The sequence below is a fragment of the Catharus ustulatus genome, chromosome 3, assembly GCF_009819885.2.
Source record: "Catharus ustulatus isolate bCatUst1 chromosome 3, bCatUst1.pri.v2, whole genome shotgun sequence".
NCBI lineage: Eukaryota > Metazoa > Chordata > Aves > Passeriformes > Turdidae > Catharus > Catharus ustulatus.
Window position 1 is genome coordinate 45,328,121 of NC_046223.1, and position 243,793 is coordinate 45,571,913.

General features: G+C 39.5%; 3 protein-coding genes and 2 long non-coding RNA genes across 7 annotated transcripts; 4 read left to right on the forward strand and 1 right to left on the reverse strand.

Annotated features, from left to right (window-relative positions):
• The first annotated feature begins 20,790 nt into the window (after positions 1 to 20,790).
• Positions 20,791 to 33,110, forward strand: NTPCR (nucleoside-triphosphatase, cancer-related). Of its 2 annotated transcripts, none has more exons than XM_033055016.1 (5): positions 20,791 to 20,878; positions 23,336 to 23,498; positions 24,570 to 24,672; positions 27,343 to 27,552; positions 31,851 to 33,110. In XM_033055016.1, the coding sequence occupies exons 1-5, from the start codon at positions 20,845 to 20,847 to the stop codon at positions 31,917 to 31,919; spliced, it is 579 nt and encodes a 192-aa protein (XP_032910907.1). In that variant the 5' UTR covers positions 20,791 to 20,844; the 3' UTR covers positions 31,920 to 33,110. The 2 variants fall into 2 exon arrangements, with proteins under 2 accessions (XP_032910907.1, XP_032910908.1); XM_033055017.1 differs by having other exon boundaries at positions 31,856 to 31,943.
• Positions 33,111 to 37,947: 4,837 nt separating this feature from the next.
• On the reverse strand, positions 37,948 to 193,154 carry PCNX2 (pecanex 2). 2 transcript variants are annotated; one of them, XM_033055014.2, is made up of 34 exons: positions 193,002 to 193,154; positions 186,816 to 187,021; positions 184,262 to 184,376; positions 181,972 to 182,008; positions 179,897 to 181,171; positions 171,088 to 171,235; positions 170,774 to 170,919; positions 169,549 to 169,642; positions 157,137 to 157,272; positions 153,988 to 154,130; positions 152,708 to 152,861; positions 152,577 to 152,609; positions 145,799 to 145,970; positions 140,809 to 140,919; positions 140,150 to 140,241; positions 128,015 to 128,124; positions 124,931 to 125,027; positions 118,410 to 118,502; positions 117,786 to 117,936; positions 113,684 to 113,825; positions 110,116 to 110,293; positions 96,943 to 97,051; positions 92,407 to 92,536; positions 78,639 to 78,697; positions 76,266 to 76,481; positions 64,607 to 64,860; positions 60,093 to 60,326; positions 57,842 to 57,945; positions 50,342 to 50,486; positions 49,159 to 49,389; positions 48,542 to 48,816; positions 47,543 to 47,730; positions 41,559 to 42,007; positions 37,948 to 39,540 (listed from the first exon to the last, which is right to left on the reverse strand). In XM_033055014.2, the coding sequence occupies exons 1-34, from the start codon at positions 193,152 to 193,154 to the stop codon at positions 39,367 to 39,369; spliced, it is 6,354 nt and encodes a 2,117-aa protein (XP_032910905.1). In that variant the 3' UTR covers positions 37,948 to 39,366. The 2 variants fall into 2 exon arrangements, with proteins under 2 accessions (XP_032910905.1, XP_032910906.1); XM_033055015.2 differs by lacking the exons at positions 186,816 to 187,021; positions 193,002 to 193,154 and adding an exon at positions 183,508 to 183,536 and having other exon boundaries at positions 184,262 to 184,311.
• Positions 39,547 to 44,822, forward strand: LOC116993866. The gene is made up of 2 exons (XR_004417383.1): positions 39,547 to 40,312; positions 42,194 to 44,822. It is a non-coding gene; the product is annotated as an uncharacterized LOC116993866 (long non-coding RNA).
• Positions 193,155 to 194,375: 1,221 nt separating the features above from the next.
• Positions 194,376 to 195,809, forward strand: LOC116994174. The gene is made up of 2 exons (XR_004417425.1): positions 194,376 to 194,541; positions 195,419 to 195,809. It is a non-coding gene; the product is annotated as an uncharacterized LOC116994174 (long non-coding RNA).
• A 1,723-nt stretch (positions 195,810 to 197,532) lies between these two features.
• On the forward strand, positions 197,533 to 239,407 carry MAP3K21 (mitogen-activated protein kinase kinase kinase 21). Its single transcript, XM_042779119.1, has 11 exons — positions 197,533 to 198,268; positions 216,399 to 216,579; positions 221,531 to 221,679; positions 222,383 to 222,558; positions 226,650 to 226,890; positions 228,751 to 228,873; positions 231,380 to 231,496; positions 232,033 to 232,183; positions 233,185 to 233,279; positions 234,655 to 235,440; positions 235,973 to 239,407. The coding sequence occupies exons 1-11, from the start codon at positions 197,533 to 197,535 to the stop codon at positions 236,395 to 236,397; spliced, it is 3,180 nt and encodes a 1,059-aa protein (XP_042635053.1). The 3' UTR covers positions 236,398 to 239,407.
• The last annotated feature ends 4,386 nt before the right edge of the window (positions 239,408 to 243,793 follow it).

Here is a 243,793-nt window from a genome sequence, read left to right on the forward strand (position 1 = left end):
ATAATAATTTGGAATCCAAACCACACCTATTGTCCTTCCAGGAGTCTGAACTGTTTATAATAACCCCCTTCAGATACTGAAAGCAGACATCACTTCCTACAAGAAGCCACACCAAATACACATTATTCAAATACCGTGAATAATCCTTTTAGCAATTTGAAATGGCTGCTGGAAAAAATCCAGACAAGAGACATAATGAAGCTGGTTAAAACAAGGAAGACAAACATTGCACAGTACCACACAACCTGCTCTAGAGAGCAGCACCTCTGGGAGGAGCTCTATCATGTTGAACCTACAAGCTGAAATAGTAGTATGGTGCTGTCCCAGAGAGATAACAAATCAATCAGCAAGAAGAAAAACATGGCACCAAATTGTACTGGTCTCAACTGCTGCGTGCTGAGAGTACTGCCTCCCTCTAAACCACACTCTTCTGAAAAAATATTTTATTACTATTTCCCTGTTTTTGCTCTGTATTCTTTAACTGTTGACATATGGGAAGTTTGAACTGCCAGTTTCAAGAGGCATCTAGTTTACATTTGAGTCAGGCTTTCTATGTGTATCCTATGTATGTACTCTACATACCTTTTAAAACCTTGAACAATTTAAACAAAATTTGATATAGATGCTAACAAATAAAACACTCCACTGGATAAGTGAAGAAGACCACCAAGAGTATGGCATTACACTGTTTTTTTCTTAAGTGTACTCTTACTGTCTAAAATGGCACAAGTCTCTGCCACAATTTTTATTTTTCTTGTGGAGACAGTAATAAGGGGTCTCTCTCCCTCCTCCTTGGCTTCTTCCTGAACCTTGTAGGATTATTACACCCCTGAGATCAATGTCCTCCTGCCAATTTGCCTAAACATATTGGTCCACCTCAGTTGTTCATGGAGCAAGTAGACATGATCCCAAAAACCTGCTTGACTTATGAAAAAATGCTGTAAGAAGACAAGACAGAGGTGTAGAGGTAGAAGATGCTCTTGTACCCCTTTCACACTGTACTGACAGAGATGTAAAAAAATCCAGTGCCTGAAACACTTTCAAAATCCAGTCTGAGAAAACAGCATGACACAGTACTTGTGTCCTTGGATAAAGAACCCCCTGTAGATTTTTCTACAGCCATGCCCTCCATGGGATTTGTGGTTGTGTTTTGTGGCTGCTGTGAGATAGCAAGGAGCTGGAACCAGCAAACCACCTCACAGAGTCAAGAAACAGAACACTCACATTCACCCCCAACTTAAACCAAATAAAGATTTACAGCAGGACTAAATTGTTATTACTTAGTTAGGGGCAGGACTTGCAATTTCTATAATTTGTCTGACTTTTTCCTTGCTAGGTACTGGCACCCATCTTTGCTTTTACTTAAATAGTATCTTCCCTGAATGAAGGGGCAGGAAATATTACTTAACAATCCATATCACCCTGTTCTTCGAAAGCTTGCTAGTGCAATGAAATATGAACCCTAAATGGTCAGTATTACATGAATTTAGAAGCTCTCTAAATCATAATACAGTAAATCAGTATGTACTGTGTGACAGTGTAACAGAGACTCCACAGTTGTGGAAAACTCAGAAAGTATTGTTGGAACTTTCTGACAGCTGCTTGCATATGCAGATATAGACATTTTGTCTACAGAGCCAGAAAACAAGATAAAAATCCACTTCCTTCACAGACTTAAGATAGTGGAACAAGTTAATGTAAATCCTCTGTACCAGAAGAGGGAAGATAATTTGTTGGATTTTTTTCACATCCTCATCCCACAAGAAGAAGTATGGAATATTTAAACTAGATTTGTAGGCCTCAGTGGATAACACTGGTTTGAGGACAGCCAGTCTCTAACAATGGGAGTGAACGTGCAGCCAAGCAGAGCTGGCTGTGTGCAGTGTTCTGTGATGCTGGGCTTTGAGGAGCACTGATGAAAGGCTGGGGACAAACCATGTAGCTATGGATGCTTCTATGAACAGGGAAGGGAGGTTCTGAAGAGCTAATGTTTTGGTTTACAAGCCCTGACAGGTCAGGGCTCATAACAATGAACAATACTGTTGTTTTGACTTGTGGTTTCTACAAGAAAACCAGACCTCTCAAGTTAGTCAGGCCACATGTCCACAACACACATTGGGAGCCAAGGGCAGCTTCACATGCTCTGTCTCCACATGCTTTGCAAGTAAGGTCAGCAATGCAAGATACCTTCCTGTGACTTGGAGACTTGTTGCAAGACAATGACTGTGATGTTTCTGCCTTCTGGAATTATAATTTGCACATGGACAAACCTAGAGCAGATAATACCAAGTCAAGTCATTTATAGCTTTGACATCTCTATTGCAATTGTAGAGATGCATTCCCTGAGAACTGCTCAGTTCTCAGACAGGATGAGCCCAGGATAGAACAGTGGGGAGAGAAGAGCAGGACTATCAAGCACAGGAGACGGCATCCTCCAGCTGCATCTAGGACCATGGGAAGCCAGAGACTCAAGTAACTTAGAATCTACAATGTAAGTCCCTACATCCATGAAGCTGAATGGATGATTTTTTTCCTTTTCTGCATCACAGAATATCCTGAGTTGGAAAGGACCCACAAGGAACATCAAGCCCAACTCTTAAGTGAATGGCCCATTGAGGGCTTGAACCTGCAACCGTGGCATTATTAGCACCATGCTCTAATCAACTGAGCTGATCCCAGGGTCTGCACGATCACCGTAGTCTTGAAGCATGACTAACATGTAAATTGAACACAACACTGAACAGGACTGTAATAAAATGAAGGACAGGAGTTTCTTTGAGAATCTTTCTCTCAGCCCACTCATTCAAAATGTTCTAAGGGAAAAAGTGACTTCTTTTACTGCACCACTCTCTTGAGTGATTCTGGGCAGCCTGAGGAATCTACTCACACAGTTTTGAGAATTAATACATTTTTCCATGTTGGGGACTTTACCAGAAACAATTTCCTCCAGACCAAACTGACTGAAAAAAACACAGGTTTTACAACCCAAACAAACAAAACCTTGCTGTGATGAGCCACCAGCAAGTTAGTCAAGAAACCACAATATTAAAAGATTTATACTATGACAGTGACTCATAAAAGTAGGAGAGATTACTCTGACAGGGAGTAAAGTGTTTAGCTAAAATGACAGATAATAATATCTTTCCCTTCAGAGGTATTTCTTCTATGAGATGTAACAGATGCAACTACAGCTGCTAAAATAATGGATGATTTGGTATCTTTGCATGACTGTTTCAGCCAGGTCAGGTTCAAGCTGCTTCTGGATCCTACCAGAACTTTTTCTGTGCCCAGTGCATTGATGGGGGGTTTCTTGGGGATGGCATCTCTTCAGCACAGCGGGTAGAAATGAAGCAGAGTGCAAGTCAAGACAAGGCAGTGGGGAGGGGAGGGAGAGGGGAGAAGAAAGGAGGAGTAGGGAAGAAAGCAGTAGCCCCTATGAGACACATTCCATCTTGCAAAACTAAACATGATTTTTATTTTCTTGGAGCTCCCTCTTGCATTGTTGAGAACACAGCATCACAGAATATTCTGAGTTAGAAGGGACCAAGAATAACTCCTGGTCCTGCACAGAATAGCCCCAAGAGTGACACCATATAACCAAGAGCATTGTCCAAACTCTTCTTGAACTTTGTTGGGCTTGGTGCTGTGGCCACTTCCCTGGGAAGCCTATTCCAGTGCCCAACCACCCTCTTGGTAAAGAACCCTTTTCTAATATCCAACACAGCTTCAGGCCATTCCCTCACGTCCTGTCACTGGTGACCACAGAGAAGAGATCAGTGCCTGCCCTCCGCTTCCTTTCAGGAGGAAGTTGTAACTGCAATGAGGTCTCCCCTCCAGGTTGAACAGACCAAGTGCCCTTAGCAGCTCCTCACACGGCTTCCCCTCAAGGCCCTTCACCATCTTCATTTCCCTCCTTTGGACACTCCCTAAGAGCTCATTCTTTAATTGTGGTGCCCAGCACTCACACAAAACTCAAGATGAGGCTGCCCCAGCTCAGAGCACAGCAGGACAATCCCCTCCCTTGCCTGGTTGTGATGCTGTGCCTGATGTCCCCCAGGACAGAGTTGTCCCTCCTGGCTGCCAGGGCACTGCTGACCCTTGTTCAACTTGCCATTGACCAGGACCCTCAGGTCCCTTTCCATGGTGCTGCTCTCCAGTGTCTTATTCCCTGGTCTGTTCGTACACCCAGGGTTATCCCATCCCAGGCTTAGAGTCCAGCACTTTTCCTGGTTGAACTTCATATGGTTGGTGATTGCCCAGCCCTGAGATTTGTCGAGGTCTTCCTGCAGCACCTCCATTCCCTCAAGGGAGTCAACAGCTCCTCCCAGCTTTGTATCATTTGCAAATTTGCTCAGTATCTCTTCCAGTCCTGCATCCAAGTAATTTCTGAAGATGCTGAAGAGCACAGGGCTGAGGATGAGTCCTGTGGAATCACCACAGTGACAGGACCCTAGTCTGATGTCACAACATTCACTGCAACCCTCTGTGCCTGACCCCTTGCACCAGCTGCTCATCTATCTCCTTACATGTTTATCTAGCTGTGTGCTGAACATTTTGTCCAGAAGGATCTTGTAAGAGACAGTATCAAAATCTTTACTGAAAAAAGACTACATCTGTTGACTTCCCTTGATTAATTTGGTGGGTTACCCTGTCATAAAAGGAAATCAGGCTTGACAAGCAACTTCCTTCTCTCATGAAGCCATGCTGACTGTGAGACAGGTCATTCTTATCAAATACAAACCTATCTGTGGGAAGAACACCATAGAATATATTGTCCCCTCAGAAGCAGAATCCCATGCAAGTAACAAAGTTATCATAGAGCAGAATGTGTCTCACAGACATCCATCTCTTCGGAGAGGAGAGGGGTTACTTCCCCTCACCACTGCAAGTTACATTGCTGAAGCAACTACAGCCCTTGATTTCAGCTTGTTATAGCCAGCTTTGAAAGTAATACACTTTTACACTGAACAGAAATGGCTTGAAAACTACAGCTGCAGAAGATCTGAAGAATGAGAAGAATCATAACAACCTCTGAGTTCCACAGAAATGCTCAACAATGTTTCCCAAATTAGCAGCATCAAATTCTTTCACAACTGTACACACAGTTTAAGAAGTTTGGATTTGATCTCCAATCTGTTACATTACAAGTAGCATGGCAGTATTCAGTGAAATTTGCACGACTCTCCACAAGGGCTAAGAAACAGTCCAGGAAATCACTCTCAACTGCTGCTGAAAAACAGTAGCAAGAACTTGGTGATGTTCCAGGTCTTACTGGAGATCCAGTGAGGACATAGGTGATCAGGATCAGCAGAGACCACTCTAAAAACAGTAATGCTGCCTTGAGAGATGAACCACAATGAGGGAGAGTGCTTCTATTCCTTCCAAAACTGTGGAAGTATTCCAGGGATCTGCAGTTTTAATGGTGGTTTGTACTTTCAGTAAAATTGAACCTTGGAATTTTCCATCGACTAGAAATGTACATCAACTACAAGTAAGTTTAAAACAGAAAACACTCATCTAGCCAGAGCAGACACTCTCACACAACAATTCCCAAGTCTCTTTAATAACCTGCAGTCAAAACTAATTGTATGGAGAAGTGCACAATCAGATTTAAGGTCTTGGAAGTGATGGAAAATCCATCACGACTGCTACGACCCAGGAGCTAATTACCATCCCATTAGAAAATCTGGCACTCTATTTCTAATATGAATTGGTCCAATTCCCCTATTACAGCTCATTAAAACTGCCATTCTACAAATCTTCCTGTGTGTATTAAGATTGATATGTCACCTCAAGTCACCTCAATGGGTAAATTTGAGTGCTTACCTTTTATTCTGGGAAACTTAATGAGTTTTCTACACCACTTTTCTCTCGTCTCTTCCTTCCTAAGTGTATTAATGCCAGCACAGGATAAGGAACCCAGTAACAGGCTGTATAATGGCAGAATGTTCTTTTCTATCCCTGCTCGGGATTCCTTCTGCTACACTGCCCACAAGGACTGTGACAGCTTCTCAGCCTCAGCATAAGAGTACATGTTCAGCCAACTACTCCTCAACCCCTGGCCCTTTCCTGCTATTTCTGAAGCTTTCTTTCTCAAGATGCAGCCCTCACCATGTAAGTGAGATCAACATCTTTGTGCCTCTGAAACACAAAGAGGCTTTCATTTTTTCATGTGCAAGTGCTCCTCGTTTATAATGCAGTACCTTCTTCATTTATTTTATCCCACCAATTTTATCATCCCCAAACTTCCATGCAAAGCCTTGTATTTTCTTCATGCTACACAGGGAAACTAATTCTGTAGATGAGAGAATTACTTAATCTTCCTTAATCTCAAAAAACTGCAAGCAAGACTGGTACATTTCCTATACAAAAGATGGTCACCAGGATAAAGGAAATCAGTGTTGCTATTGATGGATGTGCCACAGTTCCATCAAGATATCCAACACAGGCAAAAGGCTATTCCTCCATAGCTTACTCCTCACAGTTCATTTCAGTTTATTTTGTTTTAAAGAAGCAACTCAAGCCTCACAGTTCTTCATTAACTCAGGACACTGCCAAAAGTGATATGTGGTGGCTACAACATGCAATAAGCATACAAAAATCAGCATTCATAGCTGATTTTAATTATAAAGAGCTTAATTTTCAAGCTATGTATGCTCTGGTATTGACATGGACCATAGGATGTTTAGGAAAGAAGAGGAGAAAAATTATTATCACCTTTACTGAAAACTATGCCCCAAAATAGCTTTTTAAAAACACAGACTTTTCAAAATCACATGAGCTTTTTTAAAAAAAGAGGAGTGCTACTATTTATGATGAACTTTTGTTGTGGTTGGGTTTTGCTTGTTTCTTTTAATGCCATTTAGCAAATCCTTTTGACAGAAAGTTCCTCAGGAAAGTCAGAATTGGTCTTCTACCACATCTGTATTTTTATGATAGGAAAATACAAAGAAATGTATAGGATTTATTGTCTGTCTGCCACTATTGTAAATGTATCTTGTCACCAGTTGTCTCTTTCAAACTACGTTTTGCAATACATGAAGAAGACTGGAGGGGTAGCATGAAAGAAACAGATTAGCCCGAACAAAAAGTTTCACTGATTTGCATTCCCCTCAATTTGAATGTTTAAAACAGATTATTTTTCTAAAGTCTGCTTTTCTCCAGATAATTATTTTCCTTACATGCCTCTTAAATAATTCTTCTCCAGAGTCAAGCACAACACTTTCTTTTCTAGACAATTCTAGACATTTTTTTAGCAACTCAGTCAGTTTGTTATCAGGATCCTCCAGAACTGGACCAACACTTTAGTTCCTGGTGACTCACTGCTTTCCAGTTTTCCTGGGCACTCATATGTTCATGTTCAACATACTCCTACACTGGTGCAGTTTCAATGCAGAGCAAGAGGCAGAACAACAGCTGAGATGATCCCTACTATATGACCCTGAATGCCCAGTGTGTCAGACTGGCAATGGCAAGGAGAGACAGAAGTTGGAATACAATCTTGGAGGTTCTCTGTCTGCCTAAATCTGCCCCTCCACCTCACAAGGACAAAATATACAGAAGAGAGGTTCTTACAATTCTACATGAACAAAAGGCAGTGAATAGAAGATGATTTTTGGCCATCCCATCAGAACACAGCCAAACTTTCTGCTCAGTTTCTCTCCAGAGGCCACATTCTGTCTCTTATTTTTGGTTTCAGTGATGCTATAAAATGCATAGTCTATTACCAGGCATAAGAGAAGGAAGCAATTTTAAAACTGATTCTGTGTGAAAAGAAGAACAAAGGGAAACCAAAGAAACCAATTTTTTACACACCATAATTATTCCAGAATTCCACATACATCCAGTGCACCATAAACTGTAATTGTGGGATAAACTATAATTCATGGCTTTCAAAATTTCTAAGCACAGGAAATTCTCTCTCCTTGTACCTTGTCCTCTCCTCGCCTTGCTTCTACTCTTGACTGGGAGAAGCAATTCAACATAAGAAGCATCAAAAGAATGAAAAGTCAGAGTTCAGTGGTTTCTACAAGATAATCACTGCCCCACACTTGCTAGAAACTAAGATGAGAAGATTAAAAAAAACCCCTCAAATCCATAGTTTTGAAGTAGTAAGTAGTTCAGAAAAAGTTGTTTTCTGTCTGTGGAGACAGAAAATAATTTGGAATAACTTGTTCCCATGGGTTTTATCGCATGGTTTTGGGTTCAGCATCTTACTGAGAAACCTTTCTCTTAAGCAAGTCAATATCTAAAACACACAGGAAGATATATCTAAAACTTCAGGTAAAAATTAAAGACTGCACTTTTCAGCAAGAATAATAGAGCAACCCAGCAAGTTTTAACCGTGCAAGTGGTGAAAGACTGCTTACATTAAGTGGCATTGTGCTTGTGTACTAATCATAACCTCTGCAACTGTTTAAATATGTGCAATACTTAGGGATTATTCTGGCAAAACAGCAAAAGCCTCCTTTTCAATTCCTCTTGATGTCCACAAAAGTAAATTGAATAATGAGTAGTGTTTGCCATGCTGTGATCTCTGCTGGATTCAGTCCAATTTATATGTCATTGTGAATTACTGACACACTGTAGCAGTAATTTTCTGTGTATGATAAAGATAAAACACAACATGTAATTTGTTGACTCACTCTCAAAAATCAATTAATCTTCTTAAATGCTGTTTGCTTTGGAGAAAAAGTAACAAGGAAAATGAATAACGTCATGATGAAGTTATTCAAGTATTAGTGCCACCATTATGGAAAAAAGTGGTCAAAATATGTTGTCTAATGCTCATGTCTGCATGAAAGTGCACTTAGAGCTATGAAACTTGACAAGCTAGAAACACTCTTACAAGGCCAAAAAATTCTATACATTCAAGAAAATAATTTAGAATCTGCCCTGGTGGCTCCATCCTGATCTGCAAACCTCTTACTCTGTACACTGAATGTCTCAGCTGAAAAAACAAGACTCCTCAATTAGAAAATGAACTTTCGTAATACTCACCTGGATAACCAAAAAAGTTTAAAATAACTTGCTATCCCAGGAAAAACAAGGAATTGAACTTAATATGACTTGAGTGAGGAGGGACAAATGGAAGAGTAGCTTATGGATGTTGTGTGCATTTGTTCATTGTTTTGAGTGTCAGTGTTTACATTGCTTACATTGGGAAGTGAGGTAGATCTAAAAAGATCCAAGATCTACATGCTGAGAACTGCTAAGAATGTATGGATGTATGATGTATGGAGTGGAGAGGACTGAAGTTGTTTCCATTTTATTTCACTCAATTACACGATATGGCTATCTGTGTTCTTTCCCTTAAATGTGCCTTTTCCACTTCAAGGAAAACCCTCCAGCATTTTGAACTGTAATACTCTAATGCAGATAATTATATTCAGCTTATTAGGAAAGTCTTCTTCTACTGACAAGATAATCCTCATCACATCAAACTGTTTTTATGGTTTCCACAAGCCAAATAGGATGTCACACTGAAATCAGACGTCTTAAGGGGAACAGAAACCTTTCAATCTACAAATATTTTCATCATGCCTCACCACAGAAAATCAACTTCAGCCACACACTACAAAAAAAGAGTTAAATTAATTTGGGGATTTACTTTGACTGGTAAAGAATATTTTTTAAACTGTAAACAGACATCTGTTTTGATACTGACAACCATTCATTAGCCTCAGTGTTTGCCAGCATAGTGCAGCAGATGTTATTTTCTTGTTATATATTTTCATAAGATGCGGTCATTGTTTAAGCTACATTCTAACAAGGACTCAGAATTAAATCGAACTAGTTAAATTAAAAATGGAATGTTATTCTCCAATGTGAATTAATTACCATGACACATTGAAGTGAGAAGAAATAATTAATGTTCTGCAAATAGCTGCAAAATGGTTGCAATGATAACCTTTGGCTGATCTTTATGCTCAAGTGGAAATAAAAATATACTGAAAATGCTTGTTATTGTGTCTCTGAGCATTCTCTTATAGATTATTTATCCACACATTTATGTTATATTTGACAGAAGCACACACATCTGTGCACATATAAACACAGGCAGGTATTTAAATTTTGTATTTTTGTCCAAGCAAACATATTCAGTGGGAAAGAATAAAATAATTCAAATAAACAGGAAATCTCTTGCTTTTCTCTGGTTCTTTAAACTGACATGCAGTCCAAACTCAGACAGCTTCCAATTTCTGTTCTGATAATACAAATGGTGAGATGTAATTAAGAAATTTATCCTCATGTTATTTCATTTTAACAGTGCACAATGGTAAACCTATGTAAGCTCTCTCTAGATTTGACTGGCTCATCTGATAACAATCTGAAGTGCTGGATGCTCATTTGGACTGAATTTTAAATCCCTAAAGGTTCATCTATTACCAGGTTATAGACTGCAGAAACAAGAACACTATTTACTTTATATTTTGTTTTTCTTATCTTTCTTTCCCCCCCTCAATTTGCTACTGTGGAAGGTGCAAAAATTACTGTAACTAGAGACTAGATAGGATGAAAAGATGTTCTCTTTATCACCAGAAAAATTGCCTTACCTTGTCCTCTCAACACAACTTCAGCCTGAAACTTAAAATCAGCCACCACATTCTGACTACAAACATGTCTTTCATCATTGTACATTTAATAGAAACTTTATGGCCCGGTTTGAGACTCCCTCTTTAGCATTCAAGGAATACAAAATTCTACAGCTAAGGCCAAGATAAAGCTTGTCGGTCAATGTAACTTATTCTATTAGACCACGAGGTACAGCTTTTTGAAAAACTTGAATAAGCTTTCAGACATGCAATCCCTTCTTGGGGTATGCAATACATAATAGAATCAGCCTATTTAAGAACTATGTAATAACAAGGAAACCTGACGACTGTGACAATTACAACAAATCATCACAAGACCATTGAAGACACTAATTCATGCTATTTGAAATTGAGGCTAGGCAAGATAATGGCAGAAGTCAAGTTAATCATGACATCTCCTTCCTAAGAGAACACAGAGACACTGCCATTAGCCCTACAGTAAAAAAGCACATGACTAAAAGCTAGTTTATGTCCCAGGCTGTGCAACTATGCTATTCTGTTACTATCTCTAAAAATGTAGTATCGACTTTCTACCTGTTCCACCAGATCAAGCTCACACCAATTAGATAAATCTGTGTAAATCACATCTAGAACTTCAAAGGAAAGCACTGTAAAATACAAAGGATTATATAATGAATAGCACTTGAAAGAAAAGCATAAAAAACATACAGTGTTAAGCCCCAAATATTCACAATTATCCAACCATCAGGTTTTGCCTCCAGCCAGAGTTCTGAACAAAACTTTGGAAGAAAACAGTGGAAGCAGAAATCATGAATGACGTGTTAGGAATGGACTTGAACATCATTTCATTTACTGAAGTCAGTGGACTACAAGATCTGAGCAAGTGCAGGTGAGAAGGGGAGAGAGCACACTTGTAGTCTAAAGAGCTCCTTCCCTTCCAAGGCCAGAAACCCAATCAGCCGGCTTGGAGCACACAGGGGCTCAGACTTGCAACCTCAGCAGCAGCAGCAAGCCTGCTGTCTCACACTGATGGGATGTAACTGCAATCACCCAGAGTTTCCAGCCCTTCAGGCAGGAAGCTTGAGTGTAAGGTAAAGCCCATCTTTTGTTTGGATTGCAGTTGCCAGGAAGGAATGACTTTATAGTAGCATTAATTATGAAGCAGGACGGAGGAACAGCAACAACAAAAAAATCCCCAAGAATAAAAAATTTAAAAATGTAGAAGAAGGCAATAGCAGTCAAGAGACAACATAAATAGTTAGTAGAAGGACAACATGCAGGATATATATGTGTGGGTGTGTGCCAGTGCCTGTGCACTACTAGCACTTCCCATAAGACATAGCTAATTGCCAGAACTTGGCTTACTATTGATCATGATAACTTGAGATATCAGTGACTGGAATTCTCAGAGAACATTTAGTATCACTGCTCACTAGGCAGGATGCTTAAATGTCATTCCATCCCTTGAGGAATTATATGCCAAATTTAAGATGTAAATTACTTTAAATAGTGATATATTCTTTGTATGCTGCTTTGATTGATAAAGGTATTATAACAGCTAACAGTACCTACTGTAAAAGACGCTGGGACCAGTTTGTGCTGAAGAATAGTTAGTTGTGGGAGCCAAGATTCTCCATTTATTCACTTTAAATAAAACTCTAAAACATTGGATTAAAGAGCAGGAAAAGCACTGAAGAACGAGCACTACCAGCAAGAAAAGAGTGTCAGAAGTATATTTAAGACTCTCCAAGCAGCATTCAGGTTTTTATAGCAGTCGTGATAATAATCTTACACTTACGGAGAATCTTTCATCCAGAAGGATTCATTTATGGGCTTTGTGCATACCATGGGAATAAGTGTCCTCTCTTCTGCCACCTTACACTGGGAAAAGCTGTTTACATTTCTGGAGGAAAATGTTGTGCTATGAGAATTACTACATACCAAACAAAATGGATTAGGACAGGCAATGCCAAGTGCTACAACAATTAACTACAAAACATAGTGGGGAATTTGAAGAAACAGAACATGAATAATCAAAACCACGTTCTAGTCAGGACGCTGAGACTAACAGAGTAATTTCCAAAATGTATCATGGTATCAATCATCCAATTTGTTTTCAAATTCCCATTGGAACTTTTGGCTCTCCCTTAGTTTCTCTCAATGTATACTCATAAAGGCTGCTCTCTAAAACATCAGCAACCGTTAAGCTGAACTTGACAGCGCTGTTTCCAGGTAAGTTACATTAAAAAGTTGGTAACTGCTAGCTTTTTAATGCTATCCAATGCAAAACAAGAAGGATTTAAAATCAAATAACATGAAGAAAAAGCATTTGTAGAATAACATTTGTATTTTAAATGCATTTGGATAATTCTCACTAAGTTCAACTACCTTCTTTAATTCAACTTGTGTCCTGGTCCCATCATCCTTACCTACATAAGCTGTTTTTCCCCATAAAGGTGGAGAAGAACAGGACTGGCCATAGAGATAGCAGGAGCAAACTCAGGACTTCTGCTGAGTCCTAAAAAGAAGAAAGAAACAAGAAAGGTAATATGAAAATTATGCACCACCACACCAACCAACCAACCTACCTACAAAGGTGCTGCCCTTCAGTTTATCTTGAGAACTCAGGAAAAGGGAACAGAAAGAATGGTTCTTGCCATTCATTCAGCACAACACTAGTCTGGATGTTTTCATTCATTGGTAAAGAGACTTATGACTGAGGGGGAAAAAGAGTATCTTAGTGAGCCTTAACTGTTTCATTTACGTCCATGTTTTCTTCCTCTCATGGTCTCCCTGATTAAGAAAGGTACTTTTGTCACATAACCTCCCATTAACTCAACTAGTCAGGTCAGCTTTCCTTTTGACACCAAAATGCTGAGGTGATCTCTAGATGTTACTTTCCAAAATTTGATTTCCAACAATTAGACTTAATTCAAGGTTAACACTGATATCCCCCCTCTATGGAATAGGAAAAATAATAAATGGGGAGAATTTTTCTGGCACAAAAGCAGGTATTTTCTATTTAAATTAATAAGAAGGAGCCTTCCACCACCCCTAGAAACATTGCTGGTTCATGAATACGTAACAGTGGCAAGGCTGAATATAAACCTAAATGCTTCCAGAATGATGGCCAACCTCTGATACAAGGTAATGAGGCAGAGATCCACCCTTTATTACATTTTAAATGTTAAATGCATTGCCTTGCTAAATCTACCCATTTAGTGTTGATCCGCTTGCTTCACTCATGAAAGATTTTTACTTGAAAAACACCTAAGCTACAAATGGACTCCAAGTATCAGTCAGGCAGACAAAGTACATATTATGAACAAGTAAATAAGAAGCTTTTCTTCTGGGAAGAAAACAAATCATCAGTTCCTGGCAAGGAGGAAAATCACTGTTTCCAGCAACCAAGACTTCAGAACAGCAATCTAAACTGATGAATCAGAATTTGTAATGACACAAACAGAATTATACACAGCCCTCCACAAGGGTTTATAGGAGAAATTAAACTTAACTACATTACCAGTAACATGACAAATGCAACTACGCTAAAAACACATGATAAAAAAATGGTAACTAAAGAAAATGGTAACCATAAAGATGATTTTATTATTTAAAAAATGAATTTCATCCATCTGATTGCTCAAATTACATTTTTTCCCAGTAATATTGAGCTGAATTGGCTATTCAGCAATGTCAATACCATTAACTGCTAATGCTGAAATAGGGTTTTGTTTTTCATATCAAGTAATACATGATTGACAGCCATGCCAGAGATTGTATAGATTTTAGCACAGGAGAGACTGTTCGTTTACTCTCTGTGACTTTCCTCTTTGTGGCAGGGCAAATACATAGGTGGTACTAGGAGGAATTTATTCAGCAGGCAAATTTCTTTTCCTTGTTCTTTCCTTGGTAGAAAGAGAAAGAAAAGCAACAATCAGAGACATAATTTTCTTGGGAAAATGTTATGATAACATTTAACGTGTAAGTGCAGAGGTACAGGATGTCCCTTTGATCATCAAGGGTGAGGAAGAGGATGCAACAAAAAGAAATGTACAAGCATTTTTTTTTAATAGTGACACAAATGTACATACACAGAGTACCAGATTAGTAGAAGGTGTCCAGTTTCTAGGACAGACAAAGACATAACAAGATTCACTGTCTGAAATCCAAAGCTAGAAAAATCTGACCAGAAAGAGAAAGGGAATAAACTACTGGGCGATTTTATTAAATTGTGTTGGTAGATTCCTCAGCATGCCACCTGGACCCCCAAGTGACCACAAGGCATTCGATTTCACACAGAACAAATGGATACTATTTCCTGGCACCTGATATAACACAGATATGAGTACATATCCAAAATGGTCTCTGCTGACCCTGAATGATCAAAAGCTTCAATCCAAACTGAATATACAAAAGAACAAGAGAACTACTTATGGCAGTTTTTTAACGTAGCTTTCTGACAGCTTCATGTATGTTGATTAGTATTTTACTGGATAATAAAATCTAACAGAGTAATTTCAAGGTATCACTAGTGTGAATAAGGCTGGAAAAATTGGAAACTTCCTGTTTTAGGGAAATTAGATTTTGTAGTTATGCTGTCTCAATTTCTTCAGACTTAATAAATTTTGAAGGTAATAACTAATTTAAAAAACAAATGGGATACTAAGTGTCTGAGAAATTAAACTCTTGAATCCGATGGACCAGGCACAAAACTTACTTTTCCTCATTGTCTGCAAGAATTAGTCTATTGACATATTAATGTCTGCAGACTTACTCCAAGAATGTGGTGTCTGATCCTGGCAAAAAGCCAGCCATGTTTTACAGTTTCACTTATCTCAGCCCATTACCTTTGCCTTTTGTGCCTCCAATTCTCACCTGCATCCTGCTGCATGGAGAAGGTGGCGAGGGACAAGGGGGAGTGAGAGGGAGCAGCAGTGTGGTTTAGAGAGTCTCAGTGGGAGCACTGAACTGGGGAGCACCATTCCTAAGCCATGACAATATACATACAGGAATGCACATTTTCTGTTAAAGGTCAGCCAGGGAGGGGAACAGGGTGAATATGGATTCACCCATTGCTGTTGTTTAGGCTGTGTTTTTTTGTTCTGTTGATCTGCATACCCAATCACTCCTATGTGTAATAGGTGTGTGTGGCTGTGTGTCTGCTGGGAGTATGTGCTCAGTCCCACTACTGGCTGAATGAGGAAACATGGAGCTACCAGACTCAGCAACAACTAACAGCCTACATGATCACTCTGCATTTGCCCTCTTCCATGTAGGTGCCAAAGACATGAAGTTCTTCCTGAAACATCCTTACACTTATACTGAAAGGCTCACAACAGCATCCTTCAGATAAAAAAGCTGTTACCCAAAAAAGGAGCATCTCTGAGGAGTGGAAACACAGAAATTATATTCTTCTAAATACATACCTATCTACAGCCTGTCAAACTGGCTTAGCTTTTCCTTGTATTCTCTCAGCCCCAATGGGAGATTATTTGCTTCACTTTCTCGTGATTTTTGAATTCACTTCATCCTATGGTTTCTCGGAACCGTCTGGTAGGAACTACTGCCTAATGCACTCTTTAGTAAAGCAGTTAGTACTCTGCCAACTGTCACTCAAAGCATTATAGAAATTCACTTATGTTCCCGCCTAGTTAAATCAACAACCACAAGAATGACATTTGCTTGACAAAACTGTTATACCTTAAAAAACAGCAATGAAAAATTTAGCAATACAATTAAATTTATCCTCTTTTGCAATGTTCTTCCTCAATGACAGAGTATTCCATTGACATCTGACAGAATTCAGTTGAAATTTGAAATTTTCAGGTCAGTATCCCTGTCAAAATAACAGATTATCATTGTAAATCTGGTTATATCATCCCATAACAAACCAAAGCTGCATTTTTTTTTCAAAGTGAATGCACCTTGGTATTTCTAGTAAAAATAAGAATACCATACCAAATGTCATGCAGTTTCAGGGAGACATAATTTTCAAGAAGTAGGAGGTGGGAGACTAGAAGAGCAAACCAGAAAGATATTTCATTGAGAATGGAAACAATGAAAACCGGTTTCCTATGAATTTGTGCTAAGGATTGAGCTCTACATGACTTCTCTCCTGCCAAATAAGGATCTTGTTTATGCTGCAAAATTCATTAAAAGGGTCTTCCTTTTATATCTAGACATTTACATTTGAAAAAATATACAGCAACTTACCGGATTTTTTACTTTCCTCCCCGATGTGCACTTGCCCAGAAAGTTTACTACGCTATACTGGGAGAGACAGAGGACTACATTCTTTGAATGCTGGTTTCTCTCTGTTGCTTACAATAGAAAATTCAATTTCACAAATACTCCCCACCTACCATACATTTATTTATAATATTTGATATATTTATTATTATTTTTTATATTTATTTTTATTTTTTATTTCTCCTTTTCAGGAAATACTTTCAGTCATTTCTTCCATTTTGGGGGACAGGACCATTGACAGAATGAACATAAAGGATTTCTACTGCATGATCCACACAAAAAAAGGCTCTATGGGTAAATCTCTGATAGAAGAAGGACCACAGTTTTCATCTAGAGGAAGCTCTGCATGTAGCTAATGGCTTATCTCTCTGGGAAGTTTAAGATTAAAGATGGTCAGGCTGTAGATGCTCAATGCTTTCTCTCAGACACCTGCTGATGCCATGATTACCCCACAGGCCAAACAAAAGTCAACTCTGAAATCCCATCACTAGTATGATTAGATGGCCAGTGCTGTACAGCCAGACCCACTGTCTGTGAGCAGGAGAATTCTCTGCAGGGGAGAACAAGGACAAAATAAAGAACTCTCTAATACAAAGTGTTATTTTTCTAAAGAGCCTGCTTCCCTATCCTGATGCAAGCAAAATGCTCTACCAGCTTGAGGTACTGTGAATCAAGAAGACAAGTTCTACTGGAGAGAAAGGAAAGGGTTCCAACTTAACTATTCTCTCTTCCATGAGGGGAAAAACTCCAAAACCCAGAACCAGATAAACCAAGGGCTGAAACTGTAACAAGGTACTGTGCCTACCTCCAGGCAGAGTGCTGAAATGTAAACTCCTGCCTACTGAGGCAGGTCAGAGATGGCACATTACACTCTCATTCCTTCCAGCTTCTACTCTAGGGACTACCATAAATATCCTAAATGGCCTCTTTTCTTAGTCACTGGTCTGGAAACTTACAGTTAATTAATTTTACCCCATTCAACATAAAGGTCTAGGACTCTATCCAATTTTTTTTTAGTCAACATTCAGCAATAAATGCAAGTTTCCCAAGGCTTAGCTAACGGTTCATAAAAATGACTGGCAGCTCTTTCTGAGGTCTCCACAGATCACCCAGAATCACAGCCTGCCCCTGGAACTGCACAGGGGGTCTTTTCGTAAATACTTCTTTCATGGCCTTGCCCAATCGTACAGTTCAATTCAGCATGAATTGAATTATACTCACCCTCACTTAGCAAAAAAAGAGTACAGGTACTTGGTCAGGAAAATATCTTGAACTGGGAACTTTTTAGGAATAAATTACTACTTATTAAGTTACTTGTACTCTAAGAGGAAAAGCTGGGTTCTTCTTTCCTCATCCTGGACGGAATAAAACCCACTTACCTATTTTCTTTTAGAATTATCTACACTGCTAGGGTATGTGTTCTTTCTACTTATTGCAGCCAAACATCTCCATCCAAGAATGCAAAAATCTCAGGATCAGGAAAGCACACAGGCTGACTCTAAAACTACTGGTTCCTGCATACGGCTACAGAGAAAACAACTTGTACCCTGCAATTCATATTTCTTGAACAACCTGCACCTTCTACGCAGCCACTGATTATAGAATAAATATATCAAAGGGAACAAACTCAAATAGTAAATCTTTGACAAAATATCCATAAAAATTCCAGTGAATGTAGCAAACATAAAGTCCTCTTAACAGCAAAACTCTACAAAAGCACAAGTGGCTTAACTACTTCATGGCTTTCATGCTTTTAAATTACTTCAACCTAAACAGAGCTTTCAGAAAGAGAAAACATTTTATAGTAGAAATCACAATGGAAACTAAAGTGAAATGCTAACTAATTTAAGCTCTGGTGCTGCAACTACTTTGCTTACCTATCTGTTTGCAAGAGAAAGGTTCTAACCACACAGTGAAATAACTCTTGAGAGACCTGTATCTGAAAATGAGATGAAAGAGTTCTTAGAATACCAGAAAACAAGGTTTTGTCAAACAGTAGTTACAACCTTAAAATTCTCCACACACACTTCTGAAAAAGAAAGGGTTGATTTGTAAAACCTAGTAAAACTCAACATCGAACAAAACAACATTGTCTGGGTCTCTTTATGTGGCCTGCCTGGGAGACCAGCCAACAGACTGTTTTAGTTTAATATTGTACAGAAAACCTACCTGTAAAATCAATCATGGTAAGCTCTGCGCAGGAAGTTCAGGGCAAGGGTGAAGTAGCCAGTTGTCAAGTGTTGCTCTTGTGTTAATAATCCATTCAAATATGCAGTTCTCTCTGCAGTTCTCTCTTTAGATTAAAGATGCCTGACAAACACCCACAAGGAGCTGAAAGTTAACATCACAATTTCACTGATCCTAAAAAACCACCAGAACAAAGTATTGGAATGTAAACTATGAAAATGCAGTTTTCATTTTAGATGACAAGGGAAGCTGGTTTTGTTCCTTCTTGACCCTCCGACCTCTCCAGTCATGCCAGAGTTGTCAAGATTTTTAAATTAATTATTTAAGTATGAAACATGTTCCATATGCAGTCATTCCTTCTAAGAGTATAAAACCATACAAGGAAGAGTGGTCATATGTGATGTACACATCAAAAACACTTTGTTCAATTTATGGAAATACCCATCTACTGTGAGGAGCACTCTACCTGCTGATGTGCACATTTCATCTGGTTGACAATGATAATCATTATCTTTGTGAAAATGATGAATAACCTTTAACTCCTTGAGAAATTACTGAAAATTAAAGCCTGACAAATGTGGGCTGAACCTGAAGTGATCCATTTTAGTGAGGCAAACAGAAATTGGAATGTATCCCTTCCATAGCCCAGTATTTTTGGGTAACCATTTTGGTGCTTATGGCCAGGCAGGAATCACTATTTCTTGGCGTCCAGGTATCACTTCACCCAGACAGAAGCCTGTGCACCAGATTCTCCTCCACACAAAAATCCTCTTCCCTGTTCCCTTACTGCACCCCATCAGGAAAGTCTAAACAAATAAGGAGGCCATATGCATATGGCATTTTGGCATGCAGATGTCTATCAGCATCTTTGTTAAACCTGCCAAACCTTCTTACTTTGCTTAGCTTTGCAACAATCCCCTGGTTGTATATCAATACTCCTAGTCACACTTGCTGTCTGCATTGAGGTATCAGACAAACCGTTTATCTTTTAATTTACTGACTCGCTACACCCTGGAGCACATTGCTTACTCAAAACTAGAGGTAAAAAGTTCTAGGGAGAGTTTATTATTATATCTGCGCATTTGTGAGACCCCATCTGGAGGGATCTCCACTGGTATGCTTCTGATGTCCCCACCGTAGTAAGAACTTAGAACTGTTGGAGCAGGTCCAGAAGAGGCCACAAAGTTGGTGAAATGACTGGAGCACCTCCCTGCCAAGGCAGGCTGAAAAACTTGTGTCTGTTCAGCTTGGAGAAGGTTGTATGGAGACCTACAGCAACCTTCCAGTATCCAAAGGGGGATACAGTGATGCCAGAGAGGTGCTCTCTGTCAGGAATGCAGTGATAGGACAAGGAGTAATGGGTACAAACTGAGAGGGAAAGTTTGGGTTGTATATTAGACGGAATTTTTTCACTGTGAGGGTGGTGTGGGAATGGGTTGCCCAGGGAGCCTGTGGATGCCCCAGCCCTGACAGTGTTCAAGGCCAGGCTGGATGAGGCCTTGAGCAGCCTGGTCTGGTGGGAGGTGTCCCTGCCCATGGCAGGGGGGCTTGAGACTGATCTTTAAGGTCTATTCCCACACCTTAACATTCTATCATTGTATTAACATACTCAGACATGTGACAGATTAAGCACACTGGATAAAGAAGACTCTGGACCGCAACTAGGAAACGACCGCCTCTTTTTCTCTCTTCCCTAACCTCAAATAGCCAGAGCAGCTGCCCCTGGCTGGCCCCGCCTCCGAGGCGGCCTCAGGCCGGGCAGGGCCCGTCGTGCCCGAGGCCTCGGGGGGCACCGCCCGCTGGGGCGGGGCCGGGCCGGGGCGGAGCGGGAGCGGAGCGCGGCCCCGTCATGGCCAAGCACGTGTTTCTGACGGGACCCCCAGGTAATGGCGGCGGGAGGAGCCCGCGGAGCCGGGCAGGGGCGGTGACGCGGCCGAGGGGATGCCCTGGGACACGGCCTGGCTTGGTCTGGTCTGGCTTGGCTTGGCCTGGCCCGGCCCGGCCCGGCCCGGCCCGGCCCGGCCCTGCGCGGCCCTCCGCGGCGCTGGCGGGGCTGCGAGGCGCTTAGAGCCGGGGAAAGGCAGCTGCTGCCGGGCCCCGCGCTCCGAGGAAGTCCCGGGAGCGCCTCCAGCTGCAGCTGGGCCCGGCCCTGCCCGAGGTCCCGCGGCTGCCGGCCCGGAGCTCCTCCCCGCCCCCGTGTCGAGGTCAGAGCTGTCGCACTAATTAGTTTGTTCCTAATGAAATGCCACTTTACCTCTCCATCCAGTCCCCAAGGCACGCACTTTTGCAGGCGCTTCTTCTTTGTCCCTGGCTTCTTCCCTGGAGCTCAGTGTTGGGGGGAAAAAAAACCCAACACTTCCTGGACAACTAATCCTGCTTCAATATAAACTGCAGCGATTAATAATTTCTGAGAGCTCATCTTTCCTGTAACTTAATTGTAGTGATTTAGCACTTCAGCCTCAGTGAAGTGCAGGTGTAGGTAATAACTGTGTCCCGGATGGGCAGGCCTTGATTGAGGCAGTGGAGTAGTTTATCATGGTAAAGGAATCTGATTATTGTGGAGGCTGAGTGGGACATAGTATGAGGGTCAAACTGTACGGCTGATTAAGAAATTAACCAGTTGTTATGATTGCAGAGCTTTCCTTTGTGCTGTGGGAGTAAAGCAGTGGGCCTAATTCTCTTTTTTGTGAGCCTCTTGCAGATGCCTGTCTTGACTGGAATTAATTTAAAATGCTGCTGTTAGGCTGTGATAGGAGTACATGCCACCCACTTCACACTGGCTTTCCAACCACTTGAATAAAGGCAGCCTTTCAGGAGATGCAGAGGTTAGAGCTGCTTAGGTCTTGTCTCTCAATTTATCTGAAACTGGATGTACTGTTTTGATTAGCTAAATGTCTCACTTCAAGCTTTCTTAAACTTTTGAATCACTCTAGCTTGTTTGGCAGTTTACTGAACAAATGTAAACAAATTAGAGATAACAAATCCACTCAGAAAAATTAGTATAAATTCACTTACAAGAAACAAGGCCTTGAAAAGATATTAGATACTGAGGATGCCACATTTGTCATTTTTTTGTTGTTCAACTGCCAGAAAGCTCTCTTCTTCAAATTTGAAAATTTTGCTTAAACATTTGACTGCATGCCTTTGAAGGCACAGAATATTTTATCATTGGTATCGACTGTTAGGGAAGCAGTTCCTAAATCTGCTCAAAGTCTAAATTAGAAATTTGGTGTGTGCATGTTGAAATGATTTCTGTTGGCATCCTTAGGCATCTCACATTTGGTCTGTGTTCCTCATCTCCAGGAATTTGAAGGTTTCTTCTGAATTTTTTAGAGCAGTGATTAAAAATGAAGTGATAGCACTAAATTTTGTGAGAGGTGGTAAAGGTGAGTCTAAAAGGAGATTGTTGAGGGATGTACTTTTACAATGGCAAAAGAGAAGAACTGAAAGGATGTCTGGAATATGGCCAGTGCTCACACTGTAGAAGGTGCATGAGGCTGTGCAAGGAGCGGTCAGGTGGCGAGAGTTTTAAGGACCTGTCTTAGGGTAAGAAAATGAATTATAGGGTCAGAAGATAATGTTAAAAGGGACTTGAGGAAGTTTAAAGGAATATCAGCTGTGAGGCCACAACAGATTGCTTAAGGCTTTATTTAGTCATGTCTTCAAAACATTAAAGTGTGTGAAGGTTGCACAGCTGCTCTGGGCAACCTGATTCATGGCTTCATTGGCCTCAGAGTAAACGAGCTTTTTTCTGTATCTAGTCAAAATGTCTCTTGATTCAGTTACCAGAAGAAACATTTTTCTCTTGTTGGGACTTTGTAAGTACTTGGTATCTTGGGGACATTGAGTGCTTCTGATTTCTAGGACATCAGTGGAAGAAGCGTGTCCTTTGTGCCAGTTAGGAGTCTGGTAATAGCAGTCAGCTTTGACCTTTTTGATATAAAAAGGGGGTGAACTTAGCTCTGCTCTTTAAGGTAGTAAGTGGTAGAAAGGGAGAGTCATCAGTCAGTCTTCCAGCAAGCTTGAATATCAGATTTGTATCATGTATTTACCTGCCATCTGGTAAGTTTTGTGGCCTGCTCACGCATCATCCAAGCGGACAAATTCATTGGTAGCCTGGGATATTTGTACCATTCTGTTGTGAAACTACAGTGTCAGTACGGGATGAACTTTAAAAGATGCTTCTGTTCTTTCCTACCATTTAGAAAAAGTAATTTGCAACCTTCAAAAGTAATCAATGTTCCCACTGAACTGAATCATTACTGCAGCATTTAAAAAAAAATGGGCTTTTAGTGCAGAAGATTAATGCTGTGTGCTTTTTTCCCCTTCTTTATTTTTAGGGGTTGGAAAGACTACTTTGATCCAGAAAGTTACTCAAGCTCTAAAGTCCTCAGGTGTTCCCATTGATGGATTTTACACACAGGAAGTTAGAGAAGGTGGCAGGAGAACAGGATTTGATGTTGTCACTCTGTCTGGAAACCGAGGACCTTTATCTAGAGTCAGGTACTGAAGTTTCAATAACTGTAAGCAGCCTATTGTTTCATGTGTCTGCTCCAGTCCTTTGGCATGTTAAATGCTCCTCCAGAAGGTGATTTCCAGCACACATGTCTTTCATGGTTGAGTTCTTTGCTTGTTTTTTGTGTCCTGACTGATGCCTGTATTGTGTATGTGTAGGCAGTGTATGTTGCACAGTGAAATATTGAAATGTGCTGGGCAGGAGTGTTCTCCCTTACTAACTATTTTACACCAGATAGAGGAAGCACTGCTGAGCCTTTTACTGTGCGGTCAAGTCCCTTTGGGGTTCAGTAAAGTAGTTTATTGTGGGCAGGGAGGAAGATTTTTGTATTTCTACTAGCTGATTTATGGAGACAGAAGTGGAAAATGAAAAGGGAAATTGTGTATAGTGCTGCTTTAAAGAACATTTGACTGGTCCACAAAACTCTCCTGTGAATTTTAAGAAAAAAAGGGTTTCAGAGCCCCAGAAGACCTCTGAAGTGCAGAGTGCCTCACAGTCTCTCCTGATTCACTAGATTTAGATTTTCATACTTTGTGCAAAACTTAGTCTGTGTCCAGTGCGACCTTAGCACCTCATTCTTACAAAGTTGATGTAAAAATAATTTGTACTCTGCTAATAACAGAGGTACGCCTAGCAGTGTGGTGCAACACATGCAAAGTGAGTATTTTTCCAAGATCAGGGTTTTGCAGCCCATGCTGAGATGATACTGTTATGATGCTATCTGTAGTGTCACATTACAAAATTCAAAGATCTGAACTGCAGACATGAGTTTTGATTTCAGTGTAAATATATCTGCTGACTTTTAAATGCCATTGTCCTTCTACACACTGTTGAAGTTTGAGCTTGCGTAGTTGTGAAGGATGCATATGGTATATTTATTATCTGACTATCTGGAGTATGACTTACTGCATGGTTTAGAATTTCTTTCCCTTCCTTTTTAAGAAGAATAAAGGGAATTTTATTTATTTGGACAACTTCTTATAAATTCACTTGAAATGACTGTAGTGAATTCTACTAAACTCACTACATTGAAGGAATCGTGTATCTCTTTTTTTTAGTTCCAGTTCTGATTCTTCTGCTTCAAGACGTGAATACCGGGTTGGACAATATGTTGTAGACCTTGTTTCATTTGAGCAGTTGGTTCTACCTATGCTGAGAAATGTGAGTATTCCATGAAAGCTGCTGAGAAATGTATGCTTTATGATAGTCAGTGTTTTTGGAAGGCCCTTCTACACAGCTAGTTTTTTATACTAATTGTTACTTCTTTGGTATTGCTAGTTCTGATTGACTTCAGGGTCAGGAAGCTGGAGGGGCAAATCTGACTTGTTCTCTTATTATTATGGTGTTGGAGAGATTGCAGTGCTGTGAGCAGGACCTTCTGGACTGAAGAGGCAGCAAGCAGGAAATTTCTTCCTCTGTCACTGTCTCATACTGGAAAGCAAACAAAATGCACAAGTGGCTTACTACAGAGAACTGGATGGAATCAGTGGGTCTAAGAAACAGGCTTTTGCTGCTGCTCTTCTTTACAGACTCTTTTTCCCTTCTTCCTCTGATTACCATCTTCTTACAGTAGAAGCATTTGTTTCTAGAATCTAATGAGTGTTTTTGATTACCATTGCATAAATACCTGCAGACTGATAATGCCAGCCTGATTATTTGGGATTTAGCCTGCTGCACAAGGAATGCTCTAGCTGTGACAAGACTTCTCACACAATCTTTTTGCTATCCTTTTGCTAATATTCTGTCACTGCTTTCTGTCCTTCTCCTTCCTCTCTCTCGCTCCAACCTTTCCCCTCTCCAAAATTAAACAAGAACAGATTTAATTTTGGCAATAACATACCACAAACAGTGTGCAGCAGCTGCTGAACTGTACTATTAAAAAAATCCTGTTGTGATTTTTCTACACTGCCAGAGCTCAAGGGGACAAGGAAGAAGGGATTTTTTGGTGAACTTAAAATAAGAAAACCCAAAGAGGTGCAAGGAACAAAAATGAGATTGAGGATCTGATTCTTGTTTTTGTCAACATTGAAGTCTGAGAGTAGGAAAGCAAGGATGTTGGTGCAAGGGAGAAGGGAAATAATAAAAAATGGGACAACTTATATATGTTAAATTTCACTGTAACCATATTTATGATGTTAGTAAATAGAGAGATAGTTTATTTAAAAATACTTCATTAGGCCAGTGCTGTACTTGGAATCCTTTTACCACTGAAATCCAGGAGAGATCTTCCTAGAAAAGTGTTGAATTTTTTCCATTAATTATATAGCTTTCTACAAGTACCAGAAGGTGAAGAGAAGAACTGAGGCTATCAAAGTCACACAGTGCATGTGCCTGTGCTCATAGAAAGTGCTGTTTATCAGTTTTGTGGGAATGTGGTTATACATGAAGATGGCCCAAAATGGAAGAGGAGGGTGAGGAAGATCAGAGAACTGAAACAAGGAGACACAAATGAAGAATGAGGGCAGGAGAGTCATAGGTATGCTCTGATTTGATGAGATACCAGCACAGATTGGGCACATGCCCATTTAGACTTGAGGACAGATTCAGCTCTTAAGGCTTGGCTTTGTTCACTCCAGTGAGAATGGGATAGATCCTGCAGTGGAAGATCTCTCTGGTTCTGCAAACTTTATCAGGCAGGACTGATAGTTTTTAAAGTTTTTTTTTTTCAAAGCAGAATACTCTCTTCCTCAATATGTGACCTAGTGACTAGTATTGGCTTTTTGGCTCACTGATCTATGAAAGGATTTTTAGATAAAACAGCTACTCAGTAGGGATTTAGCTTGAAAGGATTTTAGGATGCATATTATACAGTTCTTTCACTTTCCCAGAAGCAAATACTTGGCCTTCACAAGGGGAGATGTTTCGCTCTTTCTTTTTCCCAGTTTCTGTATATTACAGCTTTTATTGGTACATATTCATGTATCTATAATGGTTCTGAATTGAGTTGATTTTCTCCTCACTTCTATAAATAATGGAGTACAGTTCTCAGTCACTTTTACCGAAATAGGGTAGGCAGTGCAGTTGAAGAGTTCCTTTGCTTTGCAAGCTGCCTTTTCCTCAGTAGAATTCACCCTTGTTTTCTTCTGGACTTCCCTGCTGCTTCAGCCGCCTGCAGCATGGCACTGTTTGGCACAGCGTTCACTTCACGAAAAAACAAACTAGCCTCAAATGCGGTTAACTGTGTCTGTCCTACTATCCAGTGGCTAGGACTATAGAATAAGGTATATCTCAATATGCATGTGTTCTAATGTGAGAGAGGCTTGCAAATGGCATGGTTGTTATCCAGACAGCTTTGAAGACAGCCAGTAGCTCTAAATGAAATGCTCCATCATCCCCACTACAAGAGGAGAAACTTCCAAATCTAGATTTAATGGAAGTCTTCCCTTTTTTAGATAGCTGTTTTTTGTGACTACTGATCATATAATTAAGTGTAATCACTAAATGCATAATTCAATGAGAAGAGTAAAGTTTTTAAAAATTGCTGACCCTCAGAATGATTGAGAACTGCTTGTAGGCAAAGCGCAGTTCTTAATTGTCAAGTAGCTCATATGGGACCATTGTGAGAATTCTGCTTTAAGGGAAATTGATATTATGGATATTTCCTATTTATACTGTATGGTTGTTTCCATCCTTGCAAAAACCTGTCCTAAAAAACAAATTACAGATTTATAAGTCTGTCATTTACTGGCAGTAGCTGTGACTTCACACTTTCCCCAGTATTACAGTTGAATTTGTTTCTTTTGGAGGTATTTGTTTTGTCAGCATAGAGATTACTTCTCTTGCTTGTTCTAAGTTTTGCTGTTTACAGTCTCTTGATGCACTTTTCCACAGGTAAACCATGGTGGTGACACAGAGAAAAGAATTTGTGTCATAGATGAGATTGGTAAAATGGAACTCTTCAGCCAGGCTTTTATTCAAGCTGTTCGTCAAACGCTCGCTGGCTCAGGGACTGTGGTGCTTGGAACTATTCCAATACCTAAGGGAAAGCCACTGGATCTTGTTGAAGAAATAAGAAGTAGGAAAGATGTTAAAGTATTCAATGTGAGTAATATTTAATATCCTTAAAGACCCTTCTGTTCTAGGTTACTGGTTTATATTTGGTTCTGTTTAAAAACTGTTCTTGCCAATTGATAGCTGTGGGTAGCTTGCATGAAATAAGTTTTTTAGTTTCCATTTTATTCTTAATGGGCAGGTGTTCACCTTATTAAAAAAGAATCCTGTTTGGCACTTACTGTAGCAGTTTCACACAGCTGGCTTTGCTTGTGAGGGGCTGCAGAAGTAATGATATAGTTGTTTTAAAAGGTTTCTTTGCTGTAGTATTATTGCTGTATAGTTATTCATTATTCCTAAGAGTTAAATCTTTTAAAAGTATAGTCAGATTTTTAAACTTTTTTGGTTTTTATCCAGACTGGCTTGCAGAAATATTACCAGTAGTCGTATTTAAGGAAAAAATAAAAGGAAAAAAGTCAGCAGTGGAATTTGCAGGAATGATTTATAGAAGAAAGACAGCTGTAAGTAGAGTGTACTTTCTCTGGAGTCAGTGAACCAATTTTGGAATTCATTATATTATTTTTATAACATAATTTTTAGAATATTAGGGCCTCAAAGTACTTTGCTGATCAGTTACAGGGCAGTTCTCAAAAACTTACCACAGCAAAACAAAGCCTGTTCCTAGGAGTGCATGTGTGAGGTTTCTTTAACATCAATAAGTGTCCTCAATGCTTCACAAAAACAAAGACACCTTTCACTCCTTTTTGTTGTTTCCTATTCAAAGCTGGCTTAAAAAACTGCAGTAATCAAAGTTCCTCAGTTTTTCTTTAATTGAGGATCCCATAATCATCTTCAAATTTTGTTTTTGTATTAAATGCTGATTTAATTAAATGCTAAAACAACTATAGGAGCTAAGATGAGAGACTATTCCTTTCTTCCATTCATCTCCCTCCATTCCTTTTGAAGAGAGTCCCCCAGGTTTTTCCACTACCAAGCTGATGTGTATTTGTAGTCAGGCTGTTGAACAGAAATGCATGTTCATTCGGAATTTTGTATGAGTTGCTTTACAGGAGTAGGACTTGGGAAGAGGGGATGGAGAAGCCTTGCTGAAAGTACCATTAAGTACTTAGGCTGCAGTCATGGCAGGACAGTGGCACATGCATTTGGTCCTTTCACGAGAGGAAAGGGAGCTAGAAGACAGCATTTGGCTTTTCAAGAAAGCTTTTGCAGCTTCTACTGTCTTTTTATCAGGTGATATTCAGAGGGCACCGGCTACTCAGCGCTGGGTTTTCAGCTGTATCAGTTTTCTGATAAATCTTACTCTCAAGTACTGACTCCAGCCAGCAAAAGTCTTTTTGTAAATTCAATGGAGCAATGTTTTCTCTAGCTAAAAGGTCTTTACTAAAACAATGACCCATCCTGTTCACGCTGCTGAGAGTGGGACATGCGGGTTTCTTTGATGAAGTAGAGATCTCTGGGGAATCCATTAACCAAAGCATGGAGCTGAAGTGTGTGACAGACTGCAGTCATTCCCAGGTGTCACAGACCTGCTAAGCTGAGGCCTTGTGCAGGAGAACATCTGTCTCTCTTGCTCCAGTGACACACTACATACTCTTTCCCAGCTGGTTAAAATGTGTGCATGAGCAGGAGCTGAACCTGCCCGTGGGGAGTCAGAGGTGTTAGTAGCTGAAGTGGATACTGGATCACCAGCTGTGTTTTTCAAGGGCTGTGGCACTGGGAAACCTGGATTGCCCAAATAGCACAGTCAGTTATTTCTTACTAACTTGGGTGGTGCCTGGGAGTGTACAGAAGTAGGTGACCACCTTCCAAAAGCATTCTGCCTGCTTTGTCACTCAGTAGGGAGTTAGGCTGCATTCAAATTGCTTATCTCAGTTTTTTCATCGGGCTCCTAGTGTCACAAGGACAGTTCTGATGAGCGAACAGCTGTTCAGCATTTGACAGTCCCTTCTGTCTTGAAAGCACATTTTGTTGGTGTAAGTGGGCCCAGATGCCCTAAAAGCAATTCAGCATTTGGTCCCAAGTGTTTAATTTATTATGTTTAGGGCACTTAACGATAGGAGCGCTGATATTTAACACATTTGTTTCTATTGTTGCCCAGTTCCATTTTGCTGAGAACTAAACTTTCCAGTGGAACTACAGAGGCTCTTTTTGCACTGCCTGCGTCTGTGTAGTTTTGCAGACATGGTGGCATGAATAGGATCAGGTTATCCTTAGCAGCTGGCAGATACTAATTTTCTCCCATTTTCCCATCTATTAATTTTGCTTGCATGAAACCCATTAGTGAAGTATGGTTGCACATGCCTATTAAGAAAGAAAATAGTTAAATGGATAGGGAGAAGAAAAGGTTCCATTTGAACAGATTGTACACGAGTGGTTTCCTTGACAGTATTTTTAACAGTTAGAAAGCTTTTGTCCTCTGTAGTTGCCTGCTTGGAGTCTAGATGGTAATTTCCTCCAAATTACATAAATGCTTAATATAAGCAGCATCTACAGTTATTTTCAACTCCTTTCTAAAAACATACCCATCTGTTTGTACATTCAGTACAGATACTGGGAGATTTGTTCTCTCTGGGAAAGCTGCCTGCACAGAATGTCTCCAGATCTTAAGAGGAGACTTATATCTGTCAAACAGCCTTTGTAAAACAGTTGTGAAAATTTCCTAGCACTTGGCGCTTTCTCCCTGCTGCTCTCACTGGACTTCTGGCATATAGGTATGGAAAAAGGATAGATAAAATGTAGTATTGTTTTTGTTGGCTGTGAGAGTGGGAAGAGCTATTAAATGTGCAGAAGGTCCTTTGAAAGTCAGGGTATCAGTACACTTGCTGCGAGGTTTAGAGTTTGGCTCATCTGTGCTGCATATTGTTTACCTTGGGGTCCCAGTAGCCTTACTGAAGAGCGTTCTTTGTTGTCTTGCTCTCTTTGTTTTTGTGGGGTTTTCTGTTTGTCTTATAAAGCTTGGACTGATTCTCAGTAAAAACAGTGACATTTTCAGGTAGATCTTCCTTTTCATTACTCTCCCATCTTTTTTTTTTTCTTCAGTGTCACTTTTTCATTAGTCCCATGTTGATCTGCTGTCTTGAATTCAGTGGTAGGTGAGACCACTGTAGGTTTTGCAGTGTCTGTTTACAGCACTTGGATAGAATGTGTGTGACTGTAAATAGTGGTAGGCTCTGAGGGCCAAATTGCTCAGACAGAGCTGTCACCTATTTAACAATAACAATAGTAATACTTTCTTCTGTTTATTATTGACTGTAGTACTGGAAGGGATACAAACGCTTGTGCTGACATCCTAAATGCAGATACAGGGAGTGCAGTAGAATCTTGCTGGTAGAGTTTTACGCTGTGCATGGTGTTGTGTCTCTTTCCTCATCGAACAGCTTTTCTTTGTATGAATGCACTTACTTATTTTTTCAGCTTGTGTGTCATTGTCTGATTTCTTCCTGCCCTCTCTGCAGGGGTCAGAACAGTGGGGAAAATTTCTTAGATTTTTTAAAATGAAGCTTTTTCTGATGCTTCACAATTGCTTGTTACCCCTTTACAACCCCAGTCATCTCCCCAGGTTTTGTTTGAGTGAGTAACGCATGGCACTGTGGGTCACAGGGCTCTGGATAAGGACCCAGTCTGTCAGGAAGGGATAATTTACACACACACAACCCCCAGCTCTGTGCCCCTGGGAGCTGAGCTGACTAGCAAGCACCAGCACTTGCTTAGCAGTTTACAATCATCTGTATTCACAGATGCTGGACTTAAAGCCCAGCGTTCCCATGGACTGGTCAGCCACAGGCGTATCTCAGTGTGCTACAGAACACCCAGCTTTCTCAAATAGTTTTGTTTCTTTTCTAAGGTGTTTTACTCCTGTAGCAATAAGGTTTCTCAGAGTACAGAGTTACGCTGCTAAGCCTGTTTTAATTTGTTTTTTTTGCAGATGTTTTTGACTAGGTCTGTCATCTTAATAAATAGAACCCTTTCAAGTAATGAAGGCATGAGAACTCCACTTTATAGTAGGAAAATTAAATTTGGTAGTTGAAAAGGATTTCTAGTAATGACAGAAGTACATGCTGGTTCTTTGAGTGATTCTTGTTAGTTACTCAAGCCCTGAATAATACTGCAAAATACCATGGGCAATTAAATCAAAAGATCACTAAATATTCAATTGTGGCTTTAGCATATTGTGTTCCCTGTAGCAGAAGGCGGCAGGTGTTTGACACTCAACATTCCTGCACTGTAAAAGAAATGCGTTGGAATTTCTGCTTTGATTGTTTTTGAAGTAAACACTGGTATAGAAGCTATTAATGAAATCACATCAGTTTTAATTTCTCTTTCTCTAGGTTAGTAAGGAAAACAGAAACAGCATTTTGCAAGACATCTTGGCAGCTGTGGAATCCTGCAGAAAATGAAGACCTTTTCGGTCCTGTAAACACTAAAGCTTTCATTTCAACAAAACATTACAACATTTCACGGATGGTTTAGAGTCTGTCCTTCCTGCTTTAGTCCCCTGGAGGCTTTACTGGAGCCTTCAGGGTAAGCAGGGTAAAGCTGGTAATACTCTAAAATGGGATAGCAGGATTGTAATTTATTCAGTTCACTGAATTAAAAAAAAATTGAACAGATGTGTAGCTAACATCCAGTTCTAATCTGGGTGTTTGGAAGCTATTGGTCAACTGTGATCTGAGTTACCTCACATGAAAACAATTAACTACAAAATCTGTTTGAGATCTTAGTCTTTCTGAGTGTGTTTGGACTGTTCTGCCTACAGATCAATTAAATATCTGCAATATAGCCCTGGTGCAACAGAACAGAACCCTGTCCAAAATGTGTCTGAGTCCTGCCTGGTTTATGTAGGAGTATTTAGCTGTTGGTGACCCAGCTTAGGTGTGTTCAGGTGTGTTTCAGCATGGGTGCTGACAAATCAGCAGGTAGAGGGAATAAGCAGATATGCTCCCTCCTCCTACCCCCAGGCCCCCCTGTCTGCAGTTGCAGTATAAGAAGGGTTATCCAGAGTTTCAAGGAAACTTCCTGTAGTCACAAGTGACATGTACAGAATTCCATTTTGGGGGGAAAAATTGCCAAATCTACTCTCTTTTTCATGGCCCAGACACTAATTGATAAGACTGTATTTTGAATTAATTATCAATTTTCTGATGGCAGTCCTGTCCCACACCTCTTTACAAATATCTATAAAAATCTTCAAGTCCATGAAGTTCATTGCATCTTGTGTTTTTCATGCTGAATTTAAGTCACGATAAATACTGCATTTGTCTATATTAATTTTACAATCTGTTATGTTTATTGATACTTATGTTTGTTTGGGTTTTTTTCCTTATTCAATTCTCTACGTGCTTAATGGTGAAATAGGAAGTGTTTGAGAATATTAGACAATGTGTTTCCCTGTGAGGAGTGCAAATGTGTTCAGCAAAAGTGCTGCCAGTTAATCAGTTTTGCATGTTTTGAAAACAGAACTCCTTCCCAGGTGCACGCTGTTCATTATAAAATTTATGGTCATCTCTGGCTAAGGAAAGTTCAGTTGTTTTTTAACTTCTTTCTGTTCAGTTCAATGACTGTTAAAATGAACAAACTATTTAAAGGCATCTTTAAGTATCATTTTCTTGATTTATTTCTGTAAAATTGACACCTAGAGTTGTATAGGGCTGGATGGGGACAGGTATTTTTACACACACCCTGCAAACACCTCCCAGGAGCATGGAGGGAATGTCCTTTTTCTCTCCTGGATGCAGAAGGGTCTGGTGCAAGCATTGCACCTCCACAGGGGTTAAAGGATGCCTTGGGCTCATTCCCTCACTGCCTTGTTAGGACTACCCATCTGCCCAAATTCATTTAGATGGTGGTACTCTCTTCATCATATTTGGGAAAAAAACCCCTCCTCTTAGGGTCTCCACTTGACAGTGTACAGCTTTTTGCAGAATGAGGTTGTGCCCTAAAGACACACACTAATCCCTTAATTACTTCAGGCATTCTACTTCGACAAAAACCCCTTTTTAAATGTGGAGGACTTGGGACCAAAGTAAACTTTGTCAGGGCAGTATGCCATAGGTTTTTGAGCAGAAACCTCTCTGCACCTAATCATTGGATGCCCTCCTGTTTCAAGTCTCTTAAGCTGTAAAATATGCTGCAGAAGAATAGTTCTTTCAATGATTAAAGAGTTACCCAAAATCTAGCACAGTTTTAGTGGGACTGCTGTTGAGTCTTAAATGAGGACTGACCTTTAAAGCTAAATATAAAGTGGAGATCTGACACTTCTCTGGTAGAGGCTGAGGAGGGGAGTTCTGTTAGGAGTCATCTTCTGAATTCTGGTTCAGCCAGAATTGCTGAGAGATCAATTAAAGTGGCATTTATTTCCCATAAAAGTAGATACTTAGTCCTATATGTAGTGCCATGATGGCTACTGTAATCCCATCATTTAGTAGAGTGGGAGGGAATTGCAGCAGTTACCCCAAACAATTACAACAAGAAGTTTGGAGAACTTTTGATCAGTGCTTATAGTACTGTTAATCCATTGTCACATGGTTCAAGGAAGATCTTTTGTACTGAGGCTAGATAGTCCCTAGAAAATGCAGGGGGATTTTTCCTTCTCTGGAATTGTGAGTGAAATAGCCCTTTTAAACTAATGCATGTTTTTGCTGCTGACATCAGTGTCTCTTGTTTTCCTATCTGTCTCAAGATGGGTGAGTGTCATTAATTTGTTGTCCTTTTTTTAAGCCTGTTTTCTCTGAGCTAGAGTGCTTTTCAAGAGAAATAAAGAGATTCTGTGATCTGTGTTCAGCAGGAGAATGTAGATGACCTTAACAGTCATGTCTGGCCTTTAAATCTCAGATGGTCCTGAAGATACGATTTGCCTGTTTCAAATACACATCGAGTGAGTGAGAAAGTTGTGTTTCCAACTGCATGTAAGTTTTTATGTGTTTACTTTAAAGGTAAAAATTTATTGTCTAGTCTTGCACTAGTAAAATACTTGGAAGGCCTTGAAAGCACTGTAACAGCAAATGGAGCATTCACAATTCTCCTGATGGGCCAATTTTATTAATAGCACACATTTGGTGAAAGGCACCTCTGATGTACCCGCTAGATTCCAGATGACAACATTAGTGCACCTGCAGGTTTTAATTGGTGCAAAAAAGGGGAGAATGTGAGGTACCAATTACTGTCTCGAAGCCTGAGAATCAAGGATGTTTTTGGCAACAGTTCTTGTAATTCCAGCATAAAATTCCACACAGCATGGGGTAAATAGGACCTGCATTATTTACCATGCATTAGGCAATTTTTGACTTGTAAAACTGAGTGAGAAGGGTGAATCCTTGATACTGGACCTACTGCAAAGTTAATTATAAGTAATATGTCAGTGTTGCAGATTTAAGGATGAACAAGCACTAGTGAAACATGGTAATTAAATACCAGCTCCTAATCCAGGGAGTAATCTAAATATGGCAATAATTGGGTATTTAAAAAAAATATATATTGAAGAGAAGGTGATTATCACATTCTGGAGAATCTCACTGGTAATTCAAATCTGCTATAATGTGATGCACAAAATTCAGATAATCTTTAACTTCAAATTTTCCAGTAAGAGAAGAGCCATCAGTTGGTGGGCTGGAGATGATGCAAATGACATTTCTTACCTTATTAGAATAAGCAGTTTTTATAAAAAACTGTGAATGACATCACAGAGAGTCCTAAGAACTTAATAGTGTCAGAATGTCATTCATAGATACTGTGAGTATCTAGTCATCATGTTAAGGGGAAAAAAAATCACACTGATAAGTCCTTTTTATTGAGGTTTGTCTTCAGTGAAGTGAGTGCCAAGATTTTCTGCCTATGGGAATGAGGTGAGACTTTGCAACAAGAACTTCAGTTCCTCACAATGACAGTACAAAATGGAGGGAACAGCCAGCATCTCTGTTTTTTATTTTTGGATGAACAGGAATGAACTTTGCAGACTGTGTCCATCACTGGCCTCCTACTTGCTTGCTGTGGTGGGAAACAGCTGGGCTGAAGGCCAGGCTGGAGCTTGCCAGTGTTCCTGGTGGATGTGAGCAGTTCAAGCAGTCTGCTTGGCTTTAGTAAAAAGTTACTGAAAATCTTTTTGCCAGATCTTCAGGCCATGTTTCACCATTACGAGTTTAGCAACTGGCTTTTACTATATGATGTAAACAAGAGCCTATTTGGAAAAGGAAATTTTAGGGAAACAAAATGTGAGGCAGGTAAGTATGCCCTGCTCAGTGGCTGAAGTACCGTGGTTGTGTTTGTTTTACCATATACTCAACTTCCCTGCTGTAACCCGCTGTATTGTTCGTGTTCCTCTCTGGTTGCTGAGACAGTGTGGATGAAATCACTCCTAGTGTTTCTTTTCAGCAGTGGTGATGTTATCTGAGGTTAAGCTGGGGGGAGGCAGAAAAGCCTCCCATCTCTTCATCCCTTCTGACTTTCCTATGAAAGGACTGCATGTACAAATGGTCTTGTGGATTGAGCATTTGATTCCTTCAAAGGATGCATTCAGCTTGCTAATAAGATGGGAATGTCACTATTTTCATGGTGTAGAAACAAAAACATTCTGGACTGAGGCAAGTGGCCTGAATGAGGCAAGTGGCCTCTGCAGCTCTGGAAAAATCAAGCATAGCACCTGATGCAAAAAAACTTGATGGAACTCTTGATAAAAGTCCTTACATGGTGGTGGTGGCATCCTTCCTGCATCACAGCTGTAGCAAGAGGTTACACATGTAGGCAAACTGTTAAGCCTGGGCACATTTAGGGCCAAGTTTTAACAGTATTCAGCATTGTGAAACCCATCAGCAAGGTTAGAGGTGACATTAAAAGCAATGAAAATTGCATATGCTTTTCATTTTCATTGAAACCTGCCCCAAAGTGGCATATACTTCCATCTTGCAACTCTGAGGCACTTCATGTGTGAGATTAAATATCAAGCTGTTTTTCAGGAATAAAGGTATGACTCAAAGCCTTCATGTGTGTGCAGGCACCGGTGCTGCATTCAGAAGCCTTTTGGTGTTATGCAGAGCTGTTTGGAGCAGCTCATTGTTCAAATTAGGCCTTGTGTAAAGGTTAGGTTCCTATCCACATTCAGTCACAGCAGAGTTAACTGGGTGTCTCTCTAGCTCAAGCAAAAATGGGAGAAGTCTAAGATGCATTTAATCAATACAACCTCAGGCCTAGTTGCAGGTTTCATTTCTATTATGTCAGATTATTCTGTAGGATTGGCTCATACTTAAAACTGCTGCATATAGCAGTAGTCTTGTTACTATAACAGCAGACTATCCCCAAAAATATGGAGAAATGTAACATGAGAGACTTTGTTCATTTTGATTCTTTTTTCCTTGTTCTATGTTACGCTTGTTAGTGGTCACTCGGGTTTTTTTCAACCCACTATGCTACAATAGCAACTTTAGGGCAAACTAAAAACTGTGTAAGACATGGCTACAAAAAAGGAACAGATTTTTGAATCTTACCTTGACTCCTCTTTTGCTGTGCTTGCTCGCTGTGACTTCACAAAGGCATTAGAACCTGCCCCTTCTGGCAGCCACTCTGTGCAGCAGGAGTCTGGACTTCATGGCACAACTGCTGTCCCCAAGGAGTTATGCTCCAGGGGCAGTGGCTTGGAGACTGAGTCAGGAACTGTGAGGCAGATGCATTATTTTAGGATGCAGTACCACAGGCCATGGAGGTGGTGGAGTCTTGCTGGGGGAAGGTGCTGTCACTGGGCCTCAATCCTTGCTAAGTAAATACAATGGTTGCTGCTGAAACGATTTGTGCAGTCATTCCCCAAGCTGATTTAGTATGCTTGAGTTGGATATACAGAAAAATTTAGGTTGATTGGGACTACTGGAATTACTTATTTTTGATGGAAATTGAATCAAACTTAAAGATGTGAAAATTGGAGGCCTAAGTGATGCTAGGTGAATATGGGAAAGTTCTTGGTGCTTTCCAGAGTCACTTGTTTGCCCTGCCTCCATGCAGGAAGACAAAGCAGTGATGTTTTTTTCCTGTGGACTGCCACACAAAAGCCCTCAAAGCAAAAATGGGGCTGGTGGCTGTTAATAGGAGCGTATCTGTAAAACCTCCATCCTTCATTTGCAGTGAAGCACTTCATGAACAGTCATCATCTGTCAGAAGGGAGCAGCTGAATTCAATTTTCTCTTCCACATCTCACCTGGATGCTAGAGGAAACATTAGTAAGGCCTGAACTGCACTGATGACCATGTGTCTAGAGGGCTGTATATGAATACTCTGCTTTTGACATTGTGAACATGAGCAGAATTTTTCCTAGATTGTGCTAAGCTTTATTAATAATCAACTCATCAAGATCTGAAGTGAGCTAAGAAAGAACAGGTTTCTTAATTTTTTAAGGCAGAACACAATTGCAAATAGAACACCAAGAAACTGCTGCCACACAAAACATACTTGGATCATTTTATTTTCACTCAGTCTTATTTAGTTCTACTACTCAGATCTGAAGTGTGGCACAGTAGGAAGCTCAGAATGCAACTGAGTATTGCCTAACAGTAATGAGACTTAGCTACAGCATCTCTTGTTAAATCTTGTTAATTGGGACAAGACAGCCTGGCTGCACATCATTCTGTTGAGATTTAAAAACAATCTATGGTAGTTAGAGTAAAGAGGAACAGCAAGACACTGATAGCTGCAATTTTTTTAATTGAAAAAACCACACGCGTGTTTGTTTAGACTCTATGGTTGAGGAAGGATTTCTTGTAGCCTTTTGGGTTTGAAAGTAGTCATGCATTCCTGTACATCAGTGTTTCTCAAACCTTGTGCAGGCATGGCCTCCCTTTGTATATCATCTGTCTCTACTGGCAGCAGCTGAGTTTTCTCTGGGGGAGGGAAATCAGGCGGCTTTGTAATTACTGGCTGTAAGTGTTTATGGACAGCGAGCTGTGTCCAGCAATTAAAGGTATTTAGCTGTTCCCTTCCTAACACAAACACTTCCAGACAGTAATTACAGTCTGCTTTGCACTCTTCTGTCCTTGAGCAGGATTCCCCATGGCCCTTTTGCGACTCCTAAGGGTACTGTTGCTTAGCATTTGAGAAACACTGCTGTAAACCAAACAGGAGCACGAGATAATACCTAATTTATGTAAAGCTGCTTTGCAAATAAGGTGCACCATATGCTTTGAAGGCTTTCCATGCACTGGATACTTTCTTTTCTTACACTTGACTTTTGTTAATTGGTGTAGAGTGGCTCGTTCACACAGTATTTCAGTATGGCTGCATGCAGTATATCAGTCTGAGATGCTGTGTTGCTATGCAGCATTAGCACCTGCATAACTCATCAAAGAAAAATGAGATTTGCTGTTGGAAAAAAAAGTCAGATTTAGCTCTAATGTTACAGGACGCTGTATTGTCCTTTCATGTATTCATTGCTTCTGTTCTTAGTTATCTTTTGCTATATGTTATGTACCAAATTTCAATTAGTTTGCATGCAATCAATTGTTTAGTTATGGCAGGAAAGAGATGTCTTTTGTGTGCTTTTCACTGAGTTGTTTTAATATTTCCTACTGTATTCTTTTGTGAATCTAACCATTCCAGGGAACGTTAAACAGGTTGTATTCATTGTTCTAGGATTTACAAGAACCTGAGATGAAGTGGCACTGTGTGTTTAGAGTATCTTCCAATCCTACCCATGCCAAGGCCATTAGCTGAAGAGCATCTGTCCAGTAATATTCTTGTGTAGAAGTTAGAAAAATAAACATTTGAAAGTTGCTTATTACATTTGAAAGAACCTAAACCCATGTGCAGCTTCCTGACCTAACTCTGTATTTAATGCTAAGAAGCGCATGGCCCTTGTGCTAGGAATGCTCCTCACTGCTCCTCAGACAGGCTCTGCTGAGAAGCAGTGTCTTCCAGGGCCATATCTTCTTGGCTGGCCCTTCTGCACTCCAGGTTCCGACTCATGAACAGTGCCTGGGCCGGACCCGCCTCCTGCTGGGGTCTTGCTTCCGTAGCATCTGTTGCTTCACAGGTCTCAGTGACTTGCTAGAAAGTAAGAGAGAAAAAGTCAACTAGTATAGGAAATTTCTAAGTAACACTTCAGCTATTTTTTGAAGTGACAGGTGAAAAATGTTTAAAAATTGACGTAGGGATGTCATTCTGTGAAACTCCATGGGATTCTTAACATGCATTATTCACAAGGGAGTTCTGAAGAGGTACTTGTCACACTTTGTGTAACGCATAAATTTGGAAGGAAAAGCAGACCAGGAGCTGGAGGTTTAGTACCACAGATGTACATGTATAGAGAAGTATAAAAGAATTTGGATTGAAAAGGACTTCTGGAGGTCATCCAGTCCAAACTGCTGCTTCAAGCAGGGCTGACTTCTAAGTTGTTAAATCAGGTTGCTCTGGAGCTTGCTTTATACACCACATTTTAAATCCAACTTACAAAGAAACCTTTTCATCAAAACTGGAATGCAATTTTCAGTCTGAAAAAGTTAAGCACAGTGCCATCCCACTGTAAGGAGTCCATTAGGATAAAAGTATTCCAGAACTTTGCTGTGTGAACAGTGAAATGAAACACTTCCTCTTTACCACTTTCAATCAAACAGGCACCTGGATTCCAAGCAAACACTTTGGCCAGAATTCTCCTCATCTAATTTCCAGCATGTGGTCTTGTTGTGTCATTTAGGCTACCAATGGTTGGCAGAGAGCTCCAAGGATCAAGTGGATGAAGGCCTCTTCAATGAAAAGAAGCCTCAATACCAACCTACTGAGACATCATGCCCAAATTTTAGATAACTTAAAGCTGGACAAGGTGAATCCTATAACCTTAACTAGTTTAAGTAGTAGGGATAAGTAATATCACAGACTGGCTGAGTTCTTGTGAATTAGGCCATAAACTCCTGAGAGCTGGAATTGTGCTTTCTCATTGGATATATTCAGCTGTATGTGTAGAAATATAAATACTTGTTACAGGAACAAAGCAGGATTGGACCCAGATGAGTAACATTCAGTTGACTCCTGTTGAAGTTCATGGCGAAACTCTAGGGAACTATCACACATGGTATTTTTGGGTTGAGAGCAAAATATGCACAGGCCAAGGAGCTTTTCTCACTTGAGGTTTGGAGAATTCTTTGGAGGCTAGGGAAGTTATACATAGTTCAGAAGGACAGTAACAGAAAAGTGCTTGGGACTTCCATCCTCACTCTTCCCCTGTCACCAGTTTGGTTTCCATTTTGATAGGCTAAATGCAAAAGTCTGTCTAAGTATGTTGTCTAATTGCAGTCACCCTTTATTTCTATCCATCTCATGTTTCTGCTTTCTGATGCTGAGGTCAATTTTCAAACTTCAGGAGAGCAACAGATTGCAACCAAAGTAAAATAAATACACTTAAGTAAACAATAAAACAGTAGCTCTACAATGTGAATTGAATTTTTCAGGGAAGATAGGAATGAAACTGTGACTATATTTGGAAGAAGGCTGGACTTTTTTGTGTGTTTTGCTTAGAAAATACTTAATCACAGGGCATGCTACTTTCCTTTGGTAAATATTTCGCACAGGATTCCTTTGACTAACTTTCAGCAACAAAGTTTCAGGCTTTGGATTGAATTTCAGAGAGAGGGACAGAACAAGTGCACTATTCAGGGAAAACTGTTCAGATAAAATAATTTTAAGTCCTGCACAGGACTTAAAGCAGGCAAGGAAGGAGCTATTTAGTCTGCTATGATAGTACTCATCACCTGGGCTGCAGAAAGTGGAGACATAAATCCCTGTTTTGAGGGAAAGGAAAAGTGACTTTGTCCCAGTTTGCAATTTCAGGTGTGTAACAGCCTCTCCATCAGTTACTCACAACCACTCTTGCAGACACACTAATACTAAACAGTCTCATCGTGATGCAGCAAAATCCAAAACAAATATCAAAATCCCAACATTGTTTTGGAAAAAACGGTTTTCTGACCATTGAGAAGGAAGAAACCCAGTGGTGGTGAGGACAATTAATAACCAGACAGGTAAGCAGAATGGGACTTAGCTCATTGCTGCTGTTTTAGCTTCAGCCTTACCCGAGCTGCCTGGCTTGCTGCTCTGGCAGACGGCCCCATGGCAATGTTCATGCTGCTGGATGACTGCGTGTCACTTGTGTTGCCTCCGTCTGCAGCTGAGAGCCCAGAAATCACCAAAGCACTTGAAAAACTTCTCTTGCCGAACAGCAGGCTGAGAGTTGAGCTGGTGGAGGAAGCCAGGCTGGACCTGAGCATTGCTGCAGCTCGGTCCTGCACAGTCAGCTGGCCAGCAACAGGAACAGCAGGGGACTGAGAAAACACAGATGTTGCCGAGTTGTGGAATGATAGCTGACTACTAGAAAGCCTTTGGGCAATTTCGTGGGCAGATGTAGATGTTTGGATGAAAGGCTGGCGGCTTTCTGCAATTGGTCCAGAGTGGCTTGAAGCAGGGGGCCTTTGGTTTAAAGCAGTGTGTGCCTGGACAGACTGACTCCTGGGTTTTCTCCTGCCTTCAAAAGAAAGATTAACATATTTAAGTAAGTGGCATTCTGATGAACTCCATGCTATTGACAGTATCCCATGTGTACATATTACTTTTGGCATATTACCACTGGTTTTATTAGCATAAGAACTCCAAGAATAGCAAAAGTAACGAACTCCTAAACTTATTAATCTTTCTGTGTTTTCCACTACAGGTGTTCTGAGTTTTGGTCAAAATAGCTCTAGAGGTTGTGCACTGAGTCAAAAGACAAGGAAATGAGACCCCAAGCAAAGCACAGCACTCTAATCACAGGCTCACAGCTGTTCTGCTACATCCAGTTTAATCAGCCCAGTGAATGATTGAGCATAGTATTGCTGTAACTCTGCTCCCCTTTGACAACCACACTAATGGAATGTTCAATATCTACCTTAAATGGCTTGGTAAAATTAAATGCAACAATAAAACCAAAAACCCATAAGCTAAAACAATAGCACATATAAAAGAATTACTCCTGCATAGGGGAGAATTTGAAAATTCAGCCAAGTGGAAGAACACAGCATTCAAGCCGCAAGATAGTTTTTAAGACTAACAGTAAACTCTGAGTTCCAAGAGAGACATTTACAGTACATCACAGACTTGAAAATACGTGAATGCTTTTCAGTAGAGACACTATTGGAGGTCTGAATGAGACCCACATAAGGCTCTTGTCCCTTTCTGGGAGGCATCTCAATGTGGCCGCTACTGGATACAGAAAGTAGATTGGATAAGCTATTCTGACATGCCTAGACAAATCCTCCTGTACAAATACACCTCCAGATTTAATATTTATATCAACACCTGTCATTCAAGCAAACAATTTCTGTAGTTCTTATGTTTGTTAATTTAAAATGCCATAGAATTAAAAATAAATGATAAAATATTGGCCAGTGAGCTCCCCAGAGGCCTGCAAGTACCCAGGCATTCTGCCACGGGTCGGTGTGTGCCACAGCCCCCAGCAGAATTCACTGTTTCTGTAGAAAGGCTCTAACCCAGGCTTACACAGCAAATACCCCATCACAAAAATGCCTGCTTGGGTCTTTTTGCTCTCCAGGAAACTCCAAACATTAGCACAAGCTGGCATTTTGGTTTCTTAGCTATAGCTGTGGAGTGGGGAGTTGATGCCAAGAAATCCGTTGAGAGCCATCAACACAAAAAAAAGCTTTTCTGGCAGGCATTTCCAGGCTGTTGGTAATTCCTTTTTTTTTTTTTTTCCTTTGGTTTTCCCCAATACTCGACACTCCTCCAAATACTGAAAATACTGAAATTTTGCTGGCTTAAAGGAATAGAAATCTCACACTATCTTTTAAAAACATGACTGCTGAATTCATGCAGGTTCCAGCAATGCAGAATTTCATATCCAAGCCATTTGCATTATATGGCTGAAACATGCTGTTTTACATCCACAGTCATCCTTTTCAGAGGCTGGTATCATTATCCCCATTTTTCAAATGCTGAAGCAAAGAGAATTTAGGTAACTTGGCACAGAGTCAGTTGAGTAAAGCTGCGCTACAACCTAACTGGAGCTCACTAAAACCTAGTTGGTTTGGCAAGTATTGGACACTTTCACACCTCATTTACAATGTATCTTTAGCTCTACTTTTATACTCCAAACAAGAAAAAATAATTTTCCTAAGTAACAAGAGCCCCAAGAGCTCTGCTGGAGAATGATGAGACAGACACACATGGCTCTTGGAAGCTCCTGGACAGTGCTCTCCACACAGGATGTGATGCTTGGGCTGGTCCTTGCAGAGCCAGGAGCTGGACTTCTTGGATGGTCCTTGTAGGTCCCCTCCAACTCAGGATAATCTGTGATTCCACAGCCCCTGTGTACTGCTCTGCCAGTGTCCTCTGTCCTTCACGTGCTGTGATGGGTGCCAGGCCTGGCTGCCATGACCTGGCTGTGTGCATGTCTGGCCTCTGCAGAGATTCAGGTTCTTCAAACCCTGGGGCTCCGCTTAACTGCTTTGGTTTCTACATCTGATGGTTATTTCAATAGGTTACCTTTCTTAAATAAAGGACTGGAATTAAGAACAGAGGGGCTGTGGTGTGTTAGTTTGTGCTGTGGCCAACGTGGCCAAACATCTGTGATTTCAATTGTGAAGCTGACCCCTGTCCAAAAGTATTTTATATTCATCCCAAATGCAGTGGTTGGAGCACTGGGCAGGTGGCCACCCACATCTACACCTAAAAAACTCTGTCCCTGAAAACACTTAGAAAAACAAAGGCTGTTCTATAAACTGCATCATGAAATAAGGATACTCTGGGGAAGAACCCCACATGTTTCCTGATTTTGGTCACACTTTTATATAGGGCTTTCATTGCATTTTGCAGTTTTGCAGACTCAGTGGTACCAGACTGCAAAATGCAATATGAAATATGAAGAAGTTAAATACACTTGATGCACAGATTACAAATCTAGAAGGCATTGCTATGATTATCTAGTCTGCTGCCTATATAGCATGGGCCATAGAACTTCCTAGAATTAATTTCTGTGTGGTTTTATTAATTGCTACTGTGATTTTAAAAAAATGCATCCAGCATCTCCAGTCATGGGGAATCCATCTTAGCCCTTAGTCTCTTGTTTCACTATTTATTAACTCTCTCAATATTAAAAATGTGGTCTTGACTTCAAATCTGAATTTGTTTAGTTTTGTTACATCCAAGTCTGCTCAAACCAATGGTCTTTGGTCACCTTTCATTGCCCAGGTAAATGCTTACAGACTATGATCAAGGCATCTCTTACAATACCAATTGCTTGAAAGTGCTTTATCTTTCAATAAAGGACGTATTTGCCAGAATTTTGATCATTTTTTGCCTCTTCTTTGAAGTGCTTCCAAACTAAAAATGTCCTTAAATTAGGGCACTAGGACTGTACATGTCAGGACAACAATATTGTAATTTTTAACAGGCATAGCATAAGTACTTTTCCAGTGCTGTGGTATTGTCTTAATGTCCTGGTACTTACTGAACAGAGCTTGTTTTTTAACCAGGTCTCTTAAAACCCTTCTTGAATGAGTCATTTGGCTTTGCTCAGTTAAGCATATAGCTTTGATAGCCACTCTTTTATGTTCTCTAGCTGTTAGGATGGAAGGAACTGTTTCATGGTCAGATCACAGAAACAGATTATCTGTGTTTTCTCCCAATATAAACCAGACATTTCTTTTCTCATTTCTACATTGCATATTGGCAACTCTGCCTTTCTATAAAGTGACAGATCAAGATCACTGCTAGGATTTCTTTTTCTTCTAAATACTCTTTAAAAATAAACATCCACAAGCCCACTTTTATCTTTTTGTACTTAATGGCCCTAGCCAAAATTTATTGTTTCATTTTCTGCAGTATCACAGGAGTGAATACAGATTTCCATTTGCTACCATTTCCTTGCATTTGTTCTCTTACCAAAAGCCAGGTTGCTTTTCTTATCTAAGCATGACTTCCTCTCTTAATTATGGTTTTCTGGGCACCCAATAAATATGTTCTTCTAAACAAGTCACAGTTAACTTACTTTATTGTATGGTATGCTCAGGATCATTATATCACAATTAAGTTTGCTACTCTGATTACTGTTATGTCAAGTTATGAGTATGCACATGGGGATTCCTCTAACACTAGACACAATTAAAAGCCGCAGTTACTTTTTTCTTGCAATGTGATTTATATTTAGGACAATATTTATTCCAGTCCTACCCATTATCTTTAATGAATTAGGTCAAAATTGTCTAACAGGAAAAAAAAAGTGTCAAACCCCTCAAGTTCTCTGCTTTAATTTATACAATAATACCACAAACTTGTTGAAATGTAGAGTTGATTTGCTTTACAACTCCTGATCCCACAATGATAGATTTCACAGTGACCTACTGGCAAACTTAAAATCATAGAATTTAGAATGCTTTGGGTTGGAGCTTAGAGCTTGTCTAGTTCCAACCTCCTTGCTGTGGATAGGGACACCTATTACTAGATTAGGTTGCTCAAAGCTCCATCCAACCCAGCCTTGAATACTTGCAGAAATGGGGCATCTACAACTTCTTTGGGCAACATGTCCCAGTGCCTCACTGCCCTCACCGTACAGATTTTTTTCCTAATATCCAATTATACCCCTAAATCCTCATTCAGTATGAAGCCATTCCCCTTGTTCTCACCATTCTTGTAAAAAGTCACTTTCCATCTTGTGAACTCCCTTCAGGTACTGGAAAGTTGCAATTAAGACCCCAAACCTTCTCTTCTCCAGGCTGAACAAATCCAATTCTCTTTGCCTTTTCTCATATGTAATCATCTTAGTATCCCTTCTCTGGACACACTCCAATGAGTTGATGTCCTTCCTGTGCTGGGATCCCAGAGCTGGAAGCAGCACTGCAGTGGGGTCTCACCAGAGCAGGACAGAAGAGCAGAATCCCTCCCCTCCCCTGCTGCCCACGCTGCTTTGGATGCAGCCCAGGACATGTTTGGTCTCTGGGCTGTGAGTGCCCATGGCTGGGTCATGTCCAGCCTCTCCCCCCCACCAGCACTGCCAGGTCCTTCTCACCAGGGCTGCTCTTATCTGTTCATCCCCCAGACTGTGCTGATACTGGGGATTTCCCTGACCCAGCTGCACCACCTTGCACCTGTTACACTGCATGGAATTCCCATGGGCCCACTTTTTTGAGCTTGTGCAGGTCCCTGTGGATGGCATCCCATCCTTCAGGTGTGTCAACTGCATCTCTCAGCTCAGTGTCATCTGCAAACCTGCTGAGGGTGCACGCAATACTTTTGTCTATGTCACTAATGAAGATACTAAATAACAGTGGTCCCAAGATGGACCCCCAAGGGACACCACTACTCACTGATGTCCATCAGGACTTTGAGCCATTGACCACTACCCTCTGGATGTGACTGTCCAAACAATTGCTTATCCTTATCACTTAACATACATTTCCAACGTGAAGGCCATTCTACCTTGCAAATATGTTCTGAAGCACTTTTAAATTCATAATTTGAGAAGGGCTCAGCTGTTAGTCGACAGAATGATTGACAACATTTAATTTTCTCTTGGTAACTGCTACAGAGACATAAGAAGTTATTTTCCATTTGTTTGTTTTCCACATGTGCTGATGAGCAGCCAAACCAATTCCTCAAATAAATTGTCACAGTCCTTCCAAGATAATTAAGACTTTTTCATGCTTTCATTCTGCTGTTCCCAGCCAACAACAGGCAGAGGTTCACCGTGGTACTAGCTCCCTGCATCGCATGTGTATACTCCCTCACATCTGCATTTCTCATTCTGGCACTCTTAGTGGCACCTGCTAGGCCAAAAATTACCCATAATGGACTTTGACAGTGAATCACTTTTGTGTTACACCCTCCCGGTAAACATCTGGAACAATGTTGGGAAGCCATATCCTACATGTTCTTGGTAATTAGGAGAGACAAACTGCACTCTCTTTCTAAACTTAGTCTTCCACTGGATTTGAGGACTCTCCAAAAGCATCTGTCCATGTGACCCCCCAGAAGAAGACTCCAGAGAAAGACAAGTAAATTGTGCAAATACCTGTCCGCTGGTGGACCTCTTGAGATGAAGCTTGCAGCTGAGGGGTTCCATCCCTGGTAGGCTGTGAGCTACTGCTCTGGCTTGAATTCCCTGTGGAATTGTTGCTAGATGAAGACCCCCCTCCACTGTCCACCTCTTCAACATTGCCTCTCTCATGGTGAGCTGCTGCATGGCAGTCCTTTCGCATTCTGTTTGCAGGAACACAGACAGGGTCAGCCACTTGTTGCACATGAAAATTTGTGTCACCAGTGTTAGGTGCCCTCAAAGAATGTTCATCTCACACCACTGCAGGTCTTCTGACATTTTATGAGATGGCAAAGATGATGGTGTGACAAGGTTACTTGGAACAAAACTGTAATTATAATACACAAGCCGATTGTATATGACCCTTGTCTGTGTTTAGTGGTTTTGGAACCCTGAAACACCTTAGGACTCTTTATCTAATGTTACAGTGGTCTCCCAAGATTAACTTCAGCATGAGGTAACCAACAGGGCAGGGAACGAGGCAAGGGAGTTATTGCTGTGTGCTGATCATGCATAGTTAGGGGAAGTCAGGCAGTTTCGGTGAATAGCAAGTACATTTTTAGATGTGTTTTGGTTTGGTCAAGAACAGTAACTTGGGGATTAATATCTAACTGATGAAGCTTCGGAGCATAACTCACCAAAATCCACCAGCACATTTGCTCATGTTCAGAGTTACAGAAAAGACACCCTTATTTAGGTGGCATAGACAGCAAAATTCCACGGAATAAGGGAAGTGTCTGTAGTGCTGTGTGATTTGAATTACTCTTGTTGAACATGTAGAAAGCTTTGTCATGAATGAGTTAATGGATTTTCTGTCTGTTCTATTTGCAGCTCTTTTTTTGTTATATTCTAAGTTACTTGCAATTAATTTTTTACTCATAGATAACAATACAGAATTACTCTGTTTTAACAGAAAATACAGTGAAACTGAGACTGCAGGGACTCTCATCAGCATAGTCAAAATTTAACACCTACCTTAACCACTTGGATTTGAACCACTTTTTAATGTTGTCCAAACTGACAGGTCCCCCCCAAATGTTCCTCAGTTGGCTGTGTGTCCCAAGGTACGAGGTGGTTAAGGGGGAAACATACATTGGATATCCCAGTGGCTGATCACATGAAGAATTAATTAAGTTCCGCAACACCTGTTTGTTGTTCTGGATGCTTCCTCTCTCTGGGTTACGATTGCGTAAAAAAATCAGTTCCTGCTGCTGGCCAGCCCAAAGCCCTCTGACGCACTCCTTGTTGACCTGCAGGTGGGTTAAAAACATGCAGATCATGCAAAAACATTTGCTACTCAAGACGCAGAACTGCAGGATCTAAGTAGAATGGCTGAGTGTGCACACACATCATGTCTTTGCACCTCAGTTTTTCATCAACTTTTGCAGCAACTCCCTGGTAAAGCCTGAAATGTTGTTTCAGAGACACAAATGTGGGTGGCAAAATGGAAGCCAATTGAAGAGAGCTCTTTTGGCCTCTAGTCCCTACTTTTAAAACTACAATAAACTTCTCCTTTCGGCCACATTATTCAGAAATAGTACTAATTACCACAGCCCTAAATTACTGTAGTATTAGAAAGATGGCATACATACCTTGATCACCTTGAAGCTCAGGTAGCTTTTGTGGAGCATGATAACTTTATATTCATCTGCTCCTTCATCTACCACGTGTCTCAGTGTCAGCAGCTCCTCCCGGTTGGACAGGACTGCGCTGCGCCAGGCTGGGTCCCCTTCGTGACAAATCACAACCTTTTCTTCAAAGGACTGGATCGCTTCGTACAAAACTGCTGGGTCCTCATACTCATCCGGGCACGTGAACTGGTCCTGGTCATACAGGAAAAAGTATTGAAGAGGTATCTTTGTGAAAACACAAAAACTATTGACAGTAAACAAAATATTGGCTTCTGAACAGTTGCCAAGCTGGCCCCCTCCAGGTAACTTGACACTTGATAAAGAATATCTTTTGGAGGTTCATTTAACAGTAACATAGAAAGGTACAATTTTGGTTTTACTGTAACCTGTTCTGATCTCATGATTACACTGGACAAAGACACTTAGAGAATACCAGTTTATCCTTTGTTGGGTTTTTTTAAATGAAGTGTGAAACTATGGGAGGCAGAACTTTTGGTTAAGTTGGAGAGAGATATCACCTAGCCATATTTCTTGTGGAAATCCTTATTTTTATTCACAAAACCCCACCAACAATAGCACAGATTGGGAATCCATCAGCAAATACCACAATACTGAAACTTCATCCAGCAGCACCACGGCCAGCGATAACATCGTAAAATTATTGTGTCAAAGAATCATACAAATTCACAGCATCCAGAACAATTACAAATATCACTCATGATAAAAGCATATGATACTAAATCATAATGTGCCAGAGCAAGAACAAAATCAACTCCAAGCTGTACAGGGCCTCACCTGAAATTATCAGTGAAATCAGCATAATCAATGTATTTCCTTTGAATCTAGAAACCACCTTTATAGTATCCACAGAAGTAAAATATGAAAAGGTTTTCTGCCTTCTTTTGATGAAAAATACACGGTCAAGTTCTGCAAAGTAGTTTCAAATGGGCAATCAAGCAAATCAAGCAAATGCAAAATAAATAACTCTTCCATTCTAAAGATGTTTCTTAGAATAAGGTAGCAAATATTCTATTTCCCTCTTTTTTTGTGTCTCATTTAGACAGTTGCTAAGGTATCCTGTGTTTTCTAAGAAAACAGGCACGACAGTAAGTGTTAAAAATGAATACCTAAATCAATACCATACCTGGTGTAGCTTCAGAGACATTCGGATTGCTGGAGCAACAACCTTATGCAACAGATCCATGTCTGCAAAAACCCACTCATCTTTTGCTGCTATCCGGAAGTCGCCTTTAAACAGTGCGTGGAGCCCATAAAGAAAAGAGTCCAAGCTGTAAGAGAAAGGCAGCGGTCACTCCCACAAGTCAGTCCCGTCTCTCCGAGCCAGATCTGTCAGTCACCAGCCTCGTGCTGACCTGTGCAGTGGCCGGTGACCCTCTGGCCCAGGGGAAGTGCCTGCGGTGGGTGTAAAGCAGAGGTCACATCACTTTTCTCTGACAAAAAAAACATTCCTTGAGAGAGGCAGTTTTCCTTCGTGCTCTGTAAATGACTGGCCCTGAGATGAATGGGGCACCCGGAATGAATGATGTCCTCAGGATGGGTGACTAGATGTCCTCAGGATGGGTGATTGAGTCACAGGGTGCCTCAGGGCGCAGTTTCTCTGCAGCTGTGCCAAAGAGACCAGGTCAGAGTGCCAGCTGCACTCCCCATGCAGCCAGCAGAAGCTGCTTCCTTATTTGCAAGTTTATTGATCAGTCCTGTTAGCACTTCTTGTAAGTGTAAAATGATAATAGAAAAAAATACTTTCAGGAAATCTAAGACATTAGATTTCTTTCCCATGACATTCAAACTGAAATGTGAACATTAAAGCAGATGTACTGAGAATATTATATTTCACAATTGTTCAGCAAACCAGGTGAGACCAGGAACCAACCAACAGGTGCTTCCTACTGAAACAATGCGCCCTAAAGGAAATACACACTGTGTTTCTTTTTTCTAACATAAGAAACTAGATGTAGGCAGTTTTGCCTGGCCTTGCATGATGGTTTAGTTGGAACCTGAGATACAAACACAGGGAAAAACCTACAAAAGCAGGTAGTTGTTAGAAAGTGGTTGTGCAAGGGCTTTGTGAAGGGAAGCAATCAGCCTTCACCTCCGATCTGCACCCTGAGTGACAAGATTTCCATGCCACTGTCACTTGTATAATGCTTGTGACTGCTGTCCCAATGTTGCTCTGAAGAACTGATCTCATATTGAGGAAAATGACCCATCAATTACAAACAGGCATATCTTGCAAACCCGCAGGACATGGTTTCATCTACCTGCTGAGATTTTACTCATTCTTACAACAGCTGATCTTTTAGATTGCAAAAACTCTGGGGAGAAGCTGTATTAAGATGTTAGTAGTTTTCATTACTGCCCAGTTTTTCTCTGGAGAACACATAATCTTTCCACATAATTGAGCTTTCTTAATTATTCAATAAAAAAGAAAAAATTCTTTTCAATATATTCTCTGAGAGAGGAAGAAGAGACTGGGAGAATGCCTGGCCAACTTCAGCTCAAAGGCATTCTAATTTTTCTCTTGGTGGGTAGGATGTCTTAGAAATTAAAGTGGAAATACATATGTTGTTACCAGAGAAACAGCTGGATACTGATTTTCTCCATAAAAGCATCATGTAACACAAATCAACTAATCAGTGGGACCAAAACTAGCCAGAAAGGCAAGGCTGCTGTCACTGCTGGGAGCACAAGGATTACAGAGAAACTTTTATGAATTCTTAACTGATTTGCATTTATTAGTACTAAGTTACATACTGAAAAATGCCTATGAGAGACAGACACTCAGATCTTCAGAAGATTCAAGCATTGATTTCAGTGGGAGTTATTATGTGTCCTTAAGGAGTGGTTCCTGGTCCCCACTGACTTTCAATCCACCATCTCCACAGTTCAGAAAATGGTAATATACTCAAACTCTGCTTAATAGCTGTGAAAGCCCTAGAATAAGCCAGCTGGGAGGGTGAGGGGAGAATGGTGAGTGCAGCCAGCAGGATGAAATATGTGAAAAGGCTACACATCAGGAAGGTTCCTTTCACTTGACCACCCACCAGACAACATCAGCATACACAGTTGAATCCTTGCCTGGAAAAAAACCTTCTATACCTAAATACTCTTCCCAGGATGAAATTGTAAAAGCTACCTTGAACTCTGCATCTAATGATGATCTGTAGCATAGTTTCTCCCCACATAACACCCCCTGTATTTGCTCTGAAAAGTTGGGTGGGATGAAGGGAGGAGTAAGCAGGAGAGAGAACTGGTTTTTACATTTTTGGAGGCTCTCAGAGCCAAATCTGAACACCAGAGCAGACAGACAGACAGTTTGCATTTACATCAAAGTATCTTACAGGCACCAGCACCAGCTAAACAGGCTGCTGGGAAGAGCAGGATGTCCTGAAGGCAGAGCTGGGACTAGGACAGCCATGCAAAATGCAGCCAAGCTTCAGGAGAGGGAGTGGGGGGAAGCACCTACAGCTCTCTCTGGGCTTAGGGGGAGGCTCATCCATTTGTCATCCCTCTGCATAATAAGTTCTCTAACTCAGGGGATTTTTAAGAACAAACATGAGTGCTACAAGGAGCAAATCAGTAGTGGCAATAGTTGTGAGAGACTGAGAGTCAATTATTTTATGTATTGTATTTTCCACCAGAGCGGTCTGGAGGAGATTGCTGTATTCACAGAACCATGGGCATCTTTTATTCTCCTGACAACTCTAATGAGGCTTTTGGGTACATTCTGCCTATAATGTGACACTATCTCAAGCCATTACTTCTGTAACATGCAGCCTCCTTAATCCATATAAGATACGGCTCTCGTTATTCTTCCCATTGTTATGCTCTCTCCTGAAGACACTAATGAGATTATTACGAAGCTGTAAAAGTCAACCACTTTGATCTCAGGCCTGATTCTCAACCACTTTGATCTCAGGCCTCACTCAAGGTTGTTGCTGTTTCCTTGGCCCACTTTTAGCACACCTCAATTAGTAATCTGCTGTAGTTACAGCCTGGTTCAAAATATTTAAAAAACAAGTTAAGGTAAAATTACATGCCAAAGAAACAACATTAATCTGTAAGAGACATAACTACTGTATCTGGCAACATTTCCAACCCTCTGAGCTAACAACCTGAAAAGCTGCTGTCACAACTGCAAGCTGTTTTAGAACAAGGCTGGTAGGTGCGTGGGAACCGTCAGCCCCTTGAAGGTGCAGAAAAGAGGGGATTAAGTAGTGCCACAAACACCAGAGGAAGGGCAACAGTGCCAAAGCAAATACTCCCTCCTACTTCACTCCTTACCCTGCTCTGACTGCTGAAACTAAAAGCATTTAGTGCCAGCCTGAAAACAGTATGGATGCAGACTAATGAGCTGGTGAATCTCTGTGTGTGTGTTTTGCATCTGCAGACCTTCTCCAATGTTAACTGTAGGTTTATTTAAGGAATAAAGGAATGGGCATGTCTATGAGCTAGTCATGACCTGAATGTCCCAGTTCACCTGAAATATTTTCGGTGGTAGCCCTTCTAATTGGATATTTTAGATGACAGTGGTTGTGAGCTAAGAGTCAAACTTTCCTGCCCTGCTCAGCTCTGGCAGACATCAAGCTGCACTGTCTGCTTGAATTCCCATTAGCAGTGCAGCACCCAGCAGTAGCCCTGTGGTGCCATGGTCTGTGCCTTCTACGTCTTCCCCTTCCCTCAGATGCAGTGGGGTGACCAGGTGGGAAGGGCAAGTGGGGCCAGCTTCTTCCCTGGGTTTCAGAGTGAGCAGCAATTCCTCCACGCAGAGGCATTCCTTGGAATGACCCTTTGTCCAAACTGGGCTTGGGGAACATGAACAGCCAATCTTGGCAGTGTTGGAAGTATCTGATGAGAGATGCTTTGAGAGATTTTTGTATCTTTCCAAATTTGAAATTTTACTAAATATTTCTTTACTAGTACCTTTAGTGGCTGAATAGAATTATTCTGTAATTTTTAAACAAATACACAACTAAACATATCACTCACATCTGAATAAATGAATGGCAATGTCATATCATTCTTCAAGTTGCATTTTGTGCAGGATGCCTCCTAATGACAGTTTAAAAGAGCAAGTAATTTGCATTGCAATGTTCTGCCTCCTTAATGAAGGCATTTATTGTGTAATCTAGTGTTAATATTAGGTTTCTACTGACATTTACATGAACAGGTACAGTGAATAATTATTTACATACATTATATAAGAATATTTAAAATCTTGGTTTACACAGTGACATTTGCTGATTAATAGATTAGGCAAAATCATGTGTAAATGAGTGCAAATTGATAGTTTGCATACACAATGTAAACTTGACTCTCAACTATAGTGCACAGCTCATGCTAACATTACCTTTGCTCCACTGCACAGCAAGTGTCACTCCTCCAAGATGCAGCAAGAACTAGACTTAGTCCAGAGAAAGTTTCCTACTACCTGCATTATCACCTCTGAGAATGAAACATGAACTGCAGAGCCCAGCAGATTCTTGGCTGGTTTGCTTGCACTGAACATCTGAAACACTTCATACAGTGAAAAGAGTACAATACCTTACCTGGCCCTTACATCTCAAACTCATTCCAAAAGCTCTAGCAATGTTGTGCCCAAGATGCTCCACAGAGAAATTAATAGAAAGTTCTGAGATGATGTTCAAGGAAAATTCTCAGTGCTTACCAGAGTAATCTAAATCAGTACTTTTGTAATCTAGCATTTGAGCATGACAAAACATGTTAAGAGCACTGTTCTCTAACAAAATGACCCACACCCCACCAGCCAGAGTCATGGAATGGCCTGGGTGGGAAGGGACCTTAAAGATCATTTAGTTCCAACTTCATACATGTGGTATATCCCCCTCGCACGCACACTTCTGGCTGTAGGACTGTCTGCTCTGACCATTCCTGAGGAAACTAAAACCCTCTTCAGCATCAGTAGCCTCTGAAAGGTCCCCAAAATATCATGGCACCTTTTCAAAGAAAAGGACTGTGAAGCATCACTCAAGAAAACATTCCTCCAGCTTCTGAGGACCTTAAGTACCTCTTCCCCCATCTGTCTGAATGCAGACTTGCAGCATTCTGAGAGCTGGGGGCAAGGGCCAGCAGAAACACTCAAAATCACCCTTGGTCAGAGCTGCTGTGCTCTGCCAAACACAGAGAGAGGAGTGCCTGAAGACAATTCCTGTGAGCATCTCCTTCTGGCCTCATCAGCATTGCACACATTGGACAAAGTCTCCTTCCCCTGGCATGCAGTATAATTGTATTTCTATTGGAGTCTCACTGACTGACTGCTCATTTGTGTTTAAACAAGCTGTGCAGATTTGTCTGAAGGTTACACCTGCCCTTCATGCTCAGGTGAATGTATTTGGGGGATTTCTGTTAATAAAGGTCTTGCTGTCAGGGGGTAGGGTACCCACCTTGCTCCTTAGTAATTTCTACTAAATTGGTTTTGTCAGTTAAGATATACACATTCTGAAAGACAGGAAGAACAATATTTTACCAAGCTAAAGTCATGTTTTGTAGCTGCAGCAATTTATAACTTCAGCTGTGCTACTCAGATACTTTTTCTATTTCTCCAGATCCTTCTGACAGTGGAAAAGCATTAAAGGTAATTTAACCAGGTGGGGAAGTGACACAGATTTTCCACAGTTAAACTTTCCCAGGGAAAGCTTCTGTGAAGTAGCATTTGAAAAGATACGGACAGAAGCTTCCACTTAGTCCCTTTTATGTCACAAAATACATTTTAAAAATACAATTATTTGATACTGTCCTGGAGAACTTGCTTAATAAAAAGAAAACCAGGTCTTAATTGAAGGTTATATAGAACAGATTAAAAAAAAGTGACAGAGATGTGCACCTCAGATGACTACCCCAGTTTTTGCCTTTCAGAAAAGAAAGGTATTGCGTTCCCTCCCCAAGGAAAGTATTTTTAAATATGGAGAGTCCACTTATCAAAAGAGAGGAGGTAATTTGGTTCATTGGTATTTGTTAGATTTTGAAAAGACATGGTATAGCTGACTCCTGGAACTATTAAAATCTTTACAGAACACTATACAAATCATTATCCTCAACATTCATACTTTCCACGCTAAGCTTTGGAAAGTCTCTGATAATATTACCCCTTTGCATTAGCAACTAACCATGTAAGCCAGCACAAATAGGTGACATTGTTACTGCATCTGTACTAGAACCAAAGCATTGTAATGAAGATTTTAAGATCGAGTGGAATGACAGTTTTAGGAAGCTTTTGTGTTATTTTTAGATGAATTCCTAATATCGCTGTGACTGTCTATTGTGGGCCTAGATCAAAAATCACCTTAATCTTTTCTCAAACAAATATCCTAAATACATATAAACTTGCTCATCATGCCCTCAAACTCTAAAATTTGGATCATCAAAAAATAGGACAATTTAAAAAATACTAATGACTTACCTAACATCACAGTAATTTGAGTGAATAGAAATGAAGGGAGAAGAAATGCAACCCAGAAGAAAACTACTACAGGAAGGGAATGTGCAAGGACTAGTAGAAAAGAGATGACAAAAGCCAGTTTGGAAAGCAGAAATCAGCAGCACAACAAGAAAAAATCCACGTGAGCCACAAACATTTTGCATGGAAGACATAGAACAAAATGTTATAAATGTCTCAACAGATAACAAAGCTAGAATGAATATTTAAAAGGACTGTTTTATCTTATAACAAAATGCATTCAAAATCACACATGCTGTCTTTGTTTGCTTGTTAGTAAGACAAATCCTCTCTAAGGAGCACGTTGATAGGTAGCTTTGCTCACCATTCTGTGCCAACACAGCAAGGTCACTTAGAAACTGTATTTATTCAGCTTCTCCATTGTTACTAAACTCCTGTGCACACAGAGGGTTCAAACAAATCGAATAAAAACCTAAAATTATGTGGGAAGTTAAACTCCGTTAAAATAATAATTATTTCATTAATAAAATGCCTCATCAGTAGCACAGTGTAAATTATATTGTAAAAAACCCAAACAACTCAGAACTCCCAGTAAAAATGGAAGAATCCCTAATGAAAATATAAGACAAATAGCATATTTAGAAACAATCTCAATGAAGCGTATTTTAATTAACCAGACTTCCTAGGAAGAAGTGTTTTGAATGAATGAACAAATGAGCAAGGTAGACTGAGAACAGACAAAGCTGCAGCCTCAGGAGATGTGAGGATCTCCCTTCCTTAGTTGCCAGAATGAAGTGGCACAATGAACAGGAACACACCCCTGAGGAATACAGAGGAGAACCCTTATACATATATTATTATTAAGCTAAGTACAACTCAGATGACAGCAGTTTCTTCCTCTTCTGGAGATTTCTTCCTCCTACTGGAATGCCAGAGGAAAGACAGCATTCCAGTAGCCAGGCATGAGTGAAAACAAGCAACAACCATTGGTACCCATTCTTTCAATCAAAAATATTGCTTTGCCCTATAAAGACTGTATCAGTTATTTAGTCAACCACAAAGAAAAAGAAGACCAGGAATGACAGAAAACATTTTATAGAGGAATGAGATTTCACCTTGATGTGATTTTCTCTTGAGATCCCACATTACATGAAAAAAGACAAACAGGTCTTTGTTTCAACATGAGGAAAAAGGATTCCTAAAGATTACCTGATGGCCATATTGTGAGATGCAGTTCCCAAAGCTCTCCGACCCAGTATACACAAGGCAAAAGAAAGCGTCACCAGAGGAGAATCCTCATCACTGTCCAGGTGCTACAAAGTTTTAAGATCAGTATATTACTCTAAGTGCAAACATCACATTTAAAATCACCACAATGCTACAAATGGTGACATTTATAACATTTGAATGTAGCTGGACCTACACACTAAAATATTCTTTGCAATTAAACAGACCAAGAAAGAAAACCATCGCCATCAGAGGATTTTTGCAAAATGCAAGTTTGTTTTGCCCACTGTCTAGAAACAGAACATTTCATTCTCAGGTAGTGAGATTCCAAGGCAAGGGAGCTTTGGTGGCGGTGGTGTTTTATTGTGTGGTTTTTGTTTGTTTCCACTCCTCCAGATCTGACATTCTAAACTGGAAGAGGTTTGTTATTGTTGGGAGTCATTGCAATTGGAGACAGCCAAAACCTTTTCCATGGAACACAGTTCCTATGAAACCTTACCACAGATTGCAGAAGTACAGTCTCTTTGGAAAAGTTTGGAGGTACACACTTTCAGTGAATAACAATATCTATCTAAATGGTTGATGGCACTGACTGCCCATTTTAACAAGCAGTCAGAACATTTCATTTATGGTTACTAGCTCAGGAGAGGTTTTTTAATGAGATTTTCACAAAGAAAACTTTGCTACCAAACAGGAGGAAAAAACCGAACAACCCCTCATGCATGCTAATATTCAGGAGAATAGAGATTATTATTTCAGTCCACGCAATGAGAGATTTCTTAGAGCTTTCTTTGACTCTAAAACTGAAACCAATTATAATGGAGAATGTAGCTCCTTCTATAAAATATATTGATTTTCTGGGTTATGTGTGCAGTGAACTTTGGATTTTTTTTCTCCCATCTCCTAGATGAACTTTGCTTCTCTATGGTCAGTGAATTAGAAAACAAAGGTAAAATATGTAACAAAAAGATAAATATGTGTGTGTGGCACCAGTGCAGCCATTAATTTGCCTTTTGAAATCTATGTTTCAAGTCCACTGGCATCCCTAAGTTTATTACTGAATTTGAAAATCTAAGCCAGAGAACAAGTGGAAAGGCATCAAGTAACAGTGGCTTTCCCCACACCAAGCAATTCTTTGTGTGTCAGAACTTGGGAGCTGAGACATGGAGATGACAAAGAAAAGAAGTGAAGTATTCCCAGTAGGAGGAGATGGTGGAAAAGGGCTCAGAAGACAGTTCAAAGCAAACAGTATCAATATAATGATATGCAGGGGAACTGGTGGAATGGTTCTCAGCATCAGAGACATGAGAAGGAACCAAAGCGGAGCAGAAACATTCGGTGATGTTTCAAGAAAGATTCAGTGATGTTACACCAGCTAAGGTCAGTAATGGGATGTGCAGTCTGTGATCCTGAGTGCAAAAATGCACAAATACAGCACACCATGGCCTGGAAAGAGACACCACTCTACTTTTGCCACTATCAGCAATAATCTAAAAATTAGATTGAGGCAATATGCTTGTTTGAAACTGTACTCTCCCTCTGGGCTATTTTGAGTATTCCATGGAAATACAGTAGTGCATTTCTGACAAATGACTGCTGACCATCAGTAAGCTTAGTGGCTCAGAGCATGCAAATGCACAGCTGCACATCTGCCCTTGACCTTCTCAAGCTGGGAGTGGTTTCACACGGTTTCACACATGTGGTGTGGCTCACGTTTGAGTCACGAGCTCTCAGAGGTGACCTATGCCATGCACTCCCTTACTATCCTGCCACTGTACATAAATACAAACAAATTTCTGAAGAGGATACACAGACATTTGGCAAAAGTATCAGTCACTAGCCACACTGAAGGAACTGTAATACTCTGATGACATTCTCTGAATGGAGCCTGCTCTAGCAATACTTCTGTGAGCACTTGATATATCCGTGCTTTCTAGAGCTGACAAAATTACCGTTGTTGGAAATTTGCACAGTAAAGAATTGGTTCTGTATTCAAAGACTAAGGCTCCTTAAGATTCCAGTTTTTGCACAAGGGTAGTTTCCAAAATGTTGTTTGCATTCCACAAAACATGTTTTCCTTTTACATTAAAGCTAAAAGCTTATATAAAATAAATTTTAATATTCTACTAATCCTGGGCAAATAAAAGAGTAGCCATGCACTATTTCATATAGATATTCATATCCCAAGAATTAAAACTAATACTGCTAAAAAAAACCTAAAATTGACACGTACCTCCACCCTTTTCCTGGCGCAGAACTGAATCCAGTCCAGATAAACACTGCAGAAGCTAGCTCTTGTTATTCCTTGGAGACATGGAACATAATCCTCATCTATGTTAACGTTGAACATTGCAAGGTCACGTTCAATGTAATGCCACTTTGCATAGGGCTGCAGTATCTTTTGGATGGATTCATCTTTTATCCAGTCGAGGATTTTGGGGGAACTTGCTGTAAAGTATATTATACTCTGTTGGCAGAAGGTGTAAATATTAGTCACTCTGAATTCTGATTAAAGCCAACATATTTTACACAGAAGAGAATAAGCCAAATAGGACCCCATTAAAAACTATAATAGCATATCTATTTCTTACATTTTACTGCTTAGCACCATTATTGCTTCACTAAAGTGTTAAAGTTAGAAAGATGACAATAATTGATATTGATAATAGACAATAGAAAAAAGTAGGGTTTTTAAAATATCCTTCTGCTTTCCAGGAAAATCAATACAATGACAGGAATGGAGAGCTCCAGCACTCAAACATGCCAGTACTAGTGGGGTTCTAGAGTCTATCACAAAGAAGGTGATATCTATAATAGCTTAGGTATATTTCAAAAAAACAGTAGTAGATGGTCACATCCTCAAAATAGGGCTCTTTTTCCCTCAGAGGACTTAACTGTTTTCAGAGGATGAAAATTCTTAATTCTTTATAAGCCACAAAGATGAGATGTGACAGATGTATGTATGTATGTAGTGTATGACATTATTATTTGTCAATGCAGGAGGTAAAGAATAATAGATTTTTTTTCTTACATGTCAGGTAAAAAAGCTGATAACTGATATAACTGAGTTGCTTTTAAAGCACTGAATGGGGAGCAGCATTCAGCAGGGGCTCTTTTACCAAATACATAATGTTAGAAAGCAGCAACACACATATCTCATATCTGTGCCTGAGTTTCTAAGTTTTTCTAACCACTCTGTCTGGACACACTAAAATAATAATAAATAAAAAGTAATTTAAAAAATTCTATCTAAACACAACTTGGAGCATATTTTCAAAAGAATATGAAACTTGAGTTCCAATGTGTTCCATCAGCAGGAAAGTCCCATTATAATGTTTTATAATATTAATTTTGAATTGGATACCAAAGCAAACAAGGAACAAGTATGATTCATAACTGAAGATGATGTAGTTCCACTTTACCCAGTCAATGGAAACAGTACTAAGTAAATAAATGTATAAAATAAAAATATGATGGATTAAAAAGGACAGAAGCACTACCAGCCCTTTTAAAAACCTCCAAATGCTCTCCACAGTTTTTCTTTCAAATTGTACAAAAATATACAAGTAAGAGGAGAATCAAGCTTCAGAGGAAAAAGACAAGTCAGACAGATACAGACAGGATGGATCGTTAATTTCTTGCATGAAAAGAAAAACACACTCCTTGAAAAGGATTCATGCAGAAACAATAGGAGCTGAAAACACAGCACTCAGCAAATATACAGACTTCTTGAATACTAGAAGATGTTTAAATAAGAATATATTGAGAAGAGATGGAAGAGGCACAAGGGAAAAGTATCACAGTAGTTGGGCAGGAAATTATTTCAAAATATATGCAGAAGGGCTACAGGAGCTGACCCACTTTATTTGTGGGGAATAAAAATCTTTCCATAATGAGAAATGTATGCATTTCTAGGCTGTCAATGAAACTTCAAATGAAAGAAATATGATTTAAGAATAAGATGCTCAGTGCAACTCATTGTTTAAAAGACCAATACAATAATTATTCGTGAAGGATTGAAGAATTAAAACAAAGTATAATTAAAACAAAGTATACATTCTCTTTGTTGATTTTTGAGATAGACTTTGCTTTTTTCATTATCCTCAACTGTGTTTACAAAGAAGCTGATTCAGCTGGGAAAAAACTCAGATTTGCAATCAGACACAGAAACAACAAAATCTTCTGTCACGCAATTAAATTCTATTCTCAGTAACTCTTACAAGATATTTTTTTTGTTCACAAGTACATCCTCAGCTATATGATGTTTCTGAAACAATATGGTAAATGTTTACAACATTGTAAGCTACAGAGAATAAACCAGAAACATTCAAAATGCTCAATGCAATGGAAGTGCAGTTCCTGCAGAAACTCCAGTCTAAGTGGTTTTTGAGTTTGTGTTTTATGTGACCTGAATATTGCCTTATCTATAGTTCTTCTTACAATTACTTTCACACTGTTAAAAATAAGGTGTCAAGGACTTTTAAAATGTTCACGTGAAACTGCACAGGGTCTTCATCTAGATTCATTCTCCCAGAAGAAAGAGCTGGGGAATGAATGAATTCTCACCTCTGTGTCTGATACTGTTTATTTGGAGGCAAGCATTAAATAAACGGAAAAAAAATGATCTAACACATAATATAATCTGCTCACCTTCCAAGGCTGTACTGAAGATTTTACCAAATCTTTTTAAAGCCCCAGTTTATGGAAAAAACTAATTACTTTAAAAATACAAGGAGAAAATACCCAGATAACTCTATTTTGGAAAGTGACATTCTAGAGAAGAGATTTCCTGAGTGCACCCTTTCTTCACTAAAGGGAGCCCTGTTGAAGGTGCCAACAGGTTATTATTATCTTCTGTTAAGAGAAGTAGATTAAACAGACCAACAGCCTGAGAGAGAAGACCAACCTTTCTGAGAATGAAGCTCTGTCAGTGCAGCATAATAATACTGGCTCAGCTACATCCAACAAGAAGAGATTTGATTTTCATGCTTTCAGGGCCATCAGTAGTGCACATGAACTCTGCATAGAGTGGAGATGGAGCCACAGCATACCTCAGTGATGTGGAGAGCATTCAATCCATTGCCTTCTACTCAAAGCAGGATCAACTAACCACACCTGTATCACATGGGATGCAAGTCTGTCTAAGCCATCTTATCTATGCCAGCTGCTTCTCAGCTGTGCCCAGAAGCAGAAGCTCCAAACTACCTTTCAGTTAAGTTTTATGTCCCATGTGGTGATGGAACACACTCCCACAAGTCCTCTATATATTAATTCATTTCAAGGTACAAAAACAGTTCCAATTTATAAAGCAAAATTCTTCACTGTTTTAAACTAATAAAATGATAATCTGATTGCAGCTTAGACTGGGATTTTTTCAATCTCATTCCCCATCAAAAGCTGAGTCATTTGCCAGCTAGCACCAGTTTATGTTCCAGTTATTCAGGTTACCTTTTAAAGTAAAGCAAAGCATTTGTAGCAGTATACTCATTAAAGAAGAGTTGGCTTTTTGGTTTGGTTTTTTTTAGCTTAGCTATGTTGCTTTAAAACAATTTATAGCCACAAACCCCACTTCTAAAATTAAAAAATCATGCTCACATGCAGTTTTATTTCTAATTAGTTTATTAAACAAAGCAGGTTGGTTACCAGGCTGTACTGCCTGCATAATTATTTATGAAATCCCAAAAGTAATCAAATGCATGATCAAAGCAGCTTTGTAAGGCAATGAGCTTGTTTTTACTTCATTGGTTCATTTGCAAAAAATGGTGATTAACTTATTTACAACAGGCCTCTCTCTGAAGCTGACAGATTTTTACAATTGCAGACATGTAAGGAGAAAAGAGATGTCAGGGCTGGTTTGGAGCTTTAGCAACTAGCTTCACGGCAGTACCAGTAGCATAGAAAGCAGCACTTGGCTCTTGCTGTTTCAGTAGAAGACTGTAAGCTCAACAAATTCTTCATTTGCTGGATTGGGAATTGTTTTGGCAGAGGATGAAGATCTCTTGCTAGACTATAAGGTTCAATTATTTTGACAAATTAGTATCTAGTCATTGTGGTTATTGTGATCTTAGTAATAATGCGAATATAGAAGTGGTGTAAATGAACTGCTGTGTAATCAATGGAATAAAGCAACTTCAAATGTGTTGTGGTATATATGGAAAACAGAAGGTAAGAAGGGGGTTTGCACTACTAAAAAAGTACATTTGAGAAACAGCTCTTCAGAAGTTTCCCAAGAACTTTATGCTTGTTAACACCTTTCTTCTCTTTTCCAGAAAATAAAAAAAAAAAAAATAAAGAAACAGTAGAAAGGCCAAGGCAAGAAGAAATAACAAACTGTTAGTGAAGTGTTGTAAGAACATAAGTAAGAACATTTCATCTGACTTTATCACTACAGGATGCTAACTCACCTTCTTGATCTCCACTGAAGCATGCCTGCCATTGCCAGTACTAACTGTAAGCATAAGTGATCAGAATTAAATTTAGCAAAGGGAGACATGAAATAATTATCCCTATTCCTGTGGAAGGTGACCCTGCCATAGGAGAAGGGTTGGAACTGGGTGATCTTAAGACCAAACTAAATGATTCTATGGGTCTATGATCTAACATCAAGTCAGTCTGACTGCTGGACTGTAGTGCAGATGGATAAACATAAAGCAAAAAAATTCAAATGCTTTCTTCTGCAGACAAACAGCATTCATTCTATTTGACCAACCTGGCTAGAAACAAAGTGCACTTTTCCAAAGAGTTTACCTTGATATAGTATCTGATCAGGATTCTGCGCAGGTCGAACACTTGCAGCATGGTGGCAGCGTTGTTGTCAATGATGCTGTATCCTTCCAGGATGTACTGGGTGCGTGTGATCTCCCACGTCAGCCAGCGCAGGTTGAAGGCTGCGTTACAGGACAGCAGGTGAGGCAAGTGCCCAGGCTTACAACAGCAACAGCCTTCGTTGTCTTCATCTCCTTCTGTTATAGCTTCCACTTCTCTCTGCTGGCAGTATGTCCCTTGGCAGCAAGAAAGAGACAGTGTGCTGCCAGTTATTTGGGGAGGAGGAAACAAAAGATGTCTTGCAAGCTCACATTCAAAGTATGTTTGAAGGTTGTAGGCACTTGGTAAAAAAGAATGAGCTACGGCAGCACACTCGATTTGCTAACTGAGCCATGTGCAGCTGCAAATAAAGGGCTGTACACTGCTCATTTACTATTATCACCTGTAAAAGGGCCTGATCTAATGTTCTAGTTCTAATGGGTTCTGAACTCAGCTAAACTACAGACCACAGCTTCTGCCTTCATAAAAACTCACCAGGAAGCAACACTAAAGAGTCTCACTGCATAGGGCACATTAAGCAAATTGATCCGGTCTCAGTCTGCTTATTCAACTAACTTACTGGACCCAAAGAAAAATTTTAGTGTGCCAGAGCACTTGTAAAATCTGGGTTTTAGCAAACTGTCTTGGAAAGGAAGTTCCAAAAATAACATCTACTGGTTTGTTCTTTCTCCCTCTGGAGTAAAAGCTACTCCGGATCAAACATCTCTAATGAACAGCACTAGTGGCAGTATATCACAAGAACAGAACAGGTTTCTAATTAGTCTATTACACAGGCTTTAGATCAAAGTAGAGCAGATTTTTCTAAAAAGGGTATGTCACCTCAAAAAGAAGTCATGAGGCAGATGCAGAAGCAATAATGCAGACTCTGCATTTTCAGCCTGTGCTGTGCACACTAGATGGTCAAGCCAAGCCCTTGTGGATTTGAATTCTATGAATGCAGTTTCTATACCATATAGGGCACTACTAATAAAAACTGAGGCAGACACCCATGTTCTCCCCCCAGTATTCTCAAAATACATGTTTTATGTTCTTGATATATGCTTCTTTTTAAAATTTACTCTCCATAGGCTGTTGCAGAACTTTCTCCCCACTGAGTTGTACATAAATCATCCTTCAAGGGCATCTCGTGTGATGCAAGTTACACATCTTGCACTGCCAGAGGTTCAGTATCACCGACAGACTGCTGACTCCATCAGCTTCTAAACAGACTCAACAGGAGAGGAAGATGTGAGACACTGCATTGCAGTTCAACAGCACCCTCCCCAGCAGGACCGACAGACCCGTTGTGTCACTCTAAATGGGAGAAGAATTTGGCTGTGTTCATCACCTGAACATTCAGCCAGGAAAGAACACAGTGCCAGCTTCAATTCCCTGCAGTCTGCCAGCACCCCAAAAGAGAGCCTGGAGCAGGGCAACATCCCAAAAGCCTTTCTGTGGAGCAGGATGACAACTGCTGTGCCCTCAACTGTCTCTTCCAGTCCCATCACAATTCTGGTCAACAGCCTGTGACCTTCAGCATGTATCAACAGAAGTAGCATCTAGAATATTTCTTTCTCCTCACTAAGAAAAACCTTTCAAAATACAACAAAATATGCTAAAATATGGGTTACCACTTAAAGAAGTGCTTGTGCATCTGCTAAAATGTGTGCAGCAAGCAAAACACACAAGTGAAAAAGAATAGAAAAAAAGAAAGGAAATATGTGAGAAAAAACAGGATCGTAGTTCTCAGAGATGGAGGAAAAAGATTCAGTATATTCCAGAGTTTTCTGTTCGGTTTGCCACAAATGAAAATTTACACTGTGACCCCAATGTTGTTCACACACTGATATGCCTTCCTCCTTAGAGGATATACTTCAGGGATATACAATATGAAAAATTATTAAAAGTCATCAGGTCATCCAAATATAAACATCTTGCTTTTCAATACTGCCAAGTACAAAACACGACCTATTAGGATGACATTTCCAGTTGGACTGGACATGAAGTGGCCTGCTTCTGCTTCATATTTCACAGATTTCTACATGAATTAACACTTACTGCTCAACAGCCAAAAAAACCAATAACTACTCTGGGTCAGCAGATGATTCTGTGAAATCAAGTCAGAAGACATTGTATTCAAACCAAAGCACAGAAAACATTCCTTTGTACATTGCTTGAAAAGACTAAAACAAATCCTCCATGCTAGTGCTGTTATTATTGCTGTTACGTTTCTTTTTGAAAGTTTAAAGGTCTTTCAGTATTACACTAAACTTAAGAGAAGATACATCTTCATTCCAGGTGCAAAATTAAATATTGCCAAATGTTTGCAAGTGATGAAAAATGAAAAAAACAATGAACAACTGTCCCTGATCCCTCTAGAACAACAGGATTTACAAACAGACTTTGCTCAGTCTATGTAACTATCCTAGGAGGTTTTTTTTGTTTTTTATCTTTTGGTATGGAAATATCAAATTTTATTTCTATGGAAGGCTTTACTCTCTACCTCCTCTACTCTACTGCCTCTTTCAATAAATGCCAAATATTATTACTGCAGTTTCTGTAATTACTAGTTTTCTTAGGGGACAAATTTTGTAAAATACAGGCCCAAGGAGAATGGTAAGGCAAAGAAAAGGTGAATTCAAGAGACTCTCAATGTTTAAATGAAACTGTCATCACATGCATTACAAACAGAAGATGATGCCAGAACATTATTTACATTCTTAGCTAATTCTAACCTGTAATTTTACAGGTTAAAATGCCTCCAAGTTGCCTTTACTAGGCAATTTTAATCAGCTAGAGTTAAAATTATACTATAGGGGGTGCAATCAATGTTGAACTTGAAGAGCAAGAGTCATTCTAAGAGGAACTGTGTTATTACAAAAGCTATGGGAAACAACAAAAAAAGTTCATGTGGTCTGTTTATGGATTTATTCCAAAGAATGAACTCAGGAGTGCGCTCTTCAACATCTGGCAAACATGCACTTGATTAACAAAAGCTGTTTGATGGACCTGGGCACTACCACCTTGGGGATTTGGTGTCTTCACTGCTTGTGGAGCCTCTGGGGTATACCTCTTAAGTTTAAAGGTGTAACCTGAGCCATGGCCAGTACTCTGGCAAAACACCAAATTCTCATTCCTGCTGATTAGTATTTCCAAACAACATCTAGTGAAAGGACTTAAGTCTACAAGGACAACATTCAGGCTTGATGCTCAAGAACATGTTGGTTCCCTCCAATCCCTGTAGTCAGTTCTAGAACAACTGCCAGTAATTTCCTCTCATTGTTAATGGAACCTTGCTCTAGTCCTTAATGCACTGGCTGGACTTCAGTGCCAGATTAGCATTTTACTGTAAAATTTCATTTATCAGAGCGTACATCAATCCTTTTTGGTTCATTACTCCAGACACTGGTACCACAGAGACTAAGAGCATGTGCTCAGCTTTATGCATTGAGCCAGAAGGGACACAGCAAATGAAGTCAAGCATTTGAATTTGTCTCTTATAGAAGGCTAGCCCTGGACTTTTTTGTATGTGCTACAAGCTGATGATTTAAATGACAATTTTTATATTGCTTCTCAAAAAATTAGCAAGTTCAAGCAACTCTGAGAGAATTATTCATAAAACCAAAGAGCAGGGAACAGAACGTGCACTTGACTTCTGCAAAATAATTAAGTGTAGTACCATTAAATATTAAAATGCAGGAAAATGTTTTCACTAGTAATTAGTCATTTCAAAATCAGAGGGAAAACATTTTTTTTACATTTCTTTCTGCAGTAGAAGGAAAGTAATCTCATGCACTTACACTTAAGTTTAGTTATTCACTCTGACCCTTGCAAGTATAGATGTGACCAATTCATTTGTAAGATATCTAACACTGGAGAGTTGCCAAAAATCCATCAATGTAAAAAACATGTGCCAGCTGAACAAAGCAAGGTCAGCCTGTGTGAGCTCAGGAGAAAGCCAGGGTGAGAACTTGGAGCTCTTTGTATTTTCCTGACACATCAGGATTTGAGGACAGACTTGTGCTCTGACAGAATGATTTGACCTAAATGGAAATGAGAAAACTGAAACTGAAGACTAATCTTGCTTCAAGAGGATAAAATACACCTAGCTGAATGATCACCCAGCCTTCTAGAATTAAAAGCTGAAACCATTGTGCACTTCTGAATTCAATTTTGAAAACTCAGGGGGTGAAAAGCGTTTTCCAAGATCTGAGGGGTCAGAAAGAAAAATCCAATACACAACCACATACTTACAGTACTTTAAGAGCAGTTTTAATTTCTGTAAAACACTTCAGTTAAACAACACATCCAGAACAGGGACTAATTATTGTGGCTGAAGGTAGCAACAGCTTGAGCACTGAAGACTGCTGACAAGTAAAGGCTGCAAATATACACAGAAAGGGGTCATGCCCAGGGTAACTCCTTTCCTAAGCCTTGCAGAGGCCTCTTCACAGATGACTCCACAAAAAAGCCTGGTTGCCCACCATTTGTTTGGCAAAACCAAGCACAATAATGTCTTAAAAATAGATGCATTACAGTAGAATTATCTGGCTCTGCTTCAACAAGCTTATGCTGCAAATCAAACTATTCCCAAATTCTGATGGATAAGGCTTCTTCTCAACCAGAATTTCTTTTCTGCTCAGGATAGAGGTTTAAAAAGCAGTAAGTTATCACACAGAAAAAGCATAGTGAGCATAATTACAGCCATTGGAAGGCCATCGTCTACTGAAACACGCATCAAATATGGTGCTAGAAACACAAAATGCCAAATACTTCCAAGAGGAGTGAACTGAGCTCACAAATGGGAAGTCATGAACCTCAGAATGAGACACATCCTGGAAACCTGCAACTTTTTTGGCTCCTTCTTGCTCTTTTGCTTGTGGAACTGGGATAAAGAACAGTAATTTATAGATTCTGATAGTCTCAGTTTGTTTCAAAGAAAAATTTCGGGACTTAAAAAACAGTAACAATTCCTCAAACATCAAAGCTGTTGGGTATAAAACTGTGGTTTGGCTTTCAGTTACTTCAGGTGCTTGCATGCCTGAAAAACAATTTGGTTTCCAAACCAGATCAGGTGGTATAATAACAGGCATCCCCTTTCTTCAGAAACCTTTCCTTTTCTTGGCCCATAGAGACACATTAAGAAAGACCACATGGAGGTAGCATTCTCCAAAGATGTTTGGTGTTAAACTTGCAGCTATGAAATAACACAAAAACTTCCCATGTCAAATGTTTTGCAGTGTAGTGCAAGATGCAATATTTTGGTTTTGGCAAATATATTTTCTCAGTAAAAAGGCTGCACTGCATTTAACATTTTCCTTCTTTCCAGAAGTCTTCTCACGTGCACCCATATATACACATAAAATAGTGAAAGGAAGAAAAAGGAAAAAAGACATCAAATATTTATTCTAGTATGTGCTACAGAAACTATTCTAAGCCTATTTGAAATTTATAGATGGTTTCCACTGTTGGAGCATCATTATACACCTAGAAAGGCTTATACATCACAGATTCCCTGCATTTAACATAAAGTACCCTCTTCCCTGTTTCATGCTATTCTTCCCAATTAAATCACCAAGATTAAAGAAATCTCTTTGCATCCTTTCTGTCCATGTTTCTAGTATCTCCAAGAATTGTGTCTCTTAGTCTTTGTTCTTTCCCACAAACACTGCACTTTTAGTTTTTAACCTTTTCCCCCAAGGGATGTGTCAAAAAATACTGTTTTTCTCTGAACTCTTTGCAATTTACAAATACCTTTTAATGTTCTGGTACATAACCTCAAGTGTGGTCTCAGGAAAAAAATGAACGTGGGCGCTTTCATTTCCCAAAAGCAAGAAGTGATTTGTAAAAAAATAAAAGTTGCAACTACTCTTTAAATAAAGAATGATTTTTCCTAGTGCTACAGAGCCTTCAGACACAAAAATCAAACACAAATAAATATTCCTTACCCTGGTAATGTACTTGCTACTGTAATAAAACTATGCACCATACACATGGTGAGAAATGAGTAACCGTCATTAGACATCACAACTGTGCCTAGAGCACACAGCCTGAACTGGCTGCTTTCATACACCATTTTGTGTGGGAAATAATCTAGCTAGCACAGAGAGAGCCCCACAGGCAATCCTATCCTGCTGCCACAGCTGCCTGCCACTTTGTACAACTACATCTGCGTCAGCTCTGCGCTTCTTGCCTTGATCCATCTAATGAAGTTCTAAGTGAAGCATGAATATTGCACGTGCAACATGCAAAAAATCACAGCAGAGATTTAGAAGTTCATTAAATGACTGAAGAATACTGTGCAGGAGTTAGAAAACAGCTCCTGAAGACTTCAGCAACACCATCAGGAAGTAGTTTCTACAAATGTAATGCCTAAATGAATATTCTCCAAAAGACACTTTGTAGACACACAGACTAAACAGGAAAACATTTTAAATCTCCCTTGTTCTACAGGGAACTCGTGAGAGGGAGATATTTTGACATTGTTTCTGCTTGTTCCCTGACTGTGTGTTTTCCCATCTCTTCCTTTCAAATTAAATGATATGTATTTCTTCTGGCAGGCTGCTTTTAGCATTCCGCTGTGGTCTAACACACAGAGCAGAGTTAAGTTACTGAAGGGCTCAATTCCCCCACACCACTCCTTGGAAGTAGCTCCTCTTTGCAGCTCCTTAGAAGTGTTTCCCTGGTTTCAGCTCATTTCTACCTTCCCTTTGCTGTCCAGAAAGGAGGAGCTGGCATTTCCTGTCAATGCCGGGAGGTCTTGAGCCTCCCCTTTGCATTATACTCTGGATGAATAACACAATGGAGGCCATCCCCTCTCTGTCTACACAATGGAAGAGTGAAAAACTAATTCATCCAAGGTGTTTAATACAAACAGGACTAAACACAGATGAAAGGAATCCCAGATTTGCTGAGTCTTCTTTCAGTCTGCTCGGTCTGTACCTTCTTATGCTGCCTGCAGGCATTTGTTTGCGTTTGTTTTTTCACTTAAAAGCCGAGACAAATGCTTCTATTAAAACAGTTAGAAACGCATCTGGATCAGTCACTTACAATGCCAAATCTCAATCAGGATGGACGGTAAACTGGGGATGCAGCAAGTACCTCCTGCTACTTAAATTCAGAAGGCTCTGTGACCCCACTTAGGGCAATACCAGTATTGCCAGCACAGCCTTTCAGCTACCACAAGGAGAAACACCCATAGGAAAATCCAGAGCTCCACAATGCAAATATTGCTTTTGGTTTAGTCATAAACAGAAAACAGTCACAGAGAACACTGTTGTGATTCACTCATTTCCAAAGTAAACACAGATTTCCTATTTAAGAAACAGCAGATTTTTGGGGCCCTCAACTAAAATTACTTGTTTGAAATTGAAGTTAAGCAGCCAAAGCTCAGAAATTACAGATTACAAGTTCCTCCTCTAGCCCTTTTCTCCCCCTTGTGGGAAACTCCATTCTGTACAATGAAAGGAATTAGGGTCCCCTGTAAAAAACAGTGCAGTGTAAAAAGCCAGACGACTAAATATAGGAATGCAGGATGCCACTTGACTTTGTAAACCATCAGCTTCTTCCAGGTCAGTTCCATACAGTTGCTCATTCTGCAGAAGGAATTCCTACTGTGTTCGGTATTCAGGCTGTATTCACCAGCCCTCTGCAAGATTTGCAGTGGGTAAGAATATGCCCAGTCCACACAGGAGATGTCTCTTGGTGCTGCTTGGTGGAAGCCTGTTCTACCTTCCTGTCCCAGCAGGCAGCAATCCTGTTCAAGGGAAGGAGCAAGGAATGCCTTCCAAGGCAGAATTTCAGTCTCAGCTTTCACAGAACTTCCTTTGAATAGCCTTGGTTCATTCCCTTATAGACTTCTGCATTCAGGTCAGCCCCTCTAGCTCCTTTTACTCAGACTAGTGCCTGAGTACCCCTGTGGCCTGCAGCCTCAACAGAGCAGCCCAGCTCCTTATTGGCAGAAGGATAAACCACATACAGGAAAGGCACGTATAGTTTATCTAAAGCACATAAGCCTTCATGGGTTACCTGGAGACATAAACAACCCTCTGGTGTCAGCACATCACCCCAGGAAGTTTCCACTGGACACACAGCAGATTATCTGCTCACATTTTGGAGTCCATGAGCCTTTTGTTGTAGTCTGCATCAGGCAGAACCAGGCATCCTTATCTGGCTTGTGCTCGGTTCCCCTCTGGGCTCCTTTGCCACTCCTGGTCCATCCTTAAGTAGGCTTGTAAATTGTGTGATTTCTCTGGCACTCATTCTGCACAGTCCAGTGGGGTTCACCTCTCACATTGCATAGCAAATGCTACATGTTTGAGCTGGTTTTGTCTCAGGTAAGTTCCTTTATTCAACCCTACACAGCTTCTCTGTTCCAGGCCAAACAACAGAATAACAAAACACACACTCCTAGTTCCTGTTCCCATAACCTGTTCCCATCCTTGACCAAATACTCTGAAAACCACAGAAAACTTCCTTACATACCATGCCTGTGATGACCCAAAATAACCACAAATTTTGTCTTATCCTTGGAATACAATTATCCAGTGGGTTCAGAAAAGAGAGGGAGTCCATTTTCCTCCTATTTCCTCCTACTTCCTCCTCTAATATTGAGTAGCCTCTTCCCCCATTGATACTCTGAGGGCGAGGAGGCATAGGGAACTAAATTTGTACTGAGGATGAGATAATCTAGGTGAAACCATCATTTCCCCACTCTTCTCCATCTCCAGCAAATGGCATCACTTTCTAGTTCAGTTTGTGGCTGCTCTCTTGGTCCAGGTCCATTAAAGACTCAGATAAGAAAGAGGTGTTTTGCAGGATACTAGCTTCCCTCTGCGGAGCACAAGAGAGACTGGGAAAGAGGATATTCCTCTTGGGAGCTCAGCTGGCTCTCAACAGCAGTCTATGAAAGACATGAGAGGCTGTGAGGCTCAGCCTCAGCTGAATTTAAAGACCTCTTGCATCCGGCAGACATGGTGGATCTATTCAGAAAGTAAAACAGTATTAACTACAGTTAATTAACACTGAACAGCATTAGGCAATTTGCATGGAAAGGTCAACTTTCAGACACGTTTAATTACTTAAACTGTGATTTTAGGGAATACAGAGATGCCTCGACAGGTGGCACACTGAAATTTTTTAGCTCTGCTCTCAGATCCAAGTGCCAAATGGCACCTGCTGGCTGTGAATGATCCTGGCTCAACATCAAAGAAAGTCTCCCCAAATCACTTTGCAACAAAACTACCCAGTTGTTCCCCATTCAAGTTCCAGTTCATTACACCTGTCTGCTAGGTCCCCAATCTTTTCATCCAGCTAGCACATGGCTCAAGCATCCTCTCATATGTTTTCATCTGTTTCCAATATTTACAGTAGTTTCACGAATACAAGCCGCACGGATTATAAGCCGCACTTCCGGTGCCTCGACAATGTTGCTGTCTTTGTCAATAGATAAGCCGCACCCCGAATATTAGCCGCACTTTCGTTCGTCGCGAGAATCCGTGCGCAGCTTTCACAAATTGGCCAATTAGTAACAGGATTGCGGCATAGCGGGCTTTACTGGCTCGGGGCGGGGCCAGGAAGGCTTGGCCCGCTCATGGTTGCCGACGGGGCCAGGTAGCCCAGCTCAGCGCCACGGCTCGGCGGGGCTGGCCGGGTGGTGCTGCCGCCGCCGCCGGGCTCGCTGGCCCCCCTCTCCCGTCAGCACCGCCCCGCTGCCGCGTTCCCTAGCCCTGCTGGCGGGCTGCCGCCGCCGCCGCCCGGCTCGCCGGTCGCGCCGCGCCGCGTTCCCTAGCCCGGCCCGTCGCCGCCCGGCTCGCCGGCCGTGCCGCGTTCCCTAGCCCTGCCGGCGGGCTGCCGCCGCCGCCGCCCGGCTCGCCGGCCGCCCCCTCCCGTCTGCACCGCCGCCGCGTTTCCTCGCCCTGGCCGGCACTGCAGGCCCCCGCACTGCCGGGCTCCCCCATGCTGCTGGGCTTCCCCCGCTGCCAGGCAGCCCCACCCGCCGGCCTTCCTGCTTCTGCCATGCTCCCCTGCACTGCTAGCCCCAGTTCTCCCAGGCTCCCCCGCCCTGCTGGCCCGGGCTCTGCCGCCCCCCCTGCCCCGCCCTGCTGGCTCAGGCTCTGCCGCCCGCCCCCCACACTGCTGGCCCCGCCTCTGCCAGGCTTTCCCACCTCTGCCGGGGCCGGCCGGGCTCCAGCTTGCCTTGGGGCTGCCGCGGGCTCTCACTTCCGTGTTGGCAGCTTTTAGAATTTTGTTAATGTATTAGCCGCCCCGGAATATTAGCCGCACTTCCGGGTTTCCACCAAAATTTTGGTCAAATTGGTGCGGCTTGTATTCGTGAAATTACTGTACTTTTCTTCTACTGCCTGGTGATGGTAGAGAGTGACCCAGCAGTAAGGTGCAACTGCACAAAGAAAAAGAAAAACCATCTCACAAAACTCCTATAATTTAAGCGGGAAGATTTCTTTCTTCTGTTTGTTTCAAATCCCACACTGAACTATGTTAACACAGCAAAGATAAATTTTGGAAGTTAGACTGCAAGTACCTATACCTGACACAGCAGCACCACTTGGGGAAATCCAAGGAGAAGATGAATACAAAAGTACTTGCATAGATCTCTTGGCAGTTGAAGTGACCCTCAGAACCACACATGCATGACCACGTATTCCTCAACAATCATCATTAACAACAAGAAATTATAAAGCTGATAAATTATCTTTCTTCTTATTCAGTTGTTCTTCCTCACAATTTGCATTTGTTCTGAATAAGCATCTCATGAGATACTACAATACCAAGCTGTCTCAGGGATTTACTGTTTTCTTTCCACATAACGTTGCTGAGGACACAGGGGTGTGTTATCTTCACCCTCACTACAGAGGAAGTAAAGTGAACATGAAGCATTCACCACAACCTGTTCAACATCCTACATGGAGTCTATCACAGAGTCAAGACTTGAGCCCACACGTGTTGTTTCCTAGTCTAATCCTCCCACACTTAAGTGCATTCAAAGAGCCAGTCTGTCACTTATTTTCTCACACTCAACCTTGTTGAGAAGTCACCTTGATTATACTCTGCTGTTCTAGTGTGCTAGTGTGACAGAGACCATCTCAGCACCGACTTCTTGCTTGCATGGTTTGACATAGGATATTTTCCAGGGAAGGAATCTTACTTTGGTTTGGGCGTTTTTGTTTGGTTGGGTTTTTTGTTCTGTTTTTGGGGGGTTTTCTTTTTTCCTTAAAGAAAACTGGTTTTGGGTTGAAAAATGTTAGGAACATCTCCAATTTTAATAGTTATGGAGGAAAATCAATAATCTGAAAACATAACTAAGCATTACTCAAAAGATCCGTGAACCAAGCAGACCACTCAACAAGAATTCTTTCTGAAAGTCTTATGATACAGCAGAACATGGCTCCAAATTTCTTACCATCTACATTTCAAAACAACATTCATATAGTGATACAAAGAAGTACCAAGCTTTTAGACAGACAAGTACCTGTAGAAAGAGAAAGGTCCTCAAACTCTATGTCCTACTATAGAGTTGTGATAGATTAAAAAGACAGGATTTATTGCTGGTTTTGTTGCTATTTAAATCATCATGGATCCTTACCTCGAAATTCGAGCCCTCTGAGCTGAAAGGTGACAAGGCCATTTCCAATTTCAATCAAGTGCACAAAGGCATTTAAATAATCTGATGCCAGAATAAAACAGTCTCCTGTGTTGTAGTTTCCCCAGCGGCCCAGGATCAAATCTCCACAAAGAGACTCCTGCAGAGATCTTGTCAAATGCTCATAAAAAATGGAGTTGAGATTATTGTCATCATTTCCTACAACCAGAACAGCACACATTTGTAAAAAATAAAATAATTCTGCATAAGATTAAATGTTCTTTTTAATTCCTACTTAAATCTTCCTCTACCTAGATATCTTCCTGATACTTTATAAATCTACATTTCCTAAGTAGCCCTTCAAAGAATCAGGTTAATATGAACAATATTGTAAATAAAAGATCACATTAGTGATAACACATATTTCAGGTTCTATCAAATAACCTCTATGATTTACAACAGTAAGAATTTCTTGGCCCCACTAAAAGTCTTTGCAATGCTAAGTTAATGTCTACATACTATTCTTAATCTAAAGAAACAAAAAACCTTTAATTCAGAACAAATGCTTAAATCAGAATGCTTTTTCTGAGATTTTAAAATTCTTTGGTCACACAGCTACCAATAATTTTGTTGGGATTTCTTTCTTTTAGTCTCCAGGAAGTTTTCAAGGCTTTGTCCGTGAAGAATCTGTGGGTACTTAAGATGAGGATACTTATTTTAAAAGAGGTTACTTAGTATACTGAGTAGGAATAAAACATTCACCACTAGAACTATCACTTAAAAAATTGTAGCTGTTCAGTTACACATTGCTTGGACCAAATGCCCAGGTGAAAAACACCCTATCACAGTCCGGAAGTGTCATCTCATAAAGGTCTACGGCCTTTAACTGAATTAAAAGGAGCACTTTATGATGGTGATTTGTGGAAGGGCCTGAACCCTTCACAGATGCCATCATGGTGCCACATAATCCATTGTGGTGTTATCCTGTGCTTGTACTCTTTTACACAATATATGCTTGACATAAGAACTGCTTTCCTCTTCCCTCTTTCCCTCTTTTCTCTTCCCACCTTCAATACTCTTAAAATGTTGGTGCACCAATACATGTGCAAACCAACATCTTGGTATATTTTTATGCATGGAGTGTACGTGGATATGGATGTACAGGCAGTCATGCCTTTTTATGTTTGTGCATACTTAGGAAGAGATCTAACGTGGAGGAGAAAACATCCAGAGGATGAGGTTTGCAGAGGCTACGGCTTCCCCTATAAACTGCTCCTTGATACTAGAGGAGGAGAGGGCCTGTAACTACACTGCTTTTTGTGCCCGTAGCCATTATGCACTCAGCCTGGTATGTTTGTCCATGTGTGCCCATGTCCATGCAGACACTCACATGTGCACCTTCTGGAGTGTATGTGGTCAACATTTAAGTAAGTCATAAAATGAGTCTTTTAAGCACATACACAAAAAGAATGCTTTTCTTGAGTTCCAGGGTTTAAAACATAATTAACTTCCTGGTATATATAATAATGCTAAAGGTCATTGCTATCAGATGACAAAATGGCCTTCGGAAAAATCTTAGCTCCCTGCCTTAAACGATAAATAACTAAAAAGCACCATTCATGCTTCAAACTACTAACACCTCTCTTGCCTTCCTGGAAAACCTGGATTTAATCCATTTCTGTTTGAAGATGCGTATTTGTTCATGTTTATTTGTTCATGTTACTGATGTAATGGATAAGGATAAAAAGGGCGGGGGAGTAAACTAGCAATAATTCAAATGTAAACTTCTAACTCTATAATACAACCTTGGCCACCTCTATGGCAAGATAAAATTGGCCCCAGAACACTAAAGTGAAAAAACCTTGGCCTTTCTCACTAGGATGGGATTTTGGCATGTGACACTGGTATCAGTCCCCTCCAAAAAGAGCTCTGTCCCACCAGGCACTTAAGGGGGTCAGCTGATGTGCCAAAAACTGCTCTCACTTCATCTCACAGGAACCACTCGGTGTGGCATGGGAAGCCACTTTGCATGGCACAGATTGGTGCTCATTTAATGCACTGATACCCTTCCTTGCCCACAGCTGACCTCTGAGTCTAGCTAGGGTGTACACTACATATTCCACACAAACTCCAATATTATGATTAATCAAACAATTGGCAGTCCAGCAGCTGTCTAATTAGCTACACATAATTGAGGACTAAATTTACTCATCAGGTCACACAACTTAAACTCATGCTCTGCTACATTTAAAATGCTCTGGTCTATACACACAAATTTAAACCCTTTGCACCTCTTAGTTTTCCCAAAAAAGCCTCAGCGTATAAATACATCGTATTTTGCAAATCAAGCAAGACACCCAAAGCCCCAGGCCATACCTGCATCCTTTTCAATCTGAATTGCCAGTCTGGTGTTGGAATGGTCCGATCTTTTGGTGCTGGAAATAAAGACATGTTTACAGTCAATTATTATTTTTTTTTTTAATAAACAATTCTCACAATAAACACTTTTTGTGTTTAACACATCTCTTCATTTTGTGTTTAAATAATTAGTCAGTTCACACTAGTCCATTCATCAGGCATACATAGTTATTTCAGGTCAGTATTGCTATTGATATTGCAGCTTATCAGCATACTCTTTCTGCCCATTTTCCTTCTTGTGGGGCACAGTCCATTTAGAATTTGACATCTGACACAACACTATGTACATAAATAATTGAACTGGCTCCAGAAACAAATCAGCCAGGTGCCACCAAAACAGTGAATAGAAAGAATATTTAATCAGTCTTTCTTTCCTTCTAAGCCTTAAGGGAAACAGCTGGACTCAAGGAGTTTTCCTTGGGTGAAAACATTTCTGCAGGTGTGTACCATCTATGGACAAACAACAATACAAAAATACTTTATTTAGTTTCATATTTAGCTAGGCAGCAACAGGAGAGCCCCTGCTCATTCTTATTGCTTGAAAAAGAGTAAATTAGAGGGCCTTAGTTCATACAGGCACTAACTCTGTCACCCTTATGAATTGCCTAGTCAGTATTTTCACTGTAGCAGGGGAATATAAACAACACAGGAAAAACAATTACAAAAGACAAGGCAACTAAAAAGGTAGATTGGATTGAGCTTTTATTACTACCTGTAACAAAAGACACTACTAAAGTCAGAAAATAAGGAATAAGCAAATCACTGTGGGCCAGCATGTGCTAAACAGAAGAGAGTGATTTTTGCGGTGAGTAGCAATGTTCAACACCAAGTCCAAAGCATCTCCCAGGCATCCCAGCGTACTTGGGGTAAAACTGGAACTCTGGCTAATGAAAAATGCTATAGGTAAACATCAATTTGCCTGAAATACTGCTCTGGCATGCGTATATAAGGATTTCCAGACACTTCATTAAGAATATTGCCTCAAAAGTTTTGCCCTCAATTACTAGCCTTAACAGAAGGCCTATCTATCAAATATGCAAATATGATCTCTGATTCCTCGGAAAATGAGATTAAAGCAAAACCAGGACAAGGCCCAAACAACAGTCAGCATAAGGTTACATGTGACAGTGGCAAGGGTGTCATCTGTACAAATGCTTGCAAGCACAGGGGAGAAGAGGCACACCACTACCCTCCATGGCATGGGATCCAAGAGAGACACCCAGGTGTGGCCCTCATCGTGTCCTTGGTGGAACAGTAGTGAGACTGGAACAGCTGGGTGGGACTAGCTGGGGTCTGGTTGATGGCATGGGGAGCAGAGGGTCCAGAGGAGATTTTGAACAGGCTGGGGATTGGCCAGCAACCACCACAGTCTGAACTTAACCATTCACTGTGAAAACTGCAGACATGCCCCAAGGAAGACGGCACCAAAGAGGGATCGCTTTTAAGGGAGGTTTTCAAACAGCTTAAGTAACCCTGTAAAAGGATGACGTAAAGATAATGTTGTCTTTGAAGCAGAGACTCAGTACTGGTTTCCAGGGTTTTGTGTGTAACTTCATGCTGAATCCAGCTGGGAGAAGTATGCCACTGACATGTTACAAATCTTTCCATCTACTCTCTGCAGCCTCCCCAAAAAAGTTGTGGAAAACTGACCAACAGAAAAATTGCACACAGGTTTCCATGTAGTAGACAGAAGAGAAACAGATTTGCTTTAGCTCTACTTCCTACCAAAAGGACATTTTTCCTTAAAAAGGATTTTTTTTTTTCATTAAAAAGGCACGTTCTCTACTTTGCAAAAAGTACGATTGAGAAAAAAAAGTCTTAATTAAAATTATTTGTAATTAAAATTATTTGCAATTATTATTAGTATATTATATACATAGATTAACATTTTATTTGAGGCATTATTTATCTTCCTGCTTCTAGTTGGCTCAGCTTGTTGTAACTGCAGTTATAATTTCCTATTCAACAGAAAATGGCAATGGGGGGAAGGGCCTTCTAAGCAGTTTAGAATATAAAGAATCATTTTACTCTAAAAAGGGTTGTCAGAATTCTTTCACTCTGATATATATCCACCTGCATATGTGAAAGCAAGCATAAATGTTAGGTTGTGGAATTCAATCAATTTTCTATTCTCAGCAGAGAAGCACTGCTGATTTCCAAATGTGTATGTTTTAAGATTATGAGACACTTTATTAACTTTCAGTCCCTCTGAAGTAAGTGCAGTAGTGTAAGGTAAAAGTTAATGCTATTCTTTACCCCAGTTGCTTACCATCTCTGTTCTGGAGGCACATTGAGACCCACAAAATCAACCAATACTTCCAAAAATTCTAATCTATAACAAACAGGAATCCTTTGGCCAGCACACAGCTCTGGGTCTATTTTGTTCCCCTCCCCACTTATTTTTTCCTTCAACAGAAAGATGCATTAAACAATCAGGGAAAATCTCAAGTGCTGTGGGACACTCCAAAACAGATGATGCAGCCTGGTTGGGGAAAAGGGAAGAAAATAGAACAGCTCTTACAAACAAAATACCCAACAAAACAAAACCAGGCTTCATTAAGGCTTTGGTTAGCAGCTAAAACATGGACCTTGGGATATGAGACAAGAATTTACCTTTTCAGACACTACTAGAAAAACTCAAATCTTTATACAGCTATTACGAAGTATAATTTTTTAAGACCAAGAGTAATATAGACAGTTTATAAAGCAAACTTCTGTGCTGAAATTCAGCTTAGTTGAATAAATGCTGTCAGGTAATCAATTCTGGATTTTAAAAGTCTTCTACTATTATTAGTAACCAAAGTTGTGTTTGTATCTTCTTGAAGGCAATGGGAATTTGCATGGGATTAAACTATAATTCACTACACCTAACAATCAAACCTTTACTTCTCAACCAGGACCTCTCACTGTGAACTTTTGGGATTAGTAGGTGATTTGGGCTTTCCTCCAGTGGCCTCTTACTTCATATTTGGTTGTTACCACTCAGCCAATGTGATAATTAGCTCAGTAATTGAATTTCTTCCTGAATTGCATTATTTTATGCAAACCAAGTACAGTTCCTCCAGCAATTGCCCTAGAGAAAAACTGATTGTGTTGGACTGTCTTCAGCTAAGTCTTCAGCAATTTTAAAGCCAACATCCTGCTTAGTTCCTGAAATATCTATTTCATGCTCTTTTAATCCCCCATTTACACGGACACAGGGATAACCCACCGGTTTGTACAGCACTGTTCATGGCATTAAAACTATTGCTGCCTTTTGCAAAAAAATGAAGCCACTTCCTATATTCTCTTTCCCAAACATACTGCCTGGAAAGATTTTATTCTTCCACTTCAGTTTCCCCAATTTCTTAGAAAGATAGAAAAAAGGCTAAGGGGGATTAAGGCAGTCTGGAGAATACAGAGAGTATATTGAGAATCAGGTAAATCGAGGAAAATAAATAAATCATTGCTGATTAAATAATTCTAAATAAATCATTATTTCCAGAAGATCAAAATGTAATTCCAGCTGTTCTATCTGCCCTGCTGCTGAGTTTTCCCCCAAAACACAAATTCAAGATTTCCAGGATTCCTGCTGTGTAGAAGAGGATCTCTGCTTTGAAAGAGAACAAAACAAAGAAAAGCAGTTTCCCTCTGGGAGATGCAAAGATGCCTTTCTAGGGTTGATCCAAAGTTTTTCTTTGTCTGTGTCCAATGAATTTTAATCCACTCTTCGATGACATCTAACAGGCAAATTTAAAAGAGAGAAACTTTACTGTGCTGCAGCCCTATGATTATTCATGGGAATCTGGAAAAAAAAAATCTTTAGTATTTTCCTGTGAATGCTTAAATGCTGCTGCTCTATAAACAAAGGCTCAGCATTAAAAACACAGCAGCAGTTGTCTACAATGTGAGGCAGGAGGAGAATGACATGGCAGAATAAGCAAGCATCCATCAGTATTTGAAGGACACCAGAGGTAAAAACAATGGTATTAATTGGAAGGGGAAGGACACTGAAGTAAAATCAATTTTTTAAAATCAATTTCATCTAAAAGACAGAATTATTTCAGTATGATTTTAACAGCAAGGGCTGGCTGACAGCCCCTTCATGCATGACCCTGCCCAGGTTTTCTGGGCAGCTGCATGGAAGATACAACTTGGGTTTAACTCACATTAAAGAAGAGGGATCTCTTAAAAAAGAAAACAATTTTTCTTTCCTGATCACTCAATCAGATTATCGTTTTTTGTCCCTTCTTCCTCCTCTACTTGCCTGATTGGGCCTTTGTTTCATCTAACAACAATAAAAAGTGGCTTCGATTGCAAACTAGGAAACCAGGTCAAGGTATAAAAAGTCCCAGTTGTTAAAGACAGCAATGTTGAAGCACCCTTTTAAAACACAGAAAGGTCTTATTATCAATAACTCTTCCTGTTATTAAGTTTCTTTACTTTCCTAAAAAGGTTTTTGTAATTGATTTTGAGGCTTCTTGGGTCTGTTTGGGACTTTTTGTGGTTTGTCTGCTTTTCTAATATTTTGAAGGTTTTGGTTTGTTTTTTTTTTGTTGCTGTGGTTGGTTTAAGTGGGTGATAAAACCAGAGTCATCTGCTGAGATGACTCAGCACGTTTATTTGGCATATTCCAACACCCGTCTGGAAGTTGCTGCACTTCTACAGCAAGGGGGATGAAAATGCGAGGTGTGAACTTGAGATCAAAAGCTGAGTGCCCAAACACAGGTTAAACAGTCTACCTTAATGCTTTGACATTCAAAGGTTTAGTTGGGGAATTCACCTCTTATTTGTAAGCCAGGTGATTTAAGCATCTGTGTACTTTCAAATACTCACTAATGTTTTACTAAAATGCCATCAATATTTCTGCTTTTGTCTTATTTAATTTCTTTCCCCTTGTCTAAGTATGCTTTTTATCTTAAAAGACATTTAATTACTGTCTTCAGAATATTTTTTACTACACAATAGTAGAAGCTTTGAAGAAGTGGAAATATTCCGCAACTGCAGAGATTTTTTGTTTGCACTCTTGAGGATGTAAAAAAGGTCAAGATCCAGGTTCCTCTAAGAATGGGGCTTAGCACAGGACTCTACTTCACAGCTGGACCTTGCTGTTTGCAGGTGAAATAAGTACTTTTAATTTAAAAGCAAATGTGTTAATGACATTACACAAAAACAGGTATCTGAAATAGTACATATGAGTGTTATTCTTCTGTTGTTTCTATCATGAGCCAACACAAACATTCAGGGAAAGGTACCACACTGTGCCCAGCCCTGGGCAAAGAGCTCCACAAGACTGATTCACTTGGGCTCTGCCCTGATGGACCTATGAGTGAAGCAGCAAAAGCCTGAGAAACTGCAAGGAGCTGGAGAGTAGAAAGGAGCTGATGAGAAATATCCTGGTCAAGTTTTCACCAGAGAGAGTGAGAACAGATGGGGGGAGGGGGGGAAACAAAACCAAAACAAATGTTGGGAGCTACTTCAGCAAATGAGGCCAAGATGTTTTTCTCCTTTACTCCACACAAAGAAAGAAACATTGTTTAAACATCATAAAAGGAGGAAAGGATAACAAGACATTTCAGAATTCATTCTTGATATTCTTTACTGCTGATAACAAAGTGTTTTCATGCTTTTTCAGTGTACAATATTAAAAAAAGCATATGTTTAAGATATTTTAATTTTCACTTTCAGACTCAATGTGACTGCTTAGCAAGAAAGCATTCGTAAATACAAGACCAAGACAAAAACTGGTCTTCCAAAGAAAGCCTGTGTCAGAAACACTAGTTTAGTTCACTACAGGGTTTTCCACATCCACATTTCCCACCAAAAGATGAAAGGAGACAAAACAGAAGCTAACCACGCCATTCCACTGCTACAAACGTGCAAATGCAGCATCAGTGTTCCTAACACTGAAGAACAACAAAAACCTTACTGCTACTGTGCAGTGGTACAAAATCCAATCTAAAAGAGTGATAACTTTCAATACCTCCGGGTTTTTTTTTTTTCTACTGCAAGGACTATCGAGAATGTTAATAATTTACAGCATTCATCTTAGTATCCTCTACAGTACTCTTCAGACTGAAAACATCTCTGATATTTTGAGAGCAAACACTGCTAGTCAAAGGACTTCAAAAGAAAAAAAAAAATCCCATTAGCTTTCATCCAGTATTTACCCAACTAACACAAAGTTTCCAAAGCAATTCTCAGTGGCAATGGTGACACAATTCTGCATTTTGCACTATCTCAGAAAGAAGAGATGGTTTACATTTTGCTCTTACAAGCCCCAGGCAAACTGGGGCCAGTGCATACCTTTGCAGATCAGGAGACAACCAAGACCCAAGTATGCAGTAGCATGAACAGCCCCCTGCCACTACCTGTGCACAGCATCTCTTATCACCTTGGTTAGAATGGTTACACTTGCTGAACATCTCCTCCTGTTTTCACATTTTGACAAAAGTGACTTTAAAAAGCATTTCCTTGAATGTAAGATTTAGGTTTAGTACTCCAAACTTCAACTTGCCTCTAAATGTTTGATTCAGTTAAATCCAACACAGACATGATCTACATTACCCAAGTGAATGGATGAACACTTGCTGAGAACACTCATTCTTATGGAAATTCAGACAACCCATTTCAAGGGGTTTCCAATATTCGACATGACAGAAATTTCATGTATTAACTTGATCTCATTAGATTTACATAATTTGGAAGCTAATGACTAGATGAACAGCATTATAAATCTTTAATGCCACTGTATATCCACACACACCCTTAAAACATTACGTGTGCCCTATTTCTGAAGGGAGTCCATTATTGTCTATTACATCCTGTTGCTGCCTTTCTTTCCAAATATTTATTTAAAAGCCCTCCTGTACATGCTCATGATTTCTTCTCCTTTGTAGGTCTGAGTTCCTGCTTACCCATGCCTATTGGGTTACACCCCCCAGATATTTCATTGCATGCCTTTTCCTTTCTGCCCACCCACCCCTTTCCCTTTCCATTTATGCCACTTACGGTTTTGATCTCTACTTGTGTTCCTCCTGATCTCAGCATGCATTCCCTTTCTGATGTCTCCCTTCTGTCTTTACTCTGTCCTCTTAGAATGATTCAGTGGAGTTGTGAATGCATCTTTAACACGGCAGGGAACTACAGAGCACTGAATCAGAATACATTCCCAATTAATTATCACACATATGGCTCCTATTCAATTAGCCTCAATTTGTTTTATTGACTGCCAGGGGCAAAAATTTGAGAAGAGATGTTACCAGTTAAAGAGATACTGCCAAACAGTTAAACTACATCTTTGAATTTTGTATAGCCTCCCTTGAGTGTGAAAATCCAGGCAACTCAGAAAACACTTATTTTAATACCAAACCTACTTGATTAGAGGTGCCTGGTTTTCCTTGCCCATCCTTTCTCACAGTCTCTCAGTTCAGGGTGACTCTACACATGGAGTCAAGTGATGAGCTGAGGACTAGGTTCAAGAGAGGTGTGCACAGCTCCATGCTACAGCAGGTAGCCAAAGGGGCACACATGGTCACTTTAGGGGAGATCACAGCTCAAGACACTAAAGAGAAGGTAATTTCTAGAAGGGTTTCTTTTAGCCTGGGGCTGTACCTGAAGCAGCACCCCCCCCACCTGAATGTGGCTTTTTCACACTGCAAAGCTCTATACTGAATGGAATTAAAGACTCCCAAACCAGGAAACTGTTGCTGGTATAAGTCCATGGGCAGTACTGGTGGTGTGCAAAACAGAGGGTGGTTACACACTGCAGCAGGGAGCAGACAGGGAAGGGTCTTGAGAAGACAGTCAGATGAATAAGTCTAATGAGTAACATGCAATTTCAGAGAGCTCACGAAGAACTAAGGCTGAAGTACACACAAAGATGTTCTTTGTTCTTCAAACGTTTTGGTTTTCTCTATTCTCTCCGCCAGTGCCAGAACCATGGCCACAAATGGCCCTGGAGAACGGAATAACTTCCCAAAGACCAGTTTATAGTCATTGTTTAAAGAGGGGAGCATGTTTGTTTTTTTTTTTTTAAAAATCACCTCTACTGGGAAATCTGCCAATCTTACGAGAAACAAAGGAAAAATGGCAGCAGTTTGCTAATATTTTAGCTTTTGCACCACTGCCTGCCAGGGAGTGCCACTTACAACTGCATCAATGGTAAACACAAGGATACCAAGCCTAAACATCCCTCAGTTTAGGCTGTGGTGTATCTAAGCACCTCCGAAATGTCCAGAAAGACTCTCACCAAATTCTACATACTTGTAAATAGGATTGGAAAAGCCCTTCTGATTTGGAGGCAACACCCCAAAAATTAAGGTCAAAAACCGTTCATTCGTTGGTCTTATTTGTTTTGAATTGTAAGTCCCATGAACTAATAAGCACCCATTTCAGGTTTATCTGCACGTTGATACTTTTTTACGCTATTTATACTATTTTGACAAGTTCTAAATTAACTCAACTTTCAATAAAAGCCTGGAGGAGATCTGAGGCCAACTCAGTGAAGACCTCTCTTAGAAGAGTCACAGTCACCAAAGGGATAAACAGTCATCATCGAGTAATAGCTATGACCAAAGGCACTAGAACCTCAGTTCATTTCAGAGCAAACAGAAATACTGTGCTTCTTTCTGGTCAGTTCATAAAAAAAAGGACAGAAATAGAGGTAGCCAGAGGGAAACACAAAAATTTGTAGAGAAATCCATTTGGAAGAAACTAAAACAACTGCAATGAATATTAAAACTCAAGGCTTCAATGTGGCTGTCAGACCAGGTAGCTAGAAATACTCAAGGAAGTTTGAACCCTAAGTAGGGCAGTGACAACAGTAGTTAGAACTACTATATCTCATAACATATGAGATGATATTTGATGAAATAAGGCAAACACTATCTCCTGTCAATTAGCAGAAAAAAGGTGGGAAAATGCTGAAATTGTGCTATTCATTCAAAGTCCAAGCCATTACTGAACTATGAACATCTGTTGCAGTTGTTCCTCTATCACTACTATGGAGGTCTAAAAACATGTGAAAAATCAAACAACACAGCAAGAAAAAGACTAAGAAAAAAGAAATCCAGTCCTAAAGAGAACAGCTTGAAAGATCTGAGTGTGCAGATCCCAAGTGAAACACATGGACAGTTACGGGTGAATGACATTTTATGTTTGGAGCAGGGGTTTTAACAGCTGTAACAGATGAGCAGGCTCACAGGGAAACCAGAGGCACCAGCGTGTGTTAAAAATAAGCATTTGGAAGTGGAAGGTCTGTTATTTTATGGGGGAAAAGGGAGGGAGAAGCCAGGTACTTTTCACAGCTCCTTTTCCCACACGTGCATAATGTGGGGTCAACCAGAATTACGTGTACACTGGGAAAACTCTTCCCATTCCACCTGCAGGCTGTCTGCGATGGGCAGGTCAAGTGAGTTGGCAGGAAAAGAGAAGAAAAAGCCATCTGCACTACATCTGAAGCAGGGCAAGTTTTCCTCACCCTCCATTCCCAGCTGTATTAACCCTACAGGTGGTAATTTTGCAGACCACAATGACTGGAACAATAACCCAGTGATACACTTTTTTTAAAGATGGAGAAAAGAAAGGCTTGCTCACATAGTCCCAAACACAGAGAGGCATCCTGTAATGCCAGTCTGAGATAACTGGCAATTTAATCACAGCCTCTTTAGAGACACCTAATTAATTCAGTTACACCGCTCTGTAATTCATTCAAGGTGCTTCAAAGCAAATGCAAGCTGTGCCTTACCCAAAAATAGGCACTGAATCAGAATAATAGAAACAGGAAGGTGCAGGAGAGACAAGCAGCTTGTAAACAGTGAAATCTCCAGATTCCTGGTGGCAGTTTGCTGTTTGTGGGGACAAGTCAAAGCCGCAGCAAAGAACAAATAGGCTGTTCACATGATCCAGCTGTTAGACCCACTGGGGAATAAAAGTAAACTTTCTACTCTGTTCTGTCATTGTCATATCCAAGACACAAAGGAAGATAAGAGGAAGGGAGGAGAAGGACAGAGTCAGGCCACAGCATGACAAAGTATTAGAAAAAAAAAAAAAGCAAAAGCAGAAGAATTGAACAATAGCATTTGGACAAACACTTCATGCTTTAAAGTGCCTATACATTAAACAAGATTTACTGCTATTTCCTTTTCTCTCTCTAACATCTACAGCTTAATCATTCCAACAGCTGTGAAAATAGGGACTAAAAGAGTTGTCTTCAAAATGGAAAGCGGGTCCCAGGCCAATGGCTGGACAAAACCAGTGTCACAGTAAACCTTCCTTTGCAGAAAAGCAAACCCAAAAATAACAAAGACAGAAAGAAAAATTCCCATAGTTCAACTCCCACAAGGTAACCAGCTCATGAGCAGCACCCCAGCTTCCGATTTTATACCCCTCTCTTTTCAACAACAAAGGCAGCAAAAGCTGCAAAACTGTGATTGCAAGAGCTCTTCACTCTCATTTACCTTCCTCAATGCCTTATTTTTTTCTTCTTTTTAGACACCGTTTTCCTCTCTGAAGAATCACTGACCTCAGTGATGCACTGGTATAGCAGACCCTGCCTGCAGTGAGTACCAAAGGGCATATTAAAAACAAACAGCATCTGGTGATTGCAAGGGAGAACATCCATGCTCTGTGCACACACCACAAGAGCCCAAACAGGCACAGCACGACTCCTGAATTTTGAAGAGCCTGTTAGGAATTTCACAGTTTGCTTGCTATCAAAATTAATCACTTTTTTTTTTTTTTACCCACTTGAGCCCTTCAGCTCATTGAAAAAACAAACATTTTAATTCTCCAAGACTTTCAGCTCCAGCTTGCATCACCTAGAATGGAAGAAGCTCAGTCAGAGAAACCGGAGCATACAAACTCCTCTTTAGCCAGCAGAAAAAGTGGGACTAAAAGAAAACTGGAAACACAAGATACATGTGTGCACACTCAGCAAACACCAGGTAGGGACAACCAAACCATCACTTCAAGGAAGAGCTGGATCAGTTACTCAGCACTCAAGACTACTGGTCTAGTAGCCCTGTCCTATTAATAAACATACTCTGTACTTGATAAAGCTCAAAGTTTCAACTTTGGATTCAGTCTACCAAAAATGAACTAAATTTTTTTTCTCATTTAATTTCAGGCTGTTGGTTCAAGTGGGGTGCAAAAATAATTCTTCCTTAAGTGAAACAACAATGAAGTTTGCTTGACAACAGAAAAGTGTGTAAACGCTGATTACAATCAGTACAGAAATGACAATCTATGACAGCAATCTAATTTATGACTTGAAAGAAAACCAATTTTGATACTTAGACTGCTTGTCAAACCTGTTTTCAGTTATTCCATTTAAATTATATTTTTAAAATAACCTTGGAACTGGCAATATCTAACTTCATGTAAGTGTAAATTAATTATTTGTAGCTAATATGTGATAATTTAATGTAGTCATCAATAGCAAGGAAGGGTTTGAAAATGAGTATATGAAGTAGGCAGGAAAAAAAAAGTAATATAAAGTACATTGAAGATAGCTTTCCCCTGGGCAAAGTTCCTCTCAACAAGCAGTGAGTATGGAAACAGCAAAAAAAAAATCTCCAAGAGCTTCTGCTTTGCATGAACTCATCTCAGGCAACACTGCAGTGGACCGGTGAATTTCCACGAATACCCTGAGCTGAACTTGGGAAAACTATCAATGCACTCCAAAAAACAAATCTGTACAGCAACTTCCCTATGTGTTTGTTCTGTCTTACATAACCTTAAAAGTCAGTGCACATCTGCTTGTAAGGAACTGCAGCCCAAAGACAGGCAAATGTGCAGGAGCCAGAACAACTTTCCAATCCAGCTCAAGTTCCTGACCCTATCTAACTCCACAGCTCAAAATAAAAAAAGCAATTATGCTATCCCTTTGAATTTTTACAGGTTGAAAGGTCAAAATTCAAAGCAGTAAGACAAGGCTCATTCATTCCATTCAATTAATTGAAATATTTTGTAGAAAATTTCCATCTCAATACAAAATTACTCCCCTCTGTTGCTTTTTTCACAGTGTCCTTTTAATTAACCAGGAGTTTTTCAGCCCAACTCTCACTTATTCTGGCTAGCAGTTCATGTAAATGGAATAAGGCAAAGGGGAATCAGAAGTACTAGAGACAAAATGAATACAAATTTAGAAGGAATCATTCCATGTACTTATTCTGAGATGCCACAGGTTCAGGTAAAGACTTATTTCACTTTGATGACAACTTGAACCTTCTACAAGGCTATTTTCTACTTCTGAAAGGTTTTCGAGAGGCAAGGTTGTGGTTTTTGTTTTAAGTGAGATCATAGAAGATATAGTAGACTTTCTAACAAGCACAAGAATAACTTTTTACAAAGAATAACATAAGCCTTCTGGTTGAAGACAAAGTTGTGGTTGCTGCTTATTTTGAAAGGATGAGTGGTGGTGGATTAAAGTATTAAAAGGGTTTGGTTTTCTGAACTTGAGGTTTCACAGTTTATGGATAAAATAATTACCTTGCTTTGCAAAACTATTAGCATCAAGTTCTTAATTTCCCTTAGTAGGAATCACAAATGGTCACTACTGATGAAAACAAGTCACACTTAAACCCTTGTTAAACTAGTAAGTATCAACCATTTGTTGATAATTCCTATGAATATCTCCTGCTCATTTTGTATCAAAAGATTAGACAAACCAAAAGGAAATATAAATTACCCCCTCTATCTCCCTTCACAGTAACCTAAAAACTTGGCACTAACCTAACTATATGGCAGAGATGTGCCTTCAACAGAGGTTGGTTCTCTAGAAAGGGAACTGCATGCCTTCAAAATGCTCTGGTTGAAGTAAAATGTAGCAGATGTTAAAATCCTCACTTCCTACTTAATATTGTTCAAAGTTTCCACCCAAAAATGTATAGCTGTCAGTGGGATTAGTGGTAGTTTTCTGCCTTTCCATAACTGTCCTCCACTTCCCACCCTTGAAAGAACTAAATTGTTGACCCAGTAAAAAAAAGATGTGAGAGAGAATTTTGTTAAGATCTAGTCCCAGTGTGCAAAATTCAGCTACCCTTGAAAGGTTTCACAAATCTCATCATATTCAGAAACTAATACAAAGCCTTTTTACACAACCTGGCTTTATCTGACTAATTTCTTTATAGATGAGTATATATTGACTCACTGACACAAGACAAAACACAACAAAGTAAAACTCTTCAAACTAAGATACACCAGCAACACTAACACATGAGGTATGTTAAGTGCATGGCCCTTCTCACTGGTGAGTCAAGTCCTGACTTGGCCAATGCAATTTTCCTTTTGTCTCTCATATCACAGTTCTGCAGCTGCAGTTACCTGCTGCATTCCAAAGGGTAGCATTTAATCAGCCTAGTCAGTATAAAATGTATTTATGCAGTCTCACTGCAAATGCCAAAGGCTTCACAGATTTAGTTGCTAGCACTAGCTAGCAAGACAAAAAAGGCTGACAACTGGGAGTTTTACGGCTTTTTTCTTTTTCACAGTTTTGTTACTGTGTGCCTGTACAACAAATGCAACATGAGCCTCATCTGTAACATACTGATAATTGCTTAAATACATTTTCAGAAATAGTCAAATAACCACGGGAAAGTAAAACACCAGAAACGAGATTCAAAGATTAACCTCTCATGCCCTAATTTAAGGATTACCTTTGGAAACAAAAATACCACCAGAAATGAAACTAATGAGAGCAAAACTCATACAAATAACAAGGGCAGAAATTTTTGAATAGTCTTACTTGTAGTTTTTCTCCCAGAACTTGATTGGTCGTGCGTACGATGCAATGAAGATGACGCTACCCAAAAATGGACTCAGTGGTGTAGAAAAGACTGAAGCAGCCAGAGTTTGAAAAAAAAGCATAGCAGAGTCTGAAAACTGTAAGTTAAGGTAACATGGAAAGGGAGGAAGGCAGGCAGTGCCAAATCACACAGCACGCAATCAGTGGTTCTTCAATGCTACAGTTTTATTATTGGGGTGGCCCCATCTAATCTCTGCCTGAGGACACATACTAAGCAGAGGCAGTGCAGCAAACACTCATGTCCAGCTACCTAAGCTACCTTCTGTAACATAAAAGTGCCTTTCCAGAGTCTGACACAGAGTTAAAACACACACACACGAGGAAGAAACCAATCTCTTGGAAACTATTTTTTCTCCGTAGTGGAGTCTTGCTTTCACCATGTCCCCTGTTCCATTCTATGGGTTTCTTCTTGTTTTGGAATCATATGATATATGAAGAAACTATACCTCTATACTCCAACCTGCTGCTTCAAAGTCAAGTTTTCATATTGATTCTTGCTGAGAATTTACTATTCCATGCTGACCAAAAGCACAAAAATGTTCAGCGTTTCATACTTATTGAAATATGTAAGAAATGAGAAGGTAAGGACAGGGGAATAGTAAGTATCACACATAAACATTATAATGAATGTCTGAACCCATAGTTTACTTTAAGTGTAGTCATGTTTCTGGCTGCTAGAAAGCAAGTTAGGAGATGGATAAGGATACTGAAAAAGATGCAAGTTAAAAGGAACATAATTAAATAAATGCAAGAAAATAAAATGTTAGGCCTAAATTCCTCATTAATTCATACCACATCCATGAAATTTAAGGAAAAAGACTTCAAACTGGCATAATAGACCAGTTGACATTCCTCCTCCTTGGGAGGGAGGTGCAAAGTAAAGAAGCCATGAACTAAAGGAACCACTATCAATGGACAGTGATCAAGCACATCTCAAACTAAATTTCAGGTAAAATCACCCAATAACCAGAGTGTTTTAGCTTACCCTCCTATAGCAATATACTGTAGGTGTGTCCCACAATCCTTCAGACTTCCCAGAAAGCCCATTTTAACAAAAGCAGAATCATTCTTGGTACTGCATTTCCAATAAAACTGCTAGCTAACCACACTTCCAAAGCCATTTGAAAAATCTGGAAAAAATATTTGCCAAAAGATACCTTTTAAATCTCTCAACCTTGCTAAAAGACAGTGGTCTGTAATGGTTTATTTGTGCTTTAGAGAGATTGAAAAATAAGCGGCCCTGAGAGTCTAAAGTTTAAAAAGGTGACAGAGAGCACAGAGCAGAAAGCAAGTGCATCAAAGAAGTCAAATTGTCACATTACAGTGCAGTCATAACCAAGCACTGTCTGTGAAAGATGAACAAGTATTTACAAGTGTCAGATAAGGGAAGGAGGCACAGGAGCTGAAGAGAGGAAAAGAGACCAAAGAGGACAGATAAGGGCAGCAAACCACGTTTTTTAAAGTTGGTACTAATATAATGATTGATTTTAAAATTGCTACCATTATGAGCTAAGATATTTCACACACCACTGTGAACTGTTCCTGTCTTAGACATAATCAGTAGCAACAGGGGTTTTTTTTCCTCAAAAGACATAATGCTCTACTAAATGGACAGTAGAAGACATTACCTATTTGATTTGTGAAAAGTGATTTTAACTGTTTTATATCTGTAAGCCTGCCACGAGAGCAAGTAACAGCATCTGACTCTCTTACATATATCTAATGTGTGCAGTAGGCAATTATCTGTCACAGGGGTAATTTTCATTTGAGGATATCCAATTTGTTTGTATTAGGTCATTATTAATTTACTCTAACTACCAATGCTTTAATTATGTCCAAGTAGAAAAGAAGTGTTAAAAACTTACAGGCATACTTTCTTACAATACGACCTAAGCCAGGTTTCCTGAGTACCATCTTTGTTAGGCTACATTGTTTAGAAGTAGAATTTGTTTCTTTGTGAATAATGGATTTTCTTTCTAAAATGGCCAAAATCAAATTTTGAGAACAAATCCCCAAAGCTAAAAACTCTTTAACGTTAAATAAAACATTGTCTTTGAGGATTAATATTTGCAATTTAAAAATCTGTTTAAATTCAGATCAGCTTCAAAACAAGTGAGAGATTGACATTTTGAAAATCTTCCATCCCCTTCTTTTAACACAAAACTATGCAGTATGGCCAGCTCAAATCCTCTGTTTCTCAAAACCCACGTTTTTACTTGCAATTACTACAGGTCCCCAAGTCCCTTTCAGGCACACAATCACTTAGAGGATGGGAAAACTGACAGTCACATGGCTCTGTTTTCTGATGTTAGAGCTGTAACCCTGAAACAACCAAAGCAGAAACTCTCCTAAACAGGATAATTTCAACTACAAACTCTTTTTTTTTCCCCCTCCAATTTCACTGTTTCCTTTTTAGGTAAGATCTAACTTTGAAATACAAACGACCCTTTCTCAGTGTGCTGATATTTATAAATGCATAACCTCATCTTACCCACTTAAATGCTAGGAAGTGAAGTTGCAGATCTGTGCTCAAGTTTGAAGCCCATTCCTGCTCTTGGTCTGTTAGGATTAAGAGGGACTTTGAAGGGTCACCTAGTCCATATAACAGCCACAAGCAGGATCAGCTAAACCTGCATGACTCCTGATAGACATTCACCTAAAATCCTGAAGATTTCTAATGGTGCAGACTCTTACAACCTCCACCAGACAAAGCTCCACATGCATTGCCCTTCATGCCCTGCACGCTGCACTCAAAGGCACTAAAGTATGGTGAACTACTCATCTCACTGAGCTCTGCGGCAAAAGTTCACCCAGGCACTTCGGAATTAAAAAATTTACATCCTGTTTGCAGAACTGATTGAAGCAATTAGGAGACACAAATAATTAACTCTGTAAAGAAATGGCAGGTTTAGTACCTCTGTAAACTGCAACATGCATTTATCATTACTGTTTGCAGGGTTATGATAACAACAAATAAAATTACTGTGTAAAGAGGCAGAGTTATTGCTGTTGTGGGAATATTAACTTCAGCATTTAACCAGTATCTTAATTGCTGCACTGCCTTAGAAGACAGATTTGCATTTACAAAGCATACTATAAATATAAATAATAAAAAGCTAGGGTAGATCACTTTAGCAATAACTCTGTAAACAAACAAAACTCTGGTTTAACTACTTTCCATTGTGCAAAATTTAATTGGTAATTTTATCAAGAGCAAAGTTCCCACTGCAGAAAATACTTGTGACTAAAGGGAAACTTGTTGAAATATAATCTTAGTTCTTAAATGTTTTGCTAAATAAATTCATACAAATTCCCCAACAGAAAATATATTTTTGTTGTGAAATTCTGGAAGGATTTGCTACAAATAACCTAAAACTCTTAGGACAGATCACTGCTTTTATAGTGCTTTCCTTTAATAAGGAGACAGTCTAAAACTTTTCCTCTGGGAGTTATTCTGTGTGGGCTTCCCATCAAGAAACACAACCATTGTTACTCAACATCACTTATGCTTCACAGCAAAGAGCAGATGGAAGAAATCACTCAAGGGAAAAAAACCTAACCCTGTGGGATGAAAGGGACAAAGACTAAAGTGCATATATCTAATAAACAGTACAAAGTAAACTCGTCAGTCGGTCTAAACTAGAACCACTTTGTCAACTCTTCTTCCACAACTTTGGCTAGCAGAGAAGGAACAAATTAGAAGTTAGTACCTGGTAAAAGTTAAGTTTGTTCAGTTAAAATGTTTTCTGTTTCATCTTTTCCTGTATTCAATCAAGTTTCTAACTGAATTTGAATTTAAATTGAATAATTTTTGTTCTAAAAATTCAATATACACTTTTTAACCCTACAGACAAGTCATTTGGAGGTGATTGAACTCTGTGTTTTACTCCCTGTATCCACAAACCTGGAGACAGTTCTACAAACATAGACAGACAAACACAGCTTGTTACTCAAAGAGCAGAGTGGAAAAGTTAAAAAGCAGAATGTTTCTCAGCACCCCAATGAAAAAAATTACATTAAAATGTAAAAATCTAGCTGCTTCTGAAATTGAAAAAAAAAAATTAGAACAGTTGCAAATGAATTTATATCTGACATACCAACTAGAAACAACTGAGAAAGAAACTAATATTTGAGAGCTCAGTCAGTCATAAGACCAGCAGTGTGCCTGTCACGTTTCTTGCTGCATGCATCAACACTTAGTGCTGAGGACTAGGGAAGTAAGTGATCTGCAGAATTTGGTTGGGTGGGAATAAACACACCAGGTTGAGTCAAGAGTTCAGTTTCTGAGTTTCAGATCCTATGCAGTCAAAAAAAGAATAAAAAAAGGAGAAAGCTGTGTTTCTCAGAATATGTTCCAAGATTTTCAAATTTTAAAGTAAATTACCTAAGAATTTCAAATCTCATTCAAACACTGAAAATAAATTGCATACATGAAGAGGAACTTAAGAATAAGAAACACAAATTCATAAAGGATATGAGGTATTGCAAAGAGCTGAGCGAAAACATGGAACGATGACCCCCAGGCAATCTGCCAGGGAGCAATGTATGTCATGATGAACTGCAACTTCTGCAGTAGGTCCCACAGCTGAAAAAAAGGAAAAAAGAAAAACATGGTCACTTTTCAAGCACTGAGATAATTTCAAAACTAGTATCTGAAAGAGACACTTAAAAACCGTGCCCTGGAATAAACATGAGGTAATTTATATTGTATTGTTACCTTTCATAGGTATTAAGGTCTTACCTCAGTAAGGCATTAAAGTATATTCTTCATTCAAAATTCAAACTTGCAATGAGGTACATTTTTGACCCCCTTAGTGAGGTAGTTCCCAGATTACCTTACAGAAGTATGTCTGTTCTAATCAGAAAGTGGGAAAACAGGTTCTGATATACAGTGACTACATATGACCACAAGTCAGACATCTACGGGAGAGGAGACTCCAGCAGAAACTGGATACAGTGAACAGAGAAAGTTCAATGTGTGAAGTGTGGCCATGCACACGGAAATCAGACTTACTTCTCAAAAACACAGCATTCTCATTTGTTGACTCAATGGGAGAAACTACCATGATGTAAGCATACGCATGGCATTAATCATGAATTGTAGCTGCATTTTCAAGACCATTGTATCATAAAAACATTGCATAAATATTGCACAACTTTTATTGCTGTGCAATACAAACTGAAAAACACAACAAATTTTCTTTTGCTTCCTGTAAAATATGTTTGGTGCTGCAACCAGCAGTTTCTGATTCAAGAATGATGTGTACTTAATCCCTGGAATACATTTTTCGCCCTCTGTCGTTTCTCTTGGCATCAGGCCAAAACAGATCTTGTGTCTCATCTATTGCAGAGTGGGTTCCTGACAAAGCGTCAGGAAGGATTTGGCCTTCAATAGACATTAGTGCTCAACACACACAGAAGTTGACAGTGAAACAGGAGTATATGCAGTATTTCATGCATATAGCAAATATATGTTGAATTTGTTAATTTTTTTTTGAGTTCATGAAAAACAAGACTTTGCCAACACCCTGAAAGACACAGACTGTATCAACACTTGCACATTAAAATACTTCCAGGGAATGTTCTCAAGCACTGATATTTGTGCATATTTTTAAACTGTTAGAAAGGCGTCTGGGAAGGTTCTGGTCTGGCCCAGCTAACACTCTTCCAAACAATCTCTGGGAATCCTTTTGAACAAAAACCTTCCATGGTTCATTTCCAGGTGGCAATTCCATAACTCCACCTGTCATACAGACTGGGAGAATTCATCAGCATGGACACAAGCTTCCCCATGACAGCTGGCCTTGGGGACAGAGCATGGCTCTGGGCACACTTCACGCACGAGTATGCTGGCAGTCAGAGAGGACACACCTCTGGCAGCTCCTTTCACCCCTCCTTAAGTCACCACCCCCAAAGGCCCACTTAGCCATCTTCATCCACTTACAGGATATTTCACTGAGCTTCTCCACGGACTGTAGTAAATAATCATATATTAAACGTGAGGGAAGTAAGAATCACTTGTAGCATTGACCTGTTCTGCTCCTTGTGCTACAAAACTATCAGACAGCAGCTGCTAACTTGGTACAACCAGTGTCATGCTAGATCCAGTTTCAATTAGTAAACTTTCCAGTTGAGATGCAAGCAGTGATTCACACATTTTTTTTGCTTTGGCATGACTCAAATTAGGAGCGATATGTAAAGTATAGATTACACTTACTTTGCACAGACATGCTATTGAAAACCACCAAAGCCCTGACAGAAACAAGCTGTTACAATCCCTTCAATGTACAGCCTGGTTACCCCTACTTAGTTTGCAACACTCGTACCTTGCTAACTTTGTTTTCTGTCAAAAATAGTACACGTGACTTGCAGACTGCAGCATTAAAGTAGGCAAGTAAAACTGAACTGAAACACAAACGGACATTTATTAATTTGAACCTTATTTAGCAGACTATGGGGTTGCTTTGTTTCGCTTTTTTTTATTTATCTTAAACATCACAATGAATAGCTGGAAGAAAAATTTTATCTGCAAAAAGATTTCAGTGAAGGGCTGGAAAAAGCCAATGACTTGCATTGGAAACCTCAAAAATTCAAAACTGCAGCACAACCCAGCAAAGTTCTGCCAGCTACAGATTGAAATCACAGAGCCATAAGTCACCCCAGCTGCACTCAAAGCACAGAATTCATCAAAAGGTTTTCAAACCTCAAATAAAATTCAGGTTTTGCATTTTCTAGGAAACCAAACCCAGAAGGGACACCCTTCTGGCTCCTTGCTCTAGTACATAATTTTCTGTCGTTCTTTAACATTTACACCTTGCAAAACTTGGCCCATGGAGCCCAAGTTTGCTGTTGCATCTGACATGTCCTACTGCTTCTGCATTCACCATTGCTTGAACTCTCTGTTGTTTCTTTCAACATTTGCCTCTCAGCTAACACTTCCACAAGACAGGCAAAGGAGCTCATTTCCATTCACAAGAACATGAAGCAAGGACACTTCAGCGAACCTCTCTTGGTTTTTGAAAGCCTTACAACACCGCACTTAAAAGCCTGGAAATGTGTGATTTTCAAACTACTGCTTTCATTAAGAGTTGTCAAGTGCCTCTATTACCTCTTAAATCCCTGCTTCCAGAGCATGTTCTGCAAAATGCCTTCAGGCAAACATGCCATTATCGTTTTACATCTCTAACTATAATTGCTAAAGGTGATGTCATCTACCAACTACAACACTGAGATTTGCAAAAGGAGGACTTGGCTTTACATTTTCTCTTTTTCATTTTGCTAGAACGATCTGAGAAACTGTTTCTCCTTATCATCCAATATGCAATATGCTTCCTCCTATATCTGATAGGGGAACTCACAGAGCTTTTCTCACAGAAAGAAACTGAAACTGCTAAAATTGCTTTTATAAATAGGGAGTCTGAGCTATTCTCTTATTTCAACTACAGCTAGCTGCATTTCAACCTTCAGTAATCTGAGGACACAAGCTAAAGAGGAAAACTTTCATCTTTTTTAAATTGTCAGAAACAATTCAGAGCAGATTAGAAAAAGAGAGAAAAGGCAAAGCCCATCTGAAGCTGAATCTGTTGAGAAAAGTAACAGGCAACAGAAAGGACTTCTACAGGTGAATCGACAGCAACACACAGACTGGAAAAAAAATCACATGGACCTGCTGATGGGGCAGGGGACCTAGTGCAAAGGGCACAGGGAAGGCCAAAGTACTCAATGCCTTCCTTGCCTTGGTGTTTACTGGTGACCCTTTAAGCCAGAGGCCCATGAGACCTGTGAGGAAGCATGGAGAAATTGAGACACCCTACATAGCAAAGGATTAGTTAAACCAAACTAGAAAAAAACCACTGCCAAGGGACCTGATGATACACCTCAGCCCTTCTGTGGTGCTGTGAAACACACAAGTTATCCCCAGTAGAGTTTTGCTCCAATGAGGGAGGTTGAGGTATAACAGTGCTAGATATAAAGAGGGAACCTCCCTATCTAAAGTCAAGATGAAAAAAATAGTCGCTAGTGAATTTTAACCCTCTTTTTATAACCATTTCCTTAAATATATATAAAGGATTAAATTTTAAGACTTCTGCATCCCAATTTAGAATGATTTATAAAATAATATCTGTATTAAGCCTTATTAGATCTTCAACGTTTTCTACAGTTCAATAAGCAGAATCCATTATATGTTTATATATTACTTATAATACATAATTATATATTATTTAGAGGTCATAGAAGTTCTAATATTCCTAGGTATCTTTACGCATGTGACAGTTTTACACAGCAAACTATTTATAAAGTCTTTGATAAAGACTTTAAATTACCAGAAAGTTCAGCAAATTTAAACCAGAACATTTCCACTACTGTCAAGTAAAAGTGCAGAATATGCATCCATCTTTTATGTTTATACTATGTGAACACACATTTTATCTTAATAATCCTTAAGTCTTCTATGAGTTCCACAGACTTCTGGCACACTACTGAGTAGTAAACAAAGCAAAGGCAAAGACTTATCTCCACAGGATTTTCTTTAAATCTGGTTATTCTTACTTAACCAAATTTAAGTACCATTAAAAATGAAATTAATGGGAATTAGTAACTATACATGAAAAATAAAAGATTTGCGGAGTCTGCAACATCACTGAAATAGTATCTCCTTTTCTCAGCCTGGTAGATTTTAATCAACTAAGCAGAGGTTAACATCTTAATTTAAATGACTCAGTGTGAGATGCAGACTGTGCAATGCTCTCAGATTTAGATGGTCCTTCTATGTATTTCGCATCTTTTGGGATTCTGTGTGAGCAGAATTCTTGGCAACCCTGTAACTAAATAATGCATAAACATTAAAATTTTCTTGCTAAGTTTGAATTTTTGTATGTTTTAAAAAACCTGTATATATATATATATACACATAGGTTTTAAACAAAAATAATGGTCATATATATAGCTACATGCTCTACATGTAACACAAATTGAGATTAAATAAGTTAAGTGCAGAAAGAAATTACTTCAAAGTTTGAACAGGTACTTCTTTATATTCCTCTTAGATCCTGAGAACCTGAGATGATTTGAACTGAGACTCTTAGAGGAGTATTTACTTTTTCATGTTAAGTTAATTCTGATCAAGTGGAAACTCCAGCTTTTGGAATTAAATTCTAATACATACTGGTATATTTTTATTTTCTTTTTGGTATGTCAATAAAAATTGGTATACATCAAGAGGGAAAAGCTGTAAGTATGTATATATTTAAGGATATCAAATTAAATTCGGTGGAATAATTTTGGTCATGGCTTTGCTTTGCAAATCATTGACTTTTGGGTTTTTATCTAATATCATTTAAAACAAAGTTCACTGATGAAATCCTGCAAAACAAGATTTACAGGAAATACTAAAGATTTTTAATGTATATGTCTTAAGTAATTGTGGCATTCTATTGGTGTATTTGGGCAGCCTGTTTGAACCTACAACAAATACTTCCCAGGATGTCCTTATCTCCATGTACTTACAGACACTTGAAGCCTTTATATTGTGGGCTTCAAAATCATTGTCTAATACAATACATACAAGAGGATCAAAATATAATCATTCCAAGTCTCTGATATCAAACCTTGGAGGAAAGAATATATTCCTCAAACAACATTCAGTACTTAACACTGACACTGTACAAAATAGGCATGTTTTAAGCAGTTGTAGTAGCAAGCCTTGAAAGTCTTACAATTGAAGTTAAATGTTAACCAGATGTAAGTATGATAAGGATTATGACAATGAGATGATGATAAATCCTAACAGAGCCCTGGATCTGCTCATGGCAGATGCTGCTTCTTCCTACATTCTCAGCTGATAGCAAGAGCTCAGGGAAGGAACCTGTGGCACTGTAAAAAAACAGATACACATATATCACAAAGTGGAAAAAAAGGACAAGATCAGAACTCATCAGCTTGATATGAAGACAGCCAGACAAGCAAAATAAATCAGTGCAGCTGGGATTGCATTCATCAGCTGCACTGATGCAAGCATTTTCAGGAAAGCCTACACAGGCATGAATTCTGGCAACACTCTTATCTTCCCAGAAATTTCCTTTCTGAAAGAACTGGGCCCATGCAAACCTCATGTAGTTGAGCCTGGGTTGGGGCAATCCCAAGCACAAATACAGGCTGCTTGGGGAATGGATAGAGACCAGCCTTGCAGAGAAGGACTTGGGGTTGCTGGTGGATGAGAGGCTGGACATGACCCAGCCATGTGCACTCCCAGCCCAGAGAACCAAACATGTCCTGGGCCGCATCCAAAGCAGTAAGGCCAGCAGGAAAGGGAGGGAATTCTGCCCCTCTGCTCTGCTGAGACCCCACCTGGAACACTGCATCCAGCTCTGGGTCCCCCAGTCCAAGAAAGACGTGAACCCATTAGGGTAGGTCCAGAGGATGGCAAAGGTCAGAGGAATGGAGTGCCTCTCCTATGAAGAAAAGGCTGAGGGAGTTGGAGTTGTTCAGCCTGGTGAAGAGAAGGCTCCAGGGAGACCTTAGAGCAGCCTTCCAGTACTGAAAGAAGACCTACAAGAGAGCTAGAAAGTGGGACTTTTTATAGGGGCCGAAAGCGATAGGAGAAGGGGAAATGGTTTTTAACTAAAGGAGATTTAGATAAAGTATTAGGAAGAAATTCTTCACTAGGAGGGTGGTGAGGCACTGGAACAGGTTGCCTGGAGAAGCTGTGGATGTCCCATCCCTGGAAGTGTTCAAGGCCAGGTTGGATGGGGCTTTAAGCAAGCAGATCTGGTAGAAGGTGCACCTATCCATAGCAGGGGAGCTGGAACTCAGTGATATTTAAAATCTGTTCCAACCCAAGCCATTCTATCATTCTGAGGTAAAAGCAGACACAAGAAAAACCACAAAGTTTGCACTGAAGTACTCTAGGTTTCTCTTTCAGTCCCTGCATCAACACAGACAGAACAGGCATCTGTAAGCATGAATGCATATGAACATATGACCTCAGTGCATACTGAACCACACTGACCCAGGGAGTGGGTATACATCTCCCTGAATTCCCAAATGCACTTATCCCATTCTAGAGAAAATAAAAAACTCCAAATAAAAAAGAGAGAGAAAATGTAATTTGGGAATAGTGCAATGAATGAAGTCTGACAAAGAGGTCAGTGACAGAAGGCTGAATGAAAAATCAATTAAACCATTCCTCCAATATTAAGAGGAAACATGAACTGTACAGTGCCCAAGAGAGTTAAGGAGTCTATGGAAAATACCACTGGGATTATCCTGTCAAATATCAGACGTAGCCTTGGGTATTTTACTCAGCAGAAAGTGTCTTAAAAGGGTTTATATGCCAGGTATCAGAAACTGAGGAAACAGCTGTGAGCCAAGAGGGTACAGATGATTAAGACATTGGATTTCAGTATGCACAAATGGCAAGGAATGGATTAAAATATGAATTAACGACTTAGAGCCTGAAGCTTTGAAGTGAAACACCAGATTTAGAAAAGGATGGAAAATCAGAAGAGTAAAGAAAAAAGAGTGAGACTTTTGACTTATAAATAGCACCTAAATCAATGAGACATGCCAACTAACCAAGAGTTTTATTGCCACAAAGGCAATAAAAAGATCCAATAGGTTAATTACTTTACTTCAACAAAGCACCAAGAAGGTCAATGCACTTGGCCAGCACTTTCTCATGAAACAAAGAAAAACAAGATGGCACACATAATTTCTTTCCTGTCCAAGAGATTGTGTTGCGGATGTTGAAAGTTAAGCCTGATCAGCACACGTCTGCCAGGTTGCTACAAAGTGGCTGCATTAGCTGGATCTACTTTGACAGATCATCTTTCATAAAGGTGTGGTCTTGGATACTATGTCAGAAAAAAGTATACAGAAAGAGAAAAAAATCTTATAAAAATGTGGATTCCTTATTAGCTGGAAAATGTATTCTGGGAAAGAAGAAAATAAAAAAGGGGTAAATCGTATATTTAAGTGAGCTCAGCAGGAATAAGAATACTTAGGCAAATAAATTCAGTGTTAATGAAGGCAAATTTAACAAGCTCTGCTTCTTTGATTATTTAGCCTTATGCATGAAGACAAATTCAGAACCCTCAGAAGACTTGATGGTAATAAAATATAAAGTGATTTCATATTTTTGTATTGCTAATTAGTTCATCCACACACACAAATTAGGAGGCCATTAAACTACCTGACACTAACACACAAGACAGTGAAAGATAGAAGAAGTTGTAGTCTACATTAGAAGGTTAATGGCACTTGGGCTTAGCCTTCCCATTCAGATCTGTGTGGCAGATGAGTGTGTAACTAGGGGTCGCTCACTCTTTAGGGTTTAAAGGAACCTACAGAGATTTGTCAAAATCCATAGTCCAAAGTATAAGTATAATTTCTCATTTGCGCTGTAGAGATGAAAGAGTTGCTGGTAAGAGCCAGTTTAGCAGCATGCTCCCAGAAATGAAGAGGCTGGCAAGAACCTCCCGCTAGGCTTTTGTAGTAGCCAAGAGCGTACTACTGACAGGAGCATCCACAGCCACACTACTGAAGTTTTTTTGCTGTCTTTGCTCCTTCAGATCAACATCAGCTCTGCTTGAGGTTCCAAAAGCAGTGCAGGGCGATAGTATGACTCCTTTCCACCAGCAAAATTTAAAGGATGCCTGTGGCACCGGATGAAATGGAAAACCGCATTTTTAACAGGGCACAGCAAAAGAGCTGGGGACAAGTCTTGCCCTGAGCATCCTTGTTAACACTCAGCCAGTTTCAAATTGATATCCCTACTGCTTGAATGATTTGCATTTGCCTCTACTTCACACTTAAACACCAGTTCATTCTTGAGCAGCTACTCCAAACATCCTTCAAAAGTATCTCACACATCTGCAACAGAAGGCAGTGCTGGGTACATTACTGTTTTACTTTTTGTTTGTTTACTTTTACCACACTGAAGAAAAATGGACTGGATGAGCTAAAATATCACTTAAACATTCATATGCTCTTCCTCTCACAGCTTTTGCATGTTAGAGCTTTTCCTCAGTTAAATATTATGTCAGTAGACAGCAAAAGGATGGAAGAAAGGCCCATTTTTTCATCAGTTCCAAAAAAACTATTCAAACCATTTACGATTTCCACATTTTTTTTCTATTACATGAAAGTCTCAGACTTTTTGCTAGTGTTAAAAGTCTAGGAAGAAATCTCTTAAGCCTGATTATATAGTCTATCTTTGCTATGCTAATGAAGAATACATTCTCAGTTCTTGTGGGTTTCCATTTTCACTTAATATGAACATCCTTATTAACCTTTGCACCTTTGCACCAACATTATCTCCTGAAACATCCAGGGAGAACAACTGGTTCATTTGAAAAGTTTACATGGAGTCATGTAGACCAAGACTGTCTTGATTACCTGGTTTGACTTCCTGCAGAATATACATCAGAGCATTACACCCACACATTTTGAATGAACTGCCACATACTTTTAAAAGGCCATTCAGCTCTGATTTAAAGATTATAGACAACAGGAGATTTGGACAGAAAAATCCCAGGTTGCAGTCAAGGACACAACCTGGTCTCACTCCATGCAAAGTCTTAGTTTTAGAAAGATGGAGAAGTCCTGTTTCACTTGAAAGCTGCAATCATTCTCAAAGACAAGTAAGAAAATCTTTCCTAAATGTTTAAATTGTTGCCTTCCCAAGGCAATTTGAAACACAAAACAGCACACTCTGCATATGCCTAAATCAACATTTAGTGTTCACACATTTTGTGAATTGTCAAAATGTAAACAGCTAATAATTTTTTTAAAATAACTGAATTAACTGTGTCACATTAGTAAGTCCTATGATGTTAAAAAGGCAAAAATTTAAAAAAAATCTCAGGAACAAAACTGAATAGGCTCCCTTGTTCTCTGTGTTACCTCAGTGTGGGTGTTTTGGTTAAGACAGATGAAAATCTGGGAGCAGCAATTCGGACTTCCATGTTCCAGTTTGCTCAGGGAGCAGTATGATCATTTGGAGTTTTTGATTTGACTAAATTACATTAAATCAACATCACAATGGGGAAAACAAGGGATGCACAATCAGTGAGCTATTTAGAAATACTCTACCAAACATTATTAGCAAAGTTTTATTCCATATACAGTAATTTCACGATTATAAGCCACACCATTTTGACTAAAATTTTGGTCCGAACCCGAAGTGCGGCTTATAACCAGGTGCAGTTTATATATGGACAAAGAACAAAAAGTTGCTGTTTTAGTTTGGAGGACAGGTGTCTGCTGAGAAAGGCAGGAGTTTCTCTTTGAAATGGAGAATGTAAACCCCCTCCCTCCAAATTATTATAATTTTGAAATCAAGGGGCTTTCAGGCAAAGATATGGGAATTACGAATAACAGTTCTTTTCTAGGGAAATTAAAATAGAAATACAGTACTACAAAGAAACAAACTCCAAACCCTGACAAAGTCAGAGTACAACCTGACACCCCGTCAGGCAGGGTGTTGGTAGCAGTCCCGTTAAATGGTGGCTGCATCCTCCTGCATTGACAGATGTGATTCGGTTGAAGCAGTGCTCCTGTACAAGGTGCAGTTTTCCTCCAGAGTTCCAGTGGTGATGTGGAGAAATCCGGTTTTTCTCTGGAGACCAGTGGGAAAAGGGGCTCCCTTAGTGTCCCAAAACCTCTGGTTTTATCTTGGTAAGAAATGTTGGGCTCTTCCCCCTGGCTGGAGCAATTTCCAATGGGATGCAGTAATTTTATTAGTCACACAGTGGGACTCAATGGGCCATTAGCAGAAAATGACTCCCTGGAGGAAGGATGGGTTGTGAAAAGATAAAGAACAATGCCCTGCCTAGTTTCAATGGATGGCCCATTAGCAGAATATCTGATGTTGAGATAAGGATCATTGCCCCCACCCTCAGCAGATGGTGATAGAATAGATACCTTTTATCACACTCTGTATTGTAATGTGCTGCTTATATATGGACAAAGAACAAAAAGTTGCTAGCACCCTGAGATGCGGCTTATACTCAGTGCGTCTTATAATAGTGAAATTACTGTAATCTGCATTAAGGCTGACTAGTGCAGTTGTAAATATCTATTTTGAATTTAGATTCATTCTTCCCCAGTGCCTGGCAGAAAAAAAAATGGGGTAAGTTTGCTTAAAAATTGCCATCACTATGACTAAGACACAGTGCTTCTAGCGTTCCCTAATTAAGAGAGTGGCAAACTGACATTTTTCAATGTGCAAACAGAAATCAGTCATGACTGTGTAATAAACTCTGCCTAGTTAAAGGTGACAGTAATAGACAGTATTTCAGATTTTGTTTGTATTTTAAAAAAAATAAGTGCAAACATAAAAATGACTAAAATACAGACAGAATCTGTGAAGACCCATAAAGCTTTTAGGAACAAAGGTGGATGCAGCTTGCTTAGGGCCTATAGTATGAAATAAACATACACCATCTTCGTCCTCCAGTGATCACATCCTTTACTGAAGTTCCACAATGCTGAGCTAATGAAAGCTCAAACCTCAATTAGGGTAAAGAAAACTTATGCCCTTTATGATTTGAAATTAAAAGGAATTTAATTGCTATCATCTGCAATGCTATTTTTCATATTGGATTTAATGATCATTGTGAAACTGTGCATGTGCTTTTGTAATGTAAATAATTCAACCATTTGACTTAGAATTTTTAAATGGAACAAGGACAATTCCACTTGCTGAACTAATGACCCACAAAATTTCAGACAGTCAGATATGAAGATGGAAGATCAACACTAAAGCTACATTTTCAAAACATTTCTGCAGTTCAGCTTTCAGTCTAGTAGTTATTTTAGCAAACATCTCTGCTTAATTTAATAAGTGTCCTTTGTTATCTTAGTCTCATTGCTAACACTAGGCCTTCTACTGTGAACAGTAGCTTCAATCTACCCAAGTAACTGTAAAAAATTCTACTGAAAAGACTTCCTATCTCTTTCTTACAAAAGCATGCAGTAATTCACAGTAGTATTTTGTGATATGCTCATGAGGTCAACATTTTCAAAAAAATTAACAAAGTGGAATTTTCAGTTCTAGCATGCTAACTTTTGGATCCTGTAAAGAAGTTTTTAGAGAATGAGTTTTGGGCCAAAGTAAACCATCATTCAGACATGGGACTTCCACTGATGCACATCAGTGATAAACTTCTCTGGAGACAGAAATTTACCCCTTTTTCTAGGGAACATGGTAATGCAACAAACACTGAAAAGTGGTATGCTAGCAAACTCTGCATTGCTTTCCCTGGTTATCTTTGACTCTAAGCTAAGAAGCTCTAAAAATTACTTTAGTCCTGTTTTAGGATCAGAGTATGGTAGAGGGGGATTTTATTAAAGCAGAGATTTGTCTCATCTCTTTTACTCCCCTTCTGCCCTTCCTCCCCAGCCCTTGCCTTCTCACCCCAGCAGAGAGAAAGCAGAACAACAGCTCTGAGGGTGAAAGCGTGGAAGCAAATGAAGCTTCTGTTGGAGAGTGGTCCAAGAGTTCAGCAAAAAGTGTGAGCTCAGATTGCCTCACCAAGCTGTGATTCCTCCTTTCTCATCCTCCCTTACAGCAGCACAGAAATAAACCAGGAAAAGCATTTAATTTTTCCTTTGCTCTTTCCCTAAATGACTGATAACTCCCAGTGTAACACCAATGAACTGGGTCTTTCCATAAGAAGCCTGAAACTTCCAGGAGGGCATGCACAGCAGTATGAGCTGATGCCACTTGTATAGAAGGGCTAAATATCTCCACAGCACATGCAGCAATCAATATGGAACCACGTCTTTCTTCTTTCAGAAACTAAGGGATGTTAGCTGGGTCATACTCACACATATAGTAGGAATATTTTAGAAGAAACCAAACAAAGAAGCCTGAACAAAAAAACCCAAACAAAACAAAGAAAACAAAACCACACACCTCAGTAGAGTTAACCCTAGAAGAATACTTTCAAATCTTCAGTACTCCCCCATGTTTTCTCAAGGTGTCAGTTAAGCTTAATCCTTTCAGTGAAACAGCTTAGATTCCAAATAAAGACAGAGTCTGACCTGACTGATGCACAAAGGGTTTGGTAGTTTTTAAATAAACCCAACAGAGCACATTTCAAGAGTTAACAATGTAATAGAGAGGAAGGAGCACTGAGGTTAAGGTTAAGGGCAGAATCACAAGGATAACAGACTGAAAATAGGAAAAGAAAAATGTTAAGGCTGACATTAGGAAAACATTTATTATCATGAGGGTGATTAGATAATGGAATAATTTCCCAAAGGAAGTTGTTGAGTCAACCACTAGAGGCATTAAAAGGAAACGGAGATAAAAACACCAGGCGATTGATCTGGAGGGCAGTCCTGCACTAATGACCCAAGAGGCTCTTTCAAACTCATTGAGGATTCTCCTCTTGAGAACAACAATTCTGAACTTTATATAGTAACACGTGAACAAAAAGTAGATGAAAGATATTGTCCAAAGCCAGAAAAAAAACACTTAATCAAAGCCCTTCTTTCAATTTAACAGATTTTTTCCTCTGTAATACCAATAATCTGAGTCTATGTACGCATTCATTACTTCTAAAAAGTCCTAGCATATTGATCAGCCAGGTGACACTGAGAAGATATATCTTCCAAAGAAATTATAGGAGCTCTAAAACTTGCCTTATGAAACACAATGGACATCATGAAGAAATCCAGCAAGAAATTTTCTGAAATGTCTCTGTAATCAAATCGGAAGAAGATCACAGTAAAGCTCAAAGTAACAAACTGATTAATGGGATTACAGAATGAGGAGCGGAGGAGTTTCATCCCAGCAACCGTTATCAGGATAATGTCACAGCTGTAAGAAAAGCAGAGAGAAAAACCTAATCAAGTCATAAGGTATTAAATTAAGAAGCTCTTAAATACAAATATCTGTATTTTAGATTGCTATGCATATCTCAATCTACATAACTTATTTATTAAAATGATACAGAATTAATATCAGAAATAATCACATTTATTTTATGTGAGATTTTGTATTTTTCCCTTATCATTATGACACATTTATAAGTTGTAAAAAAGAATGAACTCTGTAGTAAAAAGAGTACAAATGACTACTGAAATCCAAGAATCTAGACCAGACATTTTTATATCCCTCTTAAAATAAAATTTCAGTCCAAGAAATACCTTGGCACTTTTATTAATATATTACTGTAATCTGAAAAAAAAAACCAAAACCCTTACACTCAATTTTTTTTATTACAAGAAATTTCACTTGATAACAGAATTTACAATTTTACTTGCAATTTCATTATGTGCTGCCAAAATTTTGGCTAGAAGTACATATAGATGTGAAGTGTTTGAAATTCTTACCATTGGTTCTTGATCAGAAATTGGACTATTCTATATAGCAATTCAACAGACAAAAAGAAATTGTGCTGCACCTATGTCTTCCAAAATGTGGGGACTTCAGTGTATAATGAGACCAGGTACTTGCAAAATGCATGGAAGGTTCTCCTTCATCCTGCTGCTAACCAGAATACCTGCTGCCATGACTGACATTTCGCAGGCTAGAAAGCTCTCAACAGGTTTCCACCATCCTAGCAAGATTCCTATTTTCCAGGTTGATTTTATTTTATGTGACATTTATTCATTATTGTGTATCTCCTGTAATGCAGATGCAACTTTCTTTTGAGTGCTGGTCATTCTAAAGGATCAGCAGGGCATTACTGTTGGAATGAAACACCAAGCTGACCTGATTTTCCACCTTGTCAAACCTGCTATTTTCAATTTTCTGAATGGAAAACCTAATGACAAAACTAAATAGATTCTGAAGCCACCAGAATCCATCCCAGTGTATCTTATATGAACCAGCTGTACATCTCATTCTTCAGAAAGAAGAAAATTCTTGGAACATGGAGAAATTTTCACATGGAAACTTACAGATTATAGAGCAAAAGGAAGACTTTTTTTGTCTGTACTGTTACCATGATGAAACTTTCACCAAAAAATGACACTTTACAAAATAGTGTATTCAGAGATAACAGAAAATAATTTGCTCATTATTCCTTCTTTGAAAATGCTGCCACACAAGGTGCTTTTCCTGGGGCCTTAACTCCTGGGAAAAGATGTAAGGGAGTGTGAGAAGGGGGGCTGATTTCCAGTGCCTCTTTGGCAGGTAATAGGGGCAGGTGCTGTCAGCATGAGTCCTGTTAATAACCAGCACATCAGGGTCTGGAAAGCTCAAGCAAGCTTCTGACTATAAAGGAGTTGTTCTGCCTCCTCAAGAAGCAAACTGCCACAGTCCTTTAAGTCACAAAGCAAGGTGAAGCATCTTTAAAAGATAAATTCAATTTGAGGAAAACTCTGACATCAAATCACACAAAATATACCTCAGACACTTTCAGACACAGAGTGAGAAAGTGTCTTCTCTTCCCTACGGCATGATGCAGTCTGATCCTTGGGTGGTCAATAACTAAGGAATGTTCCAGCAATTGAAAATAGGTATTTATGCATTAAAGCACAGCAAGTACAACCCTCAGTTACACTGAGGAAGTAGCAAGGAGGATCCAGGATCCCTCGTGGGTTTACAGAGTTAAGAAAGATGTAGGACCTCAAGATGAATGCTTTGTGTGTGACATTTGGATGGCAGCTGTAGGGAGAATGTATTAAAGAAGAGAGGCAAAGGGATACTGGGAGTTTCATGCATAGACCAGAGTTACCAGTAAGAGGTGAAAGCAGGTTTTACACAGGTGATCACACAGACACAAGGGGGATGGGGGAAAAAAGGACTGTGTGGTATTCTCCCACAGGCCAAACAATCTGAGGCAGACAAATGTAATTACTTCCTTTAATCTCAAACTTCTGGGGGTCTGACTCATTTCTTCTGAACACTTGAGGGAGGTGATACTTTAAAGTGCAATCTAGCTTGGAGGAACAACTGTGTAAAAATAGCACCTTCCTAACCCTACATATTTGCTCCGTGCATGTATTCAGTCACGTCTGCTAGCTAGTAACAAATGGCATTCTGACTACTTTTAATTCTCCCAGCCTTGCAGAACTAAATAGAGGGATGAGTGTGGATTTAGTGTCACCCTGGACAATACACCTGAACTCTTAAAGCACCTTAGCTGTAGCATCTTCCAAGTGCCTGGGGGGAAAAAAGGTCAGCGGGGATACAGAGGTTATCACTGAGTGCCTGGTGAGAGTCTCTCTAGGAAAGTAGTTGTCTACGGGAAATATGCAGAAAATTTGACTAATGGCCTAGTCCAAGTTTTAACCCCTAAAAGCAGGGGCTGCATTTTCCTTATAGTTGTGTAGTTCCTAAAGCTGTGTTGTTCCTCAAGAGAAAGAAATTATTAAATTAACATGCAATTTTTATATCAAAGTTCTTTTATCTAATATTTGAAATTAAGAATCTGTACTATTACAGATACTAAGGAACTCTCCCCCACCTCCCAGCAGTTTTTCTTGCTACTAGAACATTCCAAGGCTGTTTCTTTGTTTTATCATCTGCATCACTGTCATTCTGATAAAAAGACTGCAGAAACTCTGCTCACTGGGGATACTGCAGTCACTAAGCCTGCTGAATATCTGCAGTAGGCAAGTCACTGACTGAAATAGTTACCATAAAAGGCTGTCTGCAAGGATCATACTGTGAGACCATGGATCAACATCACCAGTTCTGCTTAATATCTAAAGACATCAGACTTCATCAAAACTTGTACCCCCACCTTTCTCAAGCCACTCTTAAGGCAGGATTAACCACCTTTCTACACTGTTAAATATTTTATTCAGTCTTAACATACTTTGTGTGGTGAAGCTTTTGATAACTCCTCTGGGAGACTACGGCACAGTGTTAAAAATCCTCAGTTAGGAAATGTTTCCTGATATCCAGCCTAGATTTCTCATTTTCATCTGATTAATTCTAGTTATCCCACTGAGTCTATGCCCATCAAACACCTGCAGCCTGGTATAGTATGTCTTGCTTTTAATTGACATTTAGACCTTCCATATATATCTATATATAGCTCTTTAATCTTTTAATTTCACTCTCTCTCACTGGAGACATATTCTAGCATGCTAAGGTAGTTTTGCATTTTTCTTGCAGCAAAGTGAATGATTATTGTATTTTGAACTAATATGCGACAAGATTACAGGCTTATTTAAAAACAAATTCCATTTCTCAGTCTTCAATCAAAAACCAAATATTCTACTAATCACATGCTTTGGGTTATAATCTACTTACTGTGTACCAAGCTTCTTGTATTTACTAATTGAGAAAGCATCAATGGTGAGTGCATTCAGTATTATGGCTGGATATAAAATGTATTTCTCAAAGCACTGTAGCCACACATAAAGCCTTTCAAACCACATCAAATGAGCAGCATCTGAAATGGAAATTCAGATAACAGATTGTGTCGTTCAAATCATCAGTATTTTTTGCACTGGACTACCAGAGAAGACATGAATTAGCTCACATTAATAAATACAGTCAACCAACTAATTTATGAAACAATGGAATTCATAATTCTTCAGCAATAGAGAAATAATTTTGTTCTCTGAGTTTAGAGACTATCTGTTTTGCTCCTTATAACTGCACTCCTGAGACACATTCAGAAACAATAAAAGACAGTACATGCTAGATGGTAGCTTTTACATCATCCAATTATTTAGTCGGTATATTAAATAGTACTTTCAGTGGATGTAATGACCCCAGAGAGGCCCTGTCCAGCTCCAGTATTGACCTGCTAAATCACCTAGGAAACCTCATTTGAACTCTGTGCCTCTACTTCCCCATCTTATAGTAGCAAAACACTGTTCATTAGACTGTAAATTATCATTGACTTCACTGATAAATGAAATACCCCTTGAGATCTAAAGACTGAAGAATTATCAGGAGCTAGAAACTGTCATAGACGTTTCCCAAAACACTTAAAGAGACACTGTTAGAAGTATCTGCCAGGATCACATCTCACATCATTCCTCTCTAAGGAATAGCTTTTTTTGCAGTAGACTTTTCTAACAACACCACAGTGCTTAATACTAATATAAAACAAGAACCGAATGCTCCATGCAATTCAACTGCTATGAGAACTCAGGTGAACTGAGTGCAGAAACACTTGTGTACAGACAAAAACAATGCCTTTTTCCTCAATGCTCAGCTAGACAAGGCATTGGAAAAACAGGGAAAACAAAAAGGCACAACTAACCCAGAAATAAAAATGCCAGCTATTGAATCTCCAATAATCATCCCTGAAAAATGAAAACAGTTATATGTAGACACCCCTCTCTTCCATACACATCTTTCCAATGACAAAGAAGACATGATGAATCAATGGATTCCTATGTTCTACAGGTACAGTTGAATATTGCATAGGCTAAGAGAAAGATCTAAAATCAATTCTTCTCAATTAGGCTGAAGTCATGCTTTGCCAGTACCTTAAGCTAAGGCAATGCTCTTGCAAAAAATTCATCTTCAGAAAATATTAGTAAGTTCTGTTTCTTGCTATAACATTAAAATATTTCCTCTTCATTACCTAAAGGCCACCTCCTAAAACTTCATACACACAACAAAATGTCCATTTTGGAACCTAGCTGTTCTTCCCCATTCCTCTCTCCTTCTCTTGAGCTCAAGATCTTCAGCCATGTCCAACGATGAGCTCTGTGCAAGAACTAAAGCTTCAGTAAAGAGATAAGCACATCACACAAGTCAAAAAGAAGGTAGGTACAGGAGCAGAGAGAGATCTGTCCAGACAATGAAGACAGAATAAAGAGGTCACATTCAGAGGGGCCCCAGGGAAAGATGGGATGATTTGAAAATGGCTTACACAAACTTGTGGGGTATAAAAGCATCAGTGGGGAGAAGGAGAAGAAAAAATAGCCTAGTATATCAGGGTTTCTTTCTCATTTAGTCCTGCACTAGTTTCTACACATTCCTTACACCATAAGCTCATACATCTTGACCTAAGTCTTTCATTCTGCAGCCAGCCAAGCCACTGACAAGTAACAACTGACTTATCTCACAGGGGCATCACAAGAACTGGTCTGATAATTGCTATTCTATGGAACACCTTAAAGTTTGAGGAGCTCATCCAGAGTCTATGCAACAAAGCCAGGAATAAATGTGTGGAATTGTCGTTACACCAGGTGTATGTCTAATTGCAAGCAGTCATCTGTCTTTCAATAGCACCACCCTTGCCAAAAAAAAAAAAAAGATTAAAATTAAAATCTATGCAGTAAAACCTCCCCACAAACATCGTATTTTGTATACTTGTCCTTTCATTGTGTGCATCTGACAACTATGGGGAACTACTTTCCCTTTTCCAAGCTTCTCTTTCTATACAAACAGAGAAGATTTTAAAGTTTAGTTCCTACATTTTTATTACAGGACAAAAGAAAGAAGACAGCCCCTCAGACATATCTATCAAAGGGATTACTTTTTCCACAGTCTGTCTCATCTCAGACATGATAAAACCCCTCTGCAACAGCGTAAGGGACTGACTGAAATATATACATATATTTATATTTATAAAAAAATTTTAAACTCTTGTTTCCTAACACACAACACCAGCTACATTGCAACAATACTTAGACCTCAAAGTATAGGAATGGGCCACATATAAATAAGGACAGCAAAAGAAGTAAAAAAAGCCTGTTCCCCACAGTTGGCAGAATGAGAAATACAGCTGGATCTCAAAACAGAAGGAAACCCATCTGTGGAAATCAATCCTGCAGGTCTCAACCTTCAACCTTTTCAAATGCTGAGTCACTGCATTTAGCAAAACAATGTTTTCTGACAAATGAAGAGAGACTTAACCAGGACAAGGCAAAGAAATCCTTTTTGGTCTTTTATGATTTAGTGCTGAAACAAACAGTGCAACTTGTGTATTTACCAGAATTACTGGTTACTGTGCACAGGAAGTCCTGGACACAGTTTTCAGCTGGACATGGTGCTTAATATTTACATTTCTATTATACCTTCCTTGGCATATTGCAGTAAAAGTTAAAAGGCAACATTCACTCAAGTCTCTTGGGTACTTTTTTCATATCCAACCCTTGGTTTGGAAAGTAATCATTCTGAAACACAATTTAAAAAAAAAATAAAAATTAAATCCTCAAGGTATGGTTTTCCAAAGAGTTATCTGAACTCTTTTGCAGTCTAGTTGAAGAAAAGACCTAAGTCCCTCAACAGACTGTTCTGCAAATGCTGCCTTCAAACACTTCAGAAGCATATACTGAGGATTATTAAGGCGTGGGATCCATCAAGAAATGACAAGCAAGCTTTTGGCTGGTAGCAAATGCAAGAAGAGAGCTGGGGTGGAGGGGGGAAGCTTTGCTTTTCAAAGTACACTGCCTGCTTCAGAAATAACTCTATCAGAACAGGAAATCAGATCTGGACATACTAAAATATTGACTGATATTCACATGTATCAAGGCACCACCCACTGAAGCCAGCAGACATCAGCAAGAACAAATCTTAAAGAAAATTTCAGTTCTTTTAAATTTTAATGTTTCTCTAAAAGTGTTACAATTGGAATTAGAACACTTAAATTGCACTGCATTATCTGATATGTCAGAAAGTAGGAAAAAATCTGCCTCAATTTCATCAATCTTTAAGGCTTTTTAATTATGGAGAATGCCAATGTATTAGGCATGAACTGTATCATGTCAAGTAACACAGCAAGTAACAGTACTGAAATGTAAAACAAATGGCAGATCAGACAGTGGCTCATGAAAGATCACATAGAGGTTGTGAAATTATTAAGGGATAGGAACATTCAACACAGAAGGAGAAATAGAGAGCTGTGATTGCTTAGCTTTGAGAAGAAAAATCCTTGTGGATATCTTATTAATGCCTGATTGGCAGCATTTTTGGGATATAAATACCTGATGGGGGAAAAGTAAAGTTGATGGAGCCACTCTGTTTTCAGTAGTGGCCAGTGACAGGACAAAAGGAAATGGGCACAAATTGAAAATCCATTTCAACAAAAAAATAGCACCAATACCAATAAACCACCAAAAAAAAAAAGGCAGAAAAAAATCCACCAAAAAACCCACTAAAAAACACCCAAACAGCACAATTTGAATCAACCTTTCTTACTGCAAGGATGACTGAATACTACCACAGGTTTTCCAGAAATGTTTTAGAGTCTCCATGCTTGAAAATACTTAAATCTGGACACAGCCCTGAGCAACCTGCTCTAGCTGACCCTGCTCTGAGGAAAGGCATCAGACTAGACAATCTCCAGGTGTGTCTGCCTGGCCTCAGCCAGTCTGGGCAGTGGCCTGAGAAGACAACTCTTTCAGGTTCACAGATCAGATACGTGTGCTACTCAAAAGTTACAAACCTCTCACTTCCCGCTGCTGGTGCTCTTTGCTTTTGAGTATGGGGTGGGAGATCCACAGCCAGGGGTGATGCTTGCGGAGCTGAGGAAGGATGTAATGTGTTATAAATCCCACTGTCCATGCCAAAGCAAACAGGACAATGCTGAGAAATGGCTGGGCCAAAGCAGAAAAAAGGAAACATAGTTATAATTTGCATACAACATTTATAGATATATATAAACATTTTTTAACAGTTTCTATAATTGTATTTTTGTACTATTTATTTTTATTCCTATATTTAAATTCTTGACTCTAGGTGAATATGGATTTTGACACATATGTTTTGCACACACAATTAACCAATTTTTTCCTCCATGATTGGAGGAAAAAAAGGCAAAATATCAGGTTTATTCATTATGTCCCCTGGGTTCCATATTGTAAGAGCTGTAGAGGTGTAAGAAAACAGACGTCAAATAAGTAATACTGAAATTAATACAAATATCCAGAAACTAACTGCTTTGCAGATATAATAGCGTTATTGCTACCAGTAAACACATTTTCACTAATTTCTCTTTCCAGTTAAAGCATCGTGTGGTTTTGCATAGGAGACATAAACCTTAGGGGGGAAAAAAAAGATAGATACACACCCTTAATGACAGAAACACAGTACTGGCACTGACAGCAAATGACAGAACAGCAGCTGCTGTGCAGACAATGAGATCTGATTTCAAGATTTCTTTCTGTGAAAATAATTATTTTACACAAAGTTAGTAAGGCAGCACTATTTTAACCAAAGTAAGTTACTCTGTTCTCAATTACTTACACACTGCATTGCGATAAGGTTAATTGGCACTCCCTAATAGAAAAGTATTTTCTCCACTCTGCTTTGAGAAATTATTTCTTCACACTCCAGGTTTGTTGAAGTAATCACATTTAAATTCTTCATGCCTAATTTTGAATTATATTTTTAAAATAATGAAGTTATAATATTGGAAAAATGAAAGGAATACATTTCAATACTGAATCTTATTCTGCTTGAAGAATATAACTCTTTTCCATTACAACTTTCTTATTTTTGGGAATCAAAATTCTGGTTCTATTTCCTATTTTCAAGTACTAATATTTTTTATTCCCTTTCTTTTGCATTACTGAAAAAGTCACGCTTTTCCGTAATGTTTTCTAAGACACAACATTAATATATTTATTATGTTCTAAACTGACATGTCCCATTCTCTGATTTTCTTTATTGGAAGTCAAACTGCAGTGAGATTTTATGGATTTTAGACAAGACTTTTCCAATGTCATTAAATGATAATGAAAGGACACATCTGCCTTTATGTAAAGATCTGTAACTATGGTAGGAGTAACTTTGTTTCTAAAGGTTGGAAATATCACCATTTTTACAGCACATTTTTCTTGCAATTAAAACGTCATTCTCAGTAAACAAATAAACAAGATAGCTTGTGATCTGTGTGGCCTTCTGAATTACACTTCAGAGGACATCCAAATGCTTTTGTGAGTAAATGAAAATCTTGTCTTAGATTTGTAAGAAGGGCATTTAGGTTCAGCACTCAATACTGCTGCTAAGTTAGCAACTGAAAAACTATTTGTAGCTCTTGGTTTAGAAGCTGACTTATGCTTTAATTCAAAGATACCTAGAAACAACACATGAAAAGTAACACTTTTGTTAGAACCAGAGGGTCATCTGACTTCCTAGTGGTGCAATCTAGGTAGGCTTAATCCATCTCATCAGAGGAAAAGAAAGAAAACCAAAATAATGATGGTATGGCAAACCTACGAATAAAGGAGATAAAATGAAAGCAAGCAGAAGAAGCGAAGAACAGAAGGATTGCGAATTACCAAGGAAGCTGGTAGCAACCTCTATATTTAGGCTGCCTATCACTCCCTGTTATGAAAGATGCTTCTCAGTAAAAGGTCACCAGCATCAGCAATTCCACTTACTGCAGCAGCCCTTTGAAATGCAGCAGGAATAAAAAGCCTTCAGGCTCTGAAAGTACTTTTGCTTTGTCCCAGGAAACCCCAATACGGCTTAGCTGAAATCTCAAGCTACCACCATGGCCTTTGCCCTTCCCAGGTTGCTCAGGAGTATGTACATACCTCCAAAAGAGCAGTGCTCCCTCCACTCTGAGAGCCATCCTTCCCTGGACAGCCCAGTACTCTGCATGGGCTAAATGTGGTGGGAAGGTGGAGGAGTAGAGTGGGAGCAGAGTTAGGTCTTGGTAACTCCTCCTGAGCATCTTTTCAAAGCACAGCCCTGCTAGCCTTGCTTCTTGCCTGCCATATTCAATAGAAGAACTACAAGGCACTGTGAGGGAGCTCACAGGAAAAGCCTTCTCTTCCCTGATGAAACCTTTGCCCCCTGCCTACCCCCCTCAGTTCTCTCACAACTTTCTCTCAGTTACAAGTAGCAGTAGTGAAAAAACACAGTCTAATAAAAATGAATAACAGAATTATTTCCAATCCATGCAATGGAAATGACTTTTTTTAACCTTTCCAGATATTTTTAAAGATGTTGCATATACAAAATCTATTTCAAACAGCAGTATTTAAGAAAATTAAGCAGTGTCAAATTTATATGGCACTATTTCAGCCCTTTTGTGAATACACAACATGAAAAGTCTTGATCAAGTATCATTTTCTGCACAGCTGAATTCAACTACTCAATAATCTAAAACAAGCTTCTAAGAACAACAAACACCCTCCAATCACATTCACAAGCTCTTCTGTACAATCCAAAAGGCTTACTATTAAAATGTCTGATTTCTTTCACAATCAAATGACTGAAGAAGCTGACACTTTAAAAATCATGTAAAATATTAAGAATTTAGCTGTAAAATCAGCAGAGGTGATAACAATGCACATTTCAGAGAGAGGTGGCATCCTAACTTTCCATTCTGGGCCAGATCACCAAAGAGAATCTTTTCAAACATTACATTCAGAAGGGAACATATTACACAAATTATATTGCACAGGACTTGCATTTCCCACCTTTCATTTTGGAATTGTCCTTTTTACAGTGCTCTCATCACTTCTGACAATCCTATACAGAAAAGGGCCTGTGTGTTTAAGGAAATTATTCTTATTCAGATATTCAACCCCAAATTTGACAATTGCTTTCCATTTCTGGCAATATTTAAAGTGTTTAGATATTATATATGCCCACGCTTGTCCTTCTGCCCTTGCATTCAACTCTTTCAAAATGTACATACACCGCTCAGCTGCCGACTTGCACGATGGTCCCCACAGGAGTTCCCTCTTGATGTGGCCAACGCTTTCAAGCTTCTCACAAAATTCAGGCTTTCTTCCTTCTAAAACAAAGCTGAGTAGTGGTTGCTTCTGTTCTGTGTCACTGCACAGGGGACAGGTTCCTCCAGGAAATGGCAGTGATCTCTCTGGCTGAGAGGGACTCATAGCTACACTCCAGGAGAAAACCTTGAGTATCTACCTGCTGGGGGTGGATCTGTGGCTTCTGGCCTTCCTGTGGAATGCAGCTAGCTCCTGAAAAGCATGTGCCTACCTTGGACCCAACTGTCTAAAGCAGGATTTTTGATGTCATTCCCAAGGCCAGGAACTTACGAGTTGAATACCACATAGCTCTATAGCGTGGTGCTTGAGCCCTTCACTGCAATTGGTCCAAAAATGTAAAAATTACACTCTATTCACAGTTCAATTTTCTCCAGTGAGAGATAGTCACTGTTATAGTTTGGGCTGAAAGCCATTCTACACTCTCCATCTTACACTCAAGAGAAAAAAGAAAAAGAAACCCAAATCAACATTGCTACCTCTGATGCCTTGGGGATTTCACAAGCAGAATATATTAGAGTAGCACTTTCTTTTGTTTTAATTGGTATCACAGAATCATAGAATTGCTTATGTGGAAAAATATGTTTCAAATCATCAAGTCCAACCATTATTTTCAATTAGATTTTTGGAGCTTTTTAAAAATCCTTTTATTAGCTATCTAAATGCTTTTTCTAAAGACCAGGAAGGAACCTTGAGTTTGAATGTAACACATTATCACTCTCAAGTCACTGCTTAATCTACTAATCAGCCATGTGGATGCCTACAAAAATTAATTATAATGGTAGGAAGCTCCATTCTCAAAGCTGAATGGTCAATTATCAATCACAGCTGCTTCATAATTCGAGCTTCCAAACTGGCAATTCTTACATAGCTATTCAAGGAAAGGAAAAGGGTAAAAATCATGGAACTAAACATTAGTGATGCTGTATTTATTACTCCTAACATCAATGCAAAGGCATCCAGAAAACAAAACATTAATTTACAATATTAACCTTGTTTGCTTTCAGCTCCTTGAGAAGGTAGTTTGGTTCTGTATGCCTCTGGTTTTCTGATTAAAATGGGTCTTATTTAAATGGTGTTATGTAAACTACATGTCACCAAGGCAAGGCTGGCTTTTGTTGCATCCTGCCATCTCTTGCCACTGACACGGGTCAGGAATGCTCTCCTCACAGGGGAGCACTTCAAGAAAAAATGAACTACCATGAAATCTCTTCTGAATACTGAAATATTGTTTCACTCAGTTTCTGAACTGTTTGAAGATCCCCTTACAAAACTTCTGGAAATTATTTTAAATTTGAAGAGTCAGCTGAGTCCTACATCCTAAACATGACTGCTATTGCTGAAGCAAGCCAGCAGAGACTGTGACTTCATTGTGCTCCTTGAACTCGATGCATGTGCATTTCCCCTGCCTCAGTTCTTCCCTACTTGCCCTGTTAGCACTGCATTGGTGAGACAGTAGTGGGAGGCTCCTTGGTGTTTAACTGAAACAGAGGTACCAGGCAACACAGGGGTTAGACAAAGAGCCCACATTAATCAGAAGCTACCTTCTCTTTCTTCAGCTGATTTCTTCAAAATTAGCACTGCTAAAATTGACATCATAAGCAAACATTTTTGCTTACAATTTTTATACAGACTGAAGGAAGTTCAGACAGAGGAAAAAAAAAGAAATGAAGGCGAAGAACTAGAAAGCTCCAGCAACACTGAAGGAAAGCAGCCTCTGCCTAATAGCAGCAGCAGCATGGAGTATCAAATGTACAGAGCAGAAAAGCGCCAATTTCCAAATCCAGGTATTTCCTGGAGAGCAAAGGTGCCAGGAAGCCCACTTAGTTAATCCTAGAAGTGTGACAAAATGTGACAGGAATGGAACACTGTGAAGAGAAGAACGGAAGTCCTATGTCTGGCAAATCCCAGTGCCATTATCCCTATACTTCTGCATCTTCCACCCCATTGGTTCAAGGGCCCAAATGCAGCTGTGCAGTGTAAGACAGCAGATCCCTGTCCGTGTCACTGATATAAAAATTGTTAAAGTCTGCAGAATTACTTCATTTTGAAAATACAGCCAGGATCTTAGATGCAGATTTTTTTCCACTATTTTTGGGTTTTGTTTTCAATGTATTAAAGCCTTGCTCAAGGTTTCCCTCTGCACTATGAAACTGGTTAAGTGGACAGCTGCAGTAACTGCTTCAGTCCCCAGGCTGGGCTCCATCTGCAGAACAGATGAGATCAGACTCTGTATTTCTCCAAGAAAGGCACTATCAGAAAAAGACAGAACTACAGGAGCATGAGAAGCTTTCCATTACATCTGCCATACAGACCCCATGTACAAGAACAGAATGTCAATGAACCATAGCAATAACCTACACACCACAAACATCACAGAATACAGCAAAATTCCAACAAAAATGTTTTTACTCTGTTTCTAGATGCACATTTACATTCCAGTATCAGCTGCTGCAAACACTGTAGTTTTTAATAAACTGTAGCTCAATACAAGCAACAAGAAATAGACATATCACTTAATCTTATGTAGGCCCTATTAGAGGAAGCAGTTTAAAATAACATTATACATGGTAAAAATGACAATCTAAGCAGGAGTTTAGAAAAGCAGAAAACACTGGTATTGTGGGATCAATGCATATGCTGAATGTAGGCTGTGTAATGTCTTATAAAATGCCTAAGAAATTATTCAAGATGTACATGAGACATGCATCACTTTGAAGGGACATCAGGAGGCCAGTAGGAACTATGGACTCCCAGGTCAAGTCCAAGGGTCAGAAAAGGCAGCCTATCTTCCAGAGACTCTCTGAATGCTCCTGGATTTCAGAGAGCATTCAGAAGTTTAGGAATAGCTGCCTAGGTTGCAAATGCTTGGATGCAGGCACTGGGGATGTGGCCAGGAGGAAGAGCTGTCTGACAGCCAGAAAGCAGGACACATCACATTACTAATAAATGTCAAATATCCCTTAGCATTTCTGGAAACTTGATGATCTTCCTACATGAATGCCTTATAAGATCAACCTCCCCTGGGTAACAGCAACATTTTTTTAATATAAAAAGACACAAAAAGGAAGATGGGTCACTTCACAATGTTTATGCTGAAGTGAGAAACAAGCCGACACCAACTTAGAGCTTCCTGCCAGACAGTAGTAAATAAAGAGCCTGCCAAGCAAAGAAGAGATGATGAGATGGCAATGCTTGGCACCAGGCATGCACCTCCCTCTCCCATACTATCCCAGTTTCATGCGCTTCTTCCACCTCTAGGTGCCAAGTCTGACAGTGTGCTCCACTTGGCTCAGCTGGGATGGAGGGCACATAGTCAAGAGTATTTCCTGGCACAGAAAAGGCATTCCTGAAAAACAGGTAGCCTTAGCCACAGAAAAATAAAGAATAAGGGCTGTTTTAAACATGTGTAATTCTGTGGTCTGAATCCTGTTCCTCTCCAGAACAGACAGAGTTTGGCAGGACTGCTCACCTTTTTGAATGCTTGTTGAACAATCCAGCCTACCTTGGACACACCAGCCTGCCAGGTTGTAACTGTGCACAAAACCTGCATTAGTTCTCTGTGTACTAGGATGAGAGATGCTCCACTCCTCAAGCTCTATGAGTGCATTTCCTACAGACTATATTAAAGAATCAATGTGGCAGAGCCCTTCAAAGGAGCCCTTCAGAAAGAAAAATGGCATGTATCCCCCTTCGCACTGCTGGCCTTACTGTAAAGAACATCTATCTGTGAATTTAGTAATTTACATTACTAAATGACAACATTTACAAGGTTCCTCAGCAGGCAAAATGAATGAGAGAGACAGAGCTTTGAACTGAAAGTAATGGAAGAAAAAAACCTTACCACTGATTGTCTCATTTTTTCTGGGAGTGGATCTTCTGACGAATCTTCAAATCGTTGGCGTAGATAGTGAGGGACATATTTACACTGAATAAGGGACCTGTTTAAAAAAAATTCCTAATTAGGATACTTCTGAACTTGTGCAACCGATATGAATATTTCTGAAGGACAGAGGAGGAAGAACAGCCTCAGATTTCCTTCTTCATGTATACAAATGCATTCGTATCTGTGTACAGCTGAAGATTGACACAAACCAGCTCTACCTGTGATCAGGGCAGAAATTCCTCATTAGAATCCCGAGAAGTCTCAGCAGCCCAATCAGTGTGACTCAGCCATTTAGAGGAAAGAACAGAGGGTACAGTTGCATTTATCACTCCAAATTCTGTTTCAGCTAAGCTGAAACCAATATGAGAGTTCTTTAGACCCATGTTAAAATGGCCAAGGAAGCCAATTCTGTACAGACTGTATATTAATTCTCTCAAAGATTTATGTGCTGCCTCCTCATCCATCTTAAATTTTATGCCATAGGCCATACCTTACACACTTCTTTCAATCTCCTTAACTTATTTAAAAGTTCAGAGCTGTCTAGAGAAAAAATCTTAAATCTATTTAAGGATTATGCATTTTTACAATTGCACAATAAACATTTGATATTGCTGTATACGTATTCTTAATTTTTAGATTTTCAACAACCATTGCAGTTGCTGAAGATTTCATTGCAAATGTTATGAAATTGTTAGCTATATTTACAAGTTAAAATGCATTTAATAGTTTAAGATTACAGTAATTTCATGATTATAAGCTGCACGTTACAATACAGGGTATGATAAAAGGTATCTATTCTATCACCATCTGTTGAGTGTGGGGGCAGTGATCCTTATCTCTGTGGGAGATATTCTGCTAATGGGCCATCCATTGAAACTAGGCAGGGCATTGTTCTTTATCTTTTCACAACCCATCCTTCCTCCAGTGAGTCATTTTCTGCTAATGGCCCATTGAGTCCCACTGTGTGACTGATAAAATTACTTCATCCCATTGGAAGTTGCTCCAGCCAGGGGGAAGAGCTCAACATTTCTTACCAAGATAAAACCAGAGGTTTTGGGACACTAAGGGAGCCCCTTTTTCCACTGGACTCCAGAGGGAAACCAGATTTCTCCACATCACCATTGGACCTTTAGAGGGAAACTGCACCTTCTGCAGGAGCACTGCTCCAACTGTATCACATCTGTCACTGCAGGAGGATGCAGCCACCATTTAATTGGACTGCTACCAACACCCTGCCTGACAGGGTGTCAGGTTGTACTCTGACTTTGTCAGGGTTTGGAGTTTGTTTCTTTGTAGTACTGTATTTCTATTTTAATTTCCCTAGAAAAGAACTATTATTCCTAATTCCCATATCTTTGCCTGAAAGCCCCTTGATTTCAAAATTATAATAATTTGGAGGGAGGGGGTTTACATTCTCCATTTCAAAGAGAAGCTCCTGCCTTTCTCAGCAGACACCTGTCCTCCAAACTAAAACAGCAACTTTTTGTTCTTTGTCCATATATAAACTGCACCTGATTATAAGCCGCACTTCGTGTTTGGACCAAAATTTTAGTGAAAATGGTGCAGCTTATAATTGTGAAATTACTGTACTACTTAAAACAAAAGTTTCAAGGAAAAAAGTTTCTGTTTTATTAAAGAGGCTCATGAACTGGTGTGTCCTTTCTAGGAAGTGCGAGGAAAGGATATATTTAAATTACCTCAAATTGAAAGAACTCACAATTCCATGCTGATTTGCAAATATACCTGTGTATATTTTACTTCAAGGCTAAGAATTCTCCCTAACACAACATATAGCTTCACTTCCTTACATTCCTAAGTTCCATACTGTAATGGCCAATAAACTACACACCATCCACACAAAGTTTGATCCAGGTCTACCTGACATCCATGTCTCACACAGTAGGTCATGGGTAAAGTTCATGGCAAGACATGCAAGCAGTTCTTGTTGCTTTGCCACATCAGAACCCAGCAATGTATAAATGTCAGACTCCCTAAACTCTTGGATGGTGAAGAAAGAATTTCTCAACTCTTCAGTAAGATTTACTGGGATGACAATTTCCAACTAGTGCTCTATATCCTTTCCTTCCTCATCAGTGTTGTTCTGCTTTTTCCAAGTTTCTCTACTAAAACAGAATCCTGAATGGCTTAAAAAGCTCTCCACTTTCCCCTACTCTCTTCTGCATTGCAGAACTGTGAATAGTGAGCCTTGAGCCTCACCTCATGAATCAAAGGTGAGAACACACCTCATGATTCAAAGGAGAGAACCTGTGGGTTTCCTCACAGGCCTTCTGCACTCTTCTAGGATAAAACTGAGCTGTGAAGCAGAATTTCAAATGGCATGGTGATACTGGTTGCCCAAAACCACTTGCTTGCTTAGCCCCACAGGCATAGAAGTAATTGCCCAGCTGCTTGCTGACCCATATAGCCCCTATAACAGCCATTTATCACAATTCCGTCACTGGGAAATTCACATTTGCTGCCCCTGAGCTATAGATCTATTGGGTCTCTCTCTCACACATCACCTCAACATGTGGATCACAATGTTGAGACTTCTCCCCTTAATCTCCCTTGTTTGCAATGTCAGCTCCTAGCATACACTTCCTCTCCTCAGTTACCTCTAGCAGACTGTGTCAGAGAACAAAACAAAGGATGGAACCTCAAACTGCCTAGCCTACTGTAGCCATCCTCGGCAAGAGCTGGGATTCAGTCATCTTCCTAGCACATTAAATGTCCCTTCTCCCAGCCCCAGTGCTACCCAATGCACATTCTGTAACTCTAGTTGCCTGAATCCTGCTCAACTAAATCACTGTCCTCCAACCTGGCAAGCACTCAACCTCCTAGACGGGAAAACCTGCTGGTGATTGGACTGTAGCACTTCTTTCATATAGAGGACTGATACCAACCATGCAGATATGGTGAGGAATTTCACCTCACCACAGTACTTTCAGGAAGCAACCCCTGTGGTTCTGAAACCCAGGCATCACTCTGTCTGTGTGTTGTACAGACAGAGTAATCAGCAAATAATATTTACAGGCAACTTACATCAGCACAGATGGGTCGCTGCTTTGTCTGCTGAGGTGATAAGAAAGTGCAACTAGCAGACCACAGAAAGCAGAGAACAGCGCTGGTATGTGCTGCGCATCCCAGGGTTCCTGAGAGGATAACAGAAAGCAAAGTTAGGAATGCAGAACTTAAAAAGTCAAAGTAAGTAGGTTAAGCCACACATCATACATGCAATGCTAAACGCACAACATTTAAATTTGTACACCATCTACCATGACTGAAAATCCTTTTTCATATCAAAGTTCATTACTGTGGAAAAAACCTGCAATTAAAGACATGTTTTGTGGTCATATTATGTAACTCCCCTATAATCAGCAATTAGCTAGGAAATCACATGAAAGGCAGGTTTTCTTTCTCTTCAATGAAATGTTAGAGGAAAACTCTCATTAAAATGAGATTCGAGTGAAATCAAGTGCAGTGTATTTATCTACATGCTAAATTGATGTGCTGCTACTTGACCTGTAGCCAGACTGCACGTAACAAATGACAGTAACACGTAGATCAGGCAGCAGAGTTTCTTTCAGACATCTTTCTGCTGCCTTGTGCATTGCACCCATTCTGGTTGCTAACACAGCAGAGAGGGAGAGTGCTAGCCACTGGGAGTGACATCCCTGAGCAGGGAAACAAGAGACATAACTGAGATGAGAAGCTCTCTCTGGGTGACTAACAGCTAAAACTAGCTAGAAAGAATAAGACAAGGAATATAAAGCTTAAGGAACACTTATCAAGATTAGCTTTATCTGTGACATCCTCAGGTACAAATTAGGGATCCTAAGACATACTTGTGTGTCCTATTTGTGAGGAACACAAATTTCACCTGTGAGAGACAAAGAAACTTGAAACAAATCCACAGCCATTTCACGTACTAATTGTGTTCCTTGCCTCCACATAACTTCTACCTGATCAACCAAACGTTAACTCACCAGATCCTGGCACCAGAGCACTTTCTGGACAGGTTTTAAGAAGCAATGCTTCTTATGCTTGTGGGATCTGCGAAACTTCAGGTTAGTGCAAACAACACTTCTGCACAGTTATCTCTTGCTTTAAAAACTCAGTATTTAGTACAGCACCAATATTTTCAGAACATAAGGCAGGTTTATTAGCCTTATTTTGCCCAGTTATGTGCATATATCTTAGCATGCTAGGAAACACTCCATTTCTTCCAGGCACAATGAATACTGAAGACAAACTGATTTTCTTTTAAGTGCCAAACATCTAACCCATTGCAGTATGAAATTTTGCAATTTAACTCTGAAATTCTCATTATCCTAAGAGTAGTACAAAAAAGGTGAAATTTTAATTCCAAGAATCATCTTCCCCTCATCATACTACTTAGCATCACAAAGATAAAAGACAGAAGAGTGTGGTTCTATCAAAGGATCCCACCCAAAACAGTAATTATAAACAAAAGAGAGAGTCACATGCTGTTACTGAAAGAACCCAGCACCATTTATTTGACAATTTAAACTTTACCATACAATCCTACTCTTTTATTTCATTGTTCCCAGTTTTGGGGCCAAATATATATTTTTTATTAGCTTTGCCCATGCTTAGCCTCCTGTTATATTCAACTCATATTCTTTAAAACACTGAAGAAAATTAACTGAAACCAAAACGTTTTAAAAATTGCCAAATCACAGGCTATCCAAACATCCTTTGCATTTTCAGGGCAATTCAGCTGTGTACAGATCCTCCCAGAAGCTTCTAGAACATGACTGCCCCTTGGTCCTGCAAATTATTTTGAAAACAAAATACTATCAAGAGTCAGGCAATATTCCTGATATTGAAATTTATCAGTAGCCAGTTTGAAGAATCATTCAATCCTCTTCCTACTATAAAGCTGTACACAGCTGAATCCCCACGTTAATATCTAAGGAACTCTATTTCCATATTTTCCGCATGTTACACATAGCTTCTGTGTGGCCTGTGTTCCAGGTCCAAACTGTGACTGTCCCTCAAAACTCAGACATCAGGGAGCCAAGCAAGCATGTAGGACAGGCATTAATATTTTCTATGTGCCTAGAGAACAGGATTTTCCAGAAAATCGCTACACAATGTTGTAGAAAAGATGAAAATGAACAAAAGTGTCATTTCTCCAATATCAGTGTGATGTACCCTCTTCCATTTTGTCATTTTCCTCCCCCACGAATGATGCCTGGTAGCTTTAAATTAAGAAAAAAACCAACAACAAAGCAACAAAAAAACCAATATCGTTGATAATTGAACAATGATTCTTCTCCGTGGGTAAACAGGAATGACAGGTTTTACTCTTGGAAGCTGGTATTATCTGTCATACTAGACAGGGACTTTCACTTCCTAGTTTACCTCACTGGGTTGAGGTGACAAGTAGTGCTTTCAGACGGTTTTGGCTTTGATGCAGACACTCACGTAGTCATTTTCAAAACAAGTGAAACAGATTTACAGGGTTAAGGATGAAAGCCATGAGTTACAACAGACCCAGTGGTGGGAGTGGAGATGTTCCATTCCAACCACAGAATTACCTAATCCCAAAACAATCCACTAAAGGGGAAGATAAAGGTGTCTTTGAACTTATGAGCCTTTTACCACTGCTAGAGGTGGAAAGGCAAACGTATTTTTTAAAAGTAGTGTTAGTAGTTTTCTGTCCTACATTATTTATCCTTTTTACTTCTTTCTTCTCCTAAAAAAACCCCTACATGTAACACATTTATCTTTCAAAGATATGCTCAAATAAATCACATGTTCTTCTCCAGAGACAAAAAGTGCTCTGAACAGAGAACCAAGTATGCTAAGTAGAAATTCTTGTTACTTTTTCTGTTTTTGGGGGGTTTTTGGTTGTTTTTTTTTGTTTTGTTTTTTGGGTTTTTTTTATTTCAGAGTATTCCTATCAACTCATCAGTGACTTTGCAGACTGTTGCAGTGACAGCATCATTGAAGGTGAAGGTGTTGGCACAGTGGGTAGATTTTTAAACATGGAGACAAACTCCAGCTGTCCTCACACACCTGGTTTTCCACTCTCATGATTTCATCACTATTTACAGAATCAGAAAATGGTTTGGGTTGGAATGGACCTTTACAAGTCACATTGTCCCTTGTGCAATTCAATCAAACTTTCTTGGGTCTTTCTCCTTACTCCCACACTGCTGCTTCATCATGGATCTGTGTCATTGCTCACATATCAAGCAACAAGCAGGAAAGGCTGACAGTCAACCATTCCACATGTGATAGTAAAGATGGAAATAAATACTACCATCCTATTTCTGAACATCTAAAAACACTGACTTTCTGAAAGAGATTGACAATTGAACCCTCCTCGCCCCTCAAAATAGGAAAAAATAGTAAGAACTTGTTCTCTGCAAGTGTGCCAGTTTTGCACATTTGACATTTAGTGAGGAGGGAAGAAGTTGCCCTCAGGAGTGACTTTTCTGAGAGGAGCTGTTAAGAGCTTCCTCTGTGTCTAACAAAAACCAATCAGTGATTGGTTTTGAGAACTGACAACCTGTTAAACCACTGAGAAAGCCAAACACATCTCTGTGAACACACATTTTAAAACAAAAAAACCCCAGGAATCTCTCTTTCCCTTCCGGCCTCAGAAGAGGCAACAGGTAGGCCTGGCTGGGCCGGACCAGGCCCTGTGAAGCCTACAGGCCTGGAGGGGCCGGGCCAAGCCAGGCCCTGCCTCTGCTGCAGCGCTGGCCAGGCCAGGCTCTTCCCCAGCATGGCCAGGAGTGAAATGCCACCACTACTAATTTTCAACAAAAACTACCAAACAGAGGGAGCCGTCGACCTGAGAATGCTATTGCTGGGCCCTAGCCTAGCTACAAAGATCCTAGCTTCCCCCCCCAGCACGGCCACCGAAAAATTCTCCACCATAAACAGCTCCGGCCATGACCCGGCAGGGATCTCGTGACCATCTGCAGGCCTTGAGCAAAATATTTACTCTTTCAGTGCACAGACGAGACTTGCAAACCTTCAATCCTCTCTCGAGTGCGACAAAAAGGTAGAGTGGAGACACACACAGAACTACAGAAAGACACCTAAGTCAATGAAATAGAAGTCAAGTCCCAGATGACAGAGATTGATGAAAATGCCTGACTCTTAAGCTAAAATCCTCTTATAAGGCTAGAGAGAAGATATGATTGATACGTCAGCCTCTTTTCCCTATAACTCATAGAATGCATTTGGGGAGATGAAGCATTCTAACCATAGGTATGAGCAAAGATATTCATACTGAACAAGCAGATACTGAAGTAGTTGTGAATTGATAAGAAGTTTGAACAAAGAGAAAGAGTGATGAAGAACATTTGCCCTCAGGGAAGAGGACGACGACCTCTGTCCCAAAAAATGAAGATAATCTCCGAGGTAGATGAAGAAAACCTTTATTTTAAACAGTTCACCCTTAAAATAGTACCCCGTAAGTTGACATAACCCTTGAACTCAGCTATGGGAAGGCTGTAAAAATGGGAGGGACTTCACGATTGCAGAAGATTCCCAAAAAACTGCTATTCATGGAAACTGAAGCCATGAAAAGACTGTTTTCTTGTAGAGAAGTCTCCATAGAATAACGAAAGAGACTCCTCTCCCTAAGTAAATCAGAAAAAGACTATTTTAGAGATGGTAAACTGACTAATTTATTTCTGTATGTTGTCAATGTGAAAAAAGAGAGTGTAGCAGGGAGGAGAAGTGATCGGAAAGTTTTATTCTGATTCTTTTTTTTTTTTTTTTTTATGTTAATAAGGTTTTTTCTTTACATCCTTCAAAGTTGAAGTTTGCTTTACCTCCCTCCTAACCCTATCTCACAACAAAAAATGAGTAAACAATTCTAGTGGGTGCACTGGCAATTTAGCCAACACTAAACCCATCACGTAAATTGGTACATTGGCTGAGAAATCTCAAATTAGCAAACCAAAATCACTACAACAAGGTTAACTATAAGCTAAACACATTAACGAGGATACTCCTTTTCAGTGAACTCAAAACATTTGAATTACTGAGCCTCATGTTACCCATATTAAACACAAATTCTAGGAAGAGATGCCCACCAGCTTATCTTCCCGTCATCCATGGAAAACAAAGCATTACTTTGCCAGATGATTTCCAAAAAATGTGATAAGCGATAAATTACCAGAATACAAGTATCACTGCCCACTCCATGTAACCTTGGCCCTCTTTCTCTGCGTTTGCTGATACGTTGGACTCTATTTTCACTGCTGAAATTTAAAACCCATAACGACTGGATTGATACAGGGGTGTTCATGTGTGTTTACACACACCATGATACACAACAGGATCCCAGTCTGTGACTGGAATGCCTTGACTAAAAAGTAAGATGAGCAGCAGCTTCAAGCAGGAAGCATGGATGCTACTGTTTCACATAATGGTAAGTTTATCCTAAAGAATAGTGCAGATTTCTACATTCTTGTAAAGTGACATACAGTGAGAGCAACCCTGGGCCATGTCAGATTCCACAGGCATAATTTCTTTTTTCTATCTGGAAAATAAGTTATTATACTCAGAAAACTAAGACCATACTATTGAAGTTATGTCTACAGGGCCAGACTTGACTATGGCTGCAAACTTCACTTACTGAAAGGCATGGTATCTAGGAATAATCTCCAAAATTAACATCCCTAACAGCTCCTGCTTGAACCTCAGGGGTCTCTAAATTGGAAAAATACTGCCTCCAAAACCCCCAAAAGGACAGAGTATTCTATGTAGCAGAAGTAAAGCGGTCCAATAATATTATACTTCTATTTTTGGTCACACATCCAGGAATTCTGCCTATACACATGATCCTATTCACTGCTGTCTTGAAATTTATTTGGGTAGTCTTAGCAGATTGAGGGAGATGTATGCTCGCAAGTCTTTCCCATGATAAAACCCTAAGACAAATATTTCAAAATTATTAGTACATGGATGAAGACTGCATCACTGAAGACAGGAAGCAAGAAGCATTGTTATTCTGATTAATGAGTTTCAAACTCATTAAACAAAACAAACTACATCAATGTGAGCTGAGAACAGTTTAAAATCCACAGAGGATTTTTAGTAACTGTCCACTGAAGCAATAAATAAGCCACCAGAAAGTACTTTCTTCAGGTATGAGTTAACAGAAACTATGTAACTTACATTTTTAAAAATATACATTTACACGGAGATGGAAAAAGCTGGTGTGCCACATATTAATACATTCACATCAGTTTAATTTTTCTGACTCAAGTCCAAAAATCTGATATTTTTTCCCCAGGCTGATTAAGATAAACTGCAAGTTCCATACAAAAAAAAATAAAATCTGGATGACAAGTAATTAACTGGTTCTGGATACATTTCAAATCCAAACCAACTGATATGAACAGAAGGCAGAAGACAAGGACTGATTGATTCCAGAAACATTCAGGGGTGTGCTCTTCTGCCCCACAGCAAAACCTTGGAACACTGGAATGCTAAAGACTGATACCAGGATGGCTAAATTCCAGAGCAAATATTTCTAATAAGAGGGCATACCTGACTTTTTTTAAAACATCTCTTAAATATTTGGGCACAGACCACAAAACAGATGGAGCAGGAGACAAAAATCAGTACATCATTAAATTCTAGTCAAGTGAAAAAGATGGCACAGAAATTCCCATGTCTTCAATCTGATGGATGCAATATCTGAAAAATAAGAACACCTCCTCCTGGAAAAAGGGAAAACTCTCTCATATATCAAAGCTAAGGTGCCAATTTCTGTTCAAGACCGCAAGATTGAAGATGAGATCAAAAAATAAAGCCAGGCTGAAGTGAACTTGGGTAATGTTAAACTAAGCTCAGTTACCCCAGAGTACTCACTACTTTCAAAAAAAAGCACTGAGCCGAAAAATTGCTGCTATTGGATGTAAGAATCCAAGGAATGAATAACAAAGATGATGCTTAGGATTAAGAGCTTTGTATTAAGCAAAAGTAAATGAAAGTTCATAGGGGACCTGGAAAGAACTGGAATAAGGAGTGATGACATCATTAAATAGACGTCTGGGATACAAAAAATTTCAAAGCAAGCAGGAGAAACTCAAGTTTTTGCAATTCAGAATCTAAGACATCTGCCTATGTACTCGCCTGAAACCAGGCTTAAAGTATTGTTGTATGCAAGGATGGATAAGCAACTGGTGTCCCATCACTCATGATACAAATGTGTCATGGGCTAAGAGTTATGAAGAGATGTTCTACAGTACCTCAAAGCTGTAACCAAGTCACCTTTGCATCACTGGGATAGCACAAGTGAAATCTATTCATGTGACTTCACACCATTATCACAGGGAACAACTTCTGCACCAGCCAGGGCAGACAGACTTGTAAACCAGTTCCACTGACAATATGCTGCTTTCACTCACAGCAATGATAAGTAGTGTCCAGCCCATCAGTCCTCAAGGTCTCACACAGAGACCATCTATTCTGTGCTCATGGTTTTTATGGAGAAATTATCTGCTGTAATTTCAGATGCAATGCTCTGTACTTCCCACTGTGAACAATTTGGGGTTTCCTTTTTATGTGACAGCTTTACAGAAAACGAAAACTGATCATCCCAGCAGTAGCACCATGAGAGGTGGTCCTGACAAGCTGCAGACTCACAGCTCTTTCACACCAATATCAAGCAAGGGCAAAGCTGCTCAGAAGCACTACGAGGACAGGAGCCATTGCCTGGCCACAGCAGCTGGGACCCATTTGCTTCCCAGTCACCTCTGAACAACTCATTTCTTTTTCTCCTCCACGTGTCCAAGTTACACAGCGCATACACAAGTATTGTCATCTTGCAAAGAGTTTGTGCCTGCCCTGGTGACAGTCTGTGCCTTATTTTAGTTGTGTGAAAGTGCACATTTGCCCACATACACACCCCAGGTGTGGTAGGTGAGCAGTGTGCAGCCACTCCTCAAAACATGTCATGTGCTTCTGATCAAGGGCTGTGATGGGACATGTCAGCAGCCTGACACCTGACCCAACCCACACCCTCACTGTTCCCACAAGACTACAGATCCATCCATCCTTTTTTAGGAGCTATGTGCATTTTAGCCATGAGAGAAATATTTCTGGTCATGTGACGGCAAAGGCACTGCAAGGTCACTCAGAAAGTGACAGGGCCAGATAAACTTGTCAGACATGCCAAACCTTGTCTGTAGGTCTCAGGATGAACTCTCAACAGAGAATACTGTGTAATTTTCCTCAGGCAACTTACCTGAATGAAAATCCATGAGACTTATTAACTGTTAAGTTAAACTTACTTAGATGTAAGTTAAATGAAAGTCTATACCACAGCTGCTTTTTCATAAAGGCTCTCAGTTGGTCTTGTAAAACACAATTCAACAGCAAAATCAGTCTGGACAAGGCACAGTACTTCAGCAAAGGCCTGCTAGTCTCATTTTTCAGAGCTTATATTCACATGCTGAAAGTTACCTTGAGTACTTACACTGTTCTGTGGACACGCCCCAAAACAATTCCTACTTCGTAATTTTCTAAACTGAAGTTCTAGAGCAAACAATTAATCACTGTGAATTTGCTATTCTAAATGAATTTCAAAATCTGAGCACAACTAAATCAAACTATTGTGTGTATATACAGCTTATACTCCAAAAAAGAACATGAAAAACTCACTTAAGAACACAAATTTATTATAAAATAAAAACTGGTTTCACTTTAATATAAAGGAAAATAATATGGCAAATTAATTATTCTTCCAATTAACTTCTTCCAGAGTAATATATTTCCTTTCAGAATAATTAATGTGCACAGAGAAAGCAGGTTAAATTATTTAATTCCGCAAGATTATAACTAGAACACATCAACCACTTAAGGAAGGAGAGAATCAAGCCTGATACCCCTGGAATGTTCTTCAGGCTGGGCATTTGATGTGAGCAATTGTTCACCAGCAAAAAGCACAAAATCACTTAAGAGATCCATTCTCCTCTGCAATTTATTTCAGGAAATAGAACTCTGGTAGTTACACCTGCTGAGCTATAAGATGTTCTGCCAATAAACAGAGTTGACATTTGAGGATGCTACATTTCAGCCAAAAAATATGCTTTGCAACCCAGAAGTCCTCTGCCAAATGGAATCTATCATGTTTCCCTGAAAAATTTTGATTATGGTGATTTTTATTTTTTTTTGACCTCCATAATTATTGAAAATTCTGCTCAGTTGGTTCTGGCAAACTGACCAAAAGTGAACAGAATAAAATAAGACTAAAAAAATAATAAATAACAGTTATCAATGCAAGTATGGAAGAGATGTTCCTTTTAGCTTAAAGAAAACCACATTCCCACTGTTGTGCAAACACCTTAGTGAAACAGACTACAGCATTTGCTCAGTTTTGAGTTAAACTCTACAATTTCTAGCACACCAAAAATTAAAATCTTCATTTGACTAAGATCACAGATTGCTGCTCCCTACTTATCAAAACAGTTCAAGTTACTTACAGAGATATTAGACCACCTTTCACAGTGGGCCCTATTCAGGATCAAATTAAGCCCATTCCTACACTTCCTCCATCAACCAAATAATCATTCTTTTGCAACAGAAATCAGTTCAAAATAAAAATCTCTGGACTCGACTGAAGAACAAGGAGGTTTAACACAAGTGCTTATTTCATAACTTCTAGAAGAAAAAATTTATGAAATTTCAAGCATCCTGATAGACTGAGATTATGTGCTAAAGCAAGAGGAATCATCTTTACATGCTTTAAATTAACCTTCTCAAAAGTGCCTTTACAAGAATAGTGCCATTAAAATTCAAATTAACTCTAACTTCTGTGTGAACAGAAAGTCTGAACTTAATATTAGTAATTTACAACAGATATCTTGTAAATCTTTCACAGCACTCAACTTCAAGGTAGCATTAAAAGCATATTTCTAAGCAGTTTGAAGCCTAATCCACAATGAGATTGCTTATCTACAAAGCCACCTGCATGCTGTAATTTAAAGTATTATGCTAAGAAAAGAGTATGTAGACTATTTTAAGTGGCTTTTTTCCCTACCGTTTACAAAAAACATTTTTGAAGTATCCATAACTTCAACTACTGAATCACCCTCTGCTAATCTAAGGAAGAAAAAAAAAATAAATCAATCTCCAGGTTTTTGCCTGTTTAATAGTAGTTTAACTCCTGCCTTTATCTATTTTCTCCCTCTGTTCTTCTTTAAGGAGGGCCTCCTTCTCCATCCCAGCAGCCAATTTCCAAATTTTTAATATAGCCAGAAAAACAGCAGTAGGAACATTGGCTCCTTTTGCAGGAAACTGCACAAGCAGTAGTTAAACTTTGTAGCATCAATCACACAGCTGGGTCAGGTCTAACTAATATAACTGATAAACTGGGTGAGCCAGGTGACAGGAGATTCTCTGGGAGAACACCACATGTTCAAAGACACTTAATTTCAAGCATCTTAACACAGCAGCTGAGTTGCTGTAATTTATTTTGCAAGGACTCAAGCCACCAAATGTGTTTAACACATTTTACCTTACTATTGGGAGTGGTTAAGAACACAGCCAGCTCTGATCATCTGCAAGTAACCATTAAGGCATTATAATTGTCCTTCTTTGACTTAAGGTTCCTATTCAAAATTTCAAGTGAAAATTGTTGAAAGCCACTATAGAAATGCTGATGTTCCCAAAAGAATTCCCTTAAAAGAACACCTGACTGCCACTCTCATCTGTGTAAATCACCAGCCTGGGTGCTGACATGATACATCCTTGGCAGTTGGAGAATCTCATATTGGGTTCTCCGTGTGTGCTGTGCATGTGCCACCACAAAGCTTCTTCTGACATGTGTCCACAAGATGTCAAGGGCAGCTTGTCAACCACAGTTCATCCTGCTGCACCCCAGCACGGACACTGACAGCATGCAGCCCTCAACGAAACACTGCCAAAAGGCTGTCCCTTATAGAGTAAATTTTCTTACAAGTCTAACACGAAACCCTGGTCTTGCTGTGTTCACTGGGAATTTTACAGCCAACCACCTGAAGGCAGACAAAATTTCATTGCCATTTTTTTAAATGTCTCATACAGAGGACATGGGCACTACACATTAAAATAGAAATAATTTTTTTAAAATTTAAAAATCACTTAAAAAAAGCTTTAGATTGAATATTGCCCAAAACTGGGCATCACTGGAAAGGGAATAAATCCTATGCCATCACAGAGAGCTATGGCACACCTGCATCCTGAGCACCATACACAACTGACTCTCCACATCTGAAATTAGCAGCACAGCAAGAAAAAGCAGAGAGTAGGGTCACTAACTGACCGACGTCTGAGAAAGCAGGTGCTTTAGAGGGAGACACAAGAAAGGCTGGGACTCTTCAGTTTAAACAGATGGCTGAGGGGGATATATCTGATGCCTGCAAAACTGTAAAGGCAGCAGATGAAAAGAATGCAGACCAGGTTTTCCACAAGTCCTACAATACTAGGCATCAGGAAGACCTGGTGAATGTAGCAGATCAGCTTCAAACCAATGAAGGAGAGCACTGTTTGCAAGTGAACATCTAGTATTTGTTGGCACAAAGCTATGGAGTCAGAGAGGACCAGCACATTCAGGAGGCGACTTGACAAATTCATAGACAAGTCCACAGACGCTAAATGATAGAAGCACACTTTCCAACATCCCTAGCGCAATAATTGTGGGATATTAGGGAAAAAAGTGGCAAACCCCCAGTCATCTGGCTTGCCTTAAATTCCTAAATTTCATTTCCCTGTGGATGCAGACACTTAGATGATCCACTGGTCTGCTCAACATTTAAGTTCTTAGGCATATTCTTATGAAGGAACAGCAAAAGCCTTACTAGGAATTATGAGCAAATCTGGTCTGGCTATGCAGGCCAACAGAGACTGCAGCTTTTTAAGTCAAGACTGCTATTTATGATTGTAGAATGGATCATTTCAGACTGATACATATAAGAGGCAAATAATCACAGGTATTAGATATATATTTACCTCAAAATTTCTGCTACAGTTTTGGTCTATTTCAGTGTAACTAACATGCAGAAACTGAAGCGTAGCTTGCAAAGCTTATCTTGATAAGCAACAATGATGTAGGACGAAACAATGCTAGTCTCCCTAGATTACATCAATTTCCAGCTTGCAATTTTGAATTGTTTCAGTATTGTTTTTCCAGCTTACCTTCACTGCACTGAAGCAGAAGGCATATAGGACAATCAGAACAACAAAGCTTCGGGAAATGCTGTACAATGCAGATACGAGCCCAGCAGCAGCTGAAATAGAGACATATGGTAAATGGGAAAAAAGAGGAACTTTGTTTCTGACCCAAACTAAGATGACAGAGTAGATGCATCTCAATCTTTCCTGCTACTTAAGCTATAATGAAAAACAAAAGAACCCACCACCAACAAAAAATCTCTCAAGGGCCTTCTTTAATCTCTGACTGAAATAACACCCAAAAAATTATCACACATCAAATAACTTGTCAATATGCCTTTCTGCAGAAGAATGTAATTTTTTTCCTAGATGTTAACAGTAAAATAAAGTTAAAGGTTTTTCTTTTTTAATAAATAAAGATTCACATCACACATGCTAGGAAAGAGCTCTTTGGTATCAAGCATAATCTGCAACCTATAGCTTTGAAAACTTGTATACAACTTCTCAAAAGCAAAAATAAATCTAATCAAGTGGCCTTTATAAGTATTCACCCCACTGTTAGATCAACAGCAGTAGCTGTCTGAGCTTTAATATGTACTGTGCTATGTAACATGCAATAATATATTTCAATTTGAGATTATAAAACCAGAAAGGGATAGCTCAGGCTGCAGATGGCTACTTACCAGAACCACCAAAAAGCAACATATCTATTTGTTCCAAAAGATAAATGCAGAAGGTATTGATCTGAGGGAAAAGTCCAAGAAGAGAAATTGCAGGAAAGCAATATAAAAACACTAAGGAGGAAAAAAAAAAAAAAAAGATGTATTTTAGAGCACAGTCACACATCCAATGTATGGAAAATAAAGAAATATGCATGACAGCAGAATAAGAAATCATTGCAATAAATTCTGAAGATTATTCAAGTGAGCATACCTTAACCTTAGCAGCAATGATTACACTTTCCTTCTCATGTATTCAAAATCAATAATGTTATTTTACACATAAGAAACTAAAGCTCAGAGTTAACCTCAAGATTGATTTTGGATTAAAAACAGTGGCAGAAAAACAAGCATTAAATAGTCTCCTTACTACTTCTCAAATACTTTCAAGCTTATATTTGTTCCTTTCAAAGTAGAGAAATTTTAATTTACAGACTTTGGAACTTCTTCCTTGAATCTAAAATGGTTCAACAAGAGCTGTAACAATTCAATATAAACAGACAAAAATATTTTAATGGCTAAGATCTGAAATATCTTGGCTATGACAATATCCTGCCTCTCCCAGCAATCAAGAGCAGACACTTATAGCAGCCCCTAAAAATGGGAGAAACCTGTAGTGAAGCTTCCCCAGAATATTCTGCCAGTTTCCAGAAAAATTGATTTTAACTTCACAGTAGTGAAAGAACATTAAAAACAGGACAGAAAATCAGGGGTAAACCCCAGTCTTTACAGCTTTACATACTCTCTTTCTGAACTGAAATGCTAATTTTAATGGCTGTCTCACAGATAAGGAAAAGTAGGAGTCACAATTCAGGTAATCATGCTGCTAGCCTTAGTCTTCCAGCAGTCCTCCTCCCCATTAACTCACTCTTGGCTCCACCACAGAAAATGCTAAGCAAGGCTTAGCAAGGCTAGCAAAGCTTCTAAACACACACTTGACCTAAGTGTAAATGGTCAAGGATACACACCCATTTAATCATATTCATATTCTTACTGTTTCACTGTATTAGTACCACAATGTTCTGCATGGCAGAGAGAGATGTGTCAGCCACTTTTCCTTATAAACAAGTATGTCTTTGTTACTTTCGATCCTAGGAAGACTGCAGTTTCCTCCTATTCATTCTCATAAAAAGGAAATTAAACAAATCACTAGTACAACTTCCATTCCCCTGGTCAGATTTTTGAGAAAGAAACAAAAGAATTTCTGCTATTTGCTGAATGCTAGTTTCACATCTACCAGCTCATCTTACTAAGGCATCTTGTGCTAAGAGGAAACAATGCACCAAGTTTGATCTGACAGCTTTTATCTTTACAGTATTATATGTTACTGCTATCTAACATTGTAAAGCTTGCTGAGTCCAACACAGGAGAGAAAACAACATGCTCAAGTGTTAAATACAGACAGCACTCGCTTAAATGTACTTGGATTCACAGTGCACCTTCAACACCACTTCCCACTACTGGCACAAATTATCCATATCTAAGAAAATGAGGAAATGCTCTCTTCTCCGTCTTTTACATACAAATGCCAGTATTAAATTCCTCTTCCTCTATTACTCTGCACATTTTTAGATATTCCACCAAGTCATGCCAAGCCAAGCAAGGACCACTCATGAAGACAGGCAATGGCATGACAGAATAACTGCTCAGCATGCCATGTGGACCCACCATGGATTAAATATCCCAAAAACACACTGTTGAAACTCTCAGGAGATATTGTTCCTTAGGCAAAGGACTTGCAGAACTGCCAGAAGTCATCTTAGACTACTGACTTACAGCCCAAATCGTTGCCTTTGCTGTAGCAACCTCAGAAAAAGTGGAATAGGAGAATGGAAAGAAGGATGGGATTAAAGAGTTGACATTACACCATGATATATAGACACAAATATAAACAAGGAGGGAAAATTTAATTGACCATAAGACTGTCCTCACCTCACCCACTCTCCATTAATACCTTGAAAAACCCTAGCAACTTCTTTAGCTAAGGCAGCTTAGTTTATCTCATCCTGCACCAAGGAGCACACCAGACAGGAAAATAAACAGCTGCTACAAAAGGATTGAATTTAGGAGCAGCAGTTCCCCTTGTGGGAAGCAGACAGTAAAAGTAACCGATTAATCCTTTGAAATTGCATTATTAATTCTAGAGAGAATTTCTTTAAGCATCACACATTTTCATACAGACCCACAACACCTTTAAAAGCTGGACCACTAAGAGATTGTTATACAAGCTTCTGCATTTAACACTGCAGTTTTCATCTAATCAAGTACATATCACATAAATGTGAGAGGAAAACACAAATTATGACTTTGGAAAATTTGTGTCTTTTGAGAAATGTAGAAGAGTAACATCACATTGCAAACATTTTAGACATTTAGAAAAAGATTTTTTTTTTTTTTTATTATGTATCTGAGTAGTAAAACAGTTTTTTTCCACAAGGAAAATAAAAAGCATTATTTCAGTGAGAAACAGTCTTTTGTTCCTTCACTCCTGAACATGGGAGAGCATAACATCCATAGGCTTTTTTCCCCTGACAGAAGCTCAGTCACTGTTAGAAAGGAGATGGCAGAGGACTCACTATCACAAAATTTTGCCACTCCTGATTCTTAAGTCTTCTGAGATGTCTGCCAAATCATTTCACTTACCAGCTGAATGTTTAAATGGTTTAATCACAAGAACTATCATATATAAAATGGATAACTAGTTTTGTCAATAACCACACCTGTAACTCCCAGTGACTGAGGTTGGGTGTCTGTGCCCTTACTTTCACTTCATAAGTTAATCTAGCAAAAACATTAACCGAAATAAGGAATTCAAGATGGAAACCACAGTCAGAACTAAAGTCACAAACCCCCAACTAATAGAAATAAATACCAGAATCATCACCAATCTAAAATGGAACAGAATCAGATCATAAGTAGACTGAAAATAAATGAACATGTTAAAAACAACGTTTCATAAGTACATTAGGTTACACACCTAACAAATCTGCAATTATTTTCTTTTATGACCCTGTTTCAAGACTTTTACCAGAGTATATGTGGCATCACACCAGCTCTTTGGTACTTTCTATTATTTCCATGGCTTTTGCTTTCTATAATAATAAACACTTGAAATAAACACTTTTCCTTGGTTCTTACAAAGCAATGTCAAAAATTCTTTGACTGCCAAACATACCAATTTCAAATACCACAATAAAATATGAATAACTAAAGAGTCACCATATGATGACAGGTCAATAAAATGATACAAAAAATACCTAGCAAATAGGCAGAACTTCAAGACAGTAGTAAGACTTTATTGGTATTCAGAGGGACCAACTTCCCTCATTACTTTATAGCCCAAACCAAGTACTTCTATGGCTTCATTACCTAAGAGAATGTACACTAAAAGTGCAGCAAGATGGCACAGGATGCCAGACTGCCATGGCTTACAGAGGTCACTGCACTGTGAACAACTACAAGGATTCACAGCAGCCAGAAGTTAGTTATAGAGACAAAGTATGGAATAGCCAAAGCACAGCACCAAACCATATATATCTCAGCAAAATAAGAACTAGGGACAAACAAAGGAAAAAGGTTTTTTCTCTCTTTCTCACTTAACATATGCCAGCAGGGGAGATGAGCTTGTATTTCCTCTCTCCCTCACCCCCTCCATGCTTCAAGAACGTGCTCTGCCATCTCTTTTGAGAGCAGCCAAAATTAACACATTTATAACCACACTTTGTTTTCTTATACTGGTTGCTATAGTTTTTCATTTATCTCTATCCCAAGTGTCATCTACAACTCTTGCTGAATTATTTATCAGCATTTTTACTGCTCACCTTTGACAGAGAAAATAAGATGTAAGGAGAAACTTAAATGAGACCAAAGGAAAGTAATGAAAGAAGTTAATTAAAATAATTGAGATGCAGCTCTTCACATTCCTCTTTTTCTGGTGAGAAGAACTGGGAGCCATAATACCCATGTTAAGGACCAGGAGACTTTCCTAAAAATAGTATGCCTTTCAGGCAGTAAGTCCGACCTGAGTGTGGCAAAAAGCAAGTATAACAGTCACAGGTGAACAAAGACCTCGAAGGTCATACACTATGTCACAAAAATGTTTTTCTTCTGCTACAGTAGGTTCTCTTGGTTCTAAATTCACAAACCAACAGGTAGTCTTTGGTACACTAAAACACAGCTTTCTGGGAAATTTTCACAACTTTTACAGTAAACCTCACATTTCCTACTTTGTACCTTAACAGTGCTGCATTATTCATGGGAGTCCAGTCCAGCACTTTTATCTGTGGCTCAGCTGGTGTAACCTCACAGTTATAGACTGTAAGTGCAGTGTGCAACAGGAAGAAGTGTCCTGACAGAATAGGGTTATGTCAGCTGTGGTCACTCTAAATTAGTGTCAAGGGATCATCAGACCTGTCTTGGGGCAATATCTGAATGTCCTCAGCAATCCCACAACATGATTCTAGAGGGAAACAGGTTGAAAGAGCTACTGCACAGTGGCTGCTCCACACTAACCTGGTCTCATGGACAGTATGATTAAACTAAACCAAGATAAAGCACTTTCTTCATGATCAGAAGATTGATGTCCATCTGAGGAACTGGCATAGATTAGCTTCCATGCATTAAATTTAAAACTCAAGTTATTCTACAGTAACTGCTCCACACAGACAAGCCCTTATAAAGATTAACTGCATTTCACAGATGATGATTTTTGTTAATAACATCAGTGACTTTTAGTTTTCTACAGAGACATTTCTATGAGCCTCAATTCATTAAGAACTCCTTTTGCATGAGGGAAGGTTGCCAGCAGCCCCCTGCCCCATCTTAAGTCATCCCAAACGTTTCTACCAATTTGACTTTGAGTTGTGCCTCCATAACTTGCATTTGATTGCCAGTATGGGTAACATAGGCTCAGACTTAATTCCTTTTTTCAGTCCTAGGAAAAATATTGACTCACCTATTACATGGTCTCTGGCTGACTGGAGAGATCTGGGTGAGAAGAGCTTCAGGCCATACATTGTATAAACAGGAGGATTTGTGTCTTTAGATCCAGCATCTAGCAGCAAAATAAGGCCACACAATATACAAAAATATACAGGTCTGCTGTAGATTATGATTTTATTGTGTCCCTGGAAGAAAAAACCAAAAAGTTAGAATTTTATATTCATTCTTCTACTGCATTAACCTGGAGAGAGGGTCAGGGGTCAGACAAAATATTTTACTGACTTATACATAATAAGTAGTAATAAAAAAGTTACAAGGTATTTTATCTTCTCCAGACTTTCAAAAGGCACAATGAACAGTTAAGACTGACTCCAGCAATCATTTATGCTTTTGAAAACCTATCCTTCTGGACTTTTCAAAAGCTACTAATTCCAGTTGTCATTTTTTGTGGAGAAAAAAAGCTCAATCTGTCAGAGTCTTTCTTTTCAGTAGAAAAATAATTTTTCTCTGTATTTCTTTTATTTTAATGAACATCTGCTTCAGGTGGCTTGACTTTCTTTTTTACTTTATGAAATATAAAATTAACTTCATTTTTAATTGACTCCCAGGAAGAAAAAAATATAATAGAGCACATCCCTGGTAGCGTGTGAGGAATGGGGATGGATTTTTCTTCACCAATTTAATTTTTTTGTTTCTTTGAACCACTTGACAGCAAATCAGCATGCCTTCTGAAAGGGGTGACAGTCATCAGTAGTTTCTGGTCTGCTTCTCATAAGGCACTTTGAAACAATGATCCAAAGGAATTAGGATGTGGAAGGAATCTCATCTGACGTCTTTCATACACGTCCCTCACACAATCGATTCCCACTAATCCTAGAAAACACTGTTGTGGGCCTGCAGGCCAGGGAAACTAACAGACACTTAAGAAGAACCTTAATAGTTCTCCTGGTAGCAAGCTTAAGGGTAACTAAGACATTTTAAACTGACAATTCAAAAGATTGCTTGAGTGTGAAAAGCCAGGAGCAAAGTGAAGAGAATCCAACTTAGCCTGCATAAAGCTGCCATGCAACTGTTCCTATTTGAAAAACGTAATTTAAGTGAGTATAATAAAAGATCATGTCTTTTTTTGACTCTACTTACTGACTTGAAACTGTGGCTGTGTTTGGCTACCAGCCAAGCTCATATGTTAGATTGGTATTAACTGATCTGTACTCTCTTTTGGGATCAATCAGTTAACAAGGTGGCAGATTACAGGGAACTAGTGGGCTTACATTGAGCCTCACATCTCTGGAATATGAATCAAGCCAGGGACACAAATCCTTGCTGTTTAATCTATTTCAATTTTACTACAGCTTTTTGTTTTGTTTTGTTTAAATAGGACACATGTTCACAAAATAATCCCTGGAAAATTATCAAGATAAAAACACTATTTTAAAAAGAAAAATAATTTAAACCATTACTTTCTGGCCTTTATTAAACTTTAGTTGATTTATGTAAAATATAAGCTGTGCCTTAAGAAAAGAAACCAATAAATATGCACCTTAACAACTGCTTTATGTTTTATATCCTGACGTTTGCTCCAGACCAAAGTCTGTTTTATCATAATGTTACATTCTTGTCTTACCTCTTGAACTATGGAAGCCAGTTTTATCTTTGCATGGTGATTCTTTGAAGGCAGGGTAAGACAGATTTGATGACTACAAGCCCAGAGGTTTAACTCCTCACATCTTGCAGTTCCATGCAGAATACTGACATACTCAATTAGGATTACAGTGCATATTTAACTCTTATTTCTAAAGTAGTTTATGGTGCACTGGGTGAAGAACTGGCTGAAGGGCAGGCAGAGCTCAAAGGGCTGCAGGGAAAGGGGCCACATCTGGCTGGTGACCATCAGCAGTGAAGTTCCTCAGAGCTCAGTTCTAGAGCCAGTTCTGCTCAACAGATTACCAATGATCTGCATGCAGGAACTGAACGCACCATTTAGCACGTTTGCCAAAGGCACCGACCCCAGAGGTGCCATTGACTCAGTTGGAGATCAGACAGCTTGCAGAAGGAACCAGATAGACGGGAACACTGAACAGTGATTAATGAGATGCAGCGCTAGATCCTGCTCCTAGGATGGAGTAATACTGGACACAAGTGTAAATTGTGAGATGAGTGGTTGGTAAGTGGCCCCGCAGAAAGGGAGCTGGGGTTGCTGCTCACCAGCAGGTTCAATGTGAGTCTGCTGTGAGTGCCAACAGCCAAGAGGGAAAACTGCATCTGGGGTGCATCAAACACAGCAACACGAGCTGGTCAAGAGGTGACTATCCGGTTGTACTTAGCACTGGTGCAGCCCCACCTTGAGTGCTGTGTGTTTTGGGCCTCACAATTTAAAAAGGATGTGAAGGTCCCTGAAGGCATCCAGAGGAGGGCAACAAAGCTGTGAAATGGTTGGAAGCAATGTCCTATAAGGAGCAGTTAAAGATTTTGGATTTGTGTAGTTTGGAGAAGACAAGGCTGAGGGGCAACTTCACTGCTCCCTACAAGTTCCTGAGAAGGGGAAGTGGAGAAGGTGGGGCTGATCTCCTGTCCCATCCAGTGACAGGATGTGTGGGAATGGCTCTAAGCTGCATCAGCAGAGGAATTCCTTTTGAAAAGGTGGTCAAACACAGGAACAGGCTTCCTAAAGAGGTGGTTGATGCCTCAAGCCTGTCAGTGTTTAGAAAAGGCATTTGGACAATGCTCCTAATAACTTGTTTTGACTTTTGGTCAACCCTGAACTGGGCAGGCAGTGGCACTGGATGATCATTGTAGGTCACTTCTACCTCAGAATAGAATAGACTAATTCAATCACTCTTACCATGCTAACTACAGTAATGCCACTTAGGATTGAGGAAGCAGACTCCAGAGGTTTTCCAGAAGCTGCAAAATGTGAGCAAGTATTACCTTCCCTGTTTTTCAGGTGGTGGGTAATGAGACAGAATCTTGAAATCTTTTTAGAATCTTATCAACAGAAGCAAAGCAATGCAGCAGCAATGCACTCAGAAGGGCAGTTTCTGCACAGCTCTTGCACTACTTGGAATGTCCTCAAACTGAATGAGCTTCCCAGAGCACTGCAAGTACTCCAGTCGCCACATCTGGGGAACATGCAACACAACACAAGAAAAAGGAACTGCTGCAAGTATTAGTGTGGTATTTCACTGTCATTTACATACTTCATGTGAGGTGCATTATTTGGGACAGGACTGGTTTGAGGGCAACAGAGGACACCTTCCGGGAAAGAGAGGATCAGTTCCCAAAAGCCACAGCCTGGGATAGACATTATATTTAATTTTTTAAGGTTTTAGAAACAAACAGAAAAATAAGAGCAAAGTCTTCCTGTTCCTGCCACTGGCAGACAAAGCTAGGCAGCCCTTCACCAAAATGGGCATGTGGCAGCACAACTTGTTTAAGAAAGTATTTTAGACATTAAGGGCTCATTTTGTTTTACTAGGCAAGCTCACCAAATTTTGACACGCAAAACTGATTTAATCTTGGTGAAATGACTCCACTTTTCCAATGAAAGCTCTCCCTTTCTTAAAGTCTGCTAAAAAAAGGTCACTTTTTTCATGTCCATGTTTCTCATTAATATGTTTCATATACATATTCATATCTTACCAACACAGCAGTGATGCATTTCATATTTCTATAAAAATATTAAGAATTTCATCAAAGAATAATTTCACAAACACATTCACTAAAACTAATTTTGACTGCAAATGATTTTGATGGAAAAATTTTAGGAAGATCTAATGGGGATTTTTTTGTTTGTGGGTGCACATATGTAAGAGGAGAAAGACAGAAGGCTTTTTTATATAAAGAAATGTGCATGTGCTCAGTTCTACAGAAAAGCTTACAGGGACAAATTAAAAATACTTTAAGTGCTTTATGGGATTTAGCAAACTGCCTATGGTAGCTACACAACTGAGTTAGCTATCTGGTTTGGTACAAAAAAGACTGAGACAATGATTATGCAAGAGATTTTCTAAATCTTGTTAAGAGCACGACTGCAATCTTTCAAGCTCAAATGCCTTTGTAAGCCCAAGCAACATTCTGAGCTATACACGTCTTATGAGGTACTTTGAGACAAGTTCTCCTGATCCTTCTGTACAGTCATTTACTAAATGTAAAACCCTGCCTAAAATTTTTCTGAAACCTTTGAACACATAGGAATCTCTTGGATCCCTGAATTTTAATACCCTGCAGTCACCAGTAGGTTGCTTGGATCAGGTCACTAACAGCAAAATGTAACACACTTTGGAATGAATTGATTTGCTTCTCTCCACCACTCCAGTGAGAAGGCTATTCCCAAATTTCACCATCCCAGAACCATGTACCCCTGTGTAAACAGCAGTTAAAGGTCACCAGCTCCCAATGGACCAGAACAGGAAAAGCTAAAGCTCCAGTTGACAGGAAAATTAGACTCTTGTCTTGTAGCAGGCACTAGTACTAAACCTGCAGTAATAATAAATGATAGCTCTTCCTCAACAGCAGCAAGTGGCACTCAGGAAGAGTTTGGAACAAAATCTTACAGCATCTCTAGGTGCTGTGTTTTCTGAGCTCACCGGACACTATATTAAAACAGTCTTTCAAGAAACTACAGGCTAGAGATCACAAAGTCACCAAACAGTGACAAACTGCACATGAGATAGGGAAGAAATTTGGAACCTTCTTGTCAGTCATGGATAACATAAGGCATTGGTGGTTACTCATGGATCCATGAATAGAACTTAATTCACTGTGCAGATCTGAGGCTCATGATGGTTTGTTTCACACCCAAAAAAAAAAATCTCACCTGCATTTTCATTCATGGGTGTGGTACAGATAATTCTTTAATCCCTCTGCTGTTCTGCATCCTTATGTTAACATCAAGAGATGTTATTCTCTTTAAATTTAATGCAGTCACATCAATTATAAAACAGTACACAGAGTATCTCTTCTCACCTTCTCATTGTCCTATTTCTGAGGTGCTTAGTAGCTCAAGTAAGCCTTTACAAATACCTATTGTGTTAAAAAGCTATAATGTAGAAATTGCTAATCTTCTATTTTAGCATGACGCTTCCACCTGTAAAACCCTTAGTGGAAAAACTTTCTAAATTTTATTTCTACTGGAGTTTGTATAGTGCACCAAAAAGTTTCCAAGAAAGTATCCCTAATAAAGTTTTGGGAAAGAAAAGGAAGATGGGAATACACCTATTGTTACTTTGTTCCATCACTGCATTACTTACACAACACAATACAGCAAATAAAACTTGTAATAGTATTGTAAGAACCTGAAATTCAGACCTGGATTCTGCACCAAAAAAAATGTCCTGTTTAAACACTATCTTGTGTTTAATACCATAAAAAAATACGGGCTGGATAGGTTCATAATGAAGTTGTGATTAAACTGTTTGCCACCCACTTGAAACAAATGTACACATTGCTAACGTCTGATTAAATGCAAAGTCCTTGATTACAGTTCACAATATTACATCTAGACAAATGCCAGTTGAGCTGACTTTATATAATAAATATAAATTATATTTTAATATAAATTTTATACTCACAAGATTCCCCAACTTTTCACTGAGGTTGGACTATTTCTTTAATGTATTGAAAATATTACCCTACAATGGGTAAGTTGCTGTTTATTGCCCTTCTCTACTTTATATGCAAACAAGTATTTCCGATGAATGCAATATAACCAAAACCACCATAACTTCACCCCTTAATAACTGGCATGGAAAAGAAACTGAGAATCTTCTGAAATCCATCTAGTGAAGCGTGCAGAATATATACATAAATAACATCAAGTTCACCCTGTATTTCTAGCCTCTAAACTGACAAAAATAATTGCTCCCTGCCAAAGGGAACTGATCCAGCAAATCTGAAGTTTTCAGCATGTCATTTTTGAAACCTGAGGAAAGAGAAGGTATCCTCAAAAATATTCTATGAGCTAAATAAGAAACATAAGTAACATAAGCATGAAGTGTAAAAGAAAGGAAAAGGCATCATGACCAAGATCTACAAATCAAAAATGCAGAGACATCATGACAGGTGGAGTGGTAAGGTCAAAGTTGTAGGATGACGCCTCTAGAACAGTCCTGTAACAAGGACAGACTTGTGTAAAGAACTGGTTCTCTGCAAGGTGGTTGGCACCATCAGAGTTCAATTTCTTAGATATATCCAATAAAACAAAGCCCATTGCAATCAGCAAGGACCCTTACATCCTGCATTCACCCAAAGATTTGGACATTTCTTCAGGAAGTAAGCACAGAAACTGTGACCATATTGTAACAAAGGGAAAACACTGTGCCATTTGATGAGCTAATAATACTTTTAATAAATAAATCTTCAGTAGCAGATTTAAAAACTAAAGAGATCAATCCCCAGTCTCAAATTAAAAAAAATAAAAAAATTTAAAATCCCAACTGAGCAACGACTGAGCTGCTAGTCTGGAACTTCTGCTCTTTTCTGTTTGTTTCTAAAGGAAAGCAAAGAAAAGGTTTGTGTGATGTCACAGGATCAAATATCAGCAAGATAGTCCAGACAAAATTTTACTGCACATATTAACTTAAAGAAAAAGCACTTTTCTAATAGCAGTGACAAATATAAATAGCTTAAAAAATAACTAAACCTAGTGCAAAGTCTTAAAATCACAGATGTCTTTCATAAATCAGCTAGAACAGCAAAAGATTAATGCCTGTGTTTCATTGAACACTCAATCTGTTTCACAGTACACAAGTGATAATAAAGGAGAAAGACTTGCTTTACTGACTGAAACTTACATGTATTGGTGAAGCAGGATCAGGTTGAACACTCTAAAAACAGAACAGAAAAAAAGATGTTCGCTTACAAGATTTTGTCTTTGCAGAAGTTAGAAGAGAATTCAGCAGTTGGTAATGAAGGGAGTCCTTACCTTGAGGAGAGAATACTGGCAGCTGGCCATTACGAGACAGAACAACAGAACCCAAATATCTTTACAGAAGCCTTGGTTCAGAGTCAGGAATCCAAGAAATGAAACAAGAACTACTAGAAGGACAGCAAACACATTTTCCTTTATATCTTCTGTCCTATGTGAATAAAAGTGTTGGAGAAGTACAAGTATTTACAGATTCATTAGAGCAAGGCAGCTGCATTTGTAGCTGGTATGAACTGTCAGTGCTGCAGCTATCAGAATTCACTGGATCCCATAACTATGTATACATGTTCAACAGTATTTCATCCCCATGCCAAAAACCTTATCCAAAATAATAGCTAAAAAGGATAGAAAAAGGAGTCATACGCACTGAAGTCTAATATCCCTTCCCATCGCACTTTCCAATTAGAATTCCGCAATGGAGATAATCTGAATGCAGAAAAACGTTGCTTATAAAAGCATAAACAACTGAATTTTTAAAAAAGCAATACATGAACAACTACAAATAAAATCAAATACCCAAACACTTTTAAATGAGGAAATAAGGCGTTCCATTAATGAAAAATATACATCTGACAGCAAAGAACTGGATGAAAGGCCAAATTTGTCAACTGATGTTTTATTTGTTTTATCTCTTCTATTAGAACATGGAAGCTGAGATAAAAAGCAGTGTTAATATTCAGGTTGTAACAAAAGAGCCTATCAACAGAAAAGATTTCCATATAATTGAAACACAGAGATAAGACATCACAGATAAGTAAATATCTGTTCTGGACTTAAAGTTCCCTGACATGTAGCCTGATTTCTCCATCAGCTAAAACTGCCATCTGAGATTTCTGCTGTGGAGTCCATGTTAACCCATATGGCACTGTACCCACAACAGAAGAAGAGAAACAAACTTGAACTGGAACAGAGGCAGCCACTCAAAATACTATTCTATAAATAATTTTCTTTTTTTTTAAAGATTGGAGTATTTGGTTTACAATACCTTGGGACCCTTCTACTTCAGACTTTCTCATCAGAAATCATTGGATCTACAGCATCTGTGAGTCAAATTACAGACTGATCTACAAGCCTGGTACTCACATGAATCAAAGTCTCTACCTGAAGAAAAAGGGTAGCAAGAACCACTGAAACCAACCCTGAACTTCAACTTAAAGCAAAAACACGTCTAGCTACTCAGCCTGAATTCTCCTTCTCTAGTGGTCAGCATTACTTTATGGACATGAGGAGTCACCCACTGCAACACTACACAGAGCAGCTTTAAAAAAAGAGCTTACCTGTCCAACAATGCCAGCAAGGTAAGACGATCATACCAGACTTTAATCCACTTGCCAGGGAATATAACAAATCTGTAAAACTGCCTGTTCAGCTTCCGTTGTGCCGAAGAACATGAAGAATCCTCAGGGTCCTGGCTGGGCTGCTATAAAAACAAACCAGAAATACACAAAACTCTCTCACACTCACACACAGCTGCAAGCAAAACAGGTGTTGAAAAGGCCAAATTTACATGAAGTATCAGATTTTTTTCTTTTTTAACTAAAAGGGTAATGGGAGCGTATTAGCATATTTATTTTCTTAATTTTAAATTAGAAACAAAAATATCACACCAGCTTAATTGTTGCAGATGAACAGAAGCTATGTTAACTATGGAGTTCAATATTGACAATATGCTTTTAAAAGTAATTATTTTTGTCCAGATCCAGTACTTGTCCAAAGTTTCTTCTTGAAGGTTTTCCCATGTATCAGGCTAATTACAGCACGACACAAAAACATGACAGGATAGATCCTTCTTTTTAAATAAAATAAATAAATAGGTCTTAAGGCTTAGAGGTGTGACTTATCAATTTTCTTCCAGAATACAGCTTTGTTTATCTTTTCTGAGATGCCTTGTATACCACATCAGGTGTGCCTCCTCGAGAACAGCAACAGAAGGAAAAAAAATTGCAAACAAGCACAAATAGCATAAACAGCAGTAATTTAAGAGTCTCTAAATCTTACCATCATACTCAAATTCACCCTTTTGAATACTGCTCTTGCCAGATTCTAAGGCTTTTTCCAACTCCTCTACAACTCTCCTCCAACCATCAGCCAAGCCTACAAATCTAGACAACAGACAAAAAATCTCTGCAAAGCAGTGATTTCTTTCCAAGGTATATCATTACTGATGTCATGGAGGAGAGGAAATTACTTATTATTCTTTCAAGAGGAAGAATCTGAGATTTCAAATCACTGTGAAGCCCAGTGGCTTTCAACCTTCTCCTAGGCAGCCTCTTCCCCACGCCTCCTTAAAGATAATTAATCAACAAATATACTTATGGAACTCTAGGCAATGCTACATTAGAGTTATTTATGTTAGATTAACTTTCCTAGTCAGGGAAGGGGATTTCTGTGTGAAGTAAACGATTGTCAAATTATAACTGTCAGCAAAGCACAGATTTTTGAACAACCTGCCCACCTGTATAAAGGAATTGTTAAATTTTTTCTCAGAATATTGGAGTAATTTCTAATCTTCCCTTTCCAAGAAAAGGAATTTTACACAGAGTTTACACATGACAATGTACTACTGTGCATCTGCTGGGAAACATCTCATTGATATTCTCAGTGTGCTGGCAAACATGAGGTGAAACAGGCTAGCATAAGCTCTGGAGAAAGAAATTCAAGTTTAGGCATTTTATCTCATGCCTCCAACTGACTAAAAATGTACAGGCCATGCAGGGCCAGGGAGCTCAACTGCTAGTAGTGGAGGACAATCCCTCCATTTCTGAGCATTGAGACATGCAAGGGGATACTGGGTTATTTGGCATTCTTTCCTTTATTAACAATTCTGAGCAATTTAAAGGTCATGAGACCAATCGCAATCCTTTCATTTCATTGACTATAAAATCTGAAAGGAGTTTATGTAGTTCAAATTTTAATATTTTTATTACTACTTTAAAAAGTAACTTAAACATGGGGTTGGGGCATTTTTAAAGAAAAAAAAAACATGTTTTAAAATATTACAGTTGCTAATACTGGCAGAGTTTTGTTTCTCTTGGGTCTTATTACCCAACAGAAAGTAAAGTGAAATTCAGTCCACTGCAGTCATTAACTTCACACATCTAATGTATATTGCTTGCCATAACTAGATAAAAAGAAAATCAAAACAGTGGCAGAGAGTTCACTAAAAACACCCGAGGATCTGATTGCTGAGTCCCTAGAACAGCCTAAAGCATCTTTAGCTGAGTGCGTAAGCGAACATTTTGGCTCCTGAGGAACTGTAACCTTTGGATGAAATCCTTTGTGAGTCTTGTACTGCTTGGGCGGGAATCAGATTTCTGAGCTGGATTTGACAAACTCTCTGACTAGCCCTGAGCAAGCCACTCAAGTCTAGCCATTTATCCTATCAAAAAAGGGCTTATAAAAATTCACTACATAAATTTATACAGTGTCAGCGACAGCCTGAAGCTCTAGCTTCATTGAAATCAATGACAATGCTTTTCCTGACTTACGCAGGCTCAGAATTTCATGTCTAAGAAAAAAAAAATCAGAAACAAGATGTTCTGAAACTACTGCCTGGCCTGGCTACAGATTTGCTATATGACCTTGAGGACCAGTCTTCCTAAAACAGAAAGACGAAATGACAATTGTTCTCTAATTTATAAGACTCTAAATATCTGGAAAACATCTGAGCCTTTAGATGGAAGACACTGACCAAATATGAAAGACACTATTCGGGACAATTTACTGATTTTTAGTTTAAAATAGTTCCTTTACACAAGCTGCTTCTAGCTTAACATTCCTGTGTGAAATCTAAGATGAAAGGCAATTAACTGTCATTTTACTGTTATTCATAAATACCAAACTAGAATTTGCCATGGCAGAGAGAAAGTCAAAGGTATTATAAAAGGAATTGTAAAAAGAGATTAGAGCCCTAAGTCACAGACCCCAAACACTGTAAAGTTCATGTCCACATAAGACCGTGCAAACTGAAATCTGAGGGCCTTTTTTTTTACTAGCTGCATTGAGGAGGTGGCTTCAACATTCCACAGCAAACATTCAGAGGTCTGGTTGCCCAATTCAGAAAAGTGAAACCAGACATGAGGTTTTATGACAGCAGTGAATATGGAATAAACACTTCATACTAATAAAATCTGGTGGTGTGTCTAAAATCCTAGCAGCTGTGTCCTCTTCCAAATGAAATATGGTTGAAGATAGAAGATTAACTTTTTCATGATGGAGTCTTTAAATAGTCCTCTAGGACACCACTCAGTGTCAGTAGAAAACAGCCGAGTTGCATCCATCAACATAAAACACATCTTCTCCCACACGAGCAATATCAGGAAAAGCAGTATAGCAAAATCAACAAAATTGTCTCAGGAACAAGCCTGCAGCATTTGTTTATTGAGCAGTTCATCAAGATGCTAGAAACTCAGATATTACAATGTACCCGTGGGTTTTCTGAAAGGGTCCTTCTGGCCACCATCAGTAGGAGCTGCTGCTGAAGCGCGCTGGCTGCTTGATCCCCAGAAGATGGTTCTTGGCTCTCTGAAGTGGTAGTACTGGAGGAGCTGAACTGTATTTCACTGTGCACAAGGGACAGGAAAGAAAGACATTGTTTTAAGCAGCAACATTTTCCTAACAATTCTGAAATATTACAGGAGAAAGACTGTAATTGCACTAGTGGTTGGCCCACAGGACTTGGGAACCTTCCACCTTCATATCTGAAATCTAGCACAGATCCACAAAGCAGCTAAGCCCCAAATTCAGATACACTTGATTTACTACATCCACCAGAGAGACACAAATACTTCTGTATCACAGCTTTTCTCATTCTGAGATGAACACCCTCAAGGAATCACACTTCAGAAGTGCCTTTTTCTGTCCATTGACAATTAAAGTTTAGAGATGCACATCTACAGAGCAAAATGCAAAGTAGATACTGCAAAGATACTGCAATGAGTTCACTTAGGTACCAAGCTAGTCTGGTTTCACCTGCACTGAATTTACTGAGTACTGGTTTACCCTGCTGCGAATTCAGGCTACAAGAACTTCCTTCTGCCCTAGAAAGATAATAACACATGAGCTTATTCACATAAGACTATGAGCGTAAACTCACCCTGGGAGGGCCCTGAGCAAGATACTATTTATTGCTTTTCCTCACATTTACTGTTTTGTGTTGTAGGTACAGCACCTACACACTTGTGAAAATCTGCACTTAGAGCAGCAGTGCCTGTTGGGTTGCAGAAATGGTGTTACCATGACATGACTGACTGGGCTTCAGAGACAACTTTATTGAAATAATTTTTACTTGGGGAAGGGATCTATTCTGAATACTTTTTTCTAATTCTTTTCCAAATAGGATTCATACATCAGGTACTCTGCTCTAAGATCATTGGATCGTCATGCCCCACTGTCTCTGGATACCTGCCTTGAGCTCTTACTGCTTTTGCATCTACATGACGTGAAAGCACCTAAGTGCTCATGCAAGGTAGTCAACATCTGTTGTTCTTGCTTTGCATAAAGACAAGCAGGAAGAAACTAGAGCAATCTGCCTACAGTCAGCCACAAAGCCTATGGCAGTGCAAAGATTAAAACCTTCCTCTCGCATACCCTACACTTGCCCCAAAGGCACCTTATTAATTTTTAGTTAACTTTCCTTGCTTTTAGTTCCCAATTACCAAAATTGGCGTAATCCTACGTAACCCCTGTTAAGGCATTAAAATTGTGGCTGTCCTGCACATAACTGGTTGTTAACTTCACCTGCAGTGGTTAGCATTGTTCTGGAACATAGTTCAGCATCTGGATTACTTAAAAGAGCTGAAGTATCACACCAACAGGTCAAAATGCACAATCTTTCCTCCCCTCCAGGATGTGCTAGCTCTGCCTGGACCAACAGGAACACAGTCAGCCTCAGGATGTCAGCAGAGGAGCCATCCTGCATACAGTTTCTGAGCCAGGTAGTTTATGTTTTCCAAGCCTTGATTGCTATCAGGCTTGAATTCCAGACCTGGTATTCACCATCTGCCACTCCAGCAGAACTCTCAGCTGAGCAGAAATGAGAGCACCTCACGCTCCTGAGCCTAATGGCTTCCTCAGCACTCTACACTCCTCTTGCCACAGACAGTAGCACGATCCACTCCACAGAGTCAGGAAAGCTGTCACGGTCCCTTTGGACAGTACTAGCAAAAGAGAACATGGTGCAACACAACCCACTTGATGTCCCGGCCACAAGGCAGTCCTCTGTAAGATTCATCTCCTTTGTCAGCAGTTATTAACAAAACAGTACAGAAGAGATGGGCACTCATCCAAGATGATGGATCACAACCAGAAGATGTAAGCAGGAAGAAAGTGGAGGAAGCCCTGAGGAATGTCTCCCAGGAGTAAGATTCCCACAGATGTGGACTATAGAGCAACCTTGTCCAGTCAGAAGGAAGGCAAGGGACTTTTTGTTTCTTCAGGATGAGCTGTCCCATATCTTGTCATTGTGGGTGCAACCCTGAGTCTCTCTGTTCACAGCAGCAAAAAGGCAAGTGTAGTCCAGGGTATGCAGCAACACTAGCCTGGTAATTCCTGCCCAAACGGTGACTCAACAAAACAGTAAGAGAATAAAATAGTGGTTGCTCATGCCTTCCTAAAGAGTCAGTCTTTACTAAATTTCTGTATCTTTAGCTGTCTTTCTACAAAAGACAGAAGTATTTTGAGATCTGACCACATCTTTAATCCCACATTCACCAAAAATGGAAATGGCAGAAGGACAGATGGAAGGAACAGAATATGAGAGGAGTCTATCAGTTCTCAGAAATCAAAACTCTTTTACTAATAAGACTTCTTCCAAGAATAAACTTATATCAAATTATCTCCCACCAGACTTGAAGTTAAGTAAAAAGTCAAGAGAACCCACAGTCTGTTTTGTGTTTACATTAAAAATCCATAGCTCCGCCTATCAGCATGTGGCAGAGGAGACCACAAACAGCCAGGACATTGACTGTGGGGAAGAGTCAGAAACTTTATAAGCCTGAAAAAACAATTAGGGCAGAGAAGTTGGGAAGGCAGAGCTAGCAAAGCAACAATTCCAAAATCAGAATCTGTCATCTGGTAGTCATCAGCCTCATTTCGCTGTATCTTCTTTTTCTCTCCTCATCTTCCATTTCCTTCAGGTCCTGTTTGCTGTTTTTGTCTTCCTTATCCCTGTTTTCCACACAACCTCCTTCTGACATTCACTTGCTACCCCCAAAGATGAATTGCTTGCACAGCTACTTAGAAACTGTACATCTCATCTGATGACATTGCTATTACACTGACAGCAAACACCAGTAAGAAATGTGATGATGGTGTTTGTGTTTTTGTAAGCCTATAAACTAGATTCTATAAATTTATTACCATATATAAATAGGAGCAAACACTCTCTAATCATAATATCATTATAAGAGCTGATCGCAGTATAACACAGAATCCTGCTAAATAGAAAATCTGTTCATTTGCAGAATCAAATTAATATTATCAAGATCTATCACAGTAAACTGCACTGCTAATGTAAGCAAAGGTATAATTGAACTAAATTTTGAATAATAAATTATTAACTAAAAATATCTTTGATAAACATATAACCTACGCAGATCAAATTCAAAAGCAACATAGCACCCTCTACTGATAATTGGGTATAAAACCAGGAATTTTTTTCTGGCTCATAATCCCATTTTGTAAGAACACTCAGTAAGCTTAAGGTAGTGGAGCGATCATTTAACACATAGAATGTTTCAGTATAACCACACAGTGCTGGAAAAATCTTCCTTCTTCCTCACTGTTTAGCCTGTTGCCTTACATCAACAACAGCTTGGCCTGAGCCATTCAAAGAGAACCCAGCCTAAGTCATCCCCTTTGTCAGGATTAGCTAGCCTTGGGTCTGAACCCCTCTCAAGGGAAGTTCATTATACCAGCATACCATCAAGAATTCCCTGTTAATAAAGCTGTTTTGCAGGTCTTGGTTAAATTTCATTTTAACCTGCATATTGGAGAAAGGACAGGTCCTCACATGCTTAAAACCAGAAGATCCCACTGGACTGCCTAAGACAGCTGTCTGGATCACTACAGACTTTACAGTGTGTAATAAATATTCATAGCAATAATAAGTAATATAGCTGAAAGCTATGTGTAGCGCTGCCTAAAATCCTGCCCTTAGGTGATAGTAAGCAACTATGGCTGTGAAGAGCCAGAAGGCAGTTCAGAGTTGGAAATGTCTCCTCCTGCACATCCAAAAAGCAATTGCTTCTGGGGTACTGGTTTGAGGTGCACCAAAAAGCACTGAACTGAGACCTGAGTGATGTGATTGTGCAAGGCCCAGCCACAGCAGGGACTCAACACACCCATACCCTTGTGCTCTCTCAAAACAGTCAGTGTGGCTCAAATGTAGCTGTCTGAACTGATGTTGCTTATTAAGTCTCCACTAGAAAGCTGTCAGCACCGATCTGTCCAGAGCACTCCACAGCTCAAGACTGACACCAAAGCCACTAAAATTGTAGATGTTGCTTCTTTTAAGAAAATGATGGCTTACAGTTCCCAAATAACCAGATAACAAGACTTACACTAAAAGCAACTCAGAGCATGTAAGAAGACTGAAATATGCCAGGGACAGTTGCATTAGCAGTGGATAATTATGCAACAAATTCAACCCCAGGAAACAGAAAAAACTCAAAAGACGAAGCATTCTTCACTGTTTCGGTAAGACATTAGCAGTTTCATAAAGTGTACAATTATTTCAGAATGTGCATCTTAACTTTCTTCAGTGCTTACGTCTGAGAGCAACTCATGCTAAAGATTAAATCTCCCTTAAATCTTGTTCATATTTTGCTAGCTGTACAAATGTGTATTTATGTACATTTTACTACAGGATTTGGAGACAATTTTTGGCATTTGTTTTAAATAGCAAAAATAACACCCCTAATGACAATAAGGCAGAACATCTGAGTTCACAGAATGTGAAAGCTGGACGTAGTGATATACTGACAATAGGCAGGAAAGATATCACTGTTGCAGTGTTGCAATAGACTACAAAACAACCAGTAGTACATATTAAGTCAGCTTCTGCAGATGAACAGAAAGGCCTTGTAAAGCACATGCCCAAAGGCACTGTGGTCAATATGAAGGCAGGAAATGATGACTGCCTTCTTGCTCAAATTTCAGTACACTCTCACTTCCCAGTATTCAGATAGTTTTATTTTGCTCATAAGCATGTAAACTGATAATTTGCAAGCCTATTACATTTCAAAACAAAGATAAATGTACTAAAAACTTTAAAAACAAACAATACGTGTAAGCTAATAAATTAGAGAATGCATTTTGAGAAGATGCAGCCTTATTGGAATTAGTCCATTAATAGCTCCCAAAATACTCAAAAACATTCATTTTAGCTCTCCTTCTGGAAGGGCAGGGGATGGAAGAGAAGCCAGTCCAAGACATGAAGCACTCCATAAGCTCCTAGTCCTGAGCAGGATTTTGCTGCCATCATGTGGCAGCATGGCCCCACTCTCATCTCTTGAGTCTCATTCTGTTGAAAACACTAGTGTCCCTGCCCAGTATTCAGTGAAAGGCTAAAAATCCCTACACAAATAAAGGAAAGGATTTTAACTGGCCAAACTTAATGCAAGGGTTTCCTCCTGCCCTTTGCAAGCCATCAGGAAAATGCTACTGGAGTTTGTAAAGAGTACTTTTCAGGAAAATCCATGGCTTCATTACAACACAAACATTACCATTTTCAATGCACACCCCCTGCTCATTTCTGTGTTCAAGCAGCTCTATGCCCAGGGGAGCAGCTCATCTGAAATCACTGAATCCCAAAGAGGACTCTGTAATATTTTTCACATCCATTTCAAAACACGCTCAGCTGCAGAACTGCACAAACTGACAAGCAGCATTAAGAAATCTTTAAGATTCAGCAGCTTATTACAAGAGCAGTGGGGGATTGAATTATTTGGGTCACCTTGCTGAGAAATACAAAGATGTTTTAGAGACACACTTTTTAGTCACATTCTAAAACATTTTGAAACATACACACAAAAAAAAAATTAACTCACTCCTATGAGAAATAACCTTGAAGGTTCAGGGAATTTTCCAACAGTGAATACACTAAATATTAGTGGATTTATGAAGGTGACATATAGTACCACTAAGGCATTCAGATAGGCTTTCACATAGTATAACACAGTCCAGCAGCTTATTCTGGGATGAGAATGTAAATCAAATAAGTTAGCTCATTGATCTGACATTCTCTCTTTTGCCCAGGGCCAGAAACACCAGCACTCTGCAGGGGTATTGACAGGTATCTTAAACTATTTTTTAGTACTTGTTAGCCACTAGTTTGCTGTAAATACTTTTTTTAAAACTTTTGGCCCCAATGATACAAAAAAAAATATTTTCAAAACAAAAAAATCTAAGCAATTGTTTCAAACAGAGGTCTCTATCTGTATTGCAAAACATTTTAGCTATAATGTAGCCTGGTTTCAGCATCAGAGCCTCATCTGAAAAAAGTGAGGATTTAGAGGATCAACTGCTCAGATAGAACACGCAAAATACAATATGAATGCATGATTGTACTGGTATGGTTGAACCACGTGTAGTAATGAACCATACATGAATATAATTTTATCTTAAAAAAATGGTATTACTTTAATAACTTCACAGGTGAATTAAAAGATACATGAGCAAGAAAGCATGATAATGCTCAAACTGTCAAACTGGAACAGTTTTGGGGGGTTTTTTAAGTTATAGAGCAAGTTGGATTTTATATATAATTGATTCCAAATGAAAGCTTAAGTGCCACACAGCAAGGAGAATCTGCACCCAAGATAAAGGTGTTTTTTGCCAGGAGTTGGGTAATTCTTTCTCTTCGTAGTGGTTTTGGTTGGGGTAGAGTTAATTTTCTTAATAGTAGCTGGTATGGAGTCACGTTTCAGATTTGTGTTGGAAATGGTGTTGATAACACAGGTATGTTTTAGCTCTGAGTAGCACTTACACAGAGCCCCAAGAGTTTTTTCTGCTTCTCACCCCATCAGTGAGGAAGCTGAGGGTGCAAAAGCAGCTGAGAGGAGACAAAGCCAGGACAGCTGGTCCCAACTGACCAGAGGGACATTCCCTACAATAGGGCACTCAGCATATAAATCTAGGTGAAGAGGGAGAAAAGGAGGACATTTGGAGTGATGGCATTTGTCTCCCCAAGTCACCAAGACTCAGGGCAAGCAGGTGTTCTGTTCAGCCACCTCCAGAAAAGCCAGGCTCCATCACATGTCTCAGTGACTCACTTCAGAACAGATTCAAATGGTCTTTTTGTCATAATTTCTAACATAATCCATGAGCTGGGAATAGAGTTTATACTTTTTTCAAAGCCCGTCACAAAGCTATTTATGGCTAGAGGTGAACTTGGTAGAGTAATGGGAGCATCAAATTTAGATGCAATTAGCTCAGCAGGGAACCCATTCCACTGGGACTGCTGGCAAGCTGACAGACAAAAGTGAGGTCAGAGTAATTACACTGACAATAACTGGGGACTTGATTAGTCCTGCCAATGCTTAAATAATTTACCAAACTCAGTGACAAGAATCACCCACCAAAGTGGGGATTGTGATGGAAAAGGAATTATCTACTTTTGATAATTACAACATAAAATCTTACTCAAAATTTAAGTTGGTTAGTCTGCAAATATTTTAAAAGCTCAACTGCTAGACAAGTTGGCGAGAGACAATTTGGCAAGAATCAAGTAGAGAGACAATCTGAAAAAATTCTAATTTCAGTAACCTTTAATAGAATTAAGGGATAATTTTGGAAATTATTAATAAGAAAGTGTTCATACTACATTTAAGAAGCCCTGAAAATTTCCCAGGACTAGGACTGCAGGTATGAGTACAATAGGACAACTACAACTACAACAGTTGAAACAGCCAACAATAAAACTAAAAAACAAAAAAGAAAGACCAAAAGCAGAAACTGATGGAATATCCAGTAATTTCATGACTATAAGGTGCACCCTTTTGACTAAAATTTTTCCCTGAACCCGGAAGTGCGCCTTATAGTCCGGTGCGCCTTATCTGATGTACAAAGTTGTGACATTTGCCACCTCGGAAGTGCAAGCCCGCAACAGTCCCCAGCCGAGCAGAGCCCCCCCGGTGGCAGCATCAGGCCAGCACCGGGCTGGGGCGAGCCCAGCGGCATCGGGGCGGTGGCCGCGCGGGGTGGGGAAAGCGCGGCAGTGCAGCCTGGGTGGCGGGGCAAAGCTGCCGGCATCGGGGAGGTGGCCCTGTGGGGCGGGCCCGCCGGCATCAGGGTGGCCCCTGCGCAGGGAGGGGGTAAGCTGCTGTAATCGGGGCAGCTGCTGCACGGGGGGAGGGGGAAAGCCACCGGAATCGGGGCAGCGGTGGCACGGGGCAAGCCTGCCGGCATCGGGTCACCCAGAGCACCAGGGGACTCCTGGAGCGCACCAGCAGCGCATGGTTCTCGGTGCTCCCGGGGGGCGCGTGACACCCGGAGTGCCAGGGAACTCCTGGAGCCCCGGGGACGCTGCACGGAGCGGCGGCAGGCATAGCCTGGCCCCGCCGGGTACAGGCAGGCCCAGGGGCCCATGGCCGCCGGGTTGAGGCGGGGCCTTGGCCAGCAACCGCGCAGGGGGAGCTGGGAGCGGAGCCTCGCTGCAAAAAAAAGTGTGCCTTATAGTCCGGTGCACCTTATGGTCGTGAAATTACTGTATATTAATATTGATAAACTAGAGAATACTCCAAAGATCATCTCAACCCTGGAGAACCAAAAAAAGGTGATGGACCACTTATATTCGACAAGATAAAGTCTAATTCCCTTTAACAGTATTGCCTGCAATGTCAAGGAGTCTCTGAAAGAAGAAATCACAGACTCCTTCAGATTTGGACACCTGCTTTCTCTGGCACACTGCAATCCATTGTTGTCCATCCAGCCCTTCCTAAGCAAATGAAAAGCAGGAAGCACACAAAAACAAAGAAGAAAAATAAAACCATAACACATCCTCACTTCTGTGACAGTGACATTGTTAAGATTTTGAATTATTTGTGAGAAATTAACTTCAGACGCTATGCCAAGAAGATAAAATTTTTATGGGCCACAGGAATTATACTTTAATTTCAGTTTCTAATAATCTGATGTGAAATGCTTAAGCTACAAATGGAGAAGACAATAGTAGGACTCAGACAGAAATAGAAAGTTATAGTTTGAATTGAAGATCATAAAACATTAGCTAGTCTGCCTCAAGGCTTTAAGAACTTTTTTTGAGTAATATTTAAATGCTTCTTCAGTTTTACCTAACACTGTTAAAAGATAATTACTTATGGCCAATTCATAAGGCAACTACCTTACTCTTGACAAAAGCAGCCGCAGTTCATGGTCTCTCCAGTCAAAATTCTTTCCCCTTTCACAACCACAGCATCACCCAGAAGCATCACAGATCCTAGACACCAGTGACAGGTCTGCTGCCCCTCCCAACAACACCCACCAAGCAAGAGACCTCTTGCCATCCTCTGTCCTGGGTCAATTTTCCTCATAAGGAAGCACATCAGGGCACAGTCCATTCAAATTCACATGGTTACTCCACTTGCTCAACTCAGTCTGACATTTTCCCCCTAGGAGCAGCTCAATCTGAACAGTATGAAGCAAGCACAATTGGTGATTAGTGCTTTAAGAGCTCACACACATGTACTGCAAACCTTTGTACTGTTCTCTATGCTTATTCTAAATTCTAAAATCTGGGCTCCAAGAGACCACAAACCTACCCCCCACTATGAAAGGAGGATGACACCTCTTTTGGCTAGGAATTAATTTTCTCCTGCATCTCCTTGACTTGTGAAATCTAATTTGAATAGCTCATTAGTGAATTCAGACACGAGGGCTAAAGCTATTGGTTGTTTCTGTACCATTTCAATTGCTCATGAAGACATACTGTCAAAATCATAGTTTTCTCCTTAGTTAACTTATTTGTGGGCTGGTAGAAAAGTCATGTTCATCTCAGAGGTGCTTTTCATGTCTCTTTTCTAATACCCTTCCATAACAGCAGCATCTCTCGTTGGTATGAACTACAGTAATTTCACGAATACAAGCCGCACTGAGTATAAGCGGCATCGCCGGGTGTTGGCAAACATTTCGTTCTTTGTCCATAAATAAGCCGCACCTGAGTATAAGCCACTCTGTCGTTCACAGCAAGGACCCACATGCAACAAAGTTGCCAAATACTAACAGAACCGCGGCAGGGCGGGGTTTACTGGCTCGGCTCGGCTGTGCGGGCTCAGGGCTGCCGACAGGGCTGGGTGGCCCAGCTCGGCGCTGCTGCTCGGTGGCAGGGGGGGCACAGAGCCCACCGGCACCCACGGCGGCGGTGGGAGGCGGGGATGGAGCCACCCCGCTCCTGCGGTGGCGGCACGCAGGGACAGGAGCCCCCCGATCCGTGGAGCCAGCAGCACGGAGCCCCCTGCCTCCCCGCGGGCCACAGGGCCAGCAGCACGGAGCTCCCCACCTTCCTCCCGGGCCGCGGGGCCAGCAGGAGGGAGCTGCCCAGCCTTCCCCACCCTCTGTGCTGCCTGCACAGAGCAGCTCCACCCGCCGGGCAACAGAGTAACCAATTTGTAACAACCGCATAAATGCCGGGTTTTACTGGCAGGAGCTCGACTTCGCAGTTTGCACTGACTCGGTTTGCACTCCCGGGGTTGAAAATGTCAGAAAATTATTCACATATTGGCCGCTCCTGAGTATTAGCCGCATTTCTGGTGTGGGAGCAAAATTTTGGTGAAAACGGTGCGGCTTGTATTCATGAAATTACTGCACTCTTACAATGAACATCTCCACCAGAGAGGGCCTACCCTCAAGGGAGTAATTTTTGCCAAGGACCCTCTACAGACAGACACACAGAAGAGATTAAGTGAAACACTCAGTGTTGTACCTTGTGCTTTATTTTATCCTACTTGCCTTTTTCTTCACTAATAACCTTTCCTTCACTGATCATCTGGCTTGCCTTTAGCAAAAAATAAAGTAACCGACACAACTCATGAGCAAGCACATAGATGGGGAGGGAGGGAAAGATGCATCATTCCTGTACTATCCTTAAAGTACGTTTGTTCCTCCATTTTCTATATACTGTAAGAGCTCCATACTGTCTAAATACAAAACTACTTGATGGGAAACACCTGAAGAAAAAACAGAAAACCCCTTCCTTCCTGTGCTACCCCCTTCAATCTACTCACAGATGTAGAAACTGCCTAATGAACAAACAGTTCTCACTAATCTTTGGTCTAGACATTACAAACTGCCCCTGCAAAAACCAGCTTAAGCATACTTCAAGCTTCCTTGTCCCCTCTCCTTATTTTTCATATTAACTTCTGCTTTGTGCTTTCCTTCATGCTGCTCTCCTCTTGGAAAAGTTGTGTTCTGGCTTCCCGTTGACTCCCACAAAGAAACAGCCTCGGGAAACCCACTCCTCTTTGCTGATCTGCTCCACTCCCTGGTCTGAATTACCATTATACTCTGAGATGGAAGTCTCAGAGTGCAAAGGTGCTCATCTTAACAAATTACATGCACGTAAATGCCTGTAAAGAATATCTGAACTTGCTTTTGTTAACAGAGTTGAAGTAGACCCCTTAAAAACAAACCTCATCCCTTAAGGTCTGCAAACCACAAGTGAAAAACAGCACTCAGCATAGGAAGACAGAGGTGTCATATAAGCATCTAGCAAAGGCAGATTCAGCATGACTTCTTACATGAGAAGGAAGCTAGCCTTTCCTTTGACTTAAAGTAAATTAACTGCTAAAAGTCAGGGGACAGAAAACTATTTCTGAATTTAGGACAGATTCAAGTTCATAGTTATAGGAACAGGGAGCTGTGCAAGGTGAAACAGAGTTGCAAGAAATAAATAGAATCAAATTAAAATGTTTAATTTTTTTAGGTCAAAACTGAAGTCCACCAGTATGGGGGCAGGGGGATTTATTTTACCAAAGACAGAACATTTCTACTACTCAAATTTCTTACTTTTTGACTCTTTTCCCACTGACAAATAAAAGCATTATTCTCATGTCTCGTATACTAGCATTCTATCTAAAATGCTAACTCTGTTTTTGACATGGTCCCAAGTATCTCAGAAGTCTTTACCGAAAGCCAAACACTTGAAGAACAATATTTGCTATTGAAAAAAGACCATTCTCACTCCCTCACTCAACTTCTCCAAATGCTGTAAAACAGTGTGAAAAACAAAATTATTTAATTAAAGTAGTTATGAATAGCTAAAATTCTTTTTTACAGATATGCAAACAACAGATCACATGGAAGTGTGTGGAAACCACTGAAATACAGGATTTATATGGATCACTGCAAGAACTTTTGAAAAAAGAAAATTGTTTGGATACCTCATCGGAGCAGCAAATCATCATTAGAGATTTAATGCAAGGTGAAAGGTTCTGCAGCTAGAATCCACATGTCAGTGACTGATACTGACACAGCACTAAAAATTTTCAAAGAATGCAACAGGTATGGGAAGCAAACAAGACAAGGTTGATAGAACAATCCCACTTACTTTATTTACAATTTTATTTATAATAGCTACACTTGATTTTGGCTATTCCCAGAAAGTAATTAAAGACAAGTGGATAGTTCTGATTTTAATTTTCACTTTTTCCTTCCTATGTTCTTATAAAGATGTCACTGTTTAAGCACAAAGCAAAAAAAAAAAAATCTCATGCTTTGACTTATCTAGAAAAGGTTAGCATTTATTCACTACTCCCCTTCACATGCATTTTTCACAGCCACAGTTTCATAGTTTCCAGCAACAAAAACTTGTAAAGTTTCTAAAAAAAAAAGGGCTTACTTACTGAGCATTTGACATACAATCACAATTTGATAGCTGATGTCTAAAATTTCCTTCCTTCTGACAGCCAGCTTTTAAATAGCAGGATCTAATTTCCCCTTTAGAAAATACAGAGGGGAAAAAATGTCAGTTCAGTGATGCAATCATTTGTGTACACAAAAAATTTATAAAATACACATTTTACATCAGGCATATTTATAAATATATATTTTTCAGTCTATGCATTAGGCTCATTTTAGATTTCAGAAAACAAATTTACATTTGAACAACTGAAAACCTGAGATAAATCAAAACACAGAAGTCACTGTGAAAACTTAAAAGGCATGTAAATTAAATGCAAAGTACATCAATTAATGGAAGTTCACTGTAAAATGTGACATCAGATTTTCCTCTTTCTATTCACAAAGGTGAGGTCAGGAGGCACAAAGCAACAAAAAGCTCTGCTAGAAGTGCAGCCACAGCTCCTCCCTGTTTGCAGAGGCAGCACAAAGCCATGAGTGAGAGTGGGTGCTGGCTGACCCAGAGGCTGCCACAGCACAGCAGTGCCTGCCAGCAGGGCCAGGAGGAACAGGCAGAAAACCAAAGGATCTCCAGGGTCACAGACCCAGTACCATGAGCACTCACTCCATGCTGGTTCTGAAGGACACTTCAAAGGAAATAGGGCTTTTGGGACAGCTTCCCTTTAGAGGTATGAGCCAGTACCTCACAGGTACACAGTGCTCAAACCCATCCTACAGCTTCAGACTCCAAAGAAAGCTTCAGAGCAGTGGCATCCCAAGTACATGCATGGGGCAAGAATCGGTCACAACTCCAAATGGCAGCAATCACCACCATATCAAGAGGTCAGTCTGAGCCAGTTGAAGAACAAAACAGTAAAAGGAAGTCATATTTTGCCCAGCCAGGTCAGTGCAAGACTTCTAGTCAAGCAGAAAACACCAGGGGTTTTCTTCTGATGGAACAGAAGTTGTCCTCCTGCCTAGCCAGCATCTTCTGAGGATGATGTTTGGAAGATCAACTTCAGGCACTGTGTAAGGCTCAGGTCTATGATGGTCACTAGTGGATTTGGAAAACTATTGCTCATCTGACTTTAAATTACTAAGCCCTTTTTTTTCCCACACACACAGAAAAACATGCAACCAGTAACAGACAAGAGAAATATTCTCCCAGGACATCTGAAGTCTTTAAAAATTTACTCACGTGTTGCAATTATCCCAACTAGATAAACTCACCATTTTCATCTATGAACACGTGCATTGCATCCACGGAGAGCTCATCTTGCACAGACGCCTCAGGTCCACTTATTACTTGCAAGACAGAACTGTCCTGCTGAGAAGTTACCCGGTAGATTATCTGCCTTTGCCTGCTGCCCTGGTAACTTGACACAAAAATGTTTCAAAACTACTATGAGGAACTTTTTTCTTGTTCTCAATAAAACAGAAAGAAAGAGAGGTTAATTAAAAGTTTATGTCATTTCTACTCAGTGAAACAAAACAGCTTACATCATATCTTTGAAGTACAAAATTGTAAAGTAAACTGGCCTTACAGTGCTGCAAATTTGGCAGACTCTGGTAGCACCGGACTAGTACTAGCACGATCTTGGCTTTGTACATCTGATCTTTCCTGTTTAGGAAGTTGTTCACAGTGCTTTTCTGTTCCCACCATTTCTTCTTTTCTCTCCGTCATCTGGCTATCTGGAAAACAGGGCAGTGAAGTGGAGCCACTCTTCACAGATGACTTTCAAGAGTTTCATTCATTAAGTACCGAGCAAGAACATCTAAAAATGAAATTCTAAAACACTGCAGTATTTGCTAGTTTTATGGAGAGCACTACCATTACTTAACACAATACAAGCAAAACTCTGGATGAGGAAGTAGTCTGACCCTCATGAATAGCCTGTTTCAAGAACACACTGAGTGAAGCAGAGGAGAAACAAGAGAGAATTTCTGCTTTGCTTCTCCTATTGTTTCAGAGGGAAGCAATCTGTTCTTAATCTAGAATGGTAAGAGGTTGCTTCCCTGGGGGCTGTAATTTGTTCCCAAGATGTGTTTGCTGGCAGTGGAAAAGCAGAAGCACTGGCCCATTCCCCTTTTACAAAAGGGAAAGCAGCACCTTCAAAGGAAATAGAGCTCTTAGACAGGAAAGCAGATAGCTGCCTAATCCCTCTTCCCCACTGGCCACACACCTGGTGCAGGACAAAAGCAAACTGGCAAAACAATTTCACAGCAGATTATCCTATGCTTGGAAAATATAGATTTAAAAATACACATTAAGTATTTGTTCAATTTCTACTAGTTTGAGTACCAATTATATTTATATTACCTCTCTACACATGCATGTCATTTATTCAGATATATATATATGTGTACAACATATTCATGGTGAATAGTGAAACATTTTTTAACTGTGCTTTGCTCATAAACCAAAGAAATTATGTTAGGGTTTTAAAGTGCAACGAAGTGATTTCATCAGCACCCTGTGCAGTTGTGCAAATGCTTTAAATTAAAAAAAGGGGCGCTTGTTGGAGATGCCCCAATAAGTCCTGTAGCTTTTTGCACCAAGCAAAGTATATTGAAACACTTACCCAGACTTCTCGCAACACATCCTGTTTAAACACCTCAAATCAAGGGGAAAAAAAACCAAATTTTGCCCCACTGAAAACTCCATATCTTAAGCCATGTTTCTCACCAATATAATTACCATCCTAACCTGCAAGAATCACCAGTCAAGAAACAGTGGTGTCATATCTAAGTAGGTCTAATAGTAAAACAGAATGAAGGCCTGTCAAGAGAGATTTTACCTTTCACAAGGTCAGCTGATAAAACTGAAAAAAGTAAACAGGTTTTTGCATATGCAGACCTTTCAGATCATCTGTCTTGTTTTCTTCAAACTGTATCTGCTGATCTACCAACACATCATTTCTATAAACAAACCTACATTCATGAACTAAAACATCTCTACACCAGTTGAAACTCACAGGACAAAGCTCCCTCAAACCCTAAAGCCTGTGCTATAAATACAATGAAACGAGCACAAGTTTGGTGTAGAGAAATACTTTGCTGTGCATAGAGGCAAAATTCAAAAGGTTTTGCAGGTCTATTTTATTCTATCTTGGGGGAAATCAAAAAAAAAAAAAGGCAGTTAGGGGAAGAGACAATTTTTTCCTTTCCTAGATAAAGTTTTCAACTTTAGTTTAAGCAGAAACTGTTTCATTACTGAAGCATCCCCTTAATGATGTAACCATACCTGTGGGCAGTGATGGAGCCACAGATACCTAATCAAAATGACCTTCCTAAAGGTTTGGGCTGTTCAAGCTGTAAGAATAATTGATAGAGATGAGAAACTGTGGTTTAAATAACCTAATTGGTCCCATAGTGACCCAAACTAGCTTTAGGGCTGGAACAATTAAAAAGATTTTTTGTAAAATCTGATTATCTAGTGGTTTCAAAATATGCTTCTCTCTTTTCCATTCCAAACCACAAGCCTTGCAGACTTCTTTTTCCTGCTGTGGTAGAGTCATAATAACAAAAACCCGAACACACTGTTTCTTACAGGCTTTATATGCCAATCAGACAACACCATGGTGATTGTACTTCCAGGTGAAGACTACTTCCAGCACTGCAAAAGTGGGCCATGATGGCTCTGTGACTGGTTTTCAAGATTGTTACTCAAGTTCTTCCTGGTGACTTACAGCTTCAGTACTTAAATGAAGACAGAGGTGTCTAGACTAGGAGTGTCCTGCACAATCAGCTCTACGTCACTAAACGCTCCCTTGCACGGAAATTGTGCTGGCAAAGCTCAAACACTAGGAAAAAACTACTCCAAGTACAAGAGCAGATTAAAGAGGACAACATGGCAGTGTACTTGCACTTTTCCCTGTGCCATTTATCCTTATCCACTGCTGCATATGTCTCCAGCTCATGCATGGCTGGGCTCACAGTAGTATCAAGATCAGGCTCTGCAATGGCCACATAATTTTATCTGGAAATTGTATGCCACAAGACTCAGACATGTGAGGTATAACTATCAGGACTCATGGCTAAATCAGGCTTGGGGCAGGGTGATTCAGAAGAGTCCTGCATAAACAGCCAAGTTTTGGTCTGTACACCATTTTCATATTTTGATAGAGCACAAGACACAAGTTGAAATTATCATGGTAAAATACTTATAAAAAGAAATTATTCTTTTATGTCCCATACACAAGATACTTTCAGTAAACATTTTTTCTGCACTAAAGACTTTTAAAGCATATCAACATTACTTACAAATATACCATCCCAGTGCTGACAAATGAACTACCAATCTAAAGGCAGTTACAGTACCATAATTTTTTTTGTCATTTAACTTTTTCCTTATAGAACAGATTTTAAGCATCCTAAATCATCTCCATAGACAAACCCTTGTTCTATTTTAGGAGGAAGCTGCAAGCAATTTTACAGTTGAAATGGAACAGCCTTTGTACATGTGTTAATACAGTGAGTCCAGAGGAGGGCCACCAAGATGATCAGAGGAATGGAACCTCTCTCCTGCAAGGAAGGTGGTAGACTTGGCTGAGATTTCAGCCTAGAGAAAGTTCCAGGGAGACCTAATTTCAGCCTTTCAGTACCTGAAGAGAGACCACAAGAAATCTGAAGAGGGGTTTTTTACAAGAGTGTGTAATGATAGAACAAGGAGGAACATCTTTAAACTGAAAGAGGGCAGGTTTAGATTAGATATTTGAAAGAAATTCTTCTCTGTGAGGGTAGTGAGGAACTGGTACAGCCTGCCCTAAGAAGTTATGGATGCCTCATTCCTGGAAGTGTTCAAGGCCAGGTTGGATGGGGCCCTGACCAACCTGGTCTAATGGAAGGCATCCTTGCCTGCAGAAGGGCAGGAGGGGGTGGTTGGAACTAGATGATCTTTATTAAGGTCCCTTCCAACCCTTTAATGCTGTGATACAGTACTCATGATAACCAGTTATCAGTGTATCTCAACCCTAAAGTTGTCCTATTATTAGGTAATTAGAATGAAATTTTATTACACTGTAACTTTACTCCAGAACATTTTTACTATTTGTGGCCCCTTACCAGACCTTCTTACTCCTTTTCCCCACTATTCCCCACTTTATTTCCCCCTTTCCCCACTATTTGTAGCCCCTTACCCAAACCTTCTTCCTCATCTTTTACTTACGTATCCCTATCCCAACCTCCACAGCTCACTCCTGTAAAATAAAATGCCATTGGTGTCACAATTTCAAACACCATCTGGTTTGAAACCTGGGCAAGCAGAATTAAGCAAATTAAGCCTATCTGTCTTCTGTTCATTAATTGCTTTGCTGCAGAATCTGCTTTCTTCAACATTATGCTCCAAAATAAAAATTTCCACTTTAAAATATATTTGCTGCCTGTTTGGTCACAAAGAAATTATTTCAAATCACTCTATGCTTTTGTTAGTACCAGCACAAAACTAAAGTTCTACAAGCTGTGAACTGTACCATTCATATATATGGATTATAATTCCTAAGAACATTCCTAATCCTTTCTTCACCAACTGCTTTAGCAGAAACATCTGGCTTTATGCACTTTATTCTCAACCCAAATTTGCCTATTATGCCATAAATACATTAAAAGAAAAAACTGACATTTAAGCCAGTCAATCACCAAACAATGGGAGTGCCCAAGAAATACACACTGGCCAAGAATTGCTACAAGAGTTTAGCATGGACACTGAAGAAGCACATGGTGTTATCCATTAATGAGGACTGCCACATTAATCCTGAAGCAACAGGAAAAGCTAGCTATAGGCATTGTATCTGCTACAGGAAGTGACTTGCTCAAAACAATCTCACGTGTCAGCAGCAGAGCTAGGAATAAGTAGCCTAATCCTTATACCTAGCAATTACATCACAATACTGATCTCTGAAATAACCTCTTTTTTTTTGGCAGATGCCAGACCTGTCATCATACATACTACTACCGCTTTGACTTAAAGATTGAAATTTTAAAATTTTAACCCGTCAAGCCTTACACACTGAGCATCAGATAGAGAGAACTGATTTCTGCACACCAGTTCCTCCACATCCAAAGAGGTGCACCACATGCCATGTGGCCCCTCTCTGGCACAAGAGTCAGGGATGATACACAGCTGCTCCAAGAGATGAGCTAGTACCAGGCAGGGCTTTATTTCCTAGGTGCTGTCCACCTGACAGCAAAATCACCTGCTGTCACTTCCTACCACGACTGTCAACTGTACCAGTGACTCAATGCACATGATCCCTCCTCCCCGTGACTACATGGCATGTGATAGTCCTCTCTCTCACATGCAAGGGAGGGAAAAAAAAAAAAAAAAGGTCTAAAAACACCCACAGGATTATGTTTTAGTTTTTTATAGGAGAAGGGTAATTGCTTGGGATCCAGAACAACTCACTCGAGGCTGTGGTTTGTGCACTGCCCAGAATGATGAGTACCTTTTCTAAAAAGAGCCTGCAAAACATCTAAATTCAGGCCATGCAGCCCTGGTTTACTTTCTCCAGCCAGTCCCCAACACTCCCACAGCAGCCTTTGCTCCCTGAGTGATAATACACCCTGTCCTAGATTATAAGCCAGCTGTGCCAAAGGGGACACACAGGAGGTTTTGCCCTGCTTAAGCCTGATGCACAACTGCTCTTACTTGGTTCAAGACACATCAGAGGGACCCAAAGCAGCCAATAAACCCAGGTTTTCTTACACCTCTCAAAGACTGAAAAAAATTTGCCTTACAAGATACTTTCATCACATGGGTGGTACAAGTGATTCAAAACTGAAAAGACACTGGTCTGAAAGTCACTTTTAGCAACAGTGTCAGTGGTATTTTCTCACAATCTAGGAGAAGTGGAGTGGCTATAGAACAGCTCTTAGAGGTTTTATATCTTGTATTTTAGCAGGTTAAATCTAGCACCCTCAGAAGTGTAAAGAAAGGTTTTAATTTTCTTGTACTGCATTTTACCAAGGCGTCTACTGGTGAAGGCTTACGTGATCAGAATGATAACTCTTCTGTTTCCACAGAACACACAAGTTCTGTGAGGGACCACCCATAACAAAGATTCATCCATGACATTCACTCAATTGCCAGAGTGTTCTGATGAGCACACTTCCCCACCTTCCACAAATCATGCAAAATACCAGCTTTCTTTTGCACAGTTCTGAACATCCAGCTTTCCAGGAATTTGCCAAGTTTTTCACATTGCCTAATAAAAATCTTTCTGGGGTGCATTTCACGCTTATTTGGACTAGACATCTATTGCTAACTTTAGCCAATTAAACAGTTTGGAAGGTTAAAAAGAACAAAAACCAAAGAAAACCAACCTCCTCCCTCAAAACAACTGGTGCACAGCTTGACTCTGTATTCCCACACACACACACTTTTCTTAACAACCACTCTAATGTGGGAATAATGTTTATTCAGATCTGTTCCAAGATACTATATTATTAAAGCATATTTGCAATTGCAAGGCTGTAAACAAATTAAAGGCTTTCTCATTCCTAAAATTCAGTCTTGCTAAGGGGAAGAGGCCACTAATGACAGTAATTTATTTTAACAAACAGCACGTTCTTACTAGGTTGGAAAACAAAGCCTACTTGCTCTTAAAAATAACTGCCTTTGAACTACCTCTCCCAAGCTCAAAGAGTTCAGATTGAATCTCCTTTTTCCCACAGCACCAGTTCAAGGCGCAGAATCCACAGCAGGGCATCCCCTTTCCAGGCCCTCTTCTGTTTCAGGATGACACTTGCTGAGCCCACACTGCAGAGACATTTAATTACACATGTATGCAGCTCAACTTCACTATCTCACAAAAGTACAGACTTAAGAAAATAAAAAGATTTAGAATAGATATTAGGAAGAAATTTTTTACTGTGACGGTGGTGAGGCACCAAAACAGGTTGCCCAGACAAACTGTGGATGTCCCATCCCCAGAAGTGTTCCAGGCCGGGTTGGATAGGGCTTTGAAGTATCCTGGTCTAGTGGAAAGTGTCCCTGTCCACAGCAAGGGTTTGGAACTAGATGATATTTAGGTCTCTTCCAAACAAAACCATTCTATGATTCTATGAAATTCCGTTCAAGTCACTAAATGAGAGCTTGGTTTGAGGAAAGAGCAGAATTCTTCAATTTCCTCATGATTCTGTATAAAAATCTTGTAACTACACACACATTAATAAGTTTTGGGTTTGGAGGTTGGGTTTTGTTTTCATTATGGAATCTGACTTATTCTGCTCATCCATTGCTTTCTTTCATGCAGCAACCATCCCTGTTCATATTATCTGAGGGTACTTATCTGAAAGGCCTTTCTAGATTAGTTGCACTCTCTCTTTTTTAATTTTCATTTAAATTACCTCTGAAATTCTCTTTTCCAGCTAAGTCCTATCACTCAGAAGTACAATTATTGTGTAAACGCTCCTTTTTATGGGTAAGGAAAAAAAAAAAAAAAACAACCACACAATCTGCTTGCTGCATCCCTCACATGCAGGTAGGTGACTCTGCAAACCAGGAATCCAGCAGGGTTCAGCAGGTTCAAGTGAGAAGCAGGGCTTGCTCAGCACTTATCTTGGGCAACCAAAGCACAGACTGGAACCAGCAGGGCAGGCTGATAAACTCGATAGAGAAGGACAGAAACTAGAGTGAAGAATAAACAGCCTGGGAAGGCAGGAGAGATGGGTATGATACACCAGAAGAGAGGCAGTAGGCCTAGGAAGAGCAAAATTCACTTCTCCTGTACTTACCCTGCTCTCATTCCTTCATCAGAAGGAATTAAGAGGAAGGTAAATACAAGAGAAGTGAATTCAAGCTGTGGGGAGGCAAAAGCTTTAGGTGAGCTCAATAGAATGGAAAAGCCTAAACCAGAAACAATGTGGATGGTTAGGAAGAACAGAAGAAAAGAGTTTATCAATATGAAGAGGAAGACAAATATGGAGGTGGCACAGGACAAGAGAAGGGATGACTGAGGAAGGAAAGGCATAGAACTAGAAATTCAAGCAGAAGAAATAATGGACCCAAGCTAGAACAAGATAGGGGTGTAATTCATCAGATATGACAGAGACAGGGTGAAAGGTAAATGGAATCTAAAAGAAAATTACACATTGAGAAGATAAATCTACTTATATTTTGAACAAGACAAAAGCACATATTTCATAATAGTTTTTAAAAACCCTTTAAGTCAGTTGGGCATTTTTCATGTAATAGAAGTTTCTTGCAGGAGCAAGCTGGTGGAAAAGGGAACAAACAAAACAGGAATGGCAAGCTTTTCTTGTAGGGTACTATCAAGTTTCCTACATTCCATGCAAACTTCCATGCAAGACTGCATCCTTTTAGGCTTCCCTAAAACAGCCTATTATAGGACAGGTTGTCTTATTTCACTTGACTCAGATCTTCTAAACCCGTTGCACTGATCACTTGGGGAGGTGCCCCAAGATTGCATCTGCCTTCACTGCACTGTATCTCACACCCTCATTAAATGGTCCTACTAATTTTGCTGGAGAGCTACTACAGACACTACAAACAACAATCCTTTCCAACAGAAAAGGGACACAGAGTTCAGTGACAGCAATGACAATGTTGATTAAAACCAGAAATTTCTATACAAGAGCTATAAATTGTACTGCTTACAGGTTTTTAAATTAGATGATAGATTTTGTTTTAAATAAAAGCCTTCCTGATTAAATGGAAACTTGAATGGGAATATACTATTTTCATTAAAATACTGGGGGCTTTCACTGAAAACAGCCACCAAACTTTCATCCTTAAAACGGAAACATTTTAAGTGACTGAAAAATCAAAACTCTTACCTATTGAGAACAAGTACATGATTTCTCCCTTTTTTCTAAAAATTATAAGCAAACCCACAACCATTGAGGAAATTTAGAAATATATGTATGTGTGCGCACACATTAGCTAAAAGTTGAACCATCTCTAGTGACAAGTCCAGCTTTCATACTCAGAGACACACAGACTCAATGTGCACCTGGTAATATGTGCAAGGGCAGGTGTAATACTATTGCTACACACATTTTTTGCGAGGTACTTCTGGTATTCCAACAATCCAGGCACACTATTTTAGTACAGAATACTAAATAGATAATGGATACCTACTAAGTTTATCACTAGGTTTCCTAGAGGAAGAAAAAGAGTTTTCTTCAAGAAGATTTAAGAACTGCAGCTGACACTATCACACATTTTCACTAAACCACTTTGTCCCACCAAGTCCAGCCCTACCCTGGCCCTATTAGCAAAACCCGTCTTCTTCTGGGAGTTTGCCTTACTGCAGATATCCAGCTAAGTTGCTCTAAGCAGTCACACTCTTACAACATCTTTATTCCAAAAGAATTGTAATCCATGTATAATACCTCCAACAAGCCCATTTTCCTTTGTCGTCTCCATTTTGACAGTGGATTGATTAGATGTCTTCATCTTTGAGGTATTAATGGATTCCAAGAGGGAGACAAACTCTAGAAAGTTAGATTCGTTGGGCATCTGACCTTCTTTAGCTTCTAGATCTGATTTAGAGGTTGGTAAGGTCTTTTCTTTGTCAGATACCTCCACAAAATTCTTACTTAAAAGCACATCTGTCCCACTGTCTACACTCAACACCCGCATGTGCCTCTTTTCATGAGCAGTTCTACAAGACTGCGGGTCTAGGTTATGCAGGTCTTCCTTAGAACTTAAATCCACAGTCTGGACATTTTCCAAAGCATTTTCTTGATTTGGATCTGAACAAGTGTTAGTTTCTAGAGGCGTATTTGCTGGGTTGCTGAGCTCCTTTACTGCATCACCTGATTCATAGCCAGAGCATTGGTTGGATGATACCTCTGCCCTCAACATTTCAGGAGTTCTGTCACTTTCACTAACCTCTGAGCAAGGTTTAGCTTTACTGTCATCAGACAGATCAAATGTAATAACAGGGATTCTGAGCTGTTCATTAGTTTGCTGACTTGACCAGCCAGCTCTAACCACACCAGAGTCAAGGGCTGAGCTCGTTCTCTCACTTTCCAGGGCCTGTAAGTGGACAGAGCCCGGTAAGTCACTGAGAGTGGTGTTTGGTGTAGTACTCATTGTGATGACAATTTTAATGGGCTCACACAGCTGGTCTCCAGGAAGAGAATTGTCCTCAACTGCAACAGCAGTCTCACTGTCTGAGCAATCAAGGTCCTCGTGGCTATTACCAGCATTGCAGAAATTTTCCATCTGCTCGTGCTCTTTGGTTGCAATGGCATTGCACTGTGGGCAGTTGCTGGCAAAGCCTGTCTGTGGTGATTCATCTGGCAATTTCTCTCTTTTGTAGCTTTTAGGATTACTTAAATGGTCTGAAATAACTGAATTTTCACTGTCCCATGGCTCTGAAGAAACTCCAGTCCTTAAAATATCACCTTGGGATGAAGAAATATTGGAGAAGTTTTTAACTATGTCTCTGTCCACAAAAATATCTTGGGATCCATAGTGGCCACAAGGCTGTCCATTCACTCCATCACCAGGAAGTGTTTCCATAGCAGCTGGTTTTGTTGCTATTGCTGATGTGGTGGCACCTGAAGCGGAGGTTGTAGAAACAGGCAATACATCTGCTTTGATACAGGGTGAGGTAGATGAAACTGGTGGGGTAGCCTGGTCTTCTAGTACCATAACACCTAAGAAAAAGCATTTGGGCATTAGGTCTCACATGAACACTAAGCATTATTAAATTACGATCTTTAACCAAGAAAACTTAATCCAGAGCAGACCAAAGGAAGCACAGATTATGTAGCTGATTCAAACAGTTCTAAAGTAAGGAGGGATTTTTTGGATAGCTACATATGAAATACTACAAAAGCAAGACAGAACCCTTCCAAGTCAGGACAAGCGTAGCAGCATGACCATTTAAATAATCAAAATAGCTGAAGAAACAGCTGATTTCAAAAAATATTTTACAGAACTATCCCCACTTAGGGACAGGCAAAAGAAAGAATAAGCCAATGCTGCAGGTTTGCTCCATCACTTTCTGCAATTCCTAATAGACACAAAGGATATGGTGATCAGCTTTAACAAAAACAAAGTATTATTTTAAATATTAAGACATCTCAAGCACTGGAAGTGTAGGCAAAATGAGGTGTACAGGAATATACAATACAGAGCTAAAGTCTGACAATCACAACAGAAGTTTACAGTCAGATGTTCAAGGGCTCTAACATGCAATCCATGTATTAGCTTCCTAGCTTAATACTTTACAGAAGCACAGAGCTTCCCAAGAATGTGGGGCAAGGCTCTTTCAGCTCCCTGTATCAAAAGCTTAGTCTGTTACAATACCCTTGAAATTTACTTCTGGCTCTTCAACCCAGATCCTAATAGGAGGCACAACAGAATGTGCCATGGGGTCCTCCATGCCATTACTTTTTGTGCCAAGCAATGATTAAACAACAGTTTAAATGGATTTATAAAGCCTTTAAAATACCTCTAAGGTCTTCAATAGTTTCCCGTGTTGGCAGGTCCTAAAAGAATGAAAAGAAACACACAAGATTAACATGGTCATTTATTAAATTCTGCTGGGAAAAAAAAAAAAATCTATCAATGATGCTATCAATAGCTACCTAATCAAAGGTTAATTACAGCATTGGTAAACGGCTTTAAATCACTGAAATCTGAACATGTACCTTTGCACAAAATGCAAGGGGTGGATGAGGGAGATGGTTATAAAACAGTCGTGCTCCAAACTGCATCACCACAATTGTGTGTGATGTTTGGGGAGGGGAAAGAAAAGCAACATGTTCTTTAAAAAAAGTTGCAGCACCTAATCCAGATACATTTTTTTTAATCAATAAGGAATAGAATGTGTTCATGTGTTCTACTTTTCCAGCTGTGTTTCCAAAGCACTAGAATGAAAGGTTTGGCCTCCAGCATTGGTAAGTATTTCTCAATGGAAAACTACAGTACAGAGACAATAAATTAATACAGAATCATTTAAATGCCAAGAAAGCTTTGAAGGTCATTTAGTCCAAATCCCCTCTGCCATACACACACACAATGCAGGTACTGTTTGAGCAGGTTGCTTAGGGCCATCTCCAAAGAAGGAGATTTCCCAACTACTCTGGAAAACCTCTTCCAGTATTTGACCACTCACTGGGTAGGGAAAAAAAACAAAACAACATACCAGCCACCAAAAACCAAAACAACCCCACACAAAAGACATTTTAATGTAATTGATCTAACTGTAGCTTTCTATGGTTGCAACTTTCTTATCCTGTCACTGGACACCTCCGAGAAGAGTGTGCTCAGCCTGCTGTGTATCTTACTATTAGAAAGATGAAGACAGCAGTAAGCTCTTCTTCTATGCTTACAAAAGAGTTTAGCCTCACAAAAGCTAAGCCATCCCATCTGCCTGTCCTCACATATCATGTTTCTCAATCACCTTGGTGGCCTCTGCTGGATTCTCATCAGCAGGACAATATGGATGGAAACTAAGTGGGCAGCTCAAAACTAAACACAATACCCCAGAGGAATACTTCAGGAGTTTAAATTCAACAGCCTAAGTGCATAATTAACAAGACATTGAAAAAAAATTACTGTGGCTCTCTTCTGACTGACAGGTGCCAAACCCAAAGGAAATTATTATTTTCTAAAATTTCATGGTGGCATCCTGGCAGCAAGAACAGGAGACTTGGTTTGACATGTTTAGAAGTGGGAAACTATGATGAGATCCCAGGAGGACATAGGTTTGCAGAATGGATAAATACCAGAATACTAGAGAGTAGAACAGAAACAAGGTGAAAAATATTTTACCTCATAAAAAAAAAACCAGAAGAACTATTAATGTCTGCGAAGCATACAGATGCTACAAAAAGGTAAAAACACTCCAGGAAATGAAAAAATAGTTCTGATTCAGACCAGGATTTGAGTAATTTGTAGTAAACAGGGATAAAGGGAGGAATATATGGAGGAATATGAAGACAGAATGAAGAATCAAATAGTCACTTATTCAGAAATCACTAACCATCCTCTGCACTGACTGAGGCAGGAGTCCTGTAGAAAAAAATAGCATGGCATCACATAATTAAAGATGTTATCACAGTATGCAAGGGGAGCAGCTTAAGATTACACAGACAGCATTATTCTGTTTCTTACTTTTTTGAGAATTTCTCAAACTTTTCATGAGTGTTTCATTTTTTTTTAATAACATTTACATACATCACCTTCATCACTTCACATACCGTTGATTTATTAAGCACAGCCAATGGCATTGAGTGCACACATATGTACTTTTAACCTCCTGTAGACCTTTCCTAGATTTAAATGGCTTTTATGCTTCATTTAAATACGGAAGAGATGCTTTTGGTTCATTTTATAAGCATAAGTCTAGTTACACAAAACCAAATTATTAATGCTCCAAGCGCAGATCCCTTAAGAGGCAACAAAATAATGCTGATTGCATTAGCCTCTCCCTCCTCTCAAAGGCGCCCCAAAGAACTAGCTGCTCTTGGCAATATTTACAAAGGCCACTCACTCTATAGAGTAGAGAGAGAGCCCTCCTAAGACGTGCATCATTATGTATGACAGTTTCAGCTCTGCAAAGCCAAACCTGTAGGGCAAGACTGGCAGCAGTGGTATACCCAGATGCATGGAATTACCCCTCCTGCTTGGAGTAGGCCTATGTTACAAGCAGTGAGCACCTGGCAACACAAAACCGTGTGTGGGGAGCTGCGGACTGCAGGAGGCGAGGACACTGCTGCAGGAGTGCACATACTAACCGTGGCTCCAGGGGAGTCCTGCGAGTACGGAGCCTGCGCTCTGGAACTGTCAGGAATTGTCTGGGTAGAGTCATTTTGGCTGGTCTCACCGACGACATGATCCCCCGAGTTATTGCTGAAGGGGAAGCACATGAACGATAAAGCAATGCTTCTTACCACAGGGCATCACAGGGAGTTTTGGGAAGCAGCTGGCGAATAAGAACAAAATGGGAAGAAGTAGCACAGCACAATGAAGTAACAGCACTTCTTTCCCCTCCAATGATAAAAGCATAGGGCTGTAAAAATACTCTAACACCTTTCTGCAACTTCCTTCCAGACCAAGACAACTTGATAAAAACAAAAGAACAAAAACCCCTCGCATGTAAAACGATTATGGTGTCTTCAAAGGAAGAGCTATGAGAAGTACAATGTCATCTCTTCAACCTCCCTATACATATATAATGCCATTTAGCCTGCCTGACACGCACATTTATTGGCACAAAAGGCTATTTGGGGCTTCTCCTTAGACATACAACAATCAAAAGTTACCCCTTTCACAATTTTTGCTTTGTAAGTCCTTGAGTACATAATCCTTATCTAACTGCCTGTTTATCTGGGAACCTTCCATAAAACACCTACTTGAAATGGAAGGCAGAGAACTAATATAATCATTAGACCAGAAAATAAAATTTTTGCTGTGGTCTAGGCAAAGTAAATATACAGCCATTACTAATTTCATATATTATAAGGCAATTTATTGATCAGCTCCTTTGTGGACACACTAAACTATCCACTAACTCCTTTTCAACATATGTTCTACTAGCTTTTCCATGGATATAAGCAGGTATTTTTGGACAAGGTTTGCTATCAATAACCTACAAATATTCTGTTTCTCAGGTATAATACAATAAAAATTCAGTTTAACGAAAAAAACCAAAAACAAACACAAAAACAAAACCCACCACAATGAAATGTCAAAACATGGGATCGGGGTTTTTCTATTTGTTCAGGAGGGTTTTTTTTCTACCAAAAATTTATTTTTAAAATTCTAAAGCTGTATATAAGCTATAAAATTACTGGGAGGGGCTGGTCTCAATCACCTTTCCACAATACTTTTTTTAGTTAACTGGCTTCAAAAACTTGTTCAACCAACCAACCTGCCAACTATCAAGGTCTCTTTAAAAAAAAAAATCTGTCATCCATCTAATATCAAGTTCTTTATTTTCTGACCATGTACTAAATAATGGATTTTTGTGTATACACAAATCAACCCGGGAGGAATAGCCACGTGATTTAACACACAACTTTTAAGTTATACTACCTTTACTTTTCAGCCAAAACAGTCTGAAAGACATAACCCCATCAAAAATAAAAAATGTCATATGGTTAGTGACACATACAGGCATTTCTCAGATGAGTCTCGATGCAGGCAGACCTTGACTGTCCCAGAAACATCACTGCCAGGAGTGTAGCACAGATGTGCACGTGTAAAGACACAGAAGAGCAGCAGCACAGAGGAACACAACTATCTTGATACTACTTAGCTGGCAAGAGCTTGCAGTAGCAACTGCAAATGCATCAAAAGATACCCTACGTTTTTATACAGAGCTCTCTGTTAAAGTTTGACTGGTAGTTTTAACAAAGCTACTCAATTTAAGCTTTCTTTGGACATTTCTATGTTTCTGTCACTTTCAGATACACCTTATTTCAGCATTTTTCACATCTGTCATAACACTTGGTATCACTGAAAGCCACTTGCCAGTTTCATTTATTTGTATGACTCAAGCTTGAAAAGCCAGCAGGAAAGGTCTCCATTTATTCCAAAGAGCATATAGTGGAACATTCTAGTAATACACAAACCTGGAAAATGTCACTACTAGTCTTTATCTCAGTACTGTTTTTACCTTTAATACCATCACAGCCTGGAAGCAGCCTTATTGATTACATGCAGCAAAGACCAATAGTACTTGGCTCCTCAGTAGAGAAGTTATTACTACCTACCAAATGCCCCTGAGAAATAAAAGCAGTACTAGCTTTCCTCGTGAACAGGATCACAGAAGCATCAAAAGCAGTTACAATAAAACATAAGGGTTTGGAAAAGCAACTTATGTATCTAGGTGTGATCTGAGAGGGAAGTTCCTACAAGCACACAAAGGCAACATGAGGTTGCCCAGACTTCCAAAGCCATGATATTAAAGCATTTTCTTTACCAACAGGTGCCTGCCACATGCCTGCCTCTTCCCAGCAGGTAAGCACAGTAGGAAGAGGAAGGAGCAAACATTTAAGGTTTCCCCAGAGAACTTCTTACAGGTTTTCTTCAGGATCTGTTAGCAACTCCAGCATATATCTCCTCTACCACCTTAATGGTGCCCAGCTGCTGCCTCACCTCTGAATCAGGTGCAGCTCCGCCTGCTTCACCACAGCTGAAAAGCACTAAGCAAGTTTTTGAAAATGTCATTCTTCATACAGCTGTAAGGAGTATTTTTGCATTCAACAGACACTTCTGCTATGCAGGACCACAGTGGCAAACTCAACCATCTTACATAATGTGCCATCAATGCAATGAAAACCTTACCTACAATTTGAGGACTGAACCGCTTCTCCTTTTTCAACCTCTGTATCTTTACACTGCCTTCCATTTTTTCTTGAGAGCTTTTGTTGAATTACTTCGCCTTTATCAAACATAAGGTGCAAACGGTAGCTGATCACCTTTATTACTGTGAAGAAAACTGTCACCGAACTGCAGTACACAAAAACTGTCACTGCATTTGCTGGAAAAGCCTACAGGAAGAAATAATGAAGACATAATAACAGTTTGCTTTGAGAAAATGCTGATAAAATTTTTAAATACAGTATAAATATTGAGTTCTGTTCACAGAAAATGTTTAAGGGTTTCTTCAAGTTTCAAACCATTTCACCAGATCTAGTCTTCTTTTTAATAGTGTGGATATTATTTATTATCAAAATCAGCAAAGTGTCACCATTGAAGAACATTATAAAGCTTTTTAAAATACTGCACTCCCATGTTAATGCAACTGCAGCCTCTCCTAAACTAATAATTCATAAAAATACAGACACAAAATGAAACATTAGTTATCTAAAAACAGGAAACCCTTAGAAAAATTCTGTCATCTTGCACTCCATGACAGTTAAGACTCAACAGTACAACACTGTAGTTTGATGTCCAGTTTCTAATGTCTCACAACATGCTCCCAAATACCTTAACCACTGAGGTATTTTAAATAATTAGTCAGGATTAGTCAAAACAAATTAATAAAAACACAGAAGCATCCTGTCGTGGGTGAGGTTCGAGGAGTGAGCAATTGTCTGTGTGGTGCTTAGTTGCCAGCTGGGGTTAAACTATGACACAACCTCTTTGAATTCTTTTTCTAAAGCACATAATTGTTAATTTGCAGTTGTCTGTGATCTGTTTGCTGATCTGTGATGAGCACCACAGCTCTTAGTCATTAAAATTAATTACAGTCGAACTATAGTCTGTAAAGTTCTTTCAGAGACATGACATACTAACAACTTTTCAAAATACAAATACTTCCTTACAGTAAAGGGCAATTCACAGCAATGGACACTTGCACTTATAATTGAAGTACCAAAATCTTTACCATTATAGTCATGGAACATGCTTATGTATCGTCGTTACACAGCTGCAGTCTCACAGGGAGTTAAATCTCTTTTCAAGTTTTAGGTGTTTTATTTAAACAGAGCTTTACTATATTCTTGCACAAGAACAACAAAAAACCCCAAGCAACACATAAAAACAAAAAAGGTTTTCAATGCTCAGGATTTGCTAAAAGCCTGATGAAGGTAATTTTCAAAAACGGTCTTTACTTTGGGACTAAATCAATCACTTTTTCAAATTCATAAATAAATCACACTGACCACACAGGTAAAGGGAAGGGAACAAGGTGTGCTTATTTCATTTTTAGAACAAGTCACCACATTTATCTTGATGTTGAAATTAATATGTTGAATCATTTCTGTGTTGCGACAAGCAATTCTGATGCTGCTTTTGGCTGACTGGGACTTCACACCATCAAGATGTGGACGTGAAAATTTTCAGGCGAATCCTTTTCTATGACTATTCTAATTCAGATACAAAGAATCTGTTGCACAATAGTGGAGGAGCTATTTTGGCTGTATGTACTACATATGATCCCTAATAAGACAAACATGACTTTTTACAAGTTGAGGCTTAAGTCCATTATGAGTACTTCATAGTACTGTGTAAATACCAACTCTCAGCATACCCTTCAGTTATTTAGTAAACTCGGGCCAGAGAGAGGATCCATTTACCAGGCCATGTTCTCAGGGTATAAGGCTGAGTAGACGAGGCTGAAGAACTTGAGGTTAAAGAATTTGTGGTTTATGACTAATGTTTTTACAAAACAAGCAAGAAATTGCTTGGTTTCACAAAGAGTGACAGCCAATTATCTGTATGACTTGTTTGAGAGAGATTTGTTCAGATTCCAAGGAATCTCTTCAACTATACACTACAAGGCACAGATCAACCACTCATTATTAAATAACAACTCAGAATGGCCCACTAGAAAAGAAGTGCCTTATAGGTGACATTCATAAAGCTTAATAAATATTATATTAATAATGTCAAGAGGACACAACAAAAATAGATTTCCAGTAGCACAGCCTATGTGTGCAGAGAGCATGCTACAAGAGAGACTCACAGGACACTCCTAGATTTTTGAGTGGAAAACAGGGCCAGTTTTAGCATTTGCTGAGTGCTGCATGTCCTCATCCCTACCTTGTGACCAGACCTACCAGAGCTGTGCCCTGAGCCAGTTCATGGTCTTCATGTGCATCTGTCTGAGACACGCTGTGTTTTAGTGCTCTCACCACACCAAGACTGCCAATGGCCAGTGCATCTCTAATACTCTGAATCTTGGGGCAGGCTGAGTACTACAAGCGAGTTATTCCCTGTCCACATGAGGAATTAGGAGAAAGATGAAGCTGATAACGGAAAGTCCTCCATTCTCTGAATCAGGCCTCTTGCATAAGGTACCAGTGTCATATGACTGCAGTTAGTGTTCCCTGGTACAGACAGGTGAAAGCCATCAAATCCACGCTAAGGAGGAATTAAGTTATAGACCACTAAGGAATTAGATGATAAAGTCACTTTTGGTACACTATAGCTATAATTAGCCTGGCTTTCTATGAAAATGAGGTTTTGTAATCACACCATGTGTCTGCATCATCATCTCCCTCTATCCCCTCAGTTGAAAGGTAGCCAAAGAACTAAAAAGTTATCCAGCAAACTTTAAGAGAATACACCCCACTGGGCAAGGTCACAGCAGCACACCTCCTCCATTAATGAGAGGAACCCACACAGCTCTCTGACCTTTTGATACCACCCCAGTGACAGGAAAAGCTTCAATTGAGCTGACATCTTATTAAAAGCCAGGGAAAAAAACCCATGCACAAATACAAATTCATTAGAAAGCAGGCTTCATGACTTCCCACAGGTTTCTTTGGAAGCTGTAGCCCTAGTTTTCTTCGTTCTTGTCCCATTAAAAAATCTACCATAATGTACTTTTTGTTCTCCAGTAGCTTCTGTTGTTGCACCCTGCACCAGAATAGCGTGGGGTCACAGCCAGAAATGCAGGCTGGTGTGGCCCCAAATGCGGTCCAACTTACTGCTGCAAATGCAAGAGTTGACATCACCATGTAAAGAGCACCTTTGCTTGGGGCTTCTGCCTGCCCAGAGACTGTTCTAAGAGCAGCCACATTCTCCTTAAAGTGTCTACTGACATTATTTGAGTAGCACAAAGGTGCAGGTGACTGAGATATGTACATAACGGTATGTAACAAAACACCAGGCTTTGTAAATTGGGCTGAATGATAAAGGGTGCTTAGACCCAGATGTATCCCACCCACTGCTTGAGCCCCTGAGGCACCTAGAGCAAGGCAGTGCTGCACCTGGGCCTCGCTCTCTCCCTGTGCTACAGAACACAAACGAGGGAACTACCAAACAAATGTGCAGTCAGTCACTACCATCAGAGATGCGCGTGGGAGATATGACACTGGAGCCAGAGTTTATATGTTATGTTTATATGTTAATTAAGGTGAATCAATACTAAGAGAGATGTTCATCATGCAATGCAGAATATGGGAAGGTAGGTAGCAAATAAAATTCCAGGGGTGTACATTGAGTTCTAAGCGTGTGCCCTACCACACAATAAATAAAGTATGTAACAGGGTAGCCTATCTCTCTGCTGCTCAGAGATATGTATCCTTAACTTTTACAGAGAGATACAGTGGGGTAAAAGGCGGCCAAGTGGGACTGGAAGCAGCTGACACACTGCTAGTTTTATCACAGTTTACCTCTGAGTAATTTATGTGCCCACACCCTCATACTGCCATGTTGTACTTCTCCTATCACAGCAGGATTTGAAGATCTAGTGAGTAAGAAGTAACAACCCTGTAAGTTCAAGGGTTCCCTGTCCAACAAAAGGCAGGAGAAACATTCAGTATGTTGATTTTTGGGAGTCACCCAAACATGATGCACATTCTCTTGAAGCTTGTAAAATAAGATATAGTACAAGTATTTTCCAAAGTTGCATCTCTAGGTCCCGGGTGTTTTACTGGGGCTGAATACTAAAGAGCTATAACTATTTTCATATACAAAACACCTAGGGATCCTCAACTGTTTGGTGGAATAAGATAACTTTAATTCTTACTATATTATGAAAGTTGATACGGCACAATTAGAAGAGATCTCACTATAATTTTGAAAGTTGATTTGAATAGCAATGATACTCCAAATATCCAATTGTACATTTTTAACCTTCAAATGATAAAGAAAATAAAGTAATGGAAAAACAGATCTGTGTTTTCAGGGGTGAGGAAGCTAATAAAGGAATCCTCAGCACCAAAGTAAGCTATGCTGAATAAGCTAGAGAAAGAAATTCTCAATCCACACAACAGAAACAACTTGATATTTTAAGCTGCTCAATGCTATCATCAGCATGCCTCTGCTGAGCTACTGTGAAAAAAAATAAAAACAGATGGATGAGTTTCACCATTTGATTCAAATCACACCATTTCAGAGACTTCCTGACTTCAACAAAAGATTATCACAAGCAAATGAAAAACTTCTGATCTGTTTTGATTTTGCCATTTCAAGAAACATCATTGACTGCTTTAGCTGAACATAAAATATTGGTGTCAAGTATGTAACATAAATATCACCCCAAACATTACTGACTATCATAAACAAAATTTCATATAAGCCAGAAAAAATCTTTAGTTAGAAAGCAGGCTCAAGTTTCTAAGTGGCAAAAATAGATGTCATGCATAAAGTTTACCAAGCCTTAGAAACTAGCCACTTGAAAACAAGAAAATGTGTATGGACATAATTACTGTCAGGCAGCCATCATAATAAATGCATTATTCTTATCAAGGACAAAGAATTCCCATAGCAATATGCTAGCTCAAGAACACAAGTCCTGCATTTAACCAGATGATTCATCAGTAAGTCAGTCAGTCTGCAGAAAAAACAAGTCCACCTAGATAGGCAAAGATGATGCCCAAGAGAGTTCAGTAGGTAAGTCACATTTTCTCCACTTTAAAAAATGACTTCTAACTTAGCTCTGACCTTCAGTCCAGTGCTCTTTTGTACAACCCCCACACCCTTCTTCAGTTCAGAAGCTTCCCACAAGGAACCCTTCCAGATACATACTTATATCAACTGGGACAAAAAAGTTAGCCTTCAATTTTTTTCCTTTTTAATCACACACATGACTTGGACAGCAAATCCTGCAAGACTCTTGCTGGTTTGCATAGGGAATACACAATCAATCAGAAGAAAGTATATTGTTATTCTGGCTCATTAATTCCATAAGCCATTCTTACAAGAATTCACTCCAATCCATGCCACAAAATCCAATACCAGCTCACGCTTAAAAACACAAGATTTGCTTTCCACTGCAATTGTAGGGGGATTCATACTCTCTGCTTTTGATAATCAGGCCCATATCTGACCTTGTAGGGTGAAGAAACCTATTTAGAAGTTGAGAATTTAGTTGAGTCACTCCAGGAACCAAATGGATAGAAACTGCTTCTAACGGAAGCAATATTACCCTATAATCACTGGAGGACACACCAAAATAGATTCGATGATCCAGCATACTTTGAGCTTTTCTCACACAGTAGGAAAACACACAAAAACAAGAGCAAAAGTTTCAAGCTTTTCAGGAAAATACATTTTAAAATCCGGCAAACAAACTCTAGTTATTATTCACTTGCAAAGTTTAAATTGCAGCACAAAGGGAGCTGCATGTCACAAAAAAGCCATGTGATTCACCAGTGACATTCAGCAAGGCGTATTAATTACACAGTATCTGGATTTTTCCATGCATTTACCCTTCTTAGAAGGTAGGACTGGATCAAACTTCAAAAAAAAAACCAAAACCAAAACAAAACACCTGTCTCCCATTTTTGAACAAACGTCCTCACGGTCATTCAGCACTTGCTCAGGCCAGCCTGCACCTCTACCCAACTCCTTCGGCAGGGCTAAGGGTCCGGCCACTGTCTAGCGCAGCCGGCGGACTCACCCCGTTAACCTTTCGACACAAAACCCTCATGTAAAGCCCAGAATGCCCAACATTTAAGACCCCAGAGGGCCGCTTACAGCCCGCTGAGCGCACACGCCCTCGCCGCTACCGCCTGCGGGCCGGGGCCCGCGTCTCCCCGCCCGGCGCCGCTGCCGCCCGCCCCCAGCCCCTCTCACCAGGTGCAGGGCCATGGGCAGCGTCAGCAGGAATAGCCACAGATAGAGGTGGCAGCTGTTGGTGAAGGCGCCCTGCTCCGGGTCGTGGTACCAGCCCCCGGTCAGCGCCGCCCACACGCCCTGCCCCACCAGCCGCGCCGCCGGCGACACCATGGCCGCCCCCCGCCGCCGCCACCGCCGCCCCTCAGCCGCCCGCCGCCGCCGCCGCCATGCCGGGCGCCCGCGGATTCTCCCATGGTGCCCCGCGACGCCGAGCATCCCGCCCGCCCCACCCCGGGCGCCGCCGCCGCCGCCGCCGCCGGGAGGGCGCCGTCACGGGCCGCCCCCCACCGGGCACCGCGCCCGCTCGGCCCCGCCGCGGGCCGGGGCCGCCGCCCCACCGCGGTCCGCGCCCGGCTGCCCGGAGCGGCGGCAGCGCTCGGAGGCCGCGGGGAGAAGCGAGACCGGGCCGAGCCAAGCCGCGGCGGAGGGAAGGGGGAGCGGTTCTGGCGCGGGGGTGTCCGTCACGGCCGCATCCCGCCCCGGGCACCGCGAGGTGCGTTCACAGGTGCAAAAAAAGCGCGGCACAGGGGCAGCCCCGGCGGCCGCCAGCTGGGCTGCGCGCCTCGCCGGCCACTCCCCCACCGCCGGGTTCTCAGTGATCCTGCCCGATACATCACGAGTTTCCGATCTGCGAGCTCTGCCCAACTTCAGTGTCACCCGTTCTGCGTTGAGATGTATTTTGGACGGGATGAGGGGAAATTCCTCAAAAAAACATTCGGATTCGTTCAAGAATGGCTTTAGGGAAAAACCTAAAACCTTCGTTGAAGAGTTTCATGCAGCTGACCTCAAACTAGCGGGGTGAGGAGTAGGGGCACGCTGGAGGAAGCATAAGTGAAATAGGGGCGAGTGAGGCTGAAAAGGTGATGGAGCTGAGTGGAAGCCTTGAGCAGGGCAGACTAAAGTCAGTGAAGAATGAGGCCTAAGGATGGGGATCCTTATGGGACAAGTGGTGTAAAGGGTGGGTTGTGAACACCAGGGCTGACCACACACGGTGCTCCCATCCCCAACCATCAGAAAATAGCGGTGAAATTCGATTTTAAGTCTCTCACAGGCCCCTTTTAGGGACTGTTCCACTTTTATTAGTCAATTTTGTGAAGGATGCATGTATGTAATGGATACATCTGTCATTGTGCACATCACCAAATTTACCCTCCTTCAATTGTTCCTGATTGTGGCTACAGTTTTACAGACCAAACATGCCATTTTGCTGTGCTTTGTGTGAATTTTTTTTTTGACAAAGGTGAGAGACTAAAGAGTTTATTATAGTATTTGTGAGCTCATGAACCACACACCTCAGTTTTCTTCCTGATGTCGCAGTTTTCTTCCTGATGTGGCCGTGCTGGATGCTTGTTTTGGCTTGATGGGAGGAATGATACAGCACTTTGAAGCAGTTGGGAGCAGGGGACGAATGGCATCGTCTCCCTCAGCAGCACTGCCACCACTAGATGCCTGAGGATCTACAGCCTTGGGGCTTGAGTACTTGCTCAGTGTGACCTCGGTGAGCAGCAAAATTTCCTGAGCTGTTCTTGAGCTGTACGAAGGAGGCACAGTCCTGGCACACAGTGATATTTTGGTTGTTGCTATGTCATGTTTGTCTTAAATAGAGGAACTTTTTGTGTCTTGTGTCTTGTGTCCAGCCAGTGAGGTGGCATAAAAAAGAAAAACTGGGAGAGAGCATAGCCAGGACAGATGACTGAAACTGGCCAAAGGGATATTTCAGACCATGTGACATCATGCTCAGTATATGAATTGGGAGGAAGAGGGGGACATTTGGAGTGATGGTGTAACCATCACATGTGTAACCATTACATGTGATGAAGCACTGATCTCCCGGAGGTGGCTGAACACCTGCCGGTCCATGGAAAGTTGTGAACTAATTCCTTGTTTTGCTTTGCTGTTGAGCGTGGCTTTCCTTTCCCTATCAAACTGTCTTATCTCAACCCACAAGTTTCCTCATTTTTACCCTTCTGATTCTCTCCCCAAACCTGCTGGTGGGAGAGTGAGTGCCTGCATGGGGCTTGGCTGCTGACTGGGGTTAAACCATGACAATTGTCCACACATCGCTCAAATCTTTCATTTGGATAATGCTGATACCAAGTTGTTTGTTTGTTTATAATGACACTTGCAGTTATGAAGGGTTCCTATAATTTCCAGGTCAGGATATGTGTTCTGGACACAATGTAGATGCACAGTATTGTAGCAACACAGTTGCAGGAGTGCCAAAGATGAAAAAAGGGACCCTTTTCTGAGTTGAAAACTCTGCCGCGTGTATGCAGCTCTTTTAACCGGTAACTCCACTAGGTGGTGCCGTCAGGAAAGTTAAGGGCACATTACACTGTTTTAGGTCATAATATTTCCATTATTGGAACTCCTAGGAACAGCAACTGTACACCAAGATCCTGGAGCGCTGGGTGCTGAAAAAACGCTGAACAAAGTCTAACTTGAGTGCAGTAATTGCTAGTGGATGGTGGCACTTCAGAAAGCAAATTTTGGAATAATAGCTCTAGATAAATATTTAAACATTTCACTGTACTGCTACCAATACCTTGTCTGACCCAAAACATTCCACACTTAATTAGTTCCTGCAGATTCTTTTAGATAACAAAGTACAAGGTGGAATTTGTGTGGCAGAATGCTTGTATTACAACATACTTTATGGCTTTTATAATAAGGCAAATATGCAGATAAGGGAAAGGCTTGTAATTACCTCTCTGAATAGCTGCAAGGCAATGTTATATTAAAGGAAATGGGAGAAGACTTGATAGACATGCTGGTTCTGCATTCTTTCTTTTTGGTTAATGTGGTTCAGTAAGTCACTTTAGCATAATTGTATTACTGCGTTGTGTATAACTATAAATACAGTGGGATAATCAAGAATTTATAGTTATTGAATACTGTAATTTAAATTTTTTAAAATTACTGTCTCTTTATGTTCAAACCTTAGTTCTGTGGTATCCAGAATTTAAATTTTTTAAAATTACTGTCTCTTTATGTTCAAACCTTAGTTCTGTGGTATCCAGCTGCAAATTTTGTGTTTATGTAGAGATGTACAGGTCTCTGGATGTGCAAAACATTGAGTGCTCATCACACCAGGTTATTCAACCCAGCAGTGCCGTTTTACACTTTTCACAAGCCTTTACTGTCCTCCTCGGGGCCTCTGCTGGCAGCAGCTACATCCATAACCACAGGTCCCACAGCACAGTGATTGGCTCCTGGCATGGAAACTCATTTCCTTCCGCTTTGAACCACTGTTTCCCACCACGCTGGCGAGACGGGAGGGCGTCCCCAGCCCACGCACTTCCCTCCAACTTCCAAGAAAACGACAACTGTATTTTAGAAAGTGATACGATTTTTCCACTTAAAACCAGGAGAATCTTTACCCAGAAATAGCACATACACAGCATCTGCTGTTTTCAGGCAACCTCTTAATTGAACGGATTGTGTGATCGCACCACACAGGGCTGGGACTCTCTCAGCTGGTCCATGAACAGGGTGGTGAGCAGGGGAGGCTTGGAGTGGGTCCAGAGCGGAGCAACAAAGATATTTAAGGGCCTGGAGCATCTCTCACAAGGAAAGGCTGAGGGAGCTGGGCCTGTTCAACCTCGAGAAGACATGACTGAGAAGGGACCTCATCAATGTCTATCAGTATCTAAAGGGAGGGTGCCAAGAGGATGGAGCCAGGCTCTTCTCTGTGAGGCTGAGCAATAGGACAAGAGGTAACGGACAGAAACTGATGGATAGGAAATTCTATCTGAATATGAGGAAAAACTTCACTGTGAGGGTGACTGAGCATTGGAACAGATTGTCTGGAGAAGTTGTGGAGTCTTCCCTCACTGGAGATGTTCAAGAACCATCTGGACACAATCCGGTACCATGTGCTCTAGGAGGTCCCTGCTTGCGGAGGTAGGTTGGACCACGTGAGCCCCTGTGGTCCCTTCCAGCCTGACCCGTTCTGTGACAACCTACGTGAGGCAGAGGCAGGTGACAGAGCGAGCAGGAACAGAGGAAGCTCGATTTCTTCAGAACCCGCTTGGGGTTTGTTCCACAGGAGCCCTAAAACCGCACAAGGAAGGAGAGGAGAAGCTGCGGCGGAGGCACAAACCCTCAGCGCAGTCTGCAGCCCCCGAGCGGCAAAAGGAGGGGTCACAGTCGCTTCCCCCTCACCTCCCGCTCCGCGGAACCACACCGACCCCTCCGCCCACCGCGCCCCGCGCCACGTGACGGCGGGCGGCCAATCGGTGAGCCCGGGCGGGCGCGCGCGGGGCACCGGTGCTGTCCTCCCCGCCTTTCCCGCGCGCGCCTGCGCTCTCGCTGCCCGAGCCCCGCGGCGGCGGCGGCGACCGGGCCAGGCGGCCCCGCCCCTGCCCGCGCCCCGCCCTCCCTCCCGCGGCTCCCGCTCGGCGGCGGCGGCAGGTGAGGATGCGGCTGGGCGGGCGCTCCCGCGTCGGCGGCGCTGCTGCTGGTGGCCGCCGGGGCTGAGGTCGCTGCCATGGCTCTGCCGGGCGCCGGGGCGGCGGCGGCCGCCGGTGGCAGCGGGGGTCCGTGCCCGCTGTGGACGGCGCTGTACGACTACGAGGCGAGCGGCGAGGACGAGCTGAGCCTGCGGCGAGGGGACGTGGTGGAGGTGCTGTCGCAGGACGCGGCGGTGTCCGGCGACGACGGCTGGTGGGCGGGGAAGATCCGCCACCGCCTCGGCATCTTCCCGGCCAACTACGTGACCCGCCAGCCCCACGGCGGAGCGGCGGCGGGGGGCGGCGGGCGGGGGGACCCCGTGGGGAGCCTGACGGAGATCGACTTCCAGCACCTGGAGCTGCAGGAGATCATCGGCGTGGGGGGCTTCGGGAAGGTGTACCGGGCCACCTGGCGGGGCCGCGAGGTGGCCGTGAAGGCGGCGCGGCAGGACCCCGACGAGGACATCACGGCCACGGCGGAGAGCGTGCGGCAGGAGGCCAAGCTCTTCTCCATGCTGCGGCACCCCAACATCATCGCCCTGCACGGGGTCTGCTTGCGGGAGCCCAACCTCTGCCTCGTCATGGAGTTCGCCCGCGGCGGATCCCTCAACAGGGCCCTGGCCGCCGCCCCCGGGGCCGCGGCCGCCCGCGGGGGCCGCCGCATCCCCCCGCACATCCTGGTGAACTGGGCGGTGCAGATCGCCCGCGGCATGCTCTACCTGCACGACGAGGCCATCGTCCCCATCCTGCACCGGGACCTCAAGTCGAGCAACAGTGAGTCCCGGGCGGGGCGGGGGGAGGAGGTGACGAGGGACCTTCGGACGGCGAGGGGATGTCCCCGCCTTAGGCCGCTGGGCCCGGGGGAGTCCCGGCGGGGCGGCGCGGGGGCGGGGGCCGGGCCTGGACGGGCTCCGGCCGGGAGCCCTGTTCCACCGGGGAATAGGTGTCGCAACTCGGGCACCCAGTGCCAGAAGCTTGGGCAAGCGGCAGGTTGGCTTGCCGGGCTGTGAGCTGGCTACGAACTCATGGAAAGGTCGGGAGGAGACGGGGGGGTACCTTCGGCGCGCGCTAAGTCCTGCGCTCTCGGAGGGGAGCTCACTTAAAGCGGGATCAAATCCTGCGCACAGCCACAATTGCAAATCTACAAGGCTGTCTTTACTCTTATGCGTTGTGTGGTCCTGGCTCATGAAACTTACCGAAGGAACCAAGCGCCTTGTAAAGAAATTACTGAATAAGAGTATCACTTCTATTTCACTGACAAGCAATCATATGTGTTTCTGGTTCTCACTGCATGCATTTAACGTCGCTAAAATTTACCCACTCAGTCAACATTGAGGTGGAGAAAGCAAGTACCTTAAAACCAGTAGAAACTGTTGTTCAGGTGCCAGATTTGCTTTCATCCCTTGGCATGGGCAAATGCACCTGCAAGAATGAGTGAGTTGCTCAATTCATACTTCATGGCTCCTTGGTCCATCTGACAATACAGAAGCATCTAAGATTTTGGCCACTGTGCATTTGGAAGGCTGACTTGCTAGAATAGAGAGTTTATGGTTGCCATTGTAGTTGTGTTTAGAAATAATGACTTGAAGATGGAAATCTGTGAGTTTCCATAAATATCTGAAGCTATCTCAACTGTTTCCTTTTCGTTCTGAATGTTCCAAAAGTGCAGCAATGTTAATTTTTTTTCCAGTTAGCAGTCTTTCAGTAGTCCAGTAGAAATAAAAAAGCTCCATTCAGGTTTGACACACTTTGTTTAAGAGGCTGTGTGTCTTGAAGGGTCACCGTGCATGGGCTGTTAAGACAAGGCTCAGTCATGGGACTGACTGTTCTGAGAATACTTTCACTATTTGTTTGATAAAGAAAGAACCTTGCTCAGCTGTGTTTGTGTTTTGTGTTCTGTTTGTAGCACAGGCAGTGAACTCTCCGATGTTTAGCGTCATGGCCAACACCTTAATTTCTAGCAAGTGGTCTGTAGGCAGCTTGTGCCCGTTTAGTTTACTGCTGTGTTTGGAATGAGCTGCTGCACCTTGAGTATTTAGTGGATCTCCTTAGAGTGGACTGCTGCATGCTAGCAGCATGTTTAGTGACAGTGACAAACTCTGAAATAAATTCATAACACTGGGGGCTGAGTTGGTTACTGCTGAGAGCCGATTACCATTATCATCTTTTTGTATAAGGGTAGTGGCAGAGCGTTTTAAAAATATGATGCTGATTATAACCTCGTTCTATGTGCCTATTCACTGCTTCTATTCCTAACTCCTGTTGCAGATGCACTTGCCTTGAGCTGGTTAGATCTCTCACCTGTATTTCTTAATCTTAGCAAGATACTTCAAACAAACTTCTAAGTTTGAAAAAGTATTGAATATGCTGAATAGAATTATATCTCTTGATCAAGCATCTGAATGATAGTGTTAGAAGACAATGGTACACTTGTGGTACCATATACTGTTGAACAACATGAATTTAAAATGACTGCGAGTCATCCCCTGCTCTGGTAACTCCTCCATTCATCAAAGATTTCCCTTCATTCTTTTTCTGTAGTCTTTTACAGTCTTGCACAGTGGGAGTGGAATGCTGCCAGGGTTGACTGAGCGACTTGCTTGGCGTGGATAGTAACAGTTCTGCAGTGGCTGCAGCTCCAGACAGGGATCTGCCAGCGCCCATTCCTCACCTGCTCATCGCTGCTTTCCAGGCACTGCTAGTGGTGGTGGTTCAGTGCTCTCCCTTAAGCAACTCCTCTAGGTAGTATATGAATATATCAGTTTTGTGCTAGCTTAGTTATTTTTAGGAAGGATGTTTTTAATTCCTCAGACAATAAATTAGAAAAATGACTGCCCTTAATATGGTGTGGTAAGGAATGCTCAAACTATTTCCTGAGCAAGTAGGGAGGAACTAATTTTTCCAGCCAGGGAAAGGGAGCCCCTTCTAGGAGTGTGTTTGATTCGGAAAAGGTATGTGTCTGGGCTTGTGGTTGGCAGGCAATAGCAAGCATGTTACTTTTCTCCATGCAATTTCATGGAGCTGGGATCTCTACAGCATATCTAGTCTGGCTTCACTGATGGCAAATTGACAGGACTGGAGAGAAAGTCCCACAAAGAGAAGAGCCATGAGAGCAGTCAGCTTTTATTAACAGCAGTGACTATCTAGTTTGAATACTCTTGTTTTACTGGGCTCCTTTTGGGAGATGGCAGAAGGTTTGTGTTTCTGCCACAGTAAGGGGAATTAATAGGTAAACAAATGTTTTCCATATTGGAAAGAAAAACTAACAAACTTGGTTTTGACGGCTAAACAAGGAAGTGAAGTGTAACTCGAATTTTATTAACAGCAGAGTTTCTTCAGTTCTGGGGTCCATGTAAAATAAATTTAAATGTACAGGTTTTTCAGAAGCAGACAAAGCAAAGGTGTAAATAACACTTAGCTTTAGATATGTTTGATTAAATGAAATGTAGTAACCATGGTCTCTAATGTTGACTTAGGAATTGTGGGTACTTTGTAAAACCTTGTGTGGCTGAAGAGGTGGGAAGTTTCACTGCCAAGATCATGCCTGTTTTGAGGATAACTTCTCATAAGCAGTTCTTACGTTCCTCAATGTACTTTATAGATAAAGAACATAATCTGAAATTAAAAGGTTAAGATGTGAACTTTACCTGATCTAAAATCTGAATAAAAATCATGGAAGAAAATTTGATTTTTTTCAATGCGTCATTGTTAGTAAAGGAATTCTGAATTAACTGATGCTATAACTGAAAAGGAGATGTCTTAAAAATTGTGAAAATACTTTAATATTCCTAACTGTCTTCTGGATAGGAACTTAGTTTTGATTAAGCATGCCAGCTGATTATGAAAAAAAATTTAGGTTTTACTGGAAATAAAAGACAGGAATTTGTCTCCAAGACTAGACACTAATAGTTATGTATGTCTTTTTGTCACATCTCAGCTGTTTTTCTGACTCTTTGGAAGGGCAACTTTTTTGCTCTGGGGGAATCAAATTTCTTGCTTCTGAGCAAGGACAGGTTGTGTAAGGGGTCAGCACAGCCTCCCTGATTATTCTGTCCTGAAGAAAGCTAGTAATATGTTCAGCTAGAGTGTGCCACATTTTCACTTTTTGAAGTCAATTGTAGAGAAAACAGAGGTCTATGATTCTGGGGTTGATTTCAGACTGTGCACTGCTTCTGCCTTTAAAAAAACACACTTTATCTCTAGTGCAGCAGCTTTGTGTACTTCTGGGAGGCCTTGCAATTTGTTCCGAATATCTTGTGTATGGCATAGACATATCCATGATTACAAAGTTGATTATGTGTAGATTAGATGTACTAACACCTACTGATCAAGTGCTCTGTGTTCACTTGTCATAGATGGATATGCCAGAAGGGTTTGGTTTGCTGTGGCTTTCACCAGCTCCTTCAGCAATCCAGTGTCTTTTGCAGCCCTCAGCTCTCTGAAGGCCAGTGAGTTTATATTGCTTTATGAAGTTTTCAGGTCAGCTTGAGTTTCAAGGATTGTTGAATAAGACTATGGAAGTGACAATGCTAATGAGAACTACTTGGAATCTGAAGGAATCAAACATACGAGAGGACAACCCACTGTAATGTCATGCTCTTCAAACTAGTATAATGAGAAGCAGTTAGAGAATAGAAATAATTTTATTTTAAAAACCTTAAAAAGAAGTGTGATGTATTTTGACAGAACTGTTGAATCAGTTCCTTTTGATGAGGCAAGGTGTCCTGGAGTTTGAGATAAGCAAGAACAAATTATCTCTGGTTCTTTGCTTTTACAGGTTATTTGCAGTAGAATTGCTCCAGTTATGCTATTAAATACCTTTAAAATAAGATGGAGATATTTTCCAGAATTCATAAAAACTGCTTTCTCTCAAACCTCTCTGTATAGCAACTTTAGGCTAGCTGTTCAGGGAGAGGAAGAGTAAGAAACTAGAGTTGAGCCCATCTACCATTTTCTGAACTGATTTTACGTATTCTGAAATGACTAGGGTGTATAATTTCTCCTTTTACTGTTTTGAAGAGGTTAAGACTTGTTCACATCACAAGTACAGCTGTTATTAAATGTTTCAAATTCAGAATCTTGTACAGTTACCAAGATAATTCAAAATTATATTCTATTACAATTGTCTTTGGTAGTTTTGGAGGGAAGAGGAATGACTTAAAGTAGATTTGAGCTTCAATGTAAATTTTTTTGAAAAGAAAATTCCAAGATCCCCATGATGGTGGTGAAACTTAGTTTTTTGGGTTTTTTTTTGTTAGTAGCACTGTGCCAATTACTGCTCATCTATTGTGATGTAATAAAACTAAAAAACCGGATGTATTCTATGGATATGTATTCTACATCTCAGTCTCCTCCTCTTGGCACTCCCATTTGTGGAATTTAGTCTCACACTGGCTTCCACTGTCCCTGGTGGGCTAAGCCTGGCTGTCCCAAGGTGCCTGTCTCTAGTGCTGGGTGACTCAGGCACCTCCTGTAGTGTGCTGCATATGCTGTAATTGGTTTTACACTGCTTGTACTGCCTGGCTAGCTGCTAAGCTCCTGGTGGCTGGTGTCTCTGAGGTTTGGAGGGGAGTGAATGTTTTTCCTGCCAGAACTAACTGAAGTTCCTCTGCTATAAAGCAACTGACTTTCATAAAACCCATAGGAACCATATCTTTGAGAATGTGGTATCACTTTGATAAATGTCAGGGAGAATAGTGGGCCAGAAGTTATTTAGCATTTTAAAATCTATATGCTGTGGTTTTCCTTGCTGTCTTCATATAGGAAGTCATTGTACTTAAGTGCTTTACATTGTTCTTAATTACTTAAAATCACATAAAACTCGAAATTATGCTAGGTGTACCAGATTCCTATCCCATCTCTGAGAGGCAGTAGCCTGGCCTTGTGCTTTGTTGTAAAAATAATGCTGCTGCATTGCAACATTAAGAACTGGTCAAACATCATGAAGCATCTGGAAGTGTATAAGCAGAAAGGAGTACTGGTTTTTATAACCTTGTTGGCTAAATATTCTTTTAAAAAATCCACAGAAAACCAAAATCAAACCACCCTCATGCCAACATTGGTAGGACTGCAAAACTTCATTAATTTGGGAAAAGACCTGTTTTGAAGGTTATGATCTACTTAAAGTTAGTGTGCCATTGCATTCCAAGAAGCTTTTCTTTTAAATGTCCTTATGTCACATGAAAGAGTTCTGTGTTTCATAAAACATTGCTCACAGTATTTTTTTTTTCATTATTTCATGTGTGTTCAGACTATGTAGATAGGGATTCTATTTTTTGAGAGGCCCTGAAGGTTAGCTGGATTCTGTGGGAGTATCAAATGCTTAGCAGCCTTGAGCTAGACTATTACCTGTTTCCAGTTCATCAAAGGCAGTGCTATGTGTTATGCCTGTTTTAATATTCACTTGATGTATTTACTTGTTGCATATAAATATGTTGTGTATTTTGTATTCAGAAAGATGCTGGAATTCAGGAGAGAAAATTTTGAGAAATTGGTTGCTGCAATTGTCTCTATCCACCATAGAAATAGCTAAAGTGTTAATAACTATAGTGTTAAAATGTTGCAGAGGCCTAATTTCCAGTTGAAGGATGTGTTTCAGCATTTAAAAATAATATTCAGGAACATTATGATTTTAATACAATATCCGTCAAATGAAATTTTGTGAACTACTGTTCTGTAACACAATATTTGTACAGTCTGAGCTTTCAGAGGAGGAATAATATCCAGCAGTTATTTTATTTGTAGATGAAGACTTAACTGCAGTAGCCATTTATTTCAATGACCTCAATTACAGTCTTCTAAATTTGCTTCTGTTTGATGTTTTTCTGTGTCTCAAGTCTGGACATTAAAAGGTGGAAAAAATTGCTCATTAATTTAGAACAAAGTCCCTCAAACTTAACAAGGCTGAAGTATATTTACATGTAGTGCTTAATGCTGAAAACAAGACTCTAGGCTGAAACACTAGCTATATGTAATTTGCCTAATTAAAACCCCATGAACTTTTAATGCCCCTATTTATAACTCATTTTTAATACAGACTTTCATTTTAATGTTTGCCCAACTATGTCCATCTGACAACTGTAGAGAGTTGTTTCTTATTTGCTGTTGAGACTACATCTCTTAACAGGTGGGATTATTAAGTCAAGAATAATATTACTTTGATCTTTCTCTGGGTCTAACTTGGTTTTTCATGCCTTTCTTCTCTCTTTGTTCTGTCATTGTAAAACACCAAGTGATCTGGTTTAAAACTTTTGGAAGATTGTGGGGGGTTTTTTTCATTTTTTGTTGGGTTTTTTTTTTGCTGCTTTGTGTTTTACTCATTGCTAACAGGTTTCTGCAGGACTTTTCATTTGCACCAGGATTTCTGGTGACCTTTTCATGGAGAATGTGGGAAGTCACCTCCTAGTCTGTATGTTGTGTTTCCTCACTATTTTTGATGAAGAGTTCTGTTTTAGAGTAGCATTTTAAGTTGAAGTGTAGGACTTTGGATTAGGAATGTTTTTAATTGTATATTAAAGAAGACTTCAGGCATTATTTGGCTTTTTTTTTTTTTTTAGTTTTTTTTTTTTTTTTTTTTAGTTTTTAAACCTGTTAGCTTAAGGATATGTTCATATACCTTTCTCCCTCTGAAAATTATACTGAGCAAGCAACCCATTTCCACAAAGGTCAATGGAAAAACAGACAGCTAAACACCTCCCATTAGCTGTTAAAAAACTAATGCAATTTTGTTCATTCCCCTAAACAGTGAAAAATAAGTTTAACTGCTGACCATAACACTTGTTAAATGAGGTATTATTGTACTTAAATAAACAGGCTGCAAAGTGTGGATGGGATTTAGACATTGGTAGTTCTAGCCAAGCATTAGAAGAAATTGAGATATAGCTGAGTTTTCAATTATAGACTATTCCCCCACCCCATTGGGAACTGCAAAGACAGGGCATGTCTTTGGACCCTCTTAGCAAATATTAAAAGTTCCACAAAAATGTTCTGCAACCTTAAAAGAATAGAGAAGTAACACATCACTGAACTGTATTTGGATGTTGAATGCTGTTTTTTGGTTTCTTTGACCTTAGAAGAGAATGGCTTTTTGTTTGCAATCTGTAAGTTTTCTTACAACTCAGTCTGAACTTTCTTCTAAACTTGCTTCAGTGTTTCAAGTTCTGAAACAGGCTGACCTTGTAGGATAAACATTTGCAAGGAGTGGTTGCAGTGTAGGGTAATTTCTGACCTTGAATTTTATTTCTGATTATTTGTTAAAGTTTAAGGCATTGAAATTTGTTTCAATGACTTTCAGTAATATTACTTCTAAAAATGCAGATATTTTTCTTTTTTTTGAGCTTTGGGATTGTTTTGTTTATTAGAAGCAGAATTAAGGCATTGAAGTAAGCATAAATACAGATTATATATAGATAGAAACAGATAAGTACCAAATTACTTGGCTGTCTATATTTGCAGTACAAAAAAAAAAAAAAACAAACAATTGTTGTAATGCACATTCCTGGATTGACAGCTTTAAACTACATTTAATCATTTTTTCATTGCTTGACCATGTTACTAAGCCTACCTCAATCCAGTCACTTAAAATAAGTGGATGTTTAAATTTCAACCTACTTACTCCATGTTAAATTCATGGATTAAATATGGTAAGTTGGGAAAATTGCATGTTTGTATAATGTTACCACAGCAGTATTCTTCCATCTTGGAGCTTCCTGCCAACTTGAACCTTTTTTTTGTGTGTGTGGGGTCATAGCTCCAGTTAAATCAGTCCTAGACATGCCAATGTTGGCTGCATAATCATTCTTTGTTCTCTTCATAGCGACTAAAATCTGTGTTTTGGCAGGTGTACTATTAACTCAGAGCTGATAAGTCGTTCCTCCCTCTCAAAAATGAAGGAGTAAATGCTTCATTGCTGTGGTTCATTATGGGACAAGTTAACCCTTGGAACTAGTTATATTTTAGTTCTAAATGTTTAGGCACTTTTGTGATTTATTTTTTTTTCTGTTATGATTAGATGCCACTGTTCTTCCTGAAACTAATTGCTTTTATTGCCTCCTGTATTTTGTAGAAAGGAAAAATAATTGTACTTTTTTACTCATTGCTTAATATTGCATTAATTATTGAGACAAACAATCAGTTTTCCCTTCCGTTTTCTCTTCTCAAAAGTGGGACAGCACTGTCAGGTTTGCAGAGTTCTCATTTCTAAGTGTTTTCTCTTTGCTGTTGAAGATTAGGGTTCTTGAAAATGCACAGTGCTGAGATGGTACTGAAGAAACTGCAAGGATGGAATGCAGGAGTCCTACCCCACAAAATATATTTTGATGGGATTTTTTTTTTGCCTTTTGTATTAAAAAAAATAATAAAAACTGTCTGGTCTTTTTCTGCTTTGTTAGGTAACAGGTTGTTTGGCAATTTTTTGTTAAAACAGTAAGACTCTTTCAAATAGTCTTTATGAAAGAAACTGGCAGCCTAAAGATTCTTTATAAAGTGTAACCTATTAAAATTCCTCATAGAAATTATGTTAAAGGGGTTTCCTGTTAACTGATGAGATTTTAAAGGAACTCAGTGACTAAACCTGACTGAGTATCTACAACCAGAATTTGGATTCATAGCAGTTGGCATCTTCAAAGGGAACTAGGAATTGTTTTTGGTTTTGGTTTATTTAATGGGTACTTTTCAATAGTAGATTTTGTCAAAGGTGATTTTGTAATGGAAAAAAACATAGCAAAGCTGGATCCTATCTTTAAATCTCTGACTAAAACTAGATGTAAAAGGATTGGCCTATTTCTGAAATGTTACTTGACTTCCCACTTGTTGGAGCAGGTGATGCGTGGCTTCCTTGGGCAGCTACAGCTGCATGAAGAGGCTCCTCCACCCACCTCCAGGGAGCTTCTCCCCACTCCCACCTGTCAGCACAACCTGCACATCTCAGTCTCTGCCTGTGTGGTCAGGTTACATCTTCAGAGAGATCCTACAGGAAGGTACTCTAAGCTGGTTTATTTGCAGGCTTCATTTTCTGCTGAGCTATCTGGCTGGTTGAGTCTCCCGAGACTACCCAGTTGCTAGACTCAGTCTGGGGGGAAGAAGCTGTAGAGGGTGAGGGGCTATAAATGAAGAGGAGGTTAAGGTTAAGTATTTCAGTGGCAGCAGGCTCACACTGTCTTGGTTGTGACATTAGATTTCACCTCTTTACTTCAGCTTTGCTAGTAAGTCACCTTTAAAAGTAGAATGACTTTTAGTTTTTTTAGGTTAAACTTTATTTCATTTTGATGTGACCTTTTTTGTATTCAGTATTCTAATTTCAACACGTCAAATGCACCTTGACATAAGTCACAAAAAATAAAGCAACAAGGAAGTTCATAATTGCAGAGTGTAATAGGCTATGATCAGGAAAAGTATGCCAACTATGTAAATACTTCCGTGTACACAGAAGCTGTGTATTCTTCCGATTAGTTTGAAATATCAAACTGCATCGAGTCATGTTCTGTTGACTTCAAAAAAATAACTATAAATCCAAGCCAAATTTGAATTAAATATTCATGGCTTTAAAACTAAATATTGAAAAGGTGATTTGACTAATGATAAAGTAAATTGTTAGTTCTGAAGGAAGGTAAACTCTATCAGCTCTTTCCCCTGGATGCCATTTGTGAGATTGTAAATCTCATCTGCATTGCCTGTTAAATTAAATTCTGTATGTTGTATGACATATATTGATTTAGGGAATGGCCAGGTCTTAAATTTGGATTAGGCAGGAAATTAATGTTTTCTCAAAGTTTCTCTTGGAGGAAACAGTACCTGATGTGTTATATATCAACAAAGACTTTTAATGCAGTTTGAATGTAATAGCTTTAGTTTGCCTTGTATTTTGGTTTTGTAAGAGTAGGATGAAGTTCCTTAAAAAAAAAAAAACACTTTCATAAAAAGATGGTGTTCTTTAAGAAATGGATTCACAGCCACTTTATTCTGCTGAATTTGAAACATTATCTTAGTCAGGAATTCACCACCTAGCTTTTACCCTTCTCATCTGCCTCTGTTTTGGTCACTGGTGTTTTGGGGTTTTTTTTTGGTTTTTTTTGGGGTTTTTTGTTTGTTTGTATTTTTTTTTCTTCAGAACTGCCTTTTAAAAATAAGCAAAGGAAGTAATTGCTGTTTCAAATAAGTGGGAAAGTTCCCAATAGATAGCGCACAGCTGAGCGTTTTGAGTATTAAAGCTAAGTTTCAGTATTGACTGATTTCTATGTAATAGTGAATTATGGAGGAATTGCTTTAATGAGGTTGTTTTTCTTAAATTTAGTTTTTCAATAGGAGATTTAAGTTTAATATTTTATTAAAGAGAACTTGAGAATGTTTGGTGTCGAGTCTGCTTTTGATTTTTTGCTAATGTAATATCCAAATCCTTCGTTTTTCAGAATTTACTGCTGATCTAGTGCTTAAATTATGATTATTTGAATATCTAATTATAAATGCTTGTTACCTCTAGTACTTCCTCTTACAGCACAATAGAAATTTCTTTTTTGCATTAGAGACCTATCTGAAGTGCAAGTGAAGCACAAATGGCATGCAGTAAAGTAACTTGCAGCATCTGTAATCTGTGCCAATAACTTGTTAAAACTGCTTCTTTCTCTCAAGTTTCCATTTGCCCAAAGTTGATTTAATAATAGTTATTAAAGAAGAAAAGAGGAAGCAGAAAATGGTGATGCAAGGTGTGTTGGAGTTGTTGAAATCTCTTGTCCCTTTTCCTCTCTTTTCCTCTCTTTTTTCTCCCTCAATTTTCTCCAGAAGGCAGGTGACTCGTAGTCATTCTCATACTTTGGTGCTTTCTTTTGCTGCATATCCTACTATGGGATGTGCTTTTCCTATGAGGTTCGTGTGTATTTGTCAGTTCATGATGTCAAGGACTTTTTGTGTCAAGTCTTGTCTTGTTTTGGCTTTCCAACTGGGAACACTTTGTTCAGGACTTTTTTTTTTTTTTTTTTTAGTATATGTTGGCTCCTGTGAGGTACAGTTTTTGGGTTGTTGGTTGGGGTTTTTTTTGTTTTTTTTAAAGCTGGATATTTTTCGACAAATGCATTTAAGAGCAAACTGTTCCTTTCAGTTAAGTGAAAATTAAGAACAAGTTATATGCCTGTTATAAAGGGACATAGATAATAGAGTACAGTATCCATAGGATAAAAAGTCTCCTGCATATGTAATCAGTGTTTAAAGGATAAAATTCCCTTGCTGATGGTGACACCTGAACTTAATCCAGTGAGACAATCACAATCTGACAGATACTAGCTACAGAGATAGCAGAACCCATCCTGAGAGCCCACGGGAGAAAAGGAAGGTATTTAAGAAGAGGTGCTGCATAGGCAAAAGTATCACATCTTTTGTATAAACAGAAGAGTTCTGATTAGTTCATGTTTTGACTGTGATATTTCATGTGATTCACACACCTAATTTTTTCACTATGATACTTAATCTACAATTTAAAACCTGGACATGACTTCTAAAAACAATGTTGAAATTTTAATTTCCAATTACAATTGGAGCCAAATAACAGTTCCAAATGATGGAGGTGGGTCTCTTAATATGGACAAGGTGTTGTGTTTCATTAATTGAATATATACAACGTTTAATAAGGTTTTTTTCTGCCTGATAGTCCCCAGGAAAAGATGCAGGGTCACCCTGTTGGTTTTGTTGCATGTTGATTTAATGAATTAACAGGAACCAGATTTGCTTGCAAATAGTTGGAGGGAACTGACTGGATGCAGGGGGAGCTGAGACAGTAGCAGCATTGTCTGGACAATCTGTTTGAAAGTAGAGTTGTGCAACTTGGTTTCCTTTATAGTATTCTCTAAGAATGACTTTATCAGTGGTGGTAAATGTAGTGGGTATGCAGGCATTCTTACCTATAATCGTAGTAACTTAAATAGCTATGGTATTAAATAGCTTATGTTTGCAAAACCCATGATCATCACCTGTTTAGCAGGTAAACTAGCAATAAATGGTTGCTAGCAATTGACTAACTTGGGAAAATAAGGTTGCTTAATGTTTTATTTTTAGTACTAACAGAATAGGTTATGTAAAGAGGGTATAACAGAAAGTACAAAGAAGATAGGAAAGATAAAATAGGCTTCACTATTTCAGGATGATTTTTTGTTAAGTTTAAGATAGTTTGAATTCAGTGCATTTGAACCACTAAAAAGATGTTCGGTCCTTTGCCTTGGCTTCTCTCAGAATACCTTTTTTATGGTAACTGAAAAAAGTCGCCTGAAAACACTGGAATGCATTGCTCATACAATAAAACTGATTTTAACTGTATGAAGTATTTGGATTTCAAATGAAGTGCTGTCTTAAATGGGGACTTTGGCTAGATAAGATTGGAGAAATACAATCTCTATGTACTTAGAAACAAAAAGAAAGACTAAGACCTTAGGAAATAACCTGCATTAAAAGAGTAGCATTGAAGAACTTAGTTCTAGGTCGAGGTTTCCTAGATGTGCTGCCTAAAATCTGTCTAGGCCTCCCTCAGGCTTACTGTAAATACTGTTTCTTAAGTTACATGAATTTTAACAAATATAAAGGAGAGAAGCTGAGGGAAGAATGTGAGCCTTTTATTTAGAATTATGCTTTAAACAAAGTGCTTACAATTTAAATTAATTATTCTGGTTCTTCTCTAGTCTTTCAGCTTAGTCTTGAAAGTAGCATTGGGTATGTCATTCTGCACCTGAGTTTGGCAGACGTGCACCCCCAGGAATCTGATTTGTCTAAATGTGCTCTGTTCTATTATTTCTGGCTTTATAGTCCATATATAGACTCTTGGTTAATTTTTCCTTTGCCCCATTAAAATTTAAACCCAAGCTCAACAGAACAGAAAGTGTAGTTCTTGTTCAACTCTGGCCAGACTTGCTACTTTATGTATATTCACCTTTTGCTTGCCTCAAAGAGAGCTTTACTGCCTGAGTGGAGAGTTTGGAGATGGGAGTGATGGGATGGGAATGGCAATGAAAATGGAATGAAATGGGAATGAAAAAGGAGTGGAAACTGGGAGCATTTGAGGGGTGTTTTCCTGGGACCTGTGCTTCTTTTTCAAGCCTAAATTCTGTGCCTTTCTTGTCTAGGAGCATCTGGTATGGAAACAGTAGTGGTGTGGCAAAGAATTTTTGCTGGGTCTGTTCTAATTAGAGGAACGCAGGCTTGGGAACTACTGACTGGTGCCGTGGCACAGTGCTAGATTTTGGTTTCTAAAAGTGTGCAAAACATCTTACCTACATACTGTTACACCATGAAATACTTGCATTGTGCCATAAGATCAGTAGAAAAATATTCCAGCTGTAACAATGATAGTGCAGAAAGCAAGAAAGACTAATGGCACTATTATTTGAGGAACCATTAGGTTTAATAGGAATGTATGTTGGATCTTGTGACTTTTTTGAGGAGTAAACTCTGCTTTACACTGCAGAAACAGGGCAAAAACAGGGATGGGAGAAAAGAGGCAACAAAATTCCCCACCCTGGTAGCTCCAGATCTAGAACTGAGTTTAATCAGAAGTGTACCTGTAAGAAGGACCAGTTCCAGAGCACCTTGGAAAATATTTTGTTGTTAAGAGCACCAGTGCTGTAGGTCTGCATTCTGTTTCTAGGTATGGGTAACTTCTGTTCTCATAACCTCTCTAAACCTTTGTTTAGCCTAGCATAAAGGACAAGCTCTTCTGATTTTATCTGTATAAAAGACATTACTACATCCTAACTATTCTATTTTTTATGTCTGCTTCAGTTCCTGCTGTTGGACATGAATGTGCAGCTTTAGTCATTCAGTATTTCATATGAGGTGTTATGCTTTGTAAAATTCTATTGATACCTCCCTGTTTCTTTTGAACTAAGCCTTAATTAGAGTATTTTAGAATTGAATTAACTACTTGCACAGCTACATGTAGCTTGCTGATTTTCCTTCTGTTAGCCAGAACAACAGACATTTCTTCTTCCTTCATCTCTTCTTTATAGCTGTAGATTTTAAGATTGATCTTATGCAAATTTTTCGGTGTGATGGTCTGTTCTTTCTTAGAATGGGCACTACTTTCTGACTGTGCTGACTGAGCTGGTAGAGTCAGCATTTCTGCAAATATTCCAGAAACGAATGGATGTGGTACTTAGTGCTGTGGTTTAGTCCACATGCTGCTGTTTGGTCAAAGGTTGAACTTGATCTTGGAGACTTTTTTCCAAACTTTATAATTCTGTAATATCTTATCTACCACTTCTAATACCAGTTTACTGCATAGCATTTCATTTTTCTCTCTGTCTTACCTGGCTTTTATCTTTAACTTGTTGATTTATATTTCAGGAATTATTGAAAATAACATCTCTGTTGCCCTGCTGTAAATGTTTCTGAGTATGTGCTGTCTCGTGTATTCAAGGAGTGCCTGTTATATGGCACCCAGGCCTTTGCTCTGTGATAATAATAAATTGCTTCCCCTTCATCTCACTGCAGAAAGGTAGAGTCACAAGGAGAGAAGTAATAACTCAGAATTTAATTGAAAATTGTATTGCTGGTAGAAATCATATGCAACCTTAGGCTACTTGGTCATTTTTTTATTTCTGGCTGGAATGTTTGGGTAACAATCCAAGGTTGAGTTTTACCTTTGGACCAAACTTTATCTCCTTCTATTTTGAATCATTCAGAAACATAGTATCTGGTTTTGCTTATGTAATGAAGAAAAAAAAAAAGGTGTTAGATAAATATCCTTATCCTATGTCCTACTTACATGTAAATAAGTATGCACATAGGATTTTCCTGCATTTCTGCATACCAAATCTAATCTGTGGAGTTTGGTGGGTTTTGTTTTCAAATAGTCTTTGTACCTCTAAATACTTTGGTCTGTGCTTGCCAGGGGCAAAGCTCTAATGTAAGTATGAACTTCATTCTTTGTGGAAAATAAAAAGTCTGAAAAAATTGAAGTAAACCCAAAAGTGCTAAACTGGCTTTTTCCCAGCTTAACATTGTACGTATATTGGAGCCAGAGAGACAATTTAAAGCGTGGGGAAAAGAAACAAGGGGGGTGCTGAGTAAACAGGGCAAACTGGTAGTTATAAAATAACTTCTCCCAGGTTAGCAGCCAGCAAGGGCCAGAAAGCTTTTGGAAGAACCAGAAGGATGCTATAGTAAAGGTTGCTAGGCTACTCCAAGGTAAGCTCTTAGAGTGCTACTCAGCTATGCTGAGCATTTTTACTGCCCAGCTGCTAAGTTATGTGTGTGTAGTATTGTTTGCTTGGCTGCCAGCCGGAAAGGGAAGTTTGAACTCCTAAGAAATGTTGTCCCTTTGTCGGATGAAACTTGGTCACATGCCAGTTATTACCTTTTGCAAGACTGACTGTTTTTGGTTTCGGTCACATTGACTGACAAGGAATGTCAGGAATTCTGCTGAACATGTTTGAAATGGAACAGCAAACAATAGGTCTTTGATTCAAGTATAAAAGTATAAAAACTTGCATGAATTTAACCTGTTCTGGTGGTTCTCATTGGTGAACTCTTGGTTTGTCTGTGCCATTTTGGCCTTCATTTCTTTTGCTCTGTTAAGAAGCTTATAGAAAACAGAATGTGGGTTCTTTTCCTTTTATCTGGATTTGGTGTAATTTTTGAAATATTTGTGAGAGTTAATCTCTACCAGTAAGAATTATTTCTTTCAGTTGCAAGTGCTAGGTCATCAGTTTTTCTTCTGTAAGGGAGGATAAGTCTTTGCTTTTTTTGTTAATGGATTTCCTGTACTGAGTTTTGCTCTACATACAGGTAGAAAACACAAATTTGTTCTTCTTACATGTATTTTAATTCTTGGTCTTTGCCAAGGAGATCATTTTAACAGAAAGTTAAAACTAACAATTGCTGTCACAAACAGTGACAGAGGAAATGAGTATGTACAGTAATTTCACGATTATAGGCCGCACCATTTTGACTAAAATTTTGCTCCCACCCCGGAAATGCGGCTTACACTCAGGAGCGGCTAATATATGAAAAAAGTTCGGAAATTTCCAACCCGGAAGTGCAGCCGAGGTGCCGTGCTAAGCGCCTGCCAGTAAAACTCTGGATTGCGCGGTTGTTACAAATTGGTTACTCTGTTGCGCGGCAGGTGGAGGCGGGCTCCGTGCTGGCAGTGCTGGGGGTGGGGGGGAGGGGAGGCGGGGGCTCCTTCCTTCAGGCAGCGCAGCCTTGGGGAGAGGCGGGGGGCTCCTTGCTGGCATCCCCACGGCTCAGGGGGGAGGCGGGGGGCTTCCATCCCCACCTGCCGCCGCTGCGGGAGCTGGGGGTCTCCGTCCCCACCTGCCACCGCAGGGCAGCGTGCTGGGCCAGGACAAGTGAGCCCAGCGGCAGCCAGCCCTGAGCGGCCCCGCTGAGCGGCAGCGCCGGGCTGGGCCCCCTGGCCTCGTCGGCAGCCCCGAACGGGCCGAGCCTGCATGGCCCGAGCCGAGCCAGTAAGCCCTGCGATCCCACGATTCTGTTACTATTTGGCAACTTTGTTGCACGCGGGTCCTCGCTGCGAATGACTGAGCGGCTTACAATCAGGTGCGGCTTATTTATGGACAAAGAACGAAATGTTGCCAACACCTGGAGATGCAGCTTATGATCAGTGCAGCTTGTATTCGCGATATTACTGTAATTAAAATTATAGTGTGTTAAAATGATTCCTTTCCATCTGTTGTCCCCCTCCTTGTGCGCTCTAAAACAATTACTCAGTTCTCCTCTTGAAATTGTTTCCTGAAGAGGTGCTACAACACTGCCAATAATGTTGTCTCATGAGCAGGTCAGGCACTGTAAGATGCAACAGCAAAAAAAGGGATAACTTACTCTTTAACGTTCTTGAAAGTGCAGTGTGTATAACATAAAAGGGACTGGATCCAAGTCCAGTGGCCTGTTGCCAGTTGGGAACTCCCAAGGCAACTTAATTCCTCTGGCATATAGTTTCCCAACTTTGTTCTGTTTTGTGGCCCAGGGATTTCATGAAAATAAACTGACTTTTTTGATATAAATTCCCTATATCAAGTTGACTTCTGTGAATTTATGGAGATGCTCTTTAAATCTTTAAATGTTAGATAATAATATTCACATAGCATGCCAAGAATTCCGAAGTTCAGAATCTTGTTGCAAAGTTCACCTATGTGTTTGTGAACGACTGGCACGTGTTTGATTCTCATTGCTGATTTTATCAGTGGTGTCCATTTCTCGTAGTGAGAAACTTTGAACAATTATTACCTCTAGTTTCCTTTGTTAACGAGGTGTTGTTATATGGATTTTTTTGTTTGCAAATGTTTCTTTTCCTAGGGGAAGGCTTCTTGTCTATTAACCATTCCTTGTAGCTGTGGTTATGTTGTTTTGAGTACCCCACTTGTGTCCTTCCCCTTGCCTCTTTCAGTTGTTACACGCTTTCAGAAAGGAGTAGGGGCCAGGATTGAGTGCACTATTAAGACTGGATTTTCTACAGTGACATAGTGTATCCTGCTTTGTTTTATCAGTCTTTTATAAGAATTCTTAACATTTGTTTTTTGTTTACTACTACCACTGTTTTTATTATTCCAGAATCTTTTTGTAAAATGGATAATTTTCTGACAGCCCGTCATCATCTAGGATATTAGGATTCTAGGCTTTCTTAAATGATCTCATTTACTTTCTGTCTCCAGTGTATTTCTTGTGCTAATTTAATATATGCTCCTACAGTTGCATAAAGAGCTTACGACACTGTGGGTGTTTCTTGGTTTTATAGCTTGGAATGGCTTCAAATTATAAAAGAAAAATTTAATGCATATAAAAATTGCAATAATTTTCACACACTAAAAGTATACAATTCTCTATGCAATACAAGTTATATATAAATAATAATAAATAACAGGAATGTATTTTTATTGACATTGCCTTAATTTACAAACTGAATCTTTTGCAGTTTTATTGCTAGAGAAGATGGAACATGATGACATTTGTAATAAAACTCTGAAGATTACAGACTTTGGTCTGGCTAGAGAGTGGCACAGAACAACCAAAATGAGTGCAGCAGGAACTTATGCATGGATGGCTCCAGAAGTTATCAAGTCCTCCATGTTTTCTAAAGGAAGTGATATTTGGAGGTAAGAAGTTTGTCTGCTGAAGGCCATCTTCAGTGGAACTCTGTGGAGGGTTTTGACACAATTTTTTTTGGTGTTTTGTTAGGCTATTGCTTCAACATATGGCCAGTTTAGCTCTTCTAAGAAACAAACACATTTTTAAGTATCTACTTCAGTTCTTATACCTTTTGTTATCCATCACTTACAAACTGGGGGAGGAAGAGGGAAAATAAGGAATTTATTTTTTTTTACAGCAAGCTCTCATTAAGAGAAGTCTCTAGAATATTTGTTGGTTAATAAACCGAATGTTGCTCTGCAGTCTTAATATAAATAACGGAATGCTCTTGATACATTCATAATTGATTGATCTCATTTTGGAAGGTTTATTTAAATTAGATGTCTGAAAACTCTCAATCCGCTTAAAAATGGGACCAACGAATTATTGCCTTATATGCCTGATAAATAATAATAAGGTGCAGACCAGAACTTTGCCAAATGTTAGCTTGAATTAGTGCTGTTTTTAGGAATCTGGAATGTGATTGCATGTAAAAGTTAATACTAGGTTGAAGCTTCTATGTTTACTGAGATTTTGCTTCTAGTAGCTGGAGTAAGGAGAGTGTATTCAGCACAAAATTGTTTTAATTTGCTCTCTAATTTTAAAGGTGGGAAATGCCCTGTGTTAAATTTGTGAATTTCTCATTTAAGATGTTATTGTGGGTAATATAAATAGCATGACTATCACTACTGATGCTATTTTTGAGTGGTTTAGTGTGGGATACATGTACTGTAGAAAGGTAATTTAAACTTTAGTATTAATTTAGTTCTGTTCTGTGAGTGCAGAAAAGCAGTGATTGCACAATAGGCTCTAAAAGCTACTGTGCCCCACCCTGAAAAGTCTGCATTTCCTTTCTTTTTGATATGTTTTCTCTGAAGGGTCCAAGATAGCTATTTGGGGAAGGAGGGGAGAACTTTAATCCATTTTCTCCTGCTGCTTTATGCATGTTCTCTATTGAATAAGTCCTAAATAGGGTCCTATTTTGCTTAAATGCATGATATTCTACAGCATGAAGTAATACTTCTGGTATTCTCGTGATGATTCTATATCTGCACTGCTGTTTTGTGACGCTCATTTGTCTTGTCTCTGGAACCAGAAATTTTATTTGCATTAGTCTCAGTTGATACCCAGTTGGGAAGCATCTTTGGCCTCATTCTTTTTATTTCCATTCTTTCTAACTTTTTTCTTAATTTTTTTTTCTTTTGCGGGATGGAGGTTGGGTGTAGGCGTTTCCCTAATCAGCTGTATTCCATGCTTAATTACAGGTCCTGTCCAGTCTTGTTGCTGTGATTTTAGGTATCTGAGGGGGTATGCTTTGGTGCAATTATTTTATATTCTGCTGCAACATTAGTTTACATTTTTGGAACCTACAGTATTTCTCTTCTTCGCCTTCTCTTCTGCACGCCTCTCTTGTAAAAATGTAAGTATTTAGTTCAATGATGGAAGTCTAACAGGAGAGGTTTTTAAATAGAAAGGCTGTGTTTTGCAGTATAGTTTAGACCTTCTTAGCTTCTAAACATTTTCTGCTCACTGCACCTTGATCTATTCTGTTGCTTATCTTTACTCTTTCTTTAAAATAAAAGGAAATAAAGAATATCTTGCTTACAGGAGTGGTTTTTGTTTTTAAAAGCCTTCAGGTTTCCAATTAAACTGTATGGGTCTTTCTAAGACAAGAACATAGCATGTTTCAGCAAATTTCTAAACCTCAGTTACACATACTGAGTGCTGAGGCTCTGTATGAAATCTGCAGACCTCTATAGGAAAAAAAAAAAAAGAGCAATTGAGGCTACTCAAGTTGAGGCAACTCACACTTCCAGAATCTGCCAGTGCTTGGAAATGTTGTGGGAGTATTTTCATGTGACGCTCATTTTTCTTGTCCCTTCGAGGCTGCAGGTTCTCAGGTGTAATCCTAGATAGCAGAACTAGTGCTTTCCAGGCCCTGCATGTGTATCCTTTCACTTTCCATACCAGAGCTTTAACTACTGTGTTATTTTACTCTGGCACATGCTTCCAAATTCCCAAACAAGAGTTCTACTCCTCCAAACCTATCCTTCCATCAATCATCACACATTTCTGAGTGGTGTGTCAGTCTTGGTTTTGTGTAGAGCCTGAAAGTGCGAATATGCCCACAGATTTCCAAGTGCTGATGGTGTGCTTCAGCAGAGGTCCATAGAGTAACACATGTCCTGGTTGTACAAGCCCTTGGCAAAGCCAGGAAGCATCTACTGTACAGCAGAATTAGCAGTTGCTTTTGCCTGGAACATTTGTATAAATGTGAAATTATTCATGTAGCAGTGCTTAGTAACCTCTGCTCTAGAATCTGAAATGTAGAATAAAATAAACTTTGAAAACCTTACCTTCAGATTTTCAGCTCCTAAAATATGTAAAATCAGCAAGTTTTTACTGAAGTGAGATATACTGAGGCTTAAATCACATTTGATTGAAGGAAAATAATTTTAATAATGAAAATACTTAACATAGTTTTGGAAGTATATTCATTTTTGTGGTTTAAAAGAATGTATTTCAATGACATCCTTGTGGCTGTGGCCTTTGATGATGATGGAAAGGGACGTGGCTTTTGCTCTTTAAATAAAAGCTATTTCTTAGAAGCTCAGGCTGTATTCATAAGACAATTGCATGTGAGCTGGTGAAATTTAACGCACAGAGTAGTATAGTGTAGTTGAGAGAATTAACAAGTAGTTGCTTTCCTAGATAATGGCAGATTAGTACCTCTAAGAAACTCCAGTGTATCAAGACCATAATATCTTTAGGCTTCCTCCTTGCAGTTTTTCCCCCATAGTGCTGGCTCTCGGTGCTTGACATTAAGACTCTGTTCATTAAAAGGCTGTTACTGTGTTGGTCTGTTTAAAACTTTACAACCACCTTCTTGGCACTGTTGAGAACTCTTTTAAAGGCTTGAATTGTAAACATGACTCAAGCTAATAGTGTGACACAAATTTTTTATAAAAAAAAACCTTTTTATAAAAGGTGGCTTCTTTTTAGTTAACTTTAATGTTTTGCTTATCTTCAGAATTCTTGCTAAAATACATATAGAATAGTCTGAACAAGGGAATTGCTTAAATTTAGAACAGTCTGTAGTTGCTGAGGGATATTTTTTTAATGCTTTCTCATGCTTTTCTTATACTTTCTCCAGGAACACAGATGAGCTGTAGTTCAGGAGAATTCCTCCATCAGGCATAAAATGTGTATGTACCACAGGGAGTGTTGTATTCATTATGGCGAGAATACCGTTGTTCTAAAACAAATTGGAATTAATTATTTTAAGCTTCTTTGAGTATACAAGGAAATTCAGAAATTAGACCAGAAAAAACAGGAGGATATTATTAAGAAGCCCAAGACTTTTAAAATTCCTTTTTCTTATCTGCAGGTGCAGACTGTTTTCTTCAGCTTTTGGTGAAGTGTTAGCACTGTAAATTCATTAGTTTTTAAGATTTTATGAGATGCAAAAATTCTCAGACAAACAGATCATAGAAAATGAAGTACTGCTGATATTTGTGCTGATACTGTGTAGTTTACTGTTTTATTATTTATTAAAGTGATATTGTAAGGTGCTGTATAATGCTGACTGACTTTTTCTCATTAAGCAGACAGTGACAGAAAACTTTAACTGGTGTGTGTTCTTCTCCTGTCACATCTGCTCCACTTGAGGTGTAATTTCTAGCCCTAAGGAGTGCATAGCTCTCATTTCCCCGGTGCAGATTGTTTTTTTTTTTCTTCTGTTGGAGAGTTCAATCTAGTCCTGCAAACCTTGCAGGTGGTTTCTTTGCGCACTTGGAGAGAAGGGGCAAGAGCAATAGTTTGTATTCTGTTTTTTCCTTTGCCTGCTCGCTTTACTATTCAAAAGCAGCAATAGGTTGTCCTTTGTATCTACAGCTAGTTGGTTCCCTGGCAGGAAGAGAAGTGAAGGGGGTGGGGGCGATGAAGGGAGGAACAAAAAATCCAGTCATAAAATCCACTTTAGGCTAACATTCTGAAAGGAGTAATTTCCACATCCACAAAAATTGACTGTGAAACCTCTCCATTTCAGTGGTGGTAGAATAGGAGCTCTAGAATCACAGCAGCCAGCCTGCTGTCTCTGCCCTTTGTAGGGGATTGGGTCATTTCAATGAGCCAAGCATTGGGCATATAGACCCAAAGAAGGTAAAAGCAACACCTGACTCTTCTTTGAGTGGAGAACATTGCAGAAATTCTTATGGTTATTGTTACTGTAATAAGAATTCTGGTGGTTCTTGATTTCTGTACCAAACAATGAGATAAGATCTCTTCATGCCACTACCTTTCACTGGAAACAAAGTTGTTTTGTTTGGATTTTGTGGGTGGGATTTTTTCCAGAATGGAGAAATTAGTTGTGTGTGCATGAAATAATTTCTCAATCTTGTTGCATCTTCAATGGAAAGTGACAAGTTAACTGGCCTTTATGAGATTAGAAATGCAAACTTCCAGATAAAGATAGGAGTTTTCTGTACTGTTGCTGTTACTTAAAAAAAAAAAAGTGTGTCCCTCTAGGTAGATTGCTGTGAAATATTTGGAAAGGGGAATGGCCTGAATGCTTTGCTGAGGATTTATTTTTATTGTTTGTTTGTTTTTTGGTGGGGGTGCTTGTTTTCTTGTCATTCAGGCTTCCTGTTGAAAGTCAGATTTATGTGAAACTAGCATTTCTATAGAAGTGGTTTCAGGCTTACATTTTGAATAAGAGTGTGAGCCAGTCTTCATGTCACACTCAATTTGCGTAATCACTGTAAGTGTAAATGTGCACAATGACAAAGTAGAGCTGACTTAAAGGCATTCACCTTTGACTGAGAAATCCTCATGAATTTTGAGTACATGGTTGGACAGATGCTTGTTTGTGTTCTTGTTTATTTCCCAGAAAATAACTGTTTAAAAAATTACCTTTTGTAGTTACGGAGTGTTGCTGTGGGAACTGCTTACAGGAGAAGTTCCTTACCGTGGCATCGATGGCCTGGCTGTGGCTTATGGAGTAGCTGTCAATAAGCTTACTTTGCCCATTCCATCCACCTGCCCTGAACCATTTGCAAAACTAATGAAAGGTATCCATGTTATTTCTTCCTATGTATTTAAGTAGTTATGTTTTGGGGGTGTGAAATAATCGCGGGGTAGCCAAATAAGTACCTCATTTGATAGCGTGCTGTGTACCAAGAATGTTGTTTTTCTTTACACAGTAGTCTGGTGTTACAGAGGGTTGGGTGTTTCTGACAGAGCCATACAGTGTTGCATTTAAGATTTTCAGTAGCAACAGTACAGTCTGTGCTCTGATTTCACAGATTTTGTTCTACTCTGAAATTGCATTAATTTTCGTAAATTATGGGATTATACTATGGATTAATGCAAGATAAGATTAAAATGCCTTTTTTTTTTTTTTATTTCTTCCTGAGTGTCAAAAATATTTTGGAAATATTTTAGAGAGAGAGAAACATTGCTTGCTAATGGCTATTTCCTTGCGTTTAATGAATTTTTCTACCTTTTTATTTATTCCTTCCATACAATATTGCTAGTTTTACTATTTCAGATGCTAAAAATAAGCAAAACAAATTACTGTTAATACAAAAACAATCCTCTGAGTACAAGTAGGTACATGTCACCTCTGTAAACTGAGACAGGACTGGGGATGCCTTGAAGGTAAAGAGAGCACATTATACTTTGAAATACAGTAGCAAGTAAATTGAAATTCATGTGGTTCTTCAAAAAGTTCTATGTGCTGTTACAAACTGACGGGATTTTGATAAATTCTAGAATGCTGGGAGCAGGACCCTCATATCCGACCATCGTTTGCCTTAATTCTTGAACAGCTTACTGCCATTGAAGAGGCAGTTATGACTGAAATGCCTCAAGAGTCTTTCCATTCCATGCAAGATGACTGGAAATTGGAAATTCAGCAGATATTTAATGAGTTGAGAACCAAAGAAAAAGTAAGTTGATTTTTCCAATTGCATGGCTATGAAGGAAGGGTGTGTGTGTATGTATGTGATACAGAAGTTGTAAGCTTTGAGTTGTTGCTTACCAATGTGCTCATGCAAATATACAGACAGTTGAAAAAAAAGATATCCACACATCTCCCCAAAGAAAACAGGTTGTAGATTTGTAGATGTGGCATTCTATGCTGTTTTTAAAAATGTGTTATTTTTTTTCTTGTGTGCTTGCATTTATCAGTTAAATTGAATTAAGCTAATCTTTATGATTGCAAATTTTCAGCTGCTGTTGAACATTCTCCTCAGCTGTGAGAATGAAAAGCCTTTCATCCTGTAATGTGACTCTATTCCATGGCTTCTTTTCCAAAAATGGAATTGTGCTTTTATCTCTCTTCTTCCTGAACAGGCTGCTCATATGGATGCCTTTCAATGTTGCATTTTGGGGCATATTCTTGCCAGGTATTAATAAGGTCAAAATCATACACATAAATCAGCAAATCTAGTTTCTTTTGTTTATTACTCAGATTTCTGTCACTGATCTTCTTTCCATACTCTCACATCTCAGTATGTTTGTTCTAAATGAGTACTCACTGTCAGTTCTCTTTGTTTTCTCTTGTACTCTCTTCAACTCGGTTTTAACCACCCTGAATTTTCTATTTTCCTTTAGACAACCTGATAAAGATAACAGCTCAAATAGGCCAGGTGTACTGACGTCCCTGTTAGAAATGCTTCTGGAAGAAATAGATTCCTTCTTTGCAGGCGCTTCTTGGAGTTTAATTATTGCCCAGTATATATTTGCTGTTATTTTGCATTAGGTGATTGTAGACAAGGAAGACAATAAATTGAGATTCAGTGACTTGTGAAGAAACTTTATAGAATATGTATTCTCCAGGGTTGACAAAAGCAAGAACTAAACTTCTGTCTTTCAAGTCACTCACTGTTTGTAGCCTTTGACCTTCACTTGTTCTCATGAAATGTCACAAAGAGCAGTGTGTGGACTTTTGGCCAGTGTTAGGTGTGGCATTACATATGTACTGTAAGCAAAGTGGTATTAGAATTTACTGATCATCCATAAGATTGCAGTATCATTACATACTTCCTATCTACTGTTTCTTCTGCCCTCTGCATTTCCCTCTTCATTTTGGTTCACAGAAATGGATAAGTATGTGGTGTGATCTGCTGTGCCTGCAGTAGGTGTGCAGAGTGCTAGAGCTGAGCTGTGTGCCTCAGGAGCTGTCAGGTCTCTTCCTTTGCACTTGAGTTATAGTCCCTCTACAGGGAGTAGAAGCTTCCTTTTCTTATTTGCTGTGGGATCACCAGCTACTGTGTTTTCTTGCCTCAACCTGCCATAGAACATAAGTCTGTTTTTGGCCCCTCCAGCAACTGCTCAACCAACCATTTTCCTCTTTTTGTTCTGGGAGCTATTGTAACAGGCCTTCCTGTTCAGGTTTTATTTTTTGTTTTTCTGGAGGCATTAGTTGAGTATGAGATTTCCTATCCAAGAAAAATCTGACTAAATCAAGTCTAGGATTAAATAAGCAGGTGAAAAGGTTTATGAGAAGAGTCATATTTTTGGTGCAAAAGTGAGTTAAGCTCAGTTAGGGAAGGGAAAAGATAAAATGAAATTTACTTTTTATATGCCAAAGGAAGTGCATCTCCAGAGCACTTGGTAATAAGGTATACTTCTTTAAGATCGTAAACATGTAACTTTAACTTAGACAAGGTTTTTAAATATGCAAGGGTTTTTAATTTGGCACATTATCAATTTTGCTATGAGCTACTAGAGAGAAATAAATGTCTATAAAGTATTTATATAATAATAATAACAAAACAACAACAAAAATCCTCTTCACGGAGTCTCATTCCTCCTGTAAAAGAGGAACTTCTGTAGCTGAAGAAATTTCCTCAAGGGCTTACTGCAATGAGTGATGGTAATGCCTACTTGAAGAGAAGATCACAATCTTATTTTGACAAATGTTCTTGAGCAACTGAAATATAGAATTCTTTCCAAGCTTCTTTACAATGAGTGTTTTAATTGTAGAGTGGTGTGGAAACATCGCCTAACTAATTGCAGTAAGTCTGGCTTTAATTAGTTTATTTGGAGAAGAGTAAATACTTAATCTCTCATTGAGGAAAACTTCTACTTCCTCTAGACTGTCTACCATTTCAGTACAGACCCTTAGTTTTTGCCTGGTTGCTGAGCTTTATGTAACTTGAATTTGAAGGCTGTGAAAGGAGAAAAATTGACAGTGTCTCCTAATGTACCTTTATTACTGTACTAATGCAGTAGTAAAGATCTTCTGTATTTAAACTTTTTTTTTTTTCCTAAATCTGAATTCATGTAGTTTCTGCTTTTAACCCCTGTTTTGGTTGCCCTGTTTTAAATGGATGGAGGAGGAAAGTGAGGATTTTCAGGAGTCTCTATATTAAGTTATTAGATATCTTTATAAACAAAACCAGAGCAAACAGAAGAACACAACCCAAAATATTACTTACTGGCTTTGAGGATGGGTTGTTTTGAATTTCCAAGAGCAGAATTGCGTTTAACAGGACACGGTATGTTAAGTGAGTCAATTAAAAAAAATTTGGTTTCCAATATTGTGTTGAAACAAGCTCACTCAAAATAAGTATACCATATGAAATTTGTCAGTTATATCACTTAAATTTTAACCCATGATAAACAGTGTATATGTGCTATAGCTGTAAGAAAACCAAGAAAGTATCTTTGTGAAGAACAGACACTTTTTGCTGAAACAGTTTGCTTCAGTGCCAACCTGTCTTTTGACATCCATAGTCTTTTTGGCAAGAGCATTTGAATATCCCCTCATTTGAAAATACTGAAGTAATACAGTTCAGAAGTAATTTTTTGCTTTAGTAGTATGAAATAAGGAATTCTTCTGACATACAACATTGCTGGATACCAATGAGCTGCATTAGGCTGTCAGTTCTGAAATAAAAATTAAATAAAGACAAACAAAACCAAGCAACACCACAATTATAAAATTGTATCCTGTAAAAATTAATTCATTTTAAATAGAAATAAGTTTCTTAGATATCCTGAACTTGTAGCATAGCTTTGTTTCAAATGACGGTTTTCTGAGTTAAATTAAGTGGAATTTACACAATCACATTAAAAAAATATGTCATGAGAAACATATATAGTATGAGTCATATCTAGTTCTCCTTTTCGTATACTTTCAGTACAGTATTATTACCAGTAAAGACTGTAAGTGTTCTGTCTGAATCTGTTTCCTGTGTAATATGCCTAATACTATGAAGGAAAGTCTAAAATTAAGGAGGTCTTAAATTTCAGATTTTGGAAACTGAAGATTAGGAGAATTTTAAGATGCTAGGTTTACAGCTATTTAGCCTTGGGTATTCATTTACTCTGAAAAATTAACTAGCTTCCTTACTAAAGCTTTTCCAAAATTAAAAAAAGAATAAAAGAGCAGCTCGTCTGAGAGTGGTGGTTGGGGTGTCTGTGTGCTGTAATTCAGTGGTAAGTAGCTGTTTGATGTTACAGATACCTGCTAGATTTAATTAAGAAACAGCTGTCTTATGACTTAGTTTATCCTATTGCACTAATCCTCATTCAGTGTAATACTGATTGCTTTTCTAGATAGAAAAGTGCCACTTAATACATGACTGAAAAACAGGAAAGGTTAGAGAATTTAAGATAAAGGCAGTAATTTGTGTATTCATCAGGTCATTGGCTTCATGTTAAAATGTAAGACCTATCCAGCTCATGCTGTGCAGGAGTTTCTCATCATGAGAAATCCTTGAAGTGCATTTTCTGCTGGGCTGTTAGCTGATAATCTTTGATTGCATGTGTTTTCCCCATAGCCACTGCTTACCAGCTTTAAGTGGAGTGACTCAAATGGTTCAGAGGAAATCTATGTAATGCTTGATTCTGAATGCTAAATCTTGGTTTATTCAGAATGGAGGACTGGCAGAAGATTGGGCATGTTGCATGTATATAGTACATCATAAAAATAAATCAGGAAATACAACCTACTGTGCACTTCATACATCCTTTAGTGTACTGCCTTCACATTATTACTTAGTTTTACTTTTGTGAATCTTGTCTTCAGGAGCTTCGATCTCGAGAAGAGGAGTTGACAAGAGCAGCTCTTCAGCAGAAATCTCAAGAAGAATTACTGAAGCGGCGTGAGCAGCAGTTAGCGGAACGTGAGATTGATGTACTGGAGCGTGAGCTGAATATCATGATATTCCAGTTAAACCAAGAGAAACCCAATGTAAAGAAGAGGAAGGGAAAGTTTAAAAGAAGCCGGTTAAAGCTGAAAGATGGACACAGAATTAGTTTGCCTTCAGGTTTGCAATTTTTTAAAAGTTCATTGTATATGTAGTAATTAAATATGCTGGCTTCATCAGTTCCATGATTCATGTTTTCAGTGTTGGCTCCTACTTTATTTTGTTGCCAGGTTCTTCTATTGTAATGCACAGAAGGGTTTGGTAAGAATTGTACAGCTCCCTCCCTGCAAGGAAAGGCTTTCATATTCTCATGAAGTAGTCCTCATTTCATCTGGAAGAATGATTCAGCTAGAAGTCCATCCCATTTGGAGGAAAAGGTCACTAGCATGAGAGCCACATGATTTAATTCTGGTTCAAATTCCAGATTTTTGTTCTCATTTTTTCTGTACAGACAGAAAGAATAGAGAAGAGCACTTTTACTACTTCCTAGAACTTTCTAATTATTAGTGCTGTTTGCCCTGAAATTGCAAATACAGAGCAGAAAAAGACTGCTTCAGGAGGACTGGAGGTATACAGGTGCAATAGGTCCAAACTGCACTTTACAGCAGTTGCAAGTACGACACAGCAGTTACAATCTTCAGTGCCTTATTGCTTGCAAGAAAACGTATTAATAGCAGCAGCAGATGATTTCAGAATACAAATACAGTATAATGTTAGAGCATTTCATTCCACCTATGAATGCATTAAATTCCCCCTTTGCAAAGGAGGCGTGTTTGTTGACAGTGAGGGTCTTTCAGTTCTCAGGGGCTGGTTTAGAGGAGCTTTTTAATGTTGCCACCAGACAGCACCACACAAACTGATGGTTTCACCAATGGTCGGAAAGCCTTCATTATTATTTCCAATTCATTGCCAGCATCCTGGGGTTAGTGGGCTTCCTTTCAGTGGCTTCCAGGTCAAGTTTATTACAAATGTATTAAGAACTTGATGCTGTGTTAACACAAGTATGACCAAATTGTAGCTGTCTGGTAGTCAGATACAAAGAGGGCAGTAATATTTAGAGTACTAGTGAAACATTTAAGCACTAGTGAAATATTAAGCACATTTAAGCACTAGTGAAATATTTTTCCTTAATTTAAAAATAAGAGCAAATAAGATAAAAGCCACCCTACAGCCTCCCAGACAAACATGGTAGATTTATGGGTTTTAGATTTATGCTGAATTGCAGGCTTCAATTGAATATTTGGTCCTTTGTTTCCAGTTCTGGTTATATTTAACTTGAAACAGCAATAAAATATTTTCTTTCAGAATAGGAGTTTGCTCCTTGCTATCAAGAACATCCAGATGAACTTGTTCTTGAGACAATTCTATTCTAAGAATAGTGTGCAATATAATTGCACTGATGATGGGTATTAGAGTGGCATGTTAAGATTAATTTCATAAATTATTTCCTCCTCAATATTTGTTGTTCATTTTTTTACTGCTTTGCTATAAATATTTGTAATTCTGTAGTTTACTGTCATGATTTTCTGACATGAATAAATGTGACTTTTCATGTTTAATATTAATTACAAGTTTAAAAAATAAGGCAAATTTCATTGCCGTAAGTATTGATTCATTTGAGATTAAATACTGAGGGATATTTTTTGCCACTCATGTGATAACCAAAAAGATTTGAATAACAGCTTGTGGTGTGGATGTGTCTCAGATCAGGTCCACTTAGACTTACTTGCTGTTTTTCATGTTCTTGCAAGACTAGCGCATGAAGGTGTGAAGTCCTGCCTGTTTGACTCAAAATCTAAATTTTTACATTTAGAGTTTTTCAATGTTTTTAATTTGTGTATCTCTTACCTGCATAAATAAATTACATATAATGAAGTCTAATTCATTATATAACTTTGTTTTAAGAAGTATAGCAGCATGTTCTTCTGAGAAGTTTTTTATTCAGATCATTAAAACTGGTTTTCTTTTGCTCTCTTACAGATTTCCAGCACAAAATAACAGTGCAGGCATCCCCCAATCTGGATAAGAGGAGGAGTTTAAACAGTAACAGCTCTAGTCCATCAAGTAGCCCCACAATAATTCCTCGTCTTCGAGCTATACAATGTAAGTCTCCACTCATTTGATCAATAGGGTGTGCTCCATATACATACTGAAATGTTGGTAGTAGTGTTAGATTCCAGGCAGATTTCTGTATGATTTCCACATGCCTTGACTGGTTCTAACAGTTGGAACTTGTTTGAAATGAGGGATAATCTTGCTAAAACACTAAATGATTTCAGTAACTCAAGATGATGGTGAATGCTTTAAATTGTATCTTTACTTAATTACTTTGGGAACCAATGCTTAAACTGGCTGGGATAAATCAATGATGAATCAAAATTTATGACAAAAGGCAAAGCATCACATTTGGAAATCAAGTAAGATGGAAAACAAGTTTTTATTGGGTATTGGAGTTGATAAATGAAAAGAAAGCTTCAGAGAGTAAGGGAGTCTTCTAAGATGGAAAGACCAAAGAATGAGACAATAACCCAACTTTCTTGCATCAAAAGAGAATCAAGCTTTAAGCAGGTATAAATCCAGAAGGAATCTTTAGGTTTTTTGAAAATAGGAAAATGAGACCAAAAAAAAAAACCAAAAACCTGTGGGTACATTTGTAGGTCTACATTATTATGTATACTAATAACGGAAAGGAAGGTATGTTCAATCCCATGTAGTGGAGGTACCAGGAATACGATCTTGTTATTACAGGGAAACATGCATTTATATTTGGGAATGACATATACACAGATAAAACAGTTTCTACAGGATTCACTGTTTGCATTTGTACTGTCTGATCTATTGTGCAAAGTAGATTGTCTAATTATCCATATTCAGGGAGGAATGCCTTAAGCTTCTCTCTCTTTATGAAATCAGTGGAACCTGTTCCAGCTGATTGCTTAGGGATGTTGGCTATCTTCTCTTGCAAGCACAGTCACCTGTGAGGAAGATTACTTCAGAATGTGACTTTGTCAGCTATAAGTGAGGAGAAGGAGAAATCAGAATGCATGAGGATTTTTTCCATACTTTTCTGTAGTTAGTCTGTAAAGATTGATTGATTGGTTGATTTTTGACCAGCCTGACACTTTGTTTAAAGTTTGGATAGAAATCAGATATCTCATCTCCTTTGTAACACCTCTGAATTATGAAATACTTTTCATTGTTAATGTTTAGGGGGAACCAGTCATGTCTTCTCTGGCACTTCAGTATTTATTTGAACTGCAGTGGATACATTGTGGATAAGTGAAAGAGGTGGACAAACCGTGTCTTGTTTTTCATAATGAAAATTTGAGATGGAGGGAAAATCAATTGGAGTCTTTTTCAGATGTTAGCTGACAGAATATCTGTATTGTCAATAGTTTCCTATCCTCAAAATGTGGTGGGTTTTTCTGGTTGGTTGGTTAGTTTGCTTTGCTTTTTGCAGAAAGGAAAAGAAAGGCTTTTCTTTGTAAAATGTCATAATTAAATCTAAACAATCTCATTTTATCTTTGGTTTTTCTTGCTCTGCGAGGAAATGCTTGGAAGTGAAGCAAATGTCAGGTATTGGCATGGTTCTGAAAACCTGAGTTTTCTGTGTTTGTTTTTTTAATTGCCTAGCCTTGTGTAAGCTATTGCAGTGCCACTCCTTGCATGTGTGCTAAGTGCCACTGAGGATTTCTTCTTTTTTAATTTGAGCAGGCGTTTGTATTCATAGGGCTTGAACACGAAGGACAACACAAAGGCTCTCGTTTAAAAGAAGTACATGTCTGCTTCTGAGTTTGGATCCTTAGGTTTTTACCTAAAAGCTTATCAGATATCTCAGGAGTATCTAGCTGAAACAATTTAGCTTCCACACCCATCTGCACCTGTGCAAAATAAATTCCCTTTCCCACAATAATGTTTTATCTTGATTTAACTTCAAAGTGTCTTTGTTTCAAGACGACTTGCTCAAATAGAGGTGATTTGAACAGGCGCATATAACAACTTGTTACTCGACTGCTTCACTTTGTCTTGAGCAAGTCTAGCTTTCAAATCTAAATGCTAAGTTAAAAGAAAAATCTAGTTGATTTCTTATTAAGACAAATGCTGCTGATTTTGAAAGGAGTTTTGGAGGGAGAAGGAAAACCACTAAGGTACATATTCTATAAGAATTCCATAGGAAAATGAGATTGTAAGGTAGGCAAGTGTAGTACCATGCTACAGGGTGAGCTTTGCTGGTGAGGTGTATGGTGAGGAAGGAAGAGAATCTGTACAGTGAAGGAACAGCAAAACCATGGACATGTAAATGCCCCTTCATTTATCACACTGTCATAACTGGCTACGTTGTTTTTCTCCATCATGTCTGTTAGCATGCCATCATCATACTGAGGTAATGCTTCAGTTAATTGGTGGCATGTGAAAATCTATCCTCCCTGGTTAGGTCCTAGAAAGAGGATCCTTTAAACCCTACCATGAAAACCCATTGTTAGAAGATGCTTACTACCTTTATAGATCCAGGATTTGTGACCCAGAGATAAAAATATGAGGGAAACAGTTCTGTTTCTGAAATCAATTTGACTAAGATCTCTACTACATTCTCTTAATTTTTCCTCAGTGATTCCAAAAACAGATACACACACAGCTAATGGCCGAAGAAACAGTGTGTATGTGTACCAACAAGATGTAGATATCACAAGTGAATATGAACTTCCCTGTGGGGTTATGAAAAAAGGCAAGATTTCATTATGTTTCCAAGGTGCTGGTTCTGTTTAATTTATCAGCTGAGACAGTGACAGACTAAGCATTTAATGGAAGCTAGACACTTTAAAGTAAATTTGTTTTGGTGTAGTGAGAAAGAAAATGTTAACCATGGTTACAACTGGAATATATTGTTTCTTTTCATACCAGTTGTCCCCAGAATATATTTTATTCACTGAATTTAAGTGCTCAGTCTAATTCACTGGTCTGAATTACCTGAATATAAGGTTCTCAGTTAAAGGAAGCATGGAAAATGTGATTGCTTTGCTGCTTTATCTTTAAGCTGGGTCTCTTGTCAGCTCATGAATTACTTTCCTTTCTTGCTCCTCTTTTTGGATCAATGAAGTTTGTGTGGTGCTTTTTGTAAAAGAAGAAAAATCTCAATATGTTTTTCCTACTCTGTGTGTTACTGTGTCAGAATGGTTTTGCAGTGCAGAAGATATTCTGTTCTGGTTTGGGTTTAGAAATAGTATTTATGTGTGGGTTTTGTGTTTTAAATCCAATCTCCAGTAACTTCTGATGAGAGCAACAGAACTTGGGGAAGGAGCACAACATATCACCAAGAAGAGTTTGAAGATGTGAAGAGAAGTTTTAAAAAGAAAGGTTGTACATGGGGACCAAGTTCAGTTCAAACAAAGGATCGTGCAGATTGTAAGGACAAGTATGTCTGTTTTGGTTTTTTGATAATACTAAATCATTCTTGGTAGTGATAAAGGTAATGAGTGAAAAAAATTTTGCTGTCTCTAGTTACAGCAAGAACTCCTACCTTTTAATTAATTTAAAATTGCATTACTGGTAAGTAGCTCCTCCACTTAGTCTTGAGGATAAAACACCTACTTATGTTAAAGTTTTATTGATTCTTATCTATAACCCTTTATCTCTGTTTTTTGAGATTTGGAACACACTGGGATGCTGAGCTACCAGTGCATACCAGACATTCATGGCCCGTCTTTCTTATCCTTCCTCACATTATTTTGAGGAATTGCAAGCATGGCCCCCACTGGGTACTTTCAGTATAATTAAGTAAGAGTGACTGATTTGGCATATTTGAGGCACAGTTCACACCAGCAGCATTCTTTATGCTGACAAACAGAGGGTGAAAGGGTGATGAAAATCAGCTGGACAGCTTTATTTACAGATTATGTTTTCCAATGGCTCAAAACTAGAGACAGTAAGAATTCCTTTCTTTATTTCTTTAGTATATGCAATTATTTATAATGCCTTTCTTTATTTTTCTTGGTAGGGATATCCAGTCAGTTAAATGTGTTAGGAGTTGGTTCCAGACAATCAGTTAGAACTGGCTTTATATTATTTTTGTTTGTTTAAAAGTCACCATGTTTAATACTCTTCCAGTATTCACATAATTTCTTTGAGACAATTAAACTATTGTCCAGGTTTTCACAAACCTGTGTTGTTCAATGGGTAGTGTAGGCCCACTTTTCATTGGCTTTCTTTTTAGGCATGAAATTTTTATCATAAAAAGAATACCTGACAGTAGGGCGTGTTTACATTTATAATCATATGATTCAATGCTACTCCCTCTTTTTACCTTTGGAAAGGTTTTCAAGTTATGTACTGCAGGTTTATTGCTTGAAAAGGAAGTAATTTTCTCACAAAGTTTATGTGAGCATGATATCTGTAACCTCAATATTGTTATTGCAGAGTAAGACCCCTTTCAGATGGCAGCAACCCTTGGTCAACTGTTTTAATGAAAAATCAGAAGGGTGTCCCCTTAGCTTCGCTATTTGTGGACCAAGGTAAGAGCTATTTTTGAAAAAGTGAAAGTAGCTATATAGTAGTGTTAAGATTACCTCCAATGTTATAAATTGTATTGCTTGAATTCTTTAAAGGATTATGCAGAAAAATCATGCTGCCAACCATTTTCCTCTACAAAAAAAACCCTGTATTTACATCATTAGCAATTAAGAAATACAGAGTCTGTAAACAGACCCAGAAAGAGATTTTTCCATGTTTTTGAGTTGCAGGCTACTCTGTACATGAGGTCTGCAGCCACCACTTTTTTGTTTCTTTTAAAAAGAACCTAAGTCAGTAATTGTCTTGACATCTAAATGATCATTGATTATATTGTTGTGAGACCTGCAGAAATGCAATTTAATGACCTGTAAGCCCTGATGTGTTTACAGATATTAGTTCCCTGTTTTTTTGAATCAGACCTATTGACTAGATTTTCAAGACAGAAATGTAGATTTCAAATCTTTTAGGTGTTTTAGACAATATATTACTGTTTACAGGTAAAATCATAATGAAAAAACATGTTTTTCCCTTTAGGATCAGGAACATAATAGCTGCATGTTTCTTTTTATGACCATTACTGTAATATGACAATAAAATATTCATGATAATTTTAAAGTTTGTGTACCCTTTTTTCTATACTGTGGATTCTCTTGCCTGAGAAAATTAAGTTACCAGTGTCAGGAAAAAAGCCTGTGGTACAACCTGATGTCCATACCAGCAGCTAGATCTAGAAGAAGTAGTAGTAAGCTGCTTGGACACTGCTGGAAAAAGGCATTTTAATCTTCATGTATAGTGGTAGGGATATAAATCAAGGCTTCACAAAGAGTCGTTTTATAGATTTATTAGCTTACTACAATAACCCTGCACACAAAGTTAACATACTTGAATTTCAAATACTTGTGTTTGTTCCCAACATTCAATAGCTCATAGTAGAATAACACATGCAAGTCAAATTATACCTCCTTTTTATTTGTCATTGGGTGTAAGATGTCAAATTTACTTTTTACTCCAGACCACCAAGACCTAATGAATTAATTAAAAAAAATTTCTAATAACTGACTGTATTTTGGAGCTCAGCTGAATTGAAAGTATTGTAAAGAATGTATTCCAGATCTTATCTGCCAACTTGTGTATAGTAAATAACTTCTCTGAATCCATTTCTGTGTTATTTAAAAAGCATTATCAAAGTGTTACAAACACCAAGTGGTTTCTGAAACTCAAAATGTGAGTTTGAGCTGACAGCATCTAATTGGATTGTATAGTATCCTTCAAGGTTAATACTTGTGCATTTTGAAGGAAATAATGATGTACATATACAGACATGCAATAACTAAACAGTTGAATTGCAATTTTAAAGAATACTGTGATGTTTTACAGGTGCCTGTACTGATAAGAAACTTATCCCTGAAGGTTTGGACAGTAAAAGACCAAAGCCAATTAAGTTGCCCAATCAGGCCTATATTAATCTACCTCTTTGGAAAGATGATCAGGGAGAAAACACAGTAGAACACGAGAGTTTTGAAGAAGGAACCTCTGCTAGTTCTACAAACAGCACTCCTCAAATGACACCTACTAACAGTCTGAGCAGGACACTGCACAAAAAGAAGACTGATTCAGTGCTGTATGGATGTGCTGTCCTCCTTGCATCTGTTGCCCTGGGCTTAGATATCAGAGAGCTGAACAAATCGCAAGGTCCAGATGAACTCTTGCCTAAAGATGAGAGGAAGAAGCGTGATGGAATATTTCAGCGTGCTTCAAAATTCCGCAGGAGCGCTAGCCCTACACGACTGCAGTCCAAGAAAGAGGAAACAAATATTCCACCCCTAAATGCAGCTGCAGACACTGTGAATCTTCTCTCTATGCCCTCCATTTCCACAAAATGCCTACTTCAACCTGATGGTGAAGATGCTTTTGTAAGCACTGTGCTTGGTGACTGTGGTCAGTGTAGTTCCACTGACAACTTTTCATCTCAAACTTCTGAAAGTAAGAGAGAGCAAAGGATACAGCTGGCTCCTAACACAGTTTCAACACAATTGAAAAATCAGACTTTTAGTCTTGGTCAGAAACAAGAGTCTCAAAATGTGCCAAAAGATTCCTCCACAAAGTTAAGTATGCTGGGTCACAGACGAACCTTATCAGATGGGAACCATTTTCAGACCACAGGTAGGTAATTAAGAACTTCCATGAGTCTTTAAGCTACTGATAAAAATTAAAGTGCAAAATAATGTCTTTAAATCTGGTTTACATTTAAATAGATAAACTCATGATCAATGAGTTTTTGAAAAGAAGTTCTAAATTTCAATACTGATATTCTGGGGTCGCTTAAATGTTACATTCCTCGTGATACTCTATGTGTATGTAATTCCTCATAGTAACCAGAGAATTTCATGGGACTTCGTTCCAGTATCAATATTCATCCAGGTATTGGGGGGGTTAGTGCTTTTTCTCTAAATCTCTTGTAGCAATAAAAAGTAAATTGTGATTGCCAGTTGCAATAAGTCTAGATGCGAACACATTACTTGATCACCACTGGTCTTGTCTAGGAGATTCCCCACAATGTACAAACCTTTTCATTTTTCTGGTGAAAGAAAAGTCACTAGTGTTTATGGCAACCCAGTTTGACAAACAGCAAGGAATTCAAGAAGTCGCATTGTTTAAATCTGCATTTTTTTTGTTCGGGCTTGCTTTCCTCTAGCTAATGGAGTTGCTTCAACCAATGATGTCTCCAGACTCCCAGTCCTGCCAGTTCCTGGAACTCTGCCCTCCCCATCTTTTCAACAAAGAAGCAATCACAGCGGTGTTTCGAAGGAAAAGCAAAGCACTGTCCATACTATCTCAAGGCCTCGACCTTCTTCTCTAAGAAGTAAAATCGATGCATGGCAGATTATTCCACGTATGATTAAACCAAACTCTAAAGACTCTGAATGTTTAGAGGGCAATGTAGATCCAGGAGTTAACTTCTTGCCAGATACTGAGCAAAGAACTAACTGCCACATGCCCTCGTTACTTGATATTGATGTGGAAGGTCAAAACAGAGACTGTACTGTGCCTTTATGCAGAATGAAGAGCAAAACTTGTCGGCCATCTATATATGAACTGGAGAGAGAGTTTCTGTCATGAGTGCCTTTAATTTTAAAAATGTTTTCTTCATAAATGGGAACAAATATAAAATTCCTGTCCGTCTAATACTTTGTGCTGCTGTTTTCTGATGTACTGTGACAAATAGTACCAAAATTATTAAAATTGGCAGCTAATTAAGTGTAGTAGGTGCCTTCTTTCAAATGTTCCTTGGAATCCCAGATAGTAACTCTAAAAGCACAATGCTGCAAAATCATGTTCTAGGTGAACTTCTAAGTATATTTTGAATGATTAAAATAAAATGCCCGCCTCGGTCTGCCGTGTCACAGAATTTTCTTTAGGTTTGAGAGGTTTTGCTAGAAATTTAACTTTTGCACATTAAAAAGCAAATGAGATATAGAGCAAGGTTGTATTTTGTCAAGAGGAGTTTCACCTAAGAAGTGGTGGTCTGCAGCTTGCCTCTGTGGCTTGTAGGTTCAGGGAGAGGGACAAGGAGTTTAAGGTGCAGGTACAGGAGGCTCTGTTCACTCCTGATTAAGGAGGTGGTTACTTGCTGGCAATTGATACTGAAATTGGTTAAGAACCAGCAGCTGAATTTGCAGTTTTTGCCCTTGGCTATTGTGTGAACTTTCTTAGTTTCTCCAGAAAGTTACACTGCTTGTATAAACATTTCAGTTTCAGCCACCGTATCGATTTGAGAGGGTAAACTTCAGTATTGCGATTGGAATAAAGGTATTTGACATACTTTGTAATGTGAAACAGCATTCCTTGTGGGTAAGGATACACTGGAACGTAAATATTTGTACTCTTAACCTTTTGAAGACTACAGTGTTTGCACTGAAAGCAATATTCTTGGGTTTGAATTTTTTGTTTGTGGTGAAGGGGTTTGTCCCCTTTCTTGTTTTTTAAACTCTGCTGCACCTTGTATTGAAGAAAGTTGGTGAGTTTTAACGATAATTGATTTTAAGTGAGCCAATGGTGCATTTTATTGCACTTAATTTTAAAACTTCTATAATTTAATATGAAATCTTTCAGTATAATCTCTGTACCTTTTCTTCCTAAGGTACTACTGAGTGCCTGCTTGCTCATGTTTAGGAATCAAAGGACAGAAACAGATGTGCTTGACTGGTTTCAGTGATGGAAAGTTTCCAGAAAATTCCAAATAGTTAATTGTGGGGGGTGGAACATTTATCTTTGATAACACTGGTAGTTTAATTTTTTACAGTATCACTAAGTGAATGATTAAATAAAACCAAATGTACAGTATACTTTCCCTGATGAAAGCATTTTTAGAATTAAAGGAACATCCCTCATTTTCCAGTATTGATGAAGTCTTAATTTTGCAGATCATTCAACATTTTAATAGTTTTCTTAAATAAAATTAGATCATATTAGACTAAAACTACTGTGTTCCCATCAGAGTACTATTTTGTTAAGACCTGTGTTTAAGTCTTTTCTTCTCCATTACTCTGGGGTCTGGGAGTTCAAGTAGAATACACAGTTGCTTAAAGCTTCAAAACCAAGGGATTAAAAAAGAAAGTTTCTGTTGTAAGACTGTGTGCCGTACAGTGTCCGCCTTGAAAATGACATACAATTATACAAACAAAATCATGAATTCTTAATCACAAGGAGCAGAACACAGAAAATACAACTTCCCAATTCTCAAAGTGCAAATAGAAAAGAATTTCCTTAAAGTATTAGTTTACCAAAAGTAAAGACAAAACCACTAGTTGTCTGTAAATCTAAATGCTTGCATAGCAAATTGTTACATTTTCTTCAAACCTGTTTCTGTCACTGTATTCTTAGATTACTGTCAACATGATTCAAGTCACATACTGTTCCATGTCGTTTCAACTTTAATCAGAACACTTTAATAGATTGTTTATTTCAGTTTTAATACAAAATGTTTTTGTAAAATAAAGTCGTGAGTCAAATTTTAAGTATAGATTAATAACACATTTACCTTCAAGGCTTAATTAGAATTTTTGAGCACTATGTATCTTTCAATTTTTTCTTGATCAATTATTCCTGTGTAATACTGAGAGAAAAGGAGCTGATTGTATTACATGTTTCTGAAGAAAGTATCTGTATTTGGCTTTCTACAGGAAAATCTCAGGTGCTGTAGTATTTTGACTTGTAAACTTTTGTTAAGTTCTGTATTTTTAAGGTTTATATAATTTCAAGTGTTGAATTTTGCACCCTATATTTTGTAATCTATAGTATCAGCATAAAAAGCTCTTTGATCTATATTGTTGTCACTTATTAGTGGCTTTTCTCTCTTACAGTTAAACAAAGATTTATATTCCTGTTCAATGGATAATTTCCCTTAAGATTGGGACATATGATATGGCCAGCCCAGTGAACTCTAAGTAATTTAGGAGTTTGTATTCCATCTCTTATTCTGAGGCAGTTTAGGTAAGCCATCTCAAATATTTCTCTGTGATGCAGTTTTTTTAAGCTATAGTCTGTAGTGCTTTATAATTGTTTTTATAGTTTAAAGTTATAGGCCAGTCTTCACTGTAATTAAAAAGAAAAAACAATTCTTTCAATAAAGGTTTCAGTCTGTAATTCACATATCACATATCATCAGATAAATTTTCTGTAAAGATATGAAAATCTGGTATGCATTAAGTGACCTGTCTTGGTTAAAAGTGTATTTATTTCAACTTAGGTTGATAGCCTGACCAAATAATAATTTATGTTGATTGTTTTAGCATAAAACTGAAGGTGCTTACACTGCGAAGATTAAGATAAACACTTGATAATACTGTTTTACAAAACCTGGTGATTTAAATGTTTTTATTTAAAAAATAAATGTTTTGTAGCTACTGTATTGCAAAGTGACCTGAATTTTCTTGAAAAATATATTTTAATGTTTTCTTAACATGTACAGAGGAGTTCTCTGGTGAATAACCATGAGCTTGGAAGATTAAAATGTAATTGTTACTCTAAGATTAAGAATCCAGTACAGTAACCTGAACATTCCTGTAATGTCATGCACTTGATGGGGGCAGAACCATTTGGCATAAACTTGTTTTTTTCTTTGATGTGACCATAGTATTCTTTTGATGTTTTTTCCAATGTTGGCTGCATGTCTTAGAAGAGGTAGAGTAGTGGATGTAAATAAACTCAGCATCTGATTCAGCATCAAGAATACAGGTAAGTAATAACAACCTTCTGTTGTGGGGTTTTTGTTGGGAGGGTTCATTCATTCTTTGAGGGATTTGGTACTTCGAGGTTTTTTGTTAGGTTTGTGGGGGGATTTTTTAGGCAAACGAAGCCAGTGTTTTCCTTAAAATATTTTAATACCTTTTTTGAACTTCCCTCTTCCTTGATCATGTCATGGATGCATTATCCCATTTTTTGGTTAGGAAGAGGAAGTGATCTATTTGCTCAGTGACTACAGGCAAGATACAGTGACATTCAAATAAAAATGTATTGAATTGTATATTGAATTTATAAGGTTGCAAGACCAGTCTTATAAAGACATGCCTGCACTCAGCTCATAGTGAGACTGGCTGCATAACAAATATTTATGTGGCCTGTGAGTGTCAGTATGGAGCCCAGATTGTAAGCCAAGCTGCAGAGGCAGTTTATTTTATACACAGTTATAATGGTAATACAAATACCTGCCTACAAGTGTGAGGCAATGGAAAAAATCAGTGTCACCAGCCACCTTCCATTTTTAATGTAAATATTCAGATCTCTGTGGTGTATGCACTATGGGGAGCTAAGGAGACTCTGTTATCTAATGCATTTTTGATGCAGTTAGTGGTGCTTAAGATTTCAGTATTAGGTATTCAAAATGAGGTCCAGAGTCCTTGCAAGGTTGCAGTGAAATTCTTCCTGAACAAACCAAATGTGAGTCAGTTATCCCAATGCTAACAGAAATCCAACATGCTTTATATAGATATTTTGGTTAAAGAAACTATTTTATCAGACTAACTTTTAACTTTTTTATCTGGTAAGTTGCAAAATGGAATACAGGGCTATACAGGTAGGGTGGTTTTACTTTTTAAATCAAAGAATCACAGGGTCATTTAGGTTGGAAAAGATCTCTCGAGATGAAGCAGTCTAAGGCCCCTCTGATAGAGCAGGCTGCTCAAGACCATGTTCATTGAAGGTCTAGGTGTCCCCACAGATGGAGACTCCACAGCTTCTCTGGGCAATCTGTTCCACTGTTTGACCATCCTCACAGTAAAAACATTTGCTAACAGTCAGATTGAATTTCCTGTTAATTGGGGGTTTTGGGGTTGTTTTGTTTTTTTTCTTGTTGATTGATTGTTTTTGTTGTTGGTTGGTTGCTTTTTCTTTTCTGTTTTTGTTTGTGTCCTTTGCCTCTCATCTTGTTGCTGGACACTGCTGACAAGAGCCTACCTCTCTCTTTATCACCTGTTATCACGTATTTATAAACAGTGATAATAAAATCCTCCTGGACTCTTCTCCAGACCCAGCTCTCTCAGCCTTTCCACAGATGCAAGTGCTTTGCCAGTCTGTCATGCTGCACTGGATTTGTTTTACTAATCTGTGTCTTTCTTGTTCTGGGAGGCCCAGAACTGGGCCTAGCATTCCAGGTGTAGCCTCACCAGTGCTGAGTAGGATGACCTCCATCAATCTGCTGGCACCATAACTAATGCAGAGAACTGCATTGGCTGTCTTTGCTGTGTGGACACACGGCTGGCTTCTGTTCAGCTTGTTGTCTATCAGGATTCTCAGATCTTTTTTTGTGAAGACAGTTCCCTAATGGTTGGTCCCCAGAATGTATTGGTGTGTGGGCTTGTTCCTCCTCAAATGCATTTCTGCTTCATGAGATTTCTCTAAGCTCAGTTTTCCAGCCTGTCCAGGTCTCTCTGAATGGCAGCACAACTATCTGGTGCATCAGCCACTCGTGCTGTTTTGGATTGTCTGTATACTTGCTGAGAATACACCCTGTCCCAACCTTCTGGTTGGTAGTGTAGGCGTTATACCATATCAGCTCTTCTGTCAACCCCTGAGGTAGTCCACAAGTGGCATTTAAGCAAGTTATAATTAAAGCCATCTCATATTTTCTTCATACAATCTAAAATATTTTTCCCAAGGGATTTTGGTAGTTGCAGTTCTTCAGTTGCTTTTTTTTTTGGTTTCAATTTCAAAAATAAAGACATAATGACTATTCTCGGATCTAGGCCTTAGTGAATTGCTCCAGTAGTTGAAATTTGGCATCAGGAGTTTAGTACTGCTTGATATAACAGCTTAAATCTGTTCAAAATATTTGCAATTTGCTTTAGAAGCAAAGTCATCAATTCACCCCAGGTGGCCAAACTAGTCAAACTTCAGTCAGATGTCACATTTGGTGTTACTTCTTTGAGCAGTCATTAATAAGAAGTCTCATGCTCTGCAACACTGCTAAATGGACTTCTAAAAAACATTTGTTGGACATCTGAGAACATCAATCTTCGCTCCCACCACATAAGGTATGTAGTTAGAGTTGACAACTTCAATCTCTTAGAGCTGCTGAAGACATTGATGAGTACTCTGATCTCTGATGGGGAGGCAGAGAAGCCGAACACTGTTAGTGCTTCTCCAAAGAAAGGTGCCTAGAGCAGCTATTCCTACTGTAGCTGGATTCTTCCCATGCCAGAGAATTTGCACATGTTCTGTGGAGAGTTGTTTTCCTGCCAACCTCAGATACACCTAGGTAAGACCCTTGGTGTAGCAGTAGTCACCATGAACAGTCTAGTCCTCTGAAGGCTTGTCAGTCCTTACGAAAGCAGGTGGAAGTCTGCAAATTTAGGTAGAGGAGAAAATAAACAATAGGACTGTTCATTCTGCTCACTGTTTTGCAAATCACTTGCATAATTGAAAAGTTTCTAAACTCCCTTTTATGGCAGAGGGAATTAGGCAATAATAGTTTACAAAGCCTTTTTACTCTGCTGCCTTCCAGACCAAAAGTGACATTTGTGCTAGGTGCCACTTCTGCCTGGTAAATGCTGTCAGTGGTTGGGAGCATGCAAAATTTTTTTCCAGGCCTGATAGAGGTAGATGTGCTAAGAAGTAAGTGAATCGAACATCAGGTGTGTGTGTGAGCAGTCTAGGTAAGGGAAAGATACTTACTAGAGGGATATTGTCCAGTCACTTAAGTTGTATTGAGCACATGGTCCTGGGAATGCTGGAGAGTCTCTTGCAGGCTATTTCCTGAGGCAGTGTTCATCGAGTGGGAATCCACTTCTGTTCCAGAAGTGGCATTCATGTGGTTGTATGCCTTTTTGACTCTGTCACTGGGGATATGTGTGTGTCTCTTTCAGTGCATGTGCCACCTGAAATGTTTAAGGCAGAAGTAACAGCAATTCTACTGCTCTTCTGTCATACTTTCATCAAAATATTTCTTTCTCTCACTGTAGAACCCCAGAAGTTATTGACATTGGTGGCTTCACTTTTGATAGTTAAAATTCTCATCACCAAGGCCCTGATTTCCTCTTGTTTGTGATGCAGCTGCTTGATGGCTGGTTTCAGGACTAAGATACCAACATCCTGGTTTACTCACAAGAAATACTCATTGGACAGATATTTGTGGGCAAGGGAATAGGCTTGTCTTACATATTTATTATACCTCAACTTTAACCCACCAAAAGCATATCTTTTAGGTTCCTTTTCAGGTTTGGGTGTTTTTTTTACTGTGATGCTTTAAATTATATTGTTAAATTCTATTGTTTCTATTATAGAAACAGGCTATTAAGAAGAAAATCTGTACTGTCATCATCTATAGCTAGAAGATGCAAAGAACAGATACTATCTAAAGCAAATTAAGAGTGTCATAGTATGGAATCATCAAGCTTGTGATCACTTATACCAAGTTAGGGAAACTCTACCAAATAAATATGTATATTCTTTCAGGCCTGCAGAGCTACCATGAGGTTCTATTTCCATAGCTGTACTGTGTATTTAGAAGAAAAATGTGCCTATCACCAATTTGCATTTTTTAAACAGGATTCTGAATCCCTTAGAGAAAGTCAGGGGCACTCATAGTGTTTGCATATTATATGCTTGTAGATACTAAAAGCAAAGAGAGATACTCTTAGCGCTGTAAATATGCTCCTAGAACAGTTTTTTTTCCCTTTACTTTAAAACCTATAACATTTTGAGGGTTTGCAAGGCAGAAGAATGGCAGTGCTCCCTCCTTCTAGCTGTGTGTCAGTCAAGTAAAGGGGGTCTGGCTTCTGTGTGCTCCAACAGGTATTGCTGGAGATAATTCTGTGATAGAAGTATGGTATGAATATACATACATGCGTACTTTTCAAAAAGAGAAAATTATCTCAGCTTTTGCATACGATTGTAGTGTACTTGTTTTGAAAATTAATAATTTTTGTGGTACCTGATGAATTTTTTTGAATACTTGTGGAAGTCAGAAAAGACTGAGACTGGGTTACAATTGAAAAGAAGCCTAAATAAAGAAGTTTTT

What these genes read in the sequence shown, in the direction of transcription:
- NTPCR (XM_033055016.1), top strand. Translation starts at nt 20,845, where the DNA reads ATGGCCAAGCACGTGTTTCTGACGGGACCCCCAG. An exon ending in GTTTCTGACGGGACCCCCAG is followed by an intron (nt 20,879 to 23,335) that starts GTAATGGCGGCG and finishes CTTTATTTTTAG; the next exon opens with GGGTTGGAAAGACTACTTTG. An exon ending in TTCTACCTATGCTGAGAAAT is followed by an intron (nt 24,673 to 27,342) that starts GTGAGTATTCCA and finishes ACTTTTCCACAG; the next exon opens with GTAAACCATGGTGGTGACAC.
- PCNX2 (XM_033055014.2), bottom strand. Translation starts at nt 193,154, where the DNA reads ATGGTGTCGCCGGCGGCGCGGCTGGTGGGGCAGGGCGTGTGGGCGGCG. An exon ending in GTTCAGTCCTCAAATTGTAG is followed by an intron (nt 184,377 to 186,815) that starts GTAAGGTTTTCA and finishes CTTCCCCTTCAG; the next exon opens with CAATAACTCGGGGGATCATG. An exon ending in AGGACTCCCCTGGAGCCACG is followed by an intron (nt 182,009 to 184,261) that starts GTTAGTATGTGC and finishes TCATTCTTTTAG; the next exon opens with GACCTGCCAACACGGGAAAC.
- MAP3K21 (XM_042779119.1), top strand. Translation starts at nt 197,533, where the DNA reads ATGGCTCTGCCGGGCGCCGGGGCGGCGGCGGCCGCCGGTGGCAGCGGG. An exon ending in ATTTGCAAAACTAATGAAAG is followed by an intron (nt 221,680 to 222,382) that starts GTATCCATGTTA and finishes GATAAATTCTAG; the next exon opens with AATGCTGGGAGCAGGACCCT. An exon ending in AGTTGAGAACCAAAGAAAAA is followed by an intron (nt 222,559 to 226,649) that starts GTAAGTTGATTT and finishes TCTTGTCTTCAG; the next exon opens with GAGCTTCGATCTCGAGAAGA.